Raw genomic sequence first — 288,358 nt, 5'->3', positions numbered from 1 at the left:
GGCTCTCAGCTCTCTTACGGAAGCAGGGCGACGTCAGCAAGGACTCGATCGCTCCAACAGCTGTTCCTCCGCCAGGCTCCATCGCTCCTCCGACAGCCACGACATCACGCCAGCAAGGTGCCAAGACCTCTCCGGCTGCCACATTGGCATGTACCCAGGGCGCTAGCTCTCTCTCCGCTAGACACGTAGCACTCTGCTGCACGCCCCATTGTACACCTGGATCCTCTCCTTACGACTATAAAAGGAAGGACCAGGGCCTTCTCAGAGAAGGTTGGCCGCGCGGGAACGAGGACGAGACAGGCGCTCTCTTGGGGCCGCTCGCTTCCCTCACCCGCGTGGACGCTTGTAACCCCCCTACTGCAAGCGCACCCGACCTGGGCGCGGGACGAACACGAAGGCCGCGGGATCTCCACCTCTCTCACGCCCGTCTCCGGCCACCTCGCCTCTCCCCCCTTCGTGCTTGCCCACGCGCTCGACCCATCTGGGCTGGGGCACGCAGCGCATTCACTCATCGGCTCGGGGACCCCCCGATCTCGAAACGCCGACAGTTGGCGCGCCAGGTAGGGGCCTGCTGCGTGCTGACGAACAACATCCCGTCAAGCTCCAGATGGGCAGTCTCCAGCAACCTCTCTGGCCCGGGACGATGCTCCGTTTTGGGAGCCTTGAGTTCATGTCCTTCGACGGCAGCTACGACATGATACTCCTTCCTCCGCCGTGCGACAACGACAATGGCGGCCGACAACCCGCCCGCCGGCGGCGGAATCGACGACACCTTCCCCGCATGGTGGAAGAACAACATTCGAGCTCGCTCCGTCCTCTCCCCCGCCAACGGAGGAGGAGGCGGGGCCATCAAGGCCAAACGGGAGGTCGCGCTTTGTTGGCCGTCGAGCGAATCGACGCCCCCGACGCCCCGACGGAAGGCACGCCGGACGTCGACCTCGCGTTCGAGACGAAGGCAAGCGCCGTCCCCCCGCGACACGCCGACCCCGAGCAAGAAGACGACGCCAGCGCGCTCGCGGAAAGCCTGCAGGACGTCGCCCTCGTACCTGAGATGACGGTGCAACCAGTCCCCGATGTGACTACGTCGCTCCTCGTCGACCAAAAGGTACTGACTAACTCCCATCTTACGTCATTTCGACTCGGCCTCAACCCGCCAAGCGAACTCGCTTTGGCGGGCGCTCTCATCGAGGCGAGTGCAACCCCACTGGGGTTTTGTATGCGGTCGCCTTGGGACCGGTTGACGGACGTCTCAACCTACGGGCCCTCTGGGTCCGAGGAAGATGACGATCCCAACATCTGTTGGGATTTCTCCGGACTTGGCAACACCAGTGCCATGCGGGACTTCATGACCGCATGTGACTACTGCCTCTCCGACTGTTCCGACGGAAGCCGCAGTCTAGACGACGAGGGCTGCGGCCCAAGCCGCGAATGTTTCCACATCGAGCTAGGGGATCCCTCCGAAGGCAACCATCTTGGCATGCCGGAGGACGGTGATCTTCCTAGGCCGGTGCCTCGCGCCGACATCCCGCGGGAGCTAGCTGTGGTCCCCGCTCCGGCGGGGGGTTACGACCCACAACTCGAGCAAGTCCGCGAGGCGCAGGCCAGGCTCAACGAGGGAACAGGAGCGCTTGGGCCGATCCGTCGGGACGTCGGGCAGGTATGGGCGGGCCAACCCCCGGCCGGAGAAATACGTCACCTGCCCCAAGGTCTCCAGCACCGCGTCGCCAACGATGTCAGGGTCAGGCCGCCGCCCGCATCCAGCGGGGTTGGCCAGAATCTGGCAGCCGCAGCGATGCTCCTCCGCGTGATGCCGGAGCCATCAACCACCGAGGGTCGGCGAATCCAGGGAGAGCTCAAGAATCTTCTGGAAGGTGCTGCGGCCCGACGGGCCGAGAGCACTGCCTCCCGAAGGCAGGGATATCCCTCGAAACCTCATGCCGCGACTTCCCGATTCATGCGGGAAGCCTCGGTCTACACCGGGCGCACGCGCAACACCGCGCCTGCGGCCCCGGGCCACCTCGGCAACGAGCACCATCGACGTGACCGTCGGGCCCACCTCGACGAAAGGGTGCGCCGAGGCTACCAACCCAGGCGTGGGGGGCGCTACGACAGCGGGGAGGATCGGAATCCCTCGCCCGAACCACCCGGTCCGCAGGCCTTCAGTCGGGCCATCCGACGGGCGCCATTCCCGACCCGGTTCCGACCCCCGACTACTATCACGAAGTACTCGGGGGAAACGAGACCGGAACTGTGGCTCGCGGACTACCGCCTTGCCTGCCAACTGGGTGGGACGGACGACGACAACCTCATCATCCGTAACCTCCCCCTGTTCCTCTCCGACACTGCTCGCGCCTGGTTGGAGCACCTGCCTCCGGGGCAGATCTCCAACTGGGACGACTTGGTCCGAGCCTTCGCTGGCAATTTCCAGGGCACATACGTGCGCCCCGGAAATTCCTGGGACCTTCGAAGCTGCCGGCAACAGCCGGGGGAGTCGCTCCGGGACTACATCCGGCGATTCTCGAAGCAGCGCACCAAGCTGCCAAACATCACCGACTCGGATGTCATCGGCGCGTTCCTCGCTGGCACCACCTGCCGCGACCTGGTGAGCAAGCTGGGTCGCAAGACCCCCACCAGGGCGAGCAAGCTGATGGACATCGCCACCAAGTTCGCCTCTGGCCAGGAGGCGGTCGAGGCTATCTTCCGAAAGGACAAGCGGCCCCAGGGCCGCCCGTCGGAAGAGGCTCCCGAGGCGTCTACTCCGCGCGGCGCCAAGAAGAAAGGCAAGAAGAAGTCGCAATCGAAACGCGACGCCGCCGACGCGGACCTTGTCGCCGCCGCCGAGTACAAGAACCCTCGGAAGCCCCCCGGAGGTGCAAACCTTTTCGACAAGATGCTCAAGGAGCCGTGCCCCTACCATCAGGGGCCCGTCAAGCACACTCTCGAGGAGTGCGTCATGCTTCGGCGCCACTTCCACAGGGCCGGGCCACCCGCCGAGGGTGGCAGGGCCCGCGACGACGACAAGAACGAAGATCACCAAGCAGGAGAGTTCCCCGAGGTCCGCGACTGCTTCATGATCTACGGAGGGCATGCGGCGAATGTCTCGGCTCGGCATCGCAAGCAAGAGCGCCGGGAGGTCTGCTCGGTGAAGGTGGCGGCGCCAGTCTACCTAGACTGGTCCGACAGGCCCATCACCTTCGACCAGGCCGACCACCCCGACCATGTGCCGAGCCCGGGAAAATACCCGCTCGTCGTCGACCCCGTCATCGGCAACGTCAGGCTCACCAAGGTCCTGATGGATGGGGGCAGCTGCCTCAACATCATCTATGCCGAGACCCTCAAGCTCCTGCGCGTCGATCTGTCCTTCGTCCGAGCAGGCGCTGCGCCCTTCCACGGGATCATCCCTGGGAAGCGCGTCCAGCCCCTCGGACGACTCGACCTCCCCGTCTGCTTCGGGACGCCCTCCAACTTCCGAAAGGAGACCTTGACGTTCGAGGTGGTCGGGTTCCGAGGAACCTACCATGCTGTATTGGGGAGGCCATGCTACGCGAAGTTCATGGCCGTCCCCAATTACACCTACCTGAAGCTCAAGATGCCGGGCCCCAACAGGGTCATCACCGTCGGCCCCACGTACAAACACACGTTCGAATGCGACGTGGAGTGTGTGGAGTACGCCGAGGCCCTCGCCGAGTCCGAGGCCCTCATTGCCGACCTGGAGAACCTCTCCAAGGAGGTGCCAGATGTGAAGCGCCATGCCGGCAACTTCGAGCCAGCGGAGACGGTTAAGGCCGTCCCACTCGACCCCAGTGGCGACACCTCCAAGCAGATCCGGATCGGTTCCGGGCTCGACCCCAAATAGGAAGCAGTGCTCGTCGACTTTCTCCGCGCAAACGCCGACGTCTTTGCGTGGAGTCCCTCGGACATGCCCGGCATACCGAGGGATGTCGCCGAGCACTCGCTGGATATCCGGGCCGGAGCCCGACCCGTCAGGCAGCCTCTGCGCCGATTCGACGAGGAGAAGCGCAGAGTGATTGGCGAAGAGATCCACAAGCTAATGGCGGCAGGGTTCATCAAAGAGGTATTCCATCCCGAATGGCTTGCCAACCCTGTGCTTGTGAGGAAGAAAGGGGGGAAATGGCGGATGTGCGTAGACTACACTGGTCTCAACAAAGCATGTCCGAAGGTTCCCTATCCTCTGCCTCGCATCGATCAAATCGTGGATTCCACTGCTGGGTGCGAAACCCTGTCCTTCCTCGATGCCTACTCAGGGTATCACCAAATCCGGATGAAAGAGTCCGACCAGCTCGCGACTTCTTTCATCACGCCGTTCGGCATGTACTGCTATGTCACCATGCCGTTCGGTTTGAGGAATGCGGGCGCGACGTACCAGCGGTGCCTGAACCATGTGTTCGGCGAACACATCGGACGCACAGTCGAGGCCTACGTCGATGAGCTTGTCCGAGGCCGAGGGACTGAACGTCGAGGAGGAGCAGAGCGGGGCCGCGCCTGATCGAAACTGGCAGGCCCCGTACCTGCGATATCTCCGCCAGGGAGAGCTACCCCTCGACCAAGCCGAGGCTCGGCGGGTAGCACGACGCGCCAAGTCGTTCGTCTTGCTGGGCGACGAGAAGGAGCTCTACCACCGGAGCCCCTCGGGCATCCTCCAGCGATGCATCTCCATCGCCGAAGATCAGGAACTCCTGCGGGAAATACACTCGGGGGCTTGCGGCCATCATGCAGCGCCTCGAGCCCTTGTCGGGAATGCTTTCCGGCAAGGCTTCTACTGGCCAACGGCGGTGGCCGACGCCACTAGAATTGCCCGCACCTACGAAGGGTGCCAATTCTATGCGAGGCAGACCCACCTGCCCGCTCAGGCTCTGCAGACCATTCCCATCACCTGGCCTTTTGCTGTATGGGGTCTGGACCTCGTCGGACCCTTGCAGAAGGCGCCCGGGGGCTACACGCACCTGCTGGTCGCCATCGACAAATTCTCCAAGTGGATCGAGGTCCGACCCCTGAACAGCATCAGGTCCGAGCAGGCGGTTGCGTTCTTCACCAACATCATCCATCGCTTCGGGGTCCCAAACTCCATCATCACCGACAACGGTACCCAGTTCACCGGCAAAAAATTCTTGGATTTTTGCGAGGATCACCACATCCTGGTGGACTGGGCCGCCGTGGCTCATCCCATGTCGAATGGGCAAGTGGAGCGTGCCAACGGCATGATTCTACAAGGGCTCAAGCCTCGGATCTACAATGGCCTCAACAAGTTCGGCAAGCGATGGATGAAGGAACTCCCCTCGGTGGTCTGGAGCCTAAGGACGACCCCGAGTCGTGCCACGTGTTTCACGCCGTTCTTCCTGGTCTACGGGGCCGAGGCCATCTTGCCCACTGACCTGGAATACGGCTCCCCGAGGACGAGGGCCTACACCGATCAAAGCAACCAAGCTAGCCGGGAAGAATCGCTGGACCAGCTGGAGGAGGCTCGGGACAGGGCCTTACTACACTCGGCGCGGTACCAGCAGTCCCTGTGACGCTACCACGCCTGAGGGGTCCGGTCCCGAGACCTCCAGGTGGGCGATCTGGTGCTTCGGCTACGGCAAGACGCCCCGGGGAAGGCACAAACTCACGCCCCCCTGGGAGGGGCCATTCGTCATCGCCAAAGTTCTGAAGCCCGGAACATACAAGCTGGCCAACAATCAAGGCGAGATCTACGGCAATGCTTGGAACATCAAACAGCTACGTCGCTTCTACCCTTAAGATGTTTTCAAGTTATTCGTATACCTCGCACCAACGCAAAGTTTAGTCGTCAAGGAAGGGTCGGCCTCGCCTCGGCAAAGCCCGACCCTCCCTCGGGGGCTAAAAGGGGGGAGACCCCCTCTGCGTCGAATTTTTCCTCGAAAAAAGGATCTCTTTTTAGCAGAATTTCTTTCGTGCTTCTTGACTACTTCGAAAAGCGGATCCTAGAAACGACGGAGTACACGTAAGCAGCCAAGGCTGACCGAGCCGAGGGACTCCTACGCCTCCGGGATACGGATACCTCACTCATCACCTTCTGCGATAAGTAACTCGCGTTCGGATAAAGCGACTCCGTGGACCGAACAAGTTTTCACGTTCGGAAGCTCTTCTGCCAAAAGTGGTCCCTCAAGCTTTCTCGACTAAGTCGGCGACAGGGCCTCATGGACGGGTGAAAGTACGCGTAAGCGGCAAGGCCGACCGAGCCGAGGGACTCCTACGCCTCCGGGATACGGATACCTCACTCATCACCTTCCGCGAGAAGCAACCCTCGCTCGCGCAAACATCCCCGTTACCGACGGAAAGTCCAGATGCTCGAAACAAGAGGAAAAAAGACGCAGCTTCACAAGCGCAGCGAGGGTGTGTTTTTCTGGCCTCGGCGGCCGCAGAAGGCACACGCTACAAGACGATCTGATCCTGCAGGCTCGGGTCTTCACGCTGAAGGGAGCCGAAGCACCCTCGGCATCGACGACGCCTTCAGCGAGGTCCGACCCAGCCTCGGACGGCGACGCGGTCCAGGGACTTCTCCGGGAATCTGGCCCGAGCAGGCGGCTCGGCCGGTTACCCCTGAGGCCTCGGCCAAGCATCTTCCAAGGGCGCCGGCCCGACCTGAGGCCTCGGCTGATCGACTCCGACGTCGGCTCCGCTGACGGACAACCCGGCTAGGCTCCGGCCAACCAGGTTCCCATTCTCGAGCCAACTCCGCCTCTGTTCGTACTGATATCGCTACCCCTGGCCTCGGCTCATCGAAGAGCGGCCGAGGGGTCTCTTTAACTAAGCTCGAGGAGCCTCAGACAACAAGGCCGATCGAGCCGAGGGATTCCTACGCATCCGGGATACGGATACCTCACTCGTCACCTTGACACGGGGCGACTCATGCTTGGTGAAGCGGTTCAGATAATCAACAGGCGAGACTTATTGCTCGAAAATGAGGAAAAAGCACGGCTCCGTGCCGAAATTACATACATGTTCAGGCCTCGACAGCCACAATGAACAAAAAACACTGGCATTCGAAGTGCCATTACAAACGGAACTCCGGTTCCCCCTCCGCAGGTACGAACAACCCCACTCCATGGGGAAGGCCTGCAGAGCAACAGAAGACTGACGAGCGGCTCGCCGCCGCCCGTTCTGATTACGACGACTACCACCCCCGCCACAGGCGGCGAAGCGGCTTCGGCAGCAGCTTCGAGGCAGGTGTTACGACAGGGGGGCTCTCGCCCGCCGAGGACGAGAACCAGCCATTCAGGCCGGGAGACGGAGACCCAGGGCTACCAGCGCCCTAGCCGAGTAACGGTGGCCTACCTATCCCGGCATGGCTGGAGGAAGTCCCCGTGAGACTGGAGGACGCCATTCTCCCCCAGGCGCCGGGGGAAGAAAAGGGCAGCCGACCCATGCGGGGACAGCCCCCCGACTCGCCTCATCCTCCATCTTGGCCTGGATGACGAAAATCCTTGAGGCCAAGGGAGGGGTAAAAGGCCGCAGCTTGGCTCGCTTTCCCCCACCGCCAAACTGGAGGTCACCATCTTGGGTGACCACCGGTGGGGGGACGCGGCCGGGCTGCGTGATGAAAATCCTTGAAGCCGAACGATGGCTGAGAGGTACCAACTCCCATGGAGTTGCGTTCCTCCAACGAGGAGGCGGAGAGGCGGCGGATACCCCCCATCCGGGGGCTTGGAAGATGGAAAGACACGACGCATAAGGGAGGAAGAAGACATGGTTGCCTTCTGAAAGGAGTCTCCCTCCTTTTAAAGGCAACTCTCCCTACGTGCGCCCCCAGACGCCACGGGCTGAGTCTTCTCCAAACACGCTCCAAGGTCCTCCCCTGCGACTCGGGGGCTGGGTCCCGCATGTCATGCGAACCGACTCAGAGCAGAAGAAGTCAAACCGCCGCGCGTGGTGCGCACAACCGCCCAGCGGTTACAAGCAACCCCCCACTTTTGCCCAGACCAACGGGCGGAAGGGGCGGGCAGCCATGCGGGCGGCATGCAACCGCGCCAGGTGGACGCGCTTCTCCGACTTCTGACACACCAGCTTGGAGGCCCAGGCCCACGCGTCGCGCAACCGGCGCGCCAGTTGCTGCATGCAACCAACCGCGCCACCACTTGTGCCACTATCGCGCCTCTTCGGTTGCGGAGCCTATGCCGCGACTCGAGGCGACCAGCGCACGACCCAGCGGCGCCAGCCTGGCGCGACAGTCAATGCGGCCGAAAGCGGGCCGGCAGTAATGGCGGTGGCAGGCGGGCGGGCGCAGCAGTCACGTCGTCAGCCAGGCTCATGTCCCATCCTGGGACAGCAAGGGAGCCTCCTCCCACGGCGTGAAGACGGTGCACCCGTGATCCGTTCCTCGAACGGCTCGCGCACGCGCAACGGCCGCCCCGCCAACCACTCGCCCCGTCACATTAACTCCGCGGCAGGACAGGCGGCGCCTCTGGCAGGAGAAGCGAACGACGCTTCGCCTTCGCCGAAATAACCGCGTCAAAAAAGGTATGCCACGTCGTTCGATTTCGTATCCTTTTCCTTTTTCCTCTTTCTCTATCTCTTGCAACAGGGACCGGGAAAGGGGGATACCCCGAAAAGGATCCTTCTCTGTGAAGGAACCAGGCTCCGTGCCCATTACTGATCAGGGGTTCGAAGGCTGGCCCCCGAAGGGTTCAACAGTCGCCTCAGATCGCGTGGGCCCGACACCCACTACTGGTCAGGGGTTCGAAGGCCAGCCCCCCGAAGGGCTCCATGGCCGCCTCAGGCTATTCGGGCTCCGTGCCCATTACTGATTAGGGGTTCGAAGGCTGGCCCCCGAAGGGTTCACAGTCGCCTCAGACGCCGAGCGAGGGATGACCAGGGGTACGTTCGATACATAACCGAGGCTTGGGCTGCGCTCCCGAGGTACCCTAGGACATTTCCGAGACCAGCGGGAACGATCTTGTAACGGAATCCCATCGGAGGGAGGCATCGAGCCCTCGGACCCCGTCGCCAAGGGACCGGGTCCGGCAAATCACCCGCAGGTACTTTTGGGCGTGCCTCTGGGCCCCTAGCCGACCCCCAACGAACGGGGCACGGACGTCCACTCGGATTACCCGCTTGCAGCTCACCGGAGACACCATGTTCGGTGCCCATCGAGGGTAACATGGCGCTCTCCCCCCCTCCTCCTTGCGGAAAGGCGACATAGGGGCGTATGTAAAAAAGCCGAGTCTGTCCCTGATCGTCCTCTCGCCCTGTGCGGAGGCTCGGGGGCTGCTCTCGCAAACCCGGCTCCGGCCAAACCGTTGACAGCGTCAACATACCAGCCCGAGAGCTTGGGCCCCGACCGTGCACCCGGGCTACGGCCAGTTCGCATGAGGGAACGACCAGACCAGCCGAAGCATTACGCAAGGCATTAAGACCTCGAAGGAGTGTAACCACTCCTTCGAGGCCTCGGGGGCTACACCCGGCGGGTGCGCTCGCGCGCACCCACCGGAACAAAATGCAACCGAGAAAGGCTGGTCCCCTTGCAAAAAAGTGCGACGAAAGCCTCCAAGCGAGTGCTAACACTCCCTTCGAGGCTCGGGGGCTACTGTCGGGGACCATAATTAGGGGTACCCTCAAGACGCCTAATTCTCAGCTGGTAACCCCCATCAGCATAAAGCTGCAAAGGCCTGATGGGTACGATTAAGTCAGGGATCAGTCCACACGAGTGACTCGATCACGCTTCGCCCGAGCCTAGCCTCGGCCAAGGGCAGCCGACCTCGAGAGACTTCCGTCTCGCCCGAGGCCCCCCTTTTTACGGCGGACACACCTCCGGCTCGCCCAAGGCCCTGGCTTCGCTTAGAAGCAACCCTGACTAAATCGCCGCGCCGACTGACTAGGTTGCAGGAGCATTTAACGCAAAGGTGGCCTGACACCTTTATCCTGACACGCGCCCCCCGGCAGACCCGAAGTGACCGCCATCACTCCACCGCTCTACTGACCAGTCTGACAGAAGGACAGTGCCGCCTGCGCCACTCCGACTGCAGTGCCACTCGTCAGAGTGAGTCTGACAGGCAGTCAGGCCTTGCCAAAGGCGCCATAGCGAACTCCGCTCCGCCCGACCCAAGGGCTCGGACTCGGGCTAAGACCCGGAAGACGGCGAACTCCTCTCCGCCCGACCCCAGGGCTCGGACTCGGGCTAAGACCCGGAAGACGGCGAACTCCGCTCCGCCCGACCCTAGGGCTCGGACTCGGGCTAAGACCCGGAAGACGGTGAACTCCGCTCCGCCCGACCCCAGGGCTCGGACTCGGGCTAAGACCCGGAAGACGGTGAACTCCGCTCCGCCCGACCCCAGGGCTCGGACTCGGGCTAAGACCCGGAAGACGGCGAACTCCGCTCCGCCCGACCCCAGGGCTCGGACTCGGGCTAAGACCCGGAAGACGGCGAACTCCGCTCCGCCCGACCCCAGGGCTCGGACTCGGGCTAAGACCCGGAAGACGGCGAACTCCGCCTCGCCCGACCCAGGGCTCGGACTCCGCCCTGGCCTCGGCCGAACGACCTCCGCCTCGCCCGACCCGAGGGCTCGGACTCGGGCTCAGCCCCAGAAGACGACGAAACTCCGCCTCGCCCGACCCAGGGCTCGAACTCCGCCCTGGCCTCGGCCGAACGACCTCCGCCTCGCCCGACCCGATGGCTCGGACTCGGCCTCGGCAACAGAAGACAGACTCAACCTCGGCTTCGGAGGAGCCCCCACGTCGCCCGACCTAGGGCGCAGGCCCGCCACGTCAACAAGGAGCGCCATCATCATCCTACCCCGAGCCGACTCGGGTCACGGAGAACAAGACCGGCGTCCCATCTGGCCAGCTCCGCCAGATGGACAATGATGGCGCCCCACAAGCTCTGTGACGACGGCGGCTCTCAGCTCTCTTACGGAAGCCGGGCGACGTCAGCAAGGACTCGATCGCTCCAACAGCTGTCCCTCCGCCAGGCTCCGTCGCTCCTCCGACAGCCACGACATCACGCCAGCAAGGTGCCAAGACCTCTCCGGCTGCCACATTGGCATGTACCCAGGGCGCTAGCTCTCTCTCCGCTAGACACGTAGCACTCTGCTGCACCCCCTATTGTACACCTGGATCCTCTCCTTACGACTATAAAAGGAAGGACCAGGGCCTTCTCAGAGAAGGTTGGCCGCGCGGGAACGAGGACGAGACAGGCTCTCTCTTGGGGCCGCTCGCTTCCCTCACCCGCGTGGACGCTTGTAACCCCCCTACTGCAAGCGCACCCGACCTGGGCGCGGGATGAACACGAAGGCCGCGGGATCTCCACCTCTCTCACGCCCGTCTCCGGCCACCTCGCCTCTCCCCCCTTCGCGCTCGCCCATGCGCTCGACCCATCTGGGCTGGGGCACGCAGCGCATTCACTCGTCGGCTCGGGGACCCCCCGGTCTCGAAACGCCGACAAGTCCGAAGAACTCACAGGAGAAGCCCCTGAGCAGCAGCTGGTTGGTGGAGGCAAGTGTCCCTTGACCCACTTATGTCCTATACATTCCTTAATTCACTTCCCGCATTTACACAGTTTATACTTAAGGATTGACTAGCTTTTGTTATCCATGTCCTTGCTTACCTATTTGGGTTGGATTATTATGGTTTGCTTTATGCTAGTGCTTAACATTAATCAATAAACATGATGAGATTTATCTATGATACGCTGTTTTCCTTCTTATTTATGGTGATATACTTGTGGCAATTAAGGGGACTCGAGCGGTTTCTCGAGTGCCTCTTCGTAAGGACCTGTTCGTTGGATGACCGCCTGGGAAAACAGTGCAACCATGAGGGTGGAATGGGACGCCCTTAGCTGAATAATTAGAGGAACCAGGGTGTAGTTCGCTTAGCCGTCGTGCCGTTAATGGGGCTCGGTGTATGCGGCTCGCTCTTCCAAGGTTGGTTCGCCAATTGGGGAGGAGTGCGGTGCATTTAGGAAACCTATTGGGCGGCTACAGCCCCGGGGAATCTTTGTAAAGGCTACGTAGTGATACCTTGCTGGGTCACCTTGGTAGTGATCAATGGAGAGTCATAATCTCCGGGCAGAAAGGGAATCACGACTTGTGGGTAAAGTGCGCAACCTCTGCAGAGTGTTTGAAAACTGATATATCAGCTGTGCTCGCGGTTATGAGCGACCAAGGGAGCTCCATTGATTAGTGATACTTGACCAGAGATGTTCGGATTACAGGTGGCAATTAGAATGATGGTTTTGGCATTGACTATGGTAATGATAAGTGGTATTCTTTCCGTTTGGAAAGGGTATGTTTGGGTTAATAACGTGGGTTAATTCTAAAACCTGGCTCTCTACTAGTAATAATAATCTGACCAACTAAAAGCAACTGCTTGACTTATCGCCACATAAAGCTAGTCCACTACAGCCAAACAGGATACTTGCTGAGTATGTTGATGTGTACTCACCCTTGCTCTACACACCAAACCCCTCCCATCCCCAGGTTGTCTGCATTGCAACAACTGCTCAGGAGAAGATGAAGCCGTGGAAGGAGACTTCCAGGAGTTCCAAGATTATGACGAGTTCTAGGCGTGGGTTAGCGGCAACCCCCAGTCAGCTGCCTGTGAAGACCGCGTGTATCTATGTTTCTTTTCCGCACTTTGATTATTGTAAAGACTATGTGGATGTCTCAGACATATGATGTAATCGACTATTATTACCCTTTTATGTTATTATTTGAGCATTGTGTGATGATGTCCAGTTGTGTAATTGCTGTGTACGTGAATTGTTGATCCTGACACGTACATGGTTCGCATTCGGTTTGCCTTCTAAAACCGGGTGTGACAATACAGCATGTTGGAGTGCAGGGACCCTTCAAGTCAAAATGGTCCCATATCCCAATCACCTTTTCCCAGGAGGACCTTCAGCTCAAAGATTACCCTCATAATGATGCTATGGTCATATCTTGTGTCATCAAGGGATTTATGGTCTATAATGTTCTGGTTGATACAGGCAGTGCAGCGAATATCATATTTGCTAAGGCCTTCAGACAGATGCATGAGCCAGAAGATAAGATTCATGATGCTACACACCCTCTTTGTGGCTTCGGAGGAAGGCAGATTGTAGCACTCAGCAAAATCACAATGCCAGTAACCTTCGGTTTCGTCCACAACACAAGGACTGGACAGATTGTCTTTGACATTGTTGACATGGAGTACCCCTATAATGCAATCATTGGTCGAGCGACACTTAATGCTTTCGAAGCAATACTTCATCCAGCATATTTATGCATGAAGATACCTTAGAACTAGGGCCCATTGCTGTCCATGGGAGTCAAGAAGCTGCCAGAAGGGCCAAAGGAAACTAGACAGATTCAAAGGCAATTCATAATATAGATGGAGCCGAATCCTGTCAGCAGTATAAATACAAAAGAGAGAAGGCTGTTTCGGCAGATCAGCCGAACCTTATGCTCCTATGTGAAGACATAGCAGAACAAAGGGTACTGCTGGGGTCTCAGCTATCTAAAGAGCAAGAGAAGACTTTGCTAAGATTTTTATTCAATAACAAAGATGTCTTTGCTTGGTCAGCTAATGATCTTTATGGTGTCAACAGAGATGTCATTGAACATTCACTCAATGTGGATCCATCCTTTAGGCCAAGAAAGCAAAGGCTTCAGAAAATGTCTGAAGATAAAGCTGAAGGTGCTCGGAACAAAGTGAAGAGACTTCTTAGTGCTGGTGTTATCAGAGAGGTCAAATACCCAGAATGGCTAGCCAACACTATGATGGTGAAGAAGGCCAACGGCAAATGGAGAATGTGCATTGATTTTACAAATCTCAACAAGGCTTGTCCAAAGGACGAGTTCCCATTGCCAAGAATAGATTCTCTAGTAGATGCAGCAGCTTCTTTAGAGCTCATGAGTCTACTGGACTGTTACTCAGGCTACCACCAAATTTGGATGAAGAAGGAAGATGAGCCAAAGACTAGCTTCATAACCCCCAGTGACACATATTGCTATCTTCGGATGCCTGAGGGGCTTAAAAATGCTGGAGGAAGCTTTAGTAGAATGACAGCCAGGGTCCTTCATTCTCAAATAGGCAGGAACGTACTGACCTATGTTGATGATATCATAGTCAAAAGCACGAAGCAAGAAAATCACCATGTTGATTTGCAAGAGACAATTGCCAATTTCAGGCAAGCTGGCCTGAAGTTAAATCCAGAAAAGTGTGTTTTTGGGGTGAAGAAGGGAAAGTTCCTTGGTTGTCTAGTATCAACGAAGGGGATTGAAGCCAACCCAAGCAAGATTGAAGCTATCCTTCGGATGGAGTCACCAAGCACAAAGAAAGGGGCTCACCGGCTGGCAGGTAGATTAGCATCATTAAACAGATTCATATCTAGATCAGCAGAAAGAAATCTGCCATTCTTTGAAATACTAAAGTCAGCCGAAGTTTTTTAATGGGGCCCGGCTCAGCAAAAAGCCTTCGAAGAGTTGAAGCAATACTTGATTGATTTAACAACAGTAACTCCACCTTCGCCAGGGGCTCCATTGCTCTTATATGTGGCAGCTTCGCACTCTGCAGTTAGTGTGGCGCTTGTGCAGGAGAAGCTATATGGTCAAGTCAAAAAGCAGTCTCCAGTGTACTTCGTCTCCAAAGTTTTAAGTTTATCAAAGAAAAATTACACAGAGTTGGAGAAGGTGTTGTATGCCGTGTTAATGGACTCCATGAAGCTTCGACATTATTTTCAAGCATATCACATAATTGTTCCTTCATCACAGCCTCTGAAGGACATAATGAGGAATAGAGAAGCTACTGGAAGGATTGGAAAATGGGCTGCGGAGCTTAACGAATTCACTATTGACTATGTGCATATATCCTCAATTCAGTCCCAGGCGTTAGCAGACTTCATCGCTGATTGGATGCCAGGGGCTCAGGAAGAAGAAATAAACAAAGACGCTGAAGCTTGGACAGTGTTCTACGATGGTTCTTGGGGAACCTTCGGTGCAGGAGCGGCTGCTGTCCTAGTAGCGCCTTCGAAAGTTAGAACATGTTATGCAACCAGGCTTGACTTTAGTTGTACAAATAATATTGCTGAATACGAAGCACTTCCGTTGGGGCTTTAGAAGTTAAGGGCAATGGGAATAAGAAGGGCCATCCTAAAAACTGATTCTCAAGTCATCTCTGGCCATGTAGACAAAAGTAGCAAGGCAAGAGACCCAAAGCTTGAAAAATATCTGGATACAGTTCGAAGGTTGGAGGCTTCTTTCGAAGGTTTTTCTGTCAAGAATATTCCAAGAGGTGAAAATGAGCATGCAGATCTGCTAGCCAAATCAGTGGCTCAGGGGTTCCCTCTACCTTCGGAAGTATTTTTTGAAACAATAAAAGCACCTTCGGTTGAACTCATGGAGAGAGCAGTGCTTACAATTTCCCCAGTACATAGTGAAGATTGGAGGATTGAAATTATATATTTCCTCCAACGTAATTGTCTTTTGGATGACGAAACTTATAATAAGAGAATGGAAGCAAGGACAAGACCGTATGTGATAATAGAAGGGGAATTATATAAACAAGGAGTCTGTTCTCCACTCCTCAAGTGTTTATCAAGAGCTGAAGGTATTGAATTAATGAAGGAGATACATGCAGGTCTCTGTGTATCTCATATTGGGTCTAGGCCCTTGCTGGGAAAAGTGTTTAAACAAGGATTTTACTGGCCGAAGGCAGCTTCGGATGCAGCAGAGCTAGTTCAGAAATGTGAAATTCTCAAAAATGTGCAAAAGACCAGAAACAACCTTCATCTGTCACCCACCTAATACAACCTACTTGGCCATTGCAAAGATGGGGCCTGGATTTGTTAGGCCCACTTCCACCAGCGCAAGGTAATTTGAAATATGTTGTGGTGGCTGTAGAATATTTTTCTAAGTGGATTGAAGTGAAGCCTTTGGCTACAATAACTTCCGTTACGGTCTAGAAATTCTTCTAGCAAAATATTGTTTGTCGCTTCGGCGTGCCGAATGGCTATAATTGTGGACAATGAAACACAGTTTGATGCCGAAACGTTCAAGGATTTCTGTGACCAAATTAGCACGAAGATTAATTTGCATCAGTTAGGCATCCGGAGTCAAACGGGCTGGTAGAAAGAGCAAATGACATTATTATGACGGGAATAATGAAGCTAATCTTCAATCAGCCCACAGGAAAGTGGCCAGATGAATTGATTAAAGTGGTGTGGAGCCACAATACAACCATATCAAGATCAACAGGATTCACACCTTTCAAGCTATTATTTGGTGACGAAGCTATAACTCCAGAAGAAGCTAAAGCAGGGTCAATAAGAACAGCAGCTTCGGCAGAAGACGAAGCTGATTATCATGTAGCAAAAGATACTATAGAAGGGACCAGACTTCAGGTTGTGGAGAACATCAATAAATACCAAGCCGAAACAATAAAATGGTGTGACAGAAAAGTTCGGTTGAAAAATATTAAGCCAAGGCATTTGGTGCTTCGGAGAGTGGCCAATCCGGACACAGTAGGCCAATTGCAGCTGAAGTGGGAAGGACCTTTTCTGGTGGTATCTTCGTCGAGGCCCGGTTCTTATAGATTGAAGGATACGGACGGCAACGACATTCCTAGATTTTTGAATGCGGATGAGCTTCGGCGATATTATCTGTAATTTGATGTAATCTTTTTTCATTTTTTCTATGGCACCCTTTTCCTTTCCAAAGGGGGAGAAATGTTTTTAATGGGGCCATAGCTTGTAATTTTTTCTTTCTTGTTTAGCTCCATGAGAGCCGAATCCCCCAAAAGAATGTAAAATGTAAAATACGAGCATGCACCATCGAGTGCAGAAAAAGAAAAAAAAAGCAGGGAGAAGCTCAAAAGTCGTCCCCAAGGGGATGCAGAGCACGACGAAGCTACAAAAAAGTTGTTCCTAAGGGAGCGCAGCGTAAGTTTTCTGCTCAAAAGTCTTTCCTAAGGGAATGCAGAGCCAAATACCGCCGAAATATAAGGCGAAGAAGTTCAAAAGTCGTTCATAAGGGGATGCATAACTTATACCACCGAAATAGAAGGCGAAGAAGTTCAAAAGACGGTCCTAAGGGGATGCAGAACTTATACCACCGAAATAGAAGGTAAAGAAGCTCAAAAGACGTTCCTAAGGGGATGCAGAGCTTAAGACTCAAAAGACGTTCCTAAAGGGATGCCGAGTCTGGGTGCGGCTTCGTAAGCGTGTGTTTGGACATTCATTTGCACATTACATCACATCATTCATTGCATTCATACACATTCATTTAGACATTCGTAGGATCATCATCATCATAACATAGAATACAAACAGATGCTTCAGCTCTGATGACAAAGCTTCGATGAGTACAAAGAAGCAAAGATATGCTTCGTTGTGTACGAAAAGAAGGGAAGGTGTTTTTCGACTTCGGCTCAAAAAATACAAGTTTCGTCCACATCAAAGCAGTTCATACACAGATGGAAAGGTAAAAAAATATTACAAGGTATGGACAAATTTACAGAGCAATGTTTGATTCCTAAATTACAATATCTTTTACAAAGTTAATTCAAATTTCTCTAGAGCTTTTTGCAGCAGCTTCATCAGCATCCGTCAAGCTTCGGATCATTGATCTTCGGCTTCGTCATCCTATACACAACAAAGCGGTATAAGGTAAATAAAAATCTTAGGAGAAGGTAAGCAACATGTACAAGTTTAATACCGGCTTGAGATGATTTCGAGCTTCGGCACCAGCTAAGTCTCGCCCACCCTTCGTCCAGATTTGTGTTATAAATCTATTTCCAATGCTTCGGGCCAGGCTGGGGATGTCAGTCAAGTCCGCGGGTGATAAGCTAAAGTTTGGCATGTTTACAATTTTTCCATGCGTGCAACCAGCCTTCATAAAAGCTACAGCTGTGCCGCGAGAAGCGAGCAGGGCACAGAAGTCACCATGCCCAGCTATAACTTTGTCAAGCGCCTCAACTTCGCCCTCAATATGTTCGAAGGTGCTTGACAGGTCTTCAACCGAAGGTTCAAATTTTTTAGAACTGGCTCCCACCGAGTTGAAGACCTGTTTCAGCCGTTGCACGCACCGGTTGCCTGAGTTTAGGCATTTATCCTGAAGCTCCTTCAAGGATTTTTGCAAGTTCGAACTTTTTTCAACTTCGGTTGCAAGCTTCATATCAAAATTCTTCTTTTCTTGCTCGAAGTTTTCTGACTTTAGGAGGAGTTCACTGTTTAATCTGGCAATTTTGGCTTGGGCCTCTACCAATGAACCCCCCATTGTTTGAAGAACAAAATCTTTCTTTTCAAGAGCAGCTTCATGATCTTTGATTTTACTTTCCAAGCCTTCAATTATAACTTCATTTTTCTTATCTTTGAGGTCCTGTTGCATCCTCAAGGCTTTACTTAGTAGCATACTCTGTGCAAGATAACCTTCATAAAAAACCACCTTCATCACAAAACAATAAAAGTTGAAGGAAAAACTTTACCTTGAAATTAGAATAGAATAAGCTACCGACGATATGCTGTCGTCGGTAGCGACTGATGTCAGCTTCAAGCTTCGGAAAACCAACACTCTTCTACAGAGTGCTGATAATCTTTGCTCCAGTTCGATCTTGAATACATCCTAAGGCTTCTTCGTTAATTCCGCCGAAGAGCATCGCTCCTAGCTGGTAGCTACAGGATATATCATACTCCTGCAGCTCCTCTTTCTCAGCCTTGGATAATTCTTGACCAATTATATTTTGAAAATTGAAGCCTTTTTCTTCCGAAATATCTTTGGCAATTTCCTTCCCTTTTTCAGGCGCTGTGGCCAGGACTTCTTCTACAAAAGTAGCAGCCTCCTCCACAGCCAAATCCAAGAGCACTTTATCGATATCAGATAATGTACTTTCCAGGTTGGTAGCTTCGGCAGAAGCAGCAACTTCGGCAGCTAGTGTTATTTTTGACGCTGACGCCGGTGGTGGCATTTCCTCAATAGCTTGCATAACAGTAACAATCCTTCGCTTTTTTGGCCCAACCGCCTTCTTCGCTACCGAAGGCTCGTCCTTCTTCTGTAAAAGCTTCGTCAGTTGCGGCCCCAGTGGACTTAGCAGCTTGATAGGTAAGGATTCGGTCATTACCTTTAAAATTTTTCTACTTCAGCAGTAGAAGGTGTTGAAGGAGTTTCTTCTATCTCAGCTGTTTTTGGCTCCGGAGTTGCAACCTTTCTCTTCATCGAAATAGTCACCTTCGGCTCAGGATTAGATTTCCTCTTTTTTAGAGCTTCTTCATCCTCTTTCACCATCCTAGCAGCCTGTCTGCTCAGAATACTGACAACTCTCTTTCTTTTTGGACCTTCGGCACCCTTGCTTAGTCGTTCATAGTCAGGGTATTCAAAGTTTAAAGCGTCCATTACCAAATTCAACCTTTGTTTTTGGTCGGGTGCCGAAGGCTGCAGTCATCAGTTGATCTTCTTTTTTGGTATAATTACCCAAAATTTCGTTGCACATAGTTTCAATCATTTCTAACCACTCTTGACAAGGCCCTTTGAATTGTTTTTCAAATTTGAAGCGATAGGGCAATCGGACAAGTTCATCCTTCTTCTTCGTTCCTTTCAGCTTCGGCATACTCCAACCACTCAATGTTGAAGATACCCTGTTTGCCAAGTATTCTTGCACTGGATCCCTAGTACTGATATAAAACCACTCACTTTTCCAGCCAGTTGGCCATTTGGTAACCCTGTTACTCCACCACTCTGAATTCTGCCACGGCTAGCTGGCATGGTAACCCTGGCTTCATGTTGCACAAGGGTCTAGTCATCCCGAAGCTTAAGCTCATAGGGCTCATCACCAGTGTCTTCAACTTCTCCCTCTTTTTCTCATCAGCCTTGATATAAAACCACTCACTTTTCCAGCCAGTTGGCCATTTGGTCCAATAGCTGAGGATCGGGGCCTTCGTATCCTTGCGATACGCGAAGTTATAACAGCCAAAATTTTCATGTAGGCCGTCTTCTCTGGCCTTTGTTTGGTAATGTAGCTCATGCACTTGGCAAAAAGCTTCAGCATTTGGGTCCATCCCATGCTTCGAAGGGCCCAGATGAAAATGCTGAGCCTAACGATGGCGTTAGGAGTCAGCTGATGAAGAAATATTTCATAATTATCCAAAATTTCTCCAATTACCTCGTTCAGCGGAAACCGTAATTCTGCTCTAAAAAAACTTTTGAAAACTACCACCTCATCATCTTTCAGTGTCGGAGTGGTTTCTTCCCCGGCAAAACGAATGAGCTTCTTCTCAGCTTCTCCGAAGTAACCCAGCTTCATCATCATGGCCATATCAGCTTCAGAAACAGTAGATTTTTCAAAATCCAAGTGGCTGGGTTTTGACGGGATCAGAATGCTATAATCCTCTTCTTCTCCTTCATCAACGATTTCTTCTTCAACATCTTGTTCAGTTTCGGCAACAGGTGCACCTTCTTCAATGGCTCCCTCTGTCACAACTAGTCCCGATTGTTTCATCACTTCGGAGATCGGAGCAGTCTCGGTGGCTTCGGCCTCCTTTCCGTCATGGGTCACCCTCGCAGTTGAGCGTACTCTGGCCATCTGAATTTCTTGCAGTTCTTATGAAGTTGATGTTTTTTTACAGTTTTTTATGAAGCTCCCTCTTTTGACGAAGCTAATTCAAGACGATGGCTTGCTCGAAAATGCAGTGAAAAAGCTTCGGCTATGGTTAAAATTTTCAACAGCACAACAGTGCAATGGCAATGAATGCTGTGGTAACTTCACACCTACCCGTATGTTTATATAGTGCTGCAGGTGGGAAGGTGAATCGCCAAGTTGCCCGCACCCGCTGAATAGTTACTCGCACCCGCTGAACGGTGGACCACCCGGCGCTTGGGAGGAGAATCGCTAGACCGTGCGTACCGCCGCATGGTGGGCCACCTCGCGCTTGGAATATTTTAATCATTTCTCGACAACGAGCTCAGGGAAGGTGTTTTTTGGACCTTCTGCATTCTGAAGCCTTGGAGATATTTTCACGGATCAAGCTCGTTACGAAAAACGATCTAGCACCAAGAAGGGGCTACTGTTAGGGGTCTGCTTTGTCGTCGGAGGTCCTTTAAGAAGAAACACCTTCGGAAGATCAGCACAGAAGCAAGCATAGCGCAAAGGTACACGCCGAAGCTACCTTCCAGGGAGCTTTAGCATAGCGACATGCCTTGATACGAAGGGCTGCACCGACTTAAAGAGGAAAAGACCAATCGGCCCATGGTAATTTGTGTCATGATTGTAACTAGTCGTAGAGGACATAAATGTAATTTTGACCGGGCTGCGTCCCGTGCCTATAAATAGGTGAACAGTACCCCTGTACTGTTCACGCTGACTTGTACTCACTCATGCATCACGCTTGTACCTTTTCCCTCTGTCAAGCCGAAGGTACAAATGTAATTCAATATTGTTTTTATTCATTCATGATTATATAATAAGGACATATAAATGATGTTATATGATTATTCATGTTGTTTCTCATGTTTCATATGCTTCTTCTTTCATCAATGTAAACTGTGATGATGAAGGTATGTCCTTCATGACCTTCGTCTGAAGATCGTTATATCCTAAGGGAAAAAATGCTTCGAAGGACGAAGGGCATTAACCATTAACTTATTTCTGTGTTGCCTTGTTCTTAATTCATAGTATTTGAGAACAAGTCCCCAACAATCACCGCGGTAGTGACTAGTGACCGTACTCATTTTTTAAAATTATAAATTCATACACACATTCTAAGTATTGTCGCGGGGTTCGATTTTGGTTACATGTGTATATCGAAATCTCTAAATCATACACGTGAATCGTCAAATTACAACAGTAATTCACAAGATCTATAAATAAATTCAAAACATGATTTAGAAAATAAATATTTCGGGGTTGTCTTCATCCTTGGGTTCTCGCTCATGCGCAGGGATGAACGTCGACGAGCGGGGTTCGACGGGCAGGGAACAACGCGATCGTTGGTGAGCGTTCGAGCGGAGCTTCGGCTGGGGGACGCAAATGGTGAGTACGAACTCCAGTAAGTCACGATGGCAAACTCCGGCGAACTACACTGCGAGAGCGAGGGAGGCGCGAGAAGAGAGAGCGAGCACGGGCAGGGAGAGGGAGAGGGCTCGACGTCCATTTTATAGGCGAGGGCGAGGGGAGATGAGAGGGCGGCCGGCCATGGCTTCAAGCTGTCATCAATGCCGTTCATGAAGAGAGGGATTAATGGGGAGAAGAAACGGTCGCAATGAAGTTCCATAACGTGATAGCGAAACGGACGGCGCGGGCGGCTCGGCATCTGTTCCTGGAGGCGCGTCGAGGCTCGGGTCAGGCGCTGCGCGCATGGCGCGGGGTCGGTGCAGGGGCGCCTGGCGCTGCTCGAGGTCGCGGCTCCTAGCGGGGCGCGTCGGGCGGGTATGTCCCTGGCGTGTCGGGTCGCTCTTCGGTCGGGGTGGCCGGGCGGCCTGGAAGCAGCGCGCGGGGAGGAGCTCCTGACACGGGTGGTGTGGGGCTCGGGGTCGCGGCTGGTTGCTGGCTTGCTCGGCGTCCTGGCATCCAGCGGCTCGGGATCGGGTGAAGCAGGGAGAAGAGAGGAGAGAGAGAGCCGACTGGGAGAGAGAGGAGCAGGGGGCAGCAGCTACTAGGGGGCGACTAGGTCAGGGCAGAGGCGGCGCTGCACTTCATGTTGGGCCCTAGTGGGCCGATTAGGATTAGGGTTTCGTTTTTTTGTTTTTTTTCTTTCCTAATCCCTTTTTAATTTCAAAATATAATTTTAAATAACCATAAAATTCATAACAATCAATCTAAAATTATTTATAAATAAAATAGTTATTTTTGGACTAGTACTTATTATATTATTTATTTGGATTTTTATTTAACAAGAAATGCTATTCAATATCCAAAATTAATTATCAAAAATCAAAAATCATTCCAAAGGCAAATAAATAATAAACACTTAAAAGAAAATTAATTACCATAAATATCATTAATAACCAAATGTATTATTTTTATTTAATGATTTTTATAGTGTTACAAATCTACCCCTCTTAAAAAGAATCTCGTCCTCGAGATTAAGAAAGGCTAGCACGAAAGCAAAGGAGATACATGGTTATTTGTAGGTTCTTAGTTCACGTTGAACTCTTCTAGCATCAAGGAACTTCCTTACTTCTTTGCTCTGCAATGTATACTAATCAAGCAACCTTCATCATCATACTTATAAAATGGTGGGTCTTCTGAACTATTGTTTAGGTCATGCTTGGCAGCTTTCTTCTCTAGTTGGTCTATACGCTTCTTGGGGCATTCGTGAATAATATGTCCTTCGTTTTTGCAGTTGTAGCAAGCACCTCTTGATTTGAGTTCTTTGCGAGTCAACTTTGCTTGTCCAACTGGGGATGAGGGTTGATTGGGTGTCTGTATCTTATATAACTGAGCCTGACTTGATTCTTCTGTTTGGGTATCCATGTGTTTCGTGGCTTTTGCTTGTGGTTGAGGTGGACTAATCATGTATCCAAACATTTTTCTATGCCTTTTGTTGTTCTTCATTCCATTCATCGAATATCTCTGTGACTCATTTTTCTCGTTCATAGTTGTTAAAGTAGGAATATTGTCGTTGGCATCATTTACTTAATTTCCATTGGGGTTCATCATCTAGTCAGAGGGTAAAAAAGTTAGTGAGACAGACTGCAAAAGAGGCTTGTATGACATTCAGATTAAGAGCAACATTTTGATTTCCAATATAAGATTAGTTAAGGAACAAGGATGGTTTCAGATTTCTCCTAGCTTCATCATACTTCAAGAGTTTACAGGTGTTATATTCCTTAACAAAGATCTTTTGAACTTTATAGATTTCAGAGCATGATATCCAAATCATCTTTCTGATCCAACAGTATTTCTTTGAGCACAATTTGAGAGAAAGACTTGAGCGAAACTTTAGGGCAACTAGAGTATTGCATTGTTTGCATATAGCAGATGACACCATATTTTATTCTCTTTATAAAGAGGCAAAACACAATAGTTGCGAGAGATTCTCCAATTTTATTCATATATTAGTTGGCACAATTACAAATCTTGAAAGGGGCAACACCTTGACATTTTTTTGCGACATACTCCTTCTTCTAGCTAAATGATATATTATTCTTCCTTGTCAGATGTACCAATCTTCCGGGCTGGAGGTCGGTTGTCTTCAACTACTATTCTTTCTCCACATGGGGTTTCCAAACACATGGTTCTCTCAGTATGTTGGATTACTACCTTAGTTCTTTGTAACCAATTCTTTCCAAGAATCACATCCTTTCCCATTGATTCTATCACTATAAGATCAGCTGGAAAATCTATCCCATTGATTTTAACACTTACATTTGGACATATGTAGTTTACTAACATTTTTCTTTCGGGTGCGCTGATGGTCATCCCTGATCTTAAGGGACACTTAAAGATACCATACTTTGTTGCGAACTGGGCACTGATAAAAGAATGTGTCGTATGAGGATCATACAACACAGTGGCGATGGTTGTGTGAAGGACTAGTGTTCCAAAAATTACTGCATTATCATATGGAATGGTTCCTATCACTGCATAACTTATCCTTCCTATGGACTTTTTCCGTTGTTTATTCTTTATTGACGCATGAGTTTGAGGGTGTTGTCTTTTCTTTTGGACCTTATTGATCTCCATATCCTTCTTAGGACAACTATTAACAAGATGGCCAATATCACCACAGCCAAAGCAAGCACGACTTGATAAGTTACATGGTGGAGTTGTCTTTACGTTGTTGGTAGAAGTTTCTGTGCATTTTTGTTCATATTCTATATCTGAAGACTGAGATAGCTTCAACTCTGAGGTGATCTATAGTGAACTCTTCTCAGGACAGTTACAGAAGTAATGACCTTCATGTCCACATTGATAGCAAGCTTTTCTTGAAGTTATTCTTGACTTTTTCCATGTTTCCCTTTTTGTTTCTTGGACCTGATGCGATTACGAGGCTGAAACTGTGTGCAAGTAATAGTTCATCCATCAATGTAACACTCATGTGTTTCTTCTTGGGGCTGGGCATCCTTGTGATGTTTCCTTTTTGGAATACTTTGCAATTCTTCAACTGACAGTGCATTAGGTATGAGAGAATCCGCTATTAGTTGTTCTTGAGGAGACATCTGTCTTTTTATGCCAGAAAATAAAATCTAGTTCTTCTGTTTTGTAGTTTCACTTTCGTTTGTACTGATCTGGCGACAAGGAATTCCATAGTACTTACAACAACAACATGTTCCAAGGTCACTTGTCTGTTGGTTTGGTTGTTCATCCTTTTGGGTCTTGAATGTCTGTTCATCAGCTGTTTTATTTATTGTGTTGTTTTGACTTGTCAACACACCACATTCTTTGCACTTAGTGACATCACATGTAGTTGACATTCCAAGGTCTGACATCTGTATGAGTATGGAAGAATGGAAGGGATGAAAGGGTTGAGCAAAGACAGATTATAGAGAGCAGAGAAAACCCATCTATCTAAGGTTTTACCTAGCTAACTGATGTCGTTGTGGACAAAAGTCACACAATACACCAATAATCATTTCAACGAAGCAAATCAAACATGAACACAAAGGACAATGAACTCAAGCATACCAACACAACACAATCCAATTCTACCCATTCAACCAAAACAAAAGGTCAGACAAGGTTTGGAATAAGAAAGATATTATAACATCAAGGAGTTGGGTAAGAATTATCAAGGATTAGACAAGACATATTTGTCGGTGGCCAATAGTGAAATAAGATAACCATGAACTATTAAAGTGAGGATAAATGATACAACCAAGGATATAAAGTGAGTTAAGGAGAAAGCATTATCAAGGAGAAAAGTAGAGAGGCAAAGGTTTAATATATCAAGGTAGATATTGCGCAAGGATGGCAATACAATGGCAAGAAACAAAAGTATAAGAAGTCAAGGGTTATATAGCAATATTAGGGATTAGAAAACCACTATGATATAATATCGCCATTACCGATCTAGTCGAAAATCTTAATACTAAAGAACAATCCTATCAACCTAACCAAGAAGTCAAATAATAGATCCAGGGGATCCATAACAAAACTTCTTGCGGAGTGGGGATAAGACAGAGAATAGGGCATCGTCGATAGCTTCGAAAGGGTTTCTTCTGGCAAACTTTGCTTCAAGTTCCGTAATCCTAGCTTGATCATCTTGCAATGCTTCTCATTAGAACCTTCTGATAGACAAAGAATCAGACAAGAAGAGTTGAAAATAAAAGAGACGAGTTTTGATATAAAGCAAGTTTTTATGGAGGAAAATATATCAGGCTTTGAAAGACTGACTGGGCTTTCCATTTCTAACTAATCTAGCGACCTACGGTCACATCGCTCGGATACCACTTCTATCACACCCGTTTCCAAAGGGCAGAGCCGGGTGCATAGCATATGTGTGCCAGGATCTATTTCCACACATATGTTGACGTCACAAGTGTAATATATCAAAAGAACAATGCATAAAAGCGTAAATAAAGATTATATTAATATATTACACTTCGAACAGACATAATGTTTTAACCTTTATTCATCAAAGTACAGCGAAACAAGGAGATCCATCCACAGGAAGATGACCGGGGGTATCACTAGACTAGCATCCATGGAGCTCAGCATCCTAACTTCATCTGCAAACTTCTGATCAAAATTAAGCAAGGGTGAGCTCACTTATGGTCGGGGCTCAGCAAGTGGGGGAAAAATTAATGCAAGTTTAACAAGGTGAGGCTAAGGTTGAGCAGTAAGCATTTTAGTTGGTCAACATTTTATTAACAACACCTGTCTTACTAATAAGTGTGAATCCCATGTATTCCCATTAAACAAAGGTATAAGGGTATGTCAAAAACACTTAAGTGAAACCACTTAAGCAAACCATTGGCAGATCATCGGATCTCAATTTATTTCCATCTTCAAGTTCAATTATCATGTGAGGAGTCCAGGCTGCTCACAACCGTGAGCACGGCTGATATATCAATTTTACACTCTGCAGAGGTGGCACATCTTTACACATGAGTCGTGATTCCCTTCTAGCCCGGGTTAGCTAGACACGTATTCACTTCCGAGGTGAATTGCCAGGGTCTCACTACGAGGCTTCTCCCTAGAGTCCTCATTACGCAAATGCTGGAAATGGTCAACTGCATAAGGTACACCTACCGTAACCAACTTATAGTCCAGACTACAGGGTAAAGCTTTGGGAACTATGCCCGTATCTAATCTGTCTGAGCCGGAACTATAAGCGCTTGCCAGATGCCCCCGTTCCGGTCGACCACGACCAGCACCCAACATAAGACTTCCCTAGTTATTTAGCCAAGACCAGAGCCATGATAGTTCTCATGGTAGCACTGTTTTCCCGAGTGGTCACTCCATGTTCCAATTAATATGCAATAATCTTCTTTAACCATCGGGTTAACAACAAGTCAACAATAATGTAAACTTACCATTTGGAACATTAATATCATAACATGAGTGACTGCATAAAGTTAAGTTGTAGCAATAGCATAGCTACGAAGGTCAAGTATAATACCCAGGTTTGATCAAGGAATATGGTAGAAAAGGTTAGGTGTATCCGAATAGGTAACCCATCAAATTATGCATATATATATCGAATAATAAACTTTATTAAATGTATTGTTTGGGATCAAATAGAATATGCAGAGGGAGAAGTCCACTTGCCTTGCTTATAGAAAACTTGAGGTTCTTCCACGGATAGGAATAGATCTTGATTCTTAACTACTAGATCAACCACTGAATATCACACAAACAAACAAGAAGAAACAAACACCACTCAATAACATACAACACTCACCATACGTAAAGCTAAAAGAAAGCCTAAAAGAGCGTTCACTTTTCAAAAACATTACACGCAAGGGTTATAATAAAAAGGTATTCTTTTCAAAAATGTGTGATCTATACTTTATAAAATAAGACATGAGCTTAAAAATATCTTAATTAAAATATACAAATATTAGGTTCACCAAATTAATCTCTTATAAAACGTCGTATGTGATATGTCTAAGAGTAATGGTTTATAAGACGATAAAACACGTTATAACAATATTAAATATTATTTATTTGGATTTTTACTTAACAAGATATGCTATTCGATATCCAAAATTAATTATCAAAAATAAAAAATCATTCCAAAGGCAAATAAATAACAAACACTTAAAAGAAAATTAATTACCATAAATATCATTACTAACCAAATGTATTATTTATATTTAATGATTTTTATAGTGTTACATCAATGAACATGATGAGATTATCTATGATACGATGTTTTCCATTTTGACTATGATGGTGGTACTGTGACATTTAAGGGGGCTCGAGCTGTTTCTCGAGTGCCTCTCTGTAAGGACTGGTTTGTTGGATGACCGCACGGGAAAACAGTGCAACCATGAGGGTGGAGTGGGACGCCCTTAGCTGAGTAATTAGAGGAACTGGGGAGTAGTTCGCTTCGCCGTCCTGCCGTTAATGGGGCTCGGTGTATGCGACTCGCTCTGCCAAGGTTAGTTCGCCTCTTGGGGAGGAGTGCGGTACATTTAGGAAACCTAACAGGCGGTTACAGCCCCATGAAATCTTTGTAAAGGCTACATAGTGAGACCCTGCCTATTCACCTTGGTAGTGTTTTGTCACACCCGTTTCCAAAGGGCAGAGCCGGGTGCATAGCATATGTGTGCCAGGATCTATTTCCACACATATGTTGACGTCACAAGTGTAATATATCAAAAGAACAATGCATAAAAGCGTAAATAAAGATTATATTAATATATTACACTTCGAACAGACATAATGTCTTAACCTTTATTCATCAAAGTACAGCGAAACAGGGACATTCATCCACAGGAAGATGACCGGGGGTATCACTAGACTAGCATCCATGGAGCTCAGCATCATAACTTCATCTGCAAATCTTTTTTTTCTAATATGTTTTTCTCTCCTTTAGTGAAAAAAAACTCAAACTATAAATAAACTTGTATATTCCAAAAAATAACATTTCTGTAAATAAAATACCCAATTTAAAATACATAACTTTAGCGCAAATTCCATTATTTAAAAACATAAATATTTCCATTCCACTGAAAATTAATAATTCAAACAGCGTTGTTTGCAAACGATGGATTTAGGGTGTTACAAAATCTACCCCACTTAAAAAGAATCTCGTCCTCGAGATTAAGAAAGGCTATCAAGAAAACAAAGGTGATACATGATTATTTGTAGGTTCTTGGTTCACATTGAACTCTTCCAAACTTATGGAACTTATTATTTCATGTCCTTCTTCTCAAGTCGGCCTAGATGCTTCTTGTGGCATTGGCGGATGATATGTCCTTCATTTTTGTAGTAGTAGCAAGCACTTCTTGATTTGAGTTCTTCGCGAGTCAGCTTCATTTGATAGACGATAGATGGTGGTTGATTGAGTGCCTATGTCTTAAACAGTTGTGCTCAATTTGATTCTCCTGTTTGGGTGTGGGAAGGAGACAAGGGATGAAAATACTGAGCAAAGATAGAGTATAGAGGGTAGAGAAAACCCATCTATCTAAGGTTTTACCTAGCTAACTGATGTCATTGTGGACAAAAGTCACACAATACACCAACAATCATTTCAAAGAAGCAAATCAAACATGAACACAAAGGACAATGAATTCAAGCATACCGGCACAACACAATCCAATTCTACTCATTCAGCCAAAACAAAAGGTGAGACAAGGTTTGGAATAAGAAAGATATTATAAAGTCAAGGAGTCAGGTAAGAATTATCAAGGATTTAGACAAAACATATTTGTCGGTGGCCAATAGTGAAATAACATAATCATGAACTATTAAAGTCAGGATAAATGATACAACCAAGGATATAAAGTGAGTTAGGGAGAAAGCATTATCAAGGAGTAGAGAGCCAAAGGTTTCATACATCAAGGTAGATATTGCGCAAGGGTGGCAATACAATGGCATGAAAGAAAAAAGTATAAGAATTCAATAAGGAGAAAGCATTATCAACGAGAAAAGTAGAGAGGCAAAAGTTTAATATATCAAGGTAGATATTGCCTAAGGATGGCAATACAATGGCAAGGAAACAAAAGTATAAGAAGTCAAGGGTTTTATAGCGATATTATGGATTAGAAAACCACTATAATATAATATAACATCGTCCTTACCGATCTAGTCGAAAAACTTAATAACATAAAACTATCCTATCAACATAATCAAGAAGTCAAATAATAGATCCAGGGGATCCATGACAAAACTTCTTGCGGAGTGGGGATAAGACAGAGAATAGGGCATCGTCAATATCTTTAAAAGGGTTTCTTCTGGCAAACTTCGCTTCAAGTTCCAAAATCCTAGCTTGATCATCTTGCAATGCTTCTCATCAGAACCTTCTGATAGACGAAGAATCGGACAAAAAAAGTTGAAAATAAAAGAGACGAGTCTTGATATAAAGTAAGTTTTTATCGAGGAAAATATATCAGGCTTTGAAAGACTGACTGGGCTTTCCATTTCTAACTAATCTAGCGACCTACGGTCACATTGCTTTGATACCACTTCTGTCACACCCGTTTCCAAAGGGCAGAGCCGGGTGCATAGCATATGTGTGGCAGGATCTATTTCCACACATATGTTGACGTCACAAGTGTAATATATCAAAAGAACAATGCATAAAAGCGTAAATAAAGATTATATTAATATATTACACTTCGAACAGACATAATGTCTTAACCTTTATTCATCAAAGTACAACGAAACAGGGACATTCATCCACAGGAAGATGACCGGGGGTATCACTAGACTAGCATCCATGGAGCTCAGCATCATAACTTCATCTGCAAACTTCTGATCAAAATTAAGCAAGGGTGAGCTCACTTATGGTCGGGGCTCAGCAAGTGGGGGAAAAACTAATGCAGGTATAACAAGGTAAGGCTAAGGTTGAGCAGTAATCATTTTAGTTGGTCAACATTTTATTAACAACATCTGTCTTACTAATAAGTGTGAATCCCAAGTATTCCCATTAAACAAAGGTATAAGAGTATATCAAAAACACTTAAGTGAAACCACTTAAGCAGACCATTGGCAGATCATCGGATCTCGATTTATTTACATCTTCAAGTTCAATTATCATGTGAGGAGTCCAGGCTGCTCATAACCGTGAGCACGGCTGATATATCAGTTTTACACTCTGCAGAGGTGGTACAACTTTACCCACAAGCCGTGTATCCCCTCTAGCCTGGGTCGGCCAAAACCCGTAAACACTTCCGAGGTGAGTGGCTAGGGATCCACTATGAGGCTTTCACAAAATACACTTAATACGAAGCAACCCGCTAAGGTTTCTAAAGACGATGGTGGTGGCCCCCTGGGTGAGGTACCTTAGCCAAGAATACGTCCCCATGTTAACGTGGGCTGCCAACACCTACCGCTCCCCCTCTTGCCCATATTTCAGGTAAGGTTGCGAGGCACTAAGCATATAAAGCTAGTTACCAAAGCCAGAGCCATGATAGCACTCGTGGTTGCACTGTTTTCCCGGGTGGTCACTCCATGTTCCAATTAATATGCAATAATCTTGTTTAACCATCGGGTTAACAACAATAATATAAACTTACCATTTTGGAACATTAATATCATAAGCGGGAGTGACTGCATAAAGTTAAGTTGTAGCAATAGCATAGCTACGAAGGTAAAGTATAATTCCCAGGTTTAATCAAGGAATAAGGTTGGAAAGGTTATCTAAATAGGTAACCCGTCAAGTTATGCATATATATCCAAAAGAGTAAACTTTATTAAATGTATTGTTTGGGATCAAACAGAGTATGCAGAGGGAGAAGTCCACTTGCCTTGCTTATAGAAAACTTGAGGTTCTTCCACAGAATATATCTTGATTCTCAATTACCGGATCAATCTCTAAACATCACATAACAAACAAGAAGAATAAACACCACTCAATAACATACAACATTCACCATACGTAAGCTAAAAGAAAGCTTAACGAAAAGAGCATTCGCTTTTCAAAAACGTCGCAAGTAACGTTTATAATAAGAGGGTATTCTTTTCAAAAATGTGTGATCTATACTTTAAGACACGAGCATAAAATATCTTAATTAAAATATACAATCATTAGGTTCACCAAATTAATCTTTTATAAAACATCATAAGCGATACGTCTAAGATAAAAGGTTTATAAGGTGATAAAACACGTTATAACAATATTAGACCTTTTTAACCTTTTAGAAAAGATATAAGTTATATATCTAAGGTTAATGCGTTATGAAATACATTATTAATTTTAGAAGCATTATGGAACATATCATAAATATTGTTAACCACTCACTTATGATAATTTAAGATATAAGTCTAAATAGGTTTTATGTGAAAAGGTCATTATTATTAAACACCTATTTATGGAAAGTTATGATATATGCTTTAATAAACTTTTATGTAAGAGACAATGAACAACAATTATATTTTATTTTTATTAGAAAGTACATGTCCTATATTTTATTAAGAAAGCTATATACAAAACAATATACAAACTAACATTATTATTAAAGAACATGAACACTAATTTACTTAGTTTATTCTTTAGGAAAAACTAAGTGACACATATATAAATAATATGAACTAATTTTGATTAAATAATTAAGCCTATATAACCAGTTGTAAACAAATATAAATCTAATTAACTAGGTTATGAGAGGACATAATTACTCTATTATTTATCTTTACATTTAGTTTAGAAACATAAGACCTAGATATTTAAAATGAATATTATATTCATTGGTATGTTATTAACTATTATTTTAGTTATAACGACGTGAGCACTTAATTAAGCCACTATATAATAATTAGAAAAGTCATATGACATATTACTTTTAAGTTTCTATTTAATACGACTATTCTTAAATATCTATAACGAACCTTGTTAAATATGATATCTATTAAAAAGGTCATTTTTAAATTAGAACAAACTATCTTTTATTAGTAAGAAACCTATGTTTAACAACATAACTATCAATTTCTTTATTAGAAAATCATAAGCGCCTAGTTAAGTCATTTTAACATTATTATAAATTCTACTCTTTCCTTTCTTTTCTAAATAGAATTTATACTTCTTTTCTAAATAGAATTTATACATATAACTAAAAATTGTTTATTTAATCCTTTTAACATTAATATACTAAGAATTAATTGTAAATTACTAAATGGGACTTTTAATAACATATTCATGGTTATTATGACATAGATAAATATCTTACTAATTCTAGGTACTTAAGTGCTATACTTATGAATTTATTTATCATGAATAGTAAACTATATCCTCATTTGACCGAAAATACGTGGCTTAATTCCTATTTTAATTTCTTATATCCCTGTATCAATACTAACCGATTATCGCTCCTTACACTAAAGCAAAATTAACTATAGACATTTCTAGTATGAAAATCACTAAGTTAGTGAATAGTGACCGTGTTCATTTTTAGAACTATAAAATCACACACATTTTAAAATATTGTCGCAGGGTTCGATTTTGATTACACGTATACATCGGAATCTCTAAAATCATACCCGAATCGCCAAATCGCATCATCATAATATTACAATAATAATTCACAAATTTATAAATTCAACACATGCTTTAGAAAATAAATTAATGTTTTGGGTTTGTCATCAACCTTGGGATGAACGGCGGCCTTGGATGAACGTTGATGAGGGGAGTGTTCGACGGTCAAGAGAACGACGAGGTCTGGACGGGGTTCAGGGACGTCTTCGGCGAGCAGGGGAACAAGCGCGGTCGTCGGTGGACGGCGAGATATAAACTTCGGCGCGTCACCACGGCGAACTCCGGCGAGGGCGTGCGGATGCGGACGGTCCGACAACGAGCTTCACGACGGCGATTACGTGGGCGACGAGTGGCAACGGCACAACAATACGTTGTCGCGAGTTGATCAAAGACGTGGCTCTGCGCAGTGGGCGAGCAAGGAGCGCGAGAGAGAAAGGGAGCTTGGGAGGAACAGAGGGAGATCCGTCTCCAATTTATAGAGGGAGAGGAGAGGGAGAGAGAAGGGCGCCGGAGAGAGGAAACGGTGGCTGGGTCCTTCAATCGGTCATTAATAGCGCCGGTAATGGGAGAGTTAGTGGAGAGGGAGAAACGACAGCCGTTAACGGCTCGGGTCCGGTCGCTGCTCGATGTCGCGGCGTCGGGTCGCTTGGCGGCTACGCGCGGTACAGGGGTTGCGGTGTGGGAGCTGCGCACGGTCGGGTCGCGTGGGACGTGGGCGCGGCGTCGGTCGCGGACAGAGCGGTTGGTCCTTGTGCGGCTGCTGGCGCGGGGCAGCGTGCAGGGCGCTGTGCTTCTGGCGTCGGGCTGCTCCTGGCGTGACTGGACATCGCGGTCGGTCGAGTCGGGCAGCGCGCGGGCTGCGCGGCCAGGTCGGCTGGGCATCGGACGGGGCCACGAGCGGCTCGAGGCGCTGCGCGCGGGGCACAGGAGCTCGGTCGGGGAGGGCGAGCGGCGTCCTGGCGGGGCTCCTGGGCAGGGCGAGTCGGACGTCGGGGTGGGTCCTGGCGCTGCTCGGGATGGCCGGGGCGTCGTGCGGCCGAGTTCCTGGGAGAGAGATGCGAGGGGAGAGAGAGAGAAAGCAGGGGGCGGCGCTTGGGCAGAGGAGGCAAGCGGCTAGCGGCATCCATTTTCTGAGCGCTGTGAACGGAAGAGAATCAGCTTGGTGGAGAGGAAAGGCAAAAGCGTTGGATGGGACCCACCTGTCATTGAAATGAAAGCGAGAGGAAGAAGCATGCGGGAGCCTGGGTCTATGCTCATCATGTCCCTTCGGGAGTTTTTTTAAAAGAAAAAAAATCTTTTTTTTCTAATATGTTTTTCTCTCCTTTAGAGAAAAAAACTCAAACTATAAATAAACTTGTATATTCCAAAAAAATAACATTTCTGTAAATAAAATACCCAATTTAAAATACATAACTTTAGCGCAAATTCCATTATTTAAAAACATAAATATTTCCATTCCACTGAAAATTAATAATTCAAACAGCGTTGTTTGCAAACGATGGATTTAGGGTGTTACAAAATCTACCCCACTTAAAAAGAATCTCGTCCTCGAGATTAAGAAAGGCTAGCAAGAAAACAAAGGTGATACATGATTATTTGTAGGTTCTTGGTTCACATTGAACTCTTCCAAACTTATGGAACTTATTATTTCATGTCCTTCTTCTCAAGTTGGCCTAGATGCTTCTTGTGGCATTGGCGGATGATATGTCCTTCATTTTTGTAGTAGTAGCAAGCACTTCTTGATTTGAGTTCTTCGCGAGTCAGCTTCATTTGATAGACGATAGATGGTGGTTGATTGGGTGCCTATGTCTTAAACAGTTGTGCTCAATTTGATTCTCCTGTTTGGGTGTGGGAAGGAGACAAGGGATGAAAATACTGAGCAAAGATAGAGTATAGAGGGTAGAGAAAACCCATCTATCTAAGGTTTTACCTAGCTAACTGATGTCATTGTGGACAAAAGTCACACAATACACCAACAATCATTTCAAAGAAGCAAATCAAACATGAACACAAAGGACAATGAATTCAAGCATACCGGCACAACACAATCCAATTCTACTCATTCAGCCAAAACAAAAGGTGAGACAAGGTTTGGAATAAGAAAGATATTATAAAGTCAAGGAGTCAGGTAAGAATTATCAAGGATTTAGACAAAACATATTTGTCGGTGGCCAATAGTGAAATAACATAATCATGAACTATTAAAGTCAGGATAAATGATACAACCAAGGATATAAAGTGAGTTAGGGAGAAAGCATTATCAAGGAGTAGAGAGCCAAAGGTTTCATACATCAAGGTAGATATTGCGCAAGGGTGGCAATACAATTGCATGAAAGAAAAAGTATAAGAATTCAATAAGGAGAAAGCATTATCAACGAGAAAATTAGAGAGGCAAAAGTTTAATATATCAAGGTAGATATTGCCTAAGGATGGCAATACAATGGCAAGGAAACAAAAGTATAAGAAGTCAAGGGTTTTATAGCGATATTATGGATTAAAAAACCACTATAATATAATATAACATCGTCCTTACCGATCTAGTCGAAAAACTTAATAACATAAAACTATCCTATCAACATAATCAAGAAGTCAAATAATAGATCCAGGGATCCATGACAAAACTTCTTGCGGAGTGGGGATAAGACAGAGAATAGGGCATCGTCGATATCTTTGAAAGGGTTTCTTCTGGCAAACTTCGCTTCAAGTTCCAAAATCCTAGCTTGATCATCTTGCAATGCTTCTCATCAGAACCTTCTGATAGACGAAGAATCGGATAAGAAAAGTTGAAAATAAAAGAGACGAGTCTTGATATAAAGTAAGTTTTTATCGAGGAAAATATATCAGGCTTTGAAAGACTGACTGGGCTTTCCATTTCTAACTAATCTAGCGACCTACGGTCACATTGCTTTGATACCACTTCTGTCACACCCGTTTCCAAAGGGCAGAGCCGGGTGCATAGCATATGTGTGCCAGGATCTATTTCCACACATATGTTGACGTCACAAGTGTAATATATCAAAAGAACAATGCATAAAAGCGTAAATAAAGATTATATTAATATATTACACTTCGAACAGACATAATGTCTTAACCTTTATTCATCAAAGTACAACGAAACAGGGACATTCATCCACAGGAAGATGACCGGGGGTATCACTAGACTAGCATCCATGGAGCTCAGCATCATAACTTCATCTGCAAACTTCTGATCAAAATTAAGCAAGGGTGAGCTCACTTATGGTCGGGGCTCAGCAAGTGGGGGAAAAACTAATGCAGGTATAACAAGGTAAGGCTAAGGTTGAGCAGTAATCATTTTAGTTGGTCAACATTTTATTAACAACATCTGTCTTACTAATAAGTGTGAATCCCAAGTATTCCCATTAAACAAAGGTATAAGAGTATATCAAAAACACTTAAGTGAAACCACTTAAGCAGACCATTGGCAGATCATCGGATCTCGATTTATTTACATCTTCAAGTTCAATTATCATGTGAGGAGTCCAGGCTGCTCATAACCGTGAGCACGGCTGATATATCAGTTTTACACTCTGCAGAGGTGGTACAACTTTACCCACAAGCCGTGTATCCCCTCTAGCCTGGGTCGGCCAAAACCCGTAAACACTTCCGAGGTGAGTGGCTAGGGATCCACTATGAGGCTTTCACAAAATACACTTAATACGAAGCAACCCGCTAAGGTTTCTAAAGACGATGGTGGTGGCCCCCTGGGTGAGGTACCTTAGCCAAGAATACGTCCCCATGTTAACGTGGGCTGCCAACACCTACCGCTCCCCCTCTTGCCCATATTTCAGGTAAGGTTGCGAGGCACTAAGCATATAAAGCTAGTTACCAAAGCCAGAGCCATGATAGCACTCGTGGTTGCACTGTTTTCCCGGGTGGTCACTCCATGTTCCAATTAATATGCAATAATCTTGTTTAACCATCGGGTTAACAACAATAATATAAACTTACCATTTTGGAACATTAATATCATAAGCGGGAGTGACTGCATAAAGTTAAGTTGTAGCAATAGCATAGCTACGAAGGTAAAGTATAATTCCCAGGTTTAATCAAGGAATAAAGTTGGAAAGGTTATCTAAATAGGTAACCCGTCAAGTTATGCATATATATCCAAAAGAGTAAACTTTATTAAATGTATTGTTTGGGATCAAACAGAGTATGCAGAGGGAGAAGTCCACTTGCCTTGCTTATAGAAAACTTGAGGTTCTTCCACAGAATATATCTTGATTCTCAATTACCGGATCAATCTCTAAACATCACGTAACAAACAAGAAGAATAAACACCACTCAATAACATACAACATTCACCATACGTAAGCTAAAAGAAAGCTTAACGAAAAGAGCATTCGCTTTTCAAAAACGTCGCAAGTAACATTTATAATAAGAGGGTATTCTTTTCAAAAATGTGTGATCTATACTTTAAGACACGAGCATAAAATATCTTAATTAAAATATACAATCATTAGGTTCACCAAATTAATCTTTTATAAAACGTCATACGCGACACATCTAAGATAAAAGGTTTATAAGGTGATAAAACACGTTATAACAATATTAGACCTTTTTAACCTTTTAGAAAAGATATAAGTTATATATCTAAGGTTAATGCGTTATGAAATACATTATTAATTTTAGAAGCATTATGGAACATATCATAAATATTGTTAACCACTCACTTATGATAAATTAAGATATAAGTCTAAATAGGTTTTATGTGAAAAGGTCATTATTATTAAGCACCTATTTATGGAAAGTTATGATATATGCTTTAATAAACTTTTATGTAAGAGACAATGAACAACAATTATATTTTATTTTTATTAGAAAGTACATGTCCTATATTTTATTAAGAAAGCTATATACAAAACAATATACAAACTATCATTATTATTAAAGAACATGAACACTAATTTACTTAGTTTATTCTTTAGGAAAAACTAAGTGACACATATATAAATAATATGAACTAATTTTGATTAAATAATTAAGCCTATATAACCAGTTGTAAACAAATATAAATCTAATTAACTAGGTTATGAGAGGACATAATTACTCTATTATTTATCTTTACATTTAGTTTAGAAACATATGACCTAGATATTTAAAATGAATATTATATTCATTGGTATGTTATTAACTATTATTTTAGTTATAACGACGTGAGCACTTAATTAAGCCACTATATAATAATTAGAAAAGTCATATGACATATTACTTTTAAGTTTCTATTTAATACGACTATTCTTAAATATCTATAATGAACCTTGTTAAATATGATATCTATTAAAAAGGTCATTTTTAAATTAGAACAAACTATCTTTTATTAGTAAGAAACCTATGTTTAACAACATAACTATCAATTTCTTTATTAGAAAATCATAAGCGCCTAGTTAAGTCATTTTAACATTATTATAAATTCTACTCTTTCCTTTCTTTTCTAAATAGAATTTATACTTCTTTTCTAAATAGAATTTATACATATAATTAAAAATTGTTTATTTAATCCTTTTAACATTAATATACTAAGAATTAATTGTAAATTACTAAATGGGACTTTTAATAACATATTCATGGTTATTATGACATAGATAAATATCTTACTAATTCTAGGTACTTAAGTGCTATACTTATGAATTTATTTATCATGAATAGTAAACTATATCCTCATTTGACCGAAAATACGTGGCTTAATTCCTATTTTAATTTCTTATATCCCTATATCAATACTAACCGATTATCGCTCCTTACACTAAAGCAAAATTAACTATAGACATTTCTAGTATGAAAATCACTAAGTTAGTGAATAGTGACCGTGTTCATTTTTAGAACTATAAAATCACACGCATTTTAAAATATTGTCGCGGGGTTCGATTTTGATTACACGTATACATCGGAATCTCTAAAATCATACCCGAATCACCAAATCGCATCATCATAATATTACAATAATAATTCACAAATTTATAAATTCAACACATGCTTTAGAAAATAAATTAATGTTTTGGGTTTGTCATCAACCTTGGGATGAACGGTGGCCTTGGATGAACGTTGATGAGGGGAGTGTTCGACGGTCAAGAGAACGACGAGGTCTGGACGGGGTTCAGGGACGTCTTCGGCGAGCAGGGGAACAGGCGCGGTCGTCGGTGGACGGCGAGATATAAACTCCGGCGCGTCACCACGGCGAACTCCGGCGAGGGCGTGCGGATGCGGACGGTCCGGCAACGAGCTTCACGACGGCGATTACGTGGGCGACGAGTGGCAACGACACAACAATACGTTGTCGCGAGTTGATCAAAGACGTGGCTCTGCGCAGTGGGCGAGCAAGGAGCGCGAGAGAGAAAGGGAGCTTGGGAGGAACAGAGGGAGATCCGTCTCCAATTTATAGAGGGAGAGGAGAGGGAGAGAGAAGGGTGCCGGAGAGAGGAAACGGTGGCTGGGTCCTTCAATCGGTCATTAATAGCGCCGGTAATGGGAGAGTTAGTGGGGAGGGAGAAACGGCAGCCGTTAACGGCTCGGGTCCGGTCGCTGCTCGATGTCGCGGCGTCGGGTCGCTTGGCGGCTGCGCGCGGTACAGGGGTTGCGGTGTGGGAGCTGCGCACGGTCGGGTCGCGCGGGACGTGGGCGCGGCGTCGGTCGCGGACAGGGCGGTTGGTCCTTGTGCGGCTGCTGGCGCGGGGCAGCGCGCAGGGCGCTGTGCTTCTGGCGTCGGGCTGCTCCTGGCGCGACTGGACATCTCGGTCGGTCGAGTGGGGCAGCGCGCGGGCTGCGCGGCCCGGTCGGCTGGGCATCGGACGGGGTCGCGAGCGGCTCGGGGCGCTGCGCGAGGGGCGCAGGAGCTCGGTCGGGGAGGGCGAGCGGCGTCCTGGCGGGGCTCCTGGGCAGGGCGAGTCGGACGTCGGGGTGGGTCCTAGCGCTGCTCGGGATGGCCGGGGCGTCGGGCGGCCGAGTTCCTGGGAGAGAGATGCGAGGGGAGAGAGAGAGAAAGCAGGGGGCGGCGCTTGGGCAGAGGAGGCAAGCGGCTAGCGGCATCCATTTTCTGAGCGCTGTGAACGGAAGAGAATCGGCTTGGTGGAGAGGAAAGGCAAAAGCGTTGGATGGGACCCACCTGTCATTGAAATGAAAGCGAGAGGAAGAAGCATGCGGGAGCCTGGGTCTATGCTCATCATGTCCCTTCGGGAGTTTTTTTTAAAAGAAAAAAAAATCTTTTTTTTCTAATATGTTTTTCTCTCCTTTAGAGGAAAAAAACTCAAACTATAAATAAACTTGTATATTCCAAAAAAATAACATTTCTGTAAATAAAATACCCAATTTAAAATACATAACTTTAGCGCAAATTCCATTATTTAAAAACATAAATATTTCCATTCCACTGAAAATTAATAATTCAAACAGCGTTGTTTGCAAACGATGGATCTAGGGTGTTACATGTTTAAGGGTTTGATCGGCCCGAGGCAAGAGGGAATCACGACTTGTGGGTAAAGTGCGCAACCTCTGCAGAGTGTTATGAAACTGATATATCAGTCGTGCTCACGGTTATGAGCGGCCAAGGGAGCTCCATTGATTAGAGATACATGATTAGAGATACTTGATTAGAGATACTTGATTAGAGATACTTGATCAGAGATGATTGGTTTACAGGTGGTGATGAGGATGATGGTTTTGGTTATGACTATGGTAATGGTAAGTGGTATTCTTTCCGTTTGGGAAGGGTACATTTGGTTAATAACTTGGGTTAATGCTAAAACCTGGCTTTCTACTAGTAATAATAATAACTTGATCAACTAAAAGCAACTGCTTGACTAAACTCCACATAAAGCTAGTCCACTACAGCCAAACGAGACATTTTGCTGAGTATGTTGATGTGTAGTCACCCTTGCTTTACACACCAAACCCCCCAGGTTGTCCGCGTTGCAACCACTGCTCAGGTGAAGATGAAGTCGTGGAGGAGGACTTTCAGGAGTTCCAAGAGTACGATGAGTTCTAAGCGTGGGTTAGCGGCAAACCCCCAGTCGGCTGCCTGTGTAGGTTGTGTGTATCTACGTTTTTTCCGCACTTTGATTATTGTTAAAGACTATGTGGATGTCTCGGACATCATGATGTAATCGACTATTATACCCTCTTTTATGTCATTATTTTAGTACTGTGTGATGATGTTCAGTTATGTAACTGCTGTGTACGTGAATTGTTGATCCTGGCACGTACATGGTTCGCATTCGGTTTGCCTTCTAAAATCGGGTGTGACATAGGTGGTATCAAAGTCGTGCTGACTGTAGGACCGCTAACCTAGAGTAGAATGGTCGTTCTAAGGATTATAGACCCCTATTATCACCTTGATTTTGGTTCCCTTCAAAAGTTGGTCATATCGACCAAACCTATGTTCTACTATATATTATTATACCTTGCTGAAAATTTTGTTTTATTTCAATTCCTCATTTATTTATGGTCTACTTGCTGGTCATATTAGTTTTGTTCTCACTTTTGTGCTTACGGTGACTTATGTAGATGGCTCGTCTTAGACACACTGCACAGAAGTCAGTCATTCCTTTCTTGCCTTCTCGTCTCCCTGAGCGTCCGCTTCGTCATCCAGTGACTGGTCAGTCTAGCCACTTGGAGAGGCTGCACCACCGCCTGCACGAGGAGCAGGAGCGTAGACGATAGGAGCTGAAGCAGCAGGGCTCTTCTTTCTCGCTTCAGCAGGAGATAGAGTTTGTGAGGAGCTGCTCCCCTATGCTTCCGTTGGAGGCGCCCCCTGCACCACCACTGAGCACCCCAGCCGCTGGAGTAGCTGCTGGAGGAGACCCAGACGACGAAGGTGGCGACAGCAGCTCGAGCCACAACACTGATCTTTCAGAGGAGCAGGAGCTGGAAGAATGGGTTGCCCGACCCATCACTCGCGACGCCGCTCGCGGGTGTCACTTCCACGATGCGTTCGACACCTTGCTACGCCAGGCACTCGACCAGCGCACTTGGTCTATCGAGTATCGCTGTGTTATCTTTCAGCTTAGTCATGGGGTTTACCCGGACTGTTGTGAGGCGACCTGCTTGGTGCGCCGTCCGGAGAACAGTCTCCGGGGTGCGGAGGTCTGCTCAGAGCACTATTCTATCTCTGAGCGGGACTCAGCTGAGGTGGCCATGCAAGATGCCGCACGGCGTGCGCTTTCACACTACTGCTCAGTGCTCGGTGGGGTAGCCAATGGTCTCAACCTGAAGTATTACCCCCGCCGTCCATCTGGCAGCACAGGAGGCGTGGTTGTCTCACCTGTCGATGAGGACAATCCTAGGTTGAGTAGCACCGTCAACCTAGCCGCCGTGCTAAACATGGAGCTGGACCATGCATTAGATGAGCTGAGTAGGGCTCGTGCTGAGATCGCCCAGCTGTGGGCTGAGCGCGTAGAGCATCGTCACCTAGAGGATGGCTCCCCCGCTCCCGTCGGGACTCAGCACTCGTACCGCTCACCTCAGTGTGGACACCATGCTTATGGTAACCCCGACTGCAGGACCAAGATAAATTTAGAACCATAGAGCGTCAGCGTCAGATCTTGTAATTAATGCAAAAAATATTTATATAGAAGCTATAGTCTTAGCATCAGTCTTACTCTTAGTTAGTCTTAGTTAGACAGGGTAGTTTGCTTATCCTGTGCCTTTATGTTTGTCATGATGAACTATGTTGGATTTGGATCTTTGTAATGACTGTCACCAGGGTGTGGGTATCCCCTGCACTTTGGTTTACCTGTTAAATGTTAATAAAAAATAGTTATCTAGTTGGGAAGCCCTTTTGTTCTACTTTCCTCTTTATCTGAGAAGTTGTGTTTGCCTGTGTTGGAAGTCAGTGAAGATGCTCATCTGTTCAGTATTGTGTAAGAATTCTATACTCTTTTCTTATGCTGCAAGCTTGCAAGATCAGTTCTGATGTGTGGTTGCATTCTGCAGATGTCAGACAACAGGCGCAGAGGAGGAAGGCGTGCTCAGTAGGAGCAGGCAGCCCCGCAAGATGAGGCACCCCATCGAGCAGATATTCTTGATGTTCTTGATGCAAACTCAGGCAGTTCAAGCCATTGGTCAGACTCTGGCCGCCATTCAGCAGCAGTAGCAGCCACCACCTCAGCCTCAGATGCCCAGAGACAAGCGTGCTGAATTCATGAGAGGTCATCCCCCAGTGTTCGCTCACTCTTCGGACCCCATGGATGCTGAAGATTGGCTGCGCACTGTGGAGCGGGAGTTGCACACCGCTCAGTGCGACGACAGAGAGAAGGTTCAGTATGGTCCCCATCTGTTGAGAGGAGTAGCCCAGTCTTGGTGGGAGTCCTATCTCGCCACCCATGCCAACCCCGAAACTATTACCTGGGAGGAATTCAGAGACAATTTCCACCAGTACCATGTTCCCGCAGGTCTGATGACAGTAAAGAAGGAGGAGTTTCTGGCGCTCAAGCAAGGGCCTATGTCTGTCAGTGAGTACCGAGACAAGTTTCTGTAGCTGTCCCGCTATGCTCCCGAGGATGTCAACACAGATGCCAAGAGGCAGTATCGCTTCTTGAGAGGCTTAGTTGATCCTCTGCATTATCAGCTAATGAATCATACCTTCCCCACATTTCAGCACCTGATCGACATAGTGATCATGACCGAGAAGAAGCTCAAGGAGATGGAGGATCGCAAGCGCAAGATTGGTGGACCTCAGCTTGGAAGCAACAATCGCCCTCGTTTCTCAAGCAACCCACCTCAGCAATTCAGACAGAACCATCGCCCACTTCAACAGCAGTAGTTTCAGAGGCAGTACCCCCAGCACCAGTAGCAGAATCATCAGAACAACCAGTCAGGAGGAGGTCAGTTCCAGAGGCAGAATCAGCAGGCACCTCGCCTCCCTGCCCCAGCAACCAACCAGAGCAGTCAAGCAGCCCCAGTTCAAGGTGGAAGCAGAGCATATTTCCATTATGGAGAGCAAGGCTATTGGGTGATGCAATGTTCGAAGAAGGCATCCCAGCAGCAATCAGGCCCTAGTGCACCAGCAAAGCAGAATGTGTCTCAGCCTGGAGCAGGCAACCGCTCTTAGCTACGCTATAACCATGGGAGACTGAATCACTTGGAGGCTGAAGTAGGTTAGGAAACCCCTGGCATGACAGTAGGTATGTTTCCAGTCGACTCTCATATTGCAGAAGTGTTATTTGATACTGGAGCAACACATTCATTTATTACTGCATCATGGGTAAAAGCACATAATCTTCCAATCACTACCATGTCAACCCCCATCCAAATTGACTCAGCTGGTGGTAGAATTCGAGCCGATAGCATTTGCTTGAATGTAAGTGTGGAAATAAGGGGGATAGCGTTCCCCGCTAATCTCATAGTAATGGGTACTCAGGGAATAGATGTCATCCTAGGGATGAACTGGTTAGATAAGTACCAAGCAATTATCAGCTGTGATAAGAGGACAGTTAAGTTGGTGACCCCACTAGGAGAAGAAGTGGTAGCCGAGTTAATCTCACCTAAACCAAGGAAAGGAAGTTGCCATCAGATGGCTATTGATAGCAAGGAGCCAGATTCACTCGAGATTATCAAAGTGGTGTCCGAATTCCCAGATGTGTTCCCGAAAGTTGAGTTTGCCATAGAGCTTCTTCCTGGCACCGCCCCCATCTCTAAAAGAGCCTACAGGGTATCTGGACCAGAGTTGGTTGAACTCAAGAAGCAGATCGATGAGCTGTCAGAGAAAGGTTATATAAGGCCAAGCACCTCGCCTTGGGCTGCCCCTGTCCTGTTCGTGGAGAAGAAAGATGGCACCAGAAGGATGTGCATCGATTATCGAGCTCTGAATGTGGTCACGATTAAGAACAAGTACCCCTTGCCCAGAATAGAAGATCTATTCAACCAGTTGAGAGGAGCCAGCGTGTTCTCAAAGATAGATCTAAGGTCAGGTTATCATCAGCTCAGGATCCGACCATCCGACATTCCGAAGACGGCATTCATTACTAAGTATGGGTTGTATGAGTTCACTGTTTTGTCTTTTGGTCTAACGAATGCACCAGCCGTCTTCATGAATCTGATGAACATTGTATTCATGGATTATCTTGACAAGTTTGTGGTGGTATTTATTGATGATATTCTTATATATTCTTAAAGTGAAGAAGAGCATGTGAATAATTTGAAGATGGTATTGCAGAGATTGCGAGAGCACCAGCTGTATGCAAAGTTGAGTAAGTGCGAGGTCTTGATCAATGAAGTCCTGTTCTTGGGTCACATAATTAACAAAGATGGATTAGTTGTGGATCCGAAGAAAGTGGCAGATATTCTGAACTTGAAAGCGCCAATAGATGCCCGAGGAATTAAGAGCTTCATTGGAATGGCCGGATATTATCGATGATTCATTGAAGGGTTTTCGAAGATCGCGAAACCGATGACAACTTTGCTAGGCAACAAAGTGGAGTTCAAGTGGACCCAGAAATGCTAAGAAGCCTTCGAAGCGCTAAAAGAGAAGTTGACTACAACACCTGTCTTAGTCTTGCCTGATGTGCACAAGCCCTTCTCAGTGTATTGCGACGCTTGTTACACTGGCTTGGGATGTGTGTTGATGCAAGAGGGAAGAGTTGTGGCTTACTCGTCCCGACAGCTGAAGGTTCATGAGAAGAATTACCCAATCCACGACCTAGAGTTGGCAGCAGTGGTTCATGCACTGAAAACATGGAGACACTATCTGTATGGGCAGAAATGCAATGTTTACACCGACCACAAGAGTCTGAAATACATATTCACTCAGTCGGAGTTGAACATGAGACAACAAAGATGGTTAGAGTTGATCAAAGACTATGAGTTGGAGATTCATTACCATCCAGGCAAAGCGAACATAGTGGCAGATGCTTTGAGCAGGAAAAGTCAGGTCAATATGATGGTCGCTCATCCGATGCCTTATGAGTTGGCCAAAGAGTTTGACAGGTTGAGCCTCGGATTTCTGAACAGTATGCGAGGAGTGACAGTCGAGTTAGAGCCCACCATAGAGCGGGAAATCAAAGAAGCACAAAAAAATGATGAGAAGATCGGTGAAATTCGGTAGCTAATTCTAGAGGGCAGAGGCAAAGACTTTCGGGAAGATGCAGAAGGTGTGGTATGGTTCAAGGACCGTTTGTGTGTTCCCAATGTCCAGTCTATTCAGGAGTTGATCTTCAAGGAAACTCATGAGTCAGCTTATTCTATACACCCTGGAAGTGAGAAGATGTATGAGGATCTGAAGAAGAAATTCTGGTGGTACGGAATGAAAAGGGAGATCACAGAGCATGTGGCTATATGTGACAGTTGTCAAAGGATCAAGGCAGAGCATCAGAGGCCAGCTGGATTGTTGCAACCGTTGTGAATTCCTTAGTGGAAATGGGATGAAATCGGGATGGACTTCATAGTCGGATTGCCTCGCACTCGAGCCGGCTACAATTCTATTTGGGTAGTGGTGGACCGCTTAACAAAGTAAGCCCACTTCATACCTGTCAAGACTAACTACAACAGTACAGTGTTGGCGGAGTTGTACATGTCCCGGATCATTTGTCTTCACGGTGTGCCAAAGAAGATAGTGTCAGACAGAGGAACACAATTCACCTCTCATTTCTGGCAGCAGTTGCATGAAGCTTTGGGTACACATTTGAATTTTAGTTCAGCCTACCACCTGTAGACAGATGGTCAGACTGAAAGAACCAATCAAATCCTTGAAGATATGTTGAGAGCTTGTGCGTTGCAAGATCAGTCCGGATGGGACAAGAGATTGCCTTATGCAGAATTCTCCTATAACAACAGTTACCAGGCCAGCTTGAAAGATGTCACCATTTCAGGCGCTTTATGGAAGGAGTTGTAGAACTCCGTTGCAATGGGATCATCCTAGAGAAAAGCAAGTGTTTGGGCCAGACATTTTGCTTGAAGCTGAAGAGAACATCAAGATGGTTCGAGAGTACCTGAAGACAACGCAATCAAGGCAGACACAAGATGGAGAGAGCTGAGTTTCGAAGTCGGAGATTTTGTCTACCTGAAAGTATCACCGATCAGAGGAGTCAGAAGATTCGGAGTCAAAGGCAAGCTAGCACCCCGCTATGTTGGTCCGTATCAGATTCTCGCAAAGCGTGGAGAAGTGGCCTATTAGCTCAGTCTGCCAGAAGGTTTGTCCGTAGTGCACGATGTCTTCCATGTGTCTCAGTTGAAGAAGTGTCTGCGTGTGTCAGAAGAGCAGTTGCCAGTGGAAGGTCTAGAGGTCCAGGAGGACTTGACCTACATAGAGAAGCTAGTGCAGATTCTTGAGACTGCAGACAGTGTCACCCAGAGGAAAACAATCAGAATGTGCAAGGTCAGATGGGATCACCACTCTAAGGAAGAGGCAACCTGGGAGCATGAAGATGATCTGATGGCCAAATACCCTGAACTCTTTGCTGGCCAACCTTGAATCTCGAGGGTGATATTCTTTTAAGGGGGATAGGTTTGTAACGCCCTGAATTTGGGGGTAGAAGTTTTTCTTCTTTTTACTCACCAAATTCAGGCGTTACTCTCTTTTCTCTTCCTGTTTCGCTCCTTCTTGCCAATTTCAAAGCAGTGTAGCAACTGGTGTCCGTATTACGTGTGAACAAAAACCTAAGTTGTCATGGGTGTTGCATCATGCCGAGGCATTTTTCTTGTCTGATGTCGTGTTTAATCGCGTGTGTTGCCCAGTCTTGTTTCGCGAATCGGATTCTGATCGATGGTTGTGCGTGTCATGGGTTTTTGCATCGCGACGCGACCCAGCCCGACCTTGTCGGCCCGCTTTGGCCCGCGCGCCCCCGGCGCCCTGCCCCTCCCCCATGCGTGCCCCCCTCCCTTCTCTCCCTTTCTCTCATTTGATTTTCCCGTGCAGCAACCTCCTCTCCTCCATCTCTCTCTCCCCGTGGTGCCCTAGGTTTTGGAGAAAGTGATCGCCGGATTTGGACCCCTGAGGTGAGCTCCCCTCCCCTCTCCCTCTCCCTCTCTCTCTTCCCCTCCCCTTCTCCTCCCCTACGCGTGACCCCTCCCCCGCCACCTCGCACGCGTGGCCCCTGCGCGCGGCTCACCTGGTGTGCGGCCTCTGCCTCCGGGCAGCGTGGTCCCCGGCGCAGCCCCTGTCCGGCGCACGGCCCCTAGCCCCTAGCAGCGTGGCCCCTCGTGGCTCGGTGTTGCCCCTCCCACGCCCCTGGCGCGCGGCGGCGCCCCTTCCCCGGCCCCCAGCGCACGGCGGCGCCCCTCCCCCGCCCCCTGGCGCGGCACGCGGCCCCTACCCCGCCGCCTTGCAAGGCGGCGCCCCCTCCCCTCGGCCCCCTCGCGCGGTGGCAGCCCCTCCCCCCGGCTCCCCTGGCGCGGTGTTGGCCCCCTCCCCTAGCCCCCTGGCGCGGCGCGGCCCCTCCCCATGCTCCCCTCGCGCGGCGCGGCCCCGCCCGGCCCCCGGCGTGGCCCCTGGCCGTCACGCGGCCCCTGGCCGTCGCGCGGCCCCTCGCGGCTCGCCTAGCGCATTCCCGCGCGCAGCCCCTGCGCGCGTGGCGATCGAATCTCGGCTTAATTAGTTTTTTTAAATTTAGTTTAATGAACGTGCTGCATCGCACGCTTCGTCACGCGGCGAATTAGTTGATTTCAGATTCTATTGACGTGTTGCGTCGTGCGCTTCGTCGCGCGACGATTCATCCTAATTTCAGAATTATTTAATGTGTGGCGTCACGCGTCCAGTCACGCGACGTTTCGTTTTAAATTCAGTTTAGATGGCGTATGCCATCGTGCGTTTCGTCGTGCGACGCTTAACGTCTCTTTATAATTAATACAAGTGCCTCGTTCCTCGCTCCATCACGCGACGAGTCGTTTATTTCTTAATTCAATTTAAGTGTTGTGTCGCGCGTTTCGCCGCGCGACAATCCTTTTAATTTACCTTTATCTGTTCATAATAATGAAACATGGAACATGACTTTACCCTATGCTAAACACGATTGCTAAATTAATACCGTTCTGTTTAGACGAGTATTTTAATTTATAATCGTGTGACATGATCGCCTGTCGGCCGTAGCCTCGACCGTTACTTTCCCTTCCTCGCTTAGTCGTAGATGTGAGGCCTGCGTCGAACGTCTGTTTATTTACTACAATCTATTGTTTGATGTACTGTTCTTTTGTATTAAATTTGTGGAATGCATGTCTGAAACTCGTATAGATAACAGTCCGGTTGCGGAGTCCGAAGAACTCGCAGGAGAAGACCCTGAGTAGCAGCTGGTTGGTGGAGGCAAGTGTCCCTTGACCCATCTATGTCCTACTCATTCTTATAATTCATTCCCCGCATTTACACAGTTTATACCTAAGGATTGACTAGCTTTTGTTTATCTTGTCCTTGTTTACCTATTTTGGTTTAGCTATATGCTAGTGCTTCACATTAATCAATGAACATGATGATATTATCTATGATACGTTGTTTTCCCTTTTGACTATGATGGTGGTACTGTGACATTTAAGGGGCTCAAGCTGTTTCTCGAGTGCCTCTCCATAAGGACTGGTTTGTTAGATGACCGCCCGGGAAAACAGTGCAACCATGAGGGTGGTGTGGGACGCCCTTAGCTGAGTAATTAGAGGAACTGGGGTGTAGTTCGCTTCGCCGTCGTGTCGTTAATGGGGCTCGGTGTATGCGGCTCGCTCGCCCCTTGGGGAGGAGTGCGGTGCATTTAGGAAACCTAACGGGCGGCTATAGCCCCAGGAAATATTTGTAAAGGCTACGTAGTGAGACCCTGCCTAATCACCTTGGTAGTGTTTAAGGGTTTGATCGGCCCAAGGCAAGAGGGAATCACGGCTTGTGGGTAAAGTGTGCAACCTCTGCAGAGTGTTATGAAACTGATATATCAGTCGTGCTCGCGGTTATGAGCGGCCAAGGGAGCTCCATTGATTAGAGATACATTGATAAGAGATACTTGATTAGAGATACTTGATTAGAGATACTTGATTATAGATATTTGATCAGAGATGGTTCGTTTACAGGTGGTGATGATGATGATGGTTTTGATTATGACTATGGTAATGGTAAGTGGTATTCTTTTCGTTTGGAAAGGGTACATTGGGTTAATAACTTGGGTTAATGCTAAAACCTTGCTTTCTACTAGTAATAATAATAACCTGACCAACTAAAAGCAACGGCTTGACTAAACTCCACATAAAGCTAGTCCACTACAGCCAAACAAGACATTTTGCTGAGTATGTTGATGTTTACTCACCCTTGCTTTACACACCAGACCCCCCCCCCCAGGTTGTCCGCGTTGCAACCACTGCTCAGGTGAAGATGAAGTCGTGGAGGACTTTCAGGAGTTCTAAGAGTACGATGAGTTCTAGGCATGGGTTGGCGGCAAACCCCCAGTTGGCTGCCTGTGTAGGTCGTGTGTATCTACGTTTCTTTTCCGCACTTTGATTATTGTTAAAGACTATGTGGATGTCTCGGACATCATGATGTAATCGACTATTATACCCTCTTTTATGTCATTATTTTAGTACTGTGTGATGATGTACAGTTATGTAACTGCTATGTACGTGAATTCCTGATCCTGGCACGTACATGGTTCGCATTTGGTTTGCCTTCTAAAACCGGGTGTGACATGCATTCTATCTTGCAGGGGCATTCGGAGCTGGCTGTTGTTGAGCAACTTTCTTTGGGCAATGATTCGCCCAGTGGCCTTGTTCCCCACAATGGAAACATCTGCGACCTCCTCCTTGCGCTAGAGCTGCTTGGTTGTTCTGGTTGGTTGCTGGGGCAAGAAGGCGAGGTGCCTGGTTGTTCTAGCGGTACTGTTGCTGCTGAGGTAACTGTCTCTGGTACTGATGCTGGTGTTCTTGAGGGTGACCTTGCTTGAACTGTTGAGGTGGGTTGCCTGAGTAACGGGGACGGTTGCTACTCCCAGCCTGAGATCCACCAATCTTGCGTTTTTTGTCCTCCATCTCCCGACGCTTCCTTTCAGTCATGATTGCTCTATCGATCAAATGCTGAAAGGTGGGGAAGGTGTGGTTCATCAGCTGACAATGAAGGGGATCAACCAAACCTCTCAGAAAATGGTATTGCCTCTGTCACACCCGGTTCTGGGGGCAAAACTGAATGCATAGCATATGTGGGCCAGGATCCATTTTCCACACATATGTTGACGTCACAAGTGTAATATATCAAAAGACAATGCAATAAAGGCGTAAACAGAGTAGAGTAACTTTATTACATCATCTGGATCATAGTATCTTAAACAAGTACCATAATCAAAATACGATGGAATTAAACATGGACACTCTTCCACAGGAAGGTGACTGGCGCATCATTAGATTCAAAATCCATCAATTATCCTCGTTTGGGCAAAACAAGGCCCTACTTTCAGCGGAGGGGTATGGAGCTTATATTACTCACACCCATGTGCCTGCAGTAGGGATTACAAGCACTGTAGGAGAGGGGAAGTCCCCAAGTCCCTAGAAATGATTGAGGCAAGTGCCAATATTTAAGTTCGAGTGGAGAACTAAGTATTCGCCAATGTGCTGCTCGTATGGTTGTCTCCTGTTGTTTTCCGTCTGTCCCTTGGAGGGACCCTACTGCCCTATTTATACACAAAGGGGAGCGTCCACAGTGAAGTTGGGTGTTGTATCTGAAGGAGAGATATTGTGGCGCTTTGCAAGCCGACGTGACGGTGCCCTATGCTGTTGACTTGCGTTCGCCGACTTCCCATAGAGAGCCGAGGCAGAGGCCGAGGGGTCGTTCGTACTCCCGATCCCCCAAGGGAGAGGCTGCCCATACCGTAGTTGTTTGTAACAGCGTCGGGGTATGGGCCAAAGGCTGCTTACAGGGTGTGTCAGTGTCCTTGCATGGGATGACGTCGAGATTCCCTGCTACATTTATCAGGATCAGAGCCCCTGCTCAGTCGAGGCAGAAGTCTTCCCGAGGTATTAGGATGAGCCATCCCTTGACGTGCACCATAGTGGGGCGAAGTGGCCGTCTGCGGGATTCGTGGTGTAGTAGGTGGCCGAGGCCGAGCTCGGGTGAGGTGGAGAATTCGCCCGAGGACCGAACTCGTCGTCGAGCGAGGCGGAGAGATTGCACCCGTGGTCTGAACCCTGCTTCGGGAGAGGCGGAGAGATTGCGCCCGAGGGTAGGTCTACTCTGCCTATCATATTAGGTGTCCCATCGGAGGGTGGCAGGCGGCATGCGCACACTGTAGCGTAGACGTAATCATATTGTTGCGCCAGACGTGATGGCTGTCTTGTCCGCTACTGTGCGCTGCTGCCGCGGCGTGGGGTAGGTACGCGCATTAAATGCGGGTGTTCCCTCCCTGTTTTTGTGTGCTGCTATCTCATCTGCCCGAGAATGGCTCGGGTGAGACAGACGGAGCGGCGGTGACCTCGGGCAAGGCAGAGTTCTATCCGAGGTGAGGGACTCTCGGGTAGATGCCTCAGCTTTAATTCAGGTATCCTTAATTATTACCCCGGACAACATTCTCTATGCCAACAGATAGGACGAGTACTTTGGACACTTATTCAACATTGCTATCTGTTGCTGATTTGTGTGCCACAAATATATAATAGTGAGCCTTCCCAAAGCTCCACCTTTCTCTCGAGCAGAATAGGTACTCCTTTGCAATCACACCCACGCTCTTTGGGCTGTCACACCAGCCACCATTTGCCACCTGCAGTGCTGGTAAGAACCTTGTAAGAGCGAGGTAAGACGCTTCATAACTTGTGTTCCACCACCATCCTTGAGAGTAGTTGTATGATTCACACCTTTAGCTTGTTGCTTTGTTTTTGTTTTGTACTAACAATAACAGGAACATTTCATCTAGAGCTCCAGGACATGATGAGAGCTATGTGTGATGCACTCAACATGAACACTGAAAGGTTGAAGAGAATTTCAGGACTTGTTGAACAGATGGACATGATGGAGACTCATCTACCACAACCTACAACTTCTTCCACAGGTGATTGTATTCATGCTTTTCCATCCTATGATGGTATAGACGCTAAAAAATATATTGAGTGGGAAACTAAGATAGATTGTTTTTTGCAAAATATTTTAAGTGTGAACGGAAAAAGATCAAAACGACAACTAGTGTTTTGACCCATTCTTCTTTATCTTGGTGGGAGTCTTTAACTCCATATGATAAACCACAAACTTGGGCTAATATGAAAATGCTTATGAGAGAACGATTTGTTTCTTCCAATGATGTCATACCTTCAAATAAACTTGAGTTAGCTTTATTACATGATGATTGTACTAGTAATTCTTGTGATAAAAAAGAGTTGGGTGATGATTCTTCTATTACTTATATGCCACAACTTGAGCACAAACTTGATATTGTTTCTTCCAATCCTATTAGTTGTACTGAAATAAGAACTTTCAATCCTATAACTAGTGTGTATGATGAGCTGAAATTGTTATCTTCTTTAAATACTTTGGGCTATATTTTTGATGTTCTATGTAATCTAAATAATTTAAAGGAGAAACTTTCTTTTAGTGCTGATTTGCCATGGTTATCTAAACATACATATCATGTTATTGGAAGATATAATTGGAAAGGGGACTATATGGTACATCGAGTATATATTTGTTCAAATATGAAATATCCTTTTGGCATGAAACAAGATGATCAAATAGAGGGTTGTGTTAAAGCTAACTATATCACGTCCAGTTCCACTTGTCCTTCTTTGTATGTTTTGCAACAACAGGGTCAAATTCAAGAAGGGGAGCAAGGCTGGACGATGTCAAGACCTACAACAACATCTTATGCAGGCACCAACAACTTTGAGTCGAGGATGACTCAAAACCAAGAAGGGGAGAATTGTGGCGGAACCGCCCGAATTATTCCAACTTAACTGCCTAAGTCCAGCCTTAGAGGCTAGACCACACTTAAATAGGAATAAACCGTCAGTCCCTCGGATCTAGTCCGATAAAGCCACTTAACCAGGATCAAATACCACTAGCTCACTCGAAGGTGAGGCACAAAGAAATACAATAAAGCATAATACCACAATTTTAAGGAGTATCATTAGTGATTACATTATCGAAGTTTTAGAAATAATAACCATAAATTTTAATGTGGCAGAAATAACTAACGGAGAAAACCGAGTAACATGGCGAAGCCTGGCCACGCTACTCGTCCTGGTCCTCTCATGCGAAAGCAATAATCCTCTCGACCGTCTATCCCGGTGGCAGGGATGAAGGCCAAGTCACACCATCAACCAAATCAAGGAGGTACCTGCAAAAATTATGCCACAAGCAAGGCCGAGTATACTAATACTCGGCTAGACTTACCCGGTGTGAGGAGTCTACTCCTCTACCTCTAGAGATGCAGCTGTTTGGATGAGGGGTTTGGTTTGCCAAAAGCACTAGCTGAGTCTAAAATCAAGTTTTAGCTTTTCAAGTTTTAGTATGATCCTTTTTAAACTAGATGAGTACCTAGCTATTCATACATGTTACCAAACATTTTTATCAATCAACATCTTTTTGCCAGTCACCTCCTTTCCACTTATTACTCAATGCAGTACAATGGATCAAGTAGTCTCATTAGCTGCGAGAAGCAGACGATTCGAATCGAGTTTTTAAACCTTGCAAGGTAAACCTAAACACACAACGTGGCGAGGCACTCCATCCCCACACATATCAACTGTCCCCATCGATTCCCCGTCAACAGAACAAGGCTCACCGCCTTGGCGTACAATGCATCACTGACCCCGACTGCCATCGTGCAATGACCGCACTTGTACCCACCATAACTGGAATGGGAGACTACGTCTCAGGTCGTGTGAGGGGCAAAGTCTGCTGCCAGGTTCACTCAGGTACTAGGCTTACTGATTTACCATATTTCTCGGCATGTGCTTAGTACGTTCAAATGCTTGACACAGGTATCCACACGTTAATCCTTATTCCAATTTCGTCTCATAGACCACGCATCCCCATGGATCCGTGTCCATAGACTATCATCATTCTGTTATCAAAAATGGATACAACCAATTCCTGACCTCGCGCGAGTGCTAGAAAAATCACTCGACTTCTACTGAGATCCCTAATTAGCAAAGCAGCTCCTCGACCTAGCATACTAGTATCCATCTCAAAGGGGATCCAGAGTTCATGCAACTAGGGTTTCAATCAACTCCTACACTTAAGTGCATAGTACAAGCCTACAAACATTAAGTGCAGTAAAATAGCATATATGTAATGGTTATGCATAAAACCGGGCTTGCCTTCAATTTAACAATTAGATAGTGTTTGTTGGGGGATACTCGCTTGGCGAGCATCCACTGGTTAAGTCCATCATTCTTCAGGTCGTCCACCAACTGCATCTTGTGGTTGGCACCACATCACTTGCACGATCGTCATCTCTTGGTCCTAAATGGGATGCAAGATGCATATGTATGAATATAATGAAAGTATCACAAAAGTAGCGCAAGATATACAAAGACACAGTGGCGAACTAAACATTAATTAGTAAAACACTGCAATGACTATACGCAAGCGCTAGCTAGTCGTACGTTATCGGCGTTCATCATTAACACCATTAAAAAGACGACGACATTTTAGATACTTACGCAACACAATACTACATCACAATTAACTAGAGAAAGAAACATATAAAAACATGACACATATGTTATCTCAAGCTTAGCCATTACCAGTCTATGTCCGTTAAGTGCTAACTAAGCATTTTTAGCCAAAAGGGTGAACACACTTGCAGATTTTTGGACAGCAATACAACAGTTACTTGTTTTAATCATAACTTTTCAAATATTAATCCAAAAATAGCAAACTAGGACTTTCTGGAAAGTTTAAAAAGTGATCTACAACTTTGGTATTGTCATCACAACATGATTCAATACTTAGAAAGGTCAAAAAGTGCTAACACATCAGCTCTGTCCAAATTTGGACAGATTCAGACTAGCAACTTCAAAAATTCACAACTAAAGATTCAGACATCCAAACAAATTGATCCTAGACTTTTTGGAAATGTAATAAAATTGTCTGCATATCATTTATAAACATCTCAAGGTGATTCAATATTTAACTAAGGATAAAAGACACTAGAAGACTTTACTGTCCAGAACTGGACAGATTCAGTCTTCACATTTTTATACAACCATAACTTAATCTTCAGATCACCAAAAAGAGTGATCCAAGACTTTTTGGAAAGCTCAGCAAACGTACTACACAACTTTTATACTCACCAAGAAGTGTTTCAATGTTTAACTAAACCAAACAACACAGTTTTCGAAATCTGTTCTGACGGTAGACAAAACACAACAACCAGTTTGTAAAAGCATCTACAACTTTCTTATAACGACCATGAACAGATTATAATATTAATTGAAGCAAACAATTCAATCTCTAAAATCTGTACTGAAATTGGACAGATCGAGTTACTGAATTTGCGAAAAGCACAACTTCTAATCGATCAGACTTATGGCTGTCAAATTTTAACACAAGTAAGATAATAGAGTTATCTACAACTTTCTTGCGACCACCAATAACTGATTTCAACATTAATTTAAGCAACCATTGCAATTTCTGAAATCTGTTCAGAAATTCGACAGATTCAGATCCTGGGCGTGTGAAAAGCACAACTCCTAAACGATCAGATTTATGGCTGTTATATTTTAGTAAAAGCAAGATAATAAGGTTATCTACAACTCTTCTATATGAATTTTCTACAGAAAACATGATTCAGTTCATCAAACATACAACACGAGGAAATCACTGCGTGCAGTCCAAAACAACAATTAATAAATTTCTGCTCCTACACAATTCAAGAGTTGTCGCGTTCTAGAGACTTGAATTATTCTAACACTTTACCATTTGTTAGAGTTAAGACAATTGAATGAGGACCACGAGTCGATTTACAATTTATTTGCTACAACATTTTTATAAACACTCATATTCACACGTATTTTCGCACACCGACCAACTCATACGGATCGTAAACCACTAATATCCAAATCGCAATCACAATGCATTTACTTCCCAAACCGTGAACACATACATGTTTATCAAATGAACAGAACATTTCAATAATTATTCTAAAGCAACTAACTTCATTACACAACTTGTATCACGATCCTACTTGATTTACTTGAAGTGTCTACTCGAAATCGTGAGCACAACCATACACTATATGCGAAGCATAATTTAACGAACGCATAATGCGCATTGACACGACTTGACTTATAACTATAGAGAAAGCGATGACTACTTTGGCATGTCACCACCTCGCTAATTAAGCCAAAACAATTTCTACTTGTATCGATCGAACATTCATGTCGAGCACACTTTATATTACCTTGTCTCGCATACAACCATGTCGTGGCGTGTACTTGAGACACTTCCATTCAATTCAACGCAATCACTACTACAACGCATCCCGGCACACATAATCATCCACCGACTCACCCTTCGCATAAATGAGACAGACATTTTTAATTCTCTTCACCACACCAGACAAGCACAACTCGACTGCCCCCCGCCCCCAATTTTTCCTACGCAACCATGCCACCTTTTGTTATGCGTTCTTCTCTCATGAAAACTCCGCTCCACACATTTTCATATCCACGCACATAATTACAAACGCATCCTAGACATCGATCTCCTCCTTAAAATTAAATCGAGAGACATGCACACATGTACATACACGGTACCAACCAATTTTTACAAGTAGAACAAACCACAAGGAAAATAACCTGAGCAAAATGGGACTAGTCACAGGGGGCTGTCCACATGGCTCGACATTTCGCCGAATGGACCAGCGCGAAGCGCGACATCGACCACTAGCTGCGAAAACACACAAATTTGTTGGCAGCAATTCATCGAACATCACACACATCGGAAAATAAACATTGAGGACAGCGGGGGGGGGGGTTCTCACCACGGGTTTCAACAGCGTCGCGGATGGGGCTGCGCAGCGAGCACGAGAGCGATGTCACGTGACGAGGGGAGTGGAGAACGAACGGGAGGGCTACTGCGCTGCTGGGAGAGGGAATTAGGGGCGCTGTCCTTGGGAGGGAGAAGAGCTCCTGTGCGTCGGGGGGAGGCTGCTCGCCATGGACGATGGCGGGTTCGCTGCGGCTGCTATTTTGTGGGAAGAGGGGAGGAGCAGGGGCCTGGGGCGGCATTGCTCCTGCTACTGTCCATGGAAGAAACAAAAAAATGCAGGCCGCAGGGGACAGCAGGGGGTGCTTCGGTGTGCTGGGGAAGAGGGGCGCCCTGCCCAGAGGAGACTAAGTCAGCTTGCTGGCTTGAGGAAGAAGAAGGGAAGGAGGGGTGCTGGTTTGAGGGAGCAGGAAGGGCGCCGAGCCAGAGAATGGCAGGGGTCCGGCCATGGCGACAGCGGCTCACCTGCTCGAGCTGGGGGCCGATTAGGGAAGTCCGGCTGCTGCTGCGCGAGGGGCTTGGGGATGGGAGATGCTGCTGGAATTTCTGGGCGCCATGGAGGAACGAAGCTCGGCCGTGCATGCGGACAAGGCGCCATGGCTGCTGGAGGCGCTTGCTCCAAGGAAGCTCGGCCAGCGTCCAAGCAGGGAGGTGGAGGCCAGCGCCCATGGAAGAAGAAGAGAGGCTGCTCGCAATGGGAGGGGCGTGCAGAGCTGCTGCTCGGCCATGGGAGAAGGGGTGTCCGCGCCTTGGACAACAGAGGGAAGGAAGGGCGTCGTGCAGAGGAAAGGGATGAGGTGCGCCATGGAGAGAGGAGCCAAGCTCCATGCTTGCTGCCGTGGAGCAAGGAGGAAGAAAGGGGCGCCCTACTGCTAAGCGTGGGAGAAGAAGACAGGGAGCAAAGGTTGTGGCGGCTGAAAAATGGAGGGGTGGGAATGGAAAATAGCCAAGTGCAAGAGGAGAGGGATCCTATTTATAGAAGAAGCCCTAGGGTTAGGGTTTCTTAGTGGGCCAAATGGGCTGGGCTTGGCCTGGCCCAAAACACGTAATCGGGCTACGCTAAATATTTTCTGGAATAAAAATGCTCCCACGGAATTTGTCTGTACGCAAAACAGAGTGAACTAGAGTTCGGACGAACAAACGATTAAGTCGACCAAGAGTTTGATTTGACTTCGCTCAACAATAGTTCCCCACACATGATTCGAAAATAAATTATCTCGGGATACGACCGGTGTTGGGGACTTGTTCTCAAATGCTATGAGTTAAGAACAAGGCAACACAAAATGTTAAATGTTAATGTCCTTCGTCCTTCGAAGCATTATTTCCCTTAGGATATAACGATCTTCGGACGAAGGTTATGAAGGACATACCTTCATAACTTTGACATGTATAAACAAAGGATGAAGCTTATGAAACATAGAAAAACAACATAAACAATTATATGACATTTTAATATAAATATTTATTATTAAATAATAATAAGAACATAAGAATAATATCAAATTACATTTGTACCTTGATCTTGACAGAAGGCAAAGGTAAAAGTAAGATGCGAAAGAGTGAACAGTATAGGGGTACTATTCACCTGTTTATAGGCACAGGGTGCAGCCTGTGTAAATTTACATTCATGTACTCCACAAATGTTTACAATCATAACACAGGTTAACATGGGCCGATTGGTCATTTCATCTCTAAGTCGATGCATCTGGAAATACGCTACGAAGCTCCCTGATTGGTAGCTTCGGCATTGTTCCTGCTCTGGCCTTCCAAAGGTGTTTCTTCTCACTGGACCTTCGGTGATGAAGAAAACCCCCAACAGTAGCCCCTTCACGGTGCCAGACCGTTTTTCGTAATGAGCTCGACCCGTGAAAAATTCTTTTAGGCTTCGGAATGCCGAAGGTCCGAAAAACACCGTCCCTGAGCTCGTTGTCGAGAAACGATTTAAGTATTCCTAGTGCAAGGTGGTCCCACCATATGACGGGTATGCACGATCTGGTGATTCTTCTTCTCGCGCCCTGCGGTCCACCGTTCAGTGAATGCGAGCGACTGTTCGGCGGGTGCAGGTGGCTTGACGATTCACCTTCCCACCTGCAGCACTATATACACAGACGGGTAGGTGTGAAGTTACCATAACATTCATTACTATCGCACTGTTGTGCTGCTGAGAAATTTGACCATAGCCGAAGCTTATTCTTCGTATTCTCAATTAGAGCATCGTCTTGTTTTTTAGCTTCATCAAAAGAGAGAGCTTCGGCAAAATCAAAAAGTAATCAACTTCGTCAAAACCGCGAGAAATCCAACATCAAATGGCCAAGGTGCGTTCAACTGCTAGAGTCACACGCGACGGGGAGGAGGCCGAAGCTGCCGAGACCGCCCCATTCTCCGAAGTAATGAGGTAGTCGGGACTGGTTATGATAGAGGGCGCCTCTGACGAAGGTGCACCTGCTGCCGAAGCTGAACAAGCAGATATTGAAGAGGGTGAGGCGGAAGAAAAAGAGATAGATTATTCCGTCATGCCATCTAAACCCAGCCACCTAGAATTTGGAAAGTCTACTGTCTCCGAGGCCGATATGCCCATGATGACAAAGCTAGGCTACTTCGGGGAAGCCGAGAAGAAGCTGATTCGTTTTGGCGGAGAAGAAATCACTCCGAAGCCAGAAAATGATGAGGTGATAGTTTTTAAGAGCTTTTTCAAAGCAGGGTTGAGGTTTCCTCTGCATGGAATGATTGCGGATGTTTTGAAAAATTTCGAAATTTATCTTCATCAGCTGACTCCTAACGCTATCGTTAGGATCAGCGTCTTTATCTGGGCTCTTCGAAGCCAAGGAGTGGAGCCGCTTGCCGAAGCCTTCTACCGGGTGCATGAACTTCACTATCATACGAAGGCTAGAGAAGATGGTCTACACGAGAACTTCGGCTGCTATAATTTTGCCTACCACAAAGACATGAAGACACTAGTGGTTAGCTACCGCACCAAATGGCCAACCGGTTGGAAAACTGAATGGTTTTATGTTAAGGTTGATGAGAAAAAGGAGAAGCTAGTTCAGAGCCCCCTGGAGCTAAACTTCGGGTTAACTAGGCCCCAGTGCCGCATGACGCCGGGATCAGCATGCCCAGATGCTGTGGGCAAATTTAGAGTTGTGTCCGAGCATATCGAAACTAGGGATTTGGTTCAGGAATACTTAGCCAATAGAGTATTCCCAACGTTAAAGGAATGGAGTATGTCGAAGCTTAAAGGGAAGAAGAAAAAGAATGAACTTGTTCGACTGCCCTATCATTTGAAGTTCAAGAAACACTTTAAAGAACCCTGCCAAGAATGGTTGGATACAATTGAAGTTATGTGCAATGAAATCTTGGGCAATTATACGAAGAAAGAAGATCAATTGATGACGGCAGCCTTCAGCACCCGACCGAAACGAAGGCTGAACCGAGAAATGGACGCTCTAAAATTTGAATATCCAGACTATGAACGGTTGAGCAAAGGTGCCGAAGGGCCAAAACGAAAAAGAGCTATTAGTGTTATGCAAAGACAAGCTGCCAGAATGATAAAAGAAGATGAAAATTTGGCAAAAAAGAAAAAATCTAGTCCTGAGCCGAAGGTGACCGTTTCGAAGAAAAGAAAAGCTACGGCTCCGAAGCCAAAAGCTAATTTAGAAGAAGAAGTTCCCTCAACACCTTCTGCCACTGACGCAGAAGAAATTTTAAAGGCAATGACCGAATCTCTATCTAATAAGCTAAGCCTGCTGGGACCGGAACTGATGAAGCTTTTACAGAAGAAGAAGGAACCTTCGGTTGCCGAGAAGCCCGCTGAACCAAAAAAGCGAAGGATTATTACTGTCATTGAGGCTATTGAAGAAACATCGTCGTCGACCTCAGCGCTGAAAACAGCAGCCGCCGAAGCTGCTCCTGCCGAAGCTTCTACTTTCGAAGCTGCAGCAGCCGAAGCCACAAATTTGGAAAACACGCTTACTGACATTGATAAAATGATTTTGAATATGGCTGAGGAAGAAACTGCTGCAGCTACTGAGGAAACCCCGGCTACAGTGCCTGAAAAAGAGAAGGAGCTTGCCGAAGATGCTTCGGAAGAAAGAAATTTCAACTTTCAAAACATAATTGGGCAAGAGTTGTCTAAGGCTGAAAAAGAAGAGATGAGGGACTTTGCTATATCTTGCGAGTACCAGCCAGGGCGCTGCTCTTCGGTGGTATAGACAAAGAGAGCTTAGGTTGCCTTCGAGACCGGACTAGGGCGAAAGTTGTCAGCACTTTATCGAAAAGTGTTGGCTTCCCGAAGCTCGAAGTCGATCTCAGCAGATAGCGACGGCAGCATATCGCCGGTAGCTTATTTTATTCTAACTTTAAGGTAAAATTCTTCTCTTAACTTTTTTATTGTTTTGATATGAAGATGTTTTCTGATGAAAGTTATTTTGTCAGAGCCTACTACTGAGCAAAACCTTGAGGATGCAACAAGACCTCGAGGACAAGAAAAACAAAGTTATAATTGAGGGCTTAGAGAACAAGATTAAAGATCATGAAGCTACCCTAGAAAAGAAAGACTTCGTAATCCAAACAATGGAAGGTTCACTAGCAGAAGCTCAAGCCGAGATCACCAGATTGAACAGTGAACTTTCCATGAAGTCAAAAAACTTTGAGCAAGAGAAGAGATATTTCAAAACAAAACTCGAAGTCGAAGTTGAAAAAAGTTTAAATCTGCAGAAATCACTCAAAGATATTCAAGAAAGATGTTTAAGCTTCGGCACCTGGTGCATTCAATGGATGAAGCAGGTCTTCAACTTAGTTGGAGCCAGTTCCAAAAAGTTTAAACCTTCGGTTGAAGACCTGCTGGGCACATTTGATCATATTGAAGGTGAAGTTGATGCCCTCGACAAAGTTATAGCTGGACATGGTGACTTTTGTGCTCTGCTAGCTTCTCGAGGCACAGCTGTTGCTTTCATGAAGGCTGGCTGCACGCATGGAAATATTGTAAACAGACCAAACTTCAGCCTGTCACTAGGAGACTTAGATGACATCCCCGGCCTGGCCCGAAGCATCAGAAACAGATTCGTTACTCAAATCTGGGCAAAGGGCAGGCGAAACATGGCTGGTGACGAAGCTCGAAGTCACCTTAAACTGGTAATAAACTCATACCTTGTGCTTACCTTTTCCTTGAAACTTGAATCTACCTTATAACGCTTTGATATGTACAGGATGATGAAGCCGAGGAGCAATGAGCCGAAGCTTGGCAAATGATTCAAAGCTTAGTAGATGATGATGAAGCCGAAAACCTTGCTGTGAAAAAATTCTAGAAAAACTCTTGTATTATTCTTGTATATTATCCTTGTAAAGAATATTGTAATTTAAGAATCAGATACTACTCTGTAAATTTGTCCATACCTTGTAATATATTTTTACCTTTCCGTCCATGTATGACCTGTTTTGATGTGGACGAAACTTGTATTTTTTTGAGCCGAAGGCGAAAAACACCTTCCCTTCTTTTCGTACACAACGAAGCATAAATCTGCTTCCTTTCCTTTCGCCGAAGCCTTATCCTTAGAGCTGAAGCAATTGTCTGTATCTGTATGATATGATGACGATGATCCTATGTATGTCTAAATGAATGTTTTATGAAAGCAATGAATGATGTGATGTATTGTGCAAATGAATGTCCAGACACACACTTACGAAGCCACATCAAAACTCCTCATTCCCTTAGGAATGACTGAAATCTCTTTGCCGTTTATTTTTCGGCTGCACCGCTTATTTTTCGATGTACGTTCTGCATCCCCTTAGGAACGTCTTTTGAACTTCTTCGCCTTCTATTTCGGCGGTATTTTTCGCGTTGACTTTTTTGCGCTTCGCCTTATATTTCGGTGGTATTTGGCTATGCATTCCCTTAGGAACGACTTTTGAGCAGAAAACTTACGCTGCGCTCCCTTAGGAACGGCTTTTTGTAGCTTCGTCGTGCTCTGCATCCCCTTAGGGATGACTTTCGAGCTTCTCCTTGTTCTCTTTTTTCTCTGCACTCGATGGTGAATGCTCAGATTTTACATTTTACATATTTTGGGGGATTTTGCTCTCGTATAGCTGAATAAGAAAGGAAAAATTACAAACTATGGCCCCATTAAAAACCTTTCTCCCCCTTTGGAAAGGAAAAGGGTGTCATAGGAAAAATGAAAAAGATTACATCAATTTATACATAATATCGTTGAAGCTCATCCGCATTCCAAGATCTAGGAATGTTGTTGCCATCCATGTCCTTTAATCTGTAAGAACCGGGTCTTGACGAAGATACTACCAGAAAGGGTCCTTCCCACTTCTGCTGAAGCTTGCCTACTGTGTCAGGGTTGGCTACTCTCCGAAGCACCAAATGTCCTGGCCTGATGTTTTTCAACCGAACTTTTCTATCACGCCATTTTATTGTTTCGGCTTGATATTTGCTGATATTTTCCACAGCCTGAAGTCTGGTCCCTTCTATAGTATCTTTTGCCATAGAGTAATTAGCTTCATCTTCTACCGAAGCTACTGTTCTTATTGACCCTGCTTTAGCCTCTTCGGGGGTTATAGCTTCATCACCGAATAATAACTTGAATGATGTAAAACTAGTTGACCTTGATATAGATGTATTGTGGCTCCACACCACTTTAACCAACTCATCTGGCCACTTTCCTCTGGGCTGATTGAAGATTAACTTCATTATTCCCGTCATTATAATACCATTTGCCCTTTCAACTAGTCCATTTGATTCCGGGTTCCTGACTGATGCAAAATAAATTTTTGTGTCGATCTGATCGCAGAAATCTTTGAAAGTTTCAGCATCAAACTGTGTTCCATTATCCACAGTTATAGCCTTCAGCACGCCGAAACGACAAACTATATTCTGCCAGAAGAATTTTTGGACTGTAGCCGAAGTTATTGTAGCCAAAGGCTTCGCTTCGATCCACTTAGAAAAATATTCTATTGCCACCACGACATATCTCAAGTTGCCCTGCGCTGGTGGAAATGGACCTAGCAGATTCAAGCCCCATCTTTGCAACGGCTAGGTTGGTTGTATTAGCTGAGTCAATGACGAGGGTTGCTTCTGATCTCTTGCACATTTTTGGCAATTTTCGCACTTTTGAACCAGATCTGCTGTGTCCGAGGCTGCCTTCGGCCAATAGAATCCTTGTCGGAAAACCTTTCCCAGAAGAGGTCTGGACCCAATATGGGATCCACACAATTCTGCATGTATCTCCTTCATCAGTTCTATACCTTCGGTTCTGGATAAGCACTTGAGAAGTGGGGAACAAACTCCATGTTTATATACTGTTGGGGGCCTTCGACTTCCGAAGGTCCTCAAAAATATGATTTAAACAATGTTTCTGGAGTATAATGTGTGAACAGGTATCTTCGGACTCGAATCGGTACCACAGTGAGAGAAGCCCAAAGAATACGAAGGTTGATACAGCGCCGAAGCTGTGAGCAGGATAGCTTCGGCGTGATAGCAGAAAAGGAAACCGACTTAAAGATGAAAAGGCTATTCAGACCTCGGTGTATTACTATAAAATTACTACCAAATGTAAAGGGCATGGATGTAATTTTGCATGGGCTGTGTCCCGTGCCTATAAATAGGTGAACAGTGCTCCCGTACTGTTTACGCTGACTTGGCATTTACTTTTGCATCACGCTTGTACTTTTACCTTATTTCGAGCCGAAGGTACATTTGTAATTTGATATCATTTCTATTTTTCTATAATAATAATAATAATATATAAATGAGTTGATAATCATACATAATTGTTTACGTTATCCTTTATTTTACATATGATTCCTTCTTCATTATGATATGTTGTATTGATGAAGGTATGTCTTTCATAACCTTCGCCCGAAAATCATTATATACTAAGGGAAATAGTGCCTTTGAAGGACGAAGGACTTTAATGTTTAACATTTTTCTTGTGTTGCCTTGTTCTTAACTCATAGCATTTGAGAACAAGTCCCCAACATTGGCGCCCACCTCCGGTGAACTCACTTCCACTCTTTGAGTTTTGAACACCTTCGGCAATCATAAACCTTCGCTATGGCGCCGAAGAAAGCTTCAGCAATTGGGGCTGCAGCTCTGCAACCGCTGGACCCCAATCAGGAGACTCTCTCCCTTCGGGAGGCCCGAAGCCAGAAGAGGAAGGTTGTCAGCCCGACACCGCAAGAGGATGAGCTAGACCAAGAAATCAGAGAAATGGAGATGCTTCATCAACAGGTGCAGAGGAAGAAGGAAAAGATGGCCAGGCTAGCTGAACTCCAAAGGCAGATAGACGAAGCCTCTGAAGAAGTTCGTCATCTTACTCAGGATGAGCAGAACCGAAGGCCTCAGCACAAAGATCTTCATCAGGAGGATTTCTTCAACGAAGATGACTGGTATGAAAATTTCCACCATGGAAATTTTGCTTTTGATGATGCTTCTCCTCTGTCCGCTGAGCTGCAGGCTACACCTTGGCCTCCGTCCTACAAGCCGCCCCAGCTTCCCATATTTGACGGCCATTCAGACCCGAAGCAGTTTTTGATGAGCTACGAAGCAACAGTATCTTCGTATGGTGGCAATACTGCAGTCATGGCAAAATCTTTTGTTATGGCTGTCAGGAGTGTTGCTCAAACCTGGTATTCCTCCCTTCGACCAGGAACGATCACTTCATGGCAAAAGCTGAAGGACATGTTGTTAACCAGCTTCCAAGGGTTTCAGACGAAGCCGGTCACTGCTCAAGCTCTATTCCAGTGCACCCAGGATCATGAAGAATACCTTCAAGCATATGTCCGGAGGTTCTTGCGTTTGAGGGCACAGGCGCCAACAGTGCCCAACGAAATTGTCATTGAGGCCATGATCAAGGGACTTCGACCAGGACCTTCAGCTCAGTACTTTGCTAGGAAGCCTCCTCAAACTTTGGAGAAGCTACTCCAGAAGATGGACGAATATATTCGGGCTGACAATGATTTTCGTCAAAGAAGGGAGGAGGCTTTCAGGTTTTCCGAAATGACCAGGGGCTTCGGAGGAAGATTTTATCCTAGGCACGTTAGGTCAATTCACAACTCTACTCAAAATGATGATAAGGGGAGTCAGCAGCAAAGGCCACAGTGCTCCTCACAGGCTTCGGGGCAACAGCAAAGCTCCTTCCGGCCGCCAGCTCCAAGAGGCAGAGGCGCCAGGGGCTTCGGCGGAAGATTTGGAGATCAACCAAGGAGAACATTTTGCTTGTTCTGTGGTGAAAACAAGGGCCATACCACCAGGATGTGCCATGTTACCATCCAGAAGCAAAAGGAGATAGCCGAAGCTGCAGCACAACAGGGTCAGCCGAAGCAGATCATGCACACTGCTTCGTATCATTCGCCTTATATCCCAGAATATGTAGGCAACCACCCTGCAGTTTCTGTTGCTTTGGCGAGTCAACCTCAAGCTTCCTGGCAACAGCCTCCGCCTCCACCACCGCTGCAGCAAGGCCAGCAGCCAGAAGGGGGCCAATATGCCCAACACCAAAGGGACCTCAGAGAACAGTCCGAAGCTCGCACAGTCAATAGCACTATGCCAGAGTCGAAGCACATTTATTGACAAATATCCTACCTTGATAGTAGTCTTTTCCATTCAGTTTTATTTTCTGTGTAATAAAGGACACTTTTTAAATCTCATGTAATAGTTTTGTTGTTTGCCACAAGGAAAATATATCTTCTCCACAGGTTTAAGTTGTTAAAGCTTAAAGATTTGCGACGGCAAGGAGGACCTTCGAATTACCAAAAATTTATTTTAAAAGGCACGACATGAATTCTTCGAAGCAACAAAAATTCGTTCTAAGGAACGCAGAGTAAGTTTGCTGAAGTTACAAAAAGTCGTTCCAAAGGGAGCGCAGTGTAAGTTTTCTGCTCAAAAGTCGTTCCAAAGGGAATGCAGAGCTTACAGCGAAAAATAAACGCTGATACCGCCTAAGTAAAAGGCGAAGCGTGAAAAGTCAACGCGAATACCGCTGAAGTAAAAGGCGAAGAAGCTCCTAAGGGAGGCTTACAGCGAAAAGTCAACGCTGATTCCGCTGAAGTAAAAGGCGAAGAAGCTCCTAAGGGAGGCTTACAGCGAAAAGTCAACGCTGATTTAAAAAGATTATGTGTTTTATTGCGCGGATGTGTGTGTACCTTCGGAATAAATACCATTTTACATAGCATAACATCATCACATCATTTCGCATAGCATAAGCATCATGCATCATGCTGCATATGGCACAAGAAGGGGACACAATATCGATCTTCGGAAGAATGCTTTGAAAAAGGGAAAATCATGCTAAGTCACAAGGAGATACAATATTGATCTTCGGAGTGTAGCTTCGGAAAATATTTTTACGAAGCTTGGATATTCTTCATCAGAACACTATGGATGTTGTTGTGATAAATGAAAATTCTTCTTCACGAAGCATGAAAAGAAGGGAAGGTGTTTTTTCGTCAAAGACTCAAAAACGGTACGTATGTAGAATTTCATGCATCGTAAAGAATTGAACCATAAGAAACAAGTATATTACATTCAGAGTTACAAGATATTACACATATTACATTTCAGATGTTTTTTAATAGCACCTAGTCTTCCCTAAGTACTACTTCCGCAGCTTCGTTCAGGAGTTGATTGACAACTTGATCCATGATAGCTTCAGCCATCTTTTTAATTTCATCGTCTTCTTTCCGGTGAAGGCCCGGAGACGCTTTAGTAGTATCTGAGGGAGGACAGGATACAGATACATTGCTATTACAAATTGCGAACGAAGTTTAAAATCAAAAATTACAGCACAATAAAAACCATTAGTTAATACCTATTTGCCCTTCGGGCTCTGCGCTTTTCTCAGCAATCTCTGCTACTTTTCTAGCGTCATGGATGCCTTTTTCGCTTTTTTGGATAATTTCTCGGGCCATTTCTCGACCACCATTGTCCCAGATATCGGTGAAAAATTTTCCACCAACCATGCTAGCTTCGGCTGAAGGATCTTTTGCATCTTCGAAGGGCAAGGTAGCTTCGGATTGCGCTAAAATCTTTACATGCTCGCAGCCCTTTCTCTCCAAAATGGTGGCAATCCCCCTGGCACCCAAAAAAGCGCATATGTCTCCGTGGCTATTTAAAATTTCCTCAAAGGCCTCAGCTTCGTGATTAATCCATTCGATGGGACCTTCGGGATTGCCTCTTGTAAAGTTTTCTTCGCTCGAGAATGCGCCAACGCTGGCGAAGCTAGCTTTCATTTTCTTAACACGCTCCATAGATTTGTCATAGCATCTTTTCTTGGACGAACGAAGCTCTTCAACAGTTCCTTCTAAATGACTTGCCCATTGGTCGCTAAGTTCTCGCTTCGTTTCTTCAAGTATGTGTTCTTCTTTAGCTCGGGCTAATTGCTTTCGAAGATCGTCAATCTCGTGCTTTTGAGCTGCAGCTTGTGCTTTAGAGGCAGCTTCATCCTCCTTTATTTTATCCACCAATGTAACTAGAATTTTGTCTTTTTCCAAGGCTTCGTTTCTTAGTTTGATAACCTCTGTTCGAAGGTTGTTGAAAGCAATTTCATAGCTCTCGTCTTCGGCATTCTTTTGAGCTCTCAGCGCGTTGCTCAGAATTAAACCCTATATGTAAAAGAGTTAGTATAAGAATAAAAGAATAAATTTCAAATCATAAAGTTTCCAAATGCGCAGATCTCGTACCTTCAGGCTATTATACGCAAGGCTGTCCGCAAGATCGTCCTTTGTCATCGCGCAGAGGCCAGCCTCCAGCTTCGGAAACCCCATGCTTCGGGCCATTTCCCGGCAGACGAGTAATTCTTTGTTATCCGGGAGGCAGTATAGGAAATCTTCTTCATTTGTACCATTGAACACTAGTGCCCCCTTCGGATATTTCAATTCTTTGGCATAGTAATTAGCTTCAAAAACTTCTTCTTCTGATAACTTTTTCCCCGAAGCATGTCGAACAATATAATCGAGAACTTTGGGGGATGCTTCGGGGGCAACAGCACTGATTTCTTCAACAAGAATTGGCTCCGGCATTTTTTCTTCCTCGGTCTCCAAGGGTTTTACCTTCGTGGGCTCCGAAGGCCCAGCTTCAGTCTCAGTTTGTTGTTTTGGAGCTTTAGTATCAAAGATTTCAGTTTCCGCTTCAGAAGTTTCAACAGTCTTCTTCGGAGTCGTGCTTGAGGACTTAATTGTCTCCAGAACATCTAGCACGTTGACCATTCTTTTTCTTTTCGGGGTCACCGCTGGGCCCTTTTGGTTTTTTATTGTCTCAACACTTGCTGAAGGACTTAAAATTTCCAATATTTTCGTTCCTTCAGGTCTCGGTTTTTCTGCTTTCTTTGCTGAGGGTGCTTCAGTTTTTTCTTCGATCTTCGGCACTGAAGTTGGTCCTTTAATTTCGGTGGCCGAAGAGGTTTCGCCGGCGAATTCAGGCACTGTAGCTGGTTCAATGTAGCGTGGCCGGTGTGTGAAAACCTTTACCCTTTGTCTCTTCGGCGCTGGCTCGCTGGGAACGGCTGAAGCAGTTTCTTGTGCAGAAGCTGCGTTTTTTCTTTTTTGGCCCCGCGGTGGATAGTGGTAGTCGGGGTACACGAACCCAATTGCGTCAAACACTCGGTTCAGTCTTTTCTTTTTCCGGCCTCCGAAGGCTACTGACAATGCAGTATTTTCGGCCTTTGAATAAACCCCAAGTAGTTCATCACTTAAATTTTCAATGCTTTTTAGCCAGTCATCATCTGGCTCAACGAATTTATCTCCAAATTTGAAAGTATACTTCAGCCTGATAAGTCCACCTTCGTCAGCCTCCTTTATGGTCTCTTGCGGCATTTCCCATTTTTCCGCGAGTGGCCATACTCTGAAGGCAATATGCTCTTGAACCAGATCTCTCGTTCCAATAAAAGAGCAAATAATTCCGAAGGCTCTCTGGCATCCTTCGGCAGCTTCGTTCATTTCAACCTTCGGCTTCCGCAGGCCGAAGCTTTGCCAAATAGGGCGCATAATTATACCTTTAATATCTTCCCGTGTTTTCAGGTCATTCTTCACATAAAACCATTCTGTCATCTAGTCGCCGGGCCATCTCTTCCGAAAGGTTGGCACGAGACAGCTTGACCCGGACCGAGAGACGAAACTGTAGCAGCCGAAATTATTGTGATATTGTTCCTTACCCCAGGGTTTTGTCTCGTATAACAATTCGTGTATGTTGCAGAAACTTTTCGCATCAGGTTCCAGACCTTGGCTTCTCACGGCCCACACGAAGATATTCATCTTTATGATTGCTTCGGGGGTAAGTTGGTGAAGATAGATTTCAAATATTTTCAGTACTTCTACGACAAAGCTGCTCAGGGGAAATCGTAGTCCAGCTTTCAAAAAGCTTCGGAACACTACGACTTCATTTTCCTCAGGAGTCGGACAAGTCTTCTCTCCTTCGTCGGCCCTCACAACGGACAAGTCCCAGAAATATCTTCCCCTCATGTTGACAAGATGATTTTCTTTGATACTTGATTTGCCGAAAACCCCATGGCTTGGTCGCCAAGGGCGATCTTCGGAGTCTTCACCACCACTATCCACACGTTGTCATCAGTATCTTCAGATAAACCTTCTAAAATCTCTTTGGTGATCTTTTCTGTATTTGTCTTCGACATTGCTTCAAGAAACCCCAGGTTTTTCTCTTCAGACAGACTCAGCTTCATCTCGACAGCAGCCCTTTTATCTTCAGACATCTTCGAAGATGCTAAAAAACTGCTTTCAAAGCTGAAGCTTAAAAACTTAAAAAGCCAAGCAAGTGTTGGTGTTCAAGAGCTAAAAATTGAGTAAGCAAGAGCAGATGGCAAGAAAGCGTACCAAATGAGCTCGTGGTATGCTCTTATTTATACGCCCAGTGCATTAAAAATTGGAAGACCCCGCTTGTCAGTGAATGTTGCTATTCTAGCAAAGGGAAGGTGTTTTTTCGGACCTTCGGCTTAAGGCCTTCGTCCATGTCGCAATCTAAATTTATCATTCTAACAAATTAATATTGCGAGGGGCTACTGTTGGGGGCCTTCGGCTTCCGAAGGTCCTCAAAAATATGATTTAAACAATGTTTCTGGAGTATAATGTGTGAATAGGTATCTTCGGACTCGAATCGGTACCACAGTGAGAGAAGCCCAAAGAATACGAAGGTTGATACAGCGCCGAAGCTGTGAGCAGGAAAGCTTCGGCGTGATAGCAGAAAAGGAAACCGACTTAAAGATGAAAAGGCTATTCAGACCTCGGTGTATTACTATAGAATTACTACCAAATGTAAAGGGCATGGATGTAATTTTGCATGGGCTGTGTCCCGTGCCTATAAATAGGTGAACAGTGCTCCCGTACTGTTTACGCTGACTTGGCATTTACTTTTGCATCACGCTTGTACTTTTACCTTCTTTCGAGCCGAAGGTACATTTGTAATTTGATATCATTTCTATTTTTCTATAATAATAATAATAATAATAATATATAAATGAGTTGATAATCATACATAATTGTTTATGTTATCCTTTATTTTACATATGATTCCTTCTTCATTATGATATGTTGTATTGATGAAGGTATGTCTTTCATAACCTTCGCCCGAAAATCATTATATACTAAGGGAAATAGTGCCTTTGAAGGACGAAGGACTTTAACGTTTAACATTTTTCTTGTGTTGCCTTGTTCTTAACTCATAGCATTTGAGAACAAGTCCCCAACAATATAATTCCCCTTATATTATGACATATGGTCTTGTTCTTGCTTCCATTCTTTTGTTATAAACCTCATCATCCGAGAGACAGTTACCTTGGAGGAAAGATATAATCTCTGTCCTCCAATCTTCACTATGGACAGGAGATATTGTGAGCACTGCTCTTTCGAGGAGTTCCACCGAAGGTGCTCTTATTGTCTCAAAAAATACTTCCGAAGGTAGAGGAAGCCCATGTGCCGCTGACTTGGCTAGCAGGTCAGCATGCCATTTTCCCCTCTTGGAATATTCTTAACAGAAAATCCTTCGAAAGAAGCTTCAAGCCTTTGAACTGTGTCCAGGTATTTCTCAAGCATCGAATCTCTTGCCTTGCAACTCTTGTCAACATGACCAGAAATAACTTGAGAGTCGATTTTAAGGACTACCCTTCTTATTCCCATTGCCTTTAACTTTCGAAGCCCCAAAAGTAAAGCTTCGTATTCATCAATATTATTTGTACAGCTAAAATCAAGCCTTGCTGCATAGCATGTTCTGACTTTGGAAGGTGCAACTAGGACAGTAGCCACACCTGCACCGAAGGTTCCCCAGGAACCATCGCAGAACACTGTCCAAGCTTCAGCATCTTTATTTGCTTCTTCTTCCTGAGCCCCTAGCGTCCAATCAACAATGAAGTCTGCTTAAGCCTGGGACTGAATTTAGGATCTATGCACATAGTCAATGCTGAATTCGTTAAGCTCCGCAGCCCACTTTCCAATCCTTCCAGTAGCTTCTCTGTTCCTCATAATATCCTTCAGAGGTCGTGATGAAGGAACAATTATATGGTATGCTTGAAAATAATGCCGAAGCTTCCTGGAGGCCATTAACACAGCATACAACACCTTCTCCAACTCTATATAGTTTTTCTTTGATAAACTTAGAACTTCGGAGACAAAGTATACTGGGGCTTGCTTTTTAATTTGTCCTTCAAGCTTCTCCTGTACAAGCGCCACACTCACTGCAGAGTGCGAAGCTGCCACATACAATAGTAATGGAGCCCTTGGCGCAGGTGGAGTTAATGTTGTTAGATCAATCAAGTATTGCTTCAGCTCTTTGAAGGCTTTTTGTTGAGCTGGGCCCCATTGAAAAACTTTGGCTGACTTTAGTATTTCAAAGAATAGCAAGTTTCTTTCTGCTGATCTAGATATGAATCTATTCAATGATGCCAGTCTTCCTGTCAGCCGTTGGGCCCCCTTCTTTGTGCTTGGCGGCTCCATCCGAAGGATAGCTTCGATCTTGCTTGGGTTAGCTTCAACCCCCTTCGTTGAAACTAGACAGCCAAGGAACTTACCCTTCTTCACTCCAAAGACACATTTTTCTGGATTTAATTTCAGGCTAGCTTGCCTGAAATTAGCAAATGTTTCCTGCAGATCAGTAATGTGATTTTCTTGCTTTGTGCTTTTTACTATGATATCATCAACGTATGTTAGCACATTTATGCCTATCTGGGAATGAAGGACCTTGGCTGTCATTCTGCTGAAGCTTCCTCCAGCATTCTTGAGCCCCTCAAGCATCCGAAGATAGCAATAGGTGCCACTGGGAGTTATGAAGCTAGTCTTCGGCTCATCCTCCTTCTTCATCCATATTTGATGATATCCTGAGTAGCAATCCAGCAGACTTATAAGCTCTAAAGAAGCTGCTGCATCTACAAGAGAGTCTATTCTTAGTAATGGAAATTCGTCCTTTGGATAGGCCTTGTTAAGATTTGTGAAGTCAATACACATTCTCCATTTGCCATTAGCCTTCTTCACCATAACAGTATTGGCTAGCCACTCTGGATATTTTACCTCTCTGATGTCACCAGCACTGAGAAGCCTTTTTACTTCATTCCAAGCACCTTCGGCTTTATCATCAGACATTTTCCGAAGCCTTTGCTTTCTTGGCCTAAAGGATGGGTCGACATTGAGTGAATGTTCAATAACGTCTCTATTGACACCACAGAGATCATTGGCCGACCAATCAAAAACATCTTTGTTGTCGAATAAAAACCTTATCAAAGTTTTCTCCTGCTCTTCAGATAGTGGAGACCCCAGCAGTACCTTCTGCTCTGCTATGTCTTCACATAGAAGCATGGGCTTCAGCTGATCAGCTGAAGCAGCCTTCTCTCTTCTGTACTTGTACTGTTCATAAGCTTCGGCTCCATCTATATTATGGATTGCTTTTGAGTATGTCCAGTTACCTTCGGCTTTTCTAGCGGCTTCCTGACTCTAATGAACAGCAATGGGCCCTTCTTCCGAAGGTATCTTCATGCATAGATATGCTGGATGAAGTATTGCTTCGAAAGCATTAAGTGTCCCATGACCAATGATTGCATTGTAGGGGTATTCCATATCAACAATGTCAAACACAACCTGTTCAGTCCTTGTATTGTGGACGAAGCCGAAGGTCACTGGCATCGTGATTTTGCCGAGTGCTACAATCTGCCTTACACCAAAGCCACAAAGAGGGTGTGTAGCATCATGAATCTTGTCCTCTGGCTCTTGCATCTGTCTGAAGGCCTTAGCAAATATGATATCCGCTGCACTGCCTGTATCAACCAGAACATTGTGGACCAGAAATCCTTTGATGACACAAGATATGACCATAACATCATTGTGAGGGTAATCCTTGAGCTGAAGGTCCTCCTGGGAGAAGGTGATTGGGATGTGAGACCATTTTGACTTGATGAAGGGTCCCTGCACCCCAACATGCTGCACCCTTCTCTATGCTTCCTTCTTCTGCTTCTTATTAACCAGCTCTGAACTTGAGCCGCCTGTTATCGGCAGCACCAGCTTCATAGCCGAAGGTGCTACGACTTGATTGTTGAATGAAGCCATTAGCTCAAAAGTGGAAATGAGTTCACCGGAGGTGGGCGCCAATGTTGGGGACTTGTTATCAAATGCTATGAGTTAAGAACAAGGCAACACAAAATGTTAAATGTTAATGTCCTTCGTCCTTCGAAGCATTATTTCCCTTAGAATATAACGATCTTCGGACGAAGGTTATGAAGGACATACCTTCATAACTTTGACATGTATAAACAAAGGATGAAGCTTATGAAACATAGGAAAACAACATAAACAATTATATGACATTTTAATATAAATATTTATTATTAAATAATCATAAGAACATAAGAATAATATCAAATTACATTTGTACCTTGAGCTTGACAGAAGGCAAAGGTAAAAGTAAGATGCGAAAGCATGAATAGTACGAGGGTACTGTTCACCTATTTATAGGCACAGGGCGTAGCCTGTGTAAATTTACATTCATGTCCTCTACAAATGATTACAATCATAACACAGGTTAATATGGGCCGATTGGTCATTTCATCTTTAAGTCGGTGCATCTGGAAATACGCTACGAAGCTCCCTGATTGGTAGCTTCGGCATTGTTCCTGCTCTGGCCTTCCGAAGGTGTTTATTCTCACAGGACCTTCGGCGATGAAGCAAACCCCCAACAACCAGCTTTCGGATTCATGATTGAAAGGGACAAATCGGGACATTTTAAAATCATCGCCGATGTTGATTTTTGAAATCAAATCGGACACAGAGGTATTAAGCCGAGTCGGATAATAATTAATTAGCGGACGACATACTGAGTATTCCGTTTGAGAGTACGGACTCGAATAAAATAGTCAGATATAGACCAAGGTTCGAGGAATTGGATTCGGACACAGCTCGACTAGCAACTGTCGAGCGTTTGATTAAATGGGCTTTAGACGAGATTTATAAATCGAGATTGATCATCGAGTTTGCATCCGTGTCGAGAAATAAAAGTTTTAACAGGCTCCAAATTCGGCCTTCTGTGAGACCGAATAACTCCGAATTCGGTAAAATTTGAATGAATAATCTGGATAATCAGAGACATACGCGAGCGAGAAATAGAATTTTTCACTGAGCATCCAAGATTAGGATAATTCTTCCAACATAACACGGAATAGACACATGGGGTATCATAGCCTTCCCCCCCTTAAAAGAATCTCGTCCCGAGATTCGAATGAGGATCTTTAAGGGTGGAGAAGCATGTAACTCTCAGGCTGGAGATAGATGCAAATTTAGGAGATGGGATCTGACAAGATATTGAAGGTAGATTTGGGTAGAATATCGCGGCATGTTGAGACAAAATGCAGCGATCACTTTGAGATAATATCCACAAAAGATAGCACATCATTATAGTCTCGTAATGGACCACGACTATTAACTGTGATACCAGCGCGTGCCGAGGAGCTCAACCATGTGTGCACCATAGTAGGCTCTCGGTTTTGTCGCGGCACCATCAGTCGTTAGTCATGACACCATTACCAAACATAACCAATGAAAAATTTACGTGGCATAAATAGATGGAGCCCATGAGGGTATGGCTCAGAAAATAAGAATAAGATCATGACAGGAGTTGAAGCATAGATTTTTGGCAAGAAGAGCAACGCATGAGAATCTTCTTCAACTCCATATACTCTTTTATGATCATCACGGAGATTAACAAGTTAGAGATTTACACGAGATTTGATATGAGAAGGAGGCAACCATGAGATCAAGATTGATGAGCTTTTAGGGACATGAGAGAACCAAAGACAACAGAAAATCCATTGAACCCAATGGATACACCATTTAAAGATAAGGTTGACAAAAACGACGTCATGATGCCTAGAGAAAGAGCATCGGAAAGACTAGAAATGAGAGATTAGATTGATCGACATCCGATACTTGAGAATGGGTTATAGCAGATAACCAGATAATAGGGCAGAATCATTAAAGGACCCAGAGATTTGGATGATAAGGTCACAACATGATTCGCAAGGAAACTGATTACTAGATCCAGGCGATAGGAGAGGTAGGTAAACAGGGTCTGCTAGCATGATCAACATAAATGCTATGAAGTTGTAGGGGCAAGGATTTATGGAAAGAAACATGGCCTTGATAGGGTTTGCGCAACTAGACACCAACAATTTTTTTTTGACACAACAAGTGCACAAGGAAGCTTTAGTCGATTTAGGGGTCATGTTATGGGTGTCTATAAGTTGTGTGGGTGTTATTCAAGGGTAAAACACACAAGGGTTAGAAAACACCAACACCATCATGTGATTAGATTTTTTTAAGGGTTTCACTTGCGAAACTTAGGGTTGTTTGGGGGGTCTTTTTCATGAGTAGAACAGACAACATTTTTTTTATTGGCAAAAAGGGTTGAACAATTTCAATACCACCTAGACATCAAGGCAAGAGAAAACACATAACACAACCTAGCGAAGTTATCAAAACAACTAAGGATAAGACTTTTTTGCAGTTCATAAAATAGCAGTACAACACATTATTCACAATTTCTTATTATTGAAATAAAGGTGAGAGAAGCATGTTGATACACAAGAGACAATTATAATGCGACAATCATGATGCATGCTCATTCTAGTCGTCTTCTCAGACCTAACTAATTTTCTAGGTGCTTGCAACAACATCCTTACTAATAGTAGTAGTAATAGCCTTTATAGCCTATATAAATAGCCACCTAGCTACCCATCTATTTTCTAAGGTGTCACGTCCTAGGTCTATCCTTATCGTCCTGACAATCTAACCAACATTGGTTTCTAAGCAGGTTTTACTTTTGAAAAGTTGGTATTCATGACTTATTCATTCCTCTGTGGTGGTATTCGCTCTGATACCAGATGTGGCGGAACCGCCCGAATTATTCTAACTTAAGTGCCTAAGTTCCGCCTTAGAGGCTAGACCACACTTAAATAGGAATAAACCGTCAGTCCCTCATATCTAATCCGATAAAGCCACTTAACCAGGATCGAATACCACTAGCGCACTCGAAGGTGAGGCACAGAGAAATACAATAAAGCATAATCCCACAATTTTAAGGAGTGTCATTAGTGATTACATTATCGAAGTTTCAGAAATAATAACCATAAATTTTAATGCAGCGGAAATAACTAACGGAGAAAACCGAGTAACATGGCGAAGCCTGGCCACGCTACTCCTCCTAGTCCTCTCCTGCGAAAGCAATAATCCTCTCGACCGTCTATCCTGGTGGCAGGGATGAAGGCCAAGTCACACCATCAACCAAATCAAGGAGGTACCTGCAAAAATTATGCCACAAGCAAGGCCGAGTATACTAATACTCGGCTAGACTTACCCGGTGTGAGGAGTCTACTTCTCTACCTCTAGACATGCAGCTGTTTGGATGAGGGGTTTGGTTTGCCAAAAGCACTAGCTGAGTCTAAAATCAAGTTTTAGCTTTTCAAGTTTTAGTATGATCCTTTTTAAACTAGATGAGTACCTAGCTATTCATACATGGTATCAAACATTTTTATCAATCAACATCTTTTTGCCAGTCACCTCCTTTCCACTTATTACTCAATGCAGTACAATGGATCAAGCAGTCTCATTAGGTGCGAGAAGCAGACGATTCGAATCGAGTTTTTAAACCTTGCAAGGTAAACATAAACACACGACGTGGCGAGGCACTCCGTCCCCACACATATCAACCGTCCCCATCGATTCCCCATCAATAGAACAGGGCTCACTGCCTTGGCGTACAATGCCTCACTGACCCCGACTGCCGTCGTGCAGTGACCGCAATTGTACCCACCATAACCGGAATGGGAGACTACGTCTCAGGTCACGTGAGGGACAAAGTCTGCTACCAGGTTCACTCAGGTACTCGGCTTACTGATTTACCATATTTCTCGGCATGTGCTTAGTACGTTCAAATGCTTGACACAGGTATCCGCACGTTAATCCTTATTCCAATTTTGTCTCGTAGACCACGCATCCCCATGGATCCGTGTCCACAGACTATCATCATTCTATTATAAAAAATGGATATAACCAATTCCTGACCTCGTGCGAGTGCTAGAAAAATCACTCGACTTCGATCGAGATCCCTAATTAGCAAAGCAGCTACTCGACCTAGCATACTAGTATCCATCTCAAAGGGGATCCTGAGTTCATGCAACTAGGGTTTCAATCAACTCCTACACTTAAGTGCACAGTACAAGCCTACAAACATTAAGTGCAGTAAAATAGCATATATATAATGGTTATGCATAAAACCAGGGCTTGCCTTCAATTTAACACTTAGATAGTGTTTGCTGGGGGATACTCGCTTGGCGAGCATCCACTGGTTAAGTCCATCATTCTTCAGGTCGTCCACCAACTGCATCTTGTGGTTGGCACCACATCACTTGCACGATCATCATCTCTCGGTCCTAAATGGGATGCAAGATGCATATGTATGAATATAATGAAAGTAGCACAAAAGTAGCGTAAGATATACAAAGACACAGTGGCGAACTAAACATTAATTAGTAAAACACTGCAACGACTATACGCAGGCGCTAGCTAGTCGTACGTTATCGGCGTTCATCATTAACACCATTAAAAAGGCGACGACATTTTAGATACTTATGCAACACAATACTACATCACAATTAACTAGATAAAGAAACATATAAAAACATGACACATATATTATCTAAGCTTAGCCATTACCAGTCTATGTTCGTTAAGTGCTAACTAAGCATTTTTAGCCAAAAGGGTGAACTCACCCATCCAGTGGACACTTGCAGATTTTTGGACAGCAATATAGCAGTTACTTGTTTTAATCATAACTTTTCAAATATTAATCCAAAAATAGCAAACTAGGACTTTCTGGAAAGTTTAAAAAGTGATCTACAACTTTGATATTTTCATCACAACATGATTCAATACTTAGCAAGCTCAAAAAGTGCTAACACATCAGCTCTATCCAGATTTGGACAGATTCAGACTTGCAACTTCAAAAATTCACAACTAAAGATTCAGACATCCAAACAAATTGATCCTAGACTTTATGGAAAGGTAATGAAATTTTCTACATATCATTTATAAACATCTCAAGGTGATTCAATATTTAACTAAGGATAAAATACACTAGAAGACTTTGCTGTCTAGAACTGAACAGATTCAGTCTTCACATTTTTAAACAACCATAACTTAATCTTCAGATCACCAAAAAGAGTGATCCAAGACTTTTTGGAAAGCTCCCCAAACGTACTACACAACTTCTATACTCACCAAGAAGTGATTCAATGTTTAACTAAATCAAACAACACAGTTTTCGAAATCTGTTCTGACAGTGGACAGAACACAGCAACCAGTTTGTAAAATTTATAACTCTTAAACCGTCAGGCCTATAGTTATGAAATTTTAACACAAGCAAGATAAGAAAAGCTTCTAAAACTTTCTTATAACGACGATGAACAGATTATAACATTAACTGAAGCAAACAATTCATTCTCTGAAATCTGTACAGATATTGGACAGATCCGGTTACTGAATTTGCAAAAAGCACAACTTCTGAACGATCAGACTTATGGCTGTCAAATTTTAACGCAAGTAAGATAATAGAGTTATCTATAACTTTCTTTTGACCACTAATAACTGATTTCAACATTAACTTAAGCAACTATTGCAATTTCTGAAATCTGTTCAGAAATTCAACAGATTCAGGTGCTGGGCGTGTGAAAAGCACAACCTCTAAACGATCAGGTTTATGGCTGTCAAATTTTAGTACAAGCAAGATAATAAGGTTATCTACAACTCTTCTATATGACTTTTCTACAGAAAACATGATTTAGTTCATGAAACAACACAAGAAAATCACTACGTGCAGTACAAAACAACAATTAATAAATTTCAGCTCCTATACAATTCAAGAGTTGTCGCGTTCTAGAGACTTGAATTATTCTAACACTTTACCATTTGATAGAGTTAAGACAATCGAATGAGGACCACAAGTCGATTTACAATTTATTTACTACAACATTTTTATAAACACTCATATTCACAAGTATTTTCGCACACCGACCAACTCATACGAATCGTAAACCACTAATCTTCAAATTGCAATCACCATGCATTTACTTTCCAAACCGTGAACACATACATGTTTATCATATGAACAGAACATTTCAATAATTATTCTCAAGCAACTAACTTCATTAAACAACTAGTATCACGATCCTACTTGATTTACTTGAAGTGTCTACTCGAAATCGTGAGCACAATCATACACTATATGCGAAGCATAATTTAACGAACGCATAATGCGCATCGACCCGACTCGACTTATAACTATAGAGAAAGTGATGACTACTTTGGCTTGTCACCACCTCTCTAATTAAGCCAAAATGATTTCTACTTGTATCGACCGAACATTCGTGTCGAGCACACCTTATATTACCTTGTCTCGCATACAACCATGTTGTGACGTGTACTCGAGACACTTCCATTCAATTCAACGCAATCACTACTACAACGCATCCTGACACACATAATCATCCACCGACTCGCCCTTCACATAAATGAGACAGACATTTTTAATTCTCTTCACCACACCAGACAAGCACAACTCGACTGCCCCCCCCCAATTTTTCCTACGCAACCATGCCACCTTTTTGTCATGCGTTCTTCTGTCATGAAAACTACGCTCCACACATTTTCATATCCATGCACATAATTACAAACGCATCCTAGACATCGATCTCCTCCTTAAAATTAAATCGAGAGACATGCACATATGTACATACACGATACCAACCAATTTTTACAAGTAGAACAAACCACAAGGAAAATAACCTGAGCGAAATGGGACTAGTCACAGGGGGCTGTCCACATGGCTCGACATTTCGCTGAACGGACCAGCGCAAAGCGCGACATCGACCACTAGCTGCGAAAACACACAGATTTGTTGGCGGTAGTTCATCGAACATCACACACATCGGAAAATAAACATTGAGGACAGGGGGGTTTCTCACCATGGGTTTCGACGACGTCGCGGATGGGGTTGCGCAGCGAGCATGAGAGCGATGTCACGCGACGAGGGGAGTGGAGAACGAACGGGAGGGCTGCTGCGCTGCCAGGAGAGGGAATTAGGGGCGCTGTCCTTGGGATGGAGAAGAGCTCCTGCGCGTCGGGGGGAGGCTGCTCGCCATGGACGATGGTGGGCTCGCTGTGGCTGCTGTTTTGCGGGGAAGAGGGGAGGAGAAGGGGCCTGGGCGGCATTGCTCCTGCTGCTGTCCATGGAAGAAAAAAATGCAGGGCGCAGGGGACAGCAGGGGTGCTTCGGCGTGCTAGAGTAGAGGGGCGCCCTGCGTAGAGGAGGGGAAGTCGGCTTGCTGGCTTGAGGAAGAAGAAGGGAAGGAGGGGTGCTGGTTTGAGGGAGCAGGAAGGGTGCCAAGCCAGAGAATGGAAGGGGTCCGGCCAGGGCGACGACGTCTCACCTGCTCGAGCTGGGGGCCGATTGGGGAAGTCCGGCTACTGCTGCACGAGGGGCTTGGGGAAGGGAGATGCTGCTGGAATTTCTGGGCGCCATGGAGGAACGAAGCTCGGTCGTGCATGCGGACAAGGCGTCATGGCTGCTGGAGGCGCTTGCTCCAAGGGAGCTCGGCCAGCGTCCAAGCAGGGAGGTGGAGGCCCGCGCCCATGGAAGAAGAAGAGGGCCTGCTCGGCCATGGGAGAAGGGGTGTCCGCGCCTTGGACAACAGAAAGAAGGAAGGGCGTCGTGCAGAGGAAAGGGATGAGGTGCGCCATGGAGAGAGGAGCCAAGCTCCATGCTTGCTGCCATGGAGTAGGGATGAAGAATGGGGCGCCCTGCTGCTGCGCGTGGGAGAAGAAGACACGGAGGAAAGGTTGTGGCGGCTGAAAAAATGGAGGGGTGGGAATGGAAAATAGCCAAATGCATGGGGAGAGGGATCCTATTTATATAAGAAGCCCTAGGGTTAGGGTTTCTTAGTGGGCCAAATGGGCTGGGCTTGGCCTAGCCCAAAACACGTAATCAGGATGCGCTAAATATTTTTCGGAATAAAAATGCTCCCGCGGAATTTGTCTGTACGCAAAACAGAGTGAACTAGAGTTTGGACGAACGGACGATTAACTCGACCAAGATTTTGATTTGACTTCACTCAGCAATAGTTCCCCATGCATGATTCGAAAATAAATTGTCTTGGGATACGACCAGCTTTCGGATTCATGATTGAAAGAGACAAATCACGACATTTTAAAATCATCGTCGATGTTGATTTTTGAAATCAGATCGGACACAGAGGTATTAAGCCGAGTCGGATAATGTCGGCGTTTCGACCCTGGTGGGTCCCTAGACCGACGAGTAAATTTGTCGCTGCGTGTCCCAGCCCAGATGGGTTGGCGCGAGATGGAACACAAGGGGGAAAACGCGGCTCGTGTTATCCCGCGCCAGGGGGTGTGCTCGTAGTAGGGGTTACAAGCGTTCGCGAGAGAGAGAGAGAGTGAGCCTGTTCGTTAGCTCATTCTCCCACGCGACCCTCTCACATGAAGGCCCTGGACCTCCCTTTTATAGATGCAAAGAGAGGGTCCAGGTGAACAATGGGGGGTGTAGCTAGGCGCTAACGTGTCTGGCAGGGAAGTGCCTGAGCCCTGTGTACATGCCAACGTGGCTGTCGGAGAAGTGCTTGAGCCCTGCGTAGGCAATAACATGGCCGTCGGAGAAGTGCTTGAGCCCTGTAGAAGTACAGCCGTTGGTGCTGCTGGGATCTTGCTGACGTCTCCTTGCTTCCGTAGGGGGCTGAGAACCACCGTCGTAATGGACGCACGCGGGGAGCCATCATTACTTGTTACCGGGGCGAGCCAGATGGGACGCCGATCTTGTTCCCCCGTAGCCTGAGCTTGCTAGGGGTAGGGTAATGATGTATCCCCCGTGGCACGGTCGGTCTGAGCCCAAGGTCGGGCGAGGCGGAAACTTCTCCTGAGGCCGAGACCGGGGTCGGGCGAGGATGCGATTCCTCCCGAGGCCGAGGTTGAGGCTGAGCCCTGAGATCGGGCGAGGCGGAGACCACCTTCCGAGGCCGAGGTTGAGGCCGAGCCCTGGGGTCGGGCGAGGCGGAGACCTCCTCCCGAGGCCAAGGCCTAAGGTCGGGCGAGGTAGAGCTTCCTGTTGCGCCTGAGGCTGAACTTGGCTGTTGTCAGCCTCACCCTGGTTATTGCCGGAGCGGAGCGAGCGGCGCTGTTTTCCTGTCAGGTCGGTCAGTGAAAGGGTGAAGTGACTGCGGTCACTTCGACCTTGCCGACTGAGGCACGTGTGTCAGGATAAGGTGTCAGGCGATCCTCGCATTGAATGCGCCTGCGATACGGTCGGTTGGAGAGGCGATTTGGCCAAGGTTGCTTCTCGATGAAGCCTGCCCGAGCTAGGCCTCGGGCGTGCCAAGGGTGCGCCCACTGCCTGAGGAGGCCCTCGGGCGAGACGTAACTTCGTCCGGGACTACAGTTCCTGCCCGAGGCTGGGCTTGGGCGAGGCGAGATCGCGCCCCTTGGGTAGACGAAGCCTTGACCTGAACCACGCCCATCAGTCTTTGCAGTTTGCGCTGATGGTGGTTACCAGCCGTGTTTAGGAGTGTTGGGGGTACCCCTAATTACGGTACTCGACAGTAGCCCCCGAGCCTCAAAGGGAGTGTTGGTACTCACTTGGAGGCTTTGCTGCACTTTTTTGCGAGGGTACCGGCCTTTCTCGGTTACACTTTGTTTCGGTGGGTGCGCGCGAGTGCACCCGCCGGGTGTAGCCCCTGAAGCCTCAGAGGAGTGGTTTGACTCCTCTGAGGTCTTAATGCTTTTCGTGATGCTTTGGCCGGCCTTGTCGCTCCCTCATGCGGCCTGGTCGTAGCCCAGGTGCATGGTCAGGTTCCGAGTTTTTAGGCTGGTCTGTTGACGCTGTCAACGGTTTGGCCGTAGCCGGGTTGCGAGAGCAGCCCCCGAGCCTCTGCACAGAGCGAGAGGATGATCAAGGATTGTCTCGACTTTTATTATACGCCCCTTCGTCGCCTTTCCGCAAGGAGGAAGGGGGGGAAGCGCCATGTTGCCCTCGGAGGGCGCCGAACATGGTGTCTCTAGTGAGTTGCTAACGGGTGATCCGAGTGGACGCCCGTGCTCCGTTCGATAAGGGTCGGCTAGTGGCCAAGAGGCGTGCTCCAAAAGTACCTGCAGGTGATTTGCCGGACCCGGACCCATTCGATAGGGTCCAAGGGCTCGATGCCTCCCTCTGATGGGATTCCGTGACAAAATCACTCCTGCTGGTCTCGGAAATGTCCTAGGGTACCTCGGGAGCGTAGCCTGAGCCTCGGCCATGTAACAGACATACCCAGAGTCATCCCTCGCTCTGCATGCTCTGGGGCGGCTGTCGAACCCTGCCGAGGGACCAGCCTTTGAACCCCTGATCAGTAGTGGGCGCGGAGCCCGAGTGCTCTGGGGCGACTATCGAACCCTTCCGAGGGGCCAGCCTTCGAACCCCTGATCAGTAATGGGCTTGAAGCCCGAGTGCTCTGGGGCAGCTGTCGAACCCTTCCAAGGGGTCAGCCTTCGAACCCCTGATTAGTAGGATGGCTCGGGGCCCGCTTCCTTCGCGGAGAAGGATCCCTTTCGAAATATCCCATTTCCCGGTCCCTGTAGCAAGAGAGAGAAAGGGGAAGAGGAAAAGGATATGAATTTAAACGGTGTGGCGCACCTTTTTTGATGCGGTCATCATGGCGGAGGTGAAACGACGCCCGCTTCGCCTGCCAAAGGTGTCGCTTGCCCCTCCGAGCAGTTAATGCGACGGGACAGGCGGTTCGCGGGGCGGCCGCGTGCGCGAGTCGTTCAAGGAATGGAACACGGGCGCGTCGTCTTCACGCCGTGGGAGAGGGCTCCCCTACCGCTTCAGGAGGGGACGCGAGCCTGCAAGCGATTTGACCGCTGCTTCCGCTCGTCTGCTGCCGCCATTACTGCCGGTCCACTTTTGGCCACATCAACCGTCGCGCCTCCTCCTGCGGCTGACTGACTCGTGATCGTTGTGCTCGATTGGCATTGTTGGGTCATGCGCAGGGCTGCCTCGAGTCGCGGCACTGGTTCCGCAGTCAAGGAGACGCGGCATTGGCGCAAGTGGCGGTGCGGTTTCTTGCACGTAGTAACCGGCGTGCCGGTTACATGACGTGTGGGCCTAGGCCTTCACGCTGACCCACCGGATGCGATGAAGCCGAAAGGGTGCACAACTGTGGTGCGGTTGCACGCCTCCTGCATGGCGGTCCGCCCTTACGCCTGCTGGTTTCAGCGAGAATGGGGGAACGCTTATAACCGCGGGGTGGTTACCTGCTTTGCGCGCAGTGGTTTGGCTTCTTCCGTTTCGTGTCAGCTTGAATGGCGTGTGGGACCCAGCCCCCGTGTCGTAGGGGGAGGACCCTGGAGCATGTCGGTGAAGACTTTGCTCGCGACACTTGGGATGCGAGTGGGGAGAGCCACCTTTAAAAAGGGGTCGATCCCCCGGGCGGTAGCCATGTCTTCACACTCCCCTCATGCATCGCGCCCTTCCACCTTCCGAGCCCCCGGATGGGGGGCACCCGCGCTGCCTTCGTCTTGCTGTTGTTGGAGGAGCGCGACCTCGCGGGGGTTGGCACCCTTCAGCCATCGCTCGGCTTCAAGGATTTTCATCATGCATCCCGACCGCATTCCCTCACCAATGGTCATCCAGGATGATGACCACCAGTTCGGTGGTGGGGAGAAGCAAGTCGGGCTGCGGCCCCTGCCCCGCCCTCAGCTTCAAGGATCTTCATCATCCTTGCTGTGGCGGAGGGCGAGCTGAGCCGGGGTTCTACCTCCCGCATGGGCCAGCAGGCCACCTCTTCCTTCAGCATTCAGGGGAGAGGGCGCTCACCGGCCTTGCGGAGGGGGCGAACTTTGACAACGTGGGACCAGTCGGCCGCAAGCGTCGTCAGCTCCAGCGTGCCTAGCTCACTGGCTCAGCTGGCTCTATCGTGGCGTCCGACGCTGCCTCCTACCGCTTGATCCGGGCGTGGCTATCCGTCCACTACACGGGCGTCAGTCGCGCCGCGAGCAGGTCGGGCATGTCTGCGGCCCTCCCCGCGTCGTCGACTGCACCGGGGGATCGTCCAAGACGTCGCACGCTGCTAGGGCGGCGTTCGTGTTCTTGGATTGTCTTGTCCTCACTCTAGCACGGCGCCTCCGCACGGAGGCCGGTGCTGGTCCGTCCGCGAGGACTTGAGTGGGGATCTGCCGGTGCAGGCTGGAGCGGCCGCGATTCGTCGGCATGGCGCTGGCGCGCAGGTGGCCGCTTTCGTTGGTGCCGAGGTGGTGGCAGCCAGAGAAGGTTTCTCCGCCGATGAGACCGTCAGCGCCACCTGGGGTCGAACCCCCGGCTCTTTGGCTTCGATGGCTTGTCCTCGCCCCTCGTGTGGGGGCGTGGGCGAGGGCCTTTCCACAGTAACGCTTTCCCTGAGGTCATCGTTGTTGCTGTTTAGCCGCCCGAAGCGGAGGTCATTGTCGCCGCTTGTGTAGTGGTCGCCGGCGAGCCACCTGGAGTTTGTTGTCCCGCAGGCCATCTGGTGTGGAGGTAGTTCATACCCGCAGGAGTGGAATCGGAGTCCTGTTTGTAATGGCACCCTGAGTATGGGTGTTTGTTCATTGTGGCTGTCGAGGCCTGAACATTTGGGTATTTGAGTGTAATACCATGTTTCTCCCTCATTTCGAGCACTAGGACTCGCCTGTCGGCTAGCTGAACCGCTTAACCGAGCGTGAGTTGCCTTGCGCGGAAGGTGATGAGTGAGGTATCCGTATCTCGGAGGCATAGGAGTCCCTCGGCTCGGTTGGCCTTGCCACTCAAGGCTTCTCTTGCTCAATTTTTAGAACCTTCGGTCGCTCTGCGATGAGCTGGAGCCGGAGGCAGCGGCATCGGCGTGGACAGAGGCGGCGTTGGCTCGAAAAGAGGCATCATCGGCCCAGGAGCACGTGGCTTCCCTGGCCGAGGATGAGCAGCGACGGCGGCTGGAGCTTGGCCAGGTCGTCCGCTAGCGGGACCAACCCCAGAGTCATGCTGCCGAGGCCATGAGCCAGGCTGAGGTCCTCGGGGGACAGCTGGCTAAGGCTACAAAGCGGCCAGCTGAGGCGTCCGCTCGGGCCAGAACCCTTGCGGAGAACCTGACCGTGAGAGCCCGAGATCGGTGTTGGCGTCCTCCCTTGGGGTGGAAATGCTTCCGCCCGTGTCGCCGTCCGAGGCTGGGCCAGGTTCCGCCGAGGGTGGAGACGTCGCCGAGGGTACTGCTGCTCCCCCTGCCGATGTTTGAACCTGCAGGAGCAGTTTGTTTGTAGTATGCGTATGTTTTTTGCGGCCGCCGATGCCTAAACATCTTATTGTCGTATTATAAAGTTGCGTTTTCTTTCCTCTTGTTTCGAGTATTAGGAATTGTTCGTCGGTAGCAGAATCGCTTATCCGAGCGAGAGTTACTTTTCATGGAAGGTGATGAGTGAGGTATTGAAAGGGAAATGTGCCCTTGGGCCATTTCTAAGTATTTTGGTGATTAAGTGTCCAACACAAGTGCCTAAGTGTCAAATTGTGCCAAAGACTCAAGAAGTGCAAATCAAGATTAAAGGTATGTTTCTAGACTTAGTACATTGTTTTGAAGACTAATGTATTGTGTCTAAGTGCTAGAAACAGGAGAAACAATTATGGAGAAGTTGGCTATGTACAGCCAAAAGACTACACGGTCTGGGTGCACCGGACTGTCCGGTGGTGCACCAGACAGTGTCCGGTGCGCCAGGCTGGCGTCTGTCATCTGGCTGCTCTCGGGACTTCGACGGCGGTGTACGGCTATAATTCACCGGACTGTCCGATGGTGCACCGGACTGTCCGGTGAGCCAACAGTCGGCCGGGCCAACGGTCGGCCGCATAATCCACGCGCGACGTGTGGCAGAGCCAACGGTCAGAATGGGGCACCGGACTGTCCGGTGTGCACCGGACAGTGTCCGGTGCGCCAACGGCTCTGAATCTCCAACGGTCGGCTTCGCCAAAGAAGGAAAGAAATGCGCACCGGACAGTGTCCGGTGGTGCATCGGACTGTCCGGTGCGCCAGGCGACAGAAGGCAAGAATTGCCTTCCTGGAATGCTCTCAACGGCTCCTAGCTGCCTTGGGGCTATAAAAGGGACCCCTAGGCGCATGGAGGAGACACCAAGCATTCTCTAAGCATTCCTAAGCACCAAGACTCCAATTCCGCGCATTTGATTCTTTGTGATAGCAACTAGAGCTCCATTTGAGTAGAGAACTCTTTGGGTTGTGTTGTGAGCTCGAGTTGTGACTTGTGTGTGTGTTTGTGCTCTGATTTTGTTTCTTGTGTGCGTTGCTCATCCCAGCCTTACTTCCGTCCTTCTTTGTGAACATCAAATTGTAAGGGCGAGAGGCTCCAAGTTGTGGAGATTCCTCGCAAGCGGGATATAGTGAAACAAAGCAAAACACCGTGGTATTCAAGTGGGTCTTTGGACCGCTTGAGAGGGGTTTATTGCAACCCTCGTTCGTTGGGACGCCACAACGTGGAGTAGGCAAGTGTTGGACCTGGCCAAACCACGGGATAAACCACTGTGTCTATCTGTGTTGATCTTCTTGTGGTTATCGTGTCTTGCAAGAACTCCTCCCTAGCCACTTGGCTTTATTGTGCTAACTCCTAATCAAGTTTTGTGGCATTAAGTTTCAAGTTTTTATAGGATCACCTATTCACCCCCCCCTCTAGGTGCTCTCAATTGGTATCGGAGCCATTCTCTTCACGTAAGGGACTAATCGCCCGAAGAGATGGATCCTAAGGGCAAGGGGATGGTGGTCAATGATAAGGAGAAGGAGTCCTCCGTCAATGATCCAAAAGATGACAAGCCTACTGACTCAGGCTCGAGCCACAAAAGAAAAGACGGGAAGAAGAATAAAACAAGGCGCATCAAGGAGATCGTCTACTACAACGACAGTGACGAGTCCTCTTCTTCCCAAAAGGACGACGACAACTACGAGAAAAAGAAAACGGTCAATTCAAACTTTTCTTTTGATTATTCTCGTATTCCGCAAAGTACAAATGCTCATTTACTCTCCATTCCACTTGGTAAACCTCCTCACTTTGATGGAGAGGACTACGGATTTTGGAGTCACAAAATGTGTAGTCACTTGTTTTCTCTCCATCCAAGTATATGGGAGATAGTAGAGAATGGAATGCAATTTGATAGCACGGATAGTCCTTTGTTTATTAATGAACAAATTCATAAAAATGCACAAGCTACTGCTGTGTTGTTAGCCTCATTGTGCAGGGACGAATATCATAAAGTGAGCGGCTTGGATAACGCCAAGCAGATCTGGGACACCCTCAAGATCTCGCATGAAGGGAACGATGTCACCATGCTCACCAAGATGGAATTGGTGGAGGGCGAACTTGGGAGATTCACAATGATCAGGGGCGAGGAGCCAACCCAAACATACAACCGGCTCAAGACCCTCGTCAACAAAATAAGGAGCTATGGAAGCACACGATGGACGGACCACGACGTTGTCCGCCTAATGCTAAGGTCTTTCACTGTCCTTGATCCACATCTTGTAAACAATATTCGTGAAAATCCTAGGTACACCGAGATGTCACCTGAAGAAATACTTGGAAAGTTCGTAAGCGGGCGGATGATGATCAAGGAGGCAAGATACGTCGATGATGCGTTGAATGGCCCAATCCACGAGCCTCAAACCGTGGCTCTCAAAGCTACAAGGAGCAAGGAGGCGCTACCTAGCAAGGTGGCACAAGTTGAGGCGGCGGGGCTCAATGAGGAAGAGATGGCCCTCATCATCAAGCGTTTCAACATGGCACTAACGGGTCGCAAGGAGCATCCCAACAAGAACAAGACGAAGGGGAAGCGCTCATGCTTCAAATGTGGTAAGATTGGTCATTTTATCGCTAATTGTCCCGACAATGATAGTGACCAGGAACAAGAGAAGAAGAGGGAAAAGAAGAAGTCTTACAAGAAGGCTAAGGGCGAGGCACATATGGGCAAGGAGTGGGACTCGGATTGTTCATCGTCCGACTCCGACAACGAAGGACTCGCCGCCTCGGCCTTCAACAAGTCATCCCTCTTCCCCAACGAACATCACACATGCCTAATGGCAAAGGAGAAGAAGGTAAACACTCGAAAGTCTACTTATGCTTCTAGTGATGATGAATCTAGCGATGATGAAATAGACTACGCTAGTTTGTTCAAGGGCTTAGATAGAACTAAGATTGATAAGATCAATGAGTTGATTGATGCCTTGAATGATAAGAATAGATTATTAGAAAAGCAAGAGGATCTTCTGTATAAGAACATGATAAATTTGTAGAAGCACAAAATTCTCTTGCTTTAGAAGTTAAAAGAAATGAAATGCTTTCATGTGAATTGTCTACATGCCATGAATCTATCTCAAGCCTAAAAAGTGTTAATGATGATTTGAGTGCTAAGTTAGAAATAGCTAGTAAAACAAACTCTCGTGAAGAACATGTTACGATTTGCAATAGGTGCAAAGATTTTAATGTTGATGCTTGTAGTGAACACCTAGTTTGCATTTCTAAACTAAATGATGAAGTGGCTAGTCTTAATACTCAACTTAAGACTAGCAAAAATGATTTTGATAAACTAAAATTTGCAAGGGATGCCTACACGGTTGGTAGACACCCCTCAATTAAGGATGGGCTTGGCTTCAAGAGGGAAGCCAAGAACTTGACAAGTCATAAGGCTCCCATCTCCATCAAGGAGAAAGGGAAGGCCCCTATGACAAATATTATTCAAAAGAACCATGCTTTCTTATACCATGATAGGAGATATTCTAGGAATGTTCATCATGATAGAAGTTGCAATGATGTTGTTTCATATGCTTATGATTCAAATGCAATGTTTGCTTCAAGTTCTTCTATTATGCATGATAGAAGTTTGGCTAGGAAAAATGTCATTCATCATGTGCCTAGGAGAAATGCTCATGTACCTAGGAAAACAAGTAATGAACCTTCTACAATTTATCATGCTTTAAATGCTTCCTTTGCTATTTGTAGAAAGAATAAGAAGGTGGTTGCTAGAAAATTAGGGGCAAAATGCCAGGGAGATAAAACTTGCATTTGGGTCCCTAAGGCTATTTGTACTAACCTTGTAGGACCCAACAAGAGTTGGGTACCTAAGACCCAAGCCTAAATTGCATTGCAGGTTTATGCATCCGGGGGCTCAAGCTGGATTATCGACAGCGGATGCACAAACCACATGACAGGGGAGAAGAAGATGTTCTCTTCCTACGTCAAGAACAAGGATTCCCAAGATTCAATCATATTCGGTGATGGGAACCAAGGCAAGGTGAAAGGACTAGGAAAAATTGCTATTTCATCTGAGCACTCTATTTCTAATGTATTCTTAGTTGAGTCGCTTGGATATAACTTGTTGTCTGTGAGTCAACTTTGTAACATGGGATATAATTGCTTATTCACAAATGTAGATGTGTCTGTCTTTAGAAGAAGTGATGGTTCATTAGCTTTTAAGGGTGTACTAGACGACAAACTTTATTTAGTTGATTTTGCAAAAGAGGAGGCCGGTCTAGATGCATGCTTAATTGCTAAGACTAGCATGGGCTGGCTGTGGCATCGCCGTCTAGCACATGTGGGGATGAAGAACCTTCACAAGCTTCTAAAGAGAGAACACGTAATAGGTCTAACAAATGTTACTTTCGAAAAAGATAGACCTTGTGCAGCTTGTCAAGCAGGTAAACAGGTGGGAAGCTCTCATCATACCAAAAATGTGATGACCACATCAAGACCTTTGGAGTTGCTTCATATGGACCTCTTCGGACCCGTCGCCTATCTAAGCATAGGAGGAAGTAAGTATGGTCTTGTTATAGTTGATGATTTTTCCTGCTTCACTTGGGTATTCTTTTTGCAGGATAAATCTGAAACCCAAGGGACCCTCAAGCTCTTCCTAAGGAGAGCTCAAAATGAGTTTGAGCTCAAGGTGAAGAAGATAAGGAGCGACAACGGGTCCGAGTTCAAGAACATTCAAGTGGAGGAGTACCTTGAGGAGGAAGGAATCAAGCACGAGTTCTCCTCTCCCTACACACCACAGCAAAATGGTGTAGTAGAGAGGAAGAACAGGACGCTCATTGACATGGCAAGGATGATGCTTGGAGAGTTCAAGACGCCCGAGCGATTTTGGTCGGAAGCCGTGAACACAGCTTGCCACGCCATAAACCGGGTGTACCTTCATCGTCTCCTCAAGAAGACTTCGTATGAGCTTCTAACCGGTAACAAACCCAATGTGTCTTACTTTCGTGTATTTGGGAGCAAATGTTATATTCTAGTGAAGAAAGGTAGAAATTCTAAGTTTCCTCCCAAAGCTGTAGAAGGGTTTTTGTTAGGTTATGACTCAAATACAAAGGCGTATAGGGTCTTCAACAAATTATCGGGTTTGGTTGAAGTCTCTAGCGATGTTGTATTTGATGAGACTAATGGCTCTCCAAGAGAGCAAGTTATTGATATTGATGATATAGATGAAGAAGACGTTCCAACGGCCGCAATACGCACCATGGCGATTGAAGATGTGCGGCCACAGGAACAAAAGGAGCAAGATCAACCTTCTTCCTCAACAATGGTGCATCCCCCAACTCAAGACGATGAACAGGTTCATCAAGAGGAGGCATGTGATCAAGGGGGAGCACAAGATGATCATGTAATGGAGGAAGAAGCACAACCGGCACCTCCAACTCTAGTTCGAGCGATGATTCAAAGGAATCATCCCGTCGACCAAATTTTGGGTGATATTAGCAAGGGAGTAACTACTCGCTCTAGATTAGTTAATTTTTGTGAGCATTACTCTTTTGTCTCTTCTATTGAGCCTTTCAGGGTAGAAGAGGCCTTGCTAGATCCGGACTGGGTGTTGGCCATGCAGGAAGAGCTCAACAACTTCAAAAGAAATGAAGTTTGGACACTGGTGCCTCGTCCCAAGCAAAACATTGTGGGAACCATGTGGGTGTTCCGCAACAAACAAGACGAGCATGGGGTGGTGACAAGGAACAAAGCTAGACTTGTGGCAAAAGGTTATGCCCAAGTCGCAGGTTTGGACTTTGAGGAGACCTTTGCTCCTGTGGCTAGGCTAGAGTCAATTCGCATATTGTTAGCCTATGCTGCTCACCATTCTTTTAGGTTGTTCCAAATGGATGTGAAGAGCGCTTTCCTCAACGGACCAATCAAGGAGGAGGTGTACGTAGAGCAACCCCCTGGCTTCGAAGATGAACGGTACCCCGACCAAGTGTGTAAGCTCTCTAAGGCGCTCTATGGACTTAAGCAAGCCCCAAGAGCATGGTATGAATGCCTTAGAGACTTTTTAATTGCTAATGCTTTCAAGGTTGGGACAACCGATCCAACTTTATTCACTAAGACTTGTGATGGTGATCTCTTTGTGTGCCAAATTTATGTCGATGACATAATATTTGGTTTTACTAACCAAAAGTCTTGTGAAGAATTTAGCAGGGTGATGACTCAGAAATTCGAAATGTCGATGATGGGCGAGCTGAACTACTTCCTTGGGTTCCAAGTGAAACAACTCAAGGATGGCACCTTCATCTCACAAACGAAGTATACACAAGACTTGCTCAAGAGGTTTGGGATGAAGGATGCCAAGCCCGCAAAGACTCCAATGGGAACCGACGGACACGTCGACCTCAACAAAGGAGGTAAGTCCATTGATCAAAAGGCATACCGGTCTATGATAGGGTCTTTACTTTATTTATGTGCTAGCAGACCGGATATTATGCTTAGTGTATGCATGTGTGCTAGATTTCAATCCGATCCAAGGGAGTGTCACTTAGTGGCTGTGAAGCGAATTCTTAGATATTTAGTCGCTACGCCTTGCTTTGGGATCTGGTATCCAAAGGGGTCTACCTTTGACTTGATTGGATATTCAGACTCCGATTATGCTGGATGTAAGGTCGATAGGAAAAGTACATCGAGGACGTGCCAATTCTTAGGAAGGTCCCTGGTGTCATGCAGCTCTAAGAAACAAACTTCCGTTGCCCTATCCACCACTGAGGCCGAGTACGTTGCCGCAGGACAGTGTTGCGCGCAACTACTTTGGATGAGGCAAACCTTCAGGGACTTTGGCTACAATCTGAGCAAAGTCCCACTCCTATGTGATAATGAGAGTGCTATCCGCATGGCGGACAATCCTGTTGAACACAGCCACACAAAGCACATAGACATCCGGCATCACTTTTTGAGAGACCACCAACAAAAGGGAGATATCGAAGTATATTATGTTAGCACCGAGAACCAGCTAGCCGATATCTTTACCAAGCCTCTAGATGAGAAGACCTTTTGCAGGCTGCGTAGTGAGCTAAATGTCTTAGATTCGCGGAACTTGGATTGATTTATAGCATACATGTGTTTTATGCCTTTGATCATGTTCCTTATGCATTTTGTTGTTTATGTATGGTGCTCAAGTTGTTCAAGAACTCCCCGGACCTCATAAGTCCATTTGCAAGTGATGCACATATTTAGGGGGGGTTGTGCTACAACTTGATCCTGTGAGACTAACCGGGTGCTTGAGTGTTCTTATTTTAGTCTCAAAGGTGGATTGAAAGGGAATGTTGGACTTGGACCATGAAAGACTTCCACTGCACTCCGATGAAAGAGTAACTAACTCCAAGTTCATCTCCATGCTCTTATTTGCCTTTTTATTCTTAATTGAAGATTTTGGTGAGGCAATGGGGTTCAAGGGCCAAGATTGATCCTGTTTTGGTGCTTGATGCCAAAGGGGGAGAAAATAAGGCCAAAGCAATAAATGGATCAGCTACCACTTGAGAATTTTTAAAATAGTAGAATAGAGCTTTTGGTTTGTCAAAAATCTCTTATTGTCTCTTTTGTCAAAAGTTGGCCTCTTGTGGGGAGAATGGTTGATTATGGGAAAAAGGGGGAGTTTTTGAAATCTTTGATCAATTTCTCTTGGAACAACTCTCTTTATGTCTCAACAAGTGTGTTTGACTTAGATATAGGAAATTGAGTTTAATTTGCAAAAACAAAACCAAGTGGTGGCAAAGAATGATCCAAATATGCCAAATTTGATTCAAAACAAATTTGAGTTTTCTTTTGCATTGATGTTGCACTTCTTTTAGTTGCTTTTTATTGTGTTGGCATAAATCACAAAAAAAGGGGGAGATTGAAAGGGAAATGTGCCCTTGGGCCATTTCTAAGTATTTTGGTGATTAAGTGTCCAACACAAGTGCCTAAGTGTTAAATTGTGCCAAAGACTCAAGAAGTGCAAATCAAGATTAAAGGTATGTTTCTGGACTTAGTACATTATTTTGAAGACTAATTTGTTGTGTCTAAGTGCTAGAAACAGGAGAAACAATTATGGAGAAGTTGGCTATGTACAGCCAAAAGACTGCACGGTCTGGGTGCACCGGACTGTCCGGTGGCGCACCGGACAGTGTCCGGTGGCGCACCGAACAGTGTCCGGTGCGTCAGGCTGGACAGTGTCCGGTGCGTCAGGCTGGCGTCTGTCATCTGGCTGCTCTCGGGACTTCGACGGCGGTGTACGGCTATAATTCACCGGACTGTCTGGTGGTGCACCGGACTGTCCGGTGAGCCAACAGTCGGCCGGGCCAACGGTTGGCCGCGTAATCCGCGCACGACGCGTGGCAGAGCCAACGGTCAGAATGGGGCACCGGACAGTGTCCGGTGCGCCAACGGCTCTGAATCTCCAACTGTCGGCTTCGCCAAAGAAGGAAAGAAATCCGCACCGGACAGTGTCCGGTGGTGCACCGGACTGTTCGGTGCGCCAGGCGACAGAAGGCAAGAATTGCCTTCCTGGAATGCTCTCAACGGCTCCTAGCTGCCTTGGGGCTATATAAGGGACCCCTAGGTGCATGGAGGAGACACCAAGCATTCTCTAAGCATTCCTAAGCACCAAGACTCCAATTCCGCACATTTGATTCTTTGTGATAGCAACTAGAGCTCCATTTGAGTAGAGAACTCTTTGGGTTGTGTTGTGAGCTCTAGTTGTGACTTGTGTGCGTGTTTGTGCTCTGATTTTGTTTCTTGTGTGCGTTGCTCATCCCAACCTTACTTTTGTCCTTCTTTGTGAACATCAAATTGTAAGGGCGAGAGGCTCCAAGTTGTGGAGATTCCTCGCAAGCGGGATATAGTGAAACAAAGCAAGACACCATGGTATTCAAGTGGGTCTTTGGACCGCTTGAGAGGGGTTGATTGCAACCCTCGTCCGTTGGGACGCCACAACGTGGAGTAGGCAAGTGTTGGACTTGGCCGAACCACGGGATAAACCACTGTGTCTATCTGTGTTGATCTTCTTGTGGTTATCGTGTCTTGCAAGAACTCCTCTCTAGCCACTTGGCTTTATTGTGCTAACTCCTAATCAAGTTTTGTGGCATTAAGTTTCAAGTTTTTATAGGATCACCTATTCACCCCCCTCTAGGTGCTCTCAGGTATCCGTATCCCGGAGGCGTAGGAGTCCCTCGGCTCGGTCGGCCTTGCCGCTTACGTGCACTCTTACTCGTTTGCAGGATTCTGTTATCGATATAGTCGTGAAGGCACGAAAGTCGTTCTGGCAGAAAAGTTTTTCGAGCGTTATGACTTGTTCGGCAGTAGGATCACTTATCCGAGCGTGAGTTACTTATCGCGGAAGGTGATGAGTGAGGTATCCGTATCCCGGAGGCATAGGAGTCCCTCGGCTCGGTCGGCCTTGCCGCTTACGTGTACTCTCGTCGTTTTCAGGATCCCGCTATCGAAGCAGTCGAAAAGCGCGAAAGACGTTCTGGCAATAGACTTTTTCTGAGGAAAATTTTGATGCAGAGGGGGTTCCCCCATTCTAGCCCCCGAAGGAGGGTCGGGCTTTGCCGAGGTAAGGCTGACCCTTCCTTGACGGTTAGACTTTATTTATGTATGTAAAGAAAGTGAGGTATATGAATGACTTGAAAACATTTTAAGGGTAAAAGCGACGTAGCTGTTGGATGTTCCAAGCGTTGCTGTAGACCTCGCCTTGATCATTGGCCAGCTTGTATGTTCCGGGCTTCAAAGTCTCGGTGATGATGAATGGCCCTTCCCAGGGAGGAGTAAGCTTGTGGCGCCCTCGGGCGTCCTGTCGCAACCGAAGTACCAAGTCTCCCACCTGGAAGCCTCGGGGCCAAACCCTTCTGGCGTGGTAGCGTCGCAGAGACTGCTGATACCACGCCGAGTGTAGTAAGGCCACGTCCCGAGCTTCTTCGAGCTGGTCCAGTGAATCTTCTCGGCTGGTCTGGTTGCTTCAGTCTTCGTACGCCTTTGCCCTCGGGGAACCGTATTCTAAGTCTATGGGTAAGATAGTGAAAGGGAATTAGGCTTACACCTAGTTCCTAAATAATTTTGGTGGTTGAATTTCCCAACACAAATAATTGGACTAACTAGTTTGCTCTAGTGTATAAGTCATACAGGTGCCAAAGGTTCACAACAAGCCAATTGAAAAGACCAATGTTGGGTTCAAAATAGAGAGCTAAAGGCATCCCGAAAGGCTCCCTAGTCTGGCGCACCGGACTGTCCGGTGGCGCACCAGACAGTGTCCGGTGCACCAGGGGACTTCGCGTTGAACTCCTCAGCCTCGGGAATTTTCAGAGCCGGCGCGCTATAATTCACCGGACTGTCCGGTGCTCCAAGAGGACGCGGCTCTGGAACTTGGCAGCCTCGGGAAACTGCAACGGCTGCTCCGCTATAATTCACCGGACACGTCCGGTGTACACCGGACTGTCCGGTGTAACTGCGGGGCAACGTCTACTTCGCGCCAACTGTCACCTACAACAGCATTTAATGCGCGCCAGAGCGCGCAGAAGTCAGGCACGCGCGTAGTGGCGCACCGGACACTCTACAGTACATGTCCGGTGCGCCACCAGACATCCAGGCGGGCCCAGAAGACAGAGCTCCAACGGTCGAATCCCAATGGCCTTGGTGACGTGGCTGGCGCACCGGACATGTCCGGTGTACACCAAACGGCTAGGTTTGGTGGTTGGGGCTATAAATACTCCCAACCACCCACCATTCATTGCATCCAAGTTTTCCACTTCTCAACCACTTACAAGAGCTAGGCATTCAATTCTAGACACACCAAAGAGATCAAATCCTCTCCAATTCCACACAAGGCTTTAGTGATTAGCGAGAGAGATTTGTCGTGTTCTTTTGAGCTCTTGCGCTTGGATTGCTTCTTTTCTTTCTCACTTGTTCTTGTGATCAAAACTCCATTGTAATCAAGGCAAGAGGCACCAATTGTGTGGTGGCCCTTGCGGGGAAGTTTTGTTCCTGGTTTTGATTTGAGAAGAGAAGCTCACTCGGTCGGAAGGACCGTTTGAGAGAGGGAAAGGGTTGAAAGAGACCCGGTCTTTGTGACCACCTCAACGGGGAGTAGGTTTGCAAGAACCGAACCTCGGTAAATCAAATCCGCGTGTCACACCTCTTATTTGCTTGCGATTTGTTTTGCACCCTCTCTCCCGGACTCGATTATATCACTAACGCTAACCCGGCTTGTAGTTGTGTTTATATTTGTAAATTTCAGTTTCGCCCTATTCACCCCCCCCCCTCTAGGCGACTATCAATTGGTATCAGAGGCAGGTGCTTCATTAGAGCCTAACCGCTCGAAGTGATGTCGGGAGATCACGCCAAGAAGGAGATGGAGACCGGCGAAAAGCCCACTACAAGCCACGGGAGCACTTCATCGGAAGAGTCCCGCATCAAGAAGAAGGAGAAGAAGAAGGACTCCTCCAAAGGGAAGGAGAAGAAATCTTCTTCACACCACAAAGAGAAGAAGGAAAAATCCTCTTCCCACAAGCCGCATCGGAGTGGGGACAAGAAAAAGAGGATGAGGAAGGTGGTCTACTACGAGACCGATTCTTCATCGGCATCCACCTCCGGCTCCGACGCGGCGTCCGTCACTTCTAAGCGCCAAGAGCGTAAGAAGTATAGTAAGATTCCCCTATGCTACCCTCGCATTTCTAAACATACACCTTTACTTTCCGTCCCATTAGGCAAACCACCAACATTTGATGGTGAAGATTATGCTAGGTGGAGTGATTTAATGCGATTTCATCTAACCTCACTCCACAAAAGTATATGGGATGTTGTTGAGTTTGGTGCACAGGTACCATCCGTAGGGGATGAAGACTATGATGTGGATGAAGTAGCCCAAATCGAGCACTTCAACTCCCAAGCCACAACCATACTCCTTGCCTCTCTAAGTAGAGATGAATATAACAAGGTGCAAGGGTTGAAGAGTGCAAAGGAGATTTGGGACTTACTCAAGACCGCGCACGAGGGTGATGAACTCACCAAGATCACCAAGCAGGAAACGATCGAGGGGGAGCTCGGTCGCTTCCGTCTTCGCTAAGGGGAGGAGCCACAAGACATGTACAACCGGCTCAAAACCTTGGTGAACCAAGTGCGCAACCTCGGGAGCAAAAATTGGGATGACCACGAGGTGGTTAAGGTTATTCTAAGATCTCTTATTTTCCTTAACCCTACTCAAGTTCAATTAATTCGTGGCAACCCAAGATATACACTAATGACTCCCGAGGCAGAAATCGGGAATTTTGTGAGCTTTGTGTGACGGAACCTCCCAAGTAATTAGGCCCACCTACAGTTGTCCTTGTCTAACAGACATCAGACACCCTGTAGATGTTCCTAAGTCACTTGACAAGCTCGGTATCTTTCCTTACCTTACCAGGAACGTTTCACCCGTCTTGCAGACATTACAGAACATCGGAGATAAAGAAATGCGGAAGCAATTACATAAACTTACATTTATTTAGAAAGTAAGATTAAGTTACTTATTACAGACCAGAACTAAAAGCGATTGCAGAGTAGTAATATTATACAAACCAAGGGAGGCACAAACTCCTCCCGATAAGTTTTAAGCAAAAGATCCTATGTGGAGGACCAAGTCCTCCCGCACTTTAGTCTTGTTTTTCTTCATTTGGTACCACCTTGGAGCAAAAGCAACAAAAATTTGTCGCTTCCTCACCTAAAAACAACAAAGGGATAAACCCTGAGTATGGAATTACTCAGCAAGTCTTACCCGACTAAGGAAAAGACTCTCAAGGGTATGCTGGATAAATGGGAGTCAAGGAGAGGCTTTACCAAAAATCAACTTATACTTTTGCAGAAGTAGCTTACTAAAGTGAGTCCTTACTTTCAATCTTTTAACGCCATATTAAGTATTAATAGACTCTATTTGCATCTAGTCTAATTTCAACATCTCATCAATACAACATCATTTTTATCCATAGTGTTCACATCCTGACTTAGGTTGTAGAAAAGTGACCAAGTCTTCATAACCGCGAAGGTACGGCGATCCGAATCGATTATACTCAGCTGAGGATCTCCAATCACACGACATATGTAGCACTTAACCCTTGCATATGTCAACCCGCCACCGGGGTTCTTAAGACCAGATCAGGTTCACGCAAACCGAGAGCACAGATACTCCACCGACCGGCCTCTTGCCACGGAGGGTACACGCTACTCTCGCCACCGCTCCATGCCCATTTCGTGTTATCTTATTCTGGCCTTAGTCTGCCCGAGGCAAGGCTTACCCATGACGAGGCATGTGACCAGTTAAAGGGTCCTCGGTCAGCACGCCTACATACGCATTAATCCTTAACCAACCTGGGTAGAACATCACCTGTTCCTAACCCAAGTCTCAATTTAAGTATTTCCATCCTTAGGATTGTGTCTGTTCCTTAGGATGAAAGAGCATCACAGGGAACTTTGCAGTAAGATCCCACTATTGCTCCAAATGAAAATATTCTTGCAGGTAGAAGCCATCCTCTCCCGGGTTAGACTGAGGACAACCTCTATCCACAAGATCTAAGCAAGGCTAAGCATTTTTGTAAATCATATTTTGATACTTCACAGAAGTATCTATAAAGGTATGGATATCAAGGAAAGCAATGCATCAAAGGGTTTCAAGCAATTCCTATGAACCTAATGCACATTTCACTAGACTTAAGTGTGCGAAAAGTATTTAAAAACATAAGGAAAGGGGTTGCATGCACCGGGGCTTGCCTTCGTTCACAGGTGAGTCAGGCTCGGATCCGCAGATATCAAAGTAGAAATAATTTCCGACCTGAGATTCCGAAGGTGGTGGTGTCTTCTCTTCAGTTACTTCGATTTCTTCTTCACGTTCTAATCATAACCATACATATGTATAAGAATGGATGCCATAGGATGCTCATGAGGATGCAAAGATAATTTAAACTTATTATCTATGTCTTGAATACAACTTTCCTTCATGGAACTCCGAGAACTTAGGGTTTCCGGAGTCGGTAAAGGAGTTCACAGGGCAGGGGGGTGGTTTTGGGTTTGGTGATCAAACAAGGTCCAAATCAACTCAAACTCTACCCAAGGCTTCTAAATATTGTTTTCAGTCCTCATAAAAAGTTTGGGCATTTTTGGACTTACCAATTATTTTCTAAAAATCTAGAACTAATACTTTAAACTACTTTAAATGCCTTAAAATTCCTTGTTTAAACTAAAAATTATAAAACTAATTTTATTAATTACTAGGGAAAGTAAGGAGTCTAGGAAAATTGGTTTCATATTTTTAGGATTTTGCTACAATTTTCTATGGATTTCTAAAGTTCTACTGAAAAAGAAAAGGAAAAAGAGTAAATAGTGTTGAGCTGAATCTAGCCCAGTCGGCCCAACAGCACAGCGAACAAGGGGGCGCCCACGCGCGCCCGCGTGCGCTCTGGCGGATTTGCGAAAACGCCCTCAGGGTTTTCACTAACTGGAATCCGGTTTCTTTACTGTTGTCCAGGGTCACTGACAACTTACGGAAAGGTCCCTCTACTTTCTTTTCTTCCCCACGAGTACCCTTGGCCATGGCGTGCACATAGATCAACCCTGGTGCAACCCGTACTGGTCATGGCGGGTGTTGGCTACTACGGCTAGCGATTGGGAAGGCATTAGCGACCTACTGGGACCTCGGAATACCCAACAATTCGACACGAACACCCTGAGAACGGCTTGTCCATGTGCACGGCGGAAACCGTGATTATGGGCAAACGTTCTCACTCAACCGGGGCCGGGTTGAGTAGTCGGGCGCCACGGTGAGCATCACAAGCGTATGGAGTTGCAGAAACAACATTCAATTTAAGCAGAGCCTTACCAAGAGCGGTTCGGCCACGGTGGGGTGGGTTTCACGGCGGCAGAGACCGGATTGGGGAGAACTCCAAATTCGCGGATCTCAGAGAATGGTCGAGGCTGATTCGAGGTGGCTGGTTAGCGGACGACCTTGCGGAGCTAGTCACAGGCTCAATTTATAGGGAGGACGGGCGGTGGTGATCAATTCGGCCGAGCCGTGCTGGCGGCCGGAGCTGGAGAGGAACGTGGGTGCGGTGAATTCGTGTCCACCGCCGTGGCAACCTCCCCGTCGACGATGGGACGGGTATAGGGAGTCATGGCGACGCAGTGGAAAGGCTTGGACACGCGGTGCACAGCCGGGAAGCGGCGTTCATCGGCGATTTTATCGGCCCAGCCGCAAAGAGGAAGAGGGAGCCACGGGGATCACCGGAGTGCTCTCCAACTCACCGTCGGCGAGGATCTTTTACCGTGTGCCCTTATCTGCCCATCCCGAGCACAAGTCGGGCCGGCAATGGCACGAATCACGACGGAATTGGTCGTCGGCGGTGGGTTTGCTGGCGACCTTATCTGTTTCAGCTGTACACTGTACCATGGTGAACACCCCATCAGAGAACCTGACAGCCAGAATTGAGGGTCGATTTTCTTCCAAATTTCTGTGGCAACACAAACCAAATTCTGCAGCAAAGTTATAGATCTACTAACCAGCTACAAGTTTGTCATAGATGCCATGGGCAGATTCATGCTGGACCACAGAGGAATCTTTGCTCAAAGTCTCAGTGGTTGCACTGTTTCTCTAAAAATTCAGACTCAGTGACCTGACAGTCCAACTTTGGGCTTAATTATCTCTGGGTTTTTCTTAACAAGTGAGCTTACCACCTTAAGCAAAGTTGTTCTCCTTAGTTTGCTCTATAATCTTTATGTGGTGACCAAGGGCAAAAACCCTAGAATTTGAAAGATACAAGGGCTTCAAGTTGAGTCAATCACACTGAAATGCAGACTTAACCAAAAAGGGTTAAGTATGGCTCTTTTGCACTTAAGTCCAAATCTCAAGTTTTGGATTGCAATTTCACATATGAGTGACCCAAATGACTTAATATACTTATTTAACTTGGTTCTTGCACTTTAGTCCAAAAGTGGACTAATTTTGCACATAAGCCCCTAGGGTTTAGTTTTAGGGTTCTCCAGGGTTCCAATTAGGGTTTCTGATATCTTAGGGGTATAAAGGTAATTAAAGTTTATTCTTGGGGTCATTTTATGACTTTTCCCCTAAAGTTTTTTTAGGTTTTCTCAATTTGGGTTAAGTTTTACCCCTTTAATACCTATTTAGGGTTAAAGCTTCCTATCCAGGGTCCTATTTGCAAAACATTAAAACAACACAACTTGTTTGAAATTTTTGCCTAGTGAATGCACTCTAGGTGTGTAAAACATATGCAATGCCAATGCTTATGATGCCATGCTCATGTTTTAGTTACAGTAACACCAGGGGTGTTACATCCTTCCCCCCATAAAAGAATCTCGTCCCGAGATTAAAAGTCCTAGGGTAAGTAATGGAAAAGGAAACGCGGAATACTTTTATTTCCTTATTTTTGGTACAAGGCAGGGGTGATGTGGGGGTCACTTCTGTATTACACAGTTATACAGGCTTTACAATTTACAAGAGGCTAAAAAGCCTGGGAAATTCTTATCTACAAAGTCTTGAGTTTCCCATGTAGCCTCATCTTTAGAATGCTGGTTCCACTGTATCTTATAAAACTTGATAGTTTTTCTTTGGGTAACCCTGTCCTTTTGATCCAAGACTCGAATAGGGTGTTCAGAATATGTCAAGTCCGGCTCAAGGACAACATCTGTTACTTCAATGGTTCGATCAGGAAACCGAAGACACTTCTTCAATTGTGACACGTGGAACACATTATGCACAGCAGACAATGTTTCGGGTAGTTGGAGTCGGTATGCCACTGGTCCACATTGCTCAAGCACCAGGAATGGACCAATGTACCTGGGTGCAAGTTTCCCTTTAACCCCAAAACGCGATACACCCTTCATTGGTGAAACTTTTAAGTAGACAAAATCGCCTACCAGAAAGCATAAGGGTTGTCGTCGTCGGTCTGCATAACTCTTTTGCTGAGTCTGAGCTTTCTTCATATTATGAATAATTCTCTGAACCTTTTCTTCGACCTCTTTCACCATATCAGGCTTAAAGAAGTATCTTTCTCCAGGTTCAGACCAATTTAGCGGAGTTCGACACCGTCGCCCATACAAAGCTTCAAAAGGTGCCATCTTGATACTTTCTTGATAACTGTTATTGTATGAAAATTCCGCTAAGGGCAAACATTCATCCCATTTTTGTGAGAAGTCCAGAACACATGCCCGCAGCATATCTTCCAGTATTTGATTGACCCTCTCAGTCTGCCCACTGGTTTGAGGATGATAAGCCGAACTGTGGAGTAATTTAGTACCCAAGGATTTGTGAAGTGCTTCCCAAAACTTGGCTACAAATTGAGGTCCACGATCCGACACAATGGTCTTCGGAACACCATGCAGACTGAGAATACGGGCAATGTATAATGCTGCATAAGTGGCTACTGTATATGTGACCCTGACATGTAAGAAGTGGGCAATCTTTGTGAGTCGATCAACGATAACCCAAATAGAATCATACCCTTTGGCCGTCCTGGGCAGTCCCACAATAAAGTCCATACTTATGTCTTCACATTTCCATGTTGGGATCGGCAAAGATTGTAATGGACCAGCAGTTTTCATGTGTATGGCCTTGACACGTCTGCAAGTGTCACACTTAGCCACATAGCGTGCAATTTCGATTTTCATCTTTGTCCACCAGTAATGTTGCTTTAAGTCTTGGTACATCTTAGTGCTTCCGGGATGAATAGAATAACGACTAAGATGTGCTTCATCAAGAATTTGTTGGCGGAGTTCTTCGTTCTTTGGCACTACTATGCGGTTTTTAAACCATATCACACCTTGATCATCTTCCTTGAAACATTTGGCTACTCCAGCCCTTATCTTCTCTCGTATGTGCTTCATACCCAGATTATCTTTTTGAGCATCAATTATCCTTTGCAAAATGATTGACTCAAGCTTTAGCTGATTCAGAGTCCCTTGTTGGATTATCCCCAGGTTTAGCTTTTCCATCTGTTGAAACAAAGTGTTGTCAGAGGTCTTCACCATAACACAGTGGCAGGAAGTCTTACGACTCAATGCATCTGCCACCACATTGGCTTTGCCTGGGTGATAATGGATCTCCAGTTCATAGTCCTTAATAAGCTCAAGCCATCGTCTTTGCCTCATATTTAATTCTGACTGGGTGAAAATATACTTCAAACTTTTATGATCTGTATATATGTGACAGATACTTCCCAGCAGATAGTGACGCCAAATTTTTAGGGCATGAACCACAGCAGCTAGCTCCAGATCATGAGTTGGGTAATGCTCCTCATGTCGGCGTAACTGCCGTGAAGCATATGCAATTACTCGGCCCTCTTGCATTAATACACAGCCGAGTCCACTGCCAGATGCATCACAATATACATCAAAAGGCTTAGTGATGTCCGGCTGAGCTAATACCGGAGCAGTGGTCAATAGTGTCTTCAATTGCTCAAAGGCTTCATTACACTTAGAAGACCAATTGAACTTAATGTCATTCTTCAATAAACTTGTGATTGGCTTCACAAGCTTAGAAAAATCTGGTATGAATCTGCGATAATACCCAGCTAGTCCAAGAAAACTCCGAACTTGGTGAACAGTGGTTGGGGGTTTCCAATCCAGAATATCTTTGACCTTGCTAGGATCTACCGCAATTCCTTTAGCCGATAACACGTGCCCCAAAAATTGAATTTCCTCCAGCCAGAACGCGCACTTGCTGAACTTGGCATACAGCTGATGTTCCCTTAGGCGCGTCAATACAATCCGTAGATGCTGAGCATGGTCCTCTTCATTTTTAGAATATATCAAGATATCGTCGATGAAGACCACCACGAACTTGTCCAACTCGGGCATGAACACCGAGTTCATCAAATAGGTGAAGTGGGCAGGAGCATTTGTGAGCCCGAAAGACATTACTAGATATTCAAACAATCCATACCGCGTAGTAAACGCGGTCTTCGGTATATCCTCGGGCCGAATACGGATTTGATGATAGCCCGACCTGAGATCAATTTTGGAAAATACCCTCGCCCCAGTCAGTTGATCAAATAAGATGTCGATCCTTGGAAGAGGGTACTTATTCTTAATGGTGACCTCATTCAGGGGTCGATAATCCATGCACATTCGCAAGGTTTGATCCTTCTTCTTAACAAAAATGGCGGGGCAACCCCATGGGGACGAGCTTGGCCGGATGAATCCCTTATTCAGTAGATCTTGTAATTGAATCTTCAATTCTGCCAACTCATTAGGGGGCATACGGTACGATCTTCGGGAGATGGGAGCCGTACCGGGCTTTAGCTCAATTACGAATTCTACATCTCTTTCAGGGGGCAGTCGAGGCAAATCTTCCGGAAATACATCTGGAAACTCACATACTACCGGAATGTTCTTGATCTCCAGTACAATGGCTTCATATATTCTACCAGAAGCTTTGGCTGGATTGGTTACGGGGAGAGACAAAAGAATCTCTTCTTGATTATAGCTCAACCTGACGGTTCTAAGTTCAGTGTTGAGAATTGCCTTGTGTTGGGTTAACCAGTTCATACCCAAAATTACATCTATATCCTGGCCTTTTAGAACAATCATGTTAGCAGGAAAGTTCCGTCCGGCCATTGTCACTGGCACTTCATAGGCCACTTCTCTAGTAAAAATGTGTCCCCCAGGTGAATGAATTTTAATTCCCTCTTTTGATTCATGGCATGCAATGTGATGTTGCTCCACAAATTTCTTGCTAATGAATGTATGCGAAGCACCAGAATCAAAAAGAATAATTGCAGGGTGACTGGCCACGGGAAACGTACCCATCATCACCGGCTCTCCATCCGGTGTAGTGGCCACTTGGGTGTAATATACACGCCCCGTCTTCTTTGTATTTTTCCCCACAGCATTTCCTTTGGGCTGAGCTGATCTTCCAGATCCTTGTGGAGCATTTGATTGATTTTGCTTAGGATATGGGCAGTCTTTGATGAAATGTCCCGACTTGCCGCAATTAAAACACCCAGTTGAAGAACTAGGCAAGGCAGGGAATCGAGTGCCTGGGGCACCCGGCTGATTTGGGGTAGTGGGGGTATTGTTGGGGCGAATAATGATTGGCTGTTTGAAAGGGAATGAGGGTAGACGAGAAAAAGTGCGATTTTGGCTTGAAGGTCGGATCACCAACCGTTGCCTCTTCGCCTGGCCCTGATTAGGCCTCTCACCACTGAATCCCTTGTTCTTCCCAGAACTTGCGTATTTTGCTTCAACAGATAAGGCTGTGCTGACAGCCTTTCCATACGTGAGATCTATGCATGTGGCCATTTTCCTCTGTAGCCGATCATTTAGTCCTCTCATGAAACAGTTCTTTTTCTTTAAATCAGTATTCACCTGGTCAATGGCATACTGCGACAGGTGATTAAACTTGTTGAGATACTGATTGATGGTATCTCCTCCTTGTTTTAACTTCATAAATTCTTCCTATTTCATATGCAGCAGTCCTTCGGGTATGTAGTGCTCACGGAAGGCTGCTTTAAACTCTTCCCAGGTGACTTGATGGTTGATAGGTTGAATAGCCACAAAATTTCCCCACCAAGTACTGGCAGGACCACGTAGTTGTTGTGCTGCGAATAACGGCTTCTGCGTCTCTGAACAACGGAGAAGACCAAACTTTTGTTCAATAACCCGTATCCACTCATCAGCTTCTAGGGGATCTTCAGCTTTGACGAATAGGGGTGGACGGGTTTCAGAGAAGTCCAAATAAGTAGTTTCACGGGGGCCTTGCTGAAAACCCCTTCCTGCCTGCTGCTGGAATTGCTGCTGACCCGCCATTTCCCTAAGGAAGCGGGTATTGTCTGTGGTGGCATTCACCAAGGCGGCAATCGCCTCGGCTAACGTGGGAGGAACCGGAGGTGGGTTTGGGGTAACATCCCTTCCCTCAGAAGTTCCTGCTGCGTCCTGTCCTCGAGTCCTGGTCGGCATATGTGGCAAAGAACATTTGAAGTAAACATAATATGCCAGAGAAACCTTCCATTTTACATTACTATAAAAAGTAATGATACAGACTCGATATTACATAACAGGATACATTACCCATTATACAAAAGTTCAACCTATTATACAACAGTACAATCTACAATACACTACTCTACTTTTATTACACCATTAGTCCTGCTTTCCATTACTCTTGGCGGCCTCATCGTCAGGTGTGGGAGTCCAGACGTCAACCAACCTCAAAGAAGGAGGGGGCTCAAAAAGGTCTAACTCCCCACCCAGCGCGCGTCCCGCAACGTGAGAGGGTCCGGCTTTCGCCTCAGCAGGGTGTGCAGGCACACTAGGGTGTAATTGTGAGTATAGTATATGGACTTCCTCATGCAACGTATTGCAGTAGACCTGCAGGTTGTCGACAGTTGAGCTAAGTTCTTTAATTCGGGCCTGAGCCCTTGCTTCCTTAGCACATGCTAGCAAACGAGACTGTACGGCCCAGTCAAGTGCTAAGTCTCGATCAGCAAGCTGATCCTGCAGGTGACGGATGTCCCTTCTTAGTTCATTGATTTTATCTCCGTCTGCGACCCAAGCATCGGTCCTGTGTTGAAGCGCCGCTTGAAGTCGACTCACTCGGGCTTCAAGATCTCCGATGGGGTCATTACTTCCACTGCTGCTGCTTTCATGTCGAGGGGCCAGTTGATGCCGAGGCACTCCAATTGGTCCCGTTGACATGCGTGCCGTTAGCCTTGTGCGTGGCGGCATCTTTCTAAGGGGGAAAATGTTATTAGTATAATTCTTAGCATGATGCATGTGTAATTACAGAATCAACCTTAGTCGATTCAACCTTCTATACAGTGCACTCTTCCTATCTGGTCTTTAAGATAGACTCTTTAGAATACTTAGGTAAGAAGAGAAAAGAGTTTTTAGGTAAGACTTTTGAAAATCCTTTTGAAGATGCCTCATAATATCTGCAAAGAAGGGCTACGCTCCGATACCAGCTGTGACGGAACCTCCCAAGTAATTAGGCCCACCTACAGTTGTCCTTGTCTAACAGACATCAGACACTGTGTAGATGTTCCTAAGTCACTTGACAAGCTCGGTATCTTTCCTTACCTTACCAGGAACGTTTCACCCGTCTTGCAGACATTACAGAACATCGAAGATAAAGAAATGCGGAAGCAATTACATAAACTTACATTTATTTAGAAAGTAAGATTAAGTTACTTATTACAGACCAGAACTAAAAGCGAGTGCAGAGTAGTAATATTATACAAACCAAGGGAGGCACAAACTCCTCCCGATAAGTTTTAAGCAAAAGATCCTATGTGGAGGACCAAGTCCTCCCGCACTTTAGTCTTGTTTTTCTTCATTTGGTACCACCTTGGAGCAAAAGCAACAAAAATTTGTCGCTTCCTCACCTAAAAACAACAAAGGGATAAACCCTGAGTATGGAATTACTCAGCAAGTCTTACCCGACTAAGGAAAAGACTCTCAAGGGTATGCTGGATAAATGGGAGTCAAGGAGAGGCTTTAGCAAAAATCAACTTATACTTTTGCAGAAGTAGCTTACTAAAGTGAGTCCTTACTTTCAATCTTTTAACGCCATATTAAGTATTAATAGACTCTATTTGCATCTAGTCTAATTTCAACATCTCATCAATACAACATCATTTTTATCCATAGTGTTCACATCCTGACTTAGGTTGTAGAAAAGTGACCAAGTCTTCATAACCGCGAAGGTACGGCGATCCGAATCGATTATACTCAGCTGAGGATCTCCAATCACACGACATATGTAGCACTTAACCCTTGCATATGTCAACCCGCCACCGGGGTTCTTAAGACCAGATCAGGTTCACGCAAACCGAGAGCACAGATACACCACCGACCGGCCTCTTGCCACGGAGGGTACACGCTACTCTCGCCACCGCTCCACGCCCATTTCGTGTTATCTTATTCTGGCCTTAGTCTGCCCGAGGCAAGGCTTACCCATGATGAGGCATGTGACCAGTTAAAGGGTCCTCGGTCAGCACGCCTACATTCGCATTAATCCTTAACCAACCTGGGTAGAACATCACCTGTTCCTAACCCAAGTCTCAATTTAAGTATTTCCATCCTTAGGATTGTGTCTGTTCCTTAGGATGAAAGAGCATCACAGGGAACTTTGGAGTAAGATCCCACTATTGCTCCAAATGAAAATATTCTTGCAGGTAGAAGCCATCCTCTCCCGGGTTAGACTGAGGACAACCTCTATCCACAAGATCTAAGCAAGGCTAGCATTTTTGTAAATCATATTTTGATACTTCATAGAAGTATCTATAAAGGTATGGATATCAAGGAAAGCAATGCATCAAAGGGTTTCAAGCAATTCCTATGAACCTAATGCACATTTCACTAGACTTAAGTGTGCGAAGAGTATTTAAAAACACAAGGAAAGGGGTTGCATGCACCGGGGCTTGCCTTCGTTCATAGGTGAGTCAGGCTTGGATCCGCAGATATCAAAGTAGAAACAATTTCCGACCTGAGATTCCGAAGGTGGTGGTGTCTTCTCTTCAGTTACTTCGATTTCTTCTTCACGTTCTAATCATAACCATACATATGTATAAGAATGGATGCCATGGGATGCTCATGAGGATGCAAAGATAATTTAAACTTATTATCTATGTCTTGAATACAACTTTCCTTCACGGAACTCCGAGAACTTAGGGTTTCCGGAGTCGGTAAAGGAGTTCACAGGGCAGGGGGGGTGGTTTTGGGTTTGGTGATCAAACAAGGTCCAAATCAACTCAAACTCTACCCAAGGCTTCTAAATATTATTTTAAGTCCTCATAAAAAGTTTGGGCATTTTTGGACTTACCAATTATTTTCTAAAAATCTAGAACTAATACTTTAAACTACTTTAAATGCCTTAAAATTCCTTGTTTAAACTAAAAATTATAAAACTAATTTTATTAATTACTAGGGAAAGTAAGGAGTCTAGGAAAATTGGTTTCATATTTTTAGGATTTTGCTACAATTTTCTATGGATTTCTAAAGTTCTACTGAAAAAGAAAAGGAAAAAGAGTAAATAGTGTTGAGCTGAATCTAGCCCAGTCGGCCCAACAGCACAGCGAACAAGGGGGCGCCCACGCGCGCCCGCGTGCGCTCTGGCGGATTTGCGAAAACGCCCTCAGGGTTTTCACTAACTGGAATCCGGTTTCTTTACTGTTGTCCAGGGTCACTGACAACTTACGGAAAGGTCCCTCTACTTTCTTTTCTTCCCCACGAGTACCCTTGGCCATGGCGTGCACACAGATCAACCCTGGTGCAACCCGTACTAGTCATGGCGGGTGTTGGCTACTACGGCTAGCGATTGGGAAGGCATTAGCGACCTACAGGGACCTCGGAACACCCAACAATTCGACACGAACACCCTGAGAACGGCTTGTCCATGTGCACGGCGGAAACCGTGATTATGGGCAAACGTTCCCGCTCAACCGGGGCCGGGTTGAGTAGTCGGGCGCCACGGTGAGCATCACAAGCGTATGGAGTTGCAGAAACAACATTCAATTTAAGCAGAGCCTTACCAAGAGCGGTTCGGCCACGGTGGGGTGGGTTTCACGGCGGCAGAGACCGGATTGGGGAGAACTCCAAATTCGCGGATCTCAGAGAATGGTCGAGGCTGATTCGAGGTGGCTGGTTAGCGGACGACCTTGCGGAGCTAGTCACAGGCTCAATTTATAGGGAGGACGGGCGGTGGTGATCAATTCGGCCGAGCCGTGCTGGCGGCCGGAGCTGGAGAGGAACGTGGGTGCGGTGAATTCGTGTCCACCGCCGTGGCAACCTCCCCGTCGACGATGGGACGGGTATAGGGAGTCATGGCGACGCGGTGGAAAGGCTTGGACATGCGGCGCACAGCCGGGAAGCGGCGTTCATCGGCGATTTTATCGGCCCAGCCGCAAAGAGGAAGAGGGAGCCACGGGGATCACCGGAGTGCTCTCTAGCTCACCGTCGGCGAGGATCTTTTACCGTGTGCCCTTATCTGCCCATCCCGAGCACAAGTCGGGCCGGCAACGGCACGAATCACGGCGGAATTGGTCGTCGGCGGTGGGTTTGCTGGCGACCTTATCTGTTTCAGCTGTACACTGTACCATGGTGAACACCCCATCAGAGAACCTAACAGCCAGAATTGAGGGTCGATTTTCTTCCAAATTTCTGTGGCAACACAAACCAAATTCTGTAGCAAAGTTATAGATCTACTAACCAGCTACAAGTTTGTCATAGATGCCATGGGCAGATTCATGCTGGACCATAGAGGAATCTTTGCTCAAAGTCTCAGTGGTTGCACTGTTTCTCTAAAAATTCAGACTCAGTGACCTGACAGTCCAACTTTGGGCTTAATTATCTCTGGGTTTTTCTTAACAAGTGAGCTTACCACCTTAAGCAAAGTTGTTCTCCTTAGTTTGCTCTATAATCTTTATGTGGTGACCTAGGGCAAAAACCCTAGAATTTGAAAGATACAAGGGCTTCAAGTTGAGTCAATCACACTGAAATGCAGACTTAACCAAAAAGGGTTAAGTATGGCTCTTTTGCACTTAAGTCCAAATCTCAAGTTTTGGATTGCAATTTCACATATGAGTGACCCAAATGACTTAATATACTTATTTAACTTGGTTCTTGCACTTTAGTCCAAAAGTGGACTAATTTTGCACATAAGCCCCTAGGGTTTAGTTTTAGGGTTCTCCAGGGTTCCAATTAGGGTTTCTGATATCTTAGGGGTATAAAGGTAATTCAAGTTTATTCTTGGGGTCATTTTATGACTTTTCCCCTAAAGTTTTTTAGGTTTTCTCAATTTGGGTTAAGTTTTACCCCTTTAATACCTATTTAGGGTTAAAGCTTCCTATCCAGGGTCCTATTTGCAAAACATTAAAACAACACAACTTGTTTGAAATTTTTGCCTAGTGAATGCACTCTAGGTGTGTCAAACATATGCAATGCCAATGCTTATGATGCCATGCTCATGTTTTAGTTACAGTAACACCAGGGGTGTTACACTTTGAGTATATGATCAAGGGCTCGAAGAAGATCAACGAGCTAGATGATCCCTCCACATCCGCGGCACAACCGGTCGCATTTAAGGCGACGGAGAAGAAGGAGGAGTCCACATCGAGTAGACAACCGATCGATGCCTCAAAGCTCGACAACGAGGAGATGGCGCTCGTCATCAAGAGCTTCCTCCAAATCCTCAAACAAAGGAAGGGGAAGGACTACAAACCCCGCTCCAAGAAAGTGTGCTACAAATGTGGTAAGCCCGGTCATTTTATTGCAAAATGTCCTATATCTAGTGACAGTGACAGGGGCGACGACAAGAAGGGGAGAAGAAAGGAGAAGAAGAGATACTACAAGAAGAAGGGTGGCGATGCCCATGTTTGTCAGGAATGGGACTCCGACGAAAGCTCTAGCGACTCCTCCGACGACGAGGACGCCGCCAACATCGCCGTCACCAAGGGACTTCTCTTCCCCAATGTCGGCCACAAGTGCCTCATGGCAAAGGACGGCAAGAAGAAGAAGGTTAAATCAAAATCCTCCACTAGATATGAGTCTTCTAGTGATGATAATGCTAGTAATGAGGAGGATAACTTGCGTACCCTTTTTGCCAACCTTAACATGGAACAAAAGGAAAAATTAAATGAATTAATTAGCGCTATTCATGAAAAGGATGACCTCTTGGATTCTCAAGAGGACTTCCTAATTAAGGAAAATAAGAAACATGTTAAGGTTAAAAATGCTTATGCTCTAGAAATAGAAAAATGTCAAAAATTAACTAGTGAGCTAAGCACATGCCATGACACTATTGCCAACCTTAGAAATGAAAATGCTAATTTATTAGCTAAGGTTGATTCTCATGTTTGTAATGTTTCAACTTCCAATCCTAGAGATGATAATGTTGATTTGCTTGCTAGGATTGAAGAATTGAACATTTCACTTGCTAGCCTTAGGGTTGAGAATGAAAAATTGCTTGCTAAGGCTAAAGATTTTGATGTTTGCAATGCTACTATTTCCGACCTTAGAACTAAGAATGATATATTGCATGCTAAGGTTGTAGAATTAAAATCCTGCAAACCCTCTACATCTACCGTTGAGCACACTTCTATCTGTACTAGATGCAGAGATGTTGATGTTAATGCTATTCATGATCACATGGCTTTAATTAAACAACAAAATGATCATATAGCAAAGTTAGATGCTAAAATTGCCAAGCATAACTTAGAAAATGAAAATTTTAAATTTGCTAGAAGTATGCTCTATAGTGGGAGACGCCCTGGCATTAAGGATGGCATCGGTTTCCAAAGGGGAGACAATGTCAAAATTAGTGCCCCTCCTAAAAGATTGTCTAATTTTGTCAAGGGCAAGGCTCCCATGCCTCAGGATAACGAGGGTTACATTTTATACCCTGCCGGTTATCCCGAGAGCAAAATTAGGAGAATTCATTCTAGGAAGTCTCACTCTGGCCCTAATCATGCTTTTATGTATAAGGGTGAGACATCTAGCTCTAGGCAACCAACCCGTGCTAAGTTGCCTAAGAAAAAGACTCCTAGTGCATCAAATGAACATAGCATTTCATTTAAGACTTTTGATGCATCTTATGTTTTGACTAACAAATCCGGCAAAGTAGTTGCCAAGTTTGTTGGGGGCAAACACAAGGGATCAAAGACTTGTGTTTGGGTACCCAAAGTTCTTGTTTCTAATGCCAAAGGACTCAAAACCGTTTGGGTACCTAAAGTCAAGAACTAAAATTGTTTTGTAGGTTTATGCATCCGGGGGCTCAAGTTGGATACTCGACAGCGGGTGCACAAACCATATGACAGGGGAGAAGAAGATGTTCTCCTCATACGATAAAAACCAGGATCCCCAACGAGCTATCACATTTGGGGATGGAAATCAAGGTTTGGTCAAAGGTTTGGGTAAAATAGCTATATCTCCTGACCATTCTATTTCCAATGTTTTTCTTGTAGATTCATTAGATTACAATTTGCTTTCTGTATCTCAATTATGCAAAATAGGTTACAACTGTCTTTTCACTGATATAGGTGTCACTGTCTTTAGAAGAAGTGATGATTCAATAGCATTTAAGGGAGTGTTGGAGGGTCAGCTCTACTTGGTAGATTTTGATAAAGATGAACTCGACACTTGCTTAATTGCTAAGACTAACATGGGTTGGCTCTGGCACCGCCGACTAGCCCATGTTGGGATGAAGAATCTTCATAAGCTTCTAAAGGGAGAGCACATTTTAGGACTAACCAATGTTCATTTTGAGAAAGACAGGATTTGTAGCGCATGCCAAGCAGGAAAGCAAGTTGGTGCCCATCATCCACACAAGAACATCATGACGACCGACAGGCCGCTTGAGCTACTCCACATGGATCTATTCGGCCCGATTGCTTACATAAGCATCGGCGGGAGTAAATATTGTCTTGTAATAGTGGATGATTATTCTCGCTTCACTTGGGTGTTCTTTTTGCAGGAAAAATCTCAAACCCAAGAAACCTTAAAGGGATTCTTGAGACGAGCTCAAAACGAGTTCGGCTTAAGAATCAAGAAAATTAGAAGCGACAACGGGACGGAGTTCAAGAACTCACAAATTGAAGGCTTCCTTGAGGAGGAGGGCATCAAGCATGAGTTCTCTTCTCCCTACACGTCACAACAAAATGGTGTAGTAGAGAGGAAGAATCGAACTCTATTGGACATGGCAAGGACCATGCTTGATGAGTACAAGACTTCGGATCGGTTTTGGGCTGAGGCGGTCAACACTGCCTGCTACGCCATCAACCGGTTATATCTACACCAAATCCTCAAGAAGACATCTTATGAACTCCTAACTGGTAAAAAGCCCAATATTTCTTATTTTAGAGTCTTTGGTAGCAAATGTTTTATTCTTGTTAAAAGAGGTAGAAAATCTAAATTTGCTCCTAAGACTGTAGAAGGTTTTTTACTAGGATATGATTCAAACACAAGGGCATATAGAGTCTTTAACAAGTCCACTGGACAAGTTGAAGTTTCTTGTGACGTTGTGTTTGATGAGACTAACGGCTCTCAAGTAGAGCAAGTTGATCTTGATGAGATAGGTAATGAAGAGGCTCCATGCATCACGCTAAGGAACATGTCCATTGGGGATGTGTGTCCTAAGGAATCCAAAGAGCCTCCAAATGCACAAGATCAACCGTCCTCCTCCACGCAAGCATCTCCACTGACTCAAAATGAGGATGAAGCTCAAGTTGATGAAATAGAAGATCAAGCAAATGAGCCACCTCAAGATGACGACAATAATCAAGGGGGAGATGCAAATGATCAAGACAAGGAGGATGAAGAACAAAGGCCGCCACACCCAAGAGTCCACCAAGCAATCCAACGAGATCACCCCGTCGACACCATCCTCGGCGACATTCATAAGGGGGTAACTACTAGATCTCGTGTTGCACATTTTTGTGAGCATTACTCTTTTGTTTCCTCTATTGAGCCACACAGGGTAGAGGAAGCACTCCAAGATTCAGATTGGGTGGTGGCGATGCAAGAGGAGCTCAACAACTTCACTAGGAATGAGGTATGGCATTTAGTTCCACGTCCTAACCAAAATGTTGTAGGAACCAAATGGGTCTTCCGCAACAAGCAAGATGAGCATGGTGTGGTGACAAGGAACAAAGCTCGACTTGTGGCCAAAGGATATTCCCAAGTCGAAGGTTTGGATTTCGGTGAAACCTATGCACCCGTAGCTAGGCTTGAGTCAATTCGCATATTATTGGCCTATGCTACTTACCATGGCTTTAAGCTTTATCAAATGGACGTGAAAAGTGCCTTCCTCAATGGACCAATCAAGGAAGAGGTCTATGTTGAGCAACCTCCCGGCTTTGAAGATAGTGAGTATCCTCATCATGTCTATAAACTCTCTAAGGCGCTTTATGGGCTCAAGCAAGCCCCAAGAGCATGGTATGAATGCCTTAGAGATTTCCTTATTGCTAATGGCTTCAAAGTCGGAAAGGCCGATCCTACTTTATTCACTAAAACTCTTGAAAATGACTTGTTCGTATGCCCAATTTATGTTGATGATATTATATTTGGGTCTACTAACGAGTCTACATGTGAAGAATTTAGTAGGATCATGACACAAAAGTTCGAGATGTCTATGATGGGGGAGTTGAAGTACATCTTGGGATTTCAAGTAAAGCAACTCCAAGAGGGCACCTTCATTAGCCAAACGAAGTATACTCAAGACATTCTAAACAAGTTTGGGATGAAGGATGCCAAGCCCATCAAGACACCCATGGGAACTAATGGGCATCTCGACCTCGACACGGGAGGTAAGTCCATGGATCAAAAGGTATACCGGTCGATGATAGGATCTTTACTCTATTTATGTGCATCTCGACCGGATATTATGCTTTCCGTATGCATGTGTGCAAGATTCCAAGCCGACCCTAAGGAAGCTCACCTTACGGCCGTAAAACGAATCTTGAGATATTTGGCTTACACTCCTAAGTTTGGGCTTTGGTATCCTAAGGGATCCACATTTGATTTGATTGGTTATTCGGATGCCGATTGGGCGAGTTGTAAAATCAATAGAAAGAGCACATCGGGGACTTGCCAGTTCTTGGGAAGATCCTTGGTGTCTTGGGCTTCAAAGAAGCAAAACTCGGTCGCTCTTTCCACCGCTGAAGCCGAGTATATTGCCGCAGGCCACTGTTGCGCGCAATTGCTTTGGATGAGGCAAACCCTGCGGGACTACGGTTACAAATTAACCAAAGTCCCTTTGCTATGTGATAATGAGAGTGCAATCAAGATGGCGGATAATCCCGTTGAGCATAGCCGCACTAAACACATAGTCATTCGGTATCATTTTCTTAGGGATCACCAACAAAAGGGAGATATCGAGATTTCATACATTAATACTAAAGATCAATTAGCCGATATCTTTACCAAGCCACTTGATGAACAAACTTTTAACAAACTTAGGCATGAGCTAAATATTCTTGATTCTAGGAACTTCTTTTGTTGATTTGCACACATAGCTCATTTTAAATACCTTTGATCATATCTCTTTCATATGCTATGACTAATGTGTTTTCAAGTCCATTTCAAACCAAGTCATAGGTGTATTGAAAGGGAATTGGAGTCTTCGGCGAAGACAAAGGCTTCCACTCCGTAACTCATCCTTCGCCGTCACTCCAAGCAACTCTCCATTCTTGGGGGAGAAAGCATGAGCACAAAGCAAAAGGACTCCATCTTTGGTATAATCTTCACTCATTTATTTATGACCAAAGGGGGAGAGAGTAATAAAAGGGCTCTAATGATTCCGTTTTTGGCGATTCATGCCAAAGGGGGAGAAAGTATGAGCCCAAAGCAAAAGGACCGCACCACCACCAATTTCAAAAATTTAGTTTTTCAAAGAGTATTTTTCAAATTGGTATCTTATTGTGTTCAAAAGGGGGAGAAAGTAGTATTTCAAAAATGATATATCAAAACCCTCTTGAACACTAAGAGGAGGATCTCATTTAGGGGGAGTTTTGTTTAGTCAAAGGAAAAGCATTTGAAACAGGGGGAGAAAATTTCAAATCTTGAAAATGCTTTGCAAAATCTTATTCATTTACCTTTGACTTTTTGCAAAAGAACTTTGAAAAGAATTTACAAAATAGTTTGCAAAAACAAAACATGTGGTGCAAGCGTGGTCCAAAATGTTAAAAATGAAGAAACAATCCATGCATATCTTGTAAGTATTTATATTGGCTCAATTCCAAGCAACCTTTGCACTTACATTATGCAAACTAGTTCAAATATGCACTTCTATATTTGCTTTGGTTTGTGTTGGCATCAATCACCAAAAAGGGGGAGATTGAAAGGGAATTAGGCTTACACCTAGTTCCTAAATAATTTTGGTGGTTGAATTGCCCAACACAAATAATTGGACTAACTAGTTTGCTCTAGTGTATAAGTCATACAGGTGCCAAAGGTTCACAACAAGCCAATTGAAAAGACCAATGTTGGGTTCAAAATAGAGAGCTAAAGGCATCCCGAAAGGCTCCCTGGTCTGGTGCACCAGACTGTCCGGTGGCGCACCGGACAGTGTCCGGTGCACCAGGGGACTTCGCGTTGAACTCCTCAGCCTCGGGAATTTTCAGAGCCGGCGCGCTATAATTCACCGGACTGTCCGGTGTACACCGTACAGTGTCCGGTGCTCCAAGAGGACGCGGCTCTGGAACTTGGCAGCCTCGGGAAACTGCAACGGCTGCTCCGCTATAATTCACCGGACATGTCCGGTGTATACCGGATTGTCCGGTGTAACTGCGGGGCAATGGCTACTTCGCACCAACGGTCACCTGCAACGGCATTTAATGCGCGCCAGAGCGTGCAGAAGTCAGGCACGCGCGTAGTGGCGCACCGGACACTCTACAGTACATGTCCGGTGCGCCACCAGACATCCAGGCGGGCCCAGAAGACAGAGCTCCAATGGTCGAATCCCAATGGCCTTGGTGACGTGGCTGGCGCACCGGACATGTCCGGTGTACACCGGACTGTCCGGTGCACCATTCGACAGTCAGCCCCACCAAACGGCTAGTTTGGTGGTTGGGGCTATAAATACCCCCAACCACCCACCATTCATTGCATCCATGTTTTCCACTTCTCAACCACTTACAAGAGCTAGGCATTCAATTCTAGACACACCAAAGAGATCAAATCCTCTCCAATTCCACACAAGGCTTTAGTGATTAGCGAGAGAGATTTGCCGTGTTCTTTTGAGCTCTTGCGCTTGGATTGCTTCTTTTCTTTCTCACTTGTTCTTGTGATCAAAAATCCATTGTAATCAAGGCAAGAGGCACCAATTGTGTGGTGGCCCTTGCGGGGAAGTTTTATTCCCGGTTTTGATTTGAGAAGAGAAGCTCACTCGGTCGGAAGGACTGTTTGAGAGAGGGAAAGGGTTGAAAGAGACCCGGTCATTGTGACCACCTCAACGGGGAGTAGGTTTGCAAGAACCGAACCTCGGTAAAACAAATCTGCGTGTCACACCTCTTATTTGCTTGTGATTTGTTTTGCACCCTCTCTCCCGGACTCGATTATATTACTAACGCTAACCCGGCTTGTAGTTGTGTTTATATTTGTAAATTTCAGTTTCGCCCTATTCACCCCCCTCTAGGCGACTATCAGATAGCCTCGGCCCCACAGACTAGAAAGAACGGTGAGAAACCCATGGCTCGGCTCGGCGTCGTCCTCAGACTCCAGACCACCGAGGGTAGCTCTTTCATCCACCGCTTGCCGAACTTGTTGAGGTCGTTGTAGATCCTCGGTTTAAGTCCCTGCAGAATCATACCGTTGGCACGCTCCACCTTCCCATTCGTCATGGGGTGAGCTACGGCGGCCCAATCCACATGGATGTGGTGGTCCTCGCAGAAGTCCAGGAACTTCTTCCCAGTGAACTGCGTGCTGTTGTCGGTGATGATGAAGTTCGGGACCCCAAAGCGATGGATGACGTTGGTGAAGAACGCCACTGCCTGCTAGGACCTGATGCTGGTTAGGGGTCGGACCTCGATCCACTTGGAGAATTTGTCGATGGCGACCAGCAGGTGCGAGAAGCCCCCGGGTGCCTTCTGCAAGGGACCGACAAGGTCCAGACCCCACACAGCAAATGGCCAGGTGATGGGTATTGTCTACAGGGCCTGAGCGGGTAGGTGCGTCTGTCTTGCGTAGAATTGACACCCTTGGCAAGAGCGTACAATCCTAGTGGCATCGGCCACCGCGGTCAGCCAGTAGAAACCTTGTCGAAAGGCGTTTCCCACGAGGGCTCGAGGTGCTGCGTGGTGACCGCAAGCCCCCGAGTGTATTTCTTGCAATAGCTCCTGTCCTTCGGCGACAGATATGCATCGTTGGAGAATGCCTAAGGGGCTGCGGTGGTAGAGCTCCTTTTCATCACCCAGTAAGACGAACGACTTGGCGCGCCGCGCCAGTCGCCGAGCTTCAGTCTTGTCGAGGGGTAGCTCTCCTCGGTGGAGTTATTGCAGGTACGGGGTCTGCTAGTTTTGATTTGGCGCAACCCCATTCCGCTCTCCCTCGACACGCGGGGCCTCACCTTCGGCGGCCGAGGGTACCTCGTGCTGGGCCGAGGCCTCCTCGGGCTCGGGCGTGTCGTCGATCTTGACAAAGGGTTGATGTATGTCACTGGAGTAGACGTCAGGGGGGAACCATTGTCCGCCCCAAGGCTATTTCGCCAGCTCGTCCGTAGTCTCGTTGTACCGTCGAGCGATGTGGTTGAGCTCCAGCCCGTAGAACTTGTCTTCCAGGCGCCGAACTTCATCGCAGTAGGCCTGCATCTTCGGGTCGCGGTAGTGGGAGTTCTTCATGACTTGGTCAATGACAAGCTGCGAGTCGCCGCGAGCGTCGAGGCGCCGAACCCCTAGCTCGACGGCGATGCGCAACCCATTAACCAGAGCCTCGTACTCGGCCACGTTGTTTGACGCCGGGAAATGGAGGCGCAACACGTAGCGGAGATATTTCCCGAGGGGTGAGTCGAAGAGCAGGCCCGCACCGGCTCCTGTTTTCATCAACGACCCATCGAAGTACATGGTCCAAAGCTCAGGCTCGATCGGAGTTGTTGGCAGTTGGGTGTCGACCCATTCAGCCACGAAGTCCGCCAAGACTTGGGATTTTATGGCCTTCCAAGGAGCGAACGAGATTGTCTCGCCCATAAGCTCCACTGCCCACTTTGCTATCCTACCCGAGGCCTCTCAGCACTGGATGGTCTCCCCTAGGGGGAAGGATAACACCATAGTCACCGGATGAGACTCGAAGTAGTGTCGCAATTTTCGCCGCGTTAGAATTACTGCGTACAGTGGCTTCTGGATTTGTGGGTAGCGGATCTTGGTCTCGGATAGCACCTCACTGATGAAGTAGACCGGCCTCTGGACGAGCAGTGCATGCCCTTCTTCTCGTCTCTCGACTATGATTGCGGCGCTGACCACCTGAGTGGTTGCGGCTACGTAGATCAAGAGGGCTTCTCCCGCAGCGGGGGGCACCAAGATGGGCATGTTTGTAAGGAGCGCCTTTAAGTTTCCAAGGGCTTCCTCGGCCTCGGGGGTCCAAGTGAAGCGCTCAGACTTCCTTAAGAGGTGGTACAAGGGTAGGCCTTTTTCGCCGAGGCGTGAGATGAAGCGGCTCAGAGCCGCAAGGCATCCCATGACCCTTTGTACTCCTTTCAAATCTTTGATAGGCCCCATGTTGGTGATGGCCGCGATTTTCTCTGGGTTGGCCTCGATGCCCCGCTCGGAGACGATGAACCCCAGGAGCATGCCTCGGGGGACTCCGAAGACATACTTCTCGGGATTGAGCTTCACGCCCTTCGCTCTCAGACACTTGAATGTCATTTCAAGGTCAGAGAGGAGGTCGGAGGCTTTCCTCGTCTTGACAACGATGTCATCGACGTAAGCCTCGACCGTTCGGCCGATGTGCTCTCCGAACACGTGGTTCATGCACCTTTGGTATGTTGCACCTGCATTCCTCAAGCCAAATGGCATAGTAGTATAACAGTACATGCCAGAAGGTGTGATGAAAGAAGTCGTGAGCTGGTCGGACTCTTTCATCTTGATTTGGTGATAACCTGAATAGGCGTCGATGAATGACAGGGTTTCGCACCCAGCAGTGGAGTCCACAATTTGATCGATGCGAGGCAGAGGGTAGGGAACTTTCGAACATGCTTTGTTTAGACTAGTGTAGTCTACGCACATCCTCCATTTCCCACCTTTCTTTTTCACAAGCACAAGGTTAGCTAGCCATTCGGAATGGAATACCTCTTTGATGAACCCTGCAGCCATCCGCTTATGGACCTCCTCGCCTATGGCTGTGCGCTTTTCTTCGTCGAACCCGCGCAGAGGCTGCTTCACGGGTCGGGCACCGGCTCGGATATCCAGTGAGTGCTCGGCGACATCCCTCGGTTTGCCGGGCATGTCCGAAGGACTCCACGCAAAAACTTCAGCATTCGCGCGGAGAAAGTCGACGAGCACTGCTTCCTATTTGGGGTCGAGCTCAGAGCCAATCTGGACTTGCTTGCAGGCGTCGTTGCTGGGGTTGAGAGGGACGGACTTAACCGCCTCAGCCGGTTCGAAGTTGCCGGCGTGGCGCTTCACATTAGGCACCTCCTTGGAGAGGCACTCCAGGTCAGCGATGAGGGCCTCAGACTCGGCGAGGGCCTCAGCGTACTCCACGCACTCCACGTCGCATTCGTACGCGTGTCGGTACGTGGATCCGATGGTGATGACCCCGTTGGGGCCTAGCATCTTGAGCTTGAGGTATGTGTAGTTGGGGACGGTCATGAACTTGGCGTTGCACGGTCTTCCCAGCACCGCGTGGTAGGTCCCTCGGAACCCGACCACCTCGAACGTGAGGGTTTCTCTGAAGAAGTTGGAGGGAGTCCCAAAACAGACGGGCAAATCGAGCTGCCCGAGGGGCAGGACGCGCTTTCCAGGGATGATCCCGTGAAAGGGCGCCGCACCGACCCGGATCATGGACAGGTCGATCTCCAAGAGCCCGAGGGTCTCGGCGTAGATGATGTTGAGGCTGCTTCCTCCGTCCATGAGGACCTTGGTGAGCCTGGCATTGCCGATGACGGGATCGACAATGAGCGGGTACCTTCCTGGGCTCGGCACGCGGTCGGGGTGGTCACCTTGGTCGAAGGTGATGGGCTTGTCGGACCAGTCTAGGTAGACTGTCACCGCCATCTTCACCGAGCAGACCTCCCAACGCTCCTGCTTGCGATGCCGAGCCGAGGCGTTCGCCACTTGCCCACCGTAGATCATGAAGCAGCCGTGGACCTCGGGGAACTCCTCTTCCTTGTCGCCCTCTTTCTTGTCGTCGTCTCGGCCTTTGCCATCTCCCGCCGGGGGCCCGGCCTTATGAAAGTAGCGCCGAAGCATGACGCATTCCTCAAGGGTGTGCTTGACGGGACCCTGGTGATAGGGGCACGACTCCTTGAGCATCTTGTCGAACAGGTTGGCCCCTCCGGGAGGCTTCCGAGGGTTCCTGTGTTTGACAGCAGCGACGAGATCCGCGTCAGCGGTGTCATGCTTTGCTTGCGCCTTCTTCTTGGCCTTCTTCTTCGTGCCGCGCTGGGCGGACGCCTCGGGAATGTCTTCCTGCTGCCGTCCCCGAGGCTGCTTGTCCTTCCGGAAGATGGCTTCGACCGCCTCCTGGCCAGAGGCGAACTTGGTGGCGATGTCCATCAACTCGCTCGCCTTGGTGGGAGTCTTGCGGCCTAGTTTGCTCACCAGGTCTCGGCAAGTGGTGCCGGCGAGGAACGACCCGATGACTTCCGAGTTGGTGATGTTGGGCAGCTCGGTGCGCTGCTTTGAAAACCGTCAGATGTAGTCTCACAGGGATTCCCCTGGCTGCTGGCGATAGCTTCGGAGATCCCAGGAGTTCCTAGGGCGCACGTATGTGCCGTGGAAATTTCCAGCGAAAGCCTTGACCAGGTCGTCCCAGTTGGAGATCTGCGCAGGAGGCAGATGCTCCAGCCAGGCCCGGGCGGCGTCGGAGAGGAACAGGGGGAGGTTGTGGATGATGAGGTTGTCGTCGTCCGTGCCTCCCAGCTGGCAGGCCAGTTGGTAGTCCGCAAGCCACAACTCCGGCCTTGTTTCCCCCGAGTACTTGATGATGGTAGTCGGGGCCCGGAACCGGGTCGGGAACGGCGCCTGTCGTATGGCCCGGCTGAAGGCTTGTGGACCTGGCGGTTCGGGCGAGGGGCTCTGATCCTCCTCGCTGTCGTAGCCTCCCCCACGCCTGGGGTGGTAGCCTCGGCGCACCTTCTCGTCAAGGCGGGCTCGACGGTCGCGACAGTGGTGCTCGTTGTCGAGGCGACCCGGGGCTGCAGGCGTCGCGTCCCGCGTGCGCCCGGTGTGGACCGAGGCCTCCCGCATGAGTCGGGAAGTCGTTGCGCGATGCTCCGGGGGGCACCCTTGCCTTCGGGAGGCAGAGCTTTCGGCCCACCGGACCACAACATCCTCCAGGAGATTCTTGAGTTCTCCTTGGATACGCCGTCCCTCGGTGATGGATGGCTCCAGCATTGCTCGGAGTAGTATCGCCGCTGTAGCCATATTCTGGCCGACCCCGCTGGAGGCTAGGGCAGCCTAGCCCTGACATCGTCAACGATACGGCGTTGGACGTCCCGGGCCCGATGACACGCTTCTCCGGCGAGTGCTCGGCCTGCCCACTCCTGCTCGATGTTTTGCCGGAGCTGCACAAGTTGCCCTGCTTCCTCGTCGAGCTTGGCCTGCATCTCGTGGATTTGCTCGAGCTGTGTGTCCTGACCCCCCGTAGGGACTGGGACCACAGCTAGCTCCCGCAGGATGTCAACGCGAGGCGTAGGCCCAGGGGGAGCGTCACCCTCCGGCATACCGAGGTGGTTGCCTTCGTCGTGACCCCCCAAATCGACGTGGAAACATTCGTGACTTGGGCCACAACCCTCGTCGTCAAGGCTGTGGCCATCATCGGAGCAATCGGAGAGGCAGTAGTCACATGCGGTCATGAGGTCTCGCATGACACTAGGATCACAGAGCCCGGAGAAATCCCAACCAGAGTCGTGCTCGTCCTCTTCCTTGGGACCCGGGGGCCCATAGGTTGAGACGGCCGTCAGTCGGTCCCAGGTTGACCACATATGGTACCCCGGAAGGTTAGGGTATGCCTTTACGAAAGCGCTCACCGAAGCGGGGTCGGTTGGTGGATCGAAGCTGAATCTAAAAGGCACAGGGTGGAAAACGGACGGTACCTCTTGATCGATGGATGGTGACGAAGTCGCGTCGGGGACGGACTGCACCGTTATCTCAGGTACGAGGCTAATGCCCAGCAAGCCCTTCGCGAGTGTGCTGGCATCATCTGTCTGCTTGGGGTTGGCACGTTGCGGGGGAACGACATCCGTCGTTGTCTCAGGCGCGAGGACAACGCCCGACATGTCCCCCGCTGGGGTGCCGGCGTTGTTGACTCGCTCGACAGCCGACGAGATGCCACCTCCTACCTGGCCACGGTTGCCCTGTCTCCTCCTCCTGCGGCGAGGAGAGTGGCGGGACAAACCCGGATGCTGCTCCTCCGCCACGGGGGGAAGACGTCGTCGAGTTCGCCGCCGCCGGGCGAGCTGACGATCGTCGTTGTCGCTGTCGCGCTGCGGGAGGAGTACCATGTCATAGCTGCCATGGAGGGACATGAACTCGAGACTCCCGAAGCAGAGCACCGTCCCGGGCTGAAGAGGTTGCTGAAGACTACCCATCTGGAACTCAACGGGAAGTTGTTCGTTAACACGCAGCAGGCCCCTACCTGGCGCGCAACTGTCGGCGTTTCGACCCCGGGGGGTCCCTAGACTGACAGTAAATTTATCGCTGCGTGTCCCAGCCTAGATGGGTTGGCGCGAGATGGAACACAAGGGGGAAAACACGGCTTGTGTTATCCCGCGCCAGAGGGGTGTACTCGTAGTAGGGGTTACAAGCGTTCGCGAGAGAGAGAGAGTGAGCCTGTTCGTTAGCTCGTTCTCCCGCGTGACCCTCTCGCATGAAGGCCCTGGACCTCCCTTTTATAGATGCAAGGAGAGGGTCCAGGTGTACAATGGGGGGTGTAGCTAGGCGCTAACATGTCTGGCAGGGAAGTGCCTGAGCCCTGTGTACATGCCAACGTGGCTGTCGGAGAAGTGCTTGAGCCCTGCGTAGGTGATAACGTGGCCGTCGGAGAAGTGCTTGAGCCCTGTAGAAGTAGAACTGTTGGTGCTGCAGGGATCTTGCTGACGTCTCCTTGCTTCCGTAGGGGGCTGAGAACCACTGTCGTCATGGACGCACGCGGGGAGCCATCATTACTTGTTACCAGGGCGAGCCAGATGGGACGCCGGTCTTGTTCCCCCATAGCCTGAGCTAGCTAGGGGTAGGGTAATGATGTTTCCCTCGTGGCGCGGTCGGTCCGAGCCCAAGGTCGGGCGAGGCGGAGACTTCTCCTGAGGCCGAGACCGGGGTCGGGCGAGGACGCGATTCCTCGCGAGGCCGAGGTTGAGGCCGAGCCCTAAGGTCGGGCGAGGCGGAGACCACCTTCCGAGGCCGAGGTTGAGGCCGAGCCCTGGGGTCGGGCGAGGCGGAGACCTCCTCCCGAGGCCGAGGCCTAAGGTCGGGCGAGTCGAAGCTTCCTGTTGCGCCTGAGGCTGAATTTGGCTGTTGTCAGCCTCACCCTGGTGGGTGGCACAGCAGTTGGAGCGGAGCGAGCGACGCTGTTTTCCTGTCCGGTCGGTCAGCGAAAGGGTGAAGTGACTGCGGTCACTTCGACCTTGCCGAGTGAGGCACGTGTGTCAGGATAAGGTGTCAGGCGATCCTCGCATTGAATGCGCCTGCGATACGGTCGGTTGGAGAGGCGATTTGGCCAAGGTTGTTTCTCGACGAAGCCTGCCCGAGCTAGGCCTCGGGCGTGCCGAGGGTGCGCCCACAGCCTGAGGAGGCCCTCGGGCGAGACGTAACTTCGTCCGGGACTACAGTTCCTGCTCGAGGCTAGGCTCGAGCCAGGCGAGATCACGCCCCTTGGGTAGACGAAGCCTTGACATGAACCACGCCCATCAGTCTTTGCGGTTTGTGCTGATGGTGGTTACCAGCCATGTTTAGGAGTGTTGGGGGTACCCCTAATTACGGTACCCGACAGATAATAATTAATTAGCGGACGACATACTGAGTATTCCGTTTGAGAGTACGGACTCAGATAAAATAGTCAGACATAGGCCAAGGTTCGAGGAATTGGATTCGGACACAGCTCGACTAGCAAATGTCAAGCGTTTGATTAAATGGGCTTTAGACGAGATTTATAAATCGAGATTGATCATCAAGTTTGCATTCGTGCCGAGAAATAAAAGTTTTAACAGGCTCCAAATTCGGCCTTCTGTGAGACCGAATAAATCCGAATTCGGTGAAATGTGAATGAATAATCTGGATAATCAGAGACATACGCGAGCGAGAAATAGAAATTTTCACTGAGCATCCGAGATTAGGATAATTCTTCCGACATAACACGGAATAGACACCTGGGGTGTCACAAGAATGATGAGTACATGGACATCAACTATATGGTCAAGGTCCAATCAATCATGAGTCCCAAACTCAAGGAGAGTCAAAGTCAAGTTTATTCGTGGATCTAGTTTGGATTGCAGGAGTGGGTCTTATGAAAACGAACACCCAGGCCACATACGGACTCTGTTTTTGATGTTCTAGATACCGTTGGAAAGCTAAGGAGATAAGCTTTCCAACCCAACTGGTACCACATCAAAATATGCTAGGAGCTGATGGGAATTTTCATAACAAGATGACCTCCAGAATCTGCCAGGAATCAACAACGCATGTTTTGGGTCCTAAAGGCCTATTACATCTTAGAGTTGCTCAGCCAGCCTGAGTCGAGGATGACTCCATTCTAGTGGAGGAGGATGATGAGAATATCACTCCCATACAAATAATGCATGGGCTGACAACACGAGCACGTGCACGACAGCTAAATCTTCAGGTTCATTCTTACCTAGGCAATTGTATTTTAGAGCTTACGCTTTGTGCCATGGTTGTTTTTATGATTAGAAACCTTGGAGCGAACCATCAAGGACTTGGGAAATGTCAAGATGTCAAGGAGGAGAAGCTAGGATATTCGCAACAAAAGAAAGCCAAGTCCGACTCAACTTCGTCTCCACCTCGGAGTCCAAGATCAGTCTGCACTAAAACAAACGCCCAGGATGAATCCAAACTCTAATTAGGTTGGGCTTTATATGGATGGAAAGATAAGGAGATAAGCTTTCGAACCCAACTAGAACCACCTTAAAATTCATCTGGAGTCAACAAGAATCGTCGAAACAAGTTAGAGTTCAGATTCTGTTTTGATGCTATGACACACTATGTTGGGTTGTTGGGCCGTGTATCGTGTTGGAGCCCATTAGGGGTGCGACTAGGGGTCACGCACGCCCCTAAACTCTATTTTAACAGCAGCTGCTGGCACATTAGGGTTTGGATTTTTCTTAGATCATATATGTCATTGAACAGTTTGCAATTCATCGGTTTGTGAGACCCCAACTCGTAATCAACACAGTTTTGGTTGCGTCCTACCTGTTCTTGCTTGTGTTCTTGATTGCACTTGCAGGGATAAGCCTTCGTGGCGAGCTCACTCGTGTGTTACGGGTGATAACCAATGGAGCAGTGTTGTAGTGATTGCGAGGATTCGTTCGCTCGAAGCCTTGGATCATTAACATCGAGATCTCCACTCAATCAAGTAATCATACCTCACGGAATATCAGGCCTCATCCTCTATCAATAAGGGACTAGATAGTCCGCGACCTAGCCGAACGGTCCGAGTGCGTAACCAGACTGTCCAGCCATATAAGGAGCTATCTGCGTCGTTTCGTACCTGAACGGTCCGACGTGAGGGGCCGGACGGTCCATGACCTGACCGAAGTGTTTGAGGTTGTGCCCGGATAGTGTGGCAATGTGCGACATGACCTGGGTGGTCTATGCGCGCATTCGAGCGGGGTTGGACGGTCCGACGAAACACATTGGACAGTCCGTGGTGTATCCAGACCGTAACACCCTAAATCTATCAATTGAAAGCAATCTAGTTTTACTTAATTAGTTTCCATTAGAAAAAACGTTTTGTTTTCAAACAATAAAAATGGTAATATAAATAAATTGAATGATTTACTTAAGAGATAAAATTTTATGAAGTGTTTGGCGTATTCATTCCACCGCATATATTTGGTTTGATTTGATTTTCAGATCTTTTTTTGGATTTAATTTGTTGTAAAACCATCATTTTATAAAATAATAATGTGTTGTTAAAATAAGTGTTTTTGGAGTATGCATTTTGATAGGTTAATAATTTTCATTTGTAAGTATTTGTCAAAATTTTATTTTATTGATTTCTTTTCTACGGAGCCCAATCAATTAAAATAATAGACTTTTGACTAAAATAATTTATTCTTTAAGATTGGGTATTTTTTTAAATATTAAGTTTGAATTTATTTTTGAAATATTTGAATATTATATAAATATATATTAAAATAAAGAAAGAAAAATAAAAAACTCACAACTCACACGCACACATCTAAATTGACAAAAAAGAAGAAATAAAAAGATAAAACAAAATAAATAAAAAAGTCACGGCCGCTTGGCCCTCTGCCCAAGCCGCGTGTCAGCCATCCCTTTCTGCATTACACTTACGTGTGGCCCCTAGCACATGCCCTTCTCTCTCCCCATTCTCTTCTCCAGTTCATTCTCGGATTGCAGGATCGCAGTAGCCGCTGCCATTTCATGCGCTCGCTGGCCCTTCGCCTCCGTGTGGAGCATAACACTACGCCTTGGCCACCTGTTTCCTCTCCCACTTCGTTCGACGTTTCCTCTCCTTCCTCCACTAAGCATGCTGATCGTTTCTTCTCCTTTGATGGCGACTGTTTTCTCCCTGTCCCATTAATCCTCCACCATCCGACAGTTTCTCCTTACCCCACTCTCTTGACGTCTGCTCAGCTCTTGCCCAGCTCTATAAATTGGCACCCTGACCATGCTTCTCTTCTTTTCCCTAAGCCCCTTCTCGCTCGCCCCTCGTCACTCCTCTCGCGCTCGCTGCTACTCGTCGCCCTCGCGCCCGCTGTTCTAAACTCTGTGGCCGCGTCGTCACGTCGTCGCCGATGTCCCACAGTCTCCTCGCCGTCGCTGGGGTATGCTCGTGGTGTGCCGCGCATCGCTCAGCATGTCCATCGTCGTTGCCGAAATCCCTCGCCGGAGTATTCTACACATGGCGCCTAGCTCGCCGACGATCCCCTGCTGCAGTGCGCTGAACCATTTCCGTTCATCGTCGTTCGTCACTGTTCGTCATCGTTCATCGAAGCCGCCCTCTGATCGTTCGTCATCGTTCATCGAAGCCGTCCTCTGACTTCTCTACTGTTACGAACAAGGTAGAAGATGATGCCAAATTACTTACTACTTCCTACTTCTATGAATAATAGTGTATATGTCTCTACAATAATTTTCCTATTTTAAAATGTATATTTGAGATCAAATAAATTAAATATTATTTTATTAGCTTTATGTTAGTGCGATAATCAACTTAAATTTATAGTTGTAACAATTTATATGTTTTTGTAAATTAATCTGTATTATGTTTGTTATAATCTATAGTTTTCAAATTAATTATAGCCTTTAGGTTTTTTGTAATAGATAGTTGTTTATAATGATATCTATGCACAAAAATACAAATTTACTAGCTACCCCTCCTAGTCTACTTTTAATTATGTTTTGGTTCCTATTACAGTTTTTATTATAAAATGTATATTCTGGAACCCAAATAAAATAGAAATGGTTTTGTCAGTTTCACACTTATGTGATAAGTATTTTTAAATAGTGTTTCCAATAGTTCACGTATTTTTATTAGAATTACGGTTGTTACAAAAGAAATATTAAAATGACTTTTTCAATAGATATCATGTTTCATAATTTAATAATATTCATTATAGATGTTTAAGTATAACTTTCTTAAATAGAAATTTATGTGAAAATGTAGAACATACGGTTCTCAATAACAATAAAAGATAATTAATTAGCCTTTCTCATAATTTATTAATTAAGCTTATATCTCAATTTGTTCATAACCAGTTATATAGGCTCGACTAATCATTTCATCGAATTTAGTCCATGTATATGTATATCAATTAGTTTTTTCTAAAAGGCATAAAATAAAGAAATTAGTGTTCATGTTGTTTCTATAATTAAAATGTTAGTTTACATATTGTTTTGTATATAGCTTTCTTAATAAAGGATATAGACCATGTACTTTCTAATAAAAATAAAAGATAGTTATTTGTTCATTATCTTTTGCATGAAAATCCACTTAAGGCCTATAACCTAACTCGTCATAAATAGGTGATTAATAATATAATTATGATCTTCTCACATAAAAAGTTGTTTAAGCTATTTTTTAGCTTTTTATAAAAGTAATGTTTAATATGTTTCATAACTCATTAACCATAGACATATAGAATATACCTTTTCTAAATAGTCAAAAGGTTTAATAATGTTATAATGTGCTTCATCATCTTATGAACCCTTTGTATATTTTTATAAAAGACTAAATTGGTAAACTTAATATTTGTATATTTTTAAGATACTTTCAAGTTTTGGTCTTGTTTTATAAAGTATAGATCAGACCTTTTCAAAAAGGAATACATTTTATTATAACCCTTGTTTGTGATGTTTTTTAAAAGTAAATGCTCTTTTGTTATGTTTTTCTTTTAGCTTGGTCTATGATGAATGTTGTATGTTATTGAGTAGTGTTTGTTTCTTCTTGTTTGTTTGTGTGATATTCAGTGGTAGATCTAATAGTTGAGAATCAAGTTCTATTCCATGGAAGAATCTCAAGTTCTCTACAAGCAAGGCAAGTGGACTTCTCCCTCTGCATACTCTGCTTGATCCCAAACAATACATTTAATAAAGTTTACTCTTGGATATATATATGCATAATTTGATGGGTTACCTATTTAGATACCCCTAATCTTTCCAACCTTACTCCTTGTTTAACCTGAGATTATGATCTAATCAAGTAGTTGTGCTATTGCTACAACTTCAAATTTATGCAGTCACTCATGTTTATGGTGTTAATGTTCCAAATGGTAAGTTTACATTATTGTTGCTAATCCGACGATTAAGCAAGATCATATGATTTAATTGGAACATGGATTGACCACCCCGGAAAACAGTGCTACCATGAGGGTGGTATGGGACGCCCTTGGCTAAATAACTAGGGAAGTCTTATGTTGGGTGCTGGTCGTGGTCGACCGGAACGGGGGCATCTGCCAAGCGCTTATAGTTCCGGCTCAGGTAGATTGGATACGTGCATAGTTCTCAAAGCTTTACCCTATAGTTCGGACTATAAGTTGGTTACGTTAGGTGTACCTTATGCAGTTTGATCATTTCCAGCATTTGCTTAATGAGGACTCTAGGGAAAAGCCTCATAGTGAGACTCTAGCCATTCACCTTGAAAGTGAATACGGGTCTAGCTAACCCGGGCTAGAAGGGAATCGTGACTCATGGGTAAATATGTGTCACCTCTGCAGAGTGTAAAACTGATATATCAGTCGTGCTCACGGTTAAGAGCAGTCTGGACTCCTCAGATGAAAATTGAACTTGAAGATGCAAATAAATTGAGATTCGATGATCTGCCAATGGTTTGCTTAAGTGGTTTCACTTAAGTGTTTTTAATATACTCGTATATCTTTGTTTAATGGGAATACTTGGGATTCACACTTATTAGTAAGACAGGTGTTGTTAATAAAATGTTGACCAACTAAAATGCTTACTGCTCAACTTTGGCCTCACTTTGTTAAACTTGCATTAATTTTCCCCCACTTGCTGAGCCCCGACCATAAGTGAGCTCACCCTTGCTTAAATTTTGATCAGAAGTTTGCAGATGAAGTTATGATGCTGAGCTCCATGGATGCTAGTCTAGTGATACCCCCGGTCATCTTCATATGGATGGATGTCCATGTTTCGCTGTACATTGATGAATAAAGGTTAAGACATTATGTCTGTTCGAAGTGTAATATGTTAATATAATCCTTGTTTACGCTCTTATGCATTGTTCCTTTGATATATTACACTTGTGACGTCAACATATGTGTGGAAATAGATCCGGGCACACATATGCGATGCACCCGGCTCTGCCCCTTAGAAATGGGTGTGACACAGACGGTCCGGCGTAAGGGGCCAGACGGTCCACGACCGGGCCGAACGATCCGGGGGTGCACCTAGATGGTCCGACCATATATGGCGCTACCTGAGTGACGGTGACTCACGGATGGTCCGACTATGTCCAAAGCCGATCACGTGCCTAGCGGTGGTAGTTGTGACGATGACATGAACGTGTGCATCGGCATACCATACGATGGCTGGGCAAAGGGAGACCCATTTGTAGCCGATGTGTTTGGCGCGGGTGGTTCCATATTGGATTCACGCGAGGGAAAACTAGGGGCAGTAGGTTTCTTATATGAAAGCACCCATTTTTTAATAGATTTGTCTACGTATTCTTTTAATAGTTCCCCTCGTTGTTCCATGAAAGCCTCAAGAGATGGATCTGGGGTACTAACAACGGCAGACTTAGGCAGAGGTAGGAGAAATGTAATATCGATCTCCACTTGATGGATGCACTACAACACATGTGGCCTTTTGTGACGAATATGCCATGACAATGGATATTTTCGTCATTGATCATTTTGTTTTGTGACGTATTTTTTGTGGCAAGACAAACTTATGATGAATTGAGGCTAACATCACTAATAGCATTGAGAAAACATCATAACACTAGCTATTCACCATATCATGAAGAACATCTTATTATCACAAGGTTGTAGCAATAAATGTCTGTCATAAATATATGACAATCCTATAACGTCGTACAAATAAGTAATAGTTTAAAATGTCCATTTTAGTTATTAATCGAAAAGTCTCTCTATATGATCATAATATTTAAATGGCAATCACACCGTGATAAAAATTGTGTCCACAAGAAAAAAAAGTGAAAAATGTGTTCATAAAAAAGGGAAAATATTTATTAAAAGATTCAAACTCAAGACATTTTATATTACAGAAAGGTTTCATTGTTCAACTCTTTAGAGAACTCCAAGACCATGTCCTCACACCATCACCATCGATCCCTCCCAGTCCCAGGTCCCAAGTTCCCAACCATCCGCCGCCGCCACTGGTTGGCTACCCATCACATCCGTCGCCGCCACCGATCAGCGGTTGCAACTCGACTGGGCTGCCACATCCTGCTCCCCTAGGGCCACCACGTATGTCACACCCGGACGGACACACCACGCCCACTCGCAGATCCGTCGGCGGCCCGCCGCCACCCACCGTACTGCATCCTTCGTCGTCCACCACCGGCAATCGCAGCCTGCTAGCCGCCAGGACAGGGCCGCCACATCTCGCTAGAGTAGAGCCGCAACACATGGATTGCGTTGCTAGGACCGCCGCATCTCGCTGGTGCATGGCCATCGCATCCGTGGCTCACATGCCAGTATGAAGGTATCTCACTATCTTCTGTTCTGCTAATCTGCTATCTCTGATGATCCATGGCACATATTCGAGAGAGTAAGAGAGACTGAGTTCATAGACTAGCAGTATTATCATATAATAGAGAAGGGATCTAAATCCTTATTTTGGTTTAACAAATCTATGCAGGCTAACTCTCTGGTTTCTGTGAAGAGTCAAACTAACCATTACTAGCTAGAAACTTGGTTTGTTCAGAGTGAGAAGTATGATGAGCATGCTATGTCAAGTGGTAAGCTATCAACATCATTGGAAAATGAAAACGTCCACATCATGCTACTAATTGAGGGGGTTATATGACGATGAAATCTAGAGTATCTCACTCATTCTTACTAATTGAGGTTTGCTATTGTGTAAGGTTTTCTGGTTCCCTGTCTTATTAGATTAACAATTTGTCAATTTCAGCTTAGATCTAATGCCATATTTTTCGTCTCTAAAAAACACTCTACAAGCTGCTTTACCATTTAATTTTAACTTAGATTAACACTGTGTAAGCTGCTTAACCATTTATTTTTGTGCATTTATTTCCTCTCTTAATATAAGTTTTGCATTTATTTTGTTAGCTGTCATGATGTTCTCTTGGTCTTCGTAAGTAGTGTTGATGCTGGTAGAATATATCCTGAGTTAGAAAGGTGAACTCTGATGAGTTCGAATATCTCGTGTTCTATTTAATGTTGACTCATTGCTATGACCATTTTCCCATGTAATATGCACTATAATCTCCATTCTCTAGTTTTCTTAGGAATTCATAGTTAGACCTTATTGCAGAACCATGTTTTCAAGAAAGGTATCATATTTCTCTAGTAACGTGGTATCATATATCTCCATTCTCCATTCATATATCTCCATTCTCCATTCTCCAGTTTTCTTAGGAATTCAAGAGTATAATATCTAGTAACGTGGTGAAATGTCGACTAATTCAGATTTGTTTTTGGTACATTGACAACTACAACAGGTAGCTATTTCAAGAAAGGTATAAATTATAGGTAGTGTGGGGTGAGGAGCAGGCCACACATGCCCTAGCCCCTGGCACACATTATAAGGAGTTATATAGCTGATGACTTATTCAGAGTTTCTTAGAGGATTCTAAAACTATCGGAAGACATTCCAATTTTACTAATATAACTAACTAGAATTCAGGAGCTTATAATCCACATTGTGATGATATTGATTATGTCTATTTACATTTTTACATGTTTGGAAGCTTGTTCCATTAATCTAACTTGCCATGTTTACAAATAGAATCATTAATGTTATTATGCTATGTTTACAATCAGAATCATTTACATGTTTGGAAGCTTGTTCTGTTAATCACAATCGAACATGCCATGTTTTCATGTTATTATACAATCACAATCGTTAATGGTGCTTGTCTACTGGAGAGTGGAGAAGCCAGTAGTCTGTCACAGTCGCCGCCGGTGCTCTGTCATAGGTCACAGCCACCACCGGTGTTGGTCTTCTGAACTACAGCAGGACAGCAGCTAAGCAGGCAGAGGCGCCAGTGGAGCAGGCCAGCAGGGGGCGAAGGTGAGAAGTCGTTGTGTTTTGTGGCCATCGGAGCTGGATGTCCAGTCAGGGGCGCAGGTGCAGCCACTGGCAACTAGGTCTGAAGGCTGGAGGTCAGGCAAGAGAGGAGGTGTACGCTGGTTTTGGCGGCTGGGAGACTAGGTATTGGCAGAGGAGAGGCCAAACTAAATGATACTGTAGATGGGCTAAAAATGACCCAATACCGAAACCCTAGCCAGGTGAAAATGGCCCAATACCAAAACCCTAGCCGGGCGACCAGGAAACACTAAGCGGATGATTAGTCGCCCTAATTAGCGATTAGTAGGATGACTAGATTGACCAGCCTATCTAGTCGAGTCATCTGCCTAATCAAACACAAACAGGCGACCAGCCTGATAATCGCGATTAGTCGGACAACTTGAAATCATTGCTTGTTATTGCTGGTCAGCTTGCTATTGTTGGTCAGCTGGTGTTTTTCGGCATAGCCATTTTTCTGACCAACCATATATAAATGCAAAGGTCCAGCCTAAAAAAAGCTATAGATTTTTAGAGCTAAAAGTAGTTTAACTGATATTTGGTTAAGTTGTCTTTCTTTTTTCTTGACAAAAAGGACAGTTCATCACACCAAAGACAAATGGAATAGAGCAGAAGATCTGAAATGTCGTTAGTTCAAATGACTCTTGTGTTACAGTTCACGACAGGAAGTAAAAGAAAATGAAAAAAGGAATAGTTCAAAAGTCTGGCTTTCTTCTTTTCTCGATGCCTAGAATGCATGAGGTTTTTCTTTCGATCTATCTATCCCTACGTTTGTTCTAAAAGACTAGACTGATTCATGTCAAATTTCTATATAATTTCAAGTGGCTTCTTTCTAGAGTGATGGTGACAGCAGCGAGGCAGGACACTGAGGTGGGAGGGGCAAGTGGTATTCTCAGCTCAACGGATCAGATCGATCATGTGCTGAGCTACACTTTTTGAGGTATCTCAGGTGTGTAATTCTTGCAGGGACAATGGTGATGGGATAGCAGAGCAGGGCAGCATGCTCGCAGTACCTCCTTGGCGCCGCCTACGATGCCAGCGTCAACTTCTTTTGACTCTGCAGAGATGTAGGCTCATTTGCTCCCTCATCTCCCTGCCTCGGTTTGTGAGTAATGAAAGGTGAATGGATGCACATTTGCAAACATGTTTCCTTGTCAGGTACCCGAACTGCCAGTACATTTCAGTGTGGGTAAGAAGCATATTTTGATCTAATATGTCATACTGTAACCACTCTCTATATTGTTTCACCTTTGATATAAATTTTGTGTCATATTTTATTACTTGGTCACTATGTTATAATACAAAATGCTAGAGCCCTGGTGAGGCACGCAAAACACGCCTACTATTCTAGTTAGATGCAGACTACCCCATTTCTCTGCCTCTTCAAGGGTTACACATATATCTTGGTTTTGCTACATTCTAAATGTGATTTGATGGTTACTTGCTTATTTTATACCATTTTTCTTTACTAATTGAGGAAACATAAAAATCATTAGGGTTGTAGTTACTAGTTAGTATTCCCATAATGAACATTCTATGTTGTTATGACTGTTTTTGTTCCTTACTTTTCAAAGACAGCGGTGATCAGCTACACCTATTCAAATTGCTAACTCAATTCAAAATAGAATTATGCTGCAAGCTACACAAGGTCCTGACATCCAAAATGTGAAGTGTGTAATTGTTTGTATAGTAGAGATAACTTTATACATTCTGGTATGGTAATGTTTGTTTTGGTTTCATTTTATCCATATCTCTTGTCTTATTTTTATACATTCTTGTTGATAGGATACTATGGAAGCACTTGTGGCTGAGACTAGAATAGAAGGGAAAGAATCTAAGACTTATATAGAAGCAGTTGCTCAAGTATTGGCTTCATCAAAATATCTTCAAAATGTTCTTGTAGCTGCAATAAAGAGAAGCAGCAATGGTGGTGATGCTACATGCGTAGAAGTAGAAATGTTGGTCTTGTAGCTCCAAGAGTTGCTCAAATATTGGCTTCATCAAATTTTTTTCAAAATGTTCTTGTAGATGCAACAAAGAGAAACAACAATGGTGGTGATGCTAAATTTTGGTATTGTAGCTCCAAGATTTGGTTTTTGATGAATGATATCTATGATAATACGTTGATAAGTATATGTGATGATCAATCATTGTTATTTAATTATAATGGGTTGTGATTCATGTGCTACATTGATAATGTTGATAGTTAAAAAGTAAAATGGCCTTGGTTGGGCCAAATGTTTTGTGATGAACAAAATTGTCATAACTTGAATACCACGTAAGATCCAAGTCATGCCATGTCATGTTAGTGTTTAATTTTGTGACATTTTCTATTCTACGTGGGGTATGTTGTTCTGTTTTTTGAGATGTTTAATGACAAAAAAGTGTGTCACAAAACAATGACGATGAATAATATGTCACTAAATTTATGATGGAAAAACATGAATCGTCATAGAACATGTAATGCCACACATGATAGGTGACGAAGCGATTTTCGTCATGGAGATGTCATAAGCTGCAAAATGTGATGTAAATTCAAGGTTTTGTGACATAAAGGGAATGTCACAGAAGGTCACAAGTGTTGTAGTGATGATCTTCTGGTGGCGATCCATCGTGAAGTATTATAGGTACTTTTCTGTCGCCTTTTCACGCCGTTCCTTGAGTTGTCGCAACACCTCCTCCTCCTTGTCGCGTCGTTTGGTGAGTTGTTGCAGCACCTCCTCCTCCTCGTGCCTTATGAGGTCATCAAAGTGATGTTGGTCATTAGCCGGGAGCGCCTCCATGGTCGGCTTGATGTTGGTGGTGGAGACGTCGGTGTGATCTTTGGAACCAACCATCTGGGGGTGATTTTTGCTAGATCTAAACACCCTCGTCCCCAGCGGAGTCACCAAAAAGTATGTTGGCGCCGATCTGGGCGCCAAACATGGAACGAACCATCTAGCGGTGCTCTCTACGGAGGCACGGACGGTCCGCGACACAAGACCGAACAGTCTGCGACCTAGGCGCGGGAGTAGATCCTCCTCTACACGCTTCCGAACGGTCTGCGCCTGAGGCCGGACGGTCCACAATAGCGCAGAGGGTCTTCTTCTCCGCGAAGAACCCTAGAACTCGCCCCCGAAGAGATCTCGTCAAGGGGGAGAGTTCCAATGCGTTGCTCTGGGTCAGCAGGTCGCTCGTTGCTCCTCTAATCGGCATAGAGTCGAAGAGAGATTGTTGTGGAAGACTTAAATAGATCTAAACCTAAGGCTAAATTACTCCTACTGCTAGGAATTGGAAGAACGATGCAAATAAGGTAAAATTGATAAGTAGATTTGATTGGATTGATTGTGGGGGGTTCAATTGGTCGTAGCCCTTCATCTATATAAAGGGGGAGGTATAGACCTGTTACAAGTTGGTTCTCGAGTTAATCCCACAGATTTAGCTAACAAACCCCGCTATAAATCCGGTACACTAACAGATTCTATGCACGCGCGGACCGTCCACGTCACCACCGCGGATAGTCCAGACCATGGACCGTCCAGCCCCAGGGACGAACAATCCGCATGTCACATTTTGTGTTCAACAACATGTTTACATAAACAACTTATTAACCATCTGTATATATTTTTTTCTACTCGTGTAGTGTAGAGGACCGTTCATTTGAGCAAGTGGCACAACACTGTTCATCCGAGCACCTCGTCTTAGCTCCAGCGCGGGAAGGAACAGAAATAGGCGGCACACATGATGAAACATTGTATAGCGTGAGCTCGTATGTCCACCTGATTTAGAGGCTGCGAAAGGACCTGTATAATTTATAGGGTGGTTTAGAGGTTGTTGTTGGGCGTGTCCCGGACACCTCTGTCCTCTATATTTATAGGAGAGGAGGCTTTACAGATTGTTGTTGGTGTGAGTCTAAGCATAGGCAGAGGTGGTGAGTGGAGTGGAGGAAGTGGGTGGTGGGGCTGGTTGGGTCATCTCGGCATGCAAGCGTTTCGGTGACATGCCATGTGGTTCCTGGGTTGACTCGTTGTAACAATACCAAAACCATCAACTTAAAATAATGCATTTAGTTTATTAATGATAATTATGGTAATGAATTTTTCTTTCAAATGTTTGATTTTTATTTGCATTTAGAATATTTTTTGTTTGCTCATATTTGATTTTTAGATGTTTAATAGAATTTCTTTCATATTGAAAATCCAATTAATTAATATAGAAATATTGGTCCAAAAATAAATATCTTGGTTATAAATAATTTTGGAGTAATTATTATGATTTTTAGAATTTTTAAAAATATATTTATTTATATTTTTGAATAGAAAAGAAAAGAAAAAAGCAAATTCGGAAAACCCTAGCTGAATTCGGCCCATTAGGGGCCCAACCCGCCAGACGCCCACCCCCTCCCCTCGTTCTCTCTATGGCACGTGGGCCCACTCGCGGGCCTCCTCTCTCCTCCCTCTCTTCTCCCCTGGCTGCGCCGCCGCCAGGCGCGCGCCCCGCGCCCGACCCTGGCACGCCCATTCGCTCGTCTCCAAGCCAGAAACCGAAGTCGCCATCTCCTTCTCTCCCTCCCCCACGACCTCTCTCTTTAATGGCGTTATGGCCGCCATTAATGGCCATTGACGGCCATTTCCTCCTCCCCGGCGTCCCTCTCTCTCCCTCTCCTCTCCTCTCTCTATAAAATCTGAGCACCTACCTCCCCTCTCCCTCCACGAGCTTTTTCTCTCTCGCTCTCCTCGCTCGCTCGCGCCTCGCCGTCGACTAGAGCCGCCACTCGTCGGAGCCGCACCTCGCTAAAGCCTCGCCAGAGCCACGCCCCACACCTTGGCCGAGCCCCTCCCCTGCTCCCACGCCTGACCGAGCCCTCCCCTGCTCGCCGAGCTCTCCCTGCACACGAGCAAGTGCACAAGGTAGAAGATGACAGTTTTGCGTTTTTGCCCTCCGAAATTCCGAAAATTATTTCTGTATTTTATGCATCACAAATGTATGTAAAAGTGATTCAAAAACTTTAATGTGCTACTCTCCTATGTATACGTGTATTCATAAACAAGCCTCACAACAATATTTTGACTGGTGTATGAATTTATATTTTAAAAATAAATTATGTCACTAATCACTAACTTGGTGATTTTTATACTAGAGACGATTACGATTAATCGCACTTTAGCACATAAACAATCATTGTTAATAGTATTTTAAGTATAATTTATGGATATAAAGAAGTAGAAGAAAACACTAGACCACGTATTTTCGGTCAGATGAAAATAGGTTTTTACTAGTTATAATAAGGGTATTCATAAGTATAGCACTTAATTACTTAGAATTAGTAAAACACTTATTTTTGTCATAATAATCATGATTATGTTATTAAAAGTACAATTAGTAATTTACATTAATTCTTAGAATATTAATGTTAGAGGAATTATAAATAAACAATTTTTAGCTATACGTATAATTTCTATGTAGAAATAAAAGGGATAAAACTCAAAAGTCTTTTATTAGTAATAAAGAAGATAATTAGCAATTATTTCCATAAAGATTGTTAATAAATGTTTATCTATATTATACTAGATACAACTAGTGTTATAGTCACTTACTCATATTTTCACCAATAATGACTCACAGTAATAGTCATAATGATTAATAAGTATTTATGCTTTAAGACGTATTTATGAGTATGATGAGTGTGATGTATGAATGTGAATGTAATGGTGAATGATTACCCCTGTAATGGTGTATGTTTATTTATTTGGCGTACGTATTCTTTTGTATGTATGATACGCAAATCGATGCTAGAAGTTGACTGTGAGGTAGATGAACCAAACTCGTTCGAGGACCACCCACAGGACACTTTCGAGCAAGGCAAGTGGATTCTCCCTCTGCATATTCTATTTGTACCAAAGTAGTGCACATAATAATGTTTACTTTTTGGATATATTGCATAATTTGATGGGATTTTCCTAAATAAGGATTTCCTAGAATTACCAACCATATTCCTTGAATTACCCTGGGATAAATGCTTTGCTTAGCAATTTTTGCTATTGCTCAACCTGATGAATATGATGTCACTCTTTTAATGATACTATGTTCCGGAAATGAAGTTTTATAATGTTGTTAACCTGATGGTTAAAAAAAATATTTTGTGTTAAATGGAACATGGTGTGACCACCCAGGATAACAGTGCAACCACGAGTGCTATCATGGCTCTGGGTTTGGTAATTAGCTTTATATTCTTAGTACCTAGCAACCTTACCTGAAATATGGGCAAGAGGGGGAGCGGAAGTGGTGGTAGCTCACGTTAACATGGGGTCGTATTCTTGGCTAAGGTACCTCGCCCAGAGGGCCTCCACACCGACTTAGAAACCTTAGCAGGTTGCTTTGTATTAAGTGTATTTTGTGAAAACCTCATAATGGATCCCTAGCCATTCACCTCGGCAGTGTTTACGAGTCCGATCAACCCATGCTAGATGGGATACATGGCTTGTGGGTAAAGTTGTACCACCTCTGCAGAGTGTAAAACTGATATGTCAGTCGTGCTCATGGTTAAGAGCAACCTGCACCCTCACATGATAATTGAACTTAAAGATGGACAATAAATCGAGATCTGATGATCTGCCAATGGTTTGCTTAAGTGGTTTCACTTAAGTGTTTTTGTTATACTCTTATACCTTTGTTTAAATGGGATACTTGGGATACACACTTATCAGTAAGACAGGTGTTGCTAATAATAAAATATTGACCAACTAAAATGCTTACCGCTTAACCATAGCCTTACCTTGTTAAACTTGCATTAATTTTTCCTCACTTGCTGAGCCCCGACCATAAGTGAGCTCACCCTTGCTAATATTTTGATCAGAGGGTGATGCTGAAGATTTCGCTGACGACGATGATGAATTTTAAGTCTAATGATGTGTCAGTCACCTTCCTGTGGAAGAGTGCCCATATTCAATTCCGCCCTACTTTGATGTTGATACTTGTTAAAGATACAATTATTCAGATGATGTAATAAAGTACTCTACTCTCTTTACGCCTTTATTGCATTGTCTTTTGATATATTAAACTTGTGATGTCAACATATGTGTGGGAAATGGATCCTAGCCCACATATGCTATGCATTCGGTTTTGGCCCCAGAACCGGGTGTGACAGAAGTTGTATCAAAGCAATGTTGACTCTAGGTCGTTAGATTAGTTAGAAATGGAAAGCCTATTCTGTTCAAAACATGCTAATTTTGTTCTTACAAAATTATTTTATTAACCTTACCTCTTTAAACATCAATTAAGTTGACATTTTCTCTTATAGATGGTCCATACCATTCAAACCACTTGGATCAACACGAACTTCATCCCTCCGCCACGGCAAGTTCCTGTCTACCCAGTGGTAGTCGAGGAAATTCCTATGGATCTCCCTCGCATTCGGGTGGAGAACGGAGTCATTCTAGAGGACAGCTCAGAGCAGTTTCTGCCTATGCCCACCCCATTGGTAGAATCACTAGCCTTCGCAGCTGGATCGTCAGCTTCAGCACCGCCAGCACCAGCAGTCCCAGCCCCTGCTCCCGGAGGCTACGACCCAGACGACTCTAGCAACGAAGATGAAGACGACGAGGAAGAAGAAGATGAGGAAAACCTCAACAAGGAAGCCAACGAAGAACAGTAGGACCACTACGTGGGGTTATGGCGTGTCACTGAACATTACACCTCAATGTTCGAGACAGGGCACTTCCCTAACCTGCTGCAGGATGTTCTGCACGCGTTGGGAACCTACATCCGACCTCTGAACAAGACAAGGCGAGTGTACGAGCCTCCTCGGGCTTGCTACTACGTCACTCGCATTCATGTCAGGGTGATGGATGCAGGTGATAGAGGGTTCAGGACTCTGTCAGCACATGAGTCTCTGACGCCGCTATCCACCTACGCTGCTTCGGTCAGCGATGCTGCTACGCGAACTCTGTGGTCTCTTAGCCACACCTACCAGCAGCAGCTGCACAACACGAAGTACAGGCATCTTCCTCTGTGTATTCGTGGAGAGAACCAGACCAGCATCGTTCTAGGTGGAGCAAATGAAGATCGCCTCAGCACCTTAGCTGGTGTGGTGGCAGGTCTTAACACCGACCTGGATAGTGCTACCCTGGACCTCTCTAGGGTACACTTGGAGCTGGAGGATGCACACACAAGGATTGTATCCCTTGAAGCTCAGCTTGATGGAAGGAATCCCCCTGAAGTTCAAGTCCCTGCTATAGTGTTATCCCCTCCCCGCAAGAGGATCCACTATGGAGAACCAGGATCCATCACCAGGCTACTTTAGATTTTTAAATTTATATTGCAATAAGTTAGTTTCCACGATAGACAAAAATCATCTTTATATTAATATACTATTAATAATAACAACCATGTGATGGTGTTGTTTGAAATGTTTGATTTGGATTTTTGCTTGAGTGCAATGGTCTTATGGAATGATGGCCATAAGAGCATATAAAAAATAACAACAAACTTAACATTAATAATAAGCTATTCCCCTTAGAATCTTCTCTACTCCTCACTTACCCCGGGAGTGCACTTCCTAACCGAACAGATGGTGAACACTCGATCAGGTCCCAATAATCACCAGAACCAGCGTGGTCAGCAGTTGCCACCACCACCACCCAATCCCACGATGGATCAGTTCATCGCCGCGCACATGCAACTTCTGCAAGGACTTACAGCGTCAGTGTAGCAAATTCAGCAGAATCAACAAAACCAACAGTACCAACAACAACAGCAGCACACACCCCAGACTAGAGACAAGCATCAGGATTTCATAAGTCATCACCCGCCTGCTTTCTCGCACGCAGTAGACCCTTTGGATGTTGGTGACTGGCTTAAGGTCATTAGAAAGAAGTTAGACATCACACAGTGCAATGACCGAGAAAAGGTCTTGTACGCTTCAGGAAGACTTGAAGGAGCTGCGTCCGATTGGTGGGATGCCTTCACCACGGCACACGCCAAGTTGATGCCATAACCTGGCAGGAGTTCCAAGTGAACTTCTGCGCTCATCATATTCCCTCGGGAATTATGAAGCTTAAGAAGGATTTCCTTTCCCTCACTCAAGGGAACATGACCATTAGTGAGTATCGTGATCGCTTCACCCAGCTTTCACGTTACGCCCCAGAGGAAGTGGACACCGACGAGAAGCGCCAAGAACGTTTCTTGGAAGGCTTGATTGGTCCATTGAACTACCAGCTATAGAGCCACAATTTCCCCAACTTTTAGACTTTTCTGAACAAGGCAATTGGCATTGAGAACAAAAGGAAAGAACTATCCGACCACAAAAGGAAGTACCAAGGGTAGACCAGCAGAAACACCCAGCAAAACAACTCCTAAGGTTCTCAGTTCCGCTCCAGAAACCAGAGTGGGAACAACAACTATGAAGCACAGCGCTCTGGACAACAAGGTCAGAAGAGCAGTCAATACCAGAACCAGCAGAGAAGCAATACTCAGACCGACCAAAGGTCTAGTGGGCAACAGCAGAATCGTCAAGGAAGCACAGTGAACACACCGACCAAGAATAACAATGCAACTACCCCAGTTCAACCGAATGGTTGTTTCAAGTGTGGCGAACTTGGCCACTATGCCAACAACTGCCCCAAGCATAACCCACAGACACCCCAGAAGAACAACAACCAGAGGAATGACCAAAACACATCTGCTCGTGGATCTACATAGAACAAGACTCCGTAGAACCAGAGTAGAGGAAGAGTCAACCATGTGATAGCGGAATCAGTTCCTGAGGATGCTGACGTGGTGTATGGTATGTTTCTTATTAACTCCATACCTGCATCAATTTTATTTGGTTCTGGGGCATCTCATTCCTTTGTAACAAATTCATTCATGGAAAAACATAATATACCAATCTATCATCTGAAGAAGAAACTATTAATTCGATCACCAGGAGGTGAACTTAGAGCCACTCACTCATGCCCTCACACTAAGATTGAAATTAGAGGCCTAAGCTTTCTAGTAGAGCTGATAATTTTGGAATCGAGTGGAATCGATGTGATACTTGGAATAGACTACTTGACCAAGTATGATGGAGTGATATCTTGTGCCAAAAGGATGGTTCCATTAACCAGTCCGCAAGGAGAAAGAATTGAAGTCAATGTCAGTATGCTAGCAACAACAGAGACAATGGTAAATCAGTTGGAAGAGAAATCTTTGGAGCACATCAGGATAGTGTGCGAATACCTAGACGTATTTCCAGAGGAATTACCAGGTATGCCACCTAATCGTGATATAGAGTTTTCTATTGAACTATTACCCAGAACCGCACCAATTTCAAAAAGAGCTTATCGAATTGATGTCAAAGATTTAATTGAACTAAAGAAACAAATAGAAGAATTATTAGAAAAAGGTTTTATTCGCCCCAGTTCGTCACCATGGGGAGCCCCAGTTCTATTTGTGAACAAGAAAGATGGTTCAAGAAGAATGTGTGTCGACTATAGAAGTTTGAACGAAGTAACGATCAAGAATAAGTACCCGTTACCTCGGATTGAAGATTTGTTTGATCAGATGAGAGGAGCTACAGTATTCTCAAAGATAGATCTAAGATCAGGCTATCATCAGTTGAAGATTCAGACTGAAGATATACCTAAAACAGCTTTCACTAAAGATATGGACTATATGAGTTTTTAGTCATGTCTTTTAGACTAACTAATGCACCAGCATACTTTATGAACTTGATGAATAAAGTATTCATGGAATACCTCGACCAGTTCATGGTGGTATTCATTGACGACATACTAGTATACTCTCAGAACGAAGAAGCACATGAAGATCATCTGAGATTGGTTCTACAGAAGCTTCACGACAATCAGTTGTATGCGAAATTTTCGAAGTGTGATTTTTAGCTAAAGGAAGTTGCTTTCCTAGGTCATATCATCACTAATGGAGGAATCAAAGTAGACCCCGGTAAAATAAGTGAAATACTAAATTGGAAACAACCCAAAGATGTGTCCAAGATTAGGAGTTTTCTTGGATTAGCAGGATACTACAGAAGATTTATTGAAGGCTTCTCCAAAATAGTGAAACCCCTTACTTCACTGTTGGAGAAAGGTAAAGAGTTCAAGTGGGATGAAGCATGTCAGAAATGTTTCAAGGAATTAAAGGAAAGGCTAACCACTGCACTAGTGTTAATTATGCCTGATATTCATAAAGGATTTGATGTGTATTGCGATGCATCACATCTAGGACTTGAATGTGTGTTAATGCAAGAAGGAAAAGTGATTGCCTACGCTTCAAGGCAGTTATGGAAGCATGAGAAGAATTATCCTACACATGACTTGGAATTAGCTGTCGTAGTGCATGCTTTGAAGATTTGGAGGCACTACATGATTGGAAACAAGTGTAAAATATTCACGGATCACAAAAGCTTGAAATACATCTTCACGCAAAAAGAACTCAACCTAAGTCAGAGAAGATGGCTTGAGTTAATAAAGGACTACGATTTGGAAATACAGTATCACCCAGGAAAAGCAAATGTAGTGGCAGATGCTTTCAGCCGTAAAAGTCAAGTGAACAACATCACTACCCATTTGATGGCACAGGAATTGTGCTTGGAGATGGAACAACTCAACCTGTGTATGCTCAATAATATGGAAGCAACAGATATGGAAGTTGAATCTACTTTGGAACAAGAGATTCGTAAAGTACAGGAATCTGATGAGAAAATTAAGGAAATTAAAACTTTGATTGGTTTGGGTAAAGCCCCAGATTTCACGGAAGATGAACAAGGAACACTATGGTTTAAAAAGAGAATATGTGTACCGGAAATCGAACACCTATGCCAACTTATTTTGAGAGAAGCTCATGATTCGGCTTACTATATTCACCCTGGAAGTACAAAGATGTACCAGCATCTTAAGGAAAAGTATTGGTGGTACGGTTTGAAAAGAGATGTGGCTACTCATGTTGCACTGTGCGACATGTGTTAGCGAGTCAAAGCCGAACACCAAAGACCAGCAGGATTTCTACAACCTCATAGAGTACTGGAATGGAAATGGGAAGAAATCGGTATGGATTTCATAGTTGGACTACCCCGTACTCGGGATGTCTATGATTCAATATGGGTCATAGTAGACAGGTTGACTAAAGTGGCACACTTTATACCTGTGAAGACAACGTACTCATGAGCCCAGTTAGCATAGTGTTGGGGGCCTTCGTCTTCCGAAGGTCCTCAAAAACATGATTTAACATTGTTTCCCAAGTGTAATATATGAACAGGTACCTTCGGACTCGGGTTAAAACCATATACGATGTGAAAAGCATGGTCGAGACGAAGGCTGATGTTGCCCCGAAGCTACGCGCAAGGGAGCTTCAGCCCAATGGTGGAAAAAGGAACCGACTTAAAGGGGAAAAGGCTATCTAGTCCTCGTTGGGTTGTCCATAAGTCAATAGTAAATATGAAGGGCATGAATGTTAATTTACACAGGCTGCGCCCTGTGCCTATAAATAGATGAACAGTACCCCCGTACTGTTCACGCTGACTTGTATTCCCTTGCGCGTCACGCTTGGACTTTTTGCCTTCTGTCAAGCAGAAGGTATAAATGTAATTCAATATTGTTCTTATTCATCCATGGTGATATAATAAAGATACATTAACAATGTCATGTGATTATTCATGTTATTTCTCATGTTTCATATGCTTTGTCTTTCATTAATATATATGTTGTGATGATGAAGGTACATCCTTCATAACCTTCGTCCGAAGATCATTATATCCTTGGGGAAATAATGCTTCGAAGGGCGAAGGGCATTAACCATTAACCTATTTTTGTGTTGCCTTGTTCTTAATTCATAGCATTTGAGAACAAGTCCCCAACATTGGCGCCCACCTCCGGTGTACTCACTTCCACAACCTTCGGCAAAGCACTGACCTTCGTCATGCCACCGAAGAAGATAACAGCGCCAGGGGTTGCTGCACTGCAGCCACTAGACACAAACCAGGAGACTCAATCTCTCTCCGAGAGGCTTGAAGCCAGAAGAGAAAGGCCACCAGTCCAACACTCCAGGAGGAGGAGTTGGACCAAGAGATCAGGGACATGGAAATCATCCATCAACAAGTGCAAAGGAAAAAAGAGAAGATGACTCGACTGACCGATCTTCAAAGGAAGATCGATGAAGCTACTGAGGAAGTGCGTCAGCTTGCTCAAGATGACCAAGACCGAAGGCCCCAACATAGGGAGCTTCGTCAAGAGGGCTTATTCAACAAAGATGGATGGTATGATGATTTTAATCATGATACCTTTACTTTTGATGATGCTTCTCCCTTGGCAGCAGAATTGCAGGCTATCCCATGGCCACAATCCTACAAGCCACCCCAGCTACCCATGTATGATGGGCACTCGGACCCAAAGCAATTTTTGATGAGCTATGAGGCAACAATATCCTCATACAAAGGCAATGCAGCTGTCATGGCAAAGTCTTTCGTCATGGCAGTCTGGAACGTAGCCCAGACATGGTATTCTTCTCTTCGGCCAGGGACAATCACGTCGTGGCAGAAGCTCAAGGACATGCTGGTTACCAGTTTCCAAGGCTTTCAAATGAAGCGAGTCACAGCTCAGGCCTTGTTCCAGTGCACGCAAGACCATGAGGAATATCTTCAGGCGTATGTTCGAAGGTTCTTGCGACTGAGGGCACAAGCGCCCACAGTGCCCAATGAAATTGTCATTGAGGCCATGATCAAGGGTCTTCGACCACGACCTACGGCTCAATACTTCGCTTGGAAGCCCCCACAAACTCTGGAGAAGCTGCTTCAGAAGATGGATGAGTACATCCGGGCTGACAACGACTTCCGCCAAAGAAGGGAGGAAGCTTACAGATTCTCCGAGATGACTAGGGGCTTCGGAGGAAGAATCCACCCTAGGCATGTCAGATCAATCCACAGCTCCAGTCAGAATGATGACAAAGGAAGCCAGCTTCAGAGGCCATAATACACCTCACAGCCTTCGGGGCAGCAGCAAAGCTCCTTCAGGCCGCCAGCTCCAAGGGGCAGAGGCGCCAGGGGCTTCGGAGGAAGATATGGGGATCAGCCCAGGAAAATTTATTGCCTATTCTGTGGTGAGGACAAGGGCCATACTACAAGAATGTGCCAAATCACTATTCTGAAGCAAAAGGAGCTCGCAGAAGCCGAAGCTCAGAAGAATCAGCCGAAGCAGGTCTTGCACACTGCTTCGTGCCACTCTCCCTATATACCAGAATATATGGTCAATCACCCTGCAGCCTCTATTGCTTCGGCTAGCCATTCACAGGCTTCTTGGCCTCAGCTTCCACCGCCACCACCACTGCAACCTACATATCCCCGAAGCCAGCAGCCAGAAGGGCGCCAGAACTCTCAACAACAACGTGAATTCAGGGAGGAATCCGAAGCTCGTACAGTCAACAGTATTGTGCCAGAATCAAAGCACATTATTGAGCGATATCCTGCCTCTGAAATACTTTTATGTTCTACGTAATTTTGTTTTTTAATAAGGAACAAGCAATGTAAATCTAGTTTTAAATTCTTGTAATAATTTTGTTTCCATCGAGATGGAATATATCTTCTTCACAGACTTACGAAGCTCAAAAGTCATTCCTAAGGGAATGCAGAGCTAAAAATTGTCGAAGCTACCAAAAAGTCGTTCCTAAAGGAGCGCAGCGTAAGTTTTGCCGAAGCTACAAAAAAAAGTCGTTCCTAAGGGAGCGCAGAATAAGTTTTCTGCTCAAAAGTCGTTCCAAAGGGAATGCAGAGCCAAATACCACCGAAATATAAGGCAAAGAAGTTCAAAAGTCGTTCCTAAGGGGATGCAGAACTTATACCGCCGAAATAGAAAGCGAAGAAGTTCAAAAGTCGTTCCTAAGGGGATGCAGAACTTACATCGAAAAATAAACGGTGAAGCTGAAAAATAAACGGCAAAGAGATTCCAGTTGTTCCTAAGGGAATGCAGAGAATGTGTGTTCCAGAGTGGGAGTGGGAGTATGTGTCTTCGGCATCATTATCATTTTGCATCATATCATCACATCATTTCGCATAGCATCACATCATACATTATATTGCATCAATGACACAAGAATGGAATACGGAGCCGATTTTCGGAAAATACACGCAGTAAGCTTCGAATTTCAGCTTCGTCAGCCTGCACACAAAGGAGGGATCTCTCTTTCCGAAGCATGGATATCTTTATTTTTTATGGACTACCGATCTTCTTTCTTTATGAAGCATGAAAAGAAGGGAAGGTGTTTTTTCACCGAAGGCTCAAAAACGGCATGTATGTAAGTTTCATGCATCGTAAAGAAATAAATTACAATAATTTACATATTCGATCCAAAATTACACACATCAAATATTACACCTTCGTTACAATAAAAGCACAATGTCGATTCTAGTGTCTCTTACATTGACCATTTAAAAATGTTTTTACAATAAGTGCTAGTCTTCTTTCAGGATTTTCTCTGCAACTTCATTTAGCAACTTATTGACGACTTCGTCAACAATAGATTCAGCCATATTAATGATATCCAGTGCTTCCTTCGTTTCTGGATCAGCCAGGGGATCGAACGGTTCCGGTGGCGGAGATAATTCAGCTGTAGGAAAAATTAATTAGTCTGAAGCCATAAAAACAAATGCCGAAGCTGAACATCAAAAGTTATTACCTATACGTCTTTCGCGCTCTGCAGCTTCTTCAGCTTGTCTCGCTTCTATCCGGGCGTCATGGGTGTCTTTTTCACTTTTCCTTATAATTTCATGAGCCATCTCTCGGCCACCATTCATCCAGACATCATTATAGAATTTTCCACCCATCAAGGTTGCTTCAGCTGAAGGATCCTTGGTGTCGTCTGTGGAGAAGGCAGCTTCGGCCTGGGCCATGGTCTTGATGTGATCACATCCCGCCTTCTCCAAAATAGCTAAAATCCCCCGTGCACCGGAAAATGCACAGACATCCCCGCGGTCACTTAAGATTTCTTCGAAGCTCTTGGCGTCCCCACTTATCCATTCGATAACACCTTCAGGGTCGCCTCGTATGAAGTTTTCTTCGGTAGAATAAGCGCCCACGTTGGCGAAACTAGCTTTTATTTTCTTCACGCAGTCCAAGGATTTTTCAAAGCATCTTTCCTTGGATGTGTGAAGTTCTTCAACATTTTTCTTTAAATGATTTTTCCAATATTCGCTGATCTCTCGGTTAGCTTCTGCGAGTGCGCATTTTTCTTTGGCTTCTGCCAACTGTTTCCGAAGGTCTTCAATTTCATTCTTTTGGATTTCGGCCTGAGCCTTGAAACTAGCTTCATCTTCTTTCACTTTGTTTACCAATGAAATCAAGATTTTGTCGTTTTCAAGACCTTCATTTTTTAATTCGATTACCTCTGAACGAAGGTTGTTCAGAGCCATCGTATAGCCTTCATCTTCAATATTTTTCTGAGCCCTAAGCGCATTGCTAAGAATTAAGCCCTGCAAGAGGAGGACATAATTGAGTATAGCAAATAAGATATTTCATTTTCAAATATAAAATTAGCTTTTATACCTTTATGCTATTGTATGCTAGGCAATCAGCAAGTTCGTCCTTCGATAAAATCAAAAGACCGTCTTCTAGCTTTGAGAATCCGATGCTTTTACCTATCTCCTGGCAAACGGATATTTCTTTATTATCCGGGAGACAGTACAAAAAATCTACTTCGCCACTGCCATTGAACACTAACGCCCCCTTCGGATATTTCAATTTTTGGGCATAGTGTTGCGCTTCTAACATCTCTTCTTGGGATAGTACCTTTCCCGAAGCATGACGAATAATGTAGTCAATACTTTTGTTCGACGCTTCGGGACCAGGAGCTTCGATTTTTTCAGTTGCAATCCGCTCTATTGATTTTTCCTTAGGGTCAACACGCTCCATCTCGGTGGGCACTGAAGGCCCAGCTTCGGTTTCAGCCTGAATTGTTGCAGCTTCGATTTTTGCGTGCTTAGAATCAGCTTCGGGTTGTGCCTTGGAAGCTTCGGCTTTCCTTGTAGGAGCAAGACTCAAGGTTTTTGTTGTTTCTAACACAACATCTAGCACATTTGCCATCCTTCTCCTCTTAGGAGTTACGGCAGAACCCATTTGTACCTTCGGTACTGTTGCCTCTGTTGGAGGGCTCAAAATCTCTGGCGTCTTCGTTATTTTTCAATTTTTGGCTTTTCAGCCTTATCAACCTTCATTTCAACCAGCTTGACTGTAAGTACCTTCGGCATTACAACCGGCTCTTCAGTGCTCTGCGCAGTCGGGACAGTTTCTTTTGTTTCGGTAGCAGAAGAGGTTCCTGCGCCAAACTCAGGCACCACAGCTGGTTCAATGTAACGCGACCGGTGGGTAAGAACCTTCACCTTTTTGCCCGTCGGCACAGGCTCAACTGGGGTGGCCGAAGCAACAGTTTTCCTCTTTTTCCCCTGTCCTATGACGGGTAGCAGTAATCGGGGTATACGAAGCCGATGGCGTCAAAAACTCTGTTCAGTCTTTTCTTTCCCCGACCTCCGAAGGCTGTGGATAGAGCATTATCTTCCGCCTTGGAATATGCTCCAAGCAGTTCATCACTTGTAGCTTCGATACACTTCAGCCAGTCGTCGTTTAGCTCATCAAACTTCTCCCTGAATCTGAAGGTATACTTCAGCTGGACCAGTCCACCTTCGCTAGAGTCGGTGGTGGTCTCCTTCGGCATTTCCCAGCTATCTACAAGCGGCCATACCCTGAAGGCTATATGTTCTTGAATCAAATATCTTGTCCTAATAAAGGAGCAAACAGTGTTAAACGCCTTCTGACACGCTTCGACTGTCTCATTAATTTCTATCTTCGGCCTTCGAAGGCCGAAGCGGGACCAAATGGGGCGCATGATAACTTCCTTAATGTCTTCCCTCGCTTTCAAATCATTCTTCACATAAAACCATTCTTCTATCCAAGCTCTGGGCCATCTCTTCCAAAATGTTGGCACCGAGTGGCTTGCGTTGGGGCGAGCGATAAATCCATAACAACCGAAGTTGTTGTGGTACTGTTCTTTACCCATGGCCTTCGTCTCATATAGAAGTTCGTGCATACTGCAGAAGCACTTTGCGCTTGGCTCTAGCCCTTGACTCCTTACTGCCCAGACAAAAATCCCCATCCTTATTATGGCTTTGGGGGTGATCTGATGGAGGAAGATCTGGTAGGTTTTCAACACTTCAACTACAAACTTGCTCAAAGGGAACCGAAGCCCAGCCTTGAAGAAGCTTCGGTAAATTACAACTTCGTTTTCCTCAGGGGCAGGGACGTTGTTGTCTCCACCAGCCCTCACAATAGACAGGTCCCGAAAGTACCTTCCTCTCATGTTCTCGAGATGACTCTGTTTTATGGTCGATTTCCCAAAGATTGAATTACTTGGCTGCCAAGGCCGATCCTCAGAATCTTCATCCCCGCTTTCCACATCATAGCTATCGCTGTCACCAGTATCTTAAGATAGACCTTCCAGTATATCTTTAGTAATTTTCTCTGTGTTTGTTTTTGCCATCGACTCAACAAATCCAGCAACATAATGATCTACAACCTTCTTCTCCTCAAACAGCTTCGCCTCTTCATTCAGCTTCATCTCCACAATAACCTTCTTTTCCTGGTACATTTTTCCCCAGACATGGTGAAAATGTGTCTTTTAAACCGAAACTCAGAGAGCTTGAAAATCTAGCGAGCGCTAGTGAGCAGGAGCTAAAAGATTGAGAAAATAATGCAAATGGCAGAAACAGCGTATCAAATGCAGCTGGTGTGAGATCCTATTTATACGCCCAGCGCGTTGCAAAATGGAGGGCCCCATCTGTCATTGATTATTGCTATTCTAGCAAAGGGAAGGTGTTTTTTCAGACCTTCAGCTTAAGGCCTTCATCCATATCGCAGTCTAAATTCATTATCTTAACAAATTAATACTGTGAGGGGCTACTGTTGGGGGCCTTCGTCTTCCGAAGGTCCTCAAAAACATGATTTAACAATGTTTCCCAAGTGTAATATATGAACAGGTACCTTCGGACTCGGGTTAAAACCATATACGATGTGAAAAGCATGGTCGAGACGAAGGCTGATGTTGCCCCGAAGCTAAGCGCAAGGGAGCTTCAGCCCAATGGCGGAAAAAGGAACCGACTTAAAGGGGAAAAGTCTATCTAGTCCTTGTTGGGTTGTCCATAAGTCAATAGTAAATATGAAGGGCATGAATGTAAATTTACATAGGCTGCGCCCTGTGCCTATAAATAGATGAACAGTACCCCCGTACTGTTCACACTGACTTGTATTCGCTTGCACGTCACGCTTGGACTTTTTGCCTTCTGTCAAGCCGAAGCTATAAATGTAATTCAATATTGTTCTTATTCATCCATGGTGATATAATAAAGATACATTAACAATGTCATGTGATTATTCATGTTATTTCTCATGTTTCATATGCTTCGCCTTTCATTAATATATATGTTGTGATGATGAAGGTACATCCTTCATAACCTTCCTCCGAAGATCATTATATCCTTGGGGAAATAATGCTTCGAAGGGCGAAGGGCATTAACCATTAACCTATTTTTGTGTTGCCTTGTTCTTAATTCATAGCATTTGAGAACAAGTCCCCAACACAGAGTTATACATGTCAAGAATTGTTTGTCTGCATGGAGTACCAAAGAAGATCGTATCGGATCGAGGAACCCAATTTACCTCGTGCTTTTGGAAAAGACTACATGAGTCCAGGGATACCAAGCTGAACTTTATTTCAGCTTATCATCCGCAAACGGATGGGCAGACGGAAAGAACAAACCAAGTGTTGGAAGATATGCTAAGAGCTTGCGCTCTAAAGCATGGTAGAAGTTGGGATAAAAGTTTGCCTTATGCAGAATTCTCGTATAACAATAGTTACCAGGCAAGTCTAAAAATGGCACCATTTGAAGCACTTTATGGATGAAAGTGTAGAACACCGCTTTATTGGAATCAAACCGGAGAAAGTCAAGTATTTGGTCCAGAAATTCTCCAAGAAGCAGAAAAGCAAGTACAAATTATCAAGGAGAATTTGAAAACAGCACAGTCGAGACAGAAAAGCTATGCTGACAATAGAAGAAGAGAATTGATATTCGAAGTAGGAGACTTCATATACCGTAAAGTTTCATCGATGAGAGGCATGAAAAGATTTAAGGTTAAGGGTAAACTATCTCCTCGCTATATTGGCCCGTTCAAGATTTTGGAAAGGAAAGGTGAAGTAGCATACCAGTTAGAGCTACCCGATAGTTTGACAGATGTGCATGACGTATTTCATGTGTCACAACTTAAGAAAAGCTTAAGAGTACCGGAGGAACAATTACGTATGGAAAAACTCAATGTTAAGGAAGATTTGACTTATTCGGAGTACCCTGTCAGAATTCTGGAAACATCTCACAGAATTACACGGAGTAAAGTTATCAACATGTGTAAAGTTCAGTGGAGTCATCATTCAGAGGATGAGGCCACTTGGGAAAGAGAAGATGAACTCAGAGCATAATTCCCCCAGTTATTCTCAGAAGTTCCTTAATCTCGAGGACGAGATTCTTTTAAGGGGGTAGGTTTGTAACACTACCAAAACCATCAACTAAAAATAATGCATTTAGTTCATTAATGGTAATTATGGTAATGAATTTTTCTTTCAAATGTTTGATTTTTATTTGCATTTAGAATAATTTGTGTTTGCTCATATTTGATTTTTAGATGTTTAGTAGAATTTCTTTCATATTGAAAATCCAATTAATTAATATAGAAATATTGGTCCAAAAATAAATATCTTGGTTATAAATAATTTTGGAATAATTATTATGATTTTTAGAATTTTTAAAAAATATATTTATTAATATTTTTGAATAGAAAAGAAAAATAAAAAAACAAATTCGGAAAACCCTAACCCTAGCCGAATTCGGCCCATTAGGGGACCAACCGGCCAACCGCCCACCCCCTCCCCTCTTTCTCTCTATGGCACGTGGGCCCACCCGCGGGCCTCCTCTCTCCTCCCTCTCTTCTCCCCTTGGCTGCACCGCCGCCAGGCGCGCGCCCCACCCCCGCATCGCGACGTGCATGTCCGCTCGTCTCCAAGCCGGAAACCGAAGCCGTCGTCTCCTTCTCTCCCTCCCCCATGACCTCTCTCCTTCAATGGCGTTATGGCCGCCATTAATGGCCATTGATGGCCATTTCCTCCTCCCCGGCGTCCCTCTCTCTCCCTCTCCTCTCCTCTCTCAATAAAAGCCGAGCACCTCCCTCATCTCTCCCTCCCCGAGCTTTTTCTCTCTCGCTCTCCTCACTCGCCCGTGCCTAGCCGTCGACCGGAGCCGCCACTGGCTGGAGCCGCACCTTGCTGGAGCCTCGCCTCACCGGAGCTGCGCCCCACACCTCGACCGAGCCCCTCCTCTGCTCCCGCGCCCGACCGAGCCCTCCCCTGCTCGCCGAGCTTTCCCTGCACACGAGCAAGTGCTCAAGGCAGAAGATGACAGTTTTGCGTTTTGGCCCTCCGAAATTCCGAGAATTATTTCTGTATTTTAGGCATCACAAATGTATGTAAAAGTGATTCAAATACTTTAATGTGCTACTCTCTGATGTATACGTGTAGTCGTAAACAAGCCTCACATTAATATTGTCTACGTGATAACAACAATTATGTTAGTGCTTGCATAAGTAATTGAATACATGTTTATTAAATTTACTTCTCTAAACCAGGTTAATGTGACATGGTAAATCAACCTATGACTATAGTCTAACTAAAGAAATATGATTCTAACAAGTTATAGCTTAGGTTAAAATTAAATTAATATTTTCTTAAGGATATGTTTCTCACATGATTTATTAATTAACATAGACATAGTCCCCATAATTGATCACATAAAAACCATAACTTTTCAACCGTAAATCTGATTTTAGTGACTCTTGTGCCCATGATCTCGTAATAACGCGTAGATTATTATTATTCAGTTTGTGCTTATGATTGATGTGATGTTAATTTTGCATATACCATGTTTGTCTGTATTGCTACGTTTAGCAGTGAGGTGACGAGTCACCTGAAGAGGCAAGTTGGTACCTGGAATCTCAAGTCCCAGGCAAGTTTTGCCCTTGATCACTTCTTTTTACCCAATCATGTTCTTATTAATCATAATGATCTGCCTAGGTTAATTTTGATGGGACCCAATAGGCTACCCTAGTCTGGCTATCTTTATACCTTCTTTACCACTGAATTTTTTGGTAGTACCTGTTATTTCTTTATGTGGTTTTGGGTATAGAGATGCACATTATTCATGATCATACTTTTAATCAGTTTGTTATTTACTGTTCATGATAAGATCATTATGTTAATTGGAACATGGAGTGACCACCCGAGAAAACAGTGCTACCACAAGGGTGGTATGGGAAGCCCTTGACTAACTAATTAGGAAAGCTAGTGGAGGACTACCTTACCCGAAAGGGGCAAGGGCAGTAGGGTAGTGGTCAGTGTAGGGAGGCCCTTGGGTTAATTTTGCTGCGATGGCAGTCAGGCGAGGGGTCACTGCATTGGATCTTCGTAGAAACTGAAGTGGTTTTCTAAAGTTAGTGGAACTTTGTAAAGGCCTCGTAGTGTTACCCTGCCTCGCCTCCTTGGTTGAGGTGTATGGGAGTGGCCTTTCTTGGCAGATGAGTAACATGACTTGTGGGTAAAGATGTGCAACCTCTGCAGAGTGTAAAACTGGTATATCAGTCGTGCTCATGGTCATGAGCGGCTGTAACGCCCTGAATTTGGGGGTAGAATTTTTTTCTTCTTTTCTCTCACCAAATTCGGGCGTTACTCTCTTTTCTCTTCCTGTTTCGCTCTTTCTTCCCAATTTCAAACCAGTTATTCTCAGAAGTTCCTTAATCTCGAGGTCGAGATTCTTTTAAGGGGGTAGGTTTGTAACACTATCAAAACCATCAACTAAAAATAATGCATTTAGTTCATTAATGGTAATTATGGTAATGAATTTTTCTTTCAAATGTTTGATTTTTATTTGCATTTAGAATAATTTTTGTTTGCTCATATTTGATTTTTAGATGTTTAGTAGAATTTCTTTCATATTGAAAATCCAATTAATTAATATAGAAATATTGGTCCAAAAATAAATATCTTGGTTATAAATAATTTTGGAATAATTATTATGATTTTTAGAATTTTAAAAAAAATATATTTATTAATATTTTTGAATAGAAAAGAAAAATAAAAAAACAAATTCGGAAAACCCTAACCCTAGCCGAATTTGGCCCATTAGGGGCCCAACCGGCCAACCGCCCACCCCCTCCCCTCTTTCTCTCTATCGCACGTGGGGCCCACCCGCGGGCCTCCTCTCTCCTCCCTCTCTTCTCCCCCTGGCTGCACCGCCGCCAGGCGCGCGCCCCACCCCCGCATCGCGCCGTGCACGTCCGCTCGTCTCCAAGCCGGAAACCGAAGCCGTCGTCTCCTTCTCTCCCTCCCCCATGACCTCTCTCCTTCAATGGCGTTATGGCCGCCATTAATGGCCATTGATGGCCATTTCCTCCTCCCCGACGTCCCTCTCTCTCCCTCTCCTCTCCTCTCTCAATAAAAGCCGAGCACCTCCTCCTCTCTCCCTCCCCGAGCTTTTTCTCTCTCGCTCTCCTCACTCGCCCGTGCCTCGCAGTCGACTGGAGCCGCCACTGGCCGGAGCCGCACCTTGCTGGAGCCTCACGTCACAGGAGCTGCGCCCCACACCTCGACCGAGCCCCTCCTCTACTCCCGCGCCCGACCGAGCCCTCCCCAACTCGCCGAGCTCTCCCTGCACACGAGCAAGTGCTCAAGGTAGAAGATGACAGTTTTGCGTTTTGGCCCTCCGAAATTCCGAGAATTATTTCTGTATTTTATGCATCACAAATGTATGTAAAAGTGATTCAAATACTTTAATGTGCTACTCTCTGATGTATACATGTAGTCGTAAACAAGCCTCACATTAATATTGTCTACGTGATAACAACAATTATGTTAGTGCTTGCATAAGTAATTGAATACATGTTTATTAAATTTACTTCTCTAAACCAGGTTAATGTGACATGGTAAATCAACCTATGACTATAGTCTAACTAAATAAATATGATTCTAACAAGTTATAACTTAGGTTAAAATTAAATTAATATTTTCTTAAGGATATGTTTCTCACATGATTTATTAATTGTCGGCGTTTCGAACCCGGGGGGGCCCTGGACCGACGAGTAAATTATCGCCGCGTGCCCCAGCCCAGATGGGTCGGCGCGAGACGGAGCGCGAAGGGGGGAAGAAGCCAGAGGGAGACGGGCGTGAGAGGTGAAATCCCGCGGCCTTCGTGTTTGTCCCGCGCCCAGGTCGGGTGCGCTTGCAGTAGGGGGCTACAAGCGTCCACGCGGGAGGGAGCGAGCGGCCTCACGCGAGCGCCGTCCCGTCCTTCCCCGCGCGGCCAACCCTCGTAAGAGGGCCCTGGATCTTCCTTTTATAGGCGTAAGGAAAGGATCCAGGTGTACAATGGGGGTGTAGCAGTGTGCTAACGTGTCTAGCGGAGGAGAGCTAGCGCCCTAAGTACATGCCATCGTGGCAGCCGGAGAGGTTTTGGCACCCGGTTCGTGTGATGTCGTGGCCGTCGGAGGAGCGCCGGAGCCTGGCGGAAGGACAGCTGTCGGGGCTGTCGAGTCCTTGCTGACGTCCTCTTGCTTCCGTAAGGGGGCTGAGAGCCGCCGTCGTCATAGAGCGTGCGGGGCGCCATCATTACTCGTATAGTGGAGCGAGCCAGATGGGACGCCGGTCTTGTCCCCCGTAGCCTGAGTCAGCTTGGGGCAGGGTAATGATGGCGCCTCCTGTTGACGTGGTCGGTCCGTGCCCTGGGTTGGGCGAGGTGGAGGCTCCTCCGAGGTCGAGGTCGAGTCTGTCTTCCAAGGCCGAGGTCGAATCTGAGCCCCTGGGTCGGGCGAGGCGGAAACCGTCGGCTGATGCCAGGGCTATGTCCGAGCCCTGGGGTCGGGCGAAGCGGGGTTCATCGTCTTCCGGGGCTGAGCCCGAGTCCGAGCCCTAGGGTCGGGCGAGGCGGAAACCGTCGTCTTCCGGGGCTGAGCCCAAGTCCGAGCCCTGGGGTCGGGCGAAGCGTAGTTCGTCGTCTTCCTGGGCTAAGCCCGAGTCCGAGCCCTAGGGTCGGGCGAGGCGGAGACCGTCGTCTTTCGGGGCTGAGCCCGAGTCCGAGCCCTAGGGTCGGGCGAAGCGGAGTTCGTCGTCTTCCGGGGCTGAGCCCGAGTCCGAGCCCTGGGGTCGGGCGAAGCAGAGTTCGTCGTCTTCCGGGGCTGAGCCCGAGTCCGAGCCCTGGGGTCGGGCGAGGCGGAGACCGTCGTCTTCCGGGGCTGAGCCCGAGTCCGAGCCCTGGGATCGGGCGAAGCGGAGTTCGTCGTCTTTCGGGGCTGAGCCCGAGTCCAAGCCCTGGGGTCGGGCGAAGTGGAGTTCGTCGTCTTCCGGGGCTGAGCCCGAGTCCGAGCCCTGGGGTCGGGCGAGGCGGAGACCGTCGTCTTCCAGGGCTGAGCCCGAGTCCGAGCCCTGGGGTCGGGCGAATCGGAGTTTCTTATGGCGCCTGGGGCCGGACTTGGCTGCTGTCAGCCTCACTCTGTCGAGTGGCACAGCAGTCAGAGCGGCGCAGGCGGCGCTATCCTCTTGTCAGGCCGGTCAGTGGAGCGGCGAAGTGACTACGGTCACTTCGGCTCTGTCAACTGGAGGGCGCGTGTCAGGATAAAGGCGTCAGGCCACCTTTGCATTAAATGCCCCTGCGATTTGGTCGGTTGGCGTGGCGATTTGGCCAAGGTTGCTTCTTGGTGAAGACTGGGCCTCGGGCGAGCCGAAGGTGTGTCCGTCGCTGGAGGGGGTCCTCGGGCGAGACGTAGATCCTCCGGGGTCGACTGCCCTTGCCCGAGGCTGGGCTCGGGCGAGGCGTGATCGCGTCCCTCGAATGGACCGATCCTTGACTTAATCGCACCCATCAGGCCTTTGCCGCTTTGTGCTGATGGGGGTTACAAGTTGAGATTTAGGAGCCTTGAGGGTACCCCTAATTATGGTCCCCGACAGTAGCCCCCGAGCCTCGAAGGGAGTGTTAATACTCGCTTGGAGGCTTTTGTCGCACTTTTTTGCAAGGCGACCAGCCTTTCTCGGTTGCGTCTTATTCCGGTTGGTGCGCGCGAGCGCACCCGCCGGGTGTAGCCCCCGAGGCCTCGGAGGAGTGGTTTGACTCCTCCGAGGTCTTAATGCCTCGCGCAATGCTTCGGCTGGTCTGGTTGTTCCCTCATGCGAGCTGGCCGTAGCCCGGGTGCACGGTCGGGTCCCAAGTTCTCGGGCTGGTATGTTGACGCTGTCAACAGTTTGGGCGAGAGCAGCCCCCGAGCCTCTGCATAGGGCGAGAGGACGGTCAAGGATAGACTCGACTTTTTTACATACGCCCCTGCGTCGCCTTTCCGCAAGGAGGAGAGGGGGAAAGCGCCATGTTGCCCTTGGAGGGCGCCGAACATGGTGTCTCCAGCGAGCTGCTGACGGGTAATCCGAGTGGACGCCCGTGCCCCATTTGTTAGGGGTTGGCTAGAGGCCAGGAGGCGCGCTCCAAAAGTACCTGCGGGTGATCTGCCGGACCCGGTCCCCTTTTGACGGGGTCCGAGGGCTCGATGCCTCCCTCTGATGGGATTCTGTTACAAGATCGTTCCCGCTGGTCTCGGAAATGTCCTAGGGTACCTCGGGAGCGTAGCCCGAGCCTTGGTTATGTATCGAACGTACCCAGGGTCACCCCTCGCTCTGTGTCTGAGGCGGCTGTGAACCCTTCGAGGGCCAGCCTGCGAACCCCTGATCAGTAGTGGGCACGGAGCCCGAGTGGCCTGAGGCGGCCGTTGAACCCTTCCGAGGGGCCGGCCTTCGAACCTCTGACCAGTAGTGGGCGCGGAGCCCAAGTGCTCTGAGGCGGCTGTTAAACCCCTCCAAGGGGCCAGCCTTTGAACCTCTGATCAGTAGGGAGGCTCGGGGCCTGTTTTCCTTCACGGAGAAGGATCCCTTTCGGGGTATCCCCCTTTCCCGGTCCCTGTTGTAAGAGAGAGAAAGAGGAAAAGGAAAAGGATACAAAATCGAATGACGTGGCGTACCTTTTTTGACGCGGTCATTATGGCGAAGGCGAAGCGTCGCTCGCTCCTCCTGCCAAAGGCGCCGCCTGTCCCGCCATGGAGTTAATGCGATGGGGCGGGTGGTTCGCGGGGCAGCCGTTGCGCGTGCGCGAGCCGTTCGGGGAACGGAACACAGGCGCGTTGTCTTCACGCCGTGAGAGAGGGTTCTCTTGCTGTCCCACGAGGTGACGTGAGATTGGCTGACGATGTGACCGCTGCTTCTGCCCGCCTGCCACCGCCATTACTGCTGGCCCATTTTTGGCCGCATCGACCGTCGCGCCTCCTCCCGTGACTGACTGGCCCGTGACCGATGCGCCTGGCTAGCACTGTTGGGTCGTACGCAGGGTTGCCTCGAGTCGCGGTACTGGTTCCGCAGTCGAGGAGGCGCGGCAGTGGCGCGAGTGGCGGTGCAGTTGCTCGCACGTAGCAACCGGCGCGCCGGTTGCATGACGTGTGGGCCTGGGCCTCCATGCTGGGCGCATTGGAGTCGAAGGGGTGCACCCACTTGGCGCGGATGCATGCCGACTGCATGGCTGTTCGCCCTTTCACCCGCTGGTCTGCGCGAAAGTGGAGGAATGCTTGTACCCGCTGGGCAGTTGCATGCACCGCGCGCGGCGGTTTGGCTTCTTCTACCCTGGGCCAGCTTGCATGACGCGTGGGACCCAGCCCCCGTGTCATAGGGGGAGGACCTTGGGGCGTGTTGGAGAAGACTCAGCCCACGACGGCTGAGGACGCAGGTGGGAAGAGTCGCCTTTAAAAGGAGGGTGACCCCTTGAAAGGCGACCATGTCTTCGTGCTCCCTTTTGCATCGTGTCTTTCCACCTTCCGAGCCCCCGGATGGGGAACACCCGCAATCCTTCCGCCTTGTCGTTGGAGGAACGCAACTTCGTGGAAGTTGGTACCTTTCAGCCATCGTTTGGCTTCAAGGATTTTCATCATGCAGCCCGGCCGCATCCCCTCGCCGGCGGTCACCCAAGATGGTGACCTCCAGTTCGATGGCGGGGAAAAGCAAACCAGGCTGTGGCCTCTGCCCCTCCCTCAGCTTCAAGGATTTTCATCATCAGTGCTGGGGAGGGGAGTGCGCCGAGTTGGGGTCGGTCCCTGCGCGGGCAGCGGCCCGCTCCTTCCCTCAGTGATCGGGGGGAGGGGCGTTCGCCGTTCGTGGCGCTGGCAGCTGCCACGTGCCCGGCTCTCCAACCCGAGTGGCTTCGGAGCCGCTTCGGGCGCCGCCATCCGCCACGGCAGCCGGAAGAGCTTTCTCCGCCGACGAGATAGCCGACGCCGCCCACAGACTGACCTCCAACTCTATGGCCTTCTGCCCGTCCTTGCCTCTCGAGTGAGGGCATGGGCGAGGGCCTTATGGCAGCAGCATCCGCCCTGAGGTCATCGCTGCTGCTGTTCAGCCCCCCCGGAGCAGAAGTCGTCGTCGTCGCCGCTGCTGGAGCGGGCATCGGCGAGCCATCCGTCGGCCTTCTGTTGCTCCGCAGTCCCCCCTATCGTGTGGGGTTGTTCGTACCTGCGGAGACGGAACTAGAGTTCCGTTTGTAATGGCACCTTGAGTGCCGGTGTCTTGTTCATTGTGCCCGTCGGGGCCTGAACATGTATGTATTTTTGGTGTGGAGCCATGTTTTTTCCTCATTTCGAGCAATAAGACTCTCCTGTCGGCTATCTGAACCGCTTCACCAAGCGTGAGTTGCCTTGTGCAAAGGTGACGAGTGAGGTATCCGTATCCCGGAGGCGTAGGAGTCCCTCGGCTCGGTCGGCCTTGCTGTCCTAGGCTTCTCTCGCTTAGTCAAATGAACTCTCGGCTGCTCTTCGATGAGCCGAAGCCGAAGGTAGCGGTGTGAGTACGGACATAGGCTGAGTTGGCTCGAAAAGAAGACTTGGTCGGCCAGAGCCTGGCCGGGTCGTCCACTGGCGGGACCGACACCGGAGTTGAATTGCCGAGGCCATAAACCGAGCCGATGTCCTCAGGGGATAGCTGGCCGAGGCTTTGAGGTGACCAGCCGAGCCATCTGCTCGAGCCGGATTCCTGGAGAAGACCCTGGCGACGATGGCCCGGGCGTGGTGCTGATGTCGTCCTTCGGGGTGGAGATCCTCCGACCGCGTCGCCGTCCGAGGCTAGGTCAGACCTCGCCGAAGGTGTAGTTGACGCCGAGGGTGCTGCTGCTCCCTTCAATTGTCAAGATGCGAGCCTGCAGGATTGGATTATCTTGTAGTGTGTGTTTTCTGCGGCCGCCGAGGCCCAAACACACCATCGTTGTGTTGTAAAGCTGCGTTTCTTTTCCCCTTGTTTCGAGTATCTGGACTTGTTTGTCGGTAACAGAATTGTTTGTGCAAGCAAGAGTTACTTTTCACGGAAGGTGATGAGTGAGGTATCCGTATCCCGGAGGCGTAGGAATCCCTCGGCTCGGTCGGCCTTGCCGCTTATGCGCACTCTTACTCGTCCATAGGGTTCTGTCACCGACGCAGTCAAGAAGGCCCAAAGAATCGTTTCGGCAGAGGAGCTTTCGAGCGTGAAGACTTGTTCGGTCCGCGGAATCACCTATCCGAGCACGAGTTACTTATCTCAGAAGGTGATGAGTGAGGTATCCGTATCCCGGAGGCGTAGGAGTCCCTCGGCTCGGTCAGCCTTGGCTGCTTACGTGTACTCCGTCGTTTTCAGGATCCACTTTCGAAATAGTCGGAAAGCACGAAAGACACTCTGGCAGAAAAGATCTTTTTCCAAGGAAAATTTTGACACAGAGGGGGTTCCCCCCTTTTAGCCCCCGAGGGAGGGTCGGGCTTTGCCGAGGCAAGGCTGACCCTTCCTTGATGACTAAACTTTGCGTGGGAACGAGGTATACGAACAACTTGAAAGCATCTTAAGGGTAGAAGCGACGTAGCTGTTGGATGTTCCAAGCATTGCTGTAGACCTTGCCCTGACTGTTGGCCAGCTTGTATGTTCCGGGCTTCAGAACTTTGGCGATGACGAACGGCCCTTCCCAGGGAGGCGTGAGCTTGTGCCGCCCTCGGGCGTCTTGTCGCAGCCAAAGCACCAGGTCGCCCGCTTGGAGGTCTTGGGACCGAACCGCTCGGGCGTGGTAGCGTCGCAGGGACTGCTGGTACCGCGCCGAGTTTAGTAAGGCCATGTCCCGAGCCTCTTCCAGTCGGTCCAGTGAGTCTTCTCGATTAGCTTGATTGCTTTGGTCGGCGTAAGCCCTCGTCCTCGGGGAACCGTACTCTAAGTCTGTGGGCAAGATGGCCTCGGCCCCATAGACTAGGAAGAACGGTGTGAAGCCCGTGGCTCGGCTCGGTGTTGTCCTCAGACTCCAGACCACCGAGGGGAGTTCCTTCATCCATCGCTTGCCGAACTTGTTGAGGTCGTTGTAGATCCGCGGCTTGAGTCCTTGCAGGATCATGCCGTTGGCACGCTCTACTTGCCCATTCGTCATGGGGTGAGCCACGGCGGCCCAGTCCACCCGGATGTGGTGATCCTCGCAGAAGTCCAGGAACTTTCTGCCGATGAACTGGGTGCCGTTGTCGGTGATGATGGAGTTTGGGACCCCAAAGCGATGGATGATGTTGGTGAAGAACGCCACCGCCTGTTCGGACCTGATGCTGTTTAGGGGTCGGACCTCGATCCACTTGGAGAATTTGTCGATGGCGACCAAGAGGTGCGTGTAGCCCCCGGGTGCCTTCTGCAAGGGGCCAACGAGGTCCAGACCCCACACAGCAAAAGGCCAGGTGATGGGTATCGTCTGCAGGGCTTGAGCGGGTAGGTGGGCCTGCCTTGCGTAGAACTGACACCCTTCGTAGGTGCGGACAATTCTTGTGGCGTCGGCCACCACCGTCGGCCAGTAGAAACCTTGTCGGAAGGCGTTTCCTACAAGGGCTCGAGGTGCTGCGTGATGGTCGCAAGCCCCCGAGTGTATCTCTTGTAGGAGCTCCTGGCCTTCGACGATGGAAATGCATCGCTAGAGGATGCCTGAGGGGATGCGGTGGTAGAGCTCCTTCCCGTCTCCCAGCAAGACAAACGACTTGGCGAGCCACGCCAACCGCCGAGCTTCGGCTCGGTCGAGGGGTAGCTCTCCTCGGTGGAGATATTGCAGGTACGGAGTCTGCCAGTTTCGATTAGGTGTGACCCCGCGCCGCTACCCCTCGATGCGCAGTGCCTCACCCTCGGGGGCCCGAGGGCCGAGGGTGCCTCGGACTGAGCCGAGGGTGCCTCGGGCTGGGTCGAGGCCTCCTCGGGCTCGGGCGTGTCGTCGGTCTTGACGGAGGGTTGGTGCAGGTCTCGGGAGAAGACGTCCGGGGGAACCGTTGTTCGCCCCGAGGCTATTTTAGCCAGCTCGTCCGCAGTCTCGTTGTAGTGTCGGGCGATGTGGTTGAGCTCGAGCCCGTAGAACTTGTCTTCCAGGCGCCGAACCTCATCGCAGTAGGCTTCCATCTTCGGGTCGCGGCAGTGGGAGTTCTTCATGACTTGGTCGATCACAAGCTGCGAGTCACCGCGAGCGTCGAGGCGTCGGAACCCTAGCTCGATGGCGATGCGCAACCCGTTGACCAGAGCCTCGTACTCGGCCACATTGTTGGATGCCGGGAAATGGAGGCGTAGCACATAGCGTAGGTGCTTCCTGAGGGGCGAGATGAAGAGCTGGCATGCGCCTGCTCCTGTCTTCATCAGCGACCCGTCGAAGAACATGGTCCAGAGTTCCGGTTGGATCGGAGCTGTTGGGAGCTGGGTGTCGACCCATTCAGCCACGAAGTCCGCCAAGACCTAGGACTTGATGGCCCTCCGAGGGGCGAACGAGATTGTTTCGCCCATGATTTCCACCGCCCACTTTGCAATTCTACCCGAGGCCTCTCGGCACTGGATGATCTCCCCCAGGGGGAAGGATGATACCACAGTTACCGGATGAGACTCGAAGTAGTGTCGCAACTTCCGCCGCGTCAGGATCACCGCGTACAGCAGCTTCTAAATTTGTGGGTAGCGGATCTTGGTCTCGGACAGTACCTCGCTGATGAAGTAGACTGGCCTCTGGACGGGCAATGTGTGCCCCTCTTCTCGCCTCTCAACTACGATCGCGGCGCTAACCACCTGAGTGGTCGCGGCGACGTAGACCAAGTGGGCTTCTCCGGCAGCGCGGGGCGCCAAGATGGGCGCGTTCGTGAGGAGCGCCTTCAGGTTCCCGAGGGCTTCCTCGGCCTCAGGGGTCCAAGTGAAGCACTCGGCCTTCCTTAAGAGGCGGTACAGAGACAGGCCTCTTTCGTCGAGGCGCGAGATGAAACGGCTCAGAGCCGCCAGGCATCCCGTGACTCTCTGTACGCCTTTCAAGTCCTTGATGGGCCCCATGCTGGTGATGGCCGCGATCTTCTCCGAGTTGGCCTCGATGCCCCGCTCGGAGACAATGAACCCCAAGAGCATGCCTCAGGGAACCCCGAAGACACACTTCTCGGGATTGAGCTTCACGCCTTTCGCCTTGAGACATCGGAATGTCACTTCAAGGTCGGAAAGGAGGTCGGAGGCTTTCCTCGTCTTGACTACGATGTCATCAACGCAGGCCTCGACCGTTCGGCCAATGTGTTCGCCGAACACATGGTTCATGCACCGTTGGTACGCCGCACCCGCATTCCTCAAACCAAATGGCATGGTGACATAGCAGTACATGCCGAAGGGTGTGATGAAAGAAGTCGCGAGCTGGTTGGACTCTTTCATCCTAATTTGGTGATACCCTGAGTAGGCATCAAGGAAAGACAGGGTTTCGCACCCAGCAGTGGAATCCACGATTTGGTCGATGCGAGGCAGAGGGTAGGGAACTTTCGGACATGCTTTGTTTAGACCAGTGTAGTCTACACACATCCGCCATTTCCCTCCTTTCTTTCTCACAAGCACAGGGTTGGCAAGCCATTCGGGATGGAATACCTCTTTGATGAACCCTGCCGCCATTAGCTTGTGGATTTCCTCGCCTATGGCTCTGCGCTTTTCTTTGTCGAATCGGTGTAGAGGCTGCTTCACGGGTCAGGCTCCATCTCGGATATTCAGCGAGTGCTCGGCGACATCCCTCGGTATGCCGGGCTTGTCCGAGGGACTCCACGCGAAAATGTCGGCGTTTGCGCGGAGAAAGTCGACGAGCACTGCTTCCTATTTGGGATCGAGCCCGGAGCCGATCCGGATCTGCTTGGAGGCGTCGCTGCTGGGGTCGAGGGGGACGGATTTAACTGTCTCCGCTGGCTCGAAGTTGCCGGCGTGGCGTTTCACGTCTAGCACCTCCTTAGAGAGGCTCTCCAGGTCGGCGATGAGGGCCTCGGATTTGGCGAGGGCCTCGGCGTACTCCACGCACTCCACGTCGCATTCGTACGCGTGTCGGTACGTGGGGCCGACGGTGATGACCCCGTTGGGGCCCGGCATCTTGAGCTTGAGTTAGGTGTAGTTGGGGACGGCCATGAACTTTGCGTAGCATGGCCTCCCTAGTACTGTGTGGTAGATTCCTCGGAACCCGACCACCTCGAATGTGAGGGTCTCCCTTCGGAAGTTGGAGGGCGTCCCAAAGCAGACGGGAAGGTCGAGTTGTCCGAGGGGCTGGACGCGCTTCCTGGGGATGATCTCGTGGAAAGGCGCAGCGCCTGCCCGGACCGAGGACAGATCAACACGCAGGAGCCCGAGGGTCTCGGCGTAGATGATGTTGAGGCTGCTGCCTCCGTCCATGAGGACCTTGGTGAGCCTGACGTCGCCGATGACGGGGTCGACAACGAGCGGGTATTTTCCCGGGCTCGGCACGCGGTCAGGGTGGTCGGCTTGGTCGAAGGTGATGGGTTTGTCGGACCAGTCTAGGTAGATTGGCACCGCCACCTTTACCGAATAGACCTCCCGACGCTCTTGCTTGCGGTGTCGAGCACAGGTATTCGCCACTTGCCCACCGTAGATCATGAAGCAGTCGCGGACCTTGGGGAACTCTCCTACCTGGTGATCTTCCTTCTTATCGTTGTCGCGAGCCCTGCCACCCTCCGCGGGTGGCCCGGCCTTGTGAAAGTGGCGCCGAAGCATGGCGCACTCCTCAAGGGTGTGCTTGACGGGCCCCTGATGATAGGGGCACGGCTCCTTGAGCATCTTGTCGAAGAGGTTGGCACCTCTGGGAGGTTTCCGAGGGTTCTTGTACTTGGCGGCGGCGACAAGGTCCGCGTCGGCAGCATCGCGTTTCGCTTGCGACTTCTTCTTGCCTTTCTTCTTGGCGCCGCGCTGAGTTGACGCCTCGGGGACATCTTCCGGTGGGTGGCCCTGGGGCTGCTTGTCCTTCCGGAAGATAGCCTCAACCGCCTCCTGGCCAGAGGCGAACTTGGTGGCGATGTCCATCAGCTCGCTCGCCGTGGTGGGGGTCTTGCGACCCAGCTTGCTCACCAGGTCGCGGCAGGTGGTGCCGGCAAGGAACGCGCCGATGACATCTGAATCGGTGATGTTGGGCAGCTCGGTGCGCTGCTTCGAGAATCGTCGGATGTAGTCCCGGAGAGACTCTCCCGGCTGCTGGCGGCAGCTTCGGAGATCCCAGGAGTTTCCAGGGCGCACGTACGTGCCCTAGAAATTGCCGGCGAAGGATTGGACCAGTTCGTCCTAGTTGGAGATCTGCCCCGGAGGCAGGTGCTCCAACCAAGCCCGAGCGGTATCGGAGAGGAACAGGGGGAGGTTGCGGATGATGAGGTTGTCATCGTCCGTTCCACCCAGTTGGCAGGCCAGCCGGTAGTCCGTGAGCCACAGTTCCGGTCTCGTCTCCCCCGAGTACTTTGTGATAGTAGTCGGGGTTCGGAACCGGGTCGGGAACGGCGCCCGTCGTATGGCGCGGCTGAAAGCATGTGGACCGGGTGGTTCAGGCGAGGGGCTCCGATCCTCCCCGCTGTCGTAGCGTCCCCCACGCCTGGGGTGGTAGCCTCGGCGCACCCTCTCGTCGAGGTGGGCCCAACGGTTGCGGTGATGGTGCTCGTGGCCGAGGCGACCCGGGGCCGCAGGCGCTGTGTTGCGCGTGCGCCCAGTGTGGACCGAGGCTTCCCGCATGAATCGGGAAGTCGCAGCGCGATGTTCCGAGGGGTACCCCTGCCATCGGGAGGCGGAGCTTTCGGCCCATCGGACCGCGGCGTCCTCCAGGAGATTCTTGAGCTCTCCCTGGATACGCCGCCCCTCGGTTGTTGATGGCTCTGACATCGCGCGGAGAAGCATTGCCGATGCAGCCAGGTTCTGGCCGACCCCACTGGAAACCGGTGGCGGCCTTGCCCTGACATCGTCGATGATGCGGTGCTGGATACCCTGGGGTAGATGACGCACTTCTCCGGTCGGAGGTTGGCCCGCCCATTCCTGCCCGATGTCCCGGTGGATCGGCTCAAGTGTTCCTGCTCCCTCGTCGAGCCTGGCCTGCATCTCGCGGATTTGCTCGAGCTGTTGGTCATGACCCCGTGCTGGGACGGGGACCACAGCTAGCTCCCGAAGGATGTCAACGCGAGGCACAGCCTAGGGAGATCACCATTCTCCGGCATACCAAGGTGGTTGCCTTCGTCGGGACCCCCTAGATCGACGTGGAAACATTCACGACTTGGGCCACAGTCCTCGTCGCCGAGGCTGCGGCTACCGTCGGAACAGTCGGAAAGGCAGTAGTTGCACGCGGTCATAAACTCCCGCATGGCACTGGGGTTACCAAGTCCGGAGAAATCCCAACAGAAGTCGGGCTCGTCTTCTTCCTCGGACCCCAAGGGCCCGTAGGTCGAGGTGGTCGTCAGCCGATCCCAGGGTGACCGCATACGATACCCCAGAGGGTTTGGACTCGCCTCTACGAGAGCGTCCACCAAAGCAAAGTCGCTTGGTGGGTCGAGGCTGAATCCAAAAGGCGTGAAATGGGAATCGGTTGGTACCTCTTGGTCGACAGGCGGTGACGAAGTCACGTCAGGAGTTGACTGCACCGTCGTCTTAGGTACGAGGGTGATGCCCAGCAAGTCCTTCGCGAGTGTGCTGGCGTCGTCCGTTTGCTTGGGATTGGCGTGTTGCGAGGAGACGGCGCTCGTCTTCGTCTCAGACGCGAGGTCGATGCCCGACGTGCCCCCCGTTGGGGCGCCGGCGCCGTCGACTCGCTCGACAGCCGACGAGGTGCCGCCTCCTGCTTGGCCTTGGTTGCCTTGCCTCCTCCTCCGTCGGCGGGGGAGGGGAGGGGGTGAGCTCGAATGTTGTTCTTCCACTACGCGGGGAAGGCATCGTCGATTCCGCCGCCGGCGGGCGGGTTGTCGGCCGCCATTGTCACTGTCGCACGACGGGGGAAGGAGTATCATATCGTAGCTGCCGTCGAGGGACATGAACCCAAGACTCCCAAAACGGAGCACCGTCCCGGGCTGGAAAGGTTGCTCGAGACTGCCCATCTGGAGCTTGACGGGAAGCTGTTCGTCAACACGCAGCAGGCCCCTACCTGGCGTGCCAACTGTCGGCGTTTCGAACCCGGGGGGTCCCTGGACCGACGAGTAAATTATCGCCGCGTGCCCCAGCCCAGATGGGTCGGCGCGAGATGGAGTGCGAAGGGGGGAAGAAGCCGGAGGGAGACGGGCGTGAGAGGTGAAATCCCGCGGCCTTCGTGTTTGTCCCGCGCCCAGGTCGGGTGCGCTTGCAGTAGGGGGTTACAAGCGTCCACGCGGGAGGGAGCGAGCGGCCTCACGCGAGCGCCGTCCCGTCCTTCCCCGCCCGGCCAACCCTCGTAAGAGGGCCCTGGATCTTCCTTTTATAGGCGTAAGGAAAGGATCCAGGTGTACAATGGGGGTGTAGCAGTGTGCTAACGTGTCTAGCGAAGGAGAGCTAGCGCCCTAAGTACATGCCATCGTGGCAGCCGGAGAGGTTTTCGCACCCGGTTCGTGTGATGTCGTGGTCGTCGGAGGAGCGCCGGAGCCTGGCGGAAGGACATCTGCCGGGGCTGTCGAGTCCTTGCTGATGTCCTCTTGCTTCCGTAAGGGGGCTGAGAGCCGCCGTCGTCATAGAGCGTGCGGGGCACCATCATTACTCGTATAGTGGAGCGAGCCAGATGGGACGCCGGTCTTGTCCCCCGTAGCCTGAGTCAGCTTGGGGCAGGGTAATGATGGCGCCTCCTGTTGATGTGGTCGGTCTGTGCCCTGGGTTGGGCGAGGTGGAGGCTCCTCCGAGGTCGAGGTCGAGTCTGTCTTCCAAGGCCGAGGTCGAATCCGAGCCCCTGGGTCGGGCGAGGCGGAGACCGTCGGTTGATGCCAGGGCTGTGTCCAAGCCCTGGGGTCGGGTGAAGCGGAGTTCGTCGTCTTCCGGGACTGAGCCCGAGTCCGAGCCCTGGAGTCGGGCGAGGCGGAGACCGTCGTCTTCCGGGGCTGAGCCTGAGTCCGAGCCCTGGGGTCGGGCGAAGCGGAGTACGTCGTCTTCCGGGGCTGAGCCCGCGTCTGAGCCCTGGGGTCGGGCAAGGCGGAGACCGTCGTCTTCCGGGGCTGAGCCCGAGTCCGAGCCCTGGGGTCGGGCGAAGCGGAGTTCGTTGTCTTCCGGGGCTGAGCCCGAGTCCGAGCCCTGGGGTTGGGCGAAGCGGAGTTCGTCGTCTTCCGGGGCTGAGCCCGAGTCCAAGCCCTGGGGTCGGGCGAGGCGGAGACCGTCGTCTTCCGGGGCTGAGCCCGAGTCCGAGCCCTGGGGTCGGGCGAAGCGGAGTTCGTCTTCTTTCGGGGCTGAGCCCGAGTCCGAGCCCTAGGGTCGGGCGAAGCGGAGGTCGTCGTCTTCCGGGGCTGAGCCCGAGTCCGAGCCATGGGGTCGGGCGAGGTGGAGACCGTTGTCTTCCGGGGCTGAGCCCGAGTCCGAGCCCTGGGGTCGAGCGAAGCGGAGTTTCTTATGGCTCCTGGGGCCGGACTTGGCTGCTGTCAGCCTCACTCTGTCGAGTGGCACAGCAGTCAGAGCGGCGCAGGCGGCGCTGTCCTCTTGTCAAGCCGGTCAGTGGAGCGGTGAAGTGACTACGGTCACTTTGGCTCTGTCAACTAGAGGGCGCGTGTCAGGATAAAGGCGTCAGGCCACCTTTGGATTAAATGCCCCTGCGATTTGGTCGGTTGGCGTGGCGATTTGGCCAAGGTTGCTTCTTGGTGAAGACTGGGCCTCGGGCGAGCCGAAGGTGTGTCCGTCGCTGGAGGGGGTCCTCGGGCGAGACGTAGATCCTCCGGGGTCGGCTGCCCTTGCCCGAGGCTGGGCTTGGGCGAGGCGTGATCGCGTCCCTCGAATGGACCGATCCTTGACTTAATCACACCCATCAGGCCTTTGCAGCTTTGTGCTGATGGGGGTTACCAGCTGAGATTTAGGAGCCTTGAGGGTACCCCTAATTATGGTCCCCGACATTAATTAACATAGACATAGTCCCCATAATTGATCAACCGTAAATCTGATTTTAGTGACTCTCGTGCCCATGATCTCGTAATAACACGTAGATTATTATTATTCAGTTTGTGCTTATGATTGATGTGATGTTAATTTTGCATATACCATGTTTGTCTGTATTGCTACGTTTAGCAGTGAGGTGACGAGTCACCTGAAGAGGCAAGTTGGTACCTGGAATCTCAAGTCCCAGGCAAGTTGTGCCCTTGATCACTTCTTTTTACCCAATCAAGTTCTTATTAATCATAATGATCTGCCTAGGTTAATTTTGATGGGACCCAATAGGCTACCCTAGTTTGGCTATCTTTATACCTTCTTTACCACTGAATTTTTTGGTACTACCTGCTATTTCTTTATGTGGTTTTGGGTATAGAGATGCACACTATTCATGATCATACTTTTATTATCAGTTTGTTATTTACTGTTCATGATAAGATCATTATGTTAATTGGAACATGGAGCGACCACCCGAGAAAACAGTGCTACCACAAGGGTGGTATGGGAAGCCCTTGGCTGACTAATTAGGAAAGCTAGTGGAGGACTACCTTACCCGAAAGGGGCAAGGGCAGTAGGGTAGTGGTCAGTGTCGGGAGGCCCTTGGGTTAATTTTGCTGCGATGGCGGTCAGGCGAGGGGTCACTGCATTGGATCTTCGTAGAAACTGTAGCGGGTTTTCTAAAGTTAGTGGAACTTTGTAAAGGCCTCCTAGTGTTACCCTGCCTCGCCTCCTTGGTTGAGGTGTATGGGAGTGGCCTTTCTTGGCAGATGGGTAACATGACTTGTGGGTAAAGATGTGCAACCTCTGCAGAGTGTAAAACTGGTATATCAGTCGTGCTCATGGTCATGAGCGACTGTAACGCCCTGAATTTGGGGGTAGAATTTTTTTCTTCTTTTCTCTCACCAAATTCGGGCGTTACTCTCTTTTCTCTTCCTGTTTCGCTCTTTCTTCCCAATTTCAAACCAGTATAGTGACAAGTGTCCGCGTCGTGTATGAACAAAGACCTAAGTGTCATGGGTGTTGCATCATGGCGAAGCACATTTCTTTGTTTGATATTGCGTGTTCGTCTCGTTCTATATCGGTTTTCGGTTCGCGATTGGAGCCCGTGTCATGTGTCTCGGATTGGGTCGTGCGTGTCGTGGGTTTCGATCCGCGAAGTGGCCCAGCCCAACCCAACCCAACCCAGCCCGGCCCGGCCTGCGTGCCCCTGGCGCCCCTGCCCATCTCCCCATGCGCCCCCTCCTCCTCTCCCTCTCTCATTTGGATTTCCCGCGCAGCAACCTCTCTCTCCCTCTCCCACCTCTCTCTCCCCGTGGTGCCCTAGGGTTTGGAGTCAAGATCGCCGGAATTTGGATCCCCGGAGGTGAGTTTCCCCCTCTCCTTCCTCTCCCTCTCTCTCTCTCTCCTTCCCCTCACCTTCTTCCCCTGCGCGCCCTCCCCTGCCCGTCGCGCGCGCCCCCCGGCGAGCCGCCCCGCGTCGCCCCCATCCCGGCCGTGCCGCCCCATCCCGGCCGCCCCCCCCCCCCCCGGCGAGCCGCCCCCGCGCCGCCCCATCCCGGCCGCGCCCGCCCCCCGGCGAGCCACCCCGCGCCACCCCCATCCCGGCCGCGCCTGCCCCCTGGCAAGCCGCCCCGCGCCGCCCCCATCCCGGCTGCGCCGCCCCGCGCGCTCACGCCCTCTAGCGAGCCGCCCCGCCGCGCCCTCGACCCGCGCCGCTCCCGCGGCCGCGCCCTCCACTGCACGCGCCCTCCAGCGAGCTTCGCGCCCCCGACGAGTCCCCTCCCCGCGCCCAGCGAGCCCCGCCCCACCCTCGACCCGCGCGCTCGCGCCCTCTCGCGGCCGTGCCCGCGCCGCCCCGGCGAGCCCCGCGTCCGGCTCGGCCCCGCGCCCCCTCGGCGAGCCACCCCCCCTCCGGCGAGCCCCTCTCGGCCCCTGCCCGCCGCGCCCTCGCCTCGCCGAGCCCGCCCCGTCGCAAGCCCCCGCTCCCCGGCCGTGCCCCGACGGCTGCGCCCTCATCGCACGCCCCGGCGGCCGTGCCTGGTCCCGTGCCCCTGCCCCGGCGACTCGCGTCCCTCGTGCCTCACGGTTCGCGTGCCTTCGGCACGCATAACGTGCTTTCACGCGTGCGACCGTAGTCGCATTGCGTTTAATCTCGTTTTAATCTATTTTAAATTGTTTAGTCAACGTGCTGCGTCGCGCGCTTCGTCGCGCGACGATTCTTTTAAATTATAAATATTGGTGTTGTGTCGCGCGCGTCGTCGCGCGACGATCTATTTTAATTTCAAGTTGTTTAAGGTGCGATGTCGCGCGTCCAGACACGTGACATTCCACTTTAAACTCAGCCCTGTTGGCGTATGTCGTCGTGCGCTTCGTCACGCGATGCTTAACGTCTCTTTAAAATTGGTGCAAGTGTCTCATTGTGCGCTATGTCGCGAGGCGAGTCGTTCACTTCTTAATTCAATCTAAATGTCGCGTTGTACGTCTCGACGTGCGACCACTCCCTTTCATTCACCTTCAATTGTTTACAATGATTAAATGTGGAGCTCGACTTTACTTTATGCTGAACGTAGTGTCCAAATTAATTCCCTTACATTGAGCGAGTAATTTAATCCATAATCATGTAACGTGATCGTTCCTCGACTGTCTTTTTCCCTTTCTCTCTTAGCCTTAATTGTGAACCCGCGTGGAATGTCTGTTTATTTATTTCATTCTACTGTATGGTGTTGTTGGAACTTGCTCTCCCGAGCAAGTTGATCCAACGGGGGAGTGAGAGCAACGTAAACAAGGTTTCAATTCAAGATGGCAAAAGCTCTGTTAATCTAGCCTCTCAAGGGCACTGTGCGGGGGTATTTATAGGTATCTGAGTGCCCAGCGTCCTGAGTTAAGGACGCATGTGCCCTCAGGCGCCTAGATTATCCCCGAAATATTCCCATAAAGCAGAGTTACAGACTGTAATTACAGGGAGACCTTTACAAATTAGGCCCGTAATGCGCAGCGGCCACGCAGGGCCTGCTACAATGGGCCGGATCACACGTGGGCCTCCATGTTGGACGAGGCCGCGAGATGAGACGACCTCGTCACAGGTCTTTGTCCGGCGACGCGTGGGACGAAGGGTAAGTCTGCCAGTCGTCTTGTCTCCGATGGTGCAGAGAGGTTGGCGAAGGCATCGAGCGAAGGGTGGCATCTTCGCCTTCGCCCCAACATTTGCCCTCTGAGGGACCAGTTCGACTAAGTCATCTAGTGCCGAAGACGTCGCTAGATGGTGGAGACGCTGCCCTCGCTCGAAGTGGTTCCGCGGGGGTTTTTGACATGGCCGTTGATTGACGCCGCACTATTGGATTGCGGGTTTCCCGAAGCGTCGCGCCCTGTGTATATAAAGGGGGCGAGGGCGGCGCAGATTGAAATTTACCTTTCTGCGCGCCGCGAAAACCCTAGCCTCACTTTCAAACTGCTCGCTTGCTCGTCTGGCCTCCTTGCTCCTGTTCGTCGGAGAACTGGCCCGCGTGAAGCAGACCGCACGCCGCCGTCGACGGTACGTAGCCATGCCGTCTTCCTCCTCGTCTGCTGCGACCACGCCGATGGCCGGGGCGTCTTCTGAAGATCTCTCGGGCACTGCGGCAGCGGCGGAGTTGCTACCGGGTGATACAGTGGAATTCGGTGTTTCGCGGATATCGTTGGCCCGCGTTCAAGATATGCAACGGTTGAGGTATTTTGGCGGCGGGGTTGGTCGGGTCCCGGGGGCGGAGGAGGTCCTCGAGCCCGAGGGTGAATTGGTTGTTTTTGAGGCGTTTTTCATCGCCGAACTTCGCCTGCCGGCGCATCGTTTTGTGTCGGAGGTTTTGTAGAAGTTCGAAGTCCAGGTTCATCAGTTGACACCGAACGCCGTGGTTGCGTTGGCGAAGTATGTCTGGGCGACGATGTCATATGGCGGCCAGCCTTCGGTGGAGGTCTTCGCCAAGCAATACTGTCTGCACTGGCAGAAGAGAAAAATAGGACAGAAGATTGCACAATTTGGGTCGTGCACTTTCACGCCGAATTCCGAGAAGACTTCGATGGAAGTGGTGGAGCTGGTCCCCTGTGCCCGGAACAAGTGGGGCAACTGGTGGGACTACTGGTTTTATGTTTCGGAGGCTGAAGTCGAAGACCACCAGGGCTCCCGGCCGCCATTATGTGTTCGTATTATTATGTGGCGTACCCATCGTTTGAAGTGGCGGAGGATGATGAAAATGAGGTGGCCCTTCGGATTGCTGCCCGCTCGAGTAGTGGGCGCGATCTAGTTGAGGAATTCATAGGGTATGGGGTGTGGCCTTTGGCACATGGATGGGCGCTGGGCGAAGTATGCCCTCGCGAGATGCCCTCCCTGGGCGGACGGAAGGTGCGAAGTCCGCGTTTTGCTTTGGATTAGCGAGGGCGGGATCCCACCTCGGTTGTGCGTGAGGCAGAGGATGGGACGGTGAGAATTGTTGGGTGCTATGTGCCAAAGACGGAGGCCCAGCGGAGTTGGGATATACGTGGATCCAATGACCGCCTGAATAGGGTCTTCGAGTTGAATTCTTTGCCGTATGGCGGTTACCCTTGGGAGGACGTCGTCGATCGCCGTGGGAAAAAACCAGCGGCCATGACTGAGGATGACCCCGCGCCGGAAGCCGCCTCAGCCACGAAATAGAGGAAGCTAGGTACTGCAGTGGGAGAACTGGGGGTCTCCGATAGCTTTGCTATGGAGTTGATGGGAACATGCGCGGCCCCCGGGGGAAGGATGTCTTCGCCCGAGCTCCGGGAGTCTTCGGCGCGGATGCTGGAGGTTACCGGGGGTCGATGGCCTAAGGACGTTCCTATCCCCTGCGCGGCCGACGAAGACTTTTTTACGTCTCGCATGGCTCGTGACTTGAGAGTGTTTCCTTACGGACAAAATATTGCTGCTGTTGTGTCGGCAGTGATGAACAAGGATCGCCAGGAAGCTGCGCAGAAGCGCCAAGCGGTCATCAGGCTTCCCGAAGCTAGGCCGAAGAGGGCGCGGGGGACTGCAAAGGCTACCGCCCCCGGCGGTAGCCAGCCGACTCTGGTGGCGAAGCCGGCCGCCCCTGGGTCCAGCAAGGTGCCGAAGAGCGTGAAGGCGGCCGGCGCCGGCGGAACCAAGTCTGCCTCGGACGGAGCCGCGAAGGCCCGGGAATTGCCTTCGCCGGGGAAACGCGTTGCCGACTTCGGCACAAATATTACTGTGGACGATTATCTCGTTGGTAAGTTTTTTTTGACTAGTGATACGTTGCAGGATCGGGCGAGGGGCAACTTGTTGTTGTTCCGCCTGCGGTGGCGACCACGGTGTCTGCCGCGGTGCCTAGGGTGAAGGGTAGCGCTCTCAGCGCTGGCGGCGAGATTTCGGCGGTCGCTGCCATCAAGGACGAAGCGGGCACTGTGTCCCGCCGGCTGAGGGAGGCGTCGCAGCGGCTGAGTCAAGTAAGTTGAGCTGGACTTCGGTGTTTACCGCTTTCATGGGGATTATGGTCTCATGTGTGTCTGTTAGGCGGTCGACTTCGCCGACCATGTGACGTCGGGGGCCCTTACTGCAGATGTATCTGCAGAAGACGAGAGACTTCGGGCGCAGCATGCTGATGCCGTCCGGGAAAAGTCGGCCGTGGATAGCAAGTGCCGCAAGCTGGCGGAGAAGGTGGCCTCCCTGGAGGGCGAGAGGATGGACCTCCGGCGCCAGCTGGTGGAGGAGAGGAGGGAGGCCAACCAGGCCATCGCCAAGGCGCAGGCGGCGCAGGCGGAGGCCAAATTGGCGCGGGTGGAGGGGAGTCTTGCCAGCCAGCGCGCCGAGGAATGGGAGGGGAGGTTCAATGCTTTGCAGGCCCGCATGGAAAGGGCCGAGGCCTCTACACGCTCGGAAGTTGAGCGGACGCGCAAACAGCTCGTGGACTCATACCGCGAGCTGGGCGCGCGGACTGCTGACTTCGAAGTGCCCGACCGAGATGCCGACCTTCGCTTCCTCGAGTGGCTACAAGAGGAATTGTTGGCGCTCCCGACCATCATGGAGGGATTTATGTCCTTTGCCTCCCTCGTCACCTGCGAAGGGACGTTGAACGCGCTGTCCCGCGAGGGGTGCAGTCACTATGAGGTCTTCGACCGATCTGATGAAGATTTTGGGCGCGAGATTTATAAAGTCGAAGACCCTGTGGTGAAGGACTCCGCGGGGGCCCTCTTCGACCGGATGTGGGGCCCCTACGGTCGGGAGGTGGTCAGGGAGCGGTCTGACCTAGCGAGGGATCAGGTAAAGTTTGTCTTTTGTATAGTGTCGTTGAATGTGGGTATACATGGGCTTTGTTGAATTGGTGTGCTATGTTGTAGATGGCGCGTGTCGAGGATGTGGAGGACTTCGGACCCCTGAACAGCGCGCAGCCCGAAGCCGAGGCCAACCCGGTTGTGGCCGAGGCTGAAGTCAACCCGGCACCACCCCCAGAAACCGGTGAAGGCTCCCTTGCTGCCCCTGCGGCTGCTGTGTCCGGTGGAGGCTCGTCGCCAGCCACTGCGCCGATGGTGGAGAATCCCCCGAAGGCGGCGACGGAGCTGGCAGCGGAGGATCCCCTGAAGGCGGCGATGGAGCCGGCAGCGGAGGATCCCATGGCGGCGGCTGGGTCTTCGCAGGTGGCTTAGTGGGTGTGGGGTAGTTAGAGAATTTTGGCTATGTTACTTGTCGGCATTTCGACCCCGGGGGGTCCCTGGACCGACGAGTAAATTGTCGCCGCGTGTCCCAACCCAGATGGGTCGGCACGAGACGGAGCATGAAGGGGGGAAAACAAGGAGACAGGCGTAAAGGGGAAACCCGTGGCCTTCGTGTTTGTCCTGCGCCCAGGTCGGGTGCGCTTGCAGTAGGGGGTTACAAGCATCCGCGCGGGGGGGGGGGGGGGGAGCGAGAGGCTTGTACGCGCCGTACCGTCCTCTCCGCGCGGCCAACCTTCTCGTATGAGAGCCCTGGACCTTCCTTTTATAGGCGTAAGAAGGGGGCCCAGGTGTACAATAGGAGATGTAGCAGTGTGCTAACGTGTCTAGCAGAGAGGAGCTTGTGCCCTAAGTACATGCCGTCGTGGCAGCCGAAGAGGTTTTGGCACCCTCTTCATGTGATGTCGTGGCCGTCGGAGGAGCGCTAGAGCCTCGCGGAAGGACAGCTGTCGGGGCTGTCGAGTCCTTGCTGACGTCTCCTTGCTTCCGTAAGGGGCTGAGAGCCGCCGTCGTCATCGAGCACGCGGGGCGCCATCATTATTTGTTTACCAGGGCAAGCCAGATGGGATGCCGGTTTTGTTCCCCGTAGCCTGAGCTAGCTAGGGGTAGGGTAATGATGGCCCCTCTATGACGTGGTCGGTTCGAGCCCTGGGTCGGGCGAGGCGGTGGCTCCTCCGAGGTCGAGGTCGAGTCTGTCTTTCGAGGTCGAGGTCGAGTTCGAGCCCCGGGTCGGGCGAGGTGGAGACCATCGTCTGAGGACAAGGCTGAGTCCGAGCCCCGGGGGTTGGGCGAGGCGGAGTTCGTCGTCTTTCGGAGCCGAGGCTGAGTCCGAGCCCTGGGGTCGGGCGAGGCAGAGTTCGTCGTCTTCCGGAGCCGAGGCCGAGTCCGAGCCCTGGGTCGGGCAAGGCGGAGTTCGTCATCTTCCGGAGCCGAGGCCGAGTCCGAGCCCTGGGGTCGGGCGAGGCGGAGTTTGTCGTCCGAGGCCGAGACGGGGGCCGAGCCCTGGGGTCGGGCGAGGTGGAGCTTCCTATGGCGCCCGAAGCCAGACTTGGCTGCTGTCAGCCTCACTCTGTCGAGTGGCACAGCAGTCGGAGTGACGCAGGCGGCGCTGTCCTCTTGTCAGGCCGGTCAGTGGAGCGGCGAAGTGACTGCGGTCACTTCGGCTCTGTCGACTGAAGGGCGCGTGTCAGGATAAGGTGTCAGGCCATCCTTGCATTAAATGCTCCTGCGATACGGTCGGTCGGCGTGGCGATCTAGCCAAGGTTGCTTCTTGGCAAAGATTGGGCCTCGGGCGAGCCGAAGGTGTGTCCGTTGCTTGAGGGGGCCCTCGGGCGAGACGTGAACCCTTCGGGGTCGGCTGCCCTTGCCCGAGGGTGGGCTCGGGCGAGGCGAGATTGTGTCCCTTGAGTGGACCGAGCCCTGACTTAGTCGCACCCATCAGGCCTTTGCAGCTTTGTGCTGATGGGGGTTACCAGCTGAGATTAGGAGTCTTGGGGGTACCCCTAATTATGGTCCCCGACAGTAGCCCTCGAGCCTCGAAGGGAGTGTTAATACTCGCTTGGAGGCTTTTGTCGCACTTTTTTGCAAGGGGACCGGCCTTTCTCGGATGCGTTTCGTTCCGGTGGGTGCGCGCGAGCGCACCCACCGAGTGTAGCCCCCGAGGCCTCGGAGGAGTGGTTTGACTCCTTCGAGGTCTTAGCGCGTTTCGTGATGCTTCGGCCGGCCTGTTTGTTCCCTCATGCGAACTGGCCATAGCACGGGTGCACAGTCGAGTCCCAAGTTCTCGGGCTGGTATCTTAACGCTGTCAACGGTTTGGGCAGAGCCGAGTTTGCGAGAGCAGCCCCCGAGCCTCCGCACAGAGCGAGAGGACGGTCAAGGACAGACTCAACTTTTTTACATACGCCCCTGCGTCGCCTTTCCGTAAGGAGGAGGGGGGAAAGCGCCATGTTGCCCTCGGAGGGCACCGAACATGGTGTCTCCACTGAGTTGCTAACGAGTAATTCGAGTGGACGCCCGTGCCCCATTCGTTAGGGGTCAGCTAGTGGCCCGGAGGCGCGCTCCAAAAGTACCTGCAGGTGATTTGCCGGACCCGGTCCCCTTTTGACGGGGTCCGAGGGCTCGATGCCTCCCTCTGGTGGGATTCCGTTACAAAATCGTTCCCGTCAGTCTCGGAAATGTCCTAGGGTACCTCGGGAGCGTAGCTCGAGCCTTGGTTATGTATCGAACGTACCCAGGGTCATCCCTCGCTCTGCGTCTGAGGCGGCTGTCGAACACTTCGGGGGCCAGCCTACGAACCCCTGATCAGTAGTGGGCGCGGAGCCCGAGTGGCCTGAGGCGGCCGTTGAACCCTTCCGAGGGGCCGGCCTTCGAACCTCTGACCAGTAGTGGGCGCGGAGCCCGAGTGCTCTGAGGCGGCTGTTGAACCCTTTCGAGGGGCCACCCTTCGAACCTCTGATCAGTAGGGAGGCTCGGGGCCCGCTTCCTTCGTGGAGAAGGATCCCTTTCGGAATATCCCCTTTCCCGGTCCCTGTAGTAAGAGAGAGAAAGAGGAAGAGGAAAAGGATACGAAATCGAACGACGTGGCGCACCTTTTTTGACGCGGTCATTATGGCGGAGGTGAAGCGTCGCCTGCTTCGCCTGCCAAAGGTGCCGCCTGTCCTGCCGCAGAGTTAATGCGACGGGACGAGCGGTTCGCGGGGCAGCCGTTGCGCGTGTGTGAGCCATTCGAGGAACGGGCGTCTCGCTTTGAGTTTTGAATCTCGCGGTGGGTTCGGGCGACGTGTTGAACGGGTCTTGCCTGGGCCTTGATATATTCGAGAGAGGGACCGGTGGCGGTTCCCTACTCTGCTGCTCGCCTCCCACTTAGGTTTTCGCAACCCAAGGGAATAGCCAGAGAAAGGAAACCGCGCACCTCGTCCTCTCCGTCGCCACCTCTTCTGCTTGGTGATGGCCGACCGGGTTGGCCTCGATGCCCCGCTCAGAGACGATGAACCCCAAGAGCATGCCTCGGGGTACTCTGAAGACACACTTCTCGGGGTTGAGTTTTACGCCTTTCGCCTTGAGACACCGGAATGTCGTTTCAAGGTCGGAAAGGAGGTCGGAGGCTTTCCTTGTCTTGACTACGATGTCATCGACGTAAGCCTCGACCGTTCGACCAATGTGTTCGCCGAACACGTGGTTCATGCACCTTTGGTATGTCGCACCCGCATTCCTCAAACCAAACGGCATAGTAACGTAGCAGTACATGCCAAAAGGTGTGATGAAAGAAGTCTCGAGCTGGTCGGACTCTTTCATCCTGATTTGGTGATACCCTGAGTAGGCATCGAGGAAAGACTGGGTTTCGCACCCAGTAGTGGAATCCACGATTTGATCGATGCGAGGTAGAGGGTAGGGAACCTTCGGACATGCTTTGTTTAGACCAGTGTAGTCTACACACATCCGCCATTTCCCTCCTTTCTTTCTCACAAGCACAGGGTTGGCAAGCCATTCAGGATGGAATACCTCTTTGATGAACCCTGCAGCCATCAGCTTGTGGATCTCCTCGCCTATGGCTCTGCGCCTTTCTTCGTCGAATCGGCGCAGAGGCTGCTTCACGGGTCGGGCTCCAGCTCGGATATCCAGCGAGTGCTCGGCGACCTCCCTCGGTATGCCAGGCATGTCCGAGGGACTCCACGCAAAGACTTTGGCGTTTGCACGGAGAAAGTCGACGAGCACTGCTTCCTATTTGGGGTCGAGCTCGGAGCCGATCCGGATCTGCTTGGAGGCGTCGTTGCTGAGGTCGAGAGGGACGGACTTAACCGTCTCCGCTGGCTCGAAGTTGCCGGCATGGCGCTTCATGTCTGTTGCCCCCTTGGAGAGGCTCTCCAGGTCGATGATGAGGGCCTCGGATTCAGCGAGAGCCTCAGCGTAATCCACGCACTCCACGTCGCATTCGTACGCGTGTCGGTACGTGGGGCAGATGGTGATGACCCTGTTGGGGCCCAGCATCTTGAGCTTGAGGTAGGTGTAGTTGGGGACGGCCATGAACTTGGCGTAGCATGGCCTCCCCAGCACTGCGTGGTAGGTTACTCGGAACCCGACCACCTCGAACGTGAGGGTTTCCCTTCTGAAGTTGGAGGGAGTTCCGAAGCAGACGGGCAGATCGAGTTGTCCAAGGGGCTGGACGCGTTTCCCGGGGATGATCCCGTGAAAAGGCACCACGCCTGCCCGGACCGAGGACAGATCGATCCGCAGGAGCCCGAGGGTGTCGGCGTAGATGATGTTGAGGCTGCTGCCTCCGTCCATGAGGACCTTGGTGAGCCTGACGTTGCCGATGACGGGGTCGACAACGAGCGGATATTTCCCTGGGCTCGGCACGCGGTCGGGGTGGTCGCCCTGGTCGAAGGTGATGGGCTTGTCGGACCAGTCTAGGTAGACTAGCGCCGCCACCTTTACCGAGCAGACCTCCCGACGCTCTTGCTTGCGGTGCAGAGCCGAGGCGTTCGCCGCTGGCCCACCGTAGATCATGAAGCAGTCGTGGACCTCGGGGAACTCCTCTGCCTTGTGATCCTCCTTCTTGTCGTTGTTGTGGGCCCTGCCACCTTCCGCAGGTGGCCCGGCCTTGTGAAAGTGGCGCCGAAGCATGACACACTCCTCGAGGGTGTGCTTGACGGGCCCCTGATGATAGGGGCACTGCTCCTTGAGCATCTTGTCGAAGAGATTGGCACCTCCGGGAGGTTTCCGAGGGTTCTTGTACTCAACGGCGGTGACAAGGTCCGCGTCGGCGGCGTCGCGTTTCGCTTGCGACTTCTTCTTGCCTTTCTTCTTGGTGCCGCGCTGAGTGGACGCCTCGGGGACATCTTCCGGCTGGCGGCCCTAGGGCTGCTTGTCCTTCCGGAAGATGGCATCAACCGCCTCCTAGCCAGAGGCAAACTTGGTGGCGATGTCCATCAGCTCGCTCGCCCTGGTGGGGGTCTTGCGACCCAGCTTGCTCACCAGGTTGCGGCAGGTGGTGCCGGCGAGGAACGCGCCGATGACATCCGAGTCCGTGACGTTGGGCAGCTCGGTGAGTTGTTTCGAGAATCGCCGGATGTAGTCCCGGAGAGACTCTCCCGGCTGCTGGCGGCAGCTTCGGAGATCCCAGGAATTTCCAGGGTGCACGTATGTGCCCTGGAAGTTGCCGGCAAAGGCTTGGACTAGGTCGTCCCAGTTGGAGATCTGCCCCGGAGGCAGGTGCTCCAGCCAGGCTCGAGCGGTGTCGGAGAGGAACAGGGGGAGGTTGCGGATGATGAGGTTGTCATCGTCCGTTCCACCCAGTTGGCAGGCCAGCCGGTAGTCCGCGAGCCACAATTCCGGCCTCGTCTCCTCCGAGTACTTTGTGATTGTAGTCGGGGTTCGGAACCGGGTCGGAAACGGTGCCCGTCGTATGGCCCGGCTGAAAGCCTGCGGACCGGGTGGTTCGGGCGAGGGACTCCGATCCTCCCCGCTGTCGTAGCGTCCCCCACGCCTGGGGTGGTAGCCTCGGCGCACCCTCTCGTCGAGCTGGGTTCGATGGTTGCGGTGGTGGTGCTCGTTGCCGAGGCGACCCGGGGCCGCAGGCGCTGTGTTGCGCGTGCGCCTGGTGTGGACCGAGGCTTCCCGCATGAATTAGGAAGTTGCGGCGCGATGCTCCGAGGGGTACCCCTGCCTTCGGGAGGCAGAGCTTTCGGCCCGTCGGACCGCGGCATCCTCCAGGAGATTCTTGAGCTCTCCCTGGATACGCCGCCCTTCGGTGGTTGATGGCCCCGGCATCGCGCGAAGAAGTATCGCTGCTGCAGCCAGGTTCTGGCCGACCCCACTAGAAGCCGGTGGCGGCCTTGCCCAGACATCGTCGGCGATGCGGTGCTGGATGCCCTGGGGTAGATGACGCGCTTCTCTGGCCGGAGCTTGGCCTGCCCATTCCTGCCCAATGTCCCGGCGGAACGGCTCAAGTGTTCCTGCTCCCTCGTCGAGCCTGGCCTGCATCTCGCGGATTTGCTCGAGTTGTGCATCCTGACCCCCCGCAGAAACTGGGACCACAGCTAGCTCCAAAAGGATGTCAACGCGAGGCGCATGCCTAGGGGGATCACCGTTTTCTGGTATACCAAGATGGTTGCCTTCGCCGGGACCCCCTAGATCCACGTGGAAACATTCACGACTTGGGCCGCAGTCCTCGTCGCGCGAAGTTGCGGCTACCGTCGGAACAGTCGGAAAGGCTGTATTCGCATGCGGTCATAAAGTCCCGCATGGCACTGGGGTTACCGAGTCCGGAGAAATCCCAACAAAAGTCGGGCTCGTCATCTTCCTCGGAACCCGAGGGTCCGTAGGTCGAGACGGCCATCAGCCGGTCCCAGGGCGACCGCATACCGTACCCCGAAGGGTTTGGACATGCCTCTATGAAGGCTTCCACCGAAGCAAAGTCGCTTGGTGGGTCGAGGCTGAATCCAAAAGGCACGAGATGGGAATCGGTGACGAAGTCGCGTCAGGGGCAGACTGCACCGTCGTCTCAGTTACGAGGGTGACGCCCAGCAAGTCCCTTGCGAGCGTGCTGGCGTCATTCGTCCGCTTGGAGTTGGCGTGTTGCGGGGAAACGACGCTCGTCTTCGTCTCAGAAGCGAGGTTGACGCCCGACGTGTCCCTCATTGGGGCGCCGGTGCCGTCGACTCGCTCGACAGCCGACAAGGTGCCGCCTCCTGCTTGGCCTTGGTTGCCCCGCCTCCTCCTCCGTCGGCGGGGGAGGCGACGGGACAAACCCGAATGTTGTTCTTCCACCACGTGGGGAAGACGTCGTTGATTCCACCGCCCGCGAGCGGGTTGTCGGCCGCCATTGTCGCTATCGCGCGGCGGAGGAAGGAGTATCATGTCGTAGCTGCCGTCGAGGGACATGAACTCAAGACTCCCGAAACGGAGCACCGTCCTGGGCCGGAAAGGTTGTTGGAGACTACCCATCTGGAGCTTGACGGGAAGCTGTTCGTCAACACGCAGCAGGCCCCTACCTGGCGCGCCAACTGTCGGCGTTTCGACCCCGGGGGGTCCCTGGACCGACGAGTAAATTGTCGCCGCGTGTCCCAGCCCAAATGGGTCGGCGCGAGACGGAGCACGAAGGGGGAAAACAAGGAGACAGGCGTAAAGGGGAAACCCACGGCCTTCGTGTTTGTCCTGCGCCCAGGTCGGGTGCGCTTGCAGTAGGGGGGTACAAGCGTCCGCGCGGGGGGGGGGGGGAGCGAGAGGCTTATACGTGCCGTCCCGTCCTCTCCGCGCGGCCAACCTTCTCGTACGAGAGCCCTGGACCTTCCTTTTATAGGCATAAGGAGGGGGCCCAGGTGTACAATAGGAGATGTAGCAGTGTGCTAACGAGACTAGCAGAGAGATGCTAGTGCCCTAAGTACATGCCGTCGTGGCAGCCGGAGAGGTTTTGGCACCCTGTTCATGTGATGGCGTGGCCATCGGAGGAGCGCTAGAGCCTCGCGGAAGGACAACTGTCGGGGCTGTCGAGTCCTTGCTGACGTCTCCTTGCTTCCGTAAGGGGCTGAGAGCCGCCGTCGTCATGGAGCACGCGGGGCGCCATCATTATTTGTTTACCGGGGCGAGCCAGATGGGACGCCGGTCTTGTTCACCGTAGCCTGAGCTAGCTAGGGTTAGGGTAATGATGCCCCCCCTATGACGTGGTCGGCCCGAGCCCTGGGTCGGGCGAGGTGGTGGCTCCTCCGAGGTCGAGGTCGAGTATGTCTTCCGAGGTCGAGGTCGAGTCCGAGCCCCGGGTCTGGCGAGGCGGAGACCATCGTCTGAGGACAAGGCTGAGTCCGAGCCCCGGGGGTCGGGCGAGGCGGAGTTCATCGTCTTCCGGAGCTGAGGCTGAGTCCGAGCCCTGGGGTCAGGCGAGGCGGAGTTCGTCGTCTTCTGGAGCCGAGGCCGAGTCCGAGCCCTGGGTCGGGCGAGGCGGAGTTTGTCGTCTTCCGGAGCCGAGGCCGAGTCCGAGCCCTGGGGTCGGCGAGGCGGAGTTCGTCGTCCGAGGCCGAGACGGGGGCCGAGCCCTGGGGTCGGGCGAGGCGGAGCTTCCTATGGCGCCCGAAGCTGGACTTGGCTGCTGTCAGCCTCACTCTGTCGAGTGGCACAGCAGTCGGAGCGACGCAGGCGGCGCTGTCCTCTTGTCAGGCCGGTCAGTGGAGCGGCGAAGTGACTGCGGTCACTTCGGCTCTGTCGACTGAAGGGCGCGCGTCAGGATAAGTTGTTAGGCCATCCTTGCATTAAATGCTCCTGCGATACGGTCGGTCGGCGTGGCAATCTGGCCAAGGTTGCTTCTTGGCGAAGACTGGGCCTCGGGCAAGCCAAAGGTGTGGTCGTTGCTTGAGGGGGCCCTCGGGCTAGACGTGAACCCTCTAGGGTCGGCTGCCCTTGCCCGAGGCTAGGCTCGGGCGAGGCGAGATCGTGTCCCTTGAGTGGACCGAGCCTTGACTTAATCGCACCCATCAGGCCTTTGCAGCTTTGTGCTGATGGGGGTTACCAGCTGAGATTAGGAGTCTTGTGGGTACCCCTAATTATGGTCCCCGACATTACTGAACCTTGGTTGCTACGCAGGTTCAGGATTTTGGTCCTGCGCACGTAACCACTACTGCTAATTTTGTGGCGGCTTCGACCGTGGTCGCTGGAAATGAATCAGATGAGTCTGCGTTTAAGTTTTCTGATTTTGATGACTCTGGGAGTTCGGTTGAGTGGACGGAAGAGTCTTCGGATGAGGACTTGGATTACTTTGCGGCCTTGGATGTGGCTGCGGCGGAGGCTTCTCCGCATGTTACGGATGCTGAAGTTTTTCCTGGTCCGAGTGCTGGGCGTAGGCGGCGAAGGGCGGTGGCGAAGCGTAGAGTGAGTGAAGTGGATGGTGGTCGACTTCGTGTGGGCAGGGCTGGCAAGCGGGAATTGTTATCCTCGCTGGTTGGGGCGAGTGTAGGTGAGGGGGAGCTGCGAAGTCTTTTTGAGGGTGAGGAGCTTAGGATAAGGCTAGTTAACTATAGGGAGATGGGAATCATTCCGAAGGTTGAACCAATGTAAGGTGTGATGCCCTCGCTGTACATATGTAACTATAGTTTGTATGATGAGGCTGTGCGCCTTCGCGCATCCGGTTATGTCCATAGGGGCATTGCACACTTGGTCTAGCACGTTTATTATGTCGGTCCGGCTGCGCCTGTAGTCAGTCTTTGCGCGGACAGTTTCTTGGTGTAGACTTGTGCACGGATAGTCTTTTGAGGAAGACTTCGGTTTTGTGCACTTGTTGTGCTAGTCCGGCTGCACCCTTAGGCGACTTTTGCACGGATAGTCTTTTGAGGAAGACTTCGATTTTGCGCACTTGTTGTGCTAGTCCAGCTGCACCCTTAGGCGGCTTTTGCACGGATAGTCTTTTTTAGGAAGACTTCGATTTTGCGCACTTGTTCTGCTAGTCCGGCTGCACCCTTAGGCGGCTTTTGCACAGATAGTCTTTCTTAGGAAGACTTCAATTTTGCGCACTTGTTGTGCTAGTCCAGCTGCACCCTTAGGCGACTTTTGCGCGGATTGTCGCACGCGAGGGTAGCTAGCGCTGCCCCTCGCGGTGACTTTGTATTGGTCGAATGTTGAAGACCGTCGATGCGGTCTTTTTTCGACGTAGATTTTTGTGGGGGATTTTTCGCTTGTATATTACATGGCTCCGCCTCGTTAAAAACCTCACCCCCCGTGAGGAAAAGAGTGCAGGCCAGAATAAAATTGTTTTGCGAATTACAAGGGCGAGCTGGCCCTGAAGAGTCAAACAAAAAATTTGCGGAGATTATCAATGTTCCAGGAATGGTCCAAGTCCTCGCTGGATGACGTTGCGAGCCTGTACGCGCTGGGGGACACCTTCGTCTTGACGATGAAAGGGCCCTCCCACTTGGGTTCCAGCTTGCCCCGGGACTCTGTCCGAGCTGTCCGGACGAGTACGAGGTCTCCTTCGCTGAATTCCCTCGGGATGACTGTGTGGTCGCGCCATGCCTTTGTTTGGGCTTGGTATTTATTTAGAGCCTGTAGGGCGAAGACGCGATCTCCGTCGATGAGGTCCTTCGAAGTGGGCTCGTCCACGTCGGGGACAGCTGACGGGACTGTCCATGGGGACCCATGCTTTATTTCTTGCGGGGTCATGGCCTCCGATCCATATAGAAGGCGGAAAGGGGTGAACCCAGTCGCCCTGCACTCAGTCGTGTTTAATGCCCAGACCGCTTCAGGTAACAAATCGGCCCACTTGCCCTTTTTATCGTCGAGGAGCATCTTCTTGACAGCTGTGAAAATTTTGCCATTTGCGCGTTCCACAACTCCGTTGGATTGTGGGTGGTATACTGAGGCGAAGACAAGCTTGGTGCCAATGGAGAAGCAGAAATCCTTGAAGTCTTGGCTGTCAAATTGCTTGCCATTGTCAACTGTGAGTTCGGACGGCACTCCGAAGCGGCAAACAATGTTTTGCCAGAAGAATTTCTGGGCAGTCTTCGATGTTATTGTGGATACAGCCCTCGCCTCGATCCATTTGGTAAAATATTTGACAGCGACGAAGGTGAACTTGAGGTTCCCCTAGGCCGTGGGTAGGGGCCCGACGATGTCTAGGCCCCAGCGCTGGAGAGGCCATGTGTGGGCGATGAGCTTCGTGAACTGCGAAGGGCTTCCCGATCGTGGAGAAAACTTCTGGCAGGCTTCGCAGGACCTTGTGACCCGATTTGCGGCGCAGATCATGGCGGGCCAGTAGAAACCTTGACGGATTACCTTTGCGGCTAGTGCCCTAGGCCCTGCATGAGAGCCGCAAGTCCCGCTATGGACTTCGCGCAGAATTTGGATGCCTTCGGTCTCGGTGACACATTTAAGCATGGGTTGACTGACCCCCTTCTTGTAAAGTTGTCCTTCAATTAGTGCAAAGTCCCGGCTTCGATGTTTGAGGCGCTTGGCCTCATTGATGTCGGTTGGATGATAGTACCCCTGCAGGAACAGGGTTATTGGTGCCCGCCAGTCTTCGGTCATGATAAGGTTGACTATGCGGTGGCCCTCGCTGTCATTGGTTATTTGGAGCCCCTCTGGGCTGCGGACGGCTGGCGTGTCGATGACATGGTAGAATACGTCGGAGGGCAGGGCCTCGCCTCGGGCGACTGCCTTGGCCAACGCGTTGGCCTCCTCATTCTTGGCATGGTCCACATGCTGTAAGGTGAAACCTTTGAATTGCCTCTCGAGACTACTGATAGCTGCGAGGTACTTCATAAGTGCGGGGTCCTTCGCTGTGTAGTCTTTCTCGACTTGGCCGGCGACTACCTTGGAGTCTGTTCTGATGATGCAGGTGGTGACGCCAAGGGCCCTTAGCTTGCGAAGGCCGAGGATGACAGCTTCGTATTCTGCTATGTTGTTAGTGCATCTGTTAGACTCCAAAGCAAAGCTGAGGCATGCTGCGTATCTGTGCTTGACCCCGATGGGTGAAGTAATGACTGCAGCGGCGCCTGCCCCGCATGGCACCATGCGCCGTCGCAATGGATTGTCCACACCTTCTCTACGGACGGGTCCGGCTGTGTTATTGGCCCATTCCAGTCGACGACGAAGTCTGCTAGGACTTATGACTTGATGGCTGTCCTGGGTTCAAACGTGAGGTGGTAGCCGAAGAGTTCGGCTGCCCATTTGGCAATCCGGACCGATGTCTCCGGGTTTCTGAATAATTCGCCGAGTCCCCTATCTGAGGTAACCCGGACCTTGAATGCTTCAAAATAATGGCGCAATTTGCGCGAGGCCATAACAACTGCATAGGCTATTTTTTCTAGTTCTGTCATATTACATTTGGATGTCGTAAGTACTTCGGAGACATAAAAAACTGGACATTTTTTCTCTGCTCTGCTCTTGAACCAGTGCTGCGCTAACCGCATGCGGCGAAGCCGCGACGTAGAGCAACAGGGTAGCGAGGGGTCGGGGCTTGTAAGAATGGCCAATTCTGATAGGTACTGCTTCAACGAAGCGAAGGCCGCTGCCTGCTCTGGCCCCCATGCGAAGTCTTTTGCGCCGCGGAGTGTTTTGAGGAAAGGGAGGCTTCGCTCTGCGGATTTGGAGATGAATCTGTTGAGGGCAGTCAACCTGCCTGTCAGTCGTTGCAGATCTCTGGGTGACTGCGGGGGGCGTCATATTGATGATAGCCTGGATTTTGGTTGGATTGGCTTTGATCCCGCGGTGTGACACCAGGTATCCCAAGATTTTCCCCTGGCGAACACCGAAAACGCACTTTTCGGGGTTCAGGCGAAGTCGTGCGTCCCGCATGTTCGCAAACGTTTCGGCGAGGTTGGCCAGATGGTCTTCCTTGCTTCTGCTAGCCACGACGATGTCGTCCACATACGTGAATATATTCCTGCCGACTTGGCCCTCGAGCACCGTTTTGGTGAGCCGAGAGAAAGTGGACTCGGCGTTCTTAAGTCCCTCCGGCATTCTGATGAAGCAATACGTGCCGAAGGGTGTTATGAAGCTAGTGCTCGCCTTGTCCTCCTCCTTCATGTATATTTGATGGTAGCCGGAGAAGCAATCGAGGAGTGGCATGACTTCGCACCCGGCCGCACTATCGACGATTTTGTCGATCCGAGACAGCGGGAAGTTGTCCTTGGGGCAGGCCTTGTTAAGACTGGTGAAATCGATACACATTCGCCATTTGCCGCTCTTCTTCTGCACCATCACTACGTTGGCGAGCCATGTAGGGTAGCCAATTGGCTCGATAAATTTGGCCTCCAGCAGGCGATGTACTTCGGCCTTGGCGGCCCTTGTCTTCTCGTCAGACATCTTGTGCAGCCGCTGTTTCTTCGGCCTTACCGAAGGGTCAATTCCCAAGCTGTGCTCGATGATGGAGCGACTGACTCCGACCAGGTCGAGGGCGGACCAGGCGAAGACGTCTTTATTCTTGGACAGACAGCTGAGGAGTCTCTCCTCGTCATGCGAGGTGAGGTCTTCGCTGATGGTGACAGTTTGCTTGGGTGTCGCCTTGTCGAGGGTGACAGTCTTGGTCCCGTCGTTGCTTTGCAGCTGTGCTTTGTCATGTTCTTTGGCGGTTGGGCTGGCAGATTCGGGGACCTCGCGCTGGGCCGTGAGACAGTGTACGTTTTTTTGCCAGGGAACGAAGTCTCTTTCTATGTTACGCGCAGCCTGCTGGTTGTCGTAGACTGTGATGGCGCCTTGCGGACCTGGGATCTTCATGCACAGATAAAGACCGTGAATGGCTGCCTCGAACTTGTTGATGGAGCCCCGGCCCATTATGGCGTTGTACGGGTACACCATGTCGACGATGTCGAATGTGACTTGCTCACTTCGGGCATTGGGTGCTACACCGAAGGAGAGAGGTAACTCTATTTTGCCGACAGGAAAGGTGCCCTTGCCGCCGAAGCCGTACAGCGGGTTGTCCGAAGGCTTGAGCAGACTGTGGCTTATGCCCATGCGATCGAAGGCATGGAGGAAGATGATATCTGCCTGGCTGCCATTGTCGACTAAGACTTTGTGCAGATCCCATCCTGCCACGCTGCAATTGATAACCATGGTTGTGTGGTGCACTGCGCAGGTCGACGTCGCGGGCGTCGAAGGTCAATGGTACATGGGACCACTTTGTCTGCACGACTGGGCCGGCGACGGCGACATGGTTGACGCTGCGGTAATGGTCCCTCTTCTGCCACTTTGTGTCGAAGTCTGCGCTGGACCCCCCAGTGATCATGTGAATGACTCCGCGATACGGTTGATCGGCGAAGTCTTCTTGCTTTGGGGCTTGGGGGTGGTTGTGGTGGTGGACGTTTTGCTGTTGGGGTGGGGGTGGGGGAGGTACGATTTGTACCTCCTGGTGATGTTGGTATGCGTGGTGCGGTGGGTGCGGAGCGGGGCCATGGTTGTATGGCTGAAGGGGTTGCTGGTACATGTGCGCGACAACTCTAGGGTTGTCGGCTGGTTGCGCTCGTGCCATCCTGTCTCTGGTTGCCTTCGTTTCTGGGCAGTCTCTTGTAGGGTGGGCGCAGTCTTCACCATAGAACAGGCACTAAAATCTGCGCGGCTGCTGTGCGCGTCCCCGGCCCCGACCGCGAGTTCCGTTTCCGTGGCCCTGGGGGATACTCCTGGCGGCGAGGGGCCTCGCCAACGGGGCTCTGGTTGGCGATGTTGTGCACCTGTTGTTGATTGCGGCCGTCCCGACTGGAGTCTGCCTGCGAGGTCCACATCCACGTGCGGCTGGGCTGTGGAGTGTCTTTGGGTTTCCTCTGAGACTCGACTTTGCGCTGGTGGAGCTCCTCGGATCTGGCGTATTTTTCAAATAGCTGATACAGCTCCTGGAGTTTCTTGGGTGGATCCCTGATGCAGTGGCTGTAAAGGACGCCGGCTCGAAGGCCGCTGATGGCGTAGTGGATGGAAATCTAGTCATCGACCGAAGGCAGTTGTGACTTGAGGGTCAGAAACTTGCGATAGTACTCCCGCAGAGTCTCTTTTTCCATCTGCTTGCAGAGTGAAAGCTCGACCAAGGCGTCGGTGTCTAGGCGGTACCCTTGGAAGTTGAGCAAGAATTTGTCCTGGAGACTTCTCCAGGAGTCGATGGACAGTGGGGGCAGCCTGGTGTACCAGGTGAGGGCTGGGCCTTTGAGGGCGATGATGAATGATTTGGCCATAGTGGCGTCGTCCCCTCCGGATGATGGAACGGCGACCTGATAACTCATGATGTACTGTGTCGGGTCAGTGATGTCGTTGTACTTGGGATAAGTCCCTGCCCTGAAGTTGGCGGGCCATGGTGACCTTAGCTTGTGCAGACACACGTTGGCGCTTGGCCTCAAGGATTTCTTTTTGCTTCTGGAGGTTGTGGTTCTTGATGCGCAAGGCGCGCAGCTGTAGCTGCTCTTCCGCTGAAACTCCGATGACTTCGCCGTCCTCGATGACGTCCGCGCCCTCTGGTGGAGCGAAGCCTAGGGGAGGTTGTGGTTGTCCTCCAGAGCTGCAGGTGCGGAGACTGCCTTCGGGAGTAGGTTGTTCGTTGCGCTGCCGCTTGCTGAGAGCGTCGTCTTCGGTGGCCTCTTGGTGGGTGGTGTCTACGAGGGCCTTGCCCTTTTTCTCGGCCAGCAGTGCTGCCTTCGCAGCCTCGTCAGCCTTCGAGCTAGCTCTCTTGGGTGCCATCGCGGGTGGTTTTTCCGTAGCACCCATGGTGGGCGCCAAATGTTGGAACTTGCTCTCCCGAGCAAGTTGATCCAACGGGGGAGTGAGAGCAACGTAAACAAGGTTTCAATTCGAGATGGCAAAAGCTCTGTTAATCTAGCCTCTCAAGGGCACTGTGCGGGGGTATTTATAGGTATCTGAGTGCCCAGCATCCTGAGTTAAGGACGCATGTGCCCTCAGGCGCCTAGGTTATCCGCGGAATATTCCCATAAAGCAGGGTTACAGACTGTAATTACAGGGAGACCTTTACAAATTAGGCCCGTAATGCGCAGCGGCCATGCAGGGCCTGTTACAATGGGCCGGATCACACGTGGGCCTCCATGTTGGACGAGGCCGCGAGATGAGACGACCTCATCATAGGTCTTCGTCCGGCGACGCATGGGACGAAGGGTAAGTCTGCCAGTCGTCTTGTCTCCGTTGGTGCAGCGAGGTTGGCGAAGGCATCGAGCGAAGGGTGGCGTCTTCGCCTGCGCCCCAATAGGTGTACTGTTCTTTCGTATTAAATGTGTGGATGTATGTATGTGTGCGCTCGTTTAGAGAACGATCTGGTTGAAGAGCCCGAGGAACTCGCAGGAGAAGCCCCTGAGCAGCAGTCGGTTGGTGGAGGCAAGTGTCCCTTGACCTATCTTTGTCCTATACATTCTTTAATTCACCTCCCGCATTTCACAGTTATACCTAAGGATTGACTAGCTTTTGTTATCCATATCCTTGTTTACCTATTTGGGTTGGATTATTATTGTTTAGCTTTATGCTATTGCTCAACTCTAATCAATGAACATGATGAGAATGTTCAATGATACGTCATTTTCCCTTCTTTTATTATGATGTTATACTTGTGCCCTTTAAGGGGGCTCGAGCGGTTTCTCGAGTGCCTCTCCGTAAGGACCTGTTCGTTGGATGACTGCCTGGGAAAATAGTGCAACCATGAGGGTGGAATGGGGTGCCCTTAGCTGAATAATTAGAGGATCCGGGGTGTAGTTCGCTTAGTCGTCGTGCCGTCAATGGGGCTCGGTGTATGCGGCTCGCTCTGCCAAGCTTGGGTTCGCCCCTTGGGGAGGAGTGCGGTGCATTTAGGAAACCTAACGGGCGGCTACAGCCCCGGGGAATCTTTGTAAAGGCTACGTAGTGATGCCCTGTTGGGCCACCTAGGCAGTGGTCAATGGGGAGTAGCTCTCTCCGGGCAGAAAGGGAATCACAACTTGTGGGTAAAGTGCACAACCTCTGCAGAGTGTTTGAAAACTGATATATCAGCCGTGCTCGCGGTTATGAGCGGCCAAGGGTGTGACAGAATCTCCCAAGTAATTAGGCCCACCTACAGTTGTCCTTGTCCAACAGACATCAGACAACCATGTAGATGTTCCTAAATCACTTGACAAGTTTGGTATCTTCTTTTCTCACCTTTCCAGGAACGTTTCACCCGTCTTGCAGACATTACAGTTCATCGGAGATAAAGAAATGCGGAAGCGATTACATAAACTTTACATTTATTTAGAAAATAAGATCAAGTTACTTATTACAGACCAGAGTTATCCTAGGAGTGCAGAGTAATAATATTACAATACCAAGAGAGGCAAAAACTCCTCCCGATAGTTTTTAAACAAAAGTTCTATATGGAGGACCAAGTCCTCCCGCGGCTTCACTCTTGTTTTTCTTCCTTGGGAACCACCTTGGAGCAAAAGCAACAAAAATTTGTCGCTTCCTCACCTAAAAACAACGGAGGGATAAACCCTGAGTATGGAATTACTCAACAAGTCTTACCCGACTAAGGAAAAGACTCTCAAGGGTATGCTGGATAAATAGGAATCAAGGAGAGGCTTTAGCAAGAATCAACTTAGATACTTTTGCAGAAATAGCTTACTAAAGTGAGTCCTTACTTTCAATATTTTAACGCCAGATTAAATATCAATAGACTCTGTTTGCATCTAGTCTAATTTCATCATCTCATCAATACAACATCCTTTTTATTCATAATGTTCACATCCTGACTTAGGTTGTAGGTCAGTGACCAAGTCTTCATAACCGCGAAGGTACGGTGATCCGAATCGATTATACTCAGCTGAGGATCTCCGATCACACGACATATGTAGCACTTAACCCTTGCATATGTCAACCCGCCACCGGGGTTCTTAAGACCAGATCAGGTTCACGCGAACCGAGAGCACAGATACACCACCGTCCAGCCTCTTGCCATGGAGGGTACACACTACTCTCGCCACCGCTCCACGCCCATTTTGTGTTATCTTATTCTGGCCTTAGTCTGCCCGAGGCAAAGCTTACCCATGACGAGGCATGTGACCAGTTAAAGGGTCCTCGATCATCAAGCCTACATACGCATCCAATCCTTAATCAACCTGGGTAGAACATCACCTGTTCCTAGCCCAAGTACCGATTTAAGTACTTCCACCCTTAGGATTGTTTGTATTCCTTAGGATGAAAAGAGCATCAAAGGGAACTTTGCAGTAAGATCCCACCACGCTCACAATGAAAATATTCTTGCAGGTAGAAGCCATCTTTCCTCAGGATAACCCCTGAGCAAGGCCTTAACGCAAAAGACAACCTCTATCCACAAGATCTGAGCAGGGCTAAGCATTTTTGTAAATCATATTTTGATACTTCACCAGAAGTATCTATAAAGGTATGGATATCAAGGAAGGCAATGCATCAAAGGGTTTCAAGCAACTCCTATAAACCTAATGCACATTTCACTAGACTTAAAGTGTACGAAAATTATTTAAAACACAAGGAAAGGGGTTGCATGCACAGGGGCTTGCCTTCGTTAGTAGGTGAGTCAGGCTCGGACCCGCAGATGTCGAAGTAGAGCCAAGTCCCTGCCTGAGATTCCAAGGTGGTGGTGTCTTCTCTTCAGTCACTTCGATCTCTTCTTCGTTTTCTAAATATAACCATATAGGTATATATATATATATAAGAATGAATGCCATGTAATGCTCATGAGAGTGCAAGGATAATAAAGATTTATTATCTAAGTCTTGAATATAACTTTCCTTCACGGAACTCCGAGAACTTAGGGTTTCCGGAGTCAGTAAAGGAGTTCAAAGGGCAGGGGATAGGGTTTTGGGTTCTAGTTATTAAACAAGGTCCAAATAAACCCAAACTCTACCCAAGGCTTCTAAATAATGTGTAGAGCTTATACAAAAAGTTTGAGCAATTTTGGAATTACTCTATGTTTTCTAAAAATCCAGAACTAATACTTTAAACTACTTTAAATGCCTTAAAATTCCCTGTTTAAACTAAAAATTATAAAACTAATTTTATTAATTACTAGGGAAAGTAAGGAGTCTAGGAAAATTGGTTTCATATTTTTAGGATTTTTCTACAATTTTCTATGGATTTCTAAAGTTCTACTGAAAAAGAAAAGGAAAAAGAGTACAGCGAACAGGGGGGCGCCCACTCGCGCCCGCGTGCGCTCTGGCAGATTTGCGAAAACGCCCTCAGGGTTTTCACTAACTGGAATCCGGTTTCTTTATTGTTGTCCAGGGTCACTGACAACTTACGGAAAGGTCCCTCTACTTTCTTTTCTTCCCCACGAGTACCCCTGGCCATGGCGTGCACACAGATCAACCCTGGTGCAACCCGTACTGGTCATGGCGGGTGTTGGCTACTACGGCTAGCGATCGGGAAGGCATTAGCGACCTACAGGGATCTCGGAACACCCAACAATTTGACACGAACACCCTGAGAACGGCTTGTCCATGTGCACGGCGGAAACCGTGATTATGGGCAAACGTTCCCGCTCAACCGGGGCCGGGTTGAGTAATCAGGTGCCACGGTGAGCATCACAAGCGTATGGAGTTGCAGAAACAACATTCAATTTAAGCAGAGCCTTACCTAGAGCGGTTTGGCCACGGTGGGGTGGGTTTTACGGTGGCGGAGACCAGTTTGGGGAGAACTCCAAATTTGCGGACCTCAGCGAATGGTCGAGGCTGATTCGAGGTGGCTGGTTAGCTTACTACCCTACGGAGCTGGTGGCACACGCAATTTATAGGCGCATCGAGGGTCGGTGACGAATTCGGCTGTTGGGCCCATGCTTCGTTGCGCCGAAGGTCTTGCGTGAAGAAGCAGCTTCGGCTGAAATCGTCCCCAGGAAATGGCCGAAGGTTCCTTTTTATAGAGCTTCGGTGTTGCAAACCGACATAAAGATAGAATGACCTTTTTATCCATAGAGGTCTAAGATAATGTTGTAAACTTTTGTAAAGGGCATAATTGTAATTCGTCACAGGCTGCGTCCTGCGTCTATAAATAGATGAACAGTACTCCCGTACTGTTCACGCGGACTTGGCATTTGCTTTTGCGTCACGCTTGTACTTTTTACCTTCTCTCTGGACCGAAGGTACATCTGTAATTTGAAATCATTTCTATTTTTCCATGTTAATAAAATAGAAATGATTCTATGATGATGCTTATATTATATTTCATGCTTTATATGAATCATTCGTCATTACTTGTTATGTTTACGAAGGTATGTCTCTTATGACCTTCGTCCGAAACTCATTATTTCCCGAAGGGACATAATGCTTCGAAGGACGAAGGACTTTAACACTTAACACTTTTTATGTTGCCTTGTTCTTAACTCTTAGCATTTGAGAACAAGTCCCCAACATTGGCGCCCACCTCCGGTGAACTCACTTCCACTTTTTGAGCTGATGGCTTCGTTCAACAACCGAGCTGGAGCTGCTTCGGACCCGAAGCTGGTGCTACCGATCACAGGTGGCTCGTCCTCAGAGCCAGCTAACAAGAAACAGAAGAAGGAAGCACAGAGGAGGGTACAACATGTTGGGGTGCAAGGACCCTTCATCAAGACAAGATGGTCTCACATTCCTATTACCTTCTCCCAAGAGGACCTTCAGCTCAAAGATTACCCACACAACGATGCCATGGTTATCTCTTGTGTTATCAAAGGATTTCTGGTCCACAATGTCTTGGTTGACACAGGCAGTGCAGCTGACATCATATTTGCTAAAGCCTTCAGACAAATGCAAGAGCCAGAAGATAAGATTCATGATGCTACACATCCTCTCTGTGGCTTCGGAGGAAGACAGATTGTAGCACTGGGCAAGATCACCATGTCAGTGACCTTCGGATTCATCAACAACACTAGAACTGAGCAAGTTGTGTTTGACATTGTTGACATGGAATATCCTTACAATGCAATTGTTGGTCGTGGTACTCTTAATGCCTTCGAAGCAATCCTTCATCCTGCTTATCTTTGCATGAAGATACCTTCGGAACAGGGACCCATTGCTATCCATGGAAGTCAGGAAGCCGCAAGAAGGGCCGAAGGTAACTGGACTGACTCCAAAGCAATTCATAATATAGATGGAGCCGAAGCTTGTGAACAGTACAAATTCAGAAGGGAGAAGGCAGCTTCAGCAGATCAGCCGAAGCCCATGCTATTGTGTGAGGACATAGCAGAGCAGAAGGTGCTGTTGGGCTCGCAATTATCTGAAGACCAGGAGAAAACCTTGATAAGGTTTTTATTCAACAACAAAGATGTTTTTGCATGGTCGGCTAATGATCTCTGTGGAGTAAATCGGGATGTTATTGAACATTCGCTCAATGTTGACCCATCCTTCAGACCCCGAAAGCAGAGGCTTCGGAAAATGTCTGATGACAAGGCCGAAGGGGCTCGCAATGAAGTAAAAAGACTCCTCAGTGCAGGAGTTATCAGAGAAGTGAAGTATCCAGAGTGGCTAGCTAACACTGTTATGGTGAAGAAGGCCAATGGCAAGTGGAGAATGTGTATCGATTTCACAGAGCTCAACAAGGCTTGTCCGAAGGACGAATTCCCGTAGCCAAGGATAGACTCTCTAGTCGATGCAGCAGCTTCTTCAGAGCTCATGAGTCTCTTGGACTGTTACTCAGGATATCATCAAATCTGGATGAAAAAGGAAGATGAGCCGAAAACTAGCTTCATAACTCCAAGTGGCACGTATTGCTATCTTCGGATGCCTGAAGGGCTCAAAAACGCTGGAGGAAGTTTCAGCAGAATGACTGCGAAGGTTCTTCAGTCTCAAATAGGCAGAAATGTGTTGACCTATGTTGATGACATTATCGTCAAAAGCACGAAGCAGGAAAATCATATTGCTGATCTGCAGGAGACCTTCGCCAGCTTCAGACAAGCTGGTTTGAAGCTGAATCCAGAGAAATGTGTCTTCGGAGTAAAGAAGGGTAAATTTCTTGGATGCTTGGTTTCAACAAAGGGAATCGAAGCTAATCCAAATAAAATCGAAGCTATACTTCGAATGGAGCCACCAACTACAAGAAAAGGGGCCCAAAGATTGACAGGAAGGCTGGCATCTCTCAACAGATTTATATCCAGATCAGCAGAAAGAAACTTACCATTTTTCGAGGTGCTGAAGTCAGCCGAAGTCTTTCAATGGGGCCCAAGTCAACAAAAAGCCTTCGAAGAGTTGAAGCAATACTTGATAGATCTCACAACATTAACTCCACCAATGCCAGGGGCTCCTCTGTTGTTATATGTGGCAGCTTCGCACTCAGCAGTAAGTGCGGCACTTGTCCAGGAGAAGCTTGATGGCCAGCTCAAGAAGCAAGTCCCAGTGTATTTTGTATCTGAGGTCCTTAGTGTCTCAAAGAAAAATTATACAGAGCTGGAGAAGGTATTATATGCCGTTTTAATGGCATCCAGGAAGCTTCGGCATTATTTTCAGGCATACAATATCATTGTTCCTTCTTCGCAGCCGTTGAAGGATATAATGAGAAATAGAGAAGCTACTGGACGGATTGGGAAATGGGCTGCAGAGCTCAACGAATTTTACATTGATTATGTGCATAGATCTTCGATCCAGTCTCAAGCATTGGCAGATTTCATTGCCGACTGGACGCCAGGGGCTCAGGATGAAGAAGCAAATAAAGATGCCGAGGTGTGGACAGTATTTTGTGATGGATCTTGGGGAATCTTCGGAGCAGGTGCAGCTGCTGTGTTGGTTTCACCATCCAAGGTCAAAACTTGTTATGCAGCAAGACTTGATTTCAGCTGCACAAACAATATTGCTGAGTACGAAGCCCTGCTTCTGGGCCTTCGGAAATTAAAGGCAATGGGAATCAGAAGGGCAATTCTTAAAACTGATTCCCAGGTGGTTTCGGGTCATGTTGACAAAAGTTGCAAGGCTAAAGATCCGAAGCTTGAAAAATACCTAGATACGGTCCGAAGGATCGAAGCATCCTTCGAAGGATTCTCTGTCAAGAATATCCCTCGAGGACAAAATGAGTATGCTGATTTGCTAGCTAAGTCTGCGGCACAGGGGCTGCCGTTACCTTCGGATGTGTTCTTCGAAACAATAAAGGCACCTTCAGTGGAGCTCCTTGAAAGAGCAGTCCTCAACATATCTCCTGTTTACAGCGAAGATTGGAGAACTGAAATAATCTCTTACCTTCAGGGTAAGTTCCTTTCAGATGACGAAGCTTACAATAAAAGAGTAGAGGCAAGAGCTCGTCCATATGTCATGATAGAAGGGGAATTATACAAACATGGAGTTTGCGCTCCGCTGCTCAAGTGCTTATCTAGAGCCGAAGGTATAGAGTTGATGAAAGAGATACATGCAGGCCTGTGTGGATCCCACATCGGATCCAGGCCGTTACTTGGAAAAGTGTTCCGCCAAGGTTTTTATTGGCCGAAGGCAGCTTCGGATGCAGCGGAGTTAGTCCAAAAGTGCGAAGGTTGTCAAAAATGTGCAAGAGATCAAAAGCAACCTTCGTCTTTGACACAGCTGATACAACCCATCTGGCCATTGCAAAGATGGGGCCTTGACTTGTTGGGTCCATTACCACCGGCCCAAGGGAATCTAAAATATGTTGTAGTAGCTGTGGAGTATTTTTCCAAATGGATTGAGGCGAGGCCATTAGCTACAATAACTTCGGCCACTGTCCAAAAGTTTTTCTGGCAGAACATTGTCTGTCGCTTCGGAGTACCGAAGGCCATCACTGTAGACAATGGAACGCAGTTTGACTCCGAAGCTTTCAGAAACTTTTGTGATCAAATTGGAACGAAGATCCATTTTGCATCAGTCAGGCATCCGGAGTCGAATGGGCTTGTTGAAAGGGCCAACGGCATTATAATGACAGGAATAATGAAGCTAATCTTCAATCAACCCAGGGGAAAGTGGCCAGACCAGTTAACCAAAGTGGTGTGGAGCCACAATACAACAGCATCAAGATCTACAGGCTTTACCCCATTCAAGTTATTATTCGGAGACGAAGCAATAACCCCGGAAGAAGCCAAAGCTGGATCAATAAGAGTAGTAGCTTCGGCAGAATCAGGTCCCGAAGATGCTTGCCTTGTGGAAAAGGATGCTTTAGAAGGGATCAGGCTTCAGGCCGTGGAGAATATCAATAAATATCAGGCTGAAACAGTTAAATGGCGAGATAGAAAAGTCCGGTTAAAAAATATTGAGCCGGGACACTTGGTGCTTCGGAGAGTGGCTAACCCAGATACAGTGGGTAAGCTACAGTTGAAATGGGAAGGACCATTCTTAGTAGTATCTTCGTCAAGGCCTGGATCGTACAGATTAAAGGACATGGATGGCAACGAAATTCCAAGGTCTTGGAATGCGGATGAGCTTCGGCGATACTATGTATAACATGATGTAATTTTTTATGTTTTTTCTTTTCTTTTTCATGGCACCCTTTTCCTTTCCGAAGGGGGAGAAAGGTTTTTAATGGGACCATCATGTGTAATTTCCTTTTTTAGTCTTATAAGAGCAAAATCCCCCAAAAAATGTAAATGTAACAGCTGAGAACGCACCATCGAGTGCAGGAACTGAAAAAGAAAAAAGAGAAGAAGCTCCAAAGACGTCCCTAAGGGGATGCAGAGCTCTCAGCGAAAAGTCAACGCTGGTACCGTCTAAGTAAAAGACGAAGAAGCTCCAAAGACGTTCCTAAGGGAATGCAGAGCTTATACCGCCTAAGTAAAAGGCGAAGAAACTCCAAAGACGTTCCTAAGGGAATGCAGAGTTTATACCGCCTAAGTAAAAGGCGAAGAAACTCCAAAGACGTTCCTAAGGGAATGCAGAGTTTATACCGTCTAAGTAAAAGACGAGGAAGCTCCAAAGTCGTTCCTAAGGGAATGCAGAGCTGATGTGTGGTTGATTCCAAGGAAATAATGGTTGAGTGTGGCTTCGGTTATATGTTTTGGACATTCATTCGCACATCACATTACATCATAGCATTTGCATTCATAAGCATTCATTCATGGCATCTGTGTTACTAAGTGGTTGCTTCGGCAAAAAGGAGAAGTATTCTTTTATGTTTTGGAGTGTACAAAAAAAGAAAAGCTTCGGCAGAAAGAAGAAGTAGTCTTTTATGTTTTGTACAAAAAAGAAAAGCTTCGGCAGAAAGAAGAAGTAGTCTTTTATGTTTTGTACAAAAAAGCAAAGCTTCCGCAGAAAGAAGAAGCAGTCTTTAATGCTTCGTTGTGTACGAAAGGAAGGGAAGGTGTTTTTCGCCTTCGGCTCAAAATATTGATTTCGTCCACATCAAAGCGTCTTAATAAAAGGGTAAGGATATATTACAAGGTATGTACAAAGTTCCTTGAGAACGGTTTAATTGTATTTACAACAAGTTGTTACAAATTTTCTAGCCTACTACTACTAATCTTCTTCAGGCTCCCGCTTCGGCGGCATATTCTTTAATCACCTTCAGCTTCGTCATCCTACATGAATCCAGGTATCCAGAGTAAAAATCAAGTGTGAAGGAGAAGGTAAGTACAAAGTAGGATTTCTTACTGGTTCAAGATGACTTCGAGCTTCGTCTCCAGCCTTCTCCCGCCCGCCTTTTGTCCATATCATTTTTATAAATCTATTTGAGATACTTCGGGCGAGGTCAGGTATATTGTCCAGGATTGATGGAGACAGGGTGAAGTTGGGCCTGTTGACGATCTTTCCATGCTCGCAGCCAGCCTTCAGGAATGCTGCAGCAGTACCCCGAGAAGCTACCCAGGCACAGAAGTCACCGTGCCCAGCTATAACTTCGTCAAGTTCTTCAATTTCAGCTTCGATATGATCGAAGGCTTTTGGTAAATCTTCATCCGAAGGGGTAAATTTCCCGCTGCTGGCTCCAACTGAGTAAAAGATCTTCTTTAGTTGTTGGATACAATTGTTGCTAAAATTCAAACATTTATCCTGAAGGCTTGTTAATGATTTCTTCAAATTTGAGTTGGCTTGGACTTCGGCTTCAAGTTTAGAATTAAGCTCTAGCTTTTCTTGTTCAAACTGTTTTGATTGACCGATAAGCTTCGAATTCAATTCTGATATTTTAGCTTCGGTCTCTGCCAGCAAGCCTTCGGTTGATTGAAGTTCGAAGTCTTTCTTTTCAATGATGACTGATTGTTCTTTTATTTTGCTCTCCAAATTTCCAATTATAGCTTCGTGTTTTTTGTCCTCTAAATCCTGCTGCATCTTCAGAGCTTTGCTCAGTAGCATGCTCTGCACGAAAACAGTTTTCGTTAGTAACATTTTCATTATCCAAAGCAATAAGGAACAGAGAAAAGATTGTTTACCTTGAAATTGGAATAAAATAAGCTGCCGACGATATGCTGTCGTCGGTAGCGGCTGATATCTATCTCTAGCTTCGGAAAACCGATACTCTTTGACAGAGTACCGATGACCTTAGCTCCGGTTTGGTCTCGAATGCAGCCTAATTTTTCATCGTCCACACCTCCGAATAGAAGAGCTCCTGGCCTGTATCCGCAAGATTTGGCATAGTCTTTTAGCTCTTCTATTTCGTCCTCCGAAAGTTTTTGCCCAATTAAATTTTGAAATGTGTAGGCTTCGTCGTCCGAAGCGACTTCGGCTATTTCTTTCCCCTTCTCAGGCACTGCGGCCATGACTTTTTTAGCAGCAGCGGCAGCTTCTTCTGCAGCCATGTCTTCTAAAATTTTGTCGATATTCTCAATGGTAGTCTCTAAGTTCACATCTTCGGCTGTAGCGGCTTCGGTAGCCGCGACCTCCGAAGGTGCGACTTCGACGTTTGTTGTGTCTTCAGCAGCTGCTGTTTTCTGAATTGATGCTCTCGGTGGCGTCTTGTCAATAACTTCTGTTACGGCAATAATTCTTTGCCTTTTTGCTTTGGTTATCTTCGTTTTTTCCGGCTCCGCCACCTTTTGAAAAAGCTTCGTCAGTCGAGGCCCTAATGGACTTAGCTTCGTGGGCATGGGTTCAGTCATTACCTTTAGAATTTCCTCCACGTCGCTGGTAGAAGGTGGTGTGGGGGTCCCCTCTCCTTCGGATAGTTTTCGCTTTGGAGTTGATATTTTTCTCTTGACAATTTTCTTCTTTTTTGGTGGTTGTTCTTCATCCTTGTTTAAAGCTTCGGCCTCTCTTTTTCTTCTCTGGCCCTCAGCATCCTTGTTCAGCTGCGCATAGTCAGGATATTCGAAGCCCAGTGCATCAAGCACTCGGTTCAGCCTTCGCTTCGGACGGGTACCGAAGGCTGCTGTCATCAGTTGATCTTCTTTTTTCGAATAATTTCCAAGAATTTCATTACACATCACCTCAACTGTGTCCAGCCACTCTTGGCAGGGCTTCTTAAAATATTTCTTGAATTTGAAGTGGTAAGGAAGCCGGACAAGATCCCCTTCCTTCTTCTCCCCCTTTAACTTTGGCATTTCCCATTTTTTCAAAGTAGGGAAAACTTTGAATGCTAAGAATTCTTGAACCAGATCCCTGGTACCAATATGCTCTGCAATGATTCTGAATTCATCCATTGCCCGTTGAGTTTGACCCTCTGGTGTCATGTTGCAGTGGGGTCGGGTTTCTCCGAAAGTTAGCTCGAGTGGACTTTGCACAAGCTTCTCCTTGTCCTCATCAACCTTGACATAGAACCATTCTGATTTCCAGCCTGCCGGCCATTTGCTTCGGTAGCTAATTACAGGAAACTTTGCGGTTTTCCGGTAGGAAAAATTGTAGCAACCGAAGTTTTCATGAAGCCCATCTTTTCTGGCCTTTGTTTGATAATGCAATTCATGAACTCGACAGAAACTGTCAGCAAAAGGCTCCACTGCTTGGCTTCGGAGGGCCCAAATATAAACGCTAAGCCTAACGATAGCGTTAGGAGTTAACTGATGAAGGTAGATGCCAAACCTCTTCAATATCTCCGCAACAATCTCGTGAACAGGGAATCTTAGCCCAGCCTTTAAAAAGCTTTTGAAGATGACAACCTCGTCCTTCTCTGGCTTCGGGGTGGTCTCTTCTCCCCCGAAGCGAAGTAGCTTCTTCTGATCTTCACTGAAAAAACCTGCTTTCACCATCTTGGCGAGATCAACCTTTGAAACAGTCGATTTTCCGAAGTCTAGGTGGCTGGGTTTGCTGGGCATGGCAATACGGTAGTCATCTTCGGAGTCGGTTTCTTCAATGTTCCCTTCTCCTTCGGCAGCTGTCGGGTTTGCTCCGGCAGCAGCCATTTCTTCCGTAGTCACCAGTCCGGAGCGCTGCATCGCTTCGGAGATGGGCACAGTCTCCGAAGCTTCAGTTTCGTCCCCCTCACGCTCAACCCTAGCTGTAGAGCGAACTCTGGCCATTTAATTATGAACTTGTGAAACTTTAATACTTTTTTCTCCGAAGCAGGCTTCAAGATGGAGCTTCGTTCAAACCTGACAAACAAGCTTCGGTGATGGTTAAAAATTTTGGCAGCAAAACAGTGCAAATAGCAGTAAATGCTGTGGTAACTTCACACCTACTCGTCTGTTTATATAGTGCTGCAGGTAAGAAGGCGAAGCGGCAGGGTTTTTACACCAGGCGGGCAGTAACTTGTACTCGCTGCGCAGTGGACCGCAAAGACCAAACAGTGACTCTGCAAGGTGGGACCGACACGATCTCGGGAAATGAATCGTTTCTCGGCAATGAGCTCAGGGAAGGTGTTTTTTGGACCTTCGGCTTCCCGAAGCTTGAGAGGATTTTTTCACGGATCAAGCTCGTTACGAAAAACGATCTAGCGCCGCGAAAGGGGCTACTGTTGGGCCCATGCTTCGTTGCGCCGAAGGTCTTGCGTGAAGAAGCAGCTTCGGCTGAAATCGTCCCCAGGAAATGGCCGAAGGTTCCTTTTTATAGAGCTTCGGTGTTGCAAACCGACATAAAGATAGAATGACCTTTTTATCCATAGAGGTCTAAGATAATGTTGTAAACTTTTGTAAAGGGCATAATTGTAATTCGTCACAGGCTGCGTCCTGCGTCTATAAATAGATGAACAGTACTCCCGTACTGTTCACGCGGACTTGGCATTTGCTTTTGCGTCACGCTTGTACTTTTTACCTTCTCTCTGGACCGAAGGTACATCTGTAATTTGAAATCATTTCTATTTTTCCATGTTAATAAAATAGAAATGATTCTATGATGATGCTTATATTATATTTCATGCTTTATATGAATCATTCGTCATTACTTGTTATGTTTACGAAGGTATGTCTCTTATGACCTTCGTCCGAAACTCATTATTTCCCGAAGGGACATAATGCTTCGAAGGACGAAGGACTTTAACACTTAACACTTTTTATGTTGCCTTGTTCTTAACTCTTAGCATTTGAGAACAAGTCCCCAACATCGGCCGAGGGGTGCTGACGGCCGGAGAGGGGAAAGAACTCTGGCGCCGTGGGTGCGTGTCCACAGTCGTGGCGAGCTCACTGGCGTTGATTTAACGGCTGTAAAGAGGCACGTTGACGCGACAGAAGTGCTCGGATACGTGGCGCACAACCGAGCGACGGCGGTTCACCGGCGAGCTAACTGCCTCCAGCCGTAAAGCAGAAGGGGAGCCACGGTGAGTCACCAGAGTGACCCCCATCTCACCGTCGGCGAGGATCCTTATCCCCGCGGCGTTATCAATCCACCCCGAGCGCGAATCCTGGCGCCGGTGACACGAATCACAGCGAGGCTTCATCGGCGGTGAGATGACTGAGCTGGCATTCTGATCCCCCCGATAGCACTGTACCATGGAGGAGTTCAGTTAAATGAACCTGACAGCCAAATTTGAAGCCAAGTTTTCTCTCGATTTCTGATGATAACTCATACCAAGCTCTGCAGCAAAGTTGTAGAGCAATATGCCATCTACAATATTGCCATATGATGTTGCCCCAAAAAGCCACTGCATCTGGTTTAAAATTGGGCTTGAAGTTCAGGGCATCCACCTGTCAGTCTGATTTTCAGACCTAATCAGCCTGACAGCCTGACTTTAGGCTTAATTATCTCTGGATTTTGCTTAACAACTGAGCTCACACCCTTAAGCAAAGTTGTTCTCCTATGATTGAGCTACAAACTTGATGTGGTGACCTAGGGCAAAAACCCTAGAGTTTGAAAGTTACAAGGCTCCAAAGTTGAGCTCACCAATCTGAAATTCAGACTTAGGCTGAAATCACAACTAGGGTCCTTTTTGCAAATGAGTCCAAAACTTAAGGTTTGGCTTGTAAATCTTTCCAAATGTGAACCATGTGACTTTATATGCTTTATCATGGTAATTTTTACACTTTGGTTCAAATGTGCATAGTTTTTGCACATAGGCCCCTAGGGTTTGGGATTTAGGGTTTTCCAGGGTTCAAAATGGGATTTTTGGTATCTAGGGGTATAAAAGTGATTCAAGTTCATTTTTTGGAACATTTTATGACTATTCCCCTAAAGCTTTTAGGTTTTCTCAACTTGGGTTAAGTTTTACCCCTTTGATCCTTATTTAGGGTTAAGTTCCCTACCCAGGGTTCTATTTGCAAAACACTAAAACAATACAACTTGTTTGAAATTTTTACCTAGTGAATGCACTCTAGGTGTGTCAAACATATGCAATGCCAATGCTTATGATGTCATGCTCAAGTTTTAGTTGCAGTAACACCAGGGGTGTTACATCCTTCCCCCCATAAAAGAATCTCGTCCCGAGATTAAAATTCCTAGGGTAAGTAATGGAAAAGGAAACACGACATACTTTTATTTCCTTATTTCTGGTATAAGGCAGCGGTGGCTGGGGAATCATTCCTTTATTACAACAGCTATACATGCTTTACAAATTACAAGAGGCTAAAAAGCCTGGGAAATTCTTATCTAAAAAGTCTTGAGTTTCCCATGTAGCCTCATCTTCGGAATGCTGGTTCCACTGTATCTTGTAGAACTTGAGAGTTTTTCTCCGGGTAACCCTGTCCTTTTGATCCAAGACTCGAATAGGGTGCTCAGAATATGTCAAGTCCGGTTCAAGGACAACATTTGTCACTTCAACGGTTCGATCTGGAACCCGAAGACATTTCTTCAATTGTGACACGTGGAACACATTATGTACAGCAGACAAGGTTTTAGGTAGTTGGAGTCGGTATGCCACTGGTCCACATTGCTCAAGTATAGGGAATGGACCAATGTTCCTGGGTGCAAGTTTCCCTTTAATCCCGAAACGTGATACACCCTTCATTGGTGAAACTTTCAAGTAGACACAATCTCCTACGAGAAAGCATAAGGGTTGTCGTCGCCGGTCTGCATAACTCTTCTGACGAGCTTGGGCTTTCTTCATATTATGAATTATTTTTTTAACCTTTTCTTCGGTTTCTGTAACACTCAAAATTGTTTACAAGGAATAAATAGTGAATTCCCTATGGTATGTGCCTTATTTGCATCATAAAAAGAACACACATATAATTAAGAGTGATTAATTAGAACAAATGATACTAAATAAAACAAAGTGCATCTCGTTGGAGTTTTATATGTTTGTGCATTAAATAAAATAACAAGGATAATAATAATAAGAACTGCCCCTATTTCTAAACGACCATATAGGATGGCTGTAGAAGAACTAAAGGAGCTTAAGAAGCAGTTAACTGAGTTACAGGAAGTAGGGGACATTCGTCCGAGTTCTTCGCCTTGGGGAGCAACGCTTCTGTTTCTACAAGAGAAGGACGGATCACAACGAATGTGTGTGGATTATAGGTCCCTTAATGATGTTATCGTGAAGAACAAGTACCTGCTACCGCATTGAAGATTTATTTGATCAGATGAGAGGTGCAAGGGTATTCTCGAAGATCATCAAATGAAGATTAGGCCATCAGATATTTCCAAGACGGATTCCTCGACCCGATATGGATTATATGAGTTCACTGTTATGTCATTTGGATTAACCAATGCACCAGCTTATTTCACGATTTTGATGAACAAAGTGTTTATGGAGTATTTGGACAGATTCGTCGTGGTGTTTATCGACGATATTCTGATCTATTCTAGGAATGAAAGTGATCATGAACAACATCTAAGGTTGGTGCTACAAAAGCTGCGAGATAATCAACTCTACGCTAAGTTCAGCAAGTGCGAGTTTTGGATTGACAAGGTGTCATTCCTTGGTCATATTATTTCTAATGGAGGAATAGCAGCGGATCCTGCTAAAGTGAAGGAGATAATGGAGTGGAGAGTACCCACTACAGTTACTGAGATTCGGAGTTTCTTGGGACTCGCAGGATATTATCGGAGATTTATTGAAGGGTTCTCTAAGATTGCCAAGCCTGTGACCTCGCTTTTGGAGAAAGGAAGAGAATTCAAGTGGGATGAGAAATGCCAAGAAAGCTTTGATCAATTAAAGAAGAGATTGATGTCACCACCAGTGTTGATTATGCCAGATCTACAGAAAGGATTTGACATTTATTGTAATGCATGTGGCCAAGGATTGGGATGTGTGCTCATGCAAGAAGGACATGTGATCGCCTATGCATCTCGTCAGTTGCGGAAACATGAATTAAACTACCCCACTCACGACTTGGAGCTGGCAGCAGTTGTGCATGCACTTAAGATTTGGAGACACTACATTATGGGAACTAAGTGCCAAGTATACACGGATCATAAGAGTTTGAAGTATATATTCACTCAAAAGGATCTCAACCTTAGGCAACGCCGTTGGTTGGAGCTCATTAAGGATTATGATTTGGAGATTCACTATCACCCAGGCAAGGCAAATTTGGTTGCAGATGCCTTGAGTCGGAAGGAGCATGTTCACTCCGCTTTCGTTGTCCAGCTACCTGATGAATTAGCAAAAGATTTTGAGAGGCTCAACCTGGGAATTGTTACACATGCGGAAGGAGTTACTATTGAATTGGAACCTACCTTGGAGCAAGAAATTCGTAAAGGTCAGGTTGGTGATGCTAAAATCCAGGAGATAAAGGATCTGATAACAGAGGGTAGAGGCCCAGAATTCACAGAGGATGAGCAAGGCACGATATGGTTCAAGAATCGGAACTGTGTTCCCGATATTGATAGTCTTCGGGAAACCATATTGAAGGAGGCACATGATTCAGTTTATTCTATCCATCCTGGGAGTACTAAGATGTATCAGGATTTGAAGCAAAAGTATTGGTGGTATGGACTAAAGAGAGATGTGGCTGCACATGTGGCTATGTGCGATGTGTGCCAAAGAGTTAAGGCTGAACACCAGAGGCCAGCCGGACTACTGCATCCACTGAAGATACCTGAGTGGAAATGGGAAGAGATTGGCATGGACTTCATTGTTGGATTACCCCGCACGTCTGCTGGATATGATTCTATATGGGTGATTGTGGACAGGCTAACTAAAGTAGCCCACTTTATTCCAGTGAAGACCACGTATTCAGGAGCCAAGTTGGCAGAGTTGTACATGGCACGGATTGTATGCCTACATGGTGTGCCAAAGAAGATTGTGTCAGACCGGGGATCACAGTTTACCTCTCGGTATTGGAAGAAGTTGCACGAATCATTGGATACGAGATTGAATTTTAGTTCGGCTTACCATCCACAGATTGATGGGCAGACTGAGAGGACCAACCAAGTGCTAGAGGACATGTTAAGAGCTTGTGCTCTTAAACATGGTGGAAGTTGGGATAAGAGTTTGCCGTATGCAGAGTTCTCCTATAATAATAGTTATCAGGCCAGTCTGAAGATGTCACCGTTTGAAGCTTTGTATGGCAGAAAGTGCAGGACTCCATTGTATTGGGATCAAACTGGTGAAAGGCAGTTGTTTGGGCCTGAGATTATACAAGAAGCAGAGGAACAAGTTCAACAAATAAGGGAGAATTTGAGAACTGCACAGTCCAGGCAGAAGAGTTATGCTGATACCCGGAGAAGACTACTTGAGTTTAAAGAGGGAGATTATGTCTATTTGAAGGTGTCACCACTCAGGGGTATGAGAAGATTTAAAGTCAAGGGAAAGTTGTCCCCTCGCTTTATTGGACCCTTCTTAATCTTAAAGCGAGTGGGAGAGGTTGCATATCGATTGGAGTTACCGGATCATCTTGCGGATGTTCATAATGTATTTCATGTATCTCAGCTGAAGAAATGTCTTAGGGTGCCTGAAGAACAGTTACCAATGGAAGACCTTAGCGTTCAAGATGACCTGAATTATGCTGAGTACCCCATCAAGATTTTGGATACTTTGACTCGAGTTACGAGGAATAAGGTTATAAAGATGTGCAAAGTGCAATGGAGCCACCACGGTGAAGATGGAGCAACTTGGGAAAGAGAAGAAGAGCTTCGTATAGATTTTCCCCACCTTTTTCCCTAGATCTTCTTAAATCTCGAGGACGAGATTATTTTTAAGGGGGTAGGATTTGTAACACTCAAAATTGTTTACAAGGAATAAATAGTGAATTCCCTATGGTATGTGCCTTATTTGCATCATAAAAAGAACACACATATAATTAAGAGTGATTAATTAGAACAAATGATACTAAATAAAACAAAGTGCATCTCGTTGGAGTTTTATATGTTTGTGCATTAAATAAAATAACAAGGATAATAATAATAAGATAATAATTACTAGAAAGCTTGAATCCTAAATTGAGAATTAGGGTTTGAATTAAGAGAAGGGAAGAACTGAGAAAAATACTACATAAAATAAAATAGAAATTAGAATAAATACCTTTCACACTTATATTATTAAACTATACATTTCAAACTGAGTACAAGTTATTCACAAAGTTTGAATTTAAACTTGAATTCAAATTGGATTTGAAAATGGAGAAAAAGAAATGGAAAAGAAAAGAATAAAACAAAACTACCCTACATGGGCCGCCATACCTCAATCTGGCCCACCTTCCCTTTAACCCAGCGCGACCCAGTCCCCTTCCATCCCGCCGCGCGCTGGCGCTCTCTGCTGCGCGGGCCCGCGAGTCAGCCTCCCACGCGCATGTTGCCTCCTTCGCGCTTGCGTCGCGGTGTCGTGGGTCCGGGCCGTCAGACCTCAACCGATTGCCCGGTAATGGCGGAATCGCCCCGCGGACTCGGGCTCCGTACCGCAGCTCCACCTCGTCGCAGCTTCAAAAGCGGCCAAAGACCCCCCTCGCTTCTTCCCTTACCTCCCCTGCTCCGTGGATTCCATACCAATCGTTGCCGACGCTGTTTTCCGCTCGTAAGTGTAGCCGCCGCTGCCGAACCACGCCGTTAGCGCCGCCGCGCCCGCAAGGCCTGGTTTTGGTGGCTCGTTGGCGTGCCTGGAACCCGATTGTTGCAACCGTTGAGGGTGTGGAGTCCGGGGTGACGACGAATTGCTCATCGTGCTTCTTCCTCCGCCGCGGATCCGCGCACCTCCGTGGTCAGGACGCTGCACTGCGAGATTGACGGTATGGGTCCCTTCCCCATGTTCGAGTTCTTCCCAATTTCAATTCGCACCTTGTACACCTAGCAGTCGTGCACCATAGGTTGGATCAGGGAGTCCGACAATGGCGCGCCGCCGTGCTGAGTGCCGGCCCGCCGTGATTGTGCGTAGTGGGGGGGAGAGAGTCGACCACTGTCGATCTGTCGATGGAGGGCAGAGATTAGATGATAGCATACCTATTCGCGCGATCAAATCGTGACCATTGATCCTCTATCTGATGGCTTAGGGCAGATCGGGCTAACATAAAATCAGAACCCTAGGATCTTGATCTAATGGTCAGTTTTCCATACCGCTTCGTAGCGAATAGCGATCTAATCTGGACCGCAGGTGCTCGATCCAACGGCCGAGGGATCACGGTACCCTTTCGTCGTGCCCATTTTGCATAAGCGCCCCTCTGTTTTAGCGAAATTAACCCGCAGTACATGCGCCAGTGGTCTGAGTCACAGTTTCTTTTACGCCAGGGCCCCTGGACTTCCCAGATATTGGCGCCCAGTCCAGAGTAGATTAAAAATAGAGAAATGATATTAGAAATTCGTTTTTAATAAAAAACAATTCTAGAAACTTGTAAAATGCATAGAAAATTCATTTTAGCCCCAAATTGAACCATTCCAAATTCTAAAATTTTGTAATAATATTCTCTATCATTTAATGTCTCTGTTTTGACATGAACTCTGTTAGAAAATTAATTTCTCATCTAATCCTATTTTAATCACATTAAACCTTAGGAAATCCATAACTTGAAATCTATAACTCCAAATTTAGTGATTCCAGTTTCTATGAGTTCATTTTAATGTGTAGATTTTTTATTGTGTATTTTATTCACATGTTTGGTGCAATGTTAATTTTTGCTATACTATGTATGTATTGTGTTGATGCGAGTAGACGAGCAAGCCACTGTGGAAACTGAGGCTCAACAAGTAGAGATAGCTGAGCAGGAGCTCATTGAAGGCAAGTTGTGTCCTTGATCACTTACTTTTTCCCAGCCATGTTCTTATTAATTATAATGATCTGCATAGGATAATTTTGATGGGACCCAATAGGTTACCCTAGTTTTGGCTATCTTTATACCTTGTTTACCACTGAAATATTTCTTTGGGTAGTACCTGCTATTGCTTTATGTGGATTTGGGTATAAAGATACTTTATTCATAATTACTCTTTTATTCTCTTTTATTATTACTGTTCATGATAAGATCATTATGTTAATGGGAACATGGAGCGACCACCCGGGAAAACAGTGCTACCACAAGGGTATAATGGGACGCCCTTGGCTGATTAACTAGGAAAGCTAGTGGAGGTCTTCCTTACCTGAAAGGGGCAAGGGCAGTAGGGGAGTGGTCAGTGTAGGGAGGTCCTTGGGTTGATTTTGCTGCGATGGCGGTCAGGCAAGAACCCTGCATTGGAGCTTCCTATAAACTGTAGCGGGATTTCTAAAGCTAGTGGAACTTTGTAAAGGCCTCGTAGTGTTACCCTGCCTCGCCTCCTCGGTAGAGGTGTATGGGATTGGCCATCTCTTGGTAGATGGGTAACATGACTTGTGGGTAAAGATGCGCAACCTCTGCAGAGTGTAAAACTGGTATACTAGCCGTGCTCACGGTCATGAGCAGCTCGGACCCTCACATGATTAATTATGGAACTTAAATTTAATTTGACATTTGCATCGCATTTGGGATTATTTTACTATTACTTTTCTTTATTATTATTAAGGGTTGGTATTTACTTACACTTAGTAATTGCTAATAAAATTTTGACCAACTTATAAAAGCAATGCTCAGCTTCAACCTTTATTCCATTGATCAGCCTTACACTTCATGAACTCCCACCTTTGGTGAGTTCATGCCACATTATTCCCCACAACTTGTTGAGCGATGAACGTATGTGAGCTCACTCTTGCTGTCTCACACCCCCCCCCAAAGGAGAAGAACAGGTGGTTCAGGAGGAGCCACAAGGCGAGGAGTATGATCTGATCTAGGTGGCGTTTCTCAGTTGACATTGGCGTCGACGATCCTTAGTTCGTTTTATTTTATTCTTTTATTTTGTATTAAGTCTTCCGCTATGTAATAAATACTCTGATGTTTTATGACATTTATCTCTATACACTCTGTTATTATATATGTTGTCCTCTTGGCGCATGTATGAGATGCACCTGGCTTTGTTCCTTAAAACTGGGTGTTACAGTTTCTTTCACCATATCAGGCCAGAAGAAGTACCTTTCACCAGGTTCAGACCAATTTAGCGGAGTACAACATCGTCGTCCATATAAAGCTTCAAAGGGTGCCATCTTGATGCTTTCTTGATAGCTATTATTATATGAAAATTCCGCTAACGGCAAACATTCATCCCATTTTTGTGGAAATTCCAGAACACATGCCCGCAGCATATCTTCCAGTATCTGATTTACCCTCTCAGTCTGTCCACTGGTTTGAGGATGGTAGGCTGAACTGTGGAGCAATTTAGTACCCAGGGATTTATGAAGTTCTTCCCAAAATTTGGATACGAATTGAGGTCCACGATTCGACACTATGGTCTTCGGAACACCATGCAGACTAAGAATGCGAGCAATGTACAATTGGGCATAGACAGTAACTGGGTGATCTTTCTTGACTGGCAGAAATTGAGCAATTTTCGTAAGCCGATCAATTATAACCCAGATAGAATCATACCCTTTTGTAGTCCTGGGTAATCCCACAATGAAGTCCATACTAATATCTTCCCATTTCCATGCTGGGATAGGTAAAGATTGTAATGGACCAGCAGTCTTCATGTATATGGCCTTGACACATTTACAAATGTCACACCTAGCCACATAGCGTGCAATTTCAATTTTCATCGTTGCCCACTACTAGAGACGATGTCAGCCAGAAGAACACATAAGGTTCCATGTGTGCAAGTAGCTTCTTCTATTGACACTGTACTATTTGAGTCTGTTGAGCGAGCGGCTAATACGCGATTTTACCCAAACAGAATCAGATGCACCATCTTGGGTAAAACACACAGAAAGAGGTTTACCAACAAGTGGTCACGATAAGTTCATAGCACACGAGACGGGTGTGAATGTCGAATAACATCACAGTTGACCCGTGGCTAAGAAGAAAATCCAAGTCCCTAAAAGGTGATATAGATTCGAGAAAATCACCAGCGGAGGGATCAGTAGATACGAACTTTGCAACCAGTCCATTTTATCCAGCACTAGTCATGGATCGGCATGATCACACACGCAGGAAAAGCACGCGTGAGGCGGTCGAGGCGTGACTAGAGCAATAATTAAGTGGTTACTGGTCGACTTAATTTGATTTTTCTAAATACTTTCCCTTAGGGTGGGTTGAACCAAAGTGAGCTTAGACAACTCGATAAAACGATCTCTAAACTCAGCCTTTGTTCCTTGTGGAGTTACAAGTTAGTCAAAACCAACTTGTTGAACTACTTTTGACATTAAGCAAATCCTCTCCATACCATTGGTAAGCCAAGGGTTGAGAGTTCACTCTTTGTTAATAAGAGGTTATGTATGTGGGTAAATATCTATTTGCTCAAGTTGTTCATCCATTTTCTCAGGCGAGATGAATTATCCACTTGGTTAGGGAATACATGGATTAAATAAGAGAGCGAATGAACAAACTCCTGCATTTCAGCAGCAGGGGAAACAGATCCCTATTTTGAGAGTTCATCAGTTGTTTTCTTACACTAAAATGCTCCAAGGCTTCACCTTTACACAAAGGATGCAAAGGGAACTTGTGTGAGTAGTCACTACCAAGATCAAAAGAAATAAGACCACACATGAAAGTGGTATGCCCTTTTGATCCAACGGAAATGATAGATGTTGCTTGATCTCTTTCACAAACAACATAGAAATTGTTTCAAGGAAAGGTCAATGGAAGATAACACATCAGTGTAATTCCATAATGGATCATGACTAGAGACCTCGATACCGGCATGCGCCAAGCAGCAAAATCATGTGTGCACATTTATAGGAGGCTCTTAGTTTCGCCGCAGTACCATAAGTCCTTAACCATGACACCATTACAAAACTAACACCGATAATGAATCTCACGTGGTAAGTATAATTTGTGTAGAGATAACATATCAATATAGTCTCATAATGGATTATGACTACTAACTATGATACTAGCGTGTACCGAGCAGCACAACCTTGTGTGTATACCCACAGGAGGCCCTCAGTTTTGGCGCGGCATCATCAATTTTAGTCATAACGCCAATACTAGACATAACCAATAAGAAATCTCACACAACACAAATAGACAGGTTAAGGATGACAATATACAAAAGAGACTCCACTTGTAAGACTAGTTACAAGTAGAGAGCCAAATAGATCATGGCCCGATGAAGTGAACAAGGCATGGCCATAACCTAAACTTGATGAAAGAAGTACGATGGGAGACTGTTAATTCAGCCCCAGCATAATTCTATGCCCATCATAGAGATCACAAGGTCAAGGATTAGTATCTGATTAGATACGTAGGGAAAAACAATCACAAGGTTAAGTTGGTATGCCTTCGATAGATATGAAGAAACCAAAGGCATCAAATTCAAGAAAATTGTCGGACATGTCTTTCCTAGGTTGGGTTAATAAAGCAACAGGGCGATCCGCAAGGGGAGGCCAAATACAATGGAGACCTCAACCTGTATCAGCTGAACAAGAGAATGGTTCTAAAAGGAGACATGACTTGAGATCCTTGTTTGAAGTCTAGGTACACTCTAGGTCCGACAAAGAAATTATCTAGACATTTATTTATATGGGTGTGGTCATGGAGTGATAACGAAAAGTTCAACTTTGGGTCGGGTCATGGTTCACTAATACGAATGTAGCCTAATCTTGGGTTTAGGCAATCAAGTCACCAACTCTCTATTGGTCATAACTAAACCTGATGGTTCTCAGATCAGGGTTGAGAATTGCTTTATGCTGGGCTAACCAGTTTATGCCCAAGATGACATCTATGTCTTGGCCTTTCAGAACAACCATATTAGCAGGAAAGTCTCGTTCGGCCAATGTTACGGGCACTTGATAAGCCATTTCTTTTCACTTTTGGTAGCTTTACTGTCGGGCGTAGAAGACCATTCATCAACCAACTTTATAGAGGGAGGGGATCCTAAAAAGGTCCAGTGCACCATCAAGTGCTTCTCCCGCTACATGAGAAGGTTCGGCTTCCATCCTGACAGGATTCGCAGGGACGTTCGGGTGCAGTTGTGAATACAACACATGAACTTCTTCATGTAGTGTATTACAACAGACCTACAAATTATCCATGGCTAAGCTAAGCTCCTCCACGTGGGCTCGAGCTTTGGCTTCCTTAGCCCAGGCGAGTGGACGAGAGTTAACCATCCAATCGAGCGCTAAATCTCGTTTCGCGAGTTGGTCTTGCAAGTAGCGGATGGCTGCATCCGCGACCCATAGATCATTCTTGTGACGGAGTTCTGATTGAAGCAGTTTGACTTGTGCTTCCAGATCCCGATAGGATCGTTGCTACCACTGCTACTTTCTTCATGTCTTGGGGCAAGTTAATGGCGGGGTATGCCAATGGGTCTAGTAGATTTGCATGCGGTCTTTCTGGTGCGCGATAGCATTTCTCTAAGGGGGAAATTTTATTAGTATAGTGCTTAGCATGATGCATGTATAATTACAGAATCATCCTTAGTTGATTCACACCTTCTATATGTTGCACTCTTACTACCTGGTCTTTAAGATAGACTCTTCAGAATACTTAGATAAGAAGGGAAAAGATTTTATAGATAAGCCTTTAGAAAATCTTTTGAAGATGCCTCATAATATCTGCAAAGAAGGGCTACGCTCCGATACCAGCTGTGACAGAACCTCCCAAGTAATTAGGCCCACCTACAGTTGTCCTTGTCCAACAGACATCAGACAACCCTGTAGATGTTCCTAAATCACTTGACAAGTTTGGTATCTTCTTTTCTCACCTTTCCAGGAACGTTTCACCCGTCTTGCAGACATTACAGTTCATCGGAGATAAAGAAATACGGAAGCGATTACATAAACTTTACATTTATTTAGAAAATAAGATCAAGTTACTTATTACATACCAGAGTTATCCTAGGAGTGCAGAGTAATAATATTACAATACCAAGGGAGGCAAAAACTCCTCCCGATAGTTTTTAAACAAAAGTTCTATATGGAGGACCAAGTCCTCCCGTGGCTTGACTCTTGTTTTTCTTCCTTGGGAACCACCTTGGAGCAAAAGCAACAAAAATTTGTCGCTTCCTCACCTAAAAACAACGGAGGGATAAACCCTGAGTATGGAATTACTCAGCAAGTCTTACCCGACTAAGGAAAAGACTCTCAAGGGTATGCTGGATAAATAGGAATCAAGGAGAGGCTTTAGCAAGAATCAACTTAGATACTTTTGCAGAAATATCTTACTAAAGTGAGTCCTTACTTTCAATATTTTAACGCCAGATTAAATATCAATAGACTATGTTTGCATCTAGTCTAATTTCATCATCTCATCAATACAACATCCTTTTTATTCATAATGTTCACATCCTGACTTAGGTTGTAGGTCAGTGACCAAGTCTTCATAACCGCGAAGGTACGGCGATCCGAATCAATTATACTCAGCTGAGGATCTCCGATCACACGACATATGTAGCACTTAACCCTTGCATATGTCAACCCGCCACCGGGGTTCTTAAGACCAGATCAGGTTCATGCGAACCGAGAGCACAGATACACCACCGTCCAGCCTCTTGCCACGGAGGGTACACGCTACTCTCGCCACCGCTCCACGCCCATTCCGTGTTATCTTATTCTGGCCTTAGTCTGCCCGAGGCAAAGCTTACCCATGATGAGGCATGTGACCAGTTAAAGGGTCCTCGATCATCAAGCCTACATACGCATCCAATCCTTAATCAACCTGGGTAGAACATCACCTGTTCCTAGCCCAAGTCCCGATTTAAGTACTTCCACCCTTAGGATTGTTTGTATTCCTTAGGATGAAAAGAGCATCAAAGGGAACTTTGCAGTAAGATCCCACCACGCTCACAATGAAAATATTCTTGCAGGTAGAAGCCATCTTTCCTCAGGATAACCCCTGAGCAAGGCCTTAACGCAAAAGACAACCTCTATCCACAAGATCTGAGCAGGGCTAAGCATTTTTGTAAATCATATTTTGATACTTCACCAGAAGTATCTATAAAGGTATGGATATCAAGGAAGGCAATGCATCAAAGGGTTTCAAGCAACTCCTATAAACCTAATGCACATTTCACTAGACTTAAAGTGTACGAAAATTATTTAAAACACAAGGAAAGGGGTTGCATGCACCGGGGCTTGCCTTCGTTAGTAGGTGAGTCAGGCTCGGACCCGCAGATGTCGAAGTAGAGCCAAGTCCCTGCCTGAGATTCCAAGGTGGTGGTGTCTTCTCTTCAGTCACTTCGATCTCTTCTTCGTTTTCTAAATATAACCATATAGGTATATATATATATAAGAATGAATGACATGTAATGCTCATGAGAGTGCAAGGATAATAAAGATTTATTATCTAAGTCTTGAATATAACTTTCGTTCACGGAACTCCAAGAACTTAGGGTTTTCGGAGTCAGTAAAGGAGTTCAAAGGGCAGGGGATAGGGTTTTGGGTTCTAGTTATCAAACAAGGTCCAAATCAACCCAAACTCTACCCAAGGCTTCTAAATAATGTGTAGAGCTTATACAAAAAGTTTGAGCAATTTTGGAATTACTCTATGTTTTCTAAAAATCCAGAACTAATACTTTAAACTACTTTAAATGCTTTAAAATTCCCTGTTTAAACTAAAAATTATAAAACTAATTTTATTAATTACTAGGGAAAGTAAGGAGTCTAGGAAAATTGGTTTCATATTTTTAGGATTTTTCTACAATTTTCTATGGATTTCTAAAGTTCTACTGAAAAAGAAAAGGAAAAAGAGTAAATAGTGTTGGGCTGAATCTAGCCCAGTCGGCCCAACAGCACAGCGAACAGGGGGGGCGCCCACGCGCGCCCGCGTGCGCTCTGGCGGATTTGCGAAAACGCCCTCAGGGTTTTCACTAACTGGAATCCGTTTTCTTTACTGTTGTCCAGGGTCACTGACAACTTATGGAAAGGTCCCTCTACTTTCTTTTCTTCCCCACGAGTACCCCTGGCCATGGCGTGCACACAGATCAACCCTGGTGCAACCCGTACTGGTCATGGCGGGTGTTGGCTACTACGGCTAGCGATCGGGAAGGCATTAGCGACCTACAGGGATCTGGGAACACCCAACAATTTGACACGAACACCCTGAGAACGGCTTGTCCATGTGCACGGCGGAAACCGTGATTATGGGCAAACGTTCCCGCTCAACCGGGGCCGGGTTGAGTAGTCGGGCGCCACGGTGAGCATCACAAGCGTATGGAGTTGCAGAAACAACATTCAATTTAAGCAGAGCCTTACCTAGAGCGGTTCGGCCACGGTGGGGTGGGTTTCACGGCGGCAGAGACTGGTTTAGGGAGAACTCCAAATTCGCGGACCTCAGCGAATGGTCGAGGCTGATTCGAGGTGGTTGGTTAGCTTACTACCCTATGGAGCTGGTGGCACACGCAATTTATTGGCGCATCGAGGGTTGGTGACGAATTCGGCCGAGGGGTGCTGGCGGCCGGAGAGGGGAAAGAACTCTGGCGCCGTGGGTGCGTGTCCACAGTCGTGGCAAGCTCACCGGCGTTGATTTAACGGTTGTAAAGAGGCACGGTGACGCGACAGAAGTGCTCGGATATGTGGCACACAACCGAGCGACGGCGGTTCACCGGCGAGCTAACTGCCTCCAGCCGTAAAGCAGAAGGGGAGCCACGGTGAGTCACCGGAGTGACCCCCAACTCACCGTCGGCGAGGATCCTTATCCCCGCGGCGTTATCAATCCACCCCGAGCGCGAATCCTGGCGCCAGTGACACGAATCACGGCGAGGCTTCATCGGCGGTGAGATGACTGAGCTGGCGTTCTGATCCCCCCGATAGCACTGTACCATGGAGGAGTTCAGTTAAATGAACCTGACAGCCAAATTTGAAGCCAAGTTTTCTCTCGATTTCTGATGATAACTCATACCAAGCTCTGCAGCAAAGTTGTAGAGCAATATGCCATCTACAATATTGCCATATGATGTTGCCCCAAAAAGCCACTGCATCTAGTTTGAAATTGGGCTTGAAGTTCAGGGCATCCACCTGTCAGTCTGATTTTTAGACCTAATCAGCCTGACAACCTGACTTTAGGCTTAATTATCTCTGGATTTTGCTTAACAACTGAGCTCACAGCCTTAAGCAAAGTTGTTCTCCTATGATTGAGCTACAAACTTGATGTGGTGACCTAGGGCAAAAACCCTAGAGTTTGAAAGTTACAAGGCTCCAAAGTTGAGCTCACCAATCTAAAATTCAGACTTAGGCTGAAATCACAACTAGGGTCCTTTTTGCAAATGAGTCCAAAACTTAGGGTTTGGCTTGTAAATCTTTCCAAATGTGAACCATGTGACTTTATATGCTTTATCATGGTATTTTTTACACTTTGGTTCAAATGTGCACAGTTTTTGCACATAGGCCCTAGGGTTTGGGATTTAGGGTTTTCCAGGGTTCAAAATGGGGTTTTTGGTATCTAGGGGTATAAAAGTGATTCAAGTTCATTTTTGGGAACATTTTATGACTATTCCCCTAAAGCTTTTAGGTTTTCTCAACTTGGGTTAAGTTTTACCCCATTGATCCTTATTTAGGGTTAAGTTCCCTACCTAGGGTTCTATTTGCAAAACACTAAAACAATACAACTTGTTTGAAATTTTTACCTAGTGAATGCACTCTAGGTGTGTCAAACATATGCAATGCCAATGCTTATGATGTCATGCTCAAGTTTTAGTTGCAGTAACACCAGGGGTGTTACAAAGGGAGCTCCAGTGATTAGTGATACTTGATCAGAGATGTTCGGTTTTGCAGGTGGCAATGAAATTGATGGTTCTTAGTTTTGACTCTGGTAATGGTAAGTGGTACTCTTTCCATTTGGAAAGGAGTACATTTGGGTTAATAACGTGGGCTAAATCTAAAACTTGGCTTTCTCTACTAGTAATAATAATCTGACCAATTAAAAGCAACTGCTTGACTTATCCCCACATAAAGCTAGTCCACTACAGCCAAACAGGATACTTGCTGAGTATGTTGATGTGTACTCACCCTTGCTCTACACACCAAACCCCCCCAGGTTGTCAGCATTGTAACCCATGCTCAGGAGAAGGCAAAGCCGTGGAAGGAGACTTCCAGGAGTTCCAAGACTACGGCGAGTTCTAGGCGTGGGTTAGCGGCAACCCCCCAGTCGGCTGTCTGTGAAGGCCGCGTTTATCTATGTTTCTTTTCCACACTTTGATGATTTGTAAAGACTATGTGGATGTCCCAGACATATGATGTAATCCACTACTATTTCCCTTTTTAATACTATTTGAGCACTGTGTGATGATGTCCATGTTATGTAACTGCTGTGTACGTGAATTGCTGATCCTGGCACGTACATGGTTCGCATTCGGTTTGCCTTCTAAAACCGGGTGTGACATAGGTGGTATCAAAGCCGTGCTGACTGTAGGACCGCTAACCTAGAGTAGAATGGTCGTTCTAAGGATTATAGACCTCTGTCCCTGCCTTGAGTTTGATATCCCTTCAAAAGTTGGTCATATCGACCAAACCTATGTTCTACCATATATTATACCTTGCTGAAAATTGTGTTTTATTCTAATCCTTCATTTATTTATGGTTCATTACTTGCTGGTCATACTAGTTCTATTCTCACTCTTTTGCTTGCGGTGTCTTTTCACTACAGGAAACGCCTAAATTTTCGTGGGCCAAAAACCCACGAAAATAAGCCTAAACCGACGAAAATAGAGTATTTTCGTCGGCAGGCCGACGAAAATAGCCACCGAAAATAAGTTCGACGAAAATAGGCACCTATTTTTGTCGGTACCGACGAAAATAACCTATTTTCGTCGGCTTTCCCAAGGCCGACGAAAATCAATGGTCGGCTGACTATTTTCGTCGGCCCGGTGATGGCCGACGAAAATACGTGCCAGGCTATTTTCGTCGGCCTCGGTGATGGCCGACGAAAATACGTGCCAGGCTATGGTGGCCGACGAAAATAGCCTGGGAACATATTTTCGTCGGCCACCACCGAGGTCGACGAAAATTGATGGTTCCCCCCCAAAACAGATTTTTCTGCACCTATTAATAATTCACAGCAATATACACAATATCACAATTCACATATACAGATTCACAAGCCTAATACATAATTCACAAAACACATTCACATATACATAAATAGTCCATAGTCCATTCAAATAAGTCTAGAGTCCATAAGTCCATAAGTCCATTGTCCATTCAAATACACAATTCACAAAACTCTAGTCCATAAGTCTAGAGTCCATAAGTCCATAAGCTACTCACTACTCACTACTCACTCCTCACTACTCACTCCTCACTCCTCACTCCGGCGGGCTGTGGGAGTTTTGGCCACTCCCTCCTCCGCCACCAGGAAGGTGGCCACTCCCTCCAGCACCATGGACGAGGAAGTCTTGGACGTTGACACCACCCTCCGATCCATGAGCATGTGACGCTGAACCCTGCAATTCATCAATCATTCAAATAAGGTTGTATTTTGCTATCACTATACCTATACATTGCTGTGTTTGGTCAATATTTGCATAAAACTAAACATGGAACGTCACCTGTGATCCATGGTGAGGAGGAGGTTGTGCATGCATCCACGGGTACTGTTGTGCTGGCCACCCCAGAGGTGGTGGCACCCACCCCGTCAGTGGCGGTGCCATCCACGCTTGAAATGGCTGAGAGCCCGCTGGTGGCTGGGAGACCGGTGGCACACATCCCGGGACTGGCTGCGATCCTTGGGGTGGAGGCGTCCAAGTGCCTGGAGGTGCCTGCGTCCACCCAACACCGATCCACTGTGGCTGCGACGCTGGAGCTTGTCCTGGCCACTGTCCCCATCCTTGTGCCTGCGAGCCATTTTTGATAATAAAAAAAGAGTTGCTATGGAATTGAAGTGTTCAGATAGTGTTACCTGGGGAGGGCGAAAAGCGGGCAAGTTCATATCAGGGCCGAGTCGAGTAGTCATTTCCTGCAAATGGATGCAACGTTAGAATCACAACATTATACTTTGAATTCAATGACGACACGTGATGAGATAGACGGATTACCTGAAAATAAGAAGCCATATATTGCGTCAGCTGTCCAACCTGCTCTTGCGCTGCTCGAGCCTGCTCCTGTGCTGCTCGAGCCTGCTCCTATGCTGCCCGAGTCTCCTCCTCCAGCTGAGCCTCTCGAGCAGACCTAGAGGAGCGAGAACTCCCTCCCGAAGACGATGCCTTCCCTTGACCTATTGTCCTGTTATATTCCACAACGCCGGTGCCCAAGGCTAACCTGCATGATACACATAGTTGAGCCATTAAGTGGACACATTCTTGTTAATGAAATCGTCGAATCAAACACAAACACCTCACCTGCCATGCTTTCTACCCCCACCACTGTGGTACAACGCCGAGGCATCTAAGTCTGAATGCATCCAGTCGAAGTCAGGCCCATGGGGTTGAGTCATTTCCTCCCCATATGCATTCTGCAAAGAAAGTTGGAGTTAGACACAAAACATGCAATTTAATTCGTAAATACAAACTTGTTTACCATTTTCTCCCTTGCCGCCTCGCTGCATAGCACATCAGGGTTCGCCGGATCAGGGCCACGGTGACCACGGACGTACACCTCCATAAAACTTGGAGCAACTCCACTTTCAGCTTCCTGCATGAAAAAGAAGAGTTAAACCATATAACTTTCATAGATTTAACATACAAGTTTGATTTATATACATACCATGTGGCGTGCGGTACCAAGGTGTCCATCGGCGCCGTACCTGTGCCCCGGTCCTTCAGTGCCACGGTTGGCACGGTGCTTGTTGGACTCTGCAATCCACTCAGGCGACGCCCATCTCTTAGCCAACCACCTCCAGGCTTCCATGTCCTTCGCCAGCCAATCCACAACGCTCTCCAGGTACTGCTCCTCTGTGAGGTAGATCTCATTGGCCCCTAATGCTTTGCTCATTTTCTGCCCCTTTATCTTCTTGTAGTAGTAGTTGACGGCCGCGATGTGAGCATTGTACATGGCATCCTTGATTATCTTATCAGCGCACTTCCGAAAGTGCCTCTTCACACGTGTCCACTGAGCCTGATCCTCCTCGATGTCATCCGGCAATTGGAACCTCCCCTACATATCAATGTAGAAGTTAAGTTAAAGTAAGATTAGGAGAAGCAATAATTCAATGAATTGCTTATATACGAAAGTAAACTCACCCAGAACTCGTCCCACACAGCCACCTGACAAGTCCTTCGTTTTTTTCCGAACTTCCCCCTCCGCTACTGCTTTCCCCTGACTCCCCTGGCTCGACATAGTCCTTTAGACCCCAGTCAGCCCACTGTATAGCCGCGAACCTCTCGCCATTCAGCTGCACCATGCCAGGGTAGTAGAAGCGACAGAGGCTACCCAACACCGCGTTCACCTTGGGACGTCTGCCTGTACCGTCCCAAGTCAAGTCTTCCCATGATCTACAAAAATTAATAAAAGAAGTAAACTAGTGCAATCACGTTCACATTAAAAAATTAACGCAACAGAAATAAGCCCCACCATTCTCCATGCGGCCGGATGAGCCTCCTCTCGGCAGGTCTCGGACCAAGCGCATTGCTCTTCTTATACCTAAGTATACAAGTAAATTCAATATGATGAAATGATTAGAAACTAATATCAATTAAACTAATATGCATAATAATACCTGAAGGACGTAGAACCATCTGACGCGTCGCCCGCGCTGCCTGCCCCCATTGGGTCAACCTCCTCACCCTCCTCATCCTGCTCACCCTCCTCACCCTGCACATGAGCATCCTGCTGAGGAGTCTCCTGCTCACCCTCCTCACCCTGCACTTCGTCTAGACAGTCGAGAAGTTGCTGCTGCCTCTGTCGGCTCTGTGAGGTGCCCTGAAAAAGCCCACTGCCCGAGCTGTCCTCGCTGGCCACGCTGCCCCCACTCCTCCTCGATCTCCTATGCTTGAACATGTTCAACTGTAGATAAATTAATGTCAAACCACAGTATATGAAACAAATAATATGAAAATTAATAATGTGGAAATTGGAATACATAGCTTAATTGATTAACTAAAACAAACATACTAATCAAAAGTCATCTGCATCCGATGATGCTTCTTCGGCTCGTTGTTTATTCATACGCTCTTGGTTTCGTTGGATCCTTACTGATCTTCTAACGACGACAGGTCGTTTGCGCTTTGACCTAGGTTCTTCAATTAAGTCGCTTGAATTGCAACAGAGATTTTCAAGTCCTTCTCCATTGGTCACATGAAATCGGTGAGCTATGTCTTGATTCGACGCCGCTTCTGGTTGAAAAACAGCATCATCGTTGTCCCTGCTCGTACTCATGTAGTCAGCACTCTCTGGAGCGACGACTTGTGGGTTGACTTTGATTGCAACCCACCAAGCCCTAAGGCTTGGGTGAGGATATGGCAGGTAGTACACCTGTTTTGCCTGATTTGCAAGGACAACATCGCTCATACTGCTCGGAATCCTAGAGCTATGCTTCACCTCGACATTACCATACTTGTCGACACGAGTCCCACTATGAGCATCAAACCAGTCGCACTCGAAAAACATGACTTTAAGTTCTTTGGGGCCATCGAAAATCAACTCTACAATGTTTTGAAGAACACCGTAATAGTCCACTACTTTGTCATCGTCAACATATGAACTTGCCAACACACCACTATTGGTGGTGGCTGCCAATGGTCGACTCTTCTCCAATTTCGCGGTTCGGAAGCGATATCCATTTACATCATAGCGAGTATAGTTTCGGACGGACACAGAGGTATGTGCCATTTGCTGCAAGTCCGGGTGCACAGAGTTTTTGGAAACCTATACAAGTAATTAGTATATGCATTATATCTTCCAAGTCCAAAATTCAAAGATTAAGTATGGACAATGAGAGAACGACAATTACTAACATAATTACGAAACCACTGCACGAAGTTTGGTCCACCTTTCAACCCATCACGTCAAAGATTTTCTAATTGGATGGTCGTAGGTTTACTAGTAGATTTCCAACATTCTTCATCAAACATGCTGGACATATTACAAACATGGAGATTACACACTATAGAAATTATGAGATGAGAAAATGGACGTAACTATGAGGAAAACTTACTCGAACGCCTCCTGTGTGCTGTCAATATTGCTATACATATATAGCATTAGCGTGTTCAAATCTGATGCTTCAATGTGACGTACACTCCCTTTTCCAACTGCTTTACCCGGATTCGCAAAAATTTGAAGGGTGCTTTGGGGCGATTCATTTTCGACATGAAGTCGCACTGAAGGCGCAGACACATTGTTGGCTCGAGCGAAATACCTGGTTGAGAATTGAGATATCTCCTTAAGGGCAAAAGCCTCAGCAATACACCCTTCGACTCTAGCCTTGTTCCGAACAGACGCCCTGAGCTTTTTCAACGCCCTTTCTATAGGATACATCCACCTGAATTGCACTGGTCCGCCTACCAAAGCTTCCCAAGGCAAATGCACAATTAGATGTTGCATCACATTGAGGAATCTTGGCGGGAAAACCTTTTCAAATTTACAAATAAGAATTGGAATTTCTTTCTCAAATTTCTGCATCAACCTCTTCGATATCGTCTTTGCGCATACTTCCCTATAGAAGTAACTCAACTCTGCAAATATGCTCCAAAGCTCATCCTTAAAATAGCCTCGAAACATCACGGGCATCAGCCTCTCCATAATAATATGGTAGTCATGGCTTTTCAAACCGATCAATTTACCGGTCTTCAGATTGACTGCCCATTTCAGATTTGTCGCATACCGATCTGGAAATTTCAGATTCTTCAACCACTTAAATATTTCTTTCCTTTCATCCGGCTTGAGGCAGTAATCAGCTCGCGGCCTACTTTCATGCCCTTTATCGCTTACTTTCAACTCGAGCATCGGCCTCTTACAAATTTCAGCCATGTCTTTTCTTGCCTTCATATTATCTTTCGTTTTATCAGTCACATCGAAACATGTGCTTATGATGCTTTCAGCAACGTTACGCTCTTGGTGCATCAAGTCTATGTTGTGCGGCATGATCAAGGCTTTTGCATACGGAAGCTCCCGTATTGATGAAATATGGGTCCAGTTATGGTCCTCCCCGTAGCCTTGGAACCTATCATTTTCTCCTTGCTTCAGACAAGCATGCCATGCCATTATCTGCGGTGCAGTTTGCCTCTTTGGTGGCCCATTTCTGATTTTGGCTCCACCTCTGAATGCAGTAAGCGAATTCCTGAAATCATGCTTGAATGGAGTCCAACGTCGATGAGCATCAAAGAATGACACTTTCCCACCATGCTTCAATCTGAATGCATCCGTATCATTCATACATATGGGACAGCACAACCGACCATGGACACACCATCCAGACCAATCTCCATACGCCAGCAGATCATGCACTGACCACAAATAAGCAGCGCGCATGGTAAACTCCTTTTTCAGTATGGCTGTCATAAGCCTTCACACCTCTCCACAATTGTTTCAGCTCTTCAATTAAAGGGCGAACAAACATATTCAGCTTTGGCCCTGGATGCTCGGGGCCTGGGATGACTAGTGCTAGGAACATGAACTCTTCTTTATTGACCAACTCAGGAGGAAGATTATATGGCACAATGAAGACAGGCCAACACGAGTAAGGGCTTGCACTGGTATTGAAAGGTGTGAATCCGTCCGTCGATAGACCAAGCCGTACACTCCTAGGGTCGTTTGCAAATTCGGGATCAAACTCGTCAAATGCCTTCCACGCATCACCGTCCGACAGATGGACCATTATGTCTGGATCAGTGACGAGACGTACAACATTCTTTGGCCACGTCATATGCAGAGCTATTTCCTTGTTGAGGAACAACCTTGAAAGCCGAGGAATGATGGGCAACCGACGAAGTTGCTTAGCTGCGACCTTCGTAACTACCAATTCACCCTCATCATTTGTCACCTCGACATATCTAGAAGCTTCACAATGCTTACAACGGTCCAGCTTGTCATCCTCTTCAAAGAATAGCATGCAACTGTTGGGACACACGTCGATCTTCTCATATGTCATCCCAAGACCAGCCAACATCTTCTTTGCGAAGTACATATTCTTTGGCAACTTATGATTCTCCGGGAGAACCTCGCCCATAAGTTGGACAATGTCGTTGTAAGCACTGTTTGAAATGTTGTGCTTCGACTTTATCGCCATTAGTCTTGTGAGAGTCCCAAGAACTGACATCTGAGTGTGCTCGTGCAGTCTCTCTTCTCCCGCGGCGAGTAGCCGGAAGAATTCTTGAGCATCGCGTGGAAGCTGCCCCGGCTCCTCAGCGTTCATTTCAACCTCCCTACCAAGATCATGCAACATATCGTCCATCCTATCATGATCGTCATCAAGCTCCACCTCCGCGTCAACGTGTCTAATAGACTCTCCATGCCGGTACCATACAAGGTAGTTCGGCATAAACCCACTTTTGCAAAGGTGTTTCTCCATTTCTTCCTTCTTCTGAGGCCACTTGTTCTCGCAGCGATTGCAAGGACACTTCACTAGACGACCAGTTGCATCTTTGAAAGCGTGCTCAAGAAAAGCCTTTGTTACACCCATCCATTCATTCGAATGTGCACCATCCTTTCTCCACCCGTCATACATCACCCTCCGATCACCGTCCATTTTAAAGGCTAAACAAAAGTCAAAGAACATCAACGATCGTCCGTGGCTTAATTAGGTGAACTCCCTATTAGGTAAAGGCCCTAAACCCACCCAAGAGTGTAGGCTGATGCTTGTGATTTATGACATGTAGCCTACGATTGTCGCTAAATTTCGGCAGCATAACCCCGCTGCTCTCCAAGCACACGCCTGAACATGGTGTGTTGGAGAACAACTGGGTTACACAACCGAAATTCCGCGTCAATCGTAAGGCACATGTCACAAATCACAAGCATCGGCTTACACTCTCAGGCTATCCAAAATACGTGGACAATTCCGGAACGGCGAACCTCACAAGCCAATGTGACGTTCGCCGTTCCCGAACGGGTGACGCATACGGTTCGCTACGGTTAACGATTAAAACTGAGAATAATGTATACCTGAGAAATTACGAAAACAATGTATACCTGAGAATAATGTACGAGTCTAGCTAACGGTGGAGAAGGTCAAGTCAGAAGAACACCTATGTACAAAAAATATTATTGTCAATAAAAAATTCGGCAGCACCTCCCCTATAAACTGATGTTTCTAAAACCTGCAAATAAACGACAACACGATGGTTGCCAACACAGAAAACTACACGATAGCTACATAATAAACAATATGCTGACCAGTATATGCTAAACAATATGTTGATCAGTATATGCTAAACAATATGCTACAAGTATATGCTAAACAATATGCTACAAGTATATCCTAACTATATACTCACTAACTTTCCTTCATCAAATATACTAACAATTTCCTAACTATATAATCACTATATGGTTAGTTTAACATAATGCTATGTTAAACAATATACTTTACCATGTGCTAAGTAACTAAAAAATGTAAAATTTTACCTGTCGGACTAGGAGGCGAGGCGGAGCTCGGTGCGGCTGCGGCGGGGGACGGTGGTGGAGAGAGCCGGTGCCCGAGGCTCTCGGGCCGAGGGCGGTGGTGGGGGCGAGGCTGCCGCGCAGTGGGGGCCGTGTCGCCGGAGCTGCATGGGCGAGCGGTGCCCCTTCGAGGAGCCGGGGCGCAATGGGGCGGGCGCCGCCGGAGCTATAGGGCCGAGGGCGGTGGTGGGGGCGAGGCTGCCGCGCAGTGGGGGCCGTGTCGCCGGAGCTGCATGGTCGAGCGGTGCCCCTTCGAGGAGCCGGGGTGCAATGGGGCGGGCGCCGCCGGAGCTACAGGGGGCCGGGGCGCGATGGGGTGGGCCGCCCGATCGCCGGTGGAGGGCAGGGCGTGCGGCGGGCGCGCAGCGGCGAGGGCGCGTGAGGACGGGCGGCGTTGCGACGAGGGAGGACGGGGGGCGGGCGCCGACGGCGGCGCGGCGACGGAGGTCGGGCGGGCGGCGGCGCAAATAGAGATTGACGAGCGAGAGAGAGAGAGAAACTGCGCGCTGAGGCCGATTAACGGGCCTCTATTTTCGTCGGCCTCAGTGAGGCCGACGAAAATAGTGGTCAGTTAATGCCTTATTTTCGTCGGCCGGGAGAAGGCCGACGAAAATAATTGACTTATGTTCGTCGGCCTGGCTATGACCGACGAAAATAAACCTTATTTTCGTCGGTCTCGGGGCCCACGAAAATATCGTTCCTATTTTCGTGGGCAGGCCGACGAAAATATGTACTGGCCCACGAAAATAAGGTGTATTTGCGTCGGTTCCGAGGGACGACGAAAATAACTATGTATTTTCGTGGGCCGACCGACGAAAATATCTAGGCCCACGAAAATTTAGGCGTTTTCTGTAGTGTTTGTAGATGGCTCGTCTTAGACACACCGCATGGAAGTCTGTCATCCCCTTCTTACCCTCTCGTCTCGCGGAGCGTCCGCTTCGTCGTCCCGTGGCCGGTCAGTCCAGTCACTTGGAGAGGCTGCACCACCGCCTGCATGAGGAGCAGGAACGTCGACGACAGGAGCAGCAGGGCTCTTCTTTCTCGCTCCAGCAGGAGATAGAGTCTGTGAGGAGCTGCTCCCCTATGCTTCCCCTGGAGGTGCCCCCTGCACCACCACTGGACGCCCCAGCCTCTGGAGTAGCTGCTGGAGGAGACCCAGATGACGGAGGTGGCGACGACAACTCGAGCCACGACACCGACTTCTCTGCTGACCAGGAGCCGGAAGGATGGGTTGCTCGACCCATCACTCGCGACGCTGCTCGTGAGTGTCACTTCCATGATGCGCTCGACACCCTGCTACGTCGGGCACTTGACCGGCGTACTTGGTCTATCGAGTATCGCTGTGTGGTCTTCCAGCATAGTCGCGGGGTCTACCCGGACCGCTGGGAGGAGACCTGCTTGGTGCGCCGTCTGGAGAACAGTCTCCAGGGTGCGGAGGCCTGCTCAGAGCACTATTCCATCTCTGAGCGGGACTCAGCTGAGGCGGCCATGCAAGATGCCGCACAGTGTGTGCTTTCGCACTACTGCTCAGTGCTCGGTGGGGTAGATGACGGTCTCAACCTGAAGTATTACCCCCGCCGTCCATCTGGCAGCACAGGAGGCGTGATTGTTTCACCTGTTGGTGAGGACAATCCTAGGCTGAGCAGCACAGTCAACCTAGCCGCCGTGCTAAACACGGAGCTGGACCATGCATTGGACGAGCTGAGTAGGGCTCATGCTGAGATCGCCCTACTGCGGGCTGAGCGCGCGGAACGTCGTCACCTAGACGATGGTTCCCCCGCTCCCGTCGGGACTCAGCACCCGTACCGCTCACCTCGGCGTGGACACCAGTCTTATGGCAATCCCGACTGCAAGACCAAGATAGACTTAGAACCATAGATCGTTAGAGTCGGATCTTGTAATTAATACGAAATATATACGTAGAAGCTACAGTCTTAGCGTTAGTCCCGCTTTTAGTTAGTCTTAGTTAGACAGGGTAAGTCCTGTGCATTTATGTTTGCCATGATGAACTATGTTTGATTTGGATCTTTGTAATGACTGTCGCCAGAATGTGGGTATCCCCTGCATTTTGGTTTACCTGTTATATGTTAAAGGAGTTAGCTATTTAGTTGGGAAGCCTTTTATTCCACTTTCCTCTTTATCTGAGAAGTTGTGTTGGTCTGTGTTGGAGATCAGTGAAGATGCTCATCTGTTCAGTGTTGTGAAGAATCCTATACTCTTTTCTTATGCTGCAAGATTTGCAAGATCAGTTCTGATGCGTGGTTGCATTCTGCAGATGTCAGAGAACAGGCGCAGAGGAGGAAGGCGTGCTCAGCAGAAGCGGCCAGCTCAGCAGGATGAGGCACCCGAGCAACAGCAACTGCCGCCCCCGCCCCCGATGTCCATCGAGCAGATGTTCCTGATGCAGACTCAGGCAGTCCAAGCCATCGGTCAGACTCTGGCTGCCATTCAGCAGCAGCAGCAACAGCCACCACCTCAACCTCAGATGCCTCAGATGCCCAGGGATAAGCGTGCTGAATTCATTAGAGGTCATCCCCCAACGTTCGCTCACTCTTCTGACCCCATGGATGCTGAAGACTGGCTGCGCACTGTGGAGCGGGAGTTGCATACCGCTCAGTGCGATGACAGGGAGAAAGTCTTGTATGGTCCTCGTCTGTTGAGAGGAGCAGCCCAGTCTTGGTGGGAGTCTTATCTTGTCACCCATGCCAACCCCGACACCATCACCTGGGAAGAGTTCAGAGGAAGCTTTCGTCAGTAGCATGTTCCTGCAGGTCTAATGACAGTGAAGAAGGAGGAGTTCATGGCTCTCAAGCAAGGGTCATCGTCTGTCAGTGAGTACCGGGACAGGTTTCTGCAGTTGTCTCGCTATGCTCCTGAAGATGTCAACACCGACGTCAAGAGACAGTACCGTTTCCTAAGAGGCTTGGTTGACCCTCTTCAGTATCAGCTAATGAATCACACCTTCCCGACATTCTAGCACCTGATTGACAGAGCGATCATGACAGAGAGGAAGCGCAAAGAGATGGAGGATCGCAAGCGCAAGATCAGTGGACCCCAGCCTAGAAGCAGCAATCGTCCTCGTTTCTCAGGTAATCAACCTCAGCAGTTCAGGCAGAACCAGCGTCCACCTCAGCAGCAGCAGTTCCAAAGGCAGTATCCTCAGCACCAGTATCAGAATCGTCAGAACAATCAGTCAGGAGGAGGTCAGTTCCAGAGGCAGAATCAGCAGGCACCTCATCTTCCTGCCCCAGCAAACCAGCAGAACAGTCAGGCAGCACCAGCTCAGGTTGGAAACAGAGCATGTTTCCACTGTGGAGAGCAAGGCCATTGGGTGATGCAATGTCCGAAGAAGGCAGCCCAGCAGCAGTCAGGCCCCAACGCCCCAGCAAAGCAGAATGTGTCTCAGCCTGGAGCAGGCAACCGCTCTCAGCCGCACTATAATCACGGGAGACTGAACCACTTGGAGGCTGAAGCAGTTCAAGAGACCCCAGGCATGATAGTAGGTATGTTCCCAGTCGACTCCCATCTTGTAGAAGTGTTATTTGATACTGGAGCAACGCATTCTTTCATTACTGCATCATGGGTAGAAGCACATAATCTTCCAATTACTACCATGTCAACCCCCATTCAAATTGACTCAGCCGGTGGTAGAATTCGAGCCGATAGCATTTGTTTGAATGTAAGTGTGGAAATAAGGGGGATAGCGTTTCCCGCTAACCTTATAGTAATGGGTACTCAGGGAATAGATGTCATCCTAGGGATGAATTGGCTAGATAAGTATCAGGCAGTTATCAGTTGTGATAAGAGGACAATCAAGTTGGTGTCCCCACTAGGAGAGGAACTGGTGATCGAGCTAGTCCCGCCTAAGCCGAAGAAAGGAAGTTGTTATCAGATGGCTATTGATAGCAGTGAAGCAGACCCAATTGAGAGTATCAAGGTTGTGTATGAATTCCCAGAAGTGTTTCCAAAGGATTTACCAGGTATGCCACCAGAGCGGAAAGTTGAGTTTGCTATAGAGCTTCTTCCCGGAACCGCCTCTATCTTTAAGAGAGCTTACAGAGTATCAGGACCAGAGTTGGTTGAACTTAAGAAGCAGATCAATGAGTTGTCAGAGAAAGGTTACATTCGGCCAAGCACCTCACCTTGGGCCGCCCCTGTCCTATTCGTGGAGAAGAAAGATGGCACCAGAAGGATGTGTATCGATTATCGAGCTCTGAATGAGGTCACCATCAAGAATAAGTACCCTTTGCCCAAAATAGAAGATCTGTTCGACCAGTTGAGAGGAGCCAGTGTGTTCTCCAAGATAGATCTGAGGTCAGGTTATCATCAGCTCAGGATCCGACCTTCAGACATTCCGAAGACGGCATTCATTACCAAGTACGGGTTGTATGAGTTCACTGTGATGTCTTTCGGTCTAACCAATGCACCGACCTTCTTTATGAATCTGATGAACAGTGTATTCATGGATTATCTTGACAAGTTTGTGGTGGTATTCATTGATGACATTCTGATTTATTCTCAAAGCGAAGAAGAGAATGCAGATCATTTGAGGATGGTATTGCAGAGATTGCGAGAGCACTAGTTGTATGCAAAGTTGAGCAAGTGCGAGTTCTGGATCAGTGAAGTCCTGTTCTTGGGTCATATAATCAACAAAGAAGGATTGGCTGTGGATCCGAAGAAAGTGGCAGACATTCTGAACTGGAAAGCGTCGACGGATGCTCGAGGAATCAAGAGCTTCATTGGAATGGCCGGATATTATCGGTGATTCATTGAAGGATTTTCGAAGATTGCGAAACCAATGACAGCTTTGCTAGGCAACAAAGTTGAGTTCAAGTGGACCCATAAATGTCAAGAGGCCTTTGAAGCGCTGAAAGAGAAGTTGACTACATCGCATGTCTTAGTCTTGCCGGATGTGCACAAGCCCTTCGTGGTGTATTGCGATGCTTGTTACACTGGTTTGGGATGCGTGTTGATGCAAGAGGGAAGAGTTGTGGCTTACTCGTCCCGACAGCTGAAGGTTCATGAGAAGAATTACCCAATCCATGACCTAGAGTTGGCAGCAGTGGTTCACGCATTGAAGACATGGAGGCACTATCTGTATGGACAGAAATGTGATGTTTACACAGACCACAAGAGTCTGAAGTACATATTCACTCAGTCAGAGCTGAATATGAGGCAACGAAGATGGTTAGAGTTGATCAAAGACTATGAGTTGGAGATTCACTACCATTTAGGCAAAGCAAACGTAGTGGCAGATGCTTTGAGCAGGAAGAGTCAGGTCAATCTGATACTCGCTCGTCCGATGCCTTATGAGTTGGCCAAAGAATTTGAAAGGTTGAGTCTCGGATTTCTGAACAACACGCGAGGAGTCACAATTGAGTTGGAACCTACCCTGGAGCGGGAAATCAAGGAAGCGCAGAAGAATGATGAGAAGATCAGTGAGATCCGGCGACTGATTCTAGATGGCAGAGGCAAAGATTTTCGGGAAGATGCAGAATGTGTGATATGGTTCAAAGACCGCTTGTGTGTTCCCAGTATCCAGTCTATTCGGGAGTTGATCCTCAAGGAAGCTCATGAGACAGCCTATTCGATTCACCCCGGCAGTGAGAAGATGTATCAGGATATGAAGAAGAAATTCTGGTGGTACGGAATGAAGAGGGAAATCGCAGAGCATGTGGCCATGTGTGATAGTTGTCGAAGGATCAAGGCAGAGCACTAGAGACCAGCTGGATTGTTGCAACCATTGCAAATTCCTGAGTGGAAATGGGATGAAATCGGTATGGATTTCATAGTCGGATTGCCTCGCACTCGAGCCGGCTACGATTCTATTTGGGTAGTAGTGGACCGCCTGACCAAGTCAGCCCACTTCATACCAGTCAAGACCAACTACAGCAGTGCAGTATTGGCAGAATTGTATATGTCTCGGATCATTTGTCTTCACGGTATGCCAAAGAAGATAGTGTCAGATAGAGGAACGCAGTTCACCTCTCATTTCTGGTAGCAGTTGCATGAAGCCTTGGGCACACACCTGAATTTCAGTTCAGCTTATCATCCACAGACAGATGGTTAGACCAAAAGGACCAATCAAATCCTCGAAGACATGTTGAGAGCTTGTGCGTTGCAAGATCAGTCCGGATGGGACAAGCGATTGCCTTATGCAGAGTTTTCCTATAACAACAGTTACCAGGCCAGCTTGAAGATGTCACCATTTCAGGCGCTCTATGGAAGGAGTTGTAGAACTCCATTGCAATGGGATCAGCCTGGGGAAAAGCAAGTGTTCGGGCCAGACATTTTGCTTGAAGCCGAAGAGAACATCAAGATGGTTCGAGAGAATCTGAAGATAGCGCAATCGAGGCAGCGAAGCTATGCAGACACTAGAAGAAGAGATCTGAGTTTTGAGGTTGGATACTTTGTCTATCTGAAAGTGTCACCGATCAGAGGAGTCAGAAGATTCAGAGTCAAAGGCAAGCTAGCACCCCGCTACATTGGTCCGTATCAGATTCTCGCAAGGCGTGGAGAAGTGGCCTATCAGCTCAGCCTGCCAGAAAATTTGTCTGTTGTGCATGATGTCTTTCATGTGTCTCAGTTGAAGAAGTGTTTGCATGTGCCAGAAGAGCAGTTGCCAGTGGAAGGTCTGGAGGTCTAGGAGGACTCGACCTACACAGAGAAACCAGCGCAAATCCTTGAGACTGCAGACAGAGTCACCCGAAGGAAGACTATCAGAATGTGCAAACTCAGATGGAATCACCACTCTGAGGAAGAAGCAACCTGGGAGCGTGAAGATGATCTGATGGCCAAATACCCTGAGCTCTTTGCTAGCCAACCTTGAATCTCGAGGGCGAGATTCTTTTAAGGGGGATAGGTTTGTAACGCCCTGAATTTGGGGGTAGAATTTTTTTCTTCTTTTCTCTCACCAAATTCGGGCGTTACTCTCTTTTCTCTTCCTGTTTCGCTCTTTCTTCCCAATTTCAAACCAGTATAGTGACAAGTGTGAGAGCACCTAGAGGGGGGGGGGGTGAATAGGTGATCCTGTAAAAACTTAAATTTATAGCCACAAAACTTGATTAGGCGTTAGCACAGTTTATGCCAAGTGGCTAGAGAGGAGTCAAAACACAATAACCACAAGAATCCAATCACAGAGATGACACAGTGGTTATCCCGTGGTTCGGCCAAGTACAAAACTTGCCTACTCCACGTTGTGGCGTCCCAACGGACGAGAGTTGCACTCAACTCCTCTCAAGTGATCCAATGATCAACTTGAATACCACGGTGTTCTTGCTTTTCTTTTCTCAATCCCGTTTGCGAGGAATCTCCATAACTTGGAGCCTCTCGCCCTTACAAAAGATGTTCACAGAGAATCACAGAGCAAGGGAGGGATTAGCAACTCACACACGACACAAAGATCACAGCGAATACGCACACACAAGACCCAGACTTGAGCTCAAAAGACTAGCACACTAGAACAGAGCTCAAATCACTAGAATGTCGAACAAGTGGGCGAGATTGATGTGTGAGTGATCAAGAGTGCTCAAGGAATGCTTGGTTATCTCCTCCATGCGCCTAGGGGTCCCTTTTATAGCCCCAAGGCAGCTAGGAGCCGTTGAGAGCACATCTGGAAGGCTATCCTTGCCTTCTGTCGTCGGGAGCACCGGACAGTCCGGTGCCCGATTTATTTCCATAAACAGCGCAGCCGACCGTTGCCGACCGTTGCAGATCTGGCGCACTGGACAGTCCGGTGCACACCGGACAGTCCGGTGCACACCGGACAGTCCGGTGCTTCCTTCCGACCGTTGGCTCGGCCACGTGTCGCGCGGCGATCGTGCGGCCGACCGTTGGCCCGGCCGACCGTTGGCTCACCGGACAGTCCGGTGCACACCGGACAGTCCGGTGCACACCGGACAGTCCGGTGAATTTTAGCCGAAGTCGCCGGAGAAAAACCCGAGAGCGGCCTCTTCGGCCGAGGCAACCTGGCGCACCGGACACTGTCCGGTGCCCCACCGGACACTGTCCGGTGCACCACCGGACAGTCCGGTGCCCCAGACCGAAACAGCCCCTTGGCTGCACACAGCCAAGTCTTCTCTTCTCTTCTTCTTTCTGTTTCTAACACTTAGACAAATATATTAGTACACAAAACCAATGTACTAAGACTTAGAAACATACCTTTGTTGAAGATTTGCACTTTGTTCATCCATGGGCATTGATTTACATTTAGGCACTTGTGTTGACACTCAATCACCAAAATACTTAGAAATGGCCCAAGGGCACATTTCCCTTTCAATCTCCCCCTTTTTGGTGATTTATGCCAACACAACATAAAGCAACTAGAACAAGTGCAAAATCACTTCAAATAAAAACTCAAGTTGGTTTTGATTCAATTTTGGCATATATGGATCATCCTTTGCCACCACTTGGTTTGTTTTTGCAAATCAAACTCAAATCTCTATCTCTAAGTCAAACACACATGTTGAAGCATAAAGAGAGTCATTCTAAAAGAGATTGATCAAAGATTTCAAAAACTCCCCCTATTTCCCATAATCAATACTTCTCCCCACAAGAAGCCAACTTTTGACAAGAGAGACAATAAAAGAGTTTAACAACACAACAACTCTATTCTACTATTTTCAAAATCTCTCAAGTGGTAGCTGATCCATTTAATCGCTTTGGCCTTTATTTTCTCCCCCTTTGGCATCAAGCACCAAAACGGGATCAATCTTGGCCATTTAACCCCATTGCCTCACCAAAGTCTTCAATTAAGAGCAAATGGCAATAAGATTTCATGAGATGAACTTGGAATTAGTTACCCTCTCATCGGAGTGCAGTGGAAGTCTTTCATGGTCCAAGTCCACCTTTTCCCTTTCAATCCTCCTTCGAGACTAAATTACCAAACTCAAGCACATGGTTAGTCTCAAAGGGTCAAGTTGTAACACATCTCCCCCTAAACATGTGCATAACTTTGCAACGGACTTGTGAGGTCCAGGGAGTGTTTGTACAACTTGAGCACCACAATAAGCAACAAAGTGCAGAATGAACATGATCAAGGGCATAAACACATGTATGCTACAATTCAATCCAAGTTCCGCGAATCTAAGACATTTAGCTCACTACGCAGCCTGCAAAAGGTCTTCTCATCTAGAGGCTTGGTAAAGATATCGGCTAGCTGGTTCTCGGTGCTAACATGAAACACTTCGATATCTCCCTTTTGCTGGTGGTCTCTCAAAAAGTGATGCCGGATGTCTATGTGCTTTGTGCGGCTGTGTTCAACAGGATTTTCCGCCATGCGGATAGCACTCTCATTATCACATAGGAGTGGGACTTTGCTCAGATTGTAGCCAAAGTCCCTGAGGGTTTGCCTCATCCAAAGTAGTTGCGCGCAACACTGTCCTACGGCAACATACTCGGCCTCAGCGGTGGATAGGGCAACGGAGGTTTGTTTCTTAGAGTTCCATGACACCAGGGACCTTCCTAAGAATTGGCACGTCCCCGATGTGCTCTTCCTATCGACCTTACATCCAGCATAGTCGGAGTCTGAGTATCCAACCAAGTCAAAAGTAGACCCCTTTGGATACCAGAGCCCGAAGCAAGGCGTAGCAACTAAATATCTAAGAATTCGCTTCACCGCCACTAAGTGACATTCCTTAGGATCGGATTGAAATCTAGCACACATGCATACGCTAAGCATAATATCCGGTCTACTAGCACATAAATAAAGTAAAGAACCTATCATTGACCGGTATGCTTTTTGATCAACGGACTTACCTCCTTTGTTGAGGTCGGTGTGTCCGTCGGTTCCCATCGGCGTCTTTGCGGGCTTGGCGTCCTTCATCCCAAACCGCTTTAGCAGATCTTGCGTGTACTTCGTTTGGGAGATGAAGGTGCCGTCCTTGAGTTGCTTCACTTGGAACCCAAGGAAGTAGTTCAACTCGCCCATCATCGACATCTCGAATTTCTGCGTCATCACCCTGCTAAACTCTTCACAAGACTTTTGGTTAGTTGAACCAAATATTATGTCATCGACATAAATTTGGCACACAAACAAATCACCATCACATGTCTTAGTGAAAAGAGTTGGATTGGCTTTCCCAACCTTGAAAGCATTAGCAATTAAGAAATCTCTAAGGCATTCATACCATGCTCTTGGGGCTTGCTTAAGTCCATAGAGTGCCCTAGAGAGCTTACACACGTGGTCGGGGTACCGTTCATCCTCAAAGCCAGGGGGTTGCTCCACGTACACCTCCTCCTTGATTGGCCCGTTGAGGAAAGCGCTCTTCACATCCATTTGAAACAACCTGAAAGAATGGTGAGCGGCATATGCTAGCAAGATACGAATGGACTCTAGCCTAGCCACAGGAGCAAAAGTCTCCTCAAAGTCCAAACCTGCGACTTGGGCATAACCTTTTGCCACAAGTCGAGCCTTGTTCCTCGTCACCACCCCGTGCTCGTCCTGTTTGTTGCGGAACACCCACTTGGTTCCCACAACATTTTGCTTCGGACGAGGCACCAGTGTCCAAACTTCATTGCGCTTGAAGTTGTTTAGCTCCTCTTGCATGGCCAACACCCAGTCCGGATCTAGCAAGGCCTCTTCTACCCTGAAAGGCTCAATAGAAGAGACAAAGGAGTAATGCTCACAAAAATTAACTAGTCGAGATCGAGTAGTTACTCCCTTGCTAATGTCACCCAGAATTTGATCGACGGGATGATCCCTTTGAATCATCGCTCGAACTTGGGTTGGAGGTGCCGGTAGCGCTTCTTCCTCCATCACTTGATCACCTTGTGCTCCCCCTTGATCAAGCGCCTCCACTTGAGGTACCTGTTCGTCATCTTCGGTTGGGAGTTGCACCATAGTTGAGGAAGAAGGTTGATCTCGTTCATCTCGTTCCTGTGGCCGCACTTCTCCAATCGCCATGGTGCGTATAGCGGCCGTCGGAACATCTTCTTCATCTATATCATCACAATCAACAATTTGCTCTCTTGGAGAGCCATTAGTCTCATCAAATACAACGTCGCTAGAGACTTCAACCAAACCCGATGATTTGTTGAAGACTCTATACGCCTTTGTATTTGAGTCATAACCTAACAAAAACCCTTCTACTGCCTTGGGAGCAAATTTAGAATTTCTACCCTTCTTCACTAGAATGTAGCACTTGCTCCCAAATACACGAAAGTACGATACATTGGGTTTGTTACCGGTTAGTAGCTCATACGACGTCTTCTTGAGGAGGCGATGAAGGTAGACCCTGTTGATGGCGTGGCAAGCAGTGTTAACGGCTTCCGTCCAAAAGCACTCGGGGGTCTTGAACTCTCCTAGCATCGTCCTCGCCATATCGATGAGCGTCCTGTTCTTCCTCTCTACCACACCATTTTGCTGTGGTGTGTAGGGAGCGGAGAACTCGTGCTTGATCCCTTCCTCTTCAAGGAACTCCTCCACTTGAAGGTTCTTGAACTCGGATCCGTTGTCGCTCCTTATCTTCTTCACTTTGAGCTCAAACTCATTTTGAGCTCTCCTGAGGAAGCGCTTGAGGGTCCCTTGGGTTTCAGACTTATCCTGCAAAAAGAACACCCAAGTGAAGCGGGAAAAGTCATCAACAATAACTAGACCATACTTACTCCCTCCTATGCTTAGATAGGCGACGGGTCCGAAGAGGTCCATATGCAGCAGCTCCAGAGGTCTTGAAGTGGTCATCACATTCTTGCTGTGATGCGCTCCTCCCACTTGTTTACCTGCTTGACAAGCTGCACAAGGTCTATCTTTTTCGAAATGAACATTAGTTAGACCTATCACGTGTTCTCCCTTTAGAAGCTTGTGAAGGTTCTTCATCCCCACATGTGCTAAGCGGCGATGCCACAGCCAGCCCATGCTAGTCTTAGCCATTAAGCATGCATCTAGACCGGCCTCTTCTTTTGCAAAATCAACTAAATAAAGTTTGCCGTCTAATACACCCTTAAAAGCTAGTGAACCATCACTTCTTCTAAAGACAGACACATCTACATTTGTAAACAGACAGTTATATCCCATATTGCACAATTGACTAACAGATAGTAAATTATATCCTAGTGACTCTACTAAAAACACATTAGAGATAAAGTGCTCATTAGAAATTGCAATTTTACCTAACCCTTTTACCTTGCCTTGATTCCCATCACCGAATATGATTGAATCTTGGGAATCCTTATTCTTGACGTAGGAGGTGAACATTTTCTTCTCCCCCGTCATATGGTTTGTGCATCCGCTATCAATAATCCAGCTTGAACCCCCGGATGCATAAACCTGCAAGGCAAATTTAGGCTTGGGTCTTAGGTACCCAACTCATGTTGGGTCCTACAAGGTTAGTGCAAATATCCTTAGGGACCCAAATGCAAGTTTTGTCTCCCTTGCATTTTGCCCCTAGCTTCCTAGCAACAATTTTCTTATCCTTTCTACAAATTGCAAAGGAAGCATTCAAAGCACAATAAATTGTAGAAGATTCATTCACTACTTTCCTAACAACATTTCTCCTAGGCATTTGATGAACAACATTTCTTCTAAGCCTATTTCTACCATGCATAACATGAGAACTAGAAGCAGTCATAGCATAAGAGTCATAAGCATGTGAAAAAACATCATGACCTCTAAAAGCATTTCTAGAATATCTCCTATCATAGTACATGAAAGCATGATTCTTCTTAACACTATTAGCCATAGGAGCCTTCCCTTTCTCCTTGGTGGAGATGGGAATCTTATGGGTTGTTAAGTTCTTGGCTTCCCTCTTGAAGCCAAGCCCATCCTTAATTGAGGGATGTCTTCCTATTGTGTAAGCATCCCTTGCAAATTTTAACTTATCAAATTCACTTTTGCTAGTCTTAAGTTGGGCATTGAGACTAGCCACTTCATTATTTAACTTTACAATAGAAGCTATGTGTTCACTACAAGCATCAATATCAAAGTCTTTACATCTATTGCAAATAACAACATTTTCTACACAAGTTGTTGATTTACTAGCTATTTCTATCTTAGCATTCAACTCATCGTTAATGCTCTTTAATTTTGAAATTGTCTCATGGCATGAAGATAATTCACAAGTAAGCATTTCATTTCTTTTAACTTCTAGAGCATGAGATTTTTGAGCTTCTAAAAATTTATCATGCTCTTCATACAATAAATCCTCTTGTTTCTCTAAGAGTTTATCCTTCTCATTCAATGCATCAATTAATTCATTAATTTTGCCAATCGTGATTCTATCTAGACCTTTAAATAAACTAGAATAGTCTATTTCATCATCGTCACTAGAATCATCACCACTAGAAGAAGCATAAGTAGAGTTTCGAGTACTTACTTTCTTCTCCTTAGCCATGAGACACGTGTGACGCTCGTTGGGGAAGAGGGCCGATTTGTTGAAGGCGGTGGCGGCGAGTCCCTCATTGTCGGAGTCGGAGGAGGAGCAATCCGAATCCCACTCCTTGCCTATATGCGCCTCGCCCTTGGCCTTTTTATAGTGCTTCTTCTTCTCCCTTTTGTTCCCCTTTTCCTGGTCACTTTCATTATCAGGACAGTTAGCAATAAAATGACCAAGCTTACCGCATTTGAAGCATGATCGCTTCCCCTTGGTCTTAGTCTTGCTCGGCTGTCCATTGCGACCCTTTAGCACCGTCTTGAATCTCTTGATAATGAGGGCCATTTCTTCATCATTAAGACCGGCCGCCTCAATTTGCGCCACCTTGCTGGGTAGCGCCTCCTTGTTCCTTGTGGCTTTGAGAGCAAAAGGTTGCGGCTCGTTGATCGGTCCATTCAAGGCGTCGTCCACATACCTTGCCTCCTTGATCATCATTCGCCCGCTGACGAATTTTCCTAGGACTTCTTCGGGCGACATTTTGGTGTACCTGGGATTCTCACGAATATTATTCACCAAATGAGGATCAAGAACGGTAAAGGACCTGAGCATTAGTCGGACGACGTCGTGGTCCGTCCATCGCGTGCTTCCGTAGCTCCTTATTTTGTTGATAAGGGTCTTGAGCCGGTTGTATGTCTGAGTTGGCTCCTCGCCCCTTATCATCGCGAACCGTCCAAGCTCGCCTTCCACCAACTCTGTTTTGGTGAGCAAGGTAACGTCATTCCCTTCATGAGAGATCTTGAGGGTGTCCCAGATCTGCTTGGCGTTATCCAAGCCGCTCACTTTGTTATATTCATCCCTGCACAATGAAGCTAGAAGAACAGTGGTAGCTTGTGCATTCTTATGGATTTGCTCATTAATGAATGAAGGGCTATCCGAGCTATCAAATTTCATTCCACTTTCCACAATCTCCCAAATGCTTGGATGGAGAGAAAATAGGTGAGTACGCATTTTGTGACTCCAAAATCCGTAGTCCTCTCCATCAAAGTGAGGAGGCTTGCCAAGTGGAATGGGGAGCAAATGAGCATTTGAGCTATATGGAATGCGCGAATAATCAAAAGAAAAGTTTGAGTTAACCGTCTTTTGTTTGTCGTGGTCGTCGTCCTTTTGGGAAGAAGAGGACTCATCGCTGTCGTAGTAGACGATCTCCTTGATGCGTCTTGTCTTCTTCTTCTTCCCATCTTTTCTCTTGTGGCCCGAGCCCGAGTCATTGGACTTGTCATCCCTTGGCTCGTTGACGAAGGACTCCTTCTCCTTGTCGTTGATCACAATTCCCTTCCCCTTAGGATCCATCTCTTCGGGCGGTTAGTCCCTTTCTTGAAGAGAACGGCTCTGATACCAATTGAGAGCACCTAGAGGGGGGGGTGAATAGGTGATCCTGTAAAAACTTAAATTTATAGCCACAAAACTTGATTAGGCGTTAGCACAGTTTATGCCAAGTGGCTAGAGAGGAGTCAAAACACAATAACCACAAGAATCCAATCACAGAGATGACACAGTGGTTATCCCGTGGTTCGGCCAAGTACAAAACTTGCCTACTCCACGTTGTGGCGTCCCAACGGACGAGAGTTGTACTCAACTCCTCTCAAGTGATCCAATGATCAACTTGAATACCACGGTGTTCTTGCTTTTCTTTTCTCAATCCCGTTTGCGAGGAATCTCCACAACTTGGAGCCTCTCGCCCTTACAAAAGATGTTCACAGAGAATCACAGAGCAAGGGAGGGATTAGCAACTCACACACGACACAAAGATCACAGCGAATACGCACACACAAGACCCAGACTTGAGCTCAAAAGACTAGCACACTAGAACAGAGCTCAAATCACTAGAATGTCGAACAAGTGCGCGAGATTGATGTGTGAGTGATCAAGAGTGCTCAAGGAATGCTTGGTTATCTCCTCCATGCGCCTAGGGGTCCCTTTTATAGCCCCAAGGCAGCTAGGAGCCGTTGAGAGCACATCTGGAAGGCTATCCTTGCCTTCTGTCGTCGGGAGCACCGGACAGTCCGGTGCACACCGGACACTGTCCGGTGCCCGATTTATTTCCATAAACAGCGCAGCCGACCGTTGCCGACCGTTGCAGATCTGGCGCACCGGACAGTCCGGTGCACACCGGACAGTCCGGTGCTTCCTTCCGACCGTTGGCTCGGCCATGTGTCGCGCGGCGATCGTGCGGCCGACCGTTGGCCCGGCCGACCGTTGGCTCACCGGACAGTCCGGTGCACACCGGACAGTCCGGTGAATTTTAGCCGAAGTCGCCGGAGAAAAACCCGAGAGCGGCCTCTTCGGCCGAGGCAACCTGGCGCACCGGACACTGTCCGGTGCCCCACCGGACACTGTCCGGTGCACCACCGGACAGTCCGGTGCCCCAGACCGAAACAGCCCCTTGGCTGCACACAGCCAAGTCTTCTCTTCTCTTCTTCTTTCTGTTTCTAACACTTAGACAAATATATTAGTACACAAAACCAATGTACTAAGACTTAGAAACATACCTTTGTTGAAGATTTGCACTTTGTTCATCCATGGGCATTGATTTACATTTAGGCACTTGTGTTGACACTCAATCACCAAAATACTTAGAAATGGCCCAAGGGCACATTTCCCTTTCAAAGTGTCCGTGCGTGTATGAACAAAGACCTAAGTGTCATGGGTGTTGCATCATGCCGAAGCACATTTCTTTGTCTGATATTGCGTGTTCGTCTCGTTCTGACTCGGTTTTCGGTTCGCGATTGGAGCCCGTGTCGTGTGTCTCGGATTGGGTCGTGCGTGTCGTGGGTTTCGATCCGCGAAGTGGCCCGGCCCAACCCAACCCAAGCCAGCCCGGCCCGGCCCGCGTGCCCCTGGCGCCCCTGCCCATCTCCCCATGCGCCCCCTCCTCCTCTCCCTCTCTCATTTGGATTTCCCGCGCAGCAACCTCTCTCTCCCTATCCCACCTCTCTCTCCCCGTGGTGCCCTAGGGTTTGGAGTCAAGATCGCCGGAATTTGGATCCCCGGAGATGAGTTTCCCCCTCCCTTCCTCTCCCTCTCTCTCTCTCCTTCCCCTCCCCTTCTTCTTCCCCTGCACGCCCTCCCCTGCCCGTCGCGCGCGCCCCCCCATCCCGGCCGCGCCCGCCCCCCGATGAGCCGCCCAGAGTCGCCCCCATCCCGGCCGCGCCGCCCCCGCGCGCTCGCGCCCCCCGGCGAGCCGCCCCCACGCCGCCCCATCCCAGCCGCGCGCCCCCCCGGCGAGCCGCCCCCGCGCCGCCCCATCCCGGCCGCGCCCGCCCCCCGGCGAGCCACCCCACGCCGCCGCCATCCCGGCCGCGCCGCCCCCGCGCGCTCGCGGCCTCCGGCGAGCCGCCCTGCCCTCGACCCGCGCCGCTCCCGCGGCCGCGCCCTCCCCTACGCGCGCCCTCCGGCGAGCCCCGCGCCCCCCAGCGAGTCCCCTCCCCGCGCCCGGCGAGCCCCGCCCCGCCCTCGACCCGCGCGCTCGCGCCCTCCCGCGTCTGGCTCGGCCCCGCGCCCCCTCTGCGAGCCGCCCCCCCCCCCTCCGACGAGCCCCTCCCGGCCCCTGCCCGCCGCGCCCTCGCCTCGCCGAGCCTGCCCCGTCGCAAGCCCCTGCTCCTCGGTCGTGCCCTGACGGTTGCGCCCTCGTCGCGCGCCCCGGCGGCCATGCCTGCTCCCGTGCCCCTGCCCCGGCGACTCGCGTCCTGCATGCCTCACGGTTCGCGTGCCTTCGGCACGCGTAACGTGCTTTTCGCGCGTGCGACCGTAGTCGCATTGCGCTTAATCTCATTTTAATCTATTTTAAATTGTTTAGTCGACGTGTTGTGTCGCGCGCTTCGTTGCGCGACGATTCTTTTAAATTATAAATATTGGTGTTGTGTCGCGCGCGTCGTCGCGCGACGATCTATTTTAATTTCAGGTTGTTTAAGGTGCGATGTCGCGCGTCCAGACGCGCGACGTTCCACTTTAAACTCAGCCCTGTTGGCGTATGCCGTCGTGCGCTTCGTCGCGCGATGCTTAACGTCTCTTTAAAATTGGTGCAAGTGTCTCGTTGTGCGCTCTGTCGCGCGGCGAGTCTTTCACTTCTTAATTCAATCTAAATGTCGCGTTGTACATCTCGACGTGTGACCACTCCCTTTCATTCACCTTCAATTGTTTACAATGATTAAATGTGGAGCTCGACTTTACTTTATGCTGAACGTAGTGTCCAAATTAATTTCCTTACATTGAGCGAGTAATTTAATTCATAATCATGTAACGTGATCGTTCCTCGACTATCTTTTTCCCTTTCTCTCTTAGCCTTAATTGCGAACCCGCGTGGAACGTCTGTTTATTTATTGCATTCTACTGTATGGTGTACTGTTCTTTCGTATTAAATGTGTGGATGTATGTATGTTTGCGCTTGTTTAGAGAATGATCTGGTTGAAGAGCCCGAGGAACTCGCAGGAGAAGCCCCTGAGCAGCAGTCGGTTGGTGGAGGCAAGTGTCCCTTGACCTATCTCTGTCCTAAACATTCTTTAATTCACCTCCCGCATTTCACAGTTATACCTAAGGATTGACTAGCTTTTGTTATCCATGTCCTTGTTTACCTATTTGGGTTGGATTATTATTGTTTAGCTTTATGCTATTGCTCAACTCTAATCAATGAACATGATGAGAATGCTCAATGATACGCTGTTTTCCCTTCTTTTATTATGATGTTATACTTGTGCCCTTCAAGGGGGCTCAAGCGGTTTCTCGAGTGCCTCTACGTAAGGACCTGTTCGTTGGATGACCGCCCGGGAAAACAGTGCAACCATGAGGGTGGAATGGGGTGCCCTTAGCTGAATAATTAGAGGATCCAGGGTGTAGTTCGCTTAGCCGTCGTGCCGTCAATGGGGTTCGGTGTATGCGGCTCGCTCTGTCAAGCTTGGGTTCGCCCCTTGGGGAGGAGTGCGGTGCATTTAGGAAATCTAACGGGCGGCTACAGCCCCGGGGAATCTTTGTAAAGGCTACGTAGTGATGCCCTGCTGGGCCACCTAGGTAGTGGTCAATGGGGAGTAGCTCTCTCCGGGCAGAAAGGGAATCACGGCTTGTGGGTAAAGTGCACAACCTCTGCAGAGTGTTTGAAAACTGATATATCAGCCGTGCTCGCGGTTATGAGCGGCCAAGGGAGCTCCAGTGATTAGTGATACTTGATCAGAGATGTTCGGATTTGCAGGTGGCAACGAAATTGATGGTTCTTGGTTTTGACTCTGGTAATGGTAAGTGATACTCTTTCCGTTTGGAAAGGAGTACGTTTGGGTTAATAACGTGGGCTAAATCTAAAACTGGCTTTCTCTACTAGTAATAATAATCAGACCAACTAAAAGCAACTGCTTGACTTATCCCCACATAAAGCTAGTCCACTACAGCCAAACATGATACTTGCTGAGTATGTTGATGTGTACTCACCCTTGCTCTACACACCAAACCCCCCCCCCCAGGTTGTCAGCATTGCAACCCCTGCTCAGGAGAAGGCGAAGCCGTGGAAGGAGACTTCCAGGAGTTCCAAGACTACGACGAGTTCTAGGCGTGGGTTAGCGGCAACCCCCCCAGTCGGCTGCCTGTGAAGGCCGCGTTTATCTACATTTCTTTTCCGCACTTTGATGATTTGTAAAGACTATGTGGATGTCTCAGACATATGATGTAATCGACTACTATTTCCCTTTTTAATACTATTTGAGCACTGTGTGATGATGTCCATGTTATGTAACTGCTGTGTACGTGAATTGCTGATCCTGGCACGTACATGGTTCGCATTCGGTTTGCCTTCTAAAACCGGGTGTGACAGCGGCTCAGACCCTCACATGATTAATTTATGGAACTAAATTCAATTTGTCATATGCATTGCATTGCGGGTGTTGTTATCACTTTTGTTCTATTACTTAATTGGGTTGGTATTTACTTATACTTAGTAATTGCTAATAAAATTTTGACAAAGCTTAAAAGCAATGCTCAGCTCTAACTATCCTCTTTGGTAAGCCTTACACTTCACATGAGCTCCCACCTTTGGCGAGTTCATGCACATTATTCCCCACAACTTGTTGAGCGATGAACGTATGTGAGCTCACTCTTGCTGTCTCACACCCCCCACAGGTCAAGAACAGGTACCGCAGGATGAGGCGTATGGAGGATGCTGTGACGAGTTCGTGAGAGGTCTAGGCCGTTGTCTCCCAGTCAACTTTGGGTTGCTGGATCGTTGTCTCCTTATGATGTAATTATTTATTTATTTTGTACAGAACTCCTATTATATAGTAAAGATGTGACATTCATTTCTGTACCACTATTCATCATATGTGTGAGACTTGGTTCCAGCACATCTGGTGATTATGTTCGCGCCTGGGTCCCTAAAACCTGGGTGTGACGGAAGTGGTATCAGAGCAATGTTGACTGTAGGACAAAACCTAGATAGAACTGGACAATCATTATCTACTTACCTTTGCTACTCTGATCCTTTCTAAAGTTTTCTTAATCTCTTTTCATCCACTGCTGCTTTACTCTGATTACTCTTACATTTTCACTCTAAAGACAAAAGTGGATTTCACACTTTGAAATCTTGTACCTAAAGTGAATTTTAGGAGTAGGAGACCTACTCTTAGGAACAAAAACAAAACTATTTTTATAGGTATATATGTACTTCAAAGTTTGTTCATATGACACTTGTATGATTTGGATCTTTGATTGAGTGTGATGAGTTGTGGAGTAATGTCCACAATTACATCTGCATATAGGGAAAAATGCTTATAAAAATAACTAGACAACCTAGATTATCCTCCATTAAAGTGTATCTATTTTAAATAGATCACTTTTAACTTAAAGGAATCCATCTTATCCTAATAGGTTCATCTTGTGTTAAAAAAATTATCTTCTCCTCATAAATTGTTTATGAGATAAACTAGACCAACTAAGAATACCCCCACTAGAATATATCAAGCCTAATAGATCCATCTTATATGAAAAGACTCTCTCTTATCTTGATTGATCTATCTTATCTTAAAAGACTCTCTCTTATCTTAATAGATACATCCTATCTTGAAGGAATCATCGTATCCTAACCACTTTACTTATCTCATCCTAAAGTAACAACCATGATCTAATCCAAAATAATGAGATCTTATCTAGTCTAATCTAGTCACACAAATATAACTTAGATATGATCTAATGTGATATATTAATCTAACCTAACAAAGGCTAAAGTTGAGCTAATGTAAGTTGCTTAATAAGAAGGATAATACTGATGAAATAAATGAGACTCTACTCCTATGAAATATGTTTTAACTTAATTCATTCTGCACTAATTTAAGAATGACTTGCCAACTCGGCCTTATGCAACTAAGCTAACCATTCGATGGTTGCATAACCCCTCTGTTTTAACCTAACAGAGATTCTAACTTACTTACATCATATAATCCATCCTATCTCAAAAGATTCTAACATACCCTAATAATATATATCTGTTGGGGGCCTTCGTCCTCTGAAGGTCCTCAAAAACGTAATTTAACAGTGTTTGTCAAGCATGATTTATAAACAGGTACCTTCGGATTCAGGATTAAAGGCATATACGATGAGAAGGACATGATCGTGACGAAGGTTGCCTCTACTTCGAAGCTATGCGCAAAGGAGCTTCGGCTCAATCGCGGGAAAAGGAACCGATTTAAAGGAGAAAAGGCTATCCAGTCCTCATAGATTTTTCTATAAGCCAATAGTAAATGTAAAGGGCATGACTGTAATTTCTCATAGGCTGTATCATTTGCCTATAAATAGGTGAACAGTACCCCCGTATTGTTCACGCTGGCTGTTGCTTGTTTTTGCGTCACGCTTGTACTTTCCTGTCTTCTATCAAGTCGAAGGTACTTTTGTAATTTAATATTGTACCTGCTTTCCCATGATTATATAACAAAGAATATGTTGATAATGTTATATCATTGTTTATGTTGTTTTTTATATGTCATATGCTTCTTCTTTTATTTAACATTTACTGCGATGATGAAGGTATGTCCTTCATATCCTTCGTCCGAAGATCATTATGTCCTAAGGGAGATAATGCTTTGAAGGATGAAGGATATTAACATTTAATATTCTGTGTTGCCTTGTTCTTGATTCACAGCATTTGAGAACAAGTCCCCAACATTGGCGCCCACCTCCGGTGAACCCTTTTTCGACCACCTTCGGCAAGCACTGACCTTCGTCATGCCACCGAAGAAAGCTTCAGCGCCAGGGGCTGCTGCACTGCAGCCACTGGACCCGAACCAGGAGACTCTCTCTCTCCGAGAGGGCCAAAGCCAGAAAAGGAAGGCCACTAGCCCAACACTCCAGGAGGAGCAGTTGGACCAAGAAATCAGAGACATGGAAATAATCCACCAGCAAGTACAAAGGAAGCAGGAGAAGATAGCCCGACTGGCTGACTCTAAAGGCAGATTGACGAAGCCACTGAAGAAGTACGCCATCTTGCTCAAGACGAACAAGATCGAAGGCTTAGCATAGGGAGCTTCATCAAGAAGGCTTGTTCAACGAGGATGGATGGTATGATGATTTCAATCATGATACTTTTACCTTTGATGATGCTTCTCCCTTGGCAGCAGAACTGCAGGCTATCCCATGGCCTCCATCATACAAACCACCACAACTCCCCATGTATGATGGGCATTCAAATCCGAAGCAGTTTTTGATGAGTTATGAAGCAACCATATCTTCATATGGAGGCAATGCAGCTGTCATGGCCAAGTCCTTCGTCATGGCAGTTCAAAATGAGGCTCAAACATGGTATTCTTCTCTTCGGCCAGGGACCATTACTTCGTGGCAGAAGCTCAAGGATATGCTAGTGACAAGTTTCCAAGGCTTTCAGACGAAGTCAGTCACAGCTCAGGCCCTGTTTCAATGCACGCAAGACCATGAGGAGTATCTCCAGGCATATGTCTGAAGGTTTCTGCGTCTGAGAGCACAAGCGCCTACAGTGCCCAATGAAATTGTCATTGAGGCCATGATCAAGGGGCTTCGTCCAGGACCTACTGCCCAGTATTTCTCTAGAAAGCCCCCACAGACTCTGGAGAAGCTGCTTCAGAAGATGGATGAATACATCCGGGCTGACAATGACTTCCGCTAAAGAAGGGAGGAAGCATACAGGTTCTCTGAGATGACTAGGGGCTTCGGAGGAAGAGTCCACCCGAGGCATGTCAGGTCAATTCACAATTCCACTCAGAGTGATGACAGAGGAAGTCAGCTGCAGAGGCCACAATATACTTCACAATCTTCGGGATAGCAACAAAGCTCTTTCCGGCCGCCAGCTCCAAGAGGCAGAGGCGCCAGGGGCTTCGGAGGAAGATATGGGGATCAGCCTAGGAATATCTACTGCCTATTTTGTGGTGAAGACAAGGGCCACACTACAAGAATGTGTCAAATCACCATCCAAAAGAAGAAGGAGATCGCAGAAGTCGAAGCTCGGCAAAGTCAACCGAAGCAGGTCCTGCACACTGCTTCGTGCCATTCACCCTACATACCAGAATATGTGGGTAATCATCCTGTAGCTTCTGTTGCTTCGGCTAGTCAACCACAGGCTTCTTGGCCGTAGCCTCCACCTCCGCCACCACTACAACCTGCCTATTCACGAGGTCAGCAGCCAGAAGGGAGCCAACAGACCCATCAGCAGCGAGATTTCAGGGAGGGATCCGAAGCTCGCACAGTCAACAGTATTGTGCCAGAATCAAAACACATCTATTAAGAGATATCCTACCTCTGACACATTTTTTACATTCACTATCATTTTCTTTTTAATAAGGAACAATCTACGTAAACCTAGTTTTCTTGTCATTTTTAATTTCTTGTAATAGCTTCGCTTCTGCCAAAATGAAATATATCTTCTTCCTAGACTTACGAAGCTTAAAAAATTGCTGAAGCTCAAAAGATGCAGAGCTAAAAAATCACAGTGCAAGTTTCACCGAAGCTACAAAAAGTCGTTCCTAAAGAGCGCAGTGTAAGTTTGTCGAAGCTATAAAAATCCGTTCCTAAGGGGGCGCAATGTAAGTTTTCTGCTCAAAAGTCGTTCCAAAGGGAATGCAGAGCCAAATACCGCCGAAATATAAGGCGAAACACGAAAAGTCAACGTGAATACCGCCGAAATAGAAGGCGAAGAAGTTCAAAAGACGTTCCTAAGGGGATGCAGAACTTACACCAAAAAATAAGCGGTGAAGCCGAAAAATAAACGACAAAGAGATTTTGGTCGTTCCTAAGGGGACGCAGAGCTTGTGTGTTTCAGCCTGGGTGTGTGTCTTCGGCATTAGCATCATTCTTTGCATCATATCATCACATCATCCCGCATAGCATCACATCATACATCATATTGCACCAATGACATGAATTGGAAACGAAACCGATCTTCAGAGAATACTTTACAAAAATGAAAAGGTGCCAAGACACAAAGTAAGCTGAGAATTACAGCTTCATCAGTTCCGATTTGGAAGAAGGGATCTATTGTTTACGAAGCATTGATGTTTTTTACGAAGTGTGGATGTTTTTACGAGGCATAAAAAGCTCTTCTTTACGAAGCATGAAAAGAAGGGAAGGTGTTTTTTCGCCGAAGGCTCAAAAACGGTATGTACGTAAATTTCATGCATCACAAAGAATTAAATTACAAACAACTTACATATTAGATTCAAAATTGTAAACATAAAATATTACAAACTTAGTTCAACAAATGTTACATTAACATCCTAAAAATGTTTTCACAATAACTACTCTTCTTCCTTCAGAATTGTTTCTGCAGCTTCACTAAACAATTTAGTAACAACTTTGTCGACAATAGCTTCGGCCATATTAATGATTTCTATCGCTTTCTTTGTCTCCGGGTCGGCTAGAGGGTCGAACGGCTCCAGTGGAGGAGGTAGCTCAGCTGCGATAGAAAAAATCAATTAGTTCGAAGTCTCGAAAAACAAACGACGAAGCTACAAGCCAATAAGCAATACCTATCCGTTTCTCAAGTTCTACAGCTTTCTCAGCTTTCTTCGCTACTTCTCGAGAGTCGTGGATATCTTTTTCGCTCTTCTTCATTATTTTATGAGTCATTTCTCGGCTGCCGTTTTCCCAGATATCAGTGAAGAACTTTCTGCCCATAAAACTTGCCTCGGCCGAGGGATCCTTCGTGTCGTCCACGGAGAAATCAGCTTCAGCAAGGGCCAAGTTTTAACATGATCGCACCCCGCCTTCTCCAGGACAGCTGCAACTCCTCTTGCGCCCGAGAATGCGCAGACGTCCCCTTGATCACTCAAAATCTCCTCAAAAGCTTCGGCTTCACCACTGATCCACTCGATAACGCCCTCAGGGTCGCCTCGCATGAAGTTGTCTTCTGTTGAGTAGGCGCCTACGTTGGCGAAGCTAGCCTTCATCTTTTTCACGCACTCCACAAATTTTTCAAAACACCTTTCTTTGGATGCGCGAAGCTCTGCAACTGTCTTTTCAAAATAATTTTTCTAGTATTCGCTGACATCTCGATCAGCTTCAGTAACAGCGCATTTTACTTTGGCCACAGCCAATTGTCTCCGAAGGTCTTCAATTTCACTCTTTTGGGCCTCGGATTGATTTTCGAAGCTAACTTCATCCTCCTTTACTTTATCCACCAATGAAAGTAGAATCTTGTCTTTTTCCATGGCCTCGTTTCTCAACTTGATAACCTCTGATCGAAGGTTATTGAGAGCTATAGTGCAACTTTCATCTTCATCATTCCTTTGCGTCCTTAGAGCGTTGCTAAGTATTAAGCCCTGCGAAGACAAAATAAAGGATTAACATCAGAAAAAACTCCATTACAGAGTCCACAAGCTTCAAAGTTCACAACTTTTGTACCTTCAGACTGTTGTATGCAAGACTATCTGCGAGATCGCCCTTCGTCATGGCACAAAGGCCAGCTTTGAGCTTCGGAAAGCCCATACTTCTAGCCATCTCCTGGCAGACGGATAATTCTTTGTTGTCCGGGAGGCAGTACAAGAAATCATCTTCATCCGTACCGTTAAACACCAAGGCCCTCTTCGGGTACTTCAGTTCTCGGGCATAGTGTTTAGCTTCAAAAGTTTCTTCTTCGGATAATTTCTTTCCCGAAGCATGTCGAATGACATAATCAAGATCTTCGGAGAGTGTTTCAGGAGCAAGGGATTCGGCCTCTTTGGTCGCACTCTTCTCAAAACCTATATTAATATCTGGAGTTATTCCTTCGGTCGTCTGCTCGGTGGCGGCAAGCTTTGTCTCAGTAGGCAATGTGGGCTCTGCCTCGGCTTCAGCCTGGGTTATTGTAGTCTCGACTTCTATTTGCTTAGTATCAGCTTTGGGTTGCGTTTTGTCAGCTTCAGCAACCTTCTTCAAGGGAGCAGGGCATTTGGAATCCGATGTGTCTAAAATATCTAATACATTGACCATCCTTTTTCTCCTAGGCGTTGTAACAGAACTTTTTTCTGTCTTCGGCACTGCTACTTCTACCGAAGGGATTAGAACTTCTAACATTCTTGTTCCTTCAACTTTCGGTTCTTCGGCCTTATCTTTATCAGTCTTTGACTCAACTACCTTGGATGAAGGTATCTTCGGCATTATAGTCGAATCTTCAACCTTATACGTAGGAGGAATGGGCTCATTTGGTTCAATAGCTGAAGATGTCTCCCCGCAAAACTCAGGCACCACGGCCGGCTCAATATAACATGGCCGGTGGGTAAGGACCTTCAACTTCTTGCTCTTCGGCGCAGGCTCATCTGGAGTGGCCGAAGCAGCAGTTTTCCTTTTCTTTCCCCATCCCCGCAGCGGGTAGCAGTAGTCGGGGTAAACAAAACCAATGGCATCGAAAACTCTATTCAATCTCTTTTTTCCCCGGCCACCAAAGGATTCGGATAATGCATTATCTTCTGCTTTGGAATACAGCCCAAGCAGTTCATCACTTGTAGCTTCGATACATTTTATCCAGTCATCATTCAGTTCATCAAATTTATCTCTGTACCTGAAGGTGTATTTCAGTCGAACCAGCTCACCTTTGCCAGACTTGGTGACAGTTTCCTTCAGCATTTCCCAGTTCTCTACAAGTGGCCATACTCTAAATGCTATATGCTCCTGGATTAAATCTCTTGTACCAATAAAAAAACAGACAGTACCAAAAGCTTTTTGACATGCTTCGGCAGCTTCGTCAATCTTAACCTTTGGCCTTCGAAGGCCGAAGCGGGACCAAATGGGGCGCATAATAACTTCTTTGATACCTTCTCTTGCCTTCAAGTCTTTCTTCACGTAAAACCATTCCTCCATCCAGGCTCTAGGCCACCTTTTTCGGTATGTTGGCACTGGATAACTTGCGTTGGGGCGGGCAGTAAATCCATAACAGCCAAAGTTATTGTGATATTATTCCTTGCCCATGGCCTTCGTCTCATATGCAAGTTCATGCATGCTGCAGAAACATTTCACGCTTGGCTCCACTCCCTAGCTTCTCACAACCTAGACAAAAATTCCCATTCTAATAATAGCTTCGGGAGTTATGTGATGAAGGAAGATCTGATAAATTTTCAACACTTCGACCACAAACCTGCTCAATGGAAACCGAAGCCCAGCTTTGAAGAAGCTTCGGTAAATCACAGCTTCGTCTTCCTCAGGGGCAGGGACGTTGTTTTCTCCGCCAGCTCTTACAATAGACATATCCTGAAAGTATCTTCCTCTCATGCTCTCAAGGTGATTTTGCTTGATGGTCGATTTTACGAAAATCGAATGACTTGGCCTCCAAGGCCGGTCCTCAGAATCTTCACCCCCACTTTCAACATCATAACTATCACTGTCACCAGTATCTTCAGACAGCCCTTCCAATATCTCTTTTGTAATCTTCTCTGTATTTGATTTTGCCATTGATTCTAAAAACCCAGCTATATAAGGATTAACAACCTTCTTTTGCTCAAAGAGCTTCTCCTCTTCGGTGAGCTTTGTCTCAGCAGCAACTTTCTTGTCTTGAGACATCTTTTCTTCGGAAATGACAAAAATGTGTCCTTCAAACTGAAGCTTAGAAAGCTTGAGAAACTAAGCAAGCGTTGGTGAGCAAGAGCTATAAAATTGAGCAAACAAAGCAAGTGGCAAAAACAGCGTACCGAATGTGGTCAGGATGAGTTCTTATTTATACGCTCGGCGCGTTCCAAATTGGAGGGTCTCGTCTGTCATTGACTGTTGCTATTCTAGCAAAGGGAAGGTGTTTTTTCGGACCTTCGGCTTAAGGCCTTCGTCCATGTCGCAGTCTGAATTCGTTATCCTAAAACAAATCAATACTGCGAGGGGCTACTATTGGGGGCCTTCGTCCTCCGAAGGTCCTCAAAAACGTAACTTAACAGTGTTTGTCAAGCATGATTTATAAACAGGTACCTTCGGATTCAAGATTAAAGGCATATACGATGAGAAGGACATGATCGTGACGAAGGTTGCCGCTACTTCGAAGCTATGCGCAAAGGAGCTTCGACTCAATCGCGGGAAAAGGAACCGACTTAAAGGGGAAAAGGCTATTCAGTCCTCATAGATTTTTGTATAAGCCAATAGTAAATGTAAAGGGCATGACTGTAATTTCTCATAGGTTGTGTCCTGTACCTATAAATAGGTGAACAGTACCCCCGTACTGTTCACGTTGGCTGGTGCTTGTTTTTGTGTCACGGTTGTACTTTCTTGTCTTCTATCTAGTCGAAGGTACTTTTTTAATTTAATATTGTACCTGCTTTCCCATGATTATATAACAAAGAATATGTTGATAATGTTATATGACTGTTTATGTTGTTTTTTATATGTCATATGCTTCTTCTTTTATTTAACATTTACTGCGATGAAGAAGGTATGTCCTTCATATCCTTCGTCCGAAGACCATTATGTCCTAAGGGAGATAATGCTTTGAAGGACGAAGGATATTAATATTTAATATTATGTGTTGCCTTGGTATTGATTCATAGCATTTGAGAACAAGTCCCCAACAATATCCTACCCTAGTAGATCTATCTAACTAAAACTAGTCTAATCTAGTATTATATCCAATCTAATCTAGACCCTACCTAATCTAATATGATCCAATCTAAAGGAAGTTACTTAAACAAGTTAGTTAATACTGGTAACATAGATTAGACCATATTCCTATAAATGGGTTTTAAACCTAAATTGGTGTCTTAGACCAACTCGTCTGTGGAACCACAACCTAGCCTATGTTATAGGTTGCCCAACAAACCATTTATCCCAAAAAGAAAAGTAAAACTCTATTTAACCTACCTACCCCATGTACCCACAATTGTTATCCCAACTCAGATAATGGCATCTAACACCACGACCGATGGTCCCTAAATCGGACCCAAGAAGAACGTTGACCTCGACAATGAAGGATATAAGTAGAAGCAGATCTTCAGATGAATCAGGATCCACCACCCAGAATAAAAGTCTCCCTTACCTAACTTTCTCTTGCCCCCAAATCTTCTCTAGACTCACCTAATAGCTAAAACCTAATGTACCCTTGTTTTCTATGCCACATCTGCTAATGGCATGAAAATTTTAGGTGTATAAAAAATACTAATTGGAAGTTCCACTTAGAAAAAAAAGAATTTCATAAAGATAAAGTCAGCTTGATATGCCTAACTAAATGATATTCTTAAATAGGATTATAAAATCTAATGTGATCTAATCTAATATGATTTAATCTAATGTGGTCTACTTAAACAGATTAGTGATGCTGGTAGAAGAGATTAGACCCTACTAGCCAGGTGTTAACTTAACTTAGCACATTAGACCAACTCAACCATGAGCATAAGAGCTAACCCAACCCATAGAGTCATGATGGATTGTATAATCTATCTGTCTCCACATAACATCAAACAAACTTTTGACCTGCATCATGTAGTCTATCTCATCTTGACAGATTCTATCCTACCTTTGGACATTCACCCTATATGACTAGTTACCCCAATCTGGACATAAAACAACAGATTAAGCCCTGCCAAAGAATCTTCAGTTCATAACCAGCTACTAGCCTATTCCTTCTGCCTACCAAATAATTTCCCTTGCAAAACTATCTTACCATATGTTTCTAACTCAGATGGTCAATACCAGGAAGACAGGAGGAATCGATCTACCAGCCAACTCCCACAACAGGAGGATTATTAGGCAACAACAAATAGAAATGAATCCCCAAAATCCTCCACCAGCTGGGACCGATCCAGTGGTTGCCGCCCAAATGCAGGTACTACAACAAATGACAAACACACGATGAGCGAAATGCAAAATCAAATAAGGCAAGAACGCCAGGAAATGCGTCAGGAACGACTAGAGATGCGTCAAGAAATGAGGCAAGAACGGTTGGAAAGACAACAACAACCACCACTACCTCCACCACCACCACCAGCTCCACCAAGGCACATACACACACACACACACACACACACATATATATATATATATATATATATATATATATATATATATATATATATATATATATATATATATATATATATATATATATATGTTGGGAGGCCTTCGACTTCCGAAGGTCCTCAAAAACATGATTTAACAATGTTTCTGGAGTATAATACATGAGCAGGTATCTTCGGGCTTGGATCAGAACTACAACATGAAGAAGCACAAAGAACACGAAGGTTGGCGCAGAGCCGAAGCTATGTGCAGGAGAGCTTCGGCATGTTAGCAGAAAAGGGAACCGACTTAAAAAGGAAAAGGCTATTTAGACCTCGATGGATTACTATAGGGTCATTAGCAAATGTAAAGGGCATGGGTGTAATTTTACATGGGCTGCGTCCCGTGCCTATAAATAGGTGAACAGTATCCCCGTACTGTTCACGCTGACTTGGCATTTGCTTTTGCGTCACGCTTGTACTTTTTCTTTCTTTCAAGCCGAAGGTACACTTGTAACTTAATGTCATTTCTATTTTTCTATGTTAATAAAATAGAAATGAGCTGATAATGATATATAAATGTTTATGTTATCTTTCGTATTTCATGTGTTTCTCATTTTCACTATCATATGCCGTAATGATGAAGGTATGTCCTTCATGACCTTCGTTCGAAGATCGTTATATCCCAAGGGAAATAATGCTTCGAAGGACGAAGGACATTAGTCATTTAACCTCCTTTTGTGTTGCGTTATTCTTAATTCATAGCATTTGAGAACAAGTCCCCAACATTGGCTCCCACCTCCGGTGAACCCTTTTTGACCACCTTCGACAAACATTGACCTTCGTCATGCCGCCAAAGAAAGCTTCAGCAACTGGGGCTGCTGCTCTGCAGCCGCTGGACCCGAACCAGGAGACCCTTTCTCTTCAGGAAGCCCGAAGCCAGAAGAGGAAGGCCACTAGTCCAACACCTCAGGAGGACGATTTGGACCAAGAAATTAGGAACATGGAGATGTTGCATCAACAAGTTCAAAGGAAGAAAGAAAAGATGGCTCGGCTAGCTGACCTACAACGGCAGATAGACGAAGCCTCTGAAGAAGTTCGTCATCTTACGCAAGATGAGCAGAACCGGAGGCCCCAGTATAGAGAGCTTCACCAAGAAGGCTTCGTCAACGAGGATGACTGGTATGAGGATTTCCATCATGGAAATTTTGCTTTTGATGATGCTTCTCCTCTGTCAGCAGAACTGCAGGCTACACCTTGGCCCCCGTCTTATAAACCACCCCAGCTCCCAATGTATGACGGACACTCAGATCCAAAGCAATTTCTGATGAGCTACGAAGCAACCATATCTTCATATGGTGGCAATACTGCAGTCATGGCGAAATCCTTCGTCATGGCAGTCAAAAATGTTGCACAGACCTGGTACTCTTCTCTTCGGCTAGGAACAATCACATCGTGGCAAAAGCTGAAGGACATGCTCATCACCAGCTTTCAAGGGTTTCAGACGAAGCTGGTCACTGCTCAAGCTTTGTTCCAGTGCACTCAGGATCATGAAGAATACCTTCAACCTATGTCCGAAGGTTCTTACGACTAAGGGCACAGGCGCCAACAGTGCCGAATGAAATTGTCATTGAGGCCATGATTAAGGGGCTTCGGTCAGGACCTACAGCCCAATACTTCACCAGGAAACCCCCTCGGACCTTGGAGAAACTGCTTCAGAAGATGGATGAATATATCCGAGTAGATAATGACTTTCGGCAAAGAAGGGAGGAAGCTTATAGGTTCTCCGAAATGACCAGGGGCATCGGAGGGAGAATCCACCCTAGGCATGTCAGATCTATCCATTCTACTCAGAATGACGATAGGGGAAGTCAGCAGCAAATGCTGCAGTATTCCTCCCAGGCTTCAGGGCAGCAACAGAACTATCCTCGGCCCCCAGCTCCAAGGGGCAGAGGCGCCAGGGGCTTCGGAGGAAGGTTTGGGGATCAGCCCAGGAAAATTTACTGCCTATTCTGCGGTGAGGACAAGGGCCATACTACCAGGATGTGCCATGTTACCATTCAAAAACAGAAAGAGATAGCAGAAGCTGCAGCGCAACAGAGCTAGCCGAAGCAGGTTATGCATACTGCTTCGTACCAGTTACCATACATTCCAAAGTATGTGGGTAACCATCCTGCAGTTTCTGTTGCTTCGGCAAGCCAACCTCAGGCATCTTGGCAACAGCCTCCACCTCCACCACTAATGCAACCCGTCTATCCCCAAGGCCAGCAGCTAGAAGGGAGCCAGCACAATCACCAGCAGCGAGACTTTAGGGAGCAGTCCGAAGCTCGCACAGTCAACAGTACTGTGCCAGAATTGAAGCACGTCTACTAAGATATATCCTACCTCTGAAACAGCTTTTACATTTGTTATCATTTACCTTTTCAATAAAAAGCAATCATTGAAAACTTAGTTCTTTTGTTGTTTTCAATTTCTTGTAATTGCTTCGTCATTATCATAATGAATATACCTTCTTCAAACATCGACGAAGCTCTAAAGGTCTTGACGAAGGAATGCACTGCAAGTTTTTGTCGAAGAAACAAAAGTCGTTCTTAAGGGAACGCAGCGTAAGTTTTCTGCTCAAAAGTCGTTCCAAAGGGAATGCAGAGCTTACAGCGAAAAATAAACGCTGATACCGTCGAAATAAAAGACGAAGAAGCTCCTAAGGGAGGCTTACAGCGAAAAATAAACGCTGATACCGCCGAAATAAAAGGTGAAGAAGCTCCTAAGGGAGGCTTATAGCGAAAAGTCAACACTGATACACCGAAAAATAAACGGCAAAAGGATTGTGTGCTCCATTGGGGAATGTGTGTGTGCCTTTGGCGCAAATATCATTTTGCATGTCATTACATCATTACATCATGTGCATAGCATAGCATCATACATCATATTGCATCAATGGTACAAGAAGGGGATGCAATGTTGACCTTCGAAAAGGTAGACAATGTTGACCTACAATATTGGGCTTCAGTGATTGTTTCGAAGAAGTGCCAAGGCACAAAATAAGTTTTCAAGAAATATAGCTTCGTCACTCTGATATGAAAAGGAGATCCATTGTTCACAAAGCATAATGTTTTTTTGAAAACTGTATATTTTTACAGAATATGGATATTCTTCACGAAGCATGAAAAGAAGGGAAGGTGTTTTTTCGCCGAAGGCTCAAAAACGGTATGTACGTAAAGTTTCATGCATCGTAAAGAGTTGAATTATAAACAGCTTATATATTACATTCAAAATTATAAAATATTACACACATTGTCCAGCAAATATTACATTCCAAATGTCTTTACAATAACAGCTAATCTTCTTTTAAAACTACTTCTGCAGCTTCGTTTAAAAGTTGATCAACAACTTTATCCATAATAGCTTCGGCCATTTTTATAATTTCATCATCCTCCTTTGCCTTGGGGTCCGCCAATGGCTCGACGGGCTCTGGGGGAGGAGATAGTGCAGCTGTGATGCAAAGTGTAAATAAGTCCGAAGCCATAAAATTACAACATAAAGTTAAAAGTTATTAATCAATACCTGTTCGCCTCTCGAGATCCGCACTTTTCTCAGCGGCCTCTGCTATTTCTCTAGCATCGTGAATACCTTTTTCACTTTTCCTTATAATTTCTTGAGCTATCTCCCGACCGCCATTTTCCCAAATGTCGGGGAAAAATTTTCCACCAACCAAGCTTGCTTCGGCCGAGGGGTCTTTTATACCTTCAATAGATAAGGCAGCCTCGGTTTGCGCCAAGGATTTCACATGTTCGTAGCCTCTTATTTCCAAGATAGCAGCAATCCCCCTAGCACCCGAGAACGCGCATATGTCCCCACGGCCACTCAAAATTTCTTCAAAAGCTTCGGCCTCACCGCTGATCCAGTCGATTGGACCTTCGGGATCGCCCAGTACGAAGTTGCCTTCATTCGAATATGCGCCGACGCTGGCGAAACTAGTCTTAATTTTTTCCACACATTTCATGGATTTTTTATAACATCTTTCTTTTGAAGACCGAAGTTTTGCAGTTGTTTTCTCCCAATGATTTTTCCAGTAATCGCTGGCGTCTCAGTCAGCTTCGGCAATTGCACACTTTAATTTCGCTTCAACCAGCTGTTTCTGAAGATCTTCAATTTCGCACTTTTGGGCTTCAGCTTGGGCCTTGGAAGTAGCTTCGTCTTCTTTTATTTTATTAAGCAATGAGTTTAATATTTTATCTTTCTCAAGACCTTCGTTCCTTAGCTCAATCACTTCGGAACGAAGGTTATTCAATGCCATGGTACATCCCTCGTGTTCAGCGCTTTTCTGCGCTCTGAGGGCATTGCTAAGAATAAGGCCCTGCAAAAGGAATGTGGTATTAAAAAATAAGCACACGAATTTTTAAGCACACAAAAAGTTTATTTTCTCACCTTTAAGCTGTTGTACGCTAAGCTGTCGGCCAATTCACCTTTTGACAACACTGAGAGCCCGTCTTCTAGTGTTGGGAATCCGAAGCTTCTTGCCATCTCCCGGCAGACAGAGATCTCCTTGCTGTCTAGGAGACAATACAAGAAGTCTTCTTCTCCGCTGCCGTTGAAAATCAACGCCCCCTTTGGATATTTCAATTTTTGGGCATAGAACTGAGCCTCTTGCTTTTCTTTTTCAGTCAACTTTTTCCCCGAAGCATGTCGTAAAATATAATTAAAAGCTTCGGAAAATGCTTCGGGGGCGGCAGTGCCAGTTTCTTCAGCCAAAATTTGTTCTGTTATTTCTATTTCTTTGGTTTCCAAGGATTTCACCTTGGCGGGCTCTGAAGGCCCAGCTTCAGTCTCAACTTGGTGCTTTGTAGCTTCGGCACCAAAGGCTTCAATTTGCACTTCGGTAGTTTCGGCAATTTTCTTCGGGGTAGTGCTTGAAGACTTTATTGTCTCCAATACATCCAGTACATTAACCATCCTTTTTGCTTTTGGGGTCATTGCTGGACCTTTTTGGCTTTTTGGTACTTCAACTTCTGCCGAAGGACTTAAAATTTCTGTTGTCTTTGTCCTCTCAGCTCTTGGCTCTTCAACTCTTTCAGCCTTCGGCGTTGCAGTCAGCTTGTCAATTTTCTGTGAAGGTGTAGGCTCTTTGGCTTCAATAGCAGTAGAGGTCTCACCACCAAATTCGGGCACCAAGGCCGGTTCGATGAAGCATGGTCGGTGAGTAAGGACCTTCACTCTTTTCCTCTTTGGCGCAGCCTCACTTAGAGCAATCGAAGTATCACCTTTTCCAGAAGTTGCGCTTTTTCTCTTTTGCCCTTTCAGCGGGTAGCGGTAATCAGGGTACATAAACCCAATAGCATCAAAAACTCTATTCAGCCTCTTCTTTTTCCGCCCTCCGAAGGTCGCAGATAGAGCGTTATCTTCTGTCTTTGAATATGGTCCAAGCATTTCGTCGCTTGTAGCTTCGATGCATTTCAGCCAATCATCATCTGGCTCAATAAACTTACCTTCGTATCTAAAGGTGTATTTCAATCTAACCAGTCCACCTTCGTCAGGCTTGCTGATGGTTTCCTTTGGCATTTCCCATTGCTCTACAAGAGGCCACACTCTGAAGGCTATGTGCTCCTGGACTAAATCCCTCGTTCTGATGAAAGAGCAGACTATGCTGAAGGCCTTTTGGCATTCTTCGACTGCATCGTCGATTTCCACCTTCGGCTTCCTAAGGCCGAAGCGCTGCCCGATAGGACGCATGATAATATCTTTGATGTCTTCTCGTGCCTTTAAATCGTTTTTCACGTAAAACCATTCCTTCATCCAGTCCCCAGACCATCTTTTCTGGAAGGTTGGCACGGGATAGCTCGAGCCAGAGCGAGCGACGAAGCTATAACAGCCAAAATTGTTATGATATTGATCTTTGCCCCAGGGTTTCGTCTCATATAACAATTCATGCATATTGCAAAAACTTTTTGCATTTGGCTCCAAGCCCTGGCTCCTCACGGCCCAGACGAAGATTCCCATTCTTATGATTGCTTCGGGCGTAATTTGATGAAGGTAGACTCGATAGATCTTTAAAACCTCAACCACAAATTTGCTTAATGGAAACCGAAGCCCCGCTTTAAAAAAGCTTCGGAAGATCACAACTTCATTCTCTTCGGGAGTAGGCACAGTCCTCTCTCCGTCATCAGCCCTTACAGTAGACATGTCCCGAAAATATCTTCCCCTCATATTATCGAGATGACTCTGTTTAATAGTTGATTTTCCAAAAACTGCATGACTTGGTCGCCAGGGTCGATCTTCGGAGTCTTCTCTGCCACTTTCTACATCATAACTGTCACTGTCACCAGTGTATTCAGATAAACCTTCTAAAATCGCCCTAGTAATTTTCTTCTCCTCAGAAAGGCTCAGCTTCATATCAGCAATAGCTTTTTTGTCTTGAGACATCTTCGGAAATGTTGAAAGCGTGCTCTTAAAACTGGAGCTAAAGAAAATCTAAAAAGCCAGGCAAGCGTTGGTGTGAAAGAACTAAAAATTAGGAAGGCAAGAGCAGACGGCAAGAAAGTGTGCTAAATGTGCTCGCGGTGCGCTCTTATTTATACGCCCAATACGTTGCAAGTGGCAGGGCCCCGCTTGTCATTGACTATTGCTATTCTAGCAGAGGGAAGGTGTTTTTTCGGACCTTCGGCTTAAGGCCTTCGTCCATATCGCAATCTGAATTTATCATTCTAACAAATTAATATTGCGAGGGGCTACTGTTGGGGGCCTTCGGCTTCTGAAGGTCCTCAAAAACATGATTTAACAATGTTTTTGGAGTATAATACATGAGCAGGTATCTTCGGGCTTGGATCAGAACTACAACATGAAGAAGCACAAAGAACACGAAGGTTGGCGCAGAGTCGAAGCTATGTGCAGGAGCGCTTCGACATGTTAGCAGAAAAGGGAACCGACTTAAAAAGGAAAAGGTTATTCAGACCTCGATGGATTACTATGGGGTCATTAGCAAATGTAAAGGGCATGGGTGTAATTTTATATGGCTGCGTCCCATGCCTATAAATAGGTGAACAGTATCCCCGTACTGTTCACGCTGACTTGGCATTTGCTTTTGCGTCACGCTTGTACTTTTGCTTTCTTTCAAGCCGAAGGTACACTTGTAACGTAATGTCATTTCTATTTTTCCATGTTAATAAAATAGAAATGAGCTGATAATGATATATAAATGTTTATGCTATCTTTCGTATTTCATGTGTTTCTCATTTTCACTATCATATGCCGTAATGATGAAGGTATGTCCTTCATGACCTTCGTTCGAAGATCGTTATATCCCAAGGGAAATAATGCTTCGAAGGACGAAGGACATTAGTCATTTAACCTCCTTTTGTGTTGCCTTGTTCTTAATTCATAGCATTTGAGAACAAGTCCCAAACAATATATATTGCTAGTTGTAAGACCTAAATATTATTTTAGTTAGTAGCTAGTATTTAACTATTTTAGAAATAATAATAAGGTCTATTTGACCATATGTTTCGTTAATAAATTATGCATCATGCCGAGATTCTTGTTTGTGCATATGTTCTAAGACAATATGGGTATACATCTTTTTTCTTACAAATCTCGATGACGAGATTATTTTTAAGGGGTAGGATTTGTAACACCCAAAAGTCTTAACGTGAGATTTAAGGAAATCCTTTGAAGAAAAATAATAAAAATAATAATCATCATCAAAATAAGTACCCTTGAACTTTAGAACTCACCCTCTCTAAGAAAATAAATGGTCATAATAAAATGACATTAGTAAAACAAACCTTAATAAAAAAATTGGGCAATTGCAAAATATTTTCTATAAAAGCCAAGGAATATGAACTTTGGAATATACCTTCAATTTGACTACACACCCAAATTAAAGTTCCATTGAAATAAATGTGATGTGTGTATTTCATGTTGAAAACACTAACTAAATAAAATAATAATAATAATAATAAAGTAACTAAATAAATAGAATAATATAATTCGTGCACATTATGCTAAAATTCTATTGGTGCCTCTAAATAAGAGGGTTGAGATTCAAATTTGTGTTTGATTTGAATTCAAATAAAAATTAGAAAAATGAAAATCAAAATAAAAGGAAAGGTGTGCTCCCTCTCAGCTCTTGGGCCGTTGCCGGCCAATTATGCCGCGTGCTCCACGGCCTAGTCATGGCAAATCTCGCTGACGCCTGTGGCCCACGCTCTAACCCTAGAGAGCGCTCACTAGCAGGTGGACTCCACATCGTCAGGCTTCCCTTCTTCACCGCAGAAAATCCACCCGAGTTTGCCGCCTAAACCTCCTCCATGCGGACGCCGTGAGGATAAAAGCAGAGAGTGAGTGGGAGCCGGCGAGGTCGAGATCGTGTCACCGGGGTACCCTGGCTGGTGCGACGATGTGGCTGCTGGAACGCGCGCGCACACGAGTAGTTGTGTAGCTATGCTCTAGGTGTGCCTGGTGAGCGGAGGATTGTTCACCAGGATTCGGCATCGTCGCGGTCCGCCCCGTGTAGCTTGCAGAACCCCTGTTGATCCAATCCTAGGTAAGCTGCCTACCACGACGATCGCCTTGTTCCATCCCGTGCGTAGAACCCATCGTCCCTAAGAATCGTGCACTAGAACACGCTAACTGGGTGAACCGGCCATGGCGACCACCGCGGGCGGGACTCCGGGCGCCGCCGCGTCTGACCGCGGGAAAGAAAAGATGTTGGCCATCTGTTTGTTTGTTGATGAAGAGTTAGGATTGAAACAACGTGTACCAGTTGAATCTCCTGATCCATGTCGTGGATCCGCTCACGGACGGCTGGGATCGTACTAGGCATCCGGTTCGGCCATATCTGATTGGGATCGTAGATTGCGAATCGGGTGGTTGTGGTTGGTTTAGGTTTTCATAAAATCTGGGCCATCAGGTCTCGACCCAGTGGCTCATAGCGCATACTGTCTCGGGTAGCTAAAAATATAATCTGGGGCATAGATTTTGGATCCAACGACACAGATCAGCCCATAGCCCTTCGGTGGCCGATTTGCTAAAGAGTCCCTCATATTAATAGAAATCAACCCGCCATCCTCCTGTGTTGTAAGAATACTACACGTGAGTCCCTGTTATTTGCAAATTAAACCTGGCTTTGATAAAATAATGTTCGCAGCCCAGAATCCTTGGGAAATTCAGAATTAATTTAGATAAAGGATTTTTAGTATAAAAATAAATCCAGATACTTGTTTAATTCGTATTTAATTTATTTTAACTCCAAACTGATCCATTCTAGTTGTATTAAATTCATATTAATATTGTTTATCACCTAGTAACTTTATTTTGTTATGAGACCTAAACTGAAATTGTGTACTTAATTTCTTTTGTACACCACTAATAAATCTTTAGAAATTCGTAACTTTTTAACAATAACTCCGATTTACACCGTTCAAATTGCGTTAGCCTCACATTAATATTGTCCACACGATAATAACAATTACGTTAGTGCTTGCATAAGTAATTGAATAAATGTTTATTAAATTTACTTTTCTAAACCAGGTTAATGTGACATGGTAAATTAACCTATGACTATAGTCTAACTAAAGAAATATGATTCTAACAAATTATAACTTAGGTTAAAATTAAATTAATATTTTCTTAATGATATGTTTCTCACATGATTATTAAGTAAAATAGACATAGTCCCCATAATTGATCACATAAAAACCATAACTTTTCAACCGTAAATCTGATTTTAGTGACTCTTGCGCCCACGATCTCGTAGCAACGCGTAGATTATTATTATTCAGTTTGTGCTTATGATCGATGTGATGTTAATTTTGCATATACTATATTTGTCTGTATTGTTACGTTTAGCAGTGAGGTCACGAGTCACCTGAAGAGGCAAGTTGGTACCTGGAATCTCAAGTCCCAGGCAAGTTGTGCCCTTGATCACTTCTTTTTACCCAATCAAGTTCTTATTAATCATAATGATCTGTATAGGTTAATTTTGATGTGACCCAATAGGCTACCCTAGTTTGGCTATCTTTATACCTTCTTTACCACTGAATTTTTGGGTAGTACCTGCTATTGCTTTATGTGGTTTTGGGTATAGAGATGCACATTATTCATGATCATACTTTTATTATCAGTTTGTTATTTACTGTTCATGATAAGATCATTATGTTAATTGGAACATGGAGCGACCACCCGGGAAAACAGTGCTACCACAAGGGTGGTATGCGATGCCCTTGGCTAACTAATTAGGAAAGCTAGTGGAGGACTACCTTACTCGAAAGGGGCAAGGGCAGTATGGGAGTGGTCAGTGTAGGGAGACCCTTGGGTTGATTTTGCTGCGATGGCGGTCAAGCGAGGGGTCCCTGCATTGGAGCTTCCTAGAAACTATAGCGGGTTTTTGAAGCTAGTGGAACTTTGTAAAGGCCTCGTAGTGTTACCCTGCCTCGCCTCCTTGGTAGAGGTGTATGGGAGTGGCCTTCTCTTGGCAGATGGGTAACATGACTTATGGGTAAAGATGTGCAACCTCTGCAGAATGTAAAACTGGTATATCAGCCGTGCCCACGGTCATGAGAGGCTCGGACCCTTACATGATTAATTTATGGAACAAAATTCAATTTATCATATGCATTGTATTGCGGGTGTTGTTATCACTTTTATTCTACTACTTAATTGGGTTGGTATTTACTTATACTTAGTAATTGCTAATAAAATTTTGACCAACTTTAAAAGCAATGTTCAGCTCTAACCATCCTCTTTGGTAAGCCTTACACTTCACATGAGCTCCCACCTTTGGCGAGTTCATGCACATTATTCCCCACAACTTGTTGAGCGATGAACGTATGTGAGCTCACTCTTGCTGTCTCGCACCCCCTACAATTCAAGAACAGGTACTGCAGGATGAGGCGCATGGAGGATGCTGTGACGAGTTCGTGAGAGGTCCCGGCCGTCGTCTCCCAGTCAACTTTGGATTGCTGGATCATTGTCTCCTTATGATGTAATTATTTATTTATTTTGTACAGAACTCCTATTATATAGTAAAGATGTGACATTCGTTTTTGTACACTATTCATCATATGTGTGAGACTTGGTACCAGCACACCTGGTGATTATGTTCGCGATCGGGTCCCTAAAACCTGGGTGTGACAGCCGTGAAATGTGGTAGCGCGATTCGATAGAGGATGACAACGATAAGAGCCCAGGCGGCGATGTGGAGCAGATAACATAGGATGGGGCAGCGAGGCCCAAGGAGGCCTTAGCGCACGGCGTGCCTAGGTCTGTCCCAATGGCCCATAGCTGGTGCACCGCCGACCAAGTGTGAGACACGCACCACAATAGCGAACGTAAATGTGTGGAGGGCGAGGAGGAGGAAGAGAGGGATGCCGCACGGGACAGCGATGCTCGCACACGCCTAAAGAGAGGGGGAGGGCACGCGTGGCGATGGGGGTGAATGCCCAAGGCTAGAGATGGCAATGGTACCCGAAACCTGATGGGTTTTTACCCCATTATGGTATGGGTTTGGATCAATTTTCATATATATAGGTTTTTTAATGGGCATAAATCTATACCTGACGGGTTCATGGGTACGGGTTTGTTCCTATAGTACCCAAACCCGTGAACCCGTGGGTTTTTAAACCCGACCAAACCTAGTTTATATTGTCATTTTATTTTATTAACGAACAATAAACTTGTTATCTCCCTATTTACTTCCTAATTTTTATCAAATGGTGAATGTATAAGTAGTTGGTGAGAGTGTTGCTTGCTTTCTATTATAGTTTTTACTTGCATATATATGTGGTGGATGGATAACTTAGTGTAAGGTCACTTCAATATACAGCTTATTATTTGTATTTCATTCTATTTACTAATAATTTTCATACCAAATCATGAACTCGTTGTTCATCACAGAAATTTTGGACCATGATCTTATTAATCATTATGATACTTATTGATTATGAGAAGAACAAGCATATTGGAGATGAAACCCGCAAGTAACCCGTGGGTACCCGCTAACCCGTTGGGTACGGGTTTGGGCAAAATTTCAAAGCCGTCATGGGTACGTGTCACACCCGGATTTAAGGGGCAAACCTAAGTGCATCTCAAATGTGTGCTAGGACCAAGTCTCACACATATGATGACTCATGGTACAGAAACAAATAGGAGTTCTGTATAAAATAGCTAAATAATTACATCGTACAAAGACAGCGATCCTCCGCAACCATAGTTGACTAGGAGACGATGGCCTAGACCTCTCACGAACTCATCGCGACATCCTTCATGGTCCTTATATTGTGGTACCTGCCCTTGACCTGGGGGATGTGAGTACAAAAAGGGTGAGCTCACATACGTTCATCGCTCAACAAGTTGTGGGGAATAATGTGCATGAGCTCACTTACGGTGGGGGCTCATGTGAAGTGTAAGGCTTACCAAAGAAGATGGTTAAACCTGAGCATTGTTTTTAAAGTGGGTCAAAGTTTTATTAGCAGTTACTAAGTATAAGTAGATACCATCTGTCGGGGACCATAATTAGGGGTACCCTCAAGGCTCCTAATTCTCAGCTGGTAACCCCCATCAGCATAAAGCTGCAAAGGCCTGATGGGTGCGATTAAGTCAGGGATCAGTCCATTCGAGGGACCCGATCATGCCTCGCCTGAGCCTAGCCTCGGACAAGGGCAACCGACCCCGGAGGATCTCCGTCTCGCCCGAGGCCCCCCTCCAGCGGCGAACATATTTCCAGCTCGCCCGAGGCCCTGTCTTCGCCAAGAAGCAACCCTGACCAAATCGCCGCACCGACCGACCAAATCGCAGGAGCATTTAATGCAAAGGTGGCCTGACACCTTTATCCTGACGCGTGCCCCCAGCCGATAGAGCCGAAGTGACCGTCGTCACTTCGCCGCTCCACTAACCGGCCTGATAGAAAGACAGCGCCGCCTGCGCCGCTCCGACTGCGGTGCCACTTGATAGAGTGAGGCTGACAGGCAGTCAGGCTCGGCCGCAGGCGCCATAGGAAGCTCCGCTCCGCCCGACCCAGGGCTCGGACTCGGGCTAAGCCCCGGAAGACGGCAAACTCCGCTCCGCCCGACCCAGGGCTTGGACTCGGGCTAAGCCCCGGAAGACGGTGAACTCCGCTCTGCCCGACCCAGGGCTCGGACTCGGGATAAGCCCCGGAAGACGGCGAACTCCGCTCCGCCCGACCCGGGGCTCGGACTTGGGCTAAGCCCCAGAAGACGACGAACTCCGCTCCGCCCGACCCAGGGCTCGGACTTGGGCTAAGCCCCAGAAGACGACGAACTCCGCTCCGCCCGACCCAGGGCTCGGACTTGGGCTAAGCCCCAGAAGACGACGAACTCCGCTCCGCCCGACCCAGGGCTCGGACTTGGGCTCAGCCCCAGAAGACAACGAACTCCATTCCGCCCGACCCCAGGGTTCGGACTCCACCCTGGCCTCAGCCGACAGCCTCCGCCTCACCCGACCTAGGGGCTCGGACTCAACCTCGGCCACGGAAGACAGACTCAACCTCGGCTTCGGAGGAGCTTCCACATCGCCCAACCTAGGGCGCAGACCAGCCACGTCAACAGGAGGCGCCATCATCACCCTACCCCGAGCTGACTCGGGCCACAGGGAACAAGACCGGCGTCCCATCTGGCTCGCTCCGCCAGATAGGCAATGATGGCGCCCCGCATACTCTGTGACGATGGCGGCTCTCAGCCCCCTTACGGAAGCAAGAGGACGTCAGCAAGGACTCAACTGCTTCGACAGCTGTCCCTCCGCCGGGCTCCAGCGCTCCTCCGACGGCCACGACATCACACCAAGCTGGGTGCCAAAATCTCTTCGGCTGCCACAACGGCATGTACTTAGGGCGCTAGATCTCCCTCGCTAGACACGTAGCACTCTGCTACACCCCCCATTGTACACCTGGATCCTCTCCTTACGCCTATAAAAGGAAGGACTAGGGCCCTCTTAGGGAGGGTTGGCCGCGCGGGGACGAGGACGAGACAGGCGCTCACGTGAGGCCGCTCGCTCCCTCTCCCGCGTGGACGCTTGTAACCCCCTACTGCAAGCGCACCCGACCTGGGCGCGGGACGAACACGAAGGCCGCGGGATTCCCACCTCTCTCACGCCGGTCTCCGGCCGCCTCACTTCCCCCCTTCGCGCTCGGCCTCACGCCGACCCATCTAGGCTGGGGCACGCGGCGACATTCACTCGTCGGCTTAGGGACCCCCCCCCCCCCGGTCTCGAAACGCCGATAGTTGGCGCGCCAGGTAGGGGCCTGCTGCGTGTTGACGAACAGCTTCCCGTCAAGCTCCATATGGGCAGTCTCCAGCAACCTCTCCAACCCTGGACGGTGCTCCGTTTCGGGAGTCTTGAGTTCATGTCCCTCGACGGCAGCTACGACATGATACTCATTCCACCGCCGGGCGACAGCGGCAATGGCGGCCGACAGCCCACCCACCGGCGGCGGAATCGACGACGTCTTCCCCGCGTGGTGGAAGAACAACCTTCGAGCTCACCTCGCCCTCTTCCCCGCCGACGGAGGGGAAGGCGGGGCAACCCAGGCCAAGAAGGAGGCAGCGCCTCGTCGGCTGTCGAGCGAGTCGATAGCGCCAGCACCTCAACGGGGGGTGCGCCGGGCATCGACCTCGCGCTTGAGACGAAGACGAGCGCTATCTCCCCGCGACACACCAATCTCGAGCAAACGGACGACGCCAGCACGCTCGCGGAAGGCTTGCTGGGTGTCACCCTCGTACCTAAGACGACGGTGCAGACAGTCCCCGACGTGACTTCATCACCGCCCGTCGACCAAGAGGTACCGACCGATTCCCATCCCACGTCTTTCGGGTTCAGCCTCGACCCGCCTAGCGGCTTCGCTTTGGCGGGCGCTCTCATAGAGGCGAGTCCAAACCCTCTGGGGTTTCGTATGCGGTCACCTTGGGACCGGCTGACGGACGTCTCGACCTACGGGCCCTCTGGGTCCGAGGAAGATGACGAGCCCAGCTTCTGTTGGGATTTCTCCGGACTTGGCAACCCCAGTGCCATGCGGGACTTCACGACCGCATGCGACTACTGCCTTTCCGACTGTTCCGACGATAGCCATAGCCTCGGCGACGAGGACTGCGGCCCAAGCCGCGAATGTTTCCACGTCGATCTAGGGGGTCCCTCCAAAGGCAACCATCTCGGCATGCCGGAGGACGGTGATCTCCCTAGGCCGGTGCCTCGCGTTGACATCCCACGGGAGCTAGCTGTGGTCCCCGTTCAGGCGGGGGCCATGACCCACAGCTCGAGCAAATCCGCGGGGTGCAGGCCAGGCTCGACGAGGGAGCAGGAGCGCTTGAGCCGATCCGCCGGGACGTCGGGCAGGCATGGGCGGGCCAACCTCCGGCCGGAGAAATACGTCATCTACCCCAGGGCTTCCAGCACCGCATCGCCGACGACGTCAGGGTCAGGCCACCACCCGCATCTAGTGGGGTCGGCCAGAACCTGGCTGCAGCAGCAATGCTCCTCCGCGTGATGCCGGGGCCATCAACCACCGAGGGGAGGCGAATCCAGGGAGAGCTCAAGAATCTCCTGGAAGGCGCCGCGGTCCGACGGGCCGAGAGCTCCGCCTCCCGAAGGCAGGGGTACCCCTCGGAACCTCATGTCGCGACTTCCCGATTCATGCGGGAAGACTCGGTCTACACCGGGCGCACGCGCAACACAGCACCTGCGGCCCCGGGTCGCCTCGGCAACGAGCACCATCACCGCGATCGTCGGGCCCACCTCGATGAGAGGGTGCGCCGAGGCTACCACCCCAGGCGTGGGGGACGCTACGACAGCGGGGAGGATCGGAGTCCCTCGCCCGAACCACCCGGTCCGCAGGCCTTCAGCCGGGCCATACGACGGGCGCCGTTCCTGACCCGGTTCCGACCCCCGACTACTATCACAAAGTACTCGGGGGAGACGAGACCGGAATTGTGGCTCACGGACTACCATCTGGCCTGCCAACTGGGTGGAACGGACGATGACAACCTCATCATCCGCAACCTCCCCCTGTTCCTCTCCGACACCGCTCGCGCCTGGTTGGAGCACCTGCCTCCGGGGCAGATCTCCAACTGGGACGACCTGGTCCAAGCTTTCGCCGGCAATTTCCAGGGCACGTACGTGCGCCCCGGGAATTCCTGGGACCTCCGAAGCTGCCGACAGCAGCCGGGAGAGTCTCTCCGGGACTACATCCGGCGATTCTCGAAGCAGCGCACCGAGCTACCCAACATCACCGACTCGGATGTCATCGGCGCGTTCCTCGCTGACACCAACTGCCGCGACCTGGTGAGCAAGCTGGGTCGCAAGACCCCCACCAGGGCGAGCGAGCTGATGGACATCGCCACCAAGTTCGCCTCTGGCCAGGAGGCGGTCGAGGCTATCTTCCGGAAGGACAAGCAGCCCCAGGGCCGCCCATCGGAAGATGCCCCCAAGGCGTCAACTCAGCGCGGCGCCAAGAAGAAGGGCAAGAAGAAGTCGCAAGCGAAACGCGACGCCGCCGACGCGGACCTTGTCGCCGCCGCCGAGTACAAGAACCCTCGGAAACCCCCCGGAGGTGCCAACCTCTTCAACAAGATGCTCAAGGAGCCGTGCCCCTATCACCAGGGGCCCGTCAAGCACACCCTTGAGGAGTGCGTCATGCTTCGGCGCCACTTCCACAGGGCCGGGCCACCCGCGGAGGGTGGCAGGGCCGCGACGACGATAGGAAGGAAGATCACCAAGCAGGAGAATTCCCCGAGGTCCACGACTGCTTCATGATCTACGGTGGGCAAGCGGCGAACGCCTCGGCTCGGCACCGCAAGCAAGAGCGCCGGGAGGTCTGTTCGGTGAAGGTGGCGACGCCAGTCTACCTAGACTGGTCCGACAAGCCCATCACCTTCGACCAAGCCGACCACCCCGACCATGTGCCGAGCCCGGGGAAATACCCGCTCGTCATCGACCCCGTCATCGGCGACGTCAGGCTCACCAAGGTCCTCATGGACGGAGGCAGCAGCCTCAACATCATCTACGCCGAGACCCTCGGGCTCCTGCGTGTTGATATGTCCTCCATCCGGGCAGGCGCTGCGCCCTTCCATGGCATCATTCCCGGGAAGCGCGTCCAGCCCCTCGAACAACTCGACCTTCCTGTCTGCTTCGGAACACCCTCCAACTTCCGAAGGGAGACCCTGACGTTTGAGGTGGTTGGGTTCCGAGGAACCTACCACGCGGTACTGGGAAGACCATGCTACGCGAAGTTCATGGCCGTCCCCAACTACACCTACCTGAAGCTCAAGATGCCGGGCCCCAACGGAGTCATCACCGTCGGCCCCACGTACAAACACGTGTTCGAATGCGACGTGGAGTGCGTGGAGTACGCCGAGGCCCTCGCCGAGTCCGAGGCCCTCATCGCCGACCTGGAGAGCCTCTCTAAGGAGGTGCCAGACGTGAAGCGTCATGCCGGCAACTTTGAGCCAGCGGAGACGATTAAGTCCGTCCCCCTCGACCTCAGCGGCGACGCCTCCAAGCAGATTCGGATCGGCTCCGAGCTCGGTCCCAAATAGGAAGCAGTGCTCGTCGACTTTCTCCGCGCGAACGCCGACGTCTTCGCGTGGAGTCCCTCGGACATGCCCGGCATACCGAGGGATGTCGCCGAGCACTCGCTGGACATCTGAGCCGGAGCCCGACCCGTCAAGCAGCCTCTGCGCCGATTCGACGAAGAGAAGCGCAGAGCCATAGGCGAGGAGATCCACAAGCTAATGGCGGCAGGGTTCATCAAAGAGGTATTCCATCCCGAATGGCCTGCCAACCCTGTGCTTGTGAGAAAGAAAGGGGGGAAATGGCGGATGTGTGTAGACTACACTGGTCTGAACAAAGCATGTCCGAAGGTTCCCTACCCTCTGCCTCGCATCGATCAAATCGTGGATTCCACTGCTGGGTGCGAATCCCTGTCTTTCCTCGATGCCTACTCAAGGTATCATCAAATCAGGATGAAAGAGTCCGACCAGCTCGCGACTTCTTTCATCACACCCTTCGGCATGTACTGCTATGTCACCATGCCGTTCGGCTTGAGGAATGCGGGCGCGATGTACCAGCGGTGCATGAACCATGTGTTCGGCGAACACATTGGCCGCACGGTCGAGGCCTACGTCGATGACATCGTAGTCAAGACGAGGAAAGCCTCTGACCTCCTTTCCGACCTTGAAGTGACATTCCGATGTCTCAAGGCGAAAGGCGTCAAGCTCAATCCCGAAAAGTGTGTCTTCGGGGTGCCCCGAGGCATGCTCTTGGGGTTCATTGTCTCCAAGCGGGACATCGAAGCCAACCCGGAGAAGATCGCAGCCATCACGCCACACCCCGAGCCCTTGTTGGAGACACCCGGGGGCTACACGCACCCCTGGGAAGGGCCGCTTGTCATCGCCAAAGTTCTGAAGCCCGGAACGTACAAGCTGGCCAACAGTCAAGGCGAGGTCTACAGCAACGCTTGAAACATCCAACAGCTACGTCGCTTGTACCCTTAAGATGTTTTCAAGTTGTTCATATACCTCGCTCCCACGCAAGTTTTAGTCATCAAGGAAGGGTCAGCCTTGCCTCGGCAGAGCCCGACCCTCCCTCGGGGGCTAAAAAGGGGGGAACCCCTCTGCGTCAAGATTGGGGAACCCCTCTTCGTCCAAAATTTTCAATCAAAAAGGCTTTTGCGTTCCCCCGGCTATGTCGGAAGCAGGACCCCAAGGAGCGAACGCGGGTGCATGTAAGTGGCAAGGCCGACTGAGCCGAGGGACTCCTATGCCTCCGGGTTACGGACACCTCACTCGTCACCCGCCACAAAAAGTGACCCCTACTTGGGGAAGCCACCCTGTTACTGACAGGCGAAGCTGGACACGCAAAATGAAAGGGAAAGGAGTATGACTTCATGCAACGGTAACAAAGTGTTCAGGCCTCAGCGGCCGCAGAAAGACACACGTGCATCCAACAGAAACTGCTCCAACAGAGTTAGGCGTCGCCCCGGGAAGGAGCCACGCCTTCGGCTTCGTCCCCACCCTCGGCAAAGTCCATCCCGGCTTCGGACGACGGCGCAGGTGGGAGGATCCTTGCCTCAAAGGTGGTCGCCAGCACTGCGCTCGGACCTGTGGCGGCCGCATCGAGCCTTCGGACTTCTGTCAGGGCGGCTTCATCTTCGTCGGGAAGGCAATACCCCTCGCTGACCCGCTCCAGGTCCACAACGTAGTGGGAAGCGAGCACGACGAAGGCTCGCCTGACGCCGTGGTGTAGCGCCTCGCGGAGTCTGCCGCGCACATGATCGCCCAAGACCTGCAGGCGACTTTGAGGGGAGCTTCCTGAGGGGACGTCGCCGGAGCCAAGGACCCGACAAAAGTCCGAGACGGCCTCGGACATGGCCGCGTGGTCGGCCTCCCTCTGCTCGGCCGCCCCGGCAAGCGCCTCGGCAAGCGCCTTGGCGGACTCATCAAGGGCGGACTCGAGCTCTGCGAACAGCCAGAAGAAAGATCTCAAACACAAGCAGAGGAAACAAGCAGGAACGAAAACCGAAGATGGCCAAGGCGTACCTCCGGCTCGGGCACGCTGCTCCGAGGCTGCGACCTGGGCTACGGCTAGGTTGGCTGCAAGGGTTTCAGCCCGGCTTTCGGCCTCGGCAGCCCGGCCCCGAGATTGGTCCCGCTCATTGACGACCCGGTCGAACTCCGACTGTTGTCGTTGCGCTTCTGCGCGCACCGCGGCCGCCTCCGCGCGCGCCGCTGCCGCCTCGGCTCTCAGATCGGTGCAGAGCAACCGAAGGTCCACCGCCTCGGCACCCTGCTGAGAGAGGCATGCAGTGGCCCCGGTGAGCGAGGTCCTCAGGGATCGCAGCGAGCCCCAGACGTCGACCTCGCGGCGGATGAACGACGACTTGGCGGCGCTTAGACCCGTCAGATCCTGAGGGAAGGAAGCGGGGCGTCACGAAAGATGCCTTGGTCACAAAGGAGAAAAGGTATGCCTGAAACCGTTACCTGGAGGATTTTGGGGACGTCCCTGCAGAAAACCTCCAGCGACGACCGGAGCGACCCCACCGTTGCTTTGGCACACTCGCGGAGCTCGTCCCAGGACTGGTCCTCCCGTTCATCGTCAAGAACGAAGACGGGATCTGAGGCCTCACGGGTCCGGAACCGGAGCAACTAGCGCCGACCCTCGGAGCTCCGCCGCACAGCGACAGGGCTGCCGCCCGGCGGGACGGATCGCGTCTCCACGCCCCCCTCCTCCGAGGCACCAAGCACCAACGCCTCGGCCGTCTCAGTGTCAACAACGACCGGTCGCTCCCCGATTGGGACGGCGGCGGCTTCAGTAGCGACAGGTGCCGGCACCGCCGGCACGTCCGGTGGACCCGGGGCCACGTCCGCGTCAGCCGCCTCCCCTAGCACAATGGCTGCCTCAGCAGAAGAGCCGGCCTCGGGAACTCGCTCCACGGCGACTGGTGCCGCCTGAGCCCCCTGCTGTGGAGCACCTTGTGAGAAGGTCAGCTAAACGGCAAGGCCCAGAGCGGCGCCGGCCGCGCAAGCCGGCGCCATCTTAAGGGCCTTTCGGGGAGCCAGGTCGGTCAGGCCATGGCTTCGCTTGCTGAGGGGAAAAGAAAAATTACGACCGGGACATACGAATGAAAAGCCAGGACGAAGACATTCCAAGATACTTACTCGCTCCGGGCCATGATCAACCGTGCCTAGGGGGAGGTCTCTCGAGTCTCGACCCCCGGAGCCGCCGCCAAGGTCCGCTTCGCCGGCAGCTTCGGCACCACCCTTGCTTTGGGCGCCCTGAACGCCCGGGGGCGGACTGCCCAGGCACTGCCACGGCGACCTGAGGGTCGCTCTCCTGCGCTGCCGGCGTGGGCGGCGGCTCTCGGGGAGCAGACGCCTCGGCCTGGCTCCCCGGGGTCGCCTCAACTCCTCCAGCCGAGGGGTCAAGAACCCTCTTGGATTGCCCCCGCTCCTCGGGCCGGGACCCCGGCGTCCCGACTTCGGGGACTGACGGCATCAGCCCGCTCGGGGGCTGGCTTGACGGCTCCTGGCCTAACCCCAAGCCAGGGCTGAGGCCAAGGCGGGCAGCCATGTCATCTTCCTCGTCATCATCTTCATCATCGTCGTCGTCGTCAGGC

General features: G+C 47.9%; 1 pseudogene; it reads right to left on the bottom strand.

The window, feature by feature from the left end:
• Nucleotides 1-78,977: 78,977 nt before the first annotated feature.
• Nucleotides 78,978-80,220, bottom strand: LOC103628416 (uncharacterized; annotated as a pseudogene).
• Nucleotides 80,221-288,358: the final 208,138 nt, after the last annotated feature.

This window comes from Zea mays, chromosome 5, assembly GCF_902167145.1.
Source record: "Zea mays cultivar B73 chromosome 5, Zm-B73-REFERENCE-NAM-5.0, whole genome shotgun sequence".
NCBI lineage: Eukaryota > Viridiplantae > Streptophyta > Magnoliopsida > Poales > Poaceae > Zea > Zea mays.
The sequence above is the reverse complement of the archived record's forward strand: the minus strand, read 5'-3'. Positions and strand labels throughout refer to the sequence as shown.